General features: G+C 36.5%; 2 protein-coding genes and 1 long non-coding RNA gene across 4 annotated transcripts; 2 read left to right on the top strand and 1 right to left on the bottom strand.

The window, feature by feature from the left end:
• The first annotated feature begins 8,591 nt into the window (after nucleotides 1–8,591).
• LOC126828003 (uncharacterized) lies at nucleotides 8,592–12,674 on the top strand. Its single transcript, XM_056102278.1, has 3 exons — nucleotides 8,592–8,750; nucleotides 9,011–9,403; nucleotides 12,660–12,674. Exons 1-3 carry the CDS (start codon nucleotides 8,631–8,633, stop codon nucleotides 12,672–12,674), a joined length of 528 nt encoding a protein of 175 aa, XP_055958253.1. The 5' UTR covers nucleotides 8,592–8,630.
• A 107,656-nt stretch (nucleotides 12,675–120,330) lies between these two features.
• Nucleotides 120,331–221,357, bottom strand: LOC126827049 (orexin/Hypocretin receptor type 1). The gene is made up of 3 exons (XM_050556221.2): nucleotides 221,211–221,357; nucleotides 144,745–144,813; nucleotides 120,331–127,228 (listed from the first exon to the last, which is right to left on the bottom strand). Exon 3 carries the CDS (start codon nucleotides 127,221–127,223, stop codon nucleotides 126,006–126,008), a length of 1,218 nt encoding a protein of 405 aa, XP_050412178.1. The 5' UTR covers nucleotides 127,224–127,228; nucleotides 144,745–144,813; nucleotides 221,211–221,357; the 3' UTR covers nucleotides 120,331–126,005.
• On the top strand, nucleotides 188,204–287,335 carry LOC126827060 (uncharacterized). Of its 2 annotated transcripts, none has more exons than XR_007682554.2 (4): nucleotides 188,204–191,931; nucleotides 198,971–199,098; nucleotides 256,593–256,672; nucleotides 285,650–287,335. It is a non-coding gene; the product is annotated as an uncharacterized LOC126827060 (long non-coding RNA). The 2 variants fall into 2 exon arrangements; XR_008788672.1 differs by lacking the exon at nucleotides 285,650–287,335 and adding an exon at nucleotides 283,297–283,317.
• The last annotated feature ends 1,023 nt before the right edge of the window (nucleotides 287,336–288,358 follow it).

Below are 288,358 nucleotides of genomic sequence, written 5' to 3'. Positions count from 1 at the left end.
AAAAACGCGATTTTTTGTACAATCAGTGGCCATAATTTAGGACGTTACAATCCGATATGCCCAAATATCGAAAGGAACCAAGATCTTTCGGTTATAAACATGCATTTCAAGATTCATCAAAATCAGATAAAAATTGTGACCTCTAGAGTGTCGGCAAGCTAAAAACGTGATTTTTCGAACAATCAGGGGCCATAATCCATGAAGTTATGGTCCGGTATGCCAATATCGACGACAGAAACCCAGATTTTTGGGAGATAAACCTATATTTCGTCAAAATCGAATAAAAATTGTGACCTGTAGAGTGTCCAGAAACAAATTGTGGACGGACGGACAGGGGCGACGGCATTATACGTCCAGTGCTTTATGAAGAAAAAATAAATTTCACCGGAACAAAATATAATATATTATGATTAACTTTATCTCATTATAATGTCTCTCAGTGTCAAAACTGTAATGATGGTTATCATTATATTACAGCTGATAAATATCTATAAGGTAATTATGATCATATTTCTTCAAGTAATGTGTTTTAGTGATAACTACACCGATGTATTGGTGTAGTTATTAAATTCCACGAGTTCATCATCTACATGTACGGTCCGGAATTCCATTCCTATTGATAAACTGACAAAGACCTGTGAGATGTTGCGCTACAATCAATGCACCATTTTAGTTATTGCCGAAACCATTACACGTATTACATAATTTGTAAACCTTCACAAGTGCGCTTCATAAAATGAACCAACCTAGTCCCCACATAGGCAATGCTCTTAGTAAATGAAACAAACAAACCAAATCTCAAAATTAACACACACTTGTTAATTACCTGTTTATAAATTATCTAGCGTATAAAATTGTTTATCATACAAATTTTGGATATGATCACATTTAAAATATGCATATCTACAGCTTATGTTTGCTTGTTGGTCTTTCATTGCAATACTTTGGGCGGGTGCGCTATTGACAAACAAATTAATTTTCTTGTACGAATTTTTGAAAAGTATAAAGTTATGTCCGTTAAAATGCTGTTGAGCTTCGAGAGACAATTAAACCAAACATTTCTTCCTTACACTTGAGATAACCAGAGAAGGGACCTTAATAATAATAACTGCTCAGCTGAATCCATAATTAATGAAATTTGCAGAAAGTCAGAGGAGGTTTTCTCTCTGAAATGTCAATCAACCTAAGATTAGATAGATACCTCAGATTTACGGTGAAAATGTACGTTTAGGTGGTTACTAAAAGGGCACATAAAATGACCACATAAAAGTGATACGAACTTGAAGCCACTGTTTACAATCTATATTTTACTCCAAATTCAATCTATTGATAAATATTTTTCGATATATTACAATTTGTTTGTCAGCCACTCTAAAACATTTTCCAACCAACACTCTGAATAATTTCAATTTGAGTCCGCCGGACTTCCCACCCTGTATTAAATGTTAAACAATAACGAACTTCAAAACCGATAATATTCATGCCCTTGGAAGCAATACACATAGATACAACTTACGAAATAATGGCGATATTTCCACATCCTACTGTTGAACTTCCTGATATAAAAATTGGCCCCTACCATCAATAATTCGAGACTGGAACTGATAAGATTAATCAACAAAGAAAACAGAAAATATCAAAACGTTTAAAAAGAAATTGTCTGAGAGATTCAAGACAACAAGCCAACAGTGAGGCTGATGTCCCCCGCCGAAATCCCCAAATAAATAGATGACACATATTAATTAATCGCACATCTATTTTTTTCAAAAGTATCGAGCAATCAAACTGATTATCAACTATACACTAAGTTTCATCACTCTCTATCAGATAGAATCAAAGTTATCTTGTCCCAAAGCATCGACCAAGGAAATTGCTTATCTCTGTTTAGCTTTAGCTCGATATGTTAATCATTGAATTCGGTCAAGACGAACATCAACATCAAGTTAGAAGCAGAGTTGTTATGTTCCAAAGTCTTGACCAATCAAAATGCTTATTGCTCCTTAGCCTATAAGCAGACAATTCTCATCATCGAACTTAGGCAAGGTATTGATGTAATGAAAGTATACACCAAGTTTCGTCACTCTCACTTAATTAGAACTAAAGTTATCATGTCCCAAAGCATCAACCAATCAAATTGCTTATCTCTACTAAACCTAAGCAGAAAATGCTCATCTTCGCACTCTATCAAGACATTGACCTCATAAACACCTACACCACGTTTGAACATTCTAGCTCAATTAGAAGGAGAGTTATTGTGTTCCAAAGTCTCGGCCAATCAAATTGCTTATCGTTCTGCTTACCCTCAGCAGAAAATGCTCAATATCGACCTTAGTCAAGGTATTGATGTAATGAAACTATACACCAAGTTTCATCACTTTCACTTAATTGGAACTAAAGTTATCGTGTCCCAAAGCATCAACCAATCCAATTGCTTATCTCTACTTACCCTAAGCAGAAAATGCTCATCTTCATACTCCATCAAGGCATTGACCTAATAAACACCTGCGCCAAGTTTGAACATTTTACCTCAATTAGAAGGAGAGTTATTGTGTCCCAAAAAGTGTGACGGACAGACAGACAGACAGACGAACTAATTTTACCACAAGTGGTCTCAGTGATATATGATCTTGGAGAATTTGCACATTTCCTAATTACAAAACCATCAATCTTTTCATCCTTTATAAAGACATTACAATGCGATTTTAGTTCTTTTAAGAGAGAATTTTATGATGAGTATCGACATTTAATTTAGATTTTTCTCTATACTCTCTCTCTCCTTTACTGTTTCAAGCTAATAATGCCTTACCATCAGAAGATTTACGTGGTAAATTTGCAAATTCCTTAAAATGATAGGTATTATAAGGTACTATAGCAAAACAATAGCCATTTGGCTGTTTACTCTATAAATAACTCCACTACGTTCTAAACACAGATGTTATTCTTTGAGTTTATTGTATTGAGCCAATTTGACAACTGTTGATGTAGTAACAGAGTAAAGTTTAGCATCAGGCTTTAAACGAATGTTATATTCACCTTCAAGAGGGCCTAACTCTTTAAACAATTTATGATATTGCTGGACATAAGTTAACTTCTGATTACAATTTACACTATCAATATCCATAGTAGAAGGAGTTAAATCAGCCAACTGTTACAAATTAAAACCTAAAAGTGCAGGGTTGCCTAATAATGGATAACTAAGATTATCAACAACATAAATATTCGGCACCTTACTTACATCATTAATTGAGCATGTACCTCTAACTGTAGCTAGAACATGTAAGCGGTTATTACAAGGACCATACAATATTTTCTCAGGAGGTCGTAACTTTAGGTTAGGAGTTCTACTTTTAACAGAATCAAAATCAGTCTGCGATATCAATGTGACTTCTGCACCTGTATAAATTCTAATAGTGAAATTTGAAACATTATCATTGGAATATGAAGCAACACCAATAAAGAGCATTCCTGGTGGGGTGTCTGACACTCGCTTACTACCAATGTCCGACTTTATGGCATTTTCTACAAGTGCTTTGGTGAGCTGGACAATCACCGCCGCAACGATGACAACTGGAAATCTCTTTATCAGCTAGAAGTTTCTGCTGTTGAGCTTGAAAAAATTGGGTAGATTTCTGTAGACGTTGTTTTTCTTGGCCACTAGGCTTCGTCTTAAATTGGCTAATAGCCTTTATTCCATGTAAATCTTCTATAGGTTCCTGACGAATATCCTTGGTTTGAGAAATAACTGCTTCGTGTTGTTTAACAGTATCAGTATCAATTGCAGCCTGTAATGTTAGGACAGGATCCAGCTGTAGTTTCTTTGACAACTTAGCATCCGTTATACCAACCACACTCCGATCTGGAATACGTTCATCACGAGGAGGACCAAATTCAGTGAGAGGAGACGCTCCCTAATGTTGACATCTTTGGTTAGATTTGGCTCGTTCAAATATGATGTTCTTACGGGTTTGACAATTTCATAATCTGTAGATTAGCATATTAACTTGTTGATCATTAGGCTATATGGCAAGACCCGAAGCCACTCTGTATGTGTTAAAACGTCTGATCCATATGGGACAACTCAGAACATTGTTAAAATCGAATTGCTCTGGAGGTTGTACAAGCGAAGTATTGCAAACCTCTGCAGGCCGTGCTTGATTACCACCGGAAGCCAAGACACTTTTACTGCCAAAATGAAATCTTTTGTTCGTCGACTAATAAGCCGTTGTCTATGAAACCTTCCGTTCTTTTTAATAAATACCCAACTTCCAACGTCATTTTGTGTTGGCAGAATCAAGAGTATTTGTAATAGTTCCGCAACAAACAATTGAATATCACATGACCGGTACAATTAAGCGTCTGCTATACAACATATTACTACAGAATACTGACTCACACAACTAATGGGATTTTTAACTATTTACTATATCATCCATAACGTCCATTTTCTTTTCTTAACAATTGTACTATTATAACTATCAATAACAATTTATGTGGAGATGGGGTCGGTAAGTTTTCGCAACTTTTGTCCGGATCCGTTTTGAACTATATTAATGTTCTGGTACAATAAAGTAAGTTGTTTAATGGCAAGATGTCACATTGTAATACATTACACATAAACTTACTGACAAGAATGAGGATGTACATAGTTGTTTATCCTCGTGTTCAATTGAAATTAAGTTGATTATCAGCTTATTATTAACTCTTTAATGATTACGCAGACGATACGACGTGAGATATTGGCACTGCTTGTGTTAGACACTACGTCTGTAACAAGCAGTTCCATTAATATTCATCAAAACGTAACTATTTTTGGATATGGTAAGTTGAATAAAAGAGTCACAGTGAGGAAATTTTACAAATTAAGTTATTGGTTTTTTTTCACATTCTCCACCCCAATACCTTCAAAATGATGTATGGTTGGTTTGAATCGGACAAAAATTGACTGAGCTATAACAGTTTGAAATTTAACAAGTCAGAAAAGGAAGTTTTCAGAAAAAGCGAGTTAAAGGAGCTAAATCGCTAATATTTGGGACCTAGAAATTGACACAAATGGGTCGCAACGCATAAAATAATGTAATATGATAATCTGATTTATATTCAATCGTTTCCGTTTTTTACTCTAATTTCAAATCAGTTATGTCCGGCGAAATAAGCCAGAAGTCCCAATCGAATGACAATTTCTAGCGTCTGGTTATTCCAGTCTACATAATATTTATTGCGCATGCTCTCCAGGTAAGAATATGGCGTCATCCAATGACGTCATTGGCGTCATCGTTTGACATGACATGTGGAATATGTCTAGCCTCGTTTTTCGAGTCCCTTGTTACAAATGGGGCTGAAACGCATGTAGTAATATGGAGGTCAGGGATTTGTGCTAAGGAACATCTATGTAATTATTATGGTTTTGATTAATTATTCTCCATTGCCAGAATATTAGCTATGGTATAAGTTAATGGGGTTGTCCGCTCGCGCACTGATTCTCAGGTGGCGCCACTGGATTATGGGTTATTCTTTCACAGCAGACGGCAAAATCATGGCGGAAAATAATTACGGTCGATTTACTGTTGGAAAATTGAAAGACGAGTTAGCTAAACGAGGTGCAAGGACAACGGGCAGAAAATAGGCACTTATTGAGAGGTAAGTGTCATCGAGTAAACATTAGCCTATAATAACCTAATTAAGCCCCGTTCCCATTTCAGCGACTGCCTTATGTTCGTGCGCTTCACCATAGATAATAAGTTGTTATTATCTATCATCTATGGCTTCCAAACCTGCGACCCACTTTCAAGTTTATAAGCGGTTCGGACGTTCATTCGTCGGCATTTAGAAACAAACAAATTACACCCGTAGGTATAGGTACTGATTTGGCATTACTCACATTGTCGGTAGTGTAATTTATTGATTTTCACACAGGTCGTAGCTACTCGAGCTAGGCCTTAGCCTATCTTATCTATCTAGGCCTATAGCCTTTAATAGGCACGTCACTATTTCAACAGTCAGCCGGAATCAAAAAACGTTACGTCATAGCAGCGCGTATTACAAGAGGCATTGGGGAGTTGATGTTTTCAATTTATCATAAATCTCGCGTTTTTTTTAAAAATCTCGCGATGTTTCGTTCTACGTGATAAAATTTTTAATGGCGGTTTAGCCGGGAAATTTTTTTTCAGATCTGTGAATTATTTTGGATTTTAGCGGTTTCCGAACTTGAAGGTAAGTTTCAATATAATTATTTTTATCCTTAAAATGCACACACATCATTGAGCATGGTCTGCACACCTCATGTTATGTCTTTTCTACTTGTATCCCAATTTTCATGGTTGTAAACTGATGCGCAGATTGTTTAATAAGGGCCTCTGTCCAGGTGGTCCGCCTCGGCTGACGTGATTTTTTTCAATTTTCGCCATTGCAGAAACTGCTATGCGGAGTGTTCTATTGTTGTTATTTACTCATATTAGTATATTATAACCATCGCTATATATGTTTTTAAACATACTGATATGTTTTTGGGGTATATTGTGTTCACTTGGCTCCGATGTTAATGGATTAATTTTAGTTGTAAATTTGGATGAATGCTGCGTGATTTCGTTATCCTGGTTGTTGATTGGTTCACGTGACTTTGTAAATAATAACACAACAGGAGCACATGTAGCCCAGTGGATTTGTAAACAAAGCTGATATAGTTAACAAAAAATTATTTTATGTTCACAAGAAATGAATTAAAATAATTTCTCATTATTTATGAAAATATTTATGTATGATAAGGTTCTAAAATACTGTTCTAATTGCTAATGTCAATAATGTTAGATAAATGGAAAATTTATTTTATTTTTGTTTTATTATTTCAGACTTTATCAATGGCTTTACCAGGTCTTATTCAGAGTTTTAAGGAAGACCTCTTGATTGATGAAAATGGAGAAATTAAATTAATTCGAGATACTTTATGTAAGGGATTGTTAGTTTATCTTTATGGTGAAAATAAAAAAGACCGTGCAGCCACAGCACGTCAACTACAACAGCTGACAGATGACTTTAGATTGGCCACTTTTAATAGTGTGAAAACTATTGTTCAGCGAACTGTACAATCACTGGACAGTTTAAAAAAAAACACTCAGAGAAATTGGACATCAATTTTAAATTTATTAAATGAACCTTTAAAGTGTCCTCGTCCTGCAGTTGGAGAAGTCACACCAACTATTTCAGAAGTCGAATTTAATTCTCCTCAGCCATCAACTTCATCTGCAACTCCAACATCATTGACTGTTACACCTCAACCAGCTTCTTTAAAGAGAGTAAATTATCACTCGGAGTGTTCTCCATCTCCTAAAAAACTAAAGAGTGACTGCAAAAGCTGTGTGCATCGTAGAACATCAGTGAAAAAGCTAACAAAATCAAGGCGGAATTTATTAGCTGAGCTGAAAATAGTGAAACCCCAAAGTTCAGAAAAAATTAGATTGTGTCAGGCTTTGACTCGTAAAGAAAATATTGAGACTTCACTTCGTGCTAAAGTCCGTGGTTTGAAGGCTGAGTTAGTGAAAAAAGATCGATGTATTAAACGTTTAAACAATACATTGTCTAATACTTCTGTTTATAATGATGTTTCTAAGTTAAAAAAACAAAAAGCGAAATTTAAGTCGTGTTTGAAAAAATTACAAGAAGAAAATTCAGACATCAAAAATAGATTGTCTCAGCTGGAAAGAGCTCATGAAAATCTTTCACTTAAATTTGAAGAGGCTAAAACCTTTTGTAATGTTATAAGTTCTAAAAAAGATGACAAAACCTACAGCGATAAGTTTCGTAGAGCAGCTTATTATTGTCTACAAAACCAAGTACCTGTAGAGACAACAAGTAATGTTATAAACCATGTTTTGGAAGAATTAGCTGATGTATCTATTGCCAATTTTGCAAGTGCAGGAACAATCAGCCAGTTTTCTTATGAATTGGGTGTAATAAGTGACCTGCAGGTGGGAGATATCCTAATTAATAATGATAACCTAACAATATCGTGGGATGCTACATCACTAGCGGGTGATCATGTGAATGAAATCCATATAACAACTGGAACTGTGCCTCCCACAGGTTATGTTATGCAGGTGGCAGTTCTCCCTGGTGGTGAGGCAGTAGATTATGCTAATCATGTAAAGGAAAGTCTCCATGACATCGTTCATACATACTCATCATTTCACAATATAAGTGCTGTGGTGACTGAAAAAAAAGTAATAAGTCATTTGAAAAATACCATGTCTGATCGTGTAAATGTGAATGCTGCTACGGTGAGAGAACTCGAGAGAGACTTGGATATCAAACTTCTATCGTTAAACTGTAATGTCCACCCTCTAGAGAGTGTTGCTCGAAAATGTCGGGAGTCGCTGAAAACCTATGACACTGATAATTCTGTCGAAAGCAATACCTTCGGCAGTGACTGTCGTACCGCTAATCTTTTGTACGGAATCAGTAAAATGCGCTACAAACAGGGCAAAGGCGATCCACATGGGTTTAAGTTATTTCTTAAAAAGCATGACCTTAAGTGTGGTGTTATTGTAAGATATGTCGGAAATCGCTTTCACATTATTTTTCATCTAGCTGGAGTTGTTATTCACCTGTATGATAAGCTATGTTTATACTTCGATAAAATGTGCAATAACCAGACCACTCTTTGCAGCGCATTACTAAAAGATCTACAAAACACTACAATAGTTTTAGAATTGCGTGTTTTAGGGGTATTGGGAAAATTACTTACTGGACCATGGATGGTAACATTTTATGCAAACGAGTCTAATCTTACTAATCTTGAAACAAATCCTATGGTGAATACCTGTTTAACCAATTTGAGATATTTTAGGGAAAACCCATTATCTTTGTTGACTGTAAAAAAGGATGTGTTTGACAGGGAACTGGAAGTTGATGATGGTGTTTTACAAGCTCTCCGTCAACCCCTTTCAAGTCTTTATGCAGAAGAACAGTTTAAAAAAATCAGCTGTTCATTGGTGGATGGTATTATTGGTGTTACATCGGTGGTGATTTGTCAAACCCTTCACCAGCTCTTTTGGAACAAACCAAGTCTGCCCCTACACACAACATGTTTGCAGAGCGTATCATGGGACTCACTGACCATCATTTTAAACGAGCTCCAAATGCTACAACAGGCTTTATAGATGGAAAAGTGAAATCCGCCAAAAACAACACCATGTCATGGCTTGCCAGTAAGACATCAACTCAACAGAAATCCATCATCTATTTTAGTATTACCAGAGCAAGACAAAAGAGAAATTTGTGGAAAAAAAGGGCTGAAAATATTGCTAAAATACAAGACCATAGAGTGAGGAACAAGTTGCAGAAATTTGACAAAAGCGCCCGTATGAAAATCGAACGGAACTTAAAGGACATTTATGAAAAAGGAGCAACAGTCGCGGATAAGTTATCCTCATTTGACAGTGAAACGCAACAATTTATATCGACAGTTATAAGTGATCTTGCTGTCCTCACTGATAAGTTTATAGACCGTATATGGTATGATTCCGATGATGGTCAAAAACATTTTTATCATGGAAAAGTTATCTGGGCTCTATCTCGTGCCAAAATTCCAAATCTAAAAGTGGCTTACTGGTCTCCAGAGGAAACAGTCGAGAATGCAATTGACTACAAGTTTACAGTAGTGCAGTTCCTGGCAGATTATTTGTCTGGTGATTTAACACTAAATGACATGTAGGCCTAAAATAAAACCAATTTCGTCATCACTGTAGTTGGTCTCCGGAACCAACTGTCTATCGCCAAAGAAGATAAACTACCAAGATCTCTGCAGTGTGTTCAAGGGTTTTGTATTTCAGTCAGTGAGGGCTTCAATCTGTATACCTTTATATCTTTATTGTCCCCCGCCTTTCGAAGAAAGCAGGGGACTATTAAAATGGGTTCGTCCGTCTGTCCGTCCGTCCGTCTGTCTGTCCGTCACACTTTTTGGGACACAATAACTCTCTTCCTAATTGAGCTAGAATGTTCAAACTTGGTGTATGTGTTTATGAGGTCAATGCCTTGATGGAGTTCGAAGATGAGCATTTTCCGCTTAGGGTAAGCAGAGATAAGCAATTTGATTGGTTGATGCTTTGGGACACGATAACTCTCTTCCTAATTGGGCTAGAATGTTCAAACTTGGTGTATGTGTTGATTAGGTCAATGCCTTGATGGAGTTCGAAGATGAGCATTTTCCGCTTAGGGTAAGCAGAGATAAGCAATTTGATTGGTTGATGCTTTGGGACACGATAACTTTTAATTGAGCTAGAATGTTCAAACTTGGTGTATGTGTTTATTAGGTCAATGCCTTGATGGAGTTCGAAGATGAGCATTTTCCGCTTAGGGTAAGCAGAGATAAGCAATTTGATTGGTTGATACTTTGGGGCACGATAACTCTCTTCCTAATTGAGCTAGAATGTTCAAACTTGGTGTATGTGTTGATTAGGTCAATGCCTTGATGGAGTTCGAAGATGAGCATTTTCCGCTTAGGGTAAGCAGAGATAAGCAATTTGATTGGTTGATGCTTTGGGACACGATAACTTTAGTTCTAATTAAGTGAGATTGATGAAACTTGGTGTATAGTTTCATTACAGTAATACCTTGACTAAGTTCGATAATGAGCATTTTCTGCTCAGGGTAAGCAGAGCGATAAGCAATTTGATTGGCCGAGACTTTGGAACACAATAACCCTCCTTCTAATTGAGCTAGAATGTTCAAACTTGGTGTTGGTGTTTATTAGGTCAATGCCTTGATGGAGTGTGAAGATAAGCATTTTCTGCTTAGGATAAGCAAAGATATGCAATTTGATTGGTTGATGCTTTGTTTGGGACACAATAACTTTAGTTCCAATTAAGTGAGAGTGATGAAACTTGGTGTATAGTTTCATTACATCAATACCTTGACTTAGTTCGATGATGAGCATTTTCTGCTCAGGGTAAGCAGAGCGATAAGCAATTTGATTGGCCAAGACTTTGGAACACAATAACCCTCCTTCTAATTGAGCTAGAATGTTCAACCTTGGTGTAGGGGTTAATGAGGTCAATGCCTTGATGGAGTGCGAAGATGATCATTTTCTGCTTAGGGTAAGCAGAGATAAGCAATTTGATTGGTGAGAGTGATGAAACTTGGTGTATAGTTCATTACATCAATACCTTGACTAAGTTCGATGATGAGAATTTTTTGCTTAGGCCAACGAGCAATAAGCATGTTGATTGGTCAAACTCTTCTTCTAATTGAGGTAGAATGTTTAAACTTGATGTAGATGTTCGTCTTGACTGAGTTCAATGATTAACATATTGAGCTAAAGCTAAGCAGAGATAAGCAATTTCCTGCTTTGGGACAAGATAACTTTGATTCTATCTGATAGAGAGTGATGAAACTTAGTTTATAGTTGATAATCAGTTTGATTGCTTGATACTTTGGAAAAAAATAGATGTGCGATTAATTAATATGTGTCATCTATTTATTTGGGGATTTCGGCGGGGGACATCAGCCTCACTGTTGGCTTGTTGAAACCAAGTATGAATGATCCAAACAATGAAAGGTGAAAATATTTGATTTTTGGAAATAAAATTTCATGTATCATTTCTTTGTCATGTCATCAAGGTCAGCAGGACACCTAAAACACAGGATAGAGACAAAGTAATTAAGTATCCTATAAGGTGTGTACTTGAAGAACATTTTGGCAAAATTTCAGATGAATATTGAAAAACTGTTGAAGTTATATCATTTTTACTGTGATCGGTTAAGATTTATACATCTTTTCTGGTCTGACCTTTCAAGAGGCCAAGGTCAAAGGTCATTGATAATTAACATTTAGGACCCTATTAATTTGTGCAACGCAGGCACCTTATCTTAGGGAATAACATTTTGGCAAAATTTCAGATGAATATCTGAAAAACTGTTGAAGTTATATCATTTTTACTGTGATCGGTTAAGATTTATACATCTTTTCTGGTCTGACCTTTCGAGAGGTCAAGGTCAAAGGTCATTGATAATTAACATTTAGGACCCTATTAATTTGTGCAACGCCGGCACCTTATCTTAAGGAATACTTACTCCAAATTTCTTGTTTGTACTTTTAATAGTCTTGAAGATATGTGTTTTTAAGTGATTATCTAGCCGGAAATTATCACAATTTTTAATTGCATTGTCTTCTCATTTACATAGAACAAAAGGGACGAATTTTAACGAGGTTAAATTTGAATATCTCGGCTTCTAGTTAAGCTAGCTCGAAAAACTAAACACCATTGTTTATCATTTAAAAAGCTCTTTTTGGGAGGTGTATCTATCTATCTAAAAAAATAGTAAAGTATAGCATATCAACTAACCTAGGCAAGCCCACGAAAGTTTTAAATCTGAATAGGCCTAATTCATTAACTAGGCCTATTTTAACTTGATGAGAGATTTAATATAGTCCTAACACTCCTGAAGTACAATTATTTGTGTATGCATGTAGATAGCATGCTGATTACCGTATTATTATTAATATTATATAGATAGGCCTATTATTATAAACTTTGTTCTAAATTCCAAGTGGTGATTGACTTGCTTTGTGGTGTTTATAGAAGCCTTGTGTTCTAAATAAATTTTAAGACAATGTATATTAGGCCTATGTGTTCTAATAAAATTAATAATATTCTTATTTTTTTAAGGTTAGATGCCTATGATAATAATGATAACTTTAGAAATCCTGTTATCCATCTTCCTGAGTACACAATTCCACAGTGGCCTAGTTCAGGATTTCGACAACTTGTATCTGAACACAGATCAACGTTACCAAAAATTGATAGATGTCAAATAGATGGTTATTTTAAATACAGAATGGTATCTGATCATGTGATGGCCAATGATTTAAAAGCATTGCAGAAAGGAGAGAAGTTGATTGAAAGTGATCGAGTTTCTGCATGCAGTTTATGTAAAATAGATACTTGTATTTATTTTACAGGAATTCTTGCTGCTGCAATGAAAAAGAAGGTAATTTGTGAGCTTAAATCTTTATTTATGTTATAATTTAATAGGGAGAACTGGTGAGCTGATCAGGGAATTTTGTTTCCTGTTTTATTGGCTAGATATTAAAAGCCTATCTCTGTCAATCATGCCAATCACATTATCTGCATCGCATTTTTAGTAAACAGCAATTAGATTTCTGGTAAAAAAGAAATGATCAGATATTCTGAAATTACTCCCGATATATTTCTTATGACCATTGATAGAGATATTCTTCTTTGCAAGAGATACTTTATTACTTTTATTGTATGTATACATGTATAGATTGATTAGTAGACTTACAGGCTGCAGCTCATGTAAAGGAATCATTCAATTTCCTAAATATAATATCTGGCACATCATTATTGAATATCCATATAGTATTAAGAAAATCGGCCCAAATGAAACTTGTGTATTTTATTACAGGTAACTTACAACTATAAACTCAGCGTTTAAAAAAGTAGTGGTGAAATTGTAAATAGTCACTGTTGAATGTCCTGCTGGTAAAGGCCCACATGGAACCTGCAAACATCTGGCTGCAGTTTTACTGATGCTGGTTAAATTCATTGAAGATGGGCAGTGTAAAATCAAGAGAAGTTGTACTGAGAATTTGCAATCTTTCCACATGCCAAAAAGGCAATATGAAGGTAAGAGAATATGTTAAGATACAAAATTTTCATTTCCCTCTTAGTCAAGAAGCCTGGGACAGAGTTAGGGGTTTTATTTTTACTTACATGTATGTCCTTGGTTGACAATGTAATTCCTTAGCAATAGCATGTCCTTGTCTTAAGCTATCTATTTAAGCTAATTCGGCCTATTGAAGGTCTTTTTTCAGACCTAGGTTTTTTTTCAGACCTTAGATGTTATATAAATTATTAATTAGACATTAATTAACTACCAAGATCAACACAATAAAACATGAATGATCAATGCCATGATTGCCATCAGATATCTCTGATATTAAGTAGATTTAAATACTTTTGCGATTTATTATTGTAACAATGACAATCAGAGCTAGACTCTCAATGTGTCGCCAATCGCCAGGCTCCGAGTGAAGTAATTTGACTGAAATTTTCAACATATTCCCTTTTCATTATCTATTTGTTAACTATTATATCAAGAACTGTCGGCTCTTTATCTAATCTTACCTAATGCCAATGCCCCTTTAATAAAATTTTGATTTATTTTCAGGATCCCCGGTAAAATCAGAGAATTTCCCTGCATCAAAACAACCTTGTTTAGATGATCCACGTCCTTCAGCGCATCGCAACAAGCCTGGCTTTGAAGCTGATGTTAGGAACCGTGTGTACAACTACTGCTCTACAGAACAAACTGATTTAACGGTCAAATTTTTATATCCCAAAGCTGATATTTTAACTGCAGTTAAAGACCATGATTATTTAATGTTACCATTTACGCAATATTGGGTTGACAGTTATTTTCAGATAAAAGAGGCTGAAGCAATAAAGCTAGAGGCAGCTACAAGGAGACAAAGTTTGTGTTTAAAATGGCATGATGCCAGGGAGTGGCGTTTGACTGCATCTCGATTTGGGGATGTTATGCATATGACTGCAAGACGAAATATTGACAAACTTTGTAAAAGTATTTGTTTTCCACCTGTTCTTAGTGGCCCGCCTGTAATACATGGTCTTAAAGTTGAAACTGTTGCATGCAAATCTTTCGAAGAAAAGACGGGTTTCATTGTGTCTAAATGTGGAGTTTTTGTGCACCCAAGTTATCCGTATCTTGGTGCAACTCCTGATGGAGTAATTGATGATAATTAAATAATTGAAGACGGGTTTCATTGTGTCTAAATGTGGAGTTTTTGTGCACCCAAGTTATCCGTATCTTGGTGCAACTCCTGATGGAGTAATTGATGATAATAAAATAATTGAAATTAAATGTCCATATACAGGAACGGATTTAAATATTGCTCCGGGAAAATATTTCCCTTATCTGGAATATTTGGATGGTAGCAGCAAAGTCAGGCTTTCTAGAAACAGTCGATATTATTCTCAGGTACAAGGACAGCTTTATTTATCTAAACACATAATATTTACACATAAAGATCTTTATATAGAAAAAATAGAAATTGACAATGATTATTGTAAAGGTTCTTTATTGCCTAAGCTTGAATTATTTTATCATAAATATTTAAGACCTTATATTGCATCTCATTTATAATTATAACAATGGTGATATGTACAATTACAACAGTTCTGTAAAAAAAAATTAATCAATTTGATATCAGATTAAACAAGACCTTATATAAAGCATCCCTTTTATAACAACGGTGATATTTACAATTTCTACTGGATCACTACTGGGCTAAATCAAATGCCTTCTTATATACATCACATATTTCCATTTACTAAGTATATGTCATGTTGTTTATGGGAATGTACAATTATCCTGTTTCACTTAAAAGTGTCAAGCTTACATTGATGATAAATTAGCCTACAGAGTTAGTGGGGGAGGGGGGGATGGCTGGAGTGCAAAATATTTATATGCAATAATTAAATAGTCTTTTTTCGTGTTTTTTATTTTTAAATAAAAACGGGTCATGCAGTGCTTTTCAGGTTACACAGGATTGTCTGAGAACCAGAATATTTTTTGTAAGGCCTTATAACAATGGTGATATGTACAATATCTAAAAATTAGAACATGACTATTATATTGATAAACAAAGGTTGCATGGTACTTGTCCGCTTCCACAGAAATGTTATCTCTTGAAAGTTTTTAATAAGAGATTTTCTCTTTTAATAGCCGCTACCATCATTCATGGCAAGTTAAATATACATTACTCAAGAGTGCTACATTTACCTATAATTGCAGGTCTTTCTTTTGGCCTTAAATGTTATAATAAATTATCAGACATTTATTAACGTACACAATCAATGCACACATCTTGTCGAAACTACAGACATTGATAACTTGGCTTACAATAAAGTAAGTTGAATAAAATTTTCAATATATTCATTTTGCATTATCTATTTTTGAACTATCATAGCAGGAACAATCGGCTCTTATCTAAATTTTACATAATGTATTTTTAAGAGACTTGTACAATGCAAAGATTGTGTACTATTGTTATTATTGTTATTATTAATATAGGTATATGTTATGTTATATAAAAGGCTTTATTTATGATATTAAATACATGTAGTTACAGTAATAAACACACTATTATATTACAGGCCTACTAGATTTCTTTGTTTGATCTATTGGGGGGATGTGATTAGGCAAGTCTGTTGACAATTGATGGACGGAGATTTGATAGCATATAGCATACAAATACAATTCTTGAACCAAGAGCTCGTTTGCTGGCAGGCAGATCTTTTTTCAAAATTTTGTAGGTTTTGCCTAAACCTATCACTCTTTCGACATGAATTCTCTTTGAAGCAATTCGACGATCATGTATGACTTGTTCGGGTTCTAGTTGCGACTTGCCTTTCAACATTGTTGGGGTGTTGACAAAAACATTTTTGGATGCAAAGATATCCTGGACCATAATACCCCGGTCAGCCATTATGCTATCCTTTGATTCAAACATACCATTATTATTGACTAGTGTGGATCGTTCAATTATTTGTCTGTCACTAGCTGATCCGCCATAACTGTCACTGATATATGATACAAGTCCTCGAGGTGAACAACCGATTATGGTTTTCAGTGTGTTTTTATTATTGTATGTAGAAAATGTCATACTTTGGGCATCAACATTCTGTGGCTTTGAAATAGGAATTTCTGTGGCGTCTAGTACTACACGTGTTCTAGGAAATGCAGATTTAATCTTACTAGGCATATTCTCTTGCACAATAGATTTTTCAGGCCAAATATTGATTTCTTTTAATTGGAAATATAAAAAATTGATCCATACATTAATTAGTTGTGAAACGGTACTTTCACTGACTTTGAAAAAAAATACTGAGTTCCAAATCTTCCTTGGCTTGTCTTAATTTCATGAGAGTTAAGAAAAGTTGATCCTTAGGTTCCAACAAAGAACATTTATAATTTAAATCAAAAACTACAGGGCCAAGAAGATTAAAGAAAAACATAAAATGAGCATAATCATTAAACCCAGAGTAATATTTAATGGCTCTTGGATTTTCAATGGAGAACTTATAATTTATATCTGACAAAAGGTGACATTGAATTTCAACATTATGATTTTGGGATGGTTCACAATCAACAGGCACTGCAACATCAACGCAAGAGTGATCAATTACAATTTCATTGATGACTTCATTCTCTTCATTCTGTAAAATTACCGGGTTAACTGAAGCTTCAAAGACTCTCCTCAACTTTCTCCTTGGGCATACAGACTTTTTGAATGTAAATAATGATGGAACAGCATCCTTTTTCAATCTTTTGCGTTCACCTAGAATAGAAATCAAAAATCCCTATTAATAGTATTAACCCTTTATGCTTGAGATTAAAGTGAACGATAATACCATTTAACAGTATAAGTAGTCCTTCAATTTTGAGAAAAAATATTTGAAAAAATGTCTTATCAATGTTAGATAATTTTCTATTTAAAACAAATATGCACTTTCATTTATAACAGGGTTGGGTTGTTTTAAAACAATTTGTTTTAAACAACTTGTTTTAAACGTTTAAAACAATTGAAAAAAAACCCCAAAAAACGCTGATTTGTGTTATTTTATAAAAAAAAATTACCTGAAACTTAGAAAATCGTCAAGTAATCGTCAAATTATGAAATAATTTGGTGAATAATTTTCTTTTCGAAATTCTAGTGTTCATTTGTGAATTTCTATGTATTTAAATTGTACTGTATTAATAAATATTATGTAAACCACAGTAGTAAAGATCAAAGGGATGGAAACAGTTATTTAGTTGTGAGTTGTATATGATTAGGATATGTTGTATGGAGAATTTAGTATTGTGTGCAACATCATTGTGTCACTTTAAAATTAAAACAAAGTATAAGGATGTTTGGAGGTATAATATTTCAATTCTTAGTTCAATAATTTTCTTTGATCTACTATATTTTAGGTCTTTATTTTTTATATTTATATTATATCAATTGAAATAAACTCTCTTCTGAACTCATTGTTTCTTCATTAGTTATTTGTCTTCCAAACCAGCAACATGTCACAGTCTGGAAGAAAATTAAACGAAATTTGGTTAAAGTTTGAAAGGAAAAGAAAATCTGGTTTAAAGTATCACATCGCTGAATGTAAAACATGTAAAAAAGAGATGCCAGGTATTGTTGACCGGATGAAGAAACATACAGAACGATGTGAAAAAAATGATTCGATTGTTATTGATGTTGATGAAAGTCTCCCATTTGGTACTCCTAGCACAAGCGCAACGAGCTCATGTAGTTCAACTAAAACCAGTACTTCTGAGAGTGAGAAGTTGTCATTAATTGATAAATTTGTGTACTCTACATCAGATACAGAAAAAGCAGCATTGGACAAACAATGTAGTAAATTTATTTATGCCACTAATTCATCATTTTTAACTGTGGAGCATAGAGAATTTAAGCAATATATAGAAATGTTGAGACCAGCTTATAAACCACCATCTAGAAAAGATGTTGCTGGATCTTTATTGGATCAAGTACATGAGGATTTGCAACAAAAATGTGCAGAGATTTTAAGTGGCAAGCCAGTCAACATGTCTTTAGATGGATGGAGCAACATCCGTAATGAGCCTATAGTTTGCATATCTGTAACGGATGAATTAGGAAATACTTTTGTTGTGGAAACAGTTGATACCTCAGGAGAGTCACACACTGGTGAATATATGTATGGTTTGACAGTCAATTGTATTAAGAAGGTTGAAGAAAAGTATGGATGTGAGGTTAAAAGTTTCGTAACAGATAATGCATCAAACATGGTTAAAATGAGAGATCAACTACTTAAAACACAAGACTCTTGATTTGGATCATTCCGTATTAGCTTACGGTTGTTCGTCCCATTGGATAAATTTGCTATCAAGTTAAGGATCTGGAAGTCAAGGGCATAAAGGAACACATAGTTTCTATATGTAAATATTTTCGAAATACACACTTACCTGCTGCCTGGTATAAAGCAGAAAATACCACACGATTAGTTTTGCCGCAAGAAGTACGATGGAATAGCTTAGCTGATTGCTTACAGTCATACATCAATAACTGGCCAATCCTGATTAAGATATGTGAAGATCACAGAGGTGATATCGACAATGATATCAGTAAGAAAGTTTCAGATTTAGCCATAAAGAGGAATTGTGAAGATTATCTGGCTATTATGAAACCAATTGCAGTAGCATTAGATAAAACACAATCCGAAACATGTAATATTGGAGACAGTGTTTATATATGGAAAGAATTAGAAGCATCTCTTAAGCCTATATTATCCAAAGCAAATTTAGAAAAATTTCATAAAAGAATGCATGCAATACTCACCCCATGTCATTACCTCAGCTATATGCTGAATCCTAAATATTATCCAGGAACATTTACATCCCAAGAAGAAGATTCAGCCATGCAATTTGTTAATGACAATTACAAAAAGCTGTTATTTCTTATAGTCCAGCTTAGAGCTCAAACTGACATTTTTAAACCATATCTATTTGAAGAAGAATTGGTATTCAAAACTCCTTGCTTGGCCTGGTGGAAATCCATCCTTTTTTCCAAAAAAGACTATATTGATCTTGGTATGCTAGAATTGGTAAAAACTTTGATGACCGCTATTTCATCGTCAGCAAGCATCGAAAGAATCTTTTCAACATTTGGTCTTGTTCACTCTAAATTGAGAAATCGACTAGGTGTCGAGAAAGCTGGGAAGCTTGTCTTCATTTATAGGATGACAAACATGTAATTACTATCATATAACTATGTTTTCATTGGTTTTAATCACCTTTGTCATTTATTTGTCAAATTATGAACATTAATAAAAAACACAATAAAAAACATTGTTTTAAACAAAAAAAAAACTGTTTTTTTCCAACCCTGATTTATTACTTGGCCTAGCAGTTGCTTGATTCTAAATTTAATGCCTAATACTAATACACTGTTGTAATGTATTAATATTAATAGTCAAGCATTTAATATTAAAATGCACACTGCATAGTAGTAGGTTAGGGCCTAAGTCTAATGAAGAGTGGAGGATTGACATGAAATCATAGATAATAATAACAAATAATTTATCACCGAGTTGCCCTGAGTTGAGATCTTTTGGATGACGAGTGTTATTTTATTTATTATTTTTTCTGAGCAGACCTAAGCCTAATTTATTCAAGTATGGGGATTTGAACAATATTAAATTCAAAACCTTAATATATGCATTTTGCATCTGAGTGCAAAGATGATGAACATGTATGTAGGGGCCTATGTTTTTATTTTTTTTCTTACCGAGAAGTGTACTTGTGTAGTCGTCATTGGTAAAATGATCTTTACAAACACGATCGTGCTCCCCGGGTTGCCATAATTTACCAGTCTGTTGATCATTCCTCTTTATTGCAACAATCCATCTCTTCCGCAGTATTGGATCTTTCGGAAAAGTGTGCCCACCTTTTGAGTTTTTACAGTTTGGTACACAGCAATACTGCGGCATTGTGCGTCTTTAGAGACGACAGGAAGTAGCAGACGATGTTTACATCATAGATCGAATGTTGACATAAGGCCGTGACCTATAACCCATAATTCACGCGCGCCACCTGGTGAGCTCCTCGTCGGCGAACCCCATTCTGAAACGCAATTAAATTTTGTTTATGAAATATTGTGACAATAACAGAACATGGGGGGCTAAAGACTAGGGATGGAGAAATGTGATAGCCGAAACAATATCAATATCTTTACAAATTATTGGTTCTAAGTTCATAACCGAAAATATAGAAGTATGCTGGCCATTTAGATACGTTAACGCAGCTTCAGTTTAGTAAACATGTTGGTCATTTGCATTTTTCAAGGATAAATTCTAAAAGCACGTGATAGGAAAGTTACCATTTCATATTTGGCAAGAGTGACCAATCACATGATTAATTACATCATAATTAGCCAATAGAATAATTAATGGGTATTAATCTGAGAATAGACAGCCATGTAGTTCTCGGAGGGAGAAGATGTAGGAATTTCCATAATTAATGAGTGGCAGAATAAATATGCAATATTTAAAGTGGAGTCCTAAGAATAAAATAAGAAACAAACGCGGCCAATGGTAAAATGTTATTTTGTTTTAAATATTGGATATCAGAAACCCATCTTTTGCCGGTAAGATCACAACATCAGTGTTGATTTAAATTGACAAATAAGTATTGTTTCAATGTCATCTAATACAAAAGTCCAACGACAGCTCTTTGAACGCCTAGAAGTGGAATCCGGTGTTCTAGAAGTAGTATTCATATTTTTCATTAATTATTAAGCAATTAGATTTAGTAAGCCCAAGGAAAAGTTTCCAAATTGATTTTTTTTTCCTTAAAATCGAGATACATTTTACCAGACGGTCGCGTTTGTCAAACTACGTTTAATCTTTGCTAAAAGTAGTCATTATCTTTATTATCTTCTTGTTGCGTAGTTCACCTCCCTGGGGACAGATAGTAACCCTCTCTTTGGCTGTAATTATGATCGAATTCGGCAGCTGAATCTCTGGCAGAAACCTACCAGTCTCGGCGGAGAAATAAAGTTTACTTATGAACAGTTTGGCCCAATTTCTAGGTGATAAAACAAATGATCTGTAATATTAAAGAGAGGTCAATTTAAAGAAACTTCAGTGATGCAAACCATAGTTTCTAGGGGGACTTTATTTTCTCCATTGGCCTTTGAAAAGAATGTTTATGTCTCGGGGCCCTGGGATAAGCACCTCGGCGGGGGGTGGGGGATGTTCGAAATTTTTTGAAAGTTACATGGTCTCTTACGTCATTTTGGCATATCTGGGGTAACAGGAGGTCATTTTGTTAAAACACAAAAACTGAGATTTAACCAAAAACATAGGACATACCAAATACATGTTCTACGTTTTAGTTTTAAAAATAATCAGATGCAAACAAACAGGGAAAACAAAAATTGTGACCATCAGAAATATCAAATGGAAAATGTTTTCATCGCATAAACTATTCGTTAATTTTTTTTCAATACCCAAAATACAAGCTTCTCCCGGAGATATTAGTGAATAATCATGCTGCCATTGGTCGGAAAAAGGTCCGCAATTGGCAAAACGTCTCACGAAACGAAGGTAAAAATTTGGCTTTCAGTTTTGTTTTTAATAATCGCATACCAATCAGCCTACCTAAAGCGATCGATAACCGCTTACATGATCACTGGCAGCGCTACCATTGTAGCGTTCTATAGACAGGCCCGGACTAGGCCCGGATACTCTGACGGTGACAAGAGCCCAAAACGGGACGAGGATGGGTCGGGACCGCAAGGTGTCTTTTAGTGTTTAATTCACCCATTTTTCCCAAAAAAAATTCGATTATAATCCCACAAAAATTCAGAAAAGTCTTCTTCTACTTTACGATCAATTAAAAGTGTATTTTTTTTTATATACCAACAAATTTTTTAAAATATTACTCGGCATACCACCGGGCCCCTGGACAAGTGTCCCCGCTGCCCCATCCCCTCACCTCACAAGGGCCCTGTCTCTAGCTGAGTTCCAATGTTCTATGAGACAACCTCAAAATTGTGTAATGCGTATATTGCATTGGTGAGGACTATAATGCTGATTCACAATAATAAACGTTCAGGTCCAAGATGGAAGCCATTGTAAACTCAGTCGTTACCTTCCATCATCTAAACCTAGTAACTCCTTTGATGTCAGGGCGTGGGAATTAAAATGTCGGTCAACCAGCTTCGTGTTTGTTCTTAAGCGGAAATAATTGTAGACAGATACCGTAGGTTTGGAATTGCCTTCGATCAAAACCATCGCAAGACTTAAGCTGCGTTCACACTAGGGGTTTAATCTGAATTGAATTCAGAATAAAGTCTTATTCACACCCAATTCGATAAAAACCGAACTGAATTTGAATTAACGAATCCGTATATTTTTTTCCGAATTCAACCCGGAACAATTATTCCGAATCGGGTTATTCGCAGTCAAGATTTGAGTGTGACACGCTTGATTCAGATCAACAGTTTTACCGGAAACGATAATTTTGCGCACATGTTGGGGTGTAGCCCACATAGCTGTAGCCCTTCGTCACTGAAAGAAATACTGCGGTAACATAACCAGCTAACGATAGGTTGTCAGGCAACGAAACATACGCCCTCAGCAGCTAAGTCTGAGCAGTCAACAAGGATTGTGGCATGCCTTTCCTTTTGTCAGTAATGCAAACATTTACAACACACTAAATTCTGATTACGATTTCTGCCCTATGCTAACATTTAATATCATGGGCCATAACTCTGGCAGTAATTATCGTAAATCGTTCAAAATCAATTGGCTTCATCATCCATGACCTTAAACACTGTGCATAAATATCATGGGCCATAACTCTGGCAGTAATTATCGTAAATCGTTTAAATTCAATTTGCTTCTTCATCCATGACCTTAAACACTGTGCATAAATTTAAAGTCAATCAGATATTAACATTAGCCTCTAGCTTGTCGGACGGGGCGACGACAATATACGACCACATTTCAATGTGGGCATATAAAAATCCAAATACAAAGATAAGTGTGTTCAGATCACAGCTGATCATTCACGGTCTAGACCTTGGGGGTAGGCCAGGTAAGCTTTAGTGAAATGAAATGAAATGAAATGGAGTTTAACGTCCTACTGTTCTGCTCCTAACCTGGGCTAATGAAGACGGGCATACGCCATACAGTGTGCTATGAGGGAAATTTTGCCCGGACAGCGGCACTACGGCCTACTCTTATATCGAATTCCAACTGCCAAGGGATCTTTTACGTGCACGCCAATGTGTACACGGGACCTCGGTTTTTCGTCCCATCCGAACGACTAGACAGCTTTCCTTGTCAGCCCCTCCGTCCTGCATCACTGACAAGGGAGAACCACGGCGGAAAATCTGGATGAACTTTCTCGGCCAATGCAGGGATCGAACACCCGACCTCCAGGCTAGCGAGCTAGCGTCTTACACACTTAGCCACGTGATCCCCGGTAAGCTTTAGTCGTCTCGAGTCTAGTGGAGTCTAGTGTCTACAATGTATTGCATAAAGCTGGATAAACATGACAATAAAATGTATTGCTTTACATTATGTATGTTTAGTGCTGAAAGGATTTGAATTATGAAATGGAAGCCACGATGGTTCAGTGAGTAAGAAGCTCGCTCCCTAGCCTGGTGGTTGAGGGTTCGCTCCCGCTGTTGACCGAAATCATCGTGATTTTCCGGCGTGGTTTCCCCATGTCAGTGTTGCAGGGCGGAGGGCCTGACAAGGACAGCTGTCTAGTCATTTGGATAAGACGAAAGACAGAGTTACCGTGTACACATTTATAGTTGGAATTCGATAAAAGCGTAGGCTGTGGCGCCGCTGTCCTGGGAACAGTAGGAAGTTTAACCCCATTTCATAACATTTCAATTATGAAATGTATCTTCGCTAGTACAGAGTTAAGAGTGAAGTACATGTACATGCCTGTTGGTGTATAGCAAACGCTATCAAAAGAGTAGTATCCTCATTCGCATTTGATTTTGGTGCCAACGAAATCGTGCCCGGTGCTGCATGGCAAGGTGTCGAAGATGTAAGACCCGGCGTCGCTGATGTAGCCTTGCTTGCCTCAGGAAATCTACATAAGCAACATAAGATCACCAATACGAATGTCTGGCGCACCCATTTTGGATAGGATTGACCTTCACTGCGCATTCAGTGTGGCGCTTTTCATTCTGAATTCAATCTGAATAAACTGTAATGTGACGCACCGCTTTTAAACCGGGAAAAACCAATCCGAATTCCAGAGGCCGGTCTCCAGAATTCGCATTGAATGCGCATGCAGTGTGAACACAGCTTTAATACTGTACCTTATGATCTACACTATACAAGTTAGACCACCTAATACTTTAGATAATGATACGATTCAACCATGCCCGTTTCGAATGTAAATCCAGCACAACCCACTGGACTCCAGATGGCATAACAGTCGAGTTTGTCTTCATATTTCGTCCACTGTAAAGAGATAAGTATAAGTTAATAAAGCTAAAATTGTCATATCTCTAATTACAAGAATTTAATAATGATGTGGTAATTATATCAATGAAAAAAGACATAATTTTAGCGTTGCATCCTGACGATTACACAAACGGTCCCTATAATCTGGACTTCTTTTACAATTCTATCAGGATTTTTTTATTATTTTGACCGCGATACAAAATAGAATTCTCAAAATCTTGAGATAGTAAACAAAATATCGAATTAAAAAAATGTGCGGTCATGGGCGCAGATCCCGGTGGGGACAACTATGGAAGGGTATTGCTGCCAATATTAAATGCTCTGCGACAATGTCGTTTCCATTGATAATATGTAAAAAGTACAATGTACAAAGTCCTAATACCGATATTGATAAAGTCAAAATACCTCTTAGGCAGTAGTTAAATGTAAAACGTCAAATGTTAAATGACAAATGTTTTGTGGGAAAATGCATTTTTTGACGTGTCTACATTTTACATTTCTCTCATTACATTTTGCATGTGTGCTCTGCCACATCCCATTTGTCCTTCACGCTTTCCACATAGCAACTTTCGCACAGCATCAACTTGCATTATGCAAATGTAGAATATCACGTGACTTATTAACATATATGGAAACCCGGCACAAGCACACTATAAGGATATTCACCGCACGACAAAAGAAATCAAGCTGGCACACCATCAGAAACTATCTAGACGACCGTGCGTAATTTTGAATGTGCCAGAAAATAATTGATAGATTCAAGCAGCCAAAGAAACATACTTTCCAGTAATTTATAACACAATAACTGGAATTTCGTATTAATACCCGTATTTTTATATTTTAAACACCCTTTTCTTTCCGGTCTCTCTATAAACAGAGTTGAGTAGCCTACTTTGATCCATTAAAAAACAACAATATAAAAGCATTGTGCCCAACAAATAAATAATATATTTAAAGAGAGGAATGACTATACATCTTTTAGTATGGACATAGAGAATTTTTGATTAAGCCCTGTATCTTTATTTTAGTTTAGTTTAGTCCCCCCCCCCCCTTTCTTCACTTCAACTTTAATCTTATTTTGTAAAGTTAAGCAAATATGAATGTGCCAGAAAATTATTTGCATATTTGAAAAGAGCAATCAGTGATACTTAACATGATATCTGGAATTTCGTATTTAGACCTGTATTTTTACTTGAATAGCACTTTAATAGTGTGATATTTATTGGATTTAAATTATGAAAATACGATTGTACCAGAAAACTATTTACATATACTTACAAACAGAAATGAATGTGATTTTCACTAATATGTAACATGATACCTGAAACTTTTGTATTTGGACATTGCACAGCACCCCCCCCCCCCCCCCCCGTAATCATCATAAAGTGCCATCCAAAGTGTCAAGGTGAGTAAATTTTTTTTGTGTGCTAGGCTGATTTCCTGTTATAGTGCCGTGAATATCCTTGTTCTGGCTTATAATGTGCCAGGTTTCCGTATATGTTAATAAGTCACGTGATATCCTACATTTGCATATGCAAGTTGATGCTGTGCGAAACATGCTATGTAGAATGCGTGAAGGACAAATGGGATGTGGCAGAGAACAAATGTAAAATGTAATGAGTAAAATGTAGACACGTCAAAAAAAGCATTTTCACACAAAACATTTGTCATTTAACACTTAACATTTGACGTTTAACATTTAACTCTTGCCTATGAGGTATTTTGACTTTATCATTACCGGTATTATGACTTTGTACATTGTACTTTTACATATAATCAATAGAAAAGTCATTGTAGCAGAGCATTTAATATTGGCAGCGATACCCTTCCATAGACACCAGGTCTTGTCCCCACCAGAGCTTTTATTGACATTTCAGAAAGTGTCGAGTTGATCCCAGTCACTTGACGCCAGGTGCCTTGAAGTTGTACAGCTGCACCCGGTGACCGATTTTTATTTAACAGGGAATAAGTGATAATTCATATTATCACCCAATAATACATTCTACAGTAGATATCGCTTGTGTGATATATTTCATAATCTATTGCGATGTCTCCTTAGGAGATATCGCTTTACATGAATTTGATTGGTCAGTTGAAAAGGAACTACTTTTTTATTTTCAAAGAAGAGTTCATTTCTTATTAAAAGTAACTTTTTTTTTTTATTAAAAATGAACTATTGTTATTCAGTTGACCTTGATGGAAACACTGGGTCAATATAAAGGACTTTGCAATGGTTGAATTGCTGTCAAAAAATGATTTATCACTACGCCGTAATGTTCAGTATAAGTGAAATCTACAGCAAAGAATTATATTTATCTATTTGTGCATTTAAGAAGGGATTGGGTGATAAATAAAATCTCCTACTCGTCTTTTTTGATATCAAAAAATATCAACACTCGTTGATAAAGTAAAAAAAACTCGGAAGAGCCTCGTTTTTTGTTACCTTATCAACTTGTGTTGATATTTTTTGATATCAAAAAAGACTGGTAGGAGATTCTCTATTTATAAAAGTAAATAATTAAAATATTCCATAGGGATTATAATAATATGTATATCATGTAGGTGTGCATATCTGATACGCTGGGTATTGAAGGGTTAAGGGATAACTGAGATTTTGTTTTTATCTGGTATACTGGATGATAAATCACCTAACTAAAGGATTTAGTTGTATATCAGGGGAACCCTTCATTGCTAGATTTGCTGCCATACTAAATAAACGTATTTTTAAAGACTGATTTCTATCTCTCTCTGTGGAATATAGCCAATTCAATCTAAATAATGACAAGAATCGTGTACTTATTATTACAAGTAAATGAAATTTTTTTGCTGTTTTGAAGATGGTTTAGAAAGTTATCGGAAAAGACATTTTTTAAAACCTGTCATGGGCTGTCCAGAAAAAAGTCAAAGGGAATAGAAACGGGCAGAGTGGATATAAATGTACTATTCTTTAGTTTTAAATATATTAAACACTTTATTGAATGTTTTTTGGGAGTTTTTTCGATTAAAAAATTGCTCTCTGAACTATTTTGTTATTGGTAAAAACTCCTCAGAATCGCTGAGAATGCATATTTAGACACCATTTCAAAAAATTGTAAAATCACCCCCCCCCCCCCACACCTCTAGCAGCTCACGCCAGCGGCGTTCGGTTCTATAGTCGGTCCTTTTGTTTCACAAACGAACCCATCCACCTTACTACCAGTCTACGGGCCCGACCCTGTATGAACACTTATAAATTTCTAAAGAAAATATTGTTAAAATTATTATTAGGATCGAACACTACTGGGAATGGAGGCGGAGCTGGAATCTCTTTAGTGTAAATATTTCTATTTCTTGTAGTGTCCATGAGAGAATAAATCGTGAACGGTGGCTTGAAGGTTTGTCTTTAGATTAGATTTCGTATCATTTGCTGCATTAGGGATTAGAATTGTTTGCCAGAAAATGATGCTGTAAATACCAACAGAGTGCGTTTTAGAGCGTCTAGTTTTCAAAATATTTCGGGGGAGGACCCCCGACCCCCTCCCCCTGTTTACCAATAGTCGCGGACTGTCCCCCTCCACTAATTTTTGGCGATCTGCGCCCCTGTGTCTGGTGATGAATTACAAACACTTCATGCAGGGTCCTATTTCCATCCACATTTTAACTTTTAAAGTCTAGCTGGGGGCAGAGTAAATACTGGTTGTTTTTTAAAGATGCATTATGTGAGAGCCAAATCTGCCAATTGCAGGTTTTTAATTTGGCGTTGGCTATTATGTAGACATTTATTCAAACGACAAGACCATCGGATGGCCGAGATTTAAATAGATTTGAACTCCCACGAGATATTAAAATTTAACGATAAACTGGATTGTCAAGTACCGTTGCTACGATAATAAACACTACATCTTTTCAAGCTTCAAACACTTATAACTTCGCTCAGAATAAAGTAATTTGAATGTTCAATATATTGATTTTTAATTATCTATTTTTGAACTAGTATAACAACAACGTTCAGCCCTTTATCAAAATGCACCTTTAAGATTGCTTTCCGTGATTGCTTGACATGAATATGCTACAGGTGTGAGTATGAGGAGACCTGGGCAATCCCCCGTCTATTTTCTATTTAATGGAAACGAATGCCACATAATATCGTTACTATTTCAGGTTCTGTAATGTCATGGTATCGTAACGCCTCTTGAGTACATTATCAAAACGCGATATTTTTTCAAGTAACTTAGTTATTTGATAAACGACCTAACGAAAATTACATGTTGTCTTCCCACAAGTAGCTTTGCTTTCAGAAGGCCATAATCAGATCCTAGCGTAGCGTGTAACAAAACGTGTTGTCTTTCATTAAAGCTCTGTTTTCAAATATGTGTTTATATAATATTCAATGAAGTGAAAATTGTGTATTGCTTTGCCATGCTACATGTTTCGTATATAGGTACACTATAAGCGTACTATGGACCAGGAACAAGACGGCGAACAGAGCAGCGCTTTGGGCCCAGTTCCCGGTCCAAAATATTTGAATGTATTGATTGCGAATTGGGTACTTGAAGTTAAAGCTGAGCTGTAATTGGAATTCTTATATACTAGAGATGTTCAAAGACAAGTGCATTATACATGTATTGTTACAACCCAAAACAACCCCTATGTTAATAAACGTAATAATTATAATACGTTTCTCTTGTTCCCTATTGTAATACTAATTCATATAGTAATAAATGTAACAAAATTTCTCTTAACACTTAGACAAATTTGTTGGAATACGGGTTGATATTTCATTAGGGGTTACACGGTATAACCCTTATTGTTTAGACACATTTGTTACAATAGGGGTTGATATTTCATATGGGGTTACACAATATAACCTCTATTGTAATACATGTAATAAAATTTCTCTTAACCTTTATTGTATTCCTAACCCTGTTGTAATAATTGTAATTAATGTGTTTAGCCATACAATAAAATCGACATCTAATTTTAAAAGCCTGTGGATTTTGATGTCGTATTGGTAAATGATACCGGGGGAAAGTTTGGCAGGCTTTGTGACGCGGCCTGCAGTCTCAAAAATAACATGTTACACCCTGTTCCAATGTCGCACCTAACATGTTAATTAAATTTCTAATTAGGGGTCATTCGGTGCAAACCAGCATTATTCTCTTCTTAATTCTTAAGCTGATGAAAATTATTTCTGATACCATTCCGCACATTTTAGGCTTGGTTTCACACTCGCACTTTTCATTTTGATTAAAATTTTAATTACCGATGGAGGGGGGGGGGTAAGTGATAGTTTTTACTTTTATATCTTATATTTTCGTCCTAGCAGTATAAAACATGTCCATGTAGTTCTGTGTAACATACCTGGAATAGATAACCAGATAACGGAAAAAAGTTCTGAGTAAAACCGGAAAATTATTAATTGGTGACCTCTTCTTAAGTGGCCTTTCCACCACAAATCCTATTCTTAAGTTATATTTTCTAATTTAGGGCACACTCCTCTATCAAATGTCACTGAAGTTAAAATTACACCTTCAATGTTGAATTAACCAATTTTTTGGGGGATACTATGGGTGGCTCCTCCTACCATACCCACCACTGCCGCAACTTAAGAATTGGGTTTCTGGGGTCTCCTAACCCAGCCATATACAACTAGCATCCCAAACCTTCCGCACCTGACATGTTGCACAAAACCCACCTAGCTCCCAGACTATGGGAGGAAACCGGAGGACCCGGAGAAAACCCACGAGGTTGGACAGGCGACCCTACTCCTTGTCACGTACAATTGGGGAATCGAAACCGCGCCAGTCGACTCAAGGATAGACCTTATGATACAAACCGCACGCGCTAACCATTCGGTCATCCAACGACTTTTTTTACAATAGGGGTTAAGAGAAATGACTCTTATTATAATACGGGTTAAGATAAATCTAATGATATACTCTTTAAAAAAGTAGGGGATATTGAAATGCAAATACCTATGCAGGTTGTGATTTGATAAATAGTCATGGAAACTTGACATGCTTTGAGAGTATGTTCACAGATGAAGAACTTGTCGCCCCAACAGAACCACTGAGCTGCATGTGCGACACACAATAGCGCCATACACGTGGGAGGGGTTCATTGTCAAATTTGACACTTCAAGGAAGGGTTGATGAAAACTGCCGCTTGCAGTGTGTTACGTTTAATTTGATCGGGAGACAAATGTGGTTAAGATAAATTTTATTACATTTATTACAATAGGGTTTAGTATTACAACATTGGTTGAGAGAAATATTATTACAATTATTAATTACAATTATTACAATAGGGGTAAAGAGAAATTATATTACATTTATTACAATAGGGGTTATGCGGTGTAACCTTTTTTAATGTAACTTCAACTCCTGTTGTAATAAATGTGGCTAAGTGTAGTGAACGATTTACCCAGCGGTTGCCAGCCACGACACGCCCACATTTTGCAAGAGATGGATAGAGAACAAGCTAAAAACAAAAACGATTTTTCGTACAATCAGGGGCCATAATCCAGAAAGTTATTGACTAAAATGCACAAATATCAAAAGGGACTGAGATCTTTGGGATATAAAGATATATAAAGTTTCATCAAAATTATAGGATAAAAATTGTGACCTCTGGGGGAGCCCACAGTCTTTGTATTACAAAGAGCGGACTGCTTGTCGGGCAGTTTCATTTCGATTTTCCCAAAATTCGAATTCAACCTTCATTATGGTGGAATGGTGATAAATCTAAACGGTTTTTAAAATCGGATAAAAAAATGATGGCCTCTAGAGAATCCACAAGCTAAAAATGCGATTTTTCGAACTATCAGATGCTATAATTCAGGAAGTTACGTTCGTATATGCGCGATTATCAAAATGAACCACGATCTTTGTGATATAAACTTAAATTTAAAGTTTCATCAAAACCGGATCAAAATTGTGGCCTATAGAGGATCCACAACCTTGATATACTATATTTTTACACTATTTGCGTACGAGGGGTGGCCATTTTGTCTGGCAGTTTTGGTCCGATTTTCACGAAATTCGAACTCAACCACAAAACAAAAACGCGATTTTTCGTAAAATCAGGGGCCATAATTCAGGAAGTTGGGATCCGATATGCACAAATATCGAAAGGCATCAAGATCTTTGGGTTATAAACATGCATTTCAAGTTCCATCAAAATCGGGTGTAAATTGTTACCTCTAGGGGTCCACAATCTTGTTGTACCATATTTGTACAGTAATTTGCGTAGGAGGGGCGGGCACTTTGTCCAGCAGTTTTGGTCCGATTTTCACGAAATTTAAACTGTACCTATATTATGGTGTAACGGGGATATATTTAAACGTTTTTATTTTAAAAAATAGTGTGACATCTAGAAGGACCACAAGCTAACAGATGGGTTGCCAGGCAACGAAATATACGCCCACAGCAGCCCAAATTGTGACCAGTAAGATTATTTTATCTGATATGCACACGGAAAAGATGACCAAAATCCTCAGACGACAGATTTTTCAGAGGACATACTTCACGTTTATTTAAATATCACTGATTAGAATAGTTGTTAACATTCCATTTTAATAATTTCTCCAAACTCGTTAATGGCTTTTTAACATTTTGTCGGTGGTGTTGTTTCATAATATTATATGCAGTATAAACATATACCACTACTCTTATATTCATACGGAAATGGTGATCAAAATCCATAGACTTTTAAAATTAGATAGGGGTTAAAAGAAATTCTACTACAATTAATACAATACGGGTTATACCGTGTAACACCTATTGTAATATCAACCACTATTGTACTAAATGTGGCTAAGTGAAGATTTTAACCATGCTACACGATTATTTAAATATCATTGATTACAATAGGGTATGACATTCCATTTAAATAATTTTTGCAAACTCGTTAACGGTTTTCAAACATGTTTTCGGCGGTGTTGTTTAATAATATTCTATGCCGTATAAACGCATACCAGTCCTCTTATATTCATAAGGAAATGGTGATAAAAGTCCAGACTCTTAAAATTAGATGTCGATTTTATTGGTATGTCCAACACATTAATAACAATTATTACAATAAAGGTTAGTAGTAGTAGGGGTTAAAAGAAATTATATTACAATCTATTACAATAAGGGTTGTATAGAATACTGCTAGACAAGTTTGCTTACTCTTCCTGGAACACCTGATGCCATTTTATCTGAGAGATTTAGAATTTCAATATTGACACAGGTCTAACTGTTTTAACCGGGAACGACGGCAGATTTATCTCCTGACTTATGGATATTGTCCTGAAATTTAACACTTGAATGTTTATCGTTGAAAATGTTTTTTTTTTATTAGAAGATTTCGAGTGAGTATTTCGAATAATAATCTACAAATGCAAGACCAAATTATCTGTGATATGTAACACTGGCTTTAGATTAATTATTTTGTGGTCTATCATTAAATATACATAATGTATAATTAAAACACCCTTCAGACATGCATGTACCTATAAGACGTCTTTACATTATACATAATACGTTAACTGTCAGATAATTCTATGTTACGGTGATAATCTAGTTAAAATATTATTTCGTCTGGCTTATCTCGCCATATGTCAGTAATGTTATTATATATTTTAATATGTTTTCAGGACACATGTAGTGTTACTGATGATACTGTACTTAAGGTATAGTTATTGAAAATCAAAATTAAGCATTTAGAGACAAATTATTGTGCCTCCCCCCCCCCACACTTACGAATCTATTCATATATGGCTGTACCGAAAGGTGCGTGTGTGGGGGGTGGGGGGTATTTTTTGTTGTACAAAATTAGGAACAGAACTGCCCATACACTTGTTCATACGGATCCTGTATATCGTACTAAAACGGTTGCTATCTACGCTGGTTGGACCCATGTCTACATGTGTCATTTGGACGTTGTGATTTTCTTCCGAAAACAAATGTGTCTGAAAACTAGTTTTCTTCCCCCAGCCAATGTTCTATTTTTTCAGAATATTAATGTCACAGTCAGTTAATAATGGTCAGTATAACTCCTACAGTGAGTCGAAGTATGTTAATTCAATTTTTGAAAAGCTGGGAGATTGACCAGTCTAACAGGCCAAATAACATAATACGAATGTTTTACTTAATAGATCTAAGATAAGGGCAGACAGGAGTTGCTTTACTTCATAAGAAACCAGTCACAGTTGAAAATGAAAATATTGCAATTTTTTATAGTATTACGTTACTTGAGACGTAAATCATCCAAAATGTGAGGTTACACAATCAGAATGGATGGCCGAATGGTTAGCACGTGCGCGCTGTATCATAAGGTGTGTCATTGAGTCAACTGGGGTGGTTTCGATGGGGTTTAACGTCCATTCGACACAAACTACGTCATTTCGGGACTAACATGGTTCAATTTTATTTCAATAATTCGCTTGCGCGTAGGTGGGAGGAAACCGGTGTACCCGGAGAAAATCCGCTAGGTTGGACAGGCAACCCTACTCCTTGTCACGCACATACAACAACCGAGGAGTCAAAACCACAGCAGTTGACTCAATGACAGACCTTATGATACAGCGCGCACGTGCTAACCATTCAGACCCCCCCCCCCCAATCTGGAAAAGTACAACACTGTAATGGTTTATAGCTTAGACATGGGTTCATTAAAAATATGGATCTTAGCGTTCCACCGCCAAGAATCTTTTACACGGGGACAGAAAGCAAAGACAACGGCTTCGTCTACTGTCAGCCCCTCAACAGTTCAGCCATTTACCATGTGGCATTTCAACCACATGGTGATTCTCAATCTTGTGGAGTTTACGATTCTCGTGACCTGGATATCTCCCATATTTATTAAATCTGTTAGCTGTGGCATGCTTCTATAGTTCATGTTACTGGTTCAACACTGGTCTCAAATTTGCAGCGTTTCCCCCCTCTTTTACCCACGAGTATCTTGCAACACACGCCGTTCTTGTACACCATAACGTAACTCTTTAAATACATACGAGGGCTGGCTGAAAAGTTCTAAACCCGAAAGGGATAGATCAATTGGGTTGAAACAAACGTTTGCCACCAGCAAGTACAATCATTGAATGAATCATAGAGATAAGTACTGCAACTATATATTCCTTGAGAGGCATTTAGCAATTGATTTATGATATAATACTAGGACACTTATTATGGATACAATCACTTGGTTTATTGTACTGCAAGGTTTCAACAAGATTTTACAAGTCGTTTTCAAGCAAATTCATCAGTTGTACTGCCACATCTCCATATTGATGTGAAGGAATATGTTTTGGGATGGGTGTTCGGAACTACTAACAAATCAACTTGAGCACTACGCACAATCTGCGGAGCGGTTCAAGGTACGAGCCATGTTTTTCTTTACAAGGAGACCGGTTTCATTCCTCTAAAAGAACGTCGACGAAGACATAAACTTATTCTTGTCTATAAAATTTTCAATAACACTATACCCAATTATCTTTCTACATTTTTTCCACCTTCTAGAAAATCTTCGTAGAATTTTAGAAATATAAATGACTTCACTAAATATCGGTGTAGAACAAAATTATTTTTCAACTCATTTAGTCCGGTGGCTGAAGGCGGAGAATCAACACCCGAGCTGTGAATTTATGAGACCAAGTTTTTCTAGACCAGTTTTTTTGCGTAGATTCCGAATCTGGGTGATGATCAGGAGTTTGAGGGGGCGTTTTCGAGATATGTGTGTGTGTGTGGGGGGGGGGGACGAGCCAATGTCTACAATTGGGGGAAAATGTGATTATGTTGACATAAATGATGATCATGTTATATATAAATAAAACATAAATTTCTAGGACTGTCCATCTCTAAATAAGTGTTTATGATGCCCCCGGACAACTGTTTTGATTTGTGGCGAGGTGGGGTGGGTGGTTGCAGGTGTGCGTGTGTGGAATGGGTGTGGAATGGGTGGGGTGGGTGGGGGCGGTAAATTGACGGGAAATGAATTCACGTTGATTGATTTAAATGATGATTTTCTTAGAACTTAATGAAACATCTCTATAAATATGTTTTTAAGATTTTCATTGTGTGGGGGTTGGTGCCCATTGGGGGTGGGGGCAACATGTATTTTTGTGGACAGAAATCATTGACCTTAAAGGTGGTTTCCCGTTAGCTTTTTCGTTCAATACCTATTTGGTCATTCAAAATATTAAATTATAATGCTACTTTTCAAGAAAATATTTATCCCGCTCATATTATGAATTATGATTTTGAATCTTCTGATGAGGAATATAAGAATAAACTAACATTTAAACATGTCTCTTGTTTACTGTGGTTTTCTTTTACATTTCCAGATCTCTTGAAATGTACTGTTATAATCAATCTGATTAAAATACAGATCTATATTTCGTTTCGTTTTTTATACTTTCGATGGCATACACTACATGATCATCTAACCGGTTGTAGTGGGAGGTGGCATCAAATGTCATACGAGCAGTGTAGTAATATGGAGGGAAAGAATTTGTGCTTTGAAACATCTATGTAAAATAATATTAGGGTTTTGATTAATTATTCTCCATTGTCAAAATATTCGCTATGGTATAAGTTAATTCTGAAACGCAAATTAAAATTGTTTAGGAATAGTGTGACAATAACCAGACATGAGGTCTAAAGACAAAGAATAGAGAAATATGATGGCTGGAACAATAGCGTTATCTTTCATATTGTTGATTCTAACTTCATAACCAAAAATAGAGAAAGTATGCTGGTTGTTTAGATACGTTAATGATGGTCATTTGCATTTTTCAAGGATAAATTGTCATTGTTTGAAATACACGTGGTAGGAAAGTTACCATTTCATATTTGGGAAGAGTGACCAATCACATGATTAATTACATCATAATTAGCCAATAGAATAATTAATGGGTGTGAATCTAAGAATATATAATTAATAGAATGTGCGTTCTAGGGTGGACAGCCATGTAGTTCTCATAGGAAGAAGATGTAGGAATCTCCATCAGCAGACTCGCCGAGTCTGCATGAGAGCGGATTAGAAAGAATGACTTTATTATGCTTGTAACTTTGTAACCTATATGTAGCTGTGCTTAATATAAAATGTAGAAACGAAATGTGGTATTGTTGTTACTGTGTGTAACCATAAACTGAATGGCAGAATAAATACACAATATTTAAAGTGGAGCCCGACAAGAAGAAAATAAGAAACAAATGCGGCCAGAGAGAAAACTAGACGATCATGGGCTGTTCCAGAATATGTAGTAAGAAACCATGCATGAGTTATACGTCGGATGTGGCGACCGGGTTTAGCGCTGACCACTCTCCACGTCTGACAAACGAGAGAGAGAGAGAAAAATGGGGTTTAACGTCCACTCGACACAAACTAGGTCATTTCGGGACTAACATATGGTTTAATTTTATTTACATAATTCGCTTGCGCGTAGGGGTCTTTAGCAGTGGGAGGAAACCGGAGGACCCGGAGAAAAAAACCCACGAGGTTGGACAGGCGAAACTACTCCTTGCCACGTACAACCGGGGCTTCGAAACCACGCCAGTCGACTCAATGACAGACTTTATGATACAGCGCTCGCACGCTAACTATTCAGCCATCCAACCCCCCTGTCTGACAAACGACCCATGGTGCTACATATTCGATTTGGTAGCCGTGACAGGATTCGACCTTCAAGGGAATCTACATATTTGATTTGGATTCCGTGATTAGAATCGACCTTCAAGGGAATCTAGATGAAAACATATTTGATTTGGTTGCAGTGCCCCAGGAAGAATTTGTCTAGAAGAAAACCCGTGTATAATCCAGAAAATAAAAGAAATCTGGTGGAAATATTCTTAATTTGGTAAATACATTTTTCCAAAAAATTGAACATGCTTAAATTTGTTTAACAGACCAAATAATGTTCAATAAAATTTAAATTATTAAATAAGGGTTATAACTTTAAGCGTAGGAAATAGGAGACATAATTAAGCATGACGTGTAGGTTAATAATTTATTTAGGAATGTCAAATTGGAGTTATCTTAATTTAAAGTGGGCCTATAAGTAGGTTATTAAATTTTAGGTATCCCAGGAACAACAATAATACGGAACTAGACCTGCAAGCAGCACTGAACAGGCTTTCAGGAATCAGACAGGAAGTGTGTCATACAATAGCCCATTTATTGAGCTACCAAACGGTACTTTAGATGTTTTGATCCGGTCACACCCGACGGTGAAATCCCGATTGTTGCAAGAGCACTGATTTGTTTTACTGTCTTTTTTTTTAAATATCGAATATTTATTTGACTACTTCCTGTTTACGGATCATTATCGGGATAGATTTAACAAGTGGTATGGGAACTTATTTTAACAAAGGAAATAAAAGAAGTTTTCGAAATAAAAGCGTCTGAATAGGCTCCAAAAAGGAAAATAATAGATTTTCAGCGTTCCATTATATATTGCCTAACCCGCGAATTTTTACCATTTAGATCTCATAAGATTGTCCATTGTTCGAACTATCCAATGACACTTTAGTTGTTTTGATTCGGTGAAATCTGGCGTAGTAATCACTTTTTTCGCAAGATCTCCATTTTTTTAATTTTTACGATTTTTTTTCTCAAAATATCTGAATTTTTTTCGACTATTTCCGTTTTTTTGATCATTGTCGGGATAGCTTTAACAAGTTGTTTGGTTACCTTACCTTCTGTACAAGAAGTTTCAGAATAATCCATGCAGCTGTTTTCCAAAGAAAGAAAATTAGAAGATCATTTTCAGTAATCTAAGGATTTTTCAACTTTTTCCCAAGATTGCAGCTCTTTTTGGACCACTTATGTTATTTCAATGCTTTTTTTGTTGGACTCACGCTATAGCCCACCCATAGGACTCTGTGTTAATAAAGTTTCAGAAAAATCGGAGTTGTCGTTTTCGAGAAAAAGACGTCTAAAAACGCTCCAAAAACGGAAAATACTAGATTTTCGGCGTACCACAATTTATTTTTTAACCATCGAAATCGTACCATTGAGATGCCATATAATAGTCCATTAATGGGGCTATCCAAAGACACTTTACTATTTTTGGTCCGGTAATATCTGACCGAGAAATCCAGCTTTTCACAAGAGCGACAATTTTTTTAACCTTTTATTTTACATTTTTTGAATACTTCCGGTATGGAGATTATTGTCGGAATAGTTTTAATAACCAGTTTGGGCAATTAAATAGCGGCAGGGCTCTGTAATGATATATTACATTATCTGATCAGATAAAATGACCCTGAGAAATCCTATGTTCAAAGGTGCCAAAAATGCAAAAATGTCAAAATATCGAAAATTAAATTTCAATAACTCAATACATATTATACATCGTTAGAATCGTAATTAGGTCAGTTATCCGAATCTGTTATCTTTTTGTAAAAATTTGTTTAAATAATAAAGTAATATAGCATTTTGCAAAATTTCACGATTTTTCGACTTTTTTCGATTTTCAGTCCCTTTTTTATCGTATTCCAGACATTTCAAAGTCTTATTGGATGGCATAATTCACAAGACTATCGAATGGACTCTCGATAGAGAAAGTTAAAAAAAAAGTTGCTGTTAAGATTTCGAGATACAGGCGCCCAAAAACGCCCCAAATCAGAAAATACTTGATTTTCAGCTTGTCATATTTTGCTGCTTGGTCAAGTATCCGTATAAATTGGGCATCATTCGACAGCCCATTCCTCGGGCCACTCAACGAAAGCTTAATTCGTTTAATCCATTGATACTGGACGGAAAAATCAAGTTTTCCCCCAAAACATCCATTTTTTGCATTTTTTTTCGAAATATCTATCATTATTTCGACTACTTCCGGTTTCCAGATCGTTTTTGAAATTGCTTTATGCAGCGGTCTGACTATATAGCTTTATGTTCCAGGAATTTCAGAACTATCGATTTATCCTTTCCAAAAAATATAAGGGTTGGAAAATGGGCAGAAAATTCGAAAAAAATCGAAAAATAAAGGGCGATAACTCGGTATGAAACTTATATTTCTGGTATTGGATGGTCTTCAGGTATCCAAAAATGTAGGTTAAATTTGAAAATTTTGAAAAATAACAAAAATTGTGTTTTAAACAAAATTTTTTATTTTTCGAACGCAACGAAGTTTCGAAATTTCAAAATTTTCAACTGCTATCGTCCGAGAAGAGACTCAGGGTTTCTGAAAATGTCATTTGTATGAAAATAGGTACAGAATTGACGAAGCTACGGCCGTTTTTTTAATTTTTATGCCCCGCACGAAATTCGGCCACTTCCGGTCTGCGCAGAAGTTTCAAAATTATTTAAAGGAGTAGCCACCACATGGTTTCCCAATAGAAAATTTGGTTCCAGATCGATATCTGTTTCCGATCATGGAGAAATAGGCTCCCGCGGAAAAAATAATAATAACTAGACCTGCAAGCAGCACTGAACCGGCTTTCAGGAATCAGACAGAAAGTGTGTCATACAATAGCCGATTTATCGAGCTACCAAACGATACTTTAGATGTTTTGATCCGGTCACACCCGACGGTGTCTTTTTTTTTTTAAAAATATCGAATATTTATTTGACTACTTCCTGTTTACGGATCATTATCGGGATAGATTTAACAAGTGGTATGGGAACTTAACTTCCTGTACCAAAAGTTTCAGGAAGATCCATTGGACAGTTTTACCTTCCTTATACCACTAGAAGTAGATTTACAGATATAACGATTTTTCGACTTTTTTAAAATATTGTGGCCCTTTTGGACCATTTATACTATATTGAGGCTTTTAAATTTGGATTCACACCCCAGACCAGCGTTAGGACTCTAAGTAACAGAAGTTTAAGAAAGGAAATAAGAGTAATTTTCGAGATAAAAGCGTCTGAATTGGCTCCAAAAAGGAAAATACTAGATTTTCAGCATCTCATAATGTATTACGTAACCAGCGATTTTTTACCATTGAGATGTCATAAGATCGCCCAATTGTTCGGGCTATCCAATGACACTTTAGTTGTTTTGATTCGTTGAAATATGGCGTTGTAATCACTTTTTTCGCAAGATCACCATTTTTTACTTTTTAAGTTGTTTTTTTCAAAATATCGGATATTTTTTCGACTACTTCCGGTTTTTGGATCATTGTCGGGATAGTTTTAACATGTTGTTTGGATAGTTAACTTTCTGTACCAGAAGTTTTAGAACCACTCATTGAGCTGTTTTCAAAACAAAGAATAATAGAAGAGCATTTTCAGTAATTTGAGGATTTTTCAACTTTTTTCCAAGATTGAGGCTCTTTTTGGACAACTTATGTTATTTCAATGCTTTTATTTTTGGACTCACGCCATAGTCCACCCATAGGACTCTGAGTAAAAAAAGTTTAAGAAAAAACGTAGTTGTTGTGTTTGAGAAAAAGGCCTCTCAAAATGCTCCAAAACGGAAAATACTAGATTTTTGGCGTACCATAATATATTTTCTAGCCATCTAAATCGTATCATTCAGATGTCATATGATAGTCCATTAATGGGACTATCCAGTGACACTTTAGTTCTTTTGGTCCGCTAAGATCTGATGGAGAAATCAAGTTTTTCGCACGAGCGCTAATTTTTTTTAACCTTTTTCTTCATTTTTTGAATACGTCCGGTATGGAGATTAGTCGGGGTAGTTTTAATAACCAATTTAGGCAATTAGATAGCCACAGGGCTCTGTAATGATATATTACATTATCTGATCAGATAAAATGGCCCTGAGAAATCCTATGTTCAAAAGTGAAAAAATTCAAAAATGTCAAAATCTCAAAAATTAAATTTCAATAACTCAATACATATTATACATCGTTAGAATCGTAATTAGGTCAGCTATCTGAATGTGTAACCTTTTCGTAAAAGTCTGATTAAATAATAAAATAATATAGCATTTTCCAAAATTTCACGATTTTTCGACTATTTTTCGATTTTCAGTCCCTTTTTAATCCTATTCCAGACATTTCAAAGACTTCTTGGATGTTTTCATGCACAAGACTAACTAAAGGACTCTCGATAGACAAAGTTAAAAAAAAATTGTTTGTTAAGTTTTTGAGATAAAGGCGTCCAAAAACGCTCCTAATCAGAAAATACTTGATTTTCAGCTTGTCATATTTTGCTGCTTGGTCATAGTATCCGTATAAATTGGGCATTCCTCGGGCCACTCAACGAAAGCTTAATTCGTTTAATCCATTGATACTGGACGGAGAAATCGAGTTTTCCCCCCAAAACACCCATTTTTTGCGTTTTTTTCGAAATATCTATCATTATTTCGACTACTTCCGGTTTCCGGGTCGTTGTTGAAATTGCTTTATGCAGCAGTCTGACTATATAGCTTTATGTTCCAGGACTTTCAGAAATATCGATTTATCCTTTCCAAAAAATATAAGGGTTGGGAAATGGGCAGAAAATTCGAAAAAAATCGAAAAATAAAGGGAGATAACTCGGAATGAAACTTATATTTCTGGAATCGGATGGTCTTCAGGTATCCAAAAATGTGGTCAAATTTGAAAATTTTGAAAAATAACAAAAATTGTCTGAGGGTTGAGATATGCACTATGATAGAATAGGTAACGGCTGGCTTGATTTATACATTGTTGTATTTGTTTTAGCTCACAAAGGTGAGATTACCGGTAGTAGATGGTTGTGTAACATTGATGATGTTTATACAAAACCGGAATAATAAAATTATAAAATTGTAGATTACGAGTTAAGGTCAAGAGATCAAACGTAGTTTGTAGATTTATAATGTAATACTGTGTTAGCATTCTGATGATTAAAGAGACACATCATAATTTATTAATAATTAAATACAGGGTTACTTTTAGATAACAGTAGGAGTAAATAATAAGATTTAAGAATAATAATGTTAAAATAATATTAAAATAAAGTTTTAAATTAAGAATAATTAATTCTTGGTCTGATGGCAATGACATGTTTTGATTTGACGGATGAAATGTCCCACCCAATCATCACAGAAGAGTGAAGAATGTTCTTGGAAGTCAGAAGACTGTGACTAATCAGATAACCTCTGCTTCAAGAAAAGAATTTATTGTTGAGAATTGTGATAGCTGGAATAGACCAATAGAAATCCAAGAAGAAATGGTTTACCAATTTACCAAGTGAAATTGAACTTTATAAATAATAAGTGTAAAGTTATAGTATTTTGAAATTAGGACACTTGAAGATTTAATAAACAATTACAGTTGAGATTTTCTGTGTTTATGTCATTGAATTGCAGTGTTTAGGACATTGAAGAACTTTTGGAGAGCATTTGCATGCGATTTTTGATTATGTGTGTTTTTCTTTGATGACTTTCTTTTACGATTTTATTGAATGCTAATCGTATAGTAATCCTAAATATTTGCATGTTGCATGAATATTTATACAATTATAATGTATGTTGAATTAGAAAAATTGAAAGTTTTCAAGGAGTCTACAAACTAATAAGTAGCACAAATCCTAAAGTAATATGGAAGGAAAGAATTTGTGCTTTGAAACATCTATGTAAAATAATATTAGGGTTTTGATTAATTATTCTCCATTGCCAAAATATTAGCTATGGTATAAGTTAATTCTGAAACGCAAATTAAAATTGTTTAGGAATAGTGTGACAATAACCAGACATGAGGTCTAAAGACAAAGAATAGAGAAATATGATGGCTGGAACAATAGCGTTATCTTTCATATTTTTGATTCTAACTTCATAGCCAAAAATAGAGAAAGTATGCTGGTTGTTTAGATACGTTAACGCAGTTAGAGTTTAGTAAACATGATGGTCATTTGCATTTTTCAAGGATAAATTGTCATTGTTTGAAATACACATGGTAGGAAAGTTACCATTTCATATTTGGGAAGAGTGACCAATCACATGATTAATTACATCATAATTAGCCAATAGAAAAATTAATGGGTGTGAATCTGAGAATATATAATTAATAGAATGTGCGTTCTAGGGTGGACAGCCATGTAGTTCTCGTAGGAAGAAGATGTAGAAATCTCCATCAGCAGACTCGCAGAGTCTGCATGAAAGCGGATTAGAAAGAATGACTTTATTATGCTTGTAACTTTGTAACCTATATGTAGCTGTGCCTTATATAAAATGTAGAAACGAAATGTGGTATTGTTGTTACTGTGTGTAACCATAAACTGAATGGCAGAATAAATACACAATATTTAAAGTGGAATCCGACAAGAAGAAAATAAGAAACAAATGCGGCCAGAGACAAAACTAGACGATCATGGGCTGTTCCAGAATATGTAGTAAGAAACCATGCATGAGTTATACGTCGGATGTGGCGACCGGGTTTAGCGCTGACCACTCTCCACGTCTGACAAACGACCCATGGTGCTACAGCATCTTTTGAACCTATGACGTCTGACATTGATTAATCAACCAGTGTTGATAAGAACACGCCATAACAGACCGTTTCATTGGCTAATCCCTCACATTAACCAGACCCTAGTGTTAAAAAACCAGGAAAAACGAAATTTTGAACTATAAAAAACGGAACGAAATAGGATCTGTGTTTTAATCAGATTGCATTATATTTTAATATTTTGAATGACGAAACTGGTACTGAACGAAAACAAAAGTTAACGAAAAGCCACTTTTCAGGTCAATTTTGAACCAAGTCGTTTCTGTCCCCATACAACGGGAACCTTATACACATATTTAGAATTAAAAAGTAATGTTTTTATCAAGCTCTAAGAAAATCATCATTTAAATCAACGTAAACTCATTTCCCGCATATTTTACACACACCCCTTCCCCTTTACACACACGTACACCTGCAACCACCCATCCCACCTCGCCACAAATCAAAACAGTTGTCCAGGGGAATCAAAAACTTATTTAGAGATGGACAGTCCTAGAAATTTATGTTTTATTAATATATAACATGATCATCATTTATGTCAGCATAATCACATTTTACAACAACTGGTCTAAAAAAAATTGGTATTATAAATTCACAGCTCAGATGGCGATTCTCCCCCTTCAGCCCCCGGACTAATTTGTACCATCTGCAATAATAAAGGAATGGAACCAGTTAGACCAATCAACAAAACGCTCAACAAGCCTCTTCCCTTTTAAACAAAAGCTCCCCGAACAAAACTCCAAACCCCAAAAACATTTCTACATTGGTTCTAGGAAAATTGAAATTATCCACAGCAAACTATGGCTTGGTCACATGTTTTTTAGACACATCTCTGAAAACCCAGCTTGCAATTGTGGCCACCCTTTCGAGGATAGTGAACACTGTCCAAACTTCAATATTTTTCGACGGAAACCATTTCTACATTACCTGATGAACAGCAAAACTCTACTCAGCGGCCGTAAAAGAAATTAATAACCTTATTTTTACAACAGTTCAATCATATTTCAATTTAACTAAACGATTTTAAATTATCATTAGGGTTTCACACTGCTATTGTTTTTGTTCGGATTACTCTTATTATTATTTTTATTATTATTTTTTTTTTCCAATTTGATTGTATCTCGGAAACTACTTGTCGGATCGATACAATGTCTTCGGTTTTAATGGGAAAGTGGGTGTGACTTAGAGATTAAAGCTATTTCGGGCATTCTGCGACAATGCGAAATGTCTGAAATCACCGAAGTTGTCGTTTTTTGAAATATTGCCGTAATAATAACAATAATCATTTGATTTTAAATGATGCATTTTTACATAGCCGTAAACAGGGGATATAGCTATGCTATTTTTGATTTTTGATTTTCGACGAATCTTGGAAGATATTAGGCGCCAAATTTTGAAAATTTTAATTTTTATATAGCATTTTACCCAGGGTTAAAGAGTCATCTGATTTGAGCAAAAATGTTAACATTTTTTGTTTCCGTAATTTTCCTTGGCCGCCATTGGCGAATTCAGTTTTTTTGTCCTAGATTAATTATTGATTGTTCGATTTGTATAATACAACGTTCATATGGTCCGTGGTTTAAAATGTCATTTTTTTTGTTACCGGTAAAGTTTCCTGTCGGCAAAATCTACAATATTTTAAAATATTTCTTTGTACCTTTCATAAACTCGTAGCAGTAACCCATACAAAGAGAATGTATGTCAAAATTAGTTTCTAATATCAGCAGTTGCAGAGAAATAGGCAATTTTACATGAGTTACTTTTCACATTATTTTGCCTGTAAAAGAATCAATAATTATTATTTGATTTTCAATTTTCTTTTACCATTTGATGCTTAATGCAACTTTGGACTAGGTCAAACCATTTTAACACTTTCACTGTCACTGGAAGTGACGTCATTTAGGCAATAACTGAATTTTTAGCCTTGATAACAAATATTTTATTCAAATGAGTCGTATTTCTTATTTGTTTAAAATTATGATATTTGATTCCAATCAACAAATACAATGAACACATACGATCATACAGATACCACGAAATGGTTTCAAACTTTTACAGTTGCATAGAAATAGACGTTTCTCTACAAGTCACTTTTCAAGGTTTTTGGTCTATAAAAGTGTCAATTATTATTCGATTTTCATAAAATTTTCACCATGCGATGCCTTATGCCATTTCTGATTTGATAAAACTAATTTAACATAATGTCATTTTGGCAAAAACTATATTTTTAGCCTTCAAACCAAAAATTCCTTTTGAAGTGAGTTTTATCTAGTATTCCTTTAACATTATGATATTTGATTCCAATGGACATATAGATTGGATCAATACGATCATATAGATGTCACAAAAAATTGCTTCTAGCATCTCCCCTTGTCCAAAAAAAACAATTTTGTCAGGATCATTTTTTAAGATTTTTAGCCTTTTTAATTCCAGTTTATGGGTTCTAGGTTAGTCATTTATTGCCCGATATGTATAATACAAATGTTTCATGGTGCAAATTCGCACAGGAAGTGGCGTAATTTTGCGAAAATTTATAATTTTGACCGGTTTGAACGTCTTTTCGCAAGCAGATATTAATTTTTACAAATCTGATAGGTCAAGAAGAATGCCCCTATAGTTAAATTTTGGTTTTGTGTTTTAATTTAAAAGTGAAAAAGAGTGTAAAATTAAGCAATTTACAACCCATTCAGGCTTTTCATATTTTAAAATATTTCTATGTATTGTTCATAAACTTGTAGCTTGTATCTATATACGAAGACAATCTATGCCGAAATTAGTTTGTAATATGAGCAGTTGCCGAGAAATGAGCAATTTTGCACAAGTCCCTTTTCACATTATTTTGCCTGTAAAAAAGTCAATTATGATTTTTATCTTCATAAAAGTAACACCATTTGATGCATAAAGCAAATGTGCATTATATCAATTTAAGCAGAATTTAAAGTTGACACATGAAGGGGCACCATATTCTCCAAAACTGTATTTTTAAAACGGGTATTTTATTCAAATGAGTGCTATTTGTTAGGCGTTTAAATGTATGATACTGCATTTCATTCAACAAAAAGAATGAACCCATACGATCATATAGATATTACAAAATGGTTTCTAACTCGTTCAGTTGCGCAGAAATAGACGATTTTCTGCAAGTCACTTTTAACGGTTTTTGGTCCATGAAATTGTTAATTATTATTTGATTTTTATAAAAGTTTCACCATTTGATGCCTAATGCCATTTGTGATTTCATATAAACAATTTCAAAAATTTTTATTTACTAGAAAGGACAACATTTTGACTAAAACTGTATTTTTAGCCTTCAAAATAAATATATTCTCCAAATGAATGTTATTCAATATTCCTTTAAAATTATGATATTTAACTGCATCCAACATATAGAATGATTTAATACGATACTATAGATAACAAAATATTGCTTCTAACCTCTTCCGTTACCGGGAAATAAGGGTCACTTTTTAAGACTTTTTTTCGCATTTTAATTACCCATTAGAAAGTCTCATCAGATAACTTAGCGGTAAATTAGTAACAAATTTTGTCATATGTAACACATGGTAACAAATGTATTAATGGAATTGATATTGCTTGATTTGGTTGATTCTGCGTCTATTTTATAACACGTGTACAATGCTTATGTGGAAATATGTTGGAACGGTTTCATTGGTACAAGTTCAAGGGTAAAGTGGCACCGATGAAACCCGTCATGACTGCGTCGCAGTTCTAGTGATGATTGTTTTTACCCCAAAAAACAACAAAACAATCATCTAACACGTTGGCCGTTTTATTTTCAACTTGAGCATATCTCAGAAACTACTTGTCGGATCGATCCGATATCTTTGAAATTGCGGGAAAGTCGGCATGACTTAGAGATTAAATCTATTTCGAACATTCTGCGACAATGCGAAATGTCCGAAATCACCAAAGTTGTCGTTTTTTTTAATGTTGCCGTAATATTTACAATAATCGGCGGATTTTAACATTTGGTACATTTGGTACAGAACCGGAGGCATGGCAAATAGCAACGGTAGATTTTTTGATTTTCGACGAATCTTCGCAGATATTAGGCGCCAAATTTTGAAAATTTTAATTTTTACAAAAAACTTTTTTGTTTATGAATATTGTTTGATGGTATTGTACACAGGATTAAAGGGACATCTGACTTGAGCAATAATGTGAACAAATTTTGTCTCAGTAATTTGTGTTAGCCGCCATTGGCTAATTTAGTTTTTCGGTCCTAGATTAATTATTTATTGTTCTATTTGTATAAAACAAAGTTCATATGGTCTGTTGTCCCAAGTGTCATTTTTTTTGTTACCGATGAAGTATCCTGCCGGCACCAGAAGTTACGTATTTTTAGCAAAAAATACAATTTTGACTTTGTGTTTCAGTTTGTTTTACAATTTGATGCCTAATCCCAATTTGGACTAGGTCAAACCATTTTAACATTTACAATGTCACCGGAAATGACGTCATTTGACCAAAAACTTATTTCTAGCCTTCAAAACAGATATTTTATTCAAATGAGTCTTATTTGTAATATTTTTAAAATTATGATATTTCATTCCAATCAACAAATAGATTGAACCCATACGATCATACAGATACCACAAAATGATTTCTAACTTGTACGGTTGCAGAGAAATATACGATTTTCTACAAGTCACTTTTCAAGGTTTTTGGTCTCTAAAAGTGGCAATTATTATTCGATTTACATAAAGTTTTCAAAATTTGATGCCTTATGGCATTTCTGATTTTAAAAAACTAATTGAACATTTTCATTATCACCGGAAGTAATGTAATTTTGTCAGGATCACTTACATGTAACAAATGTATACAATGGATCGATATTGCTGGATGTGATTGATTCTGCATCCATTTTATTTGATGTGTGCAATGCTTATGTGGAAACCTGTTTAATCGTTTCATTCTTACCGGAAGTCATATAAGTTCAAGGGTAACGTGGCACCGGTGAGACCCGTCATTACTGCATCGCAGTTCTAGTTATTATTAGTATTACATACTATACCTCATAATAATTGGTTTCGGTAGCGGATCAACTTCAAGCAGTGGACCAAGAATATTAACGAAAAGGCTATTGGAAAATACCATAATGTGTGGAATATGTTTTGAAAATAATGTAACACCTATCTTTAATTGCGCAAATGTTTAAGAATTCCAAAACCACATAAAACTTACACATGAACCGATTATTTGTTTGAAATGTTATAAAAAGTGGTGTTCTTGTACGATTTAATAATAATAAAGCTTTTGAAAAGCTCTTAAGTGCCTATCGTTGTAGGCCTATTACTCGAAATTCTAATAATAAGCAATATATCACCCACCACTAAACCTATTCCTAAATCTGATAAATGTATTGGAATGACTGATAATTTGATAGAACTACAAAATGATAATACTGTTAATAGTTCAACTAAAATTGAAAATATTTCTAAGTAGGCCTACACTTTTTCAATGTTTGAATGAAAATATTCCAAAATTAAATAAATCATCTAAGGTTAAATGGAATCCTGGTTTACCCAATTTGGCAGGCATCAAATTAAGAAAAACTAATGACATCAAAATTCTAAAAATAAATTATTGAAATCCTTAATAAATAAATGATCCCGAAAAATATTGTCCAAAGTGCGTAGGCCTACTTTTTTATATCTCATAATTGTTTCTTTAGTAATAAATTTGGATTTCATAATTCCATTCTGTAGTGAATTGATCGTTATAGTGACTATAGGATTGTCATTGCACTGTCACTTTTATAATACTATTGAAAGGGCTAGACAAACCCCTTACAATATAAACAGATATAAAAGACACCTTTACTTACAAACCGATTTTGATGAGATTTGCATAATAAGCACCAAATGACATTTTACCTGATTTCAAAGTCTAGGCTTACACTTTCTTTTTTTTTTCTTTTTTTTAAACTTCAATTTTGTGACGTCACTTTAAAAAAATCTAGGTCAAATATCAAAATTCGAAAATGATCAATCGATTGCGAATTGTAAATGCTTTCCAAAAATATGACGATATTGAAAATTCGATAAGAATTTTAGGACGAGTAGGATTAAATTTTCAAAATGGTGGCCCTTCCGGTGAATTTTAACTTGATGAGACTATTCTAAAAAGTTGATAGACGACTCCTAATGACAAATATTTTTAAATAAGGCAAAATTTAAAAAGTTGAAAATCTGACTTCATCTTCAAAGGGGGGATAATCGGAAAATATTTGTGGCTTAATCCACCCATTTGTAATGTATTCTGAAAGTGTCAAGTCGAAATCTTCAAAAATAAAAAAAAAGATACGCTCATAATTTTCACTTGTTTCACATTTGAGCTTAAAATTAGGCCATACGCATACGTCGTAGAGGCCACAATGTCTGCAAATAAAAAATAAATAAATAATAATTCGAACAAAAACAATAGTTTTTATACTACGTAGTATAAAAACTAATAATAATGATCTTAACAAAAACAATAGTTCTACGTAGTAGTATAAAAACTAATAATAATTTAAAATCGTTAAATTGAAATATGATTGAACTGTTGTAAAGAGAAGATTATTAATGTCTTTGTCGGCCGTAGAGTAGAGTAATTCAATAATTGGCGCGCACGTAGGTTTTTTTTAGCGGTGGGAAGAAACCGGAGGACTCAGAGAAAACCCACGAGGTTGGACAGGCGACCACGCCAGTTGACGCAATGACAGACCTTATGATACAGCGCGCACGTGCTAACTATTCGGCCATCCAACCCCCCTTAAAAAGAAGAGAAACTTGTTGAATGTTTTGTTGACTGTTATAACGGGTTCCATCCCTTTATTGCAGATGGTACAAATGAGTTGAAGTCATTCATATTTCTAAAACTTGTACGAAGATTTTCTAGAAGGTGGAAAAAGTGTAGAAAGATACTTGGGTATAGTGTTAATTTAGCACCTAATGTCATTTGATGTCGCTCGCCTATGGCTATGGTTGGTGGTTATGTGGGACGCGAGGAGGCGATATCGTACAGGGCGTCCACATCGACGGCTTTGTGGGGAGGTGCGTTGTTCTGTTGTAGTTAGGCTTATTTATAGTCCGAGACCACACCTTTTCGATGTCATGTGCACCCAATTGTAATGTATTCATATTGTTTATCATTATTAGGCTGGGGTTTACCGTCCTATTGTTCTGCTAATGAAGACGGGGATACACCATACAGTGTGCTATGAGAGAAATTTTGCCTGGACAGCGGCACTACGACCTACTCTTATATCGAATTCCAACGCCAATGTGTACACGGGACCTCGGTTTTCGTACTAGACAGCTGTCACTGACAAGGGGGGAACCACGCCAGAAAATCTTGATGAACTTACTTGGCCAATGCAGAGATCGAACACCCATTAGGCTGTGGAAAATGATCAACTATATTAATTCCTGGATTACTGAAATATAATGTATCAGTGTTATGTTTTTTTCTTTCTTTTTCATTAAAATCGTTATCTTGGATTTGATACAGTTCCTTTTAGTTTCCATAATAAGGAATATCGACAAAGACACCGAGTTGTTATGTGTTCGTTCCCGATAGACCGTTTATTTTGAGCTTTCCTAGATCTACCTTTCATGTCATTTGTATCTACGAATGCTCCCATGTAATTCAGAAAACAAATGAACAGATCGTTTCTTTCTGTTGCATTACGGGGCGGTTGGATGTTCGAATGGTTAGCGCGTGCTTGCTGTATCATAAGGTCTGTCATTGAGTCAACTTGCGTGGTTTTGATTACCAAGTTGTACGTGACAAGGAGTAGGGTCGCCTGTCCAAACTTGTGGGTTTTTTTTTCCGGGTCCCCTGCTTTCCTTCCACTTCTAAAGTCACCTACGCGCAAGCGAATTATTGAAATAAAATTGAACCATATTAGTCCCGAAATGACCTAGTTTGTGCCCCCCCCCCTCTCTCTCTCTCACCATGTTTTTTCTTCATGAATATTAAGAAACTGCAGTATCAATTTATGGGATTAATTTATAAATTATTCAATGAACCAATGAACGGTTAAAATGAATATATATCGGGTCTACAATGGACAGGTACATTATGACGATTCAGTTGATCCCTGTATTTAAAACAGAGGGTTGTCCATCGTCAGGTATTTAAAATGTGGAATTCTGCTTCTCAACTGCTTGAATAAAATACAGTAGCCAATCAACTTGTGTATATTTGTTACTACTCTTTCAGATTAGTTCAAATATAGATACTTGGTCCTGTATAGACACGTTGTGAAAATGAAATCAGTTTGACATCCCTGAGTTTCAAAATATATATTGTAAAAATGGTGTGACGTTTTCTCTTACACGGATCTGTAATTTGTCAAGCCCGGTGCGCTTATAAGGAATCGCACAACGAGGGTGCTAATTTACCACTATATAACTTGTAGAAGAATTTCACTTTATTGATTGTTTTGAACGTACTCATTTAGACTGTGAAAGGTTAACACGTGTGCATCAAACGCTGATAGTTAATAATATAACGAAAAGGGTTAACTTAGTACTTACCCATTACTTTAATTACACTTCTAAGAGATTTTTGAGAATATTCGTACTGATTTCTACTCTGGCCTTATATACATGTGACATCTAACATGAAGGTCGTGGAAACAGGCCCGTACCTGCCGGGGGGGGGGGGGCGTGGGCTTTAGATCAAAAGGTCTGTCATCGATTCAAATGTAGTGGTTTAGATCCCAAGCTTGCTAGTGAGACGAGGTGGGGTCATCACATGTCTGGCCTTGTCTGCATTCCCCACTCGTACTTCTAAAAGATATACACTATGGTCCGGTTAGTTCAGAATGGGCGTTAAATTCCATCGCCTATCAGGTGTTACGATGTATGTATATTTTATTCATCATGTATTACGGACAGTGTTGGTGGTTGGTGTCCACGAACTTACATATAGCCTACAGACACACTTGTGACAATGATCTTTGGAGAAAAGGGAAGTGACGCAAATAATGGTGAGCAGTTATTGTCACCGACGGCAGGACAGGGCTGTAACAGTTATAGTCTGCATGGGGGCTCAGTGCGGAGGGGTGTCCATCAAATGGGCACAAAATCAGAGCCAACTTTCCTAGAGTAAAATTTTGCGTAGAATACGGTGCCGAGTGGTAACCAGTCCGCCGTTGGGGCGCTTTCGAGATATTCGGGGTCAAAGGTCAAATGAGGTCATTTGCACTGAAAGTGAATGCACAACCATTCTTGTATCACGAAAACATGCTGAAAATGATCAAAAGTAAAAATGTTAACTTGCTACATTCACCTTTGTCCTTTGTGGCCCCTGAGGGCAAAAGGTCAGATTGTCAGTAAACGAATATAATTTATATCATTCGAAAGTCACGAAAATTCCCTTTGAAATGTGACTAAGAACGGGTGACTATTCAACATAGAAGTCGTGTTATACGAGTCTAGATTCTAGCAAAGATGGATGACTTTGTGTTATTTATATTTAGCAGAAGTCCTATTATTTCGTGTACTTATAGCCGTAAAAATTTAGTTTATTGTGTCTAAAAATAGAAGTGTTGTTAAGTTGTTAAGTTTTACATTGATTAGACACGTCTGACCCTGATCTTGAATATGTGAGCGATGCCGATGAAGTTCAAAGAGGTGACCTAGATTCGGCCGACGAATTTATCAACGAGAGAATCGATCCCCATTTAGATGAGTGAGTTTTGTTTTATTACTTTACTTTTTACATCCGAAACAAACGTAAGCTCGATGATGATAATTATATAATTGTAGATTCTAGCATGAAATATCTATTTAGCATCGAATTATCAGTAAATTAGCCCAAATATGTAGGCCTAAAATGTAATGGCATTTTGGCAGCTAGTCGGCACGTCATACGTGCGTATGGCTGGACTTGATGAAGAGGAGATGTTTTCTATTTCAATTAGACTATTAACATGAAATGCAGAAACCCACGTTTAGTATTAAATTTCAAAAAGGCTTGGCCACTAACTATTGTCAGTTTGCGTTTGTTTTCTTTCGTTCCATCAAGGGGTTGGACCGTTGTTGGGACTAGGCTTATGCTAAACTACTGTATTATAATTTAGATCTCTACCTCAACCCTCTGGTAAAATAAATGATATACCATGCACATCATATGCCAAATGAAAGCTTGCCTGACTAGCCTTCTGTGTTCTTCATGTACCCTATGTTTATCAAAGTGTCTTATTTAATTTTTTTATTTTTCTAGGCCTTCAAACTCAGCTGAAGATGCTACACATGAACATGGTAATGACAGGTTTTAGGCCTAATCGTACTGATACAAGCATTGATTTGGATGAGTGAGTTTTGTTTGTTATGTATGATGTATATGCTTTTACATTCGAAACAAGTATAAACCCAAACTGTCTAAAGGTTCTACAGCTTTAGATTGTATGTCTAGATCTACTAGCATAAAATACTGATTTATGATCTTCCTCTTTCCAATTATTTTACCAAAGGTTACTCATTGTAGAAGTCTTTTGTTATTTTTTATTGTACTGAATGCCTTACATTTATTTATTTATATTTGAAGTTCCATATCTGAAGATGGAAATAGTGGTAGGCCTAATAATGTTGGGGATGCTTTGGTACAACGGAACAGCAAAAGTACATGTACCACCAGGTCAAAGCGTCAATCAACACTGAAGCGTTCCTATGCAGAAGATTCTTTTGAAGAAAATTGACCATTGAAGAGAACACAGCCATCTGCATCCCAGCCTCGTGGTCGTCAGAAGATTAGTCATAATAATAGCACAGAAGAATGGAAGCATGAACAGTGTATAGACACAGAGCCCAGTATACCAAAGTTTACACAGAGACCTGGAACTGGAGTTTCATGAGTTGGCAGTTAGCACAATGGAACTTGATCTGTTTGAAGGGCGAAGACTAGATAATATAGCAGATTTTTTGTCATTGCTATATTTATTGTTAATGATATAATTATTTATTGTTGCATGGTTTTCCTAAACCTGTGTACATGTAATCTACTTAACTGTATGTATTCCTTCTGAATTTTTCTCATCAGCCTTGTGCCTACTTTCATATTTTGGTGTAAAAAGTGTTATTGTCTTTGGGATGGCGTTTACTTTATGGCAAATGCTATAGTATTTGCACAATAGCAGCTGTGGGTAACATTTTAACAGCAATAGTATAAAAATACTAATTTTGAGGCCATAAGTCAGTGTGTCAGTTCAAAGGTCAACCCATTGAGTCAAAGGTCAACCCATTGAGTCAAAAGTCAACCCATTAAGTCAAGTCAATAGTGGAGTCAAAGGTCAATAATAGCCCAAAGGTCATTTGCATAATTACTTAATTATGTCTTTATTTTTTAATTCTAGTCATATATTTGTGATATTTAATTTTGTTATCTTTAAATCCATTCATTAATTCGCAATTGCTAATATGTGAATACTTAAACCTTCGTTGGTCTATTTTTTCTCAATGTTTATCATATTTTTTGTCTCATAACTTTTTTGATTTTAATGCCACAATTATGAAAAATACACAGATTTGTGGCAAAATAGTTGTTTTCTTTGAATCTACCTAAAAAAAACAACAAGCTTATAACCCCAGTGATCTGTTTGAGGTCAAATGGAAAAGTTAAACTTAATTTGGGGTCAAGGTCAAAGTTCATGCACGTGGGGTCAACGAAATGATCCCTTATAGAAAGCCCTGCCAATGCCCTGTGTTAAACATGTTTTATTGCATCAACAAAAAGTAATTCTTGATAAAATTGGATTGGACAAAAGTTATTAAAACATACAAACGTCCTTTCCATATTCAGAAATTGTATAAATAGGAATAGTGCAGTTTACTTGAAGAATTGTGAGATGTAACAAATATAGATCTAATATACATAATAAATAACAGACAAATAAACAAACAAACAGAAATGTACAGAGTGCTAATGAACACAGCTTACAAACAACATTTAAAACGTTTAGTTGCTTTTATATATGAACACACTTTTTCGAACAATGAGTTGTTTTTGTGGTTAGATAAATTGCTGTCTCCCCACAATAGGGTGTGCACATTAATCGTAGGTAAAAAGGTCAGGGATTCAAATAATTTTGCTCTTTCACTATGAAAATCGTTACACTGTAAAAGAAAATGGTTTGCGTTTTCATTTGGACATCCACAATTACACTGAGGGCTATTAACCAATTTAATTTTATGGAGGTCTGAATTTAACGAACTACACTGGTGACGCATTCTAGTATGTATAATGTTTTCGTTTCTGTTACCAGTTTGAAAAAAAAAATGGGCGCTACATTGTCATTGTTGGTACTGTTTAATTTAGATTTAAAGTGTTTAATATCAGGAATTGTTTTTATAGATTTGTTTAAGTTGTTCCAGTCTTTTACTGTTTGGGGGATAAATGACTGAATATAATGTGGGTTTGCAAAAAGAAACGGGGATATCAGCATTGTTACGGACCATTTACAGTCATTTGATATAGTAACGCCAAGGTGTTTGTGGTTAACTACAACATTTAATGGTTCATTACCAAAATATAAATTTGGGGCGTTCTCGGAGGTTTTGCTGAAATGCTATACTTTTGTTTTAGAAGGATTAAATTTTACCAGCCAATCCTTGGACCACGACTTTAGTTTCAATAAGTCAGCGTTTAATGAAGCTTATGTTTCATATACACGAGGTTTAGTGCAACCAACCAATCTGGCTGTATTTTCCAAAGAATCTTGAATATCGTTTATGTATACAAGAAATAACAAGAGCATCGCTAACGCAGCAATATACGTCCACATTCCTGTTTTGTTTGATATGGTCCAGTTTGCATTGAGGGTCTGTGAAATAAAACTGGGTTGTAGGACTGCTATCAGTTTAACACTTCGTTCACATTAACAGAACACAATTTTTATTTTAAAACAATCGATGTCTTTATTCTAAAAGCATGACGTTTCGAATAGGTATGCAAAGTTTCAAAAGGATCTGTTAAGAATTGCGGTCTGTAGGCAAAACACAAGACACACAAACATTAGGCGTGGCTCTGTCCCAAGGGGTCGAGCATGCACCAAAAATAATAATAGAGGTCGGCCTTAGGATTAAGGAATAAGTATAAAAAGTAGCCTTAGGCTATAAGGAATAAGTATAAAAAAGTTTTCAAGATGATCGATTAAGAAATGCGGTCTGCAAGTGACACACAGACATAAAAAAAGAAAATGGGCGTAGCTCTGTCCCTGGGGGTTTGGTATTCACCACAAATAATAGGGATGTTCCTTAGGATAGAAGGAATATGTATGCTAGGTTTCAAGGTGATACGATAACTGTAGATGACAAACAAATAAATAAATATAAGGGATGGGCGTGGCTCTGCCCCTGGCGGTCGGGCATGCACCAAAAACAATAGGGATCATCGTTAGGGTATAAGCAATTCATATGAAATTTTTTCAAGACGATTGATTAAGAATTGTGGCCTATAGGCGACACACAGACATACAAAGAAAAGAAAATGGGCGTGGCTCTGCCCCGTGGGGTCGGGCATGCACCCCAAACGATAGGGATGTTCCTTAGGGTACAAAGAATAAGTATGCATAGTTTCAAGATGATACGTTAAGAAATGTGGCCTGTAGACGACAAACAAACAAATACAAAAAATAGGCGTGGCTCTGCCCCTGGGGGTCGGGCATGCACCAAAAACAATAGGAATCATCCTTAGGGTATAAGGAATAAGTATGTAAAGTTTGAAGATGATCGCCTGTAGGCGACACACAGACACACACACACACATACACCCATACACACACACAGACAGAGGCGACGGCAATATACGTCCACATTATGAATGTGGACGTATAAAAATGGACCCAATACAGAGCCCCGGGGAACTCCAGAATTAAGCGGTAGGGTCGACGAGTAAGCGTTATTTACAAAAACAGTTTAATTCCTATCGCTTATATAACTGCTAAGCCAATAGAGAAATGTATCATCGAATCCGTAACTAGAAAGTTTTTTTTTAGTAAGCCAGTGTGATTCACTCTATCAAATGCCTTAGAGATGTCACAAAGGATGACTGCAATATGCTATCGTATAATTCAATAAGTTGGTGTACAGTCGAAAATTTAGGTCTAAAGCCAGATTGATAGGAATTTAGTAAATCATTAAAATGAAAATAATTGTAGATGTGTTTAAAAACTAATGTTTTTCAAGTAATTTACTAATAGCACTTAACAACTATATGGGTCGATAATTAATAACATCGGATTTGTCACCTTTTATGAATAGGGGCATAACATTAGCTTGTTTCCATATCTTTAAGAATATTCCCTCTTGTATTTATTAAACATCGGATTTGAATAGTGGTATAACATTAGCTTGTTTCCATATCTTTGGGAATATTCCCTCTTGTAAAGATTTATTAAATAGTGAAATAGTGCAGATAAGGGGATAGAAATACATTTTGCTAGATGCTTTAAGAGGAGATTACCTATTCTATCAGGGCCGTTTGCTTTTCTGGTATTTATATCTAAAATTAAGTCAGTTATTTCAGAATTTTGTATCTCAGGCATTATAAATCTAGTGTTTGTTTTGGAACGAAATTCTAATGAGTCGCTTAGTGATTCATTATTGGATACGGATATGCAACTTTACCATCTGTATTTGATATTAAAGTCGGTATAACATTTTGGCCTAATAAATCTGTCATTGAGTATATGTCAACCGAGGAAAATATCTACACTTGTAAACATTAAATATTTTAAAATCGGCTCTACATAAAGTTAATCTAATTTCACCGAACACTTCGTCTTCATACTTATCTAAACTATGCAGTTTTTAGAACCATAATTTAAAGTATATCACTCATGATTTATAATAACTTGCTATGACCAGGTACACGTCTAACTTCTGTCGGCCAGAAACATATAACATGTGGTTCTTCTAAGAATTATTTTTTCACCATTTGCCAAGTAAGAGATACCAGTCGTAAAACGCCAGTTTAGGGGGTGAGTTTATAGGGTTTATCTTAAGCCGCAATTAGGCGATATATATATTAATGAACAACTACATTCATACCCATTCCTCATCTTATCATGTCGGATTGCTCTGTCCCAATATACGGAATTTTTGTCACTTATTTTCAACCACAAATTTGGCAAGAACGTCGGTTTTTTTCGCCTATTTTTCATCGAATACCAATACACGTGTAGACGGGTGATTCTTTTTTGTTTTACCCAGCCCAACAAATAGGGAACACATTACTGTTTAGTCCTACCCCTGGCAAGTGGGAACCGGGAGAGAAAAATCTAGATATCTTTTAAAGTCACGCCGAAATTCGAACTAAGCCAATTCTTTACCACTCGCGACTATCACGGTCGCCCATCATGCAAAGTACACAAGTGACTAGAGGATGAACAACCGGATTGTTATATTACCGTTTATTTGACTTTAAATTAGTTTCTTTCTATACCCAATAAACATATATTTTTTTAAGAACACATTATCTTTCCGAAAAGTTTGGCACATATGTGTATTCAATTACGATCGATGTCAGTATCTTCACACCAATTACATTCAGATTAAATCAAGTGTTCGCGGGATTCCGTTGTAACTAAAAGCTCACATACTTGACAGTGCTTCAAACCTTGTGGTTCCCTTTTCAATCAATATCGACGATGCTTTAGAAATGATCTGAAGTATCATAAAGCTACGATTACCTGCGAGACTCACTTTCTAAAAAAACTGTTGAGGAGGTGTTTTTCTTTTGAAAGCGACGGTATTGAATGAGAACTATTGAGAAAGGATCTAGCATCTGAGGAAGGCCAATTAACAGCCTGTATTGGGAAATCAGATAAATAAAATAGTAGAAAGCAGATTTTTACTTCTTAAAAACATGAACTGAACATGATCTTGCTAACTTTCGGAAAGTCAATTATTGTTTTATATAGATATCCGAGATGGAGAAGTCAGAAATGATTTTGGGGTTTCTACCAAATAAACCCCCAAAAACATTTAACCCATAACAACAATACACCAAAAGTGCACGTTTAGTCTTTGCCAATCAGAAGAGTCATCTTAATAAAACAAACTGCTTGGCCTAGTAAACAGGGAACGATGGCTGTTCCATTGAATAATATACTTTTCTGATCAAAATTAATGCTTGAGCACAGATTGGTGAGCAGAGTAAGCCTTTATTAAACCTTTATTTTACCGATTAAAATGAATGTTCAATTACGATTAGATAGTTGGTTGAAACTGATGATTTGGTGTGTTAAAGGAGCTAAATCGCTAATAGTTTGGACCTAGAAATTGGCACAAATGAGTCGCAACACATATAATAATGTAATATGAATTTATATAAACTGTTTTACAGTCAATCGTGTCCGTTTTAATGTGAATTGTCATCAGTTATGTTAAGCGAAATACGCCAGAAGTCTTAACCGCAAGTCAGTTTCTAGCGTCTTGTTTTTCCAGTCATCACCGATATCACCGTTTGACATGACTTGTGGAATATGTCTAGCCTCATTCTTTGAGCACCTTGTTACAAATGGCGCTGAAACGCATTATGGTACACGATTCGTGTACCAATGGTAAAATGTTTATTTTGTCTTAAATATTGGATATCAGAAGCCCATCTTTTCCAGGTAAGATCACAACACCAATGCTGATTTAAATTGCAAAATAATTCGTGTTTTCAATGTCGAAGATTTTGGATGATATTCAGTTACGGACTTAGATATTTTAAATTGAGCCGCTAACGGTTTCTATCAATGCAGGGCCTATTTTAACGTGCCTTGAAAAGATGGTATGCATTCTTGTGAATCTGAAAAGATTGCATGAGGAAAGTTAGCAAGTGTGTTATTGGCAATCATTGTTATCATGAATCACTGCGTTTGAATCAATGGCACCCTAACCGATTTGTTGTCAAGGCGTTTGTAGTCGTCACACTGTCGGTCAAATTTTGTGTTAAGCATTGGTCAGCGTTCGTGACCTTTCGTTCTCGAGTTACCAAGTTTTCCAAATACAGCGATATAGGCTCCGGGTCCATAGTCAATATGCGACATTGGGACAGTGAGAGGGTGGAGCCCTGACCATCTCTTAAAAAACTTCGACATGTTGTGTATGGCAACCGCTTGTTTGGTCATTAAATTGTAAGCCTCGTGATAATTCTGGTAGTTGTTATTCCACTTCCGGCGAGCCTTTATTTAGTCACGATTTCAGAAGGGTTATTCTGAGATAGTAGAGCTGATAAAGGTGATGGAAAAAGCTAAATTAAGTTCTGTGTGGGAAATCGTTAGTCACGTTTTGGAAATGAAATGAAATGGGGTTTAACGTCTTACTGTTCTGCTCCTAAACCGGGCTAATAAAGACAGGCATACGCCATACAGTGTGCTATGAGGGAAATTTTGCCCGAACAGCGGCGCTACGGCACACTCTTATATCGAATTCCAACTGCCAAGGGATCTTTTACGTGTACGCCAATGTGTACACGGGATCTCGGCTTTTCGTCCCATCCGAACTACTAGACAGCTGTCCTTGTCAGGCCCTCCGTCCTGTATCACTGACAAGGGGAGACCACGCCGGAAAATCTGGATGAACTTTCTCGGCCAATGCAGGGATCGAATACCCGACCTCCAGGCTAGCGAGCCAGTGTCTTACCCACTTAGCCACGTGATCCCCATCACGTTTTGAGAATATTTTCGGAATCCAAGGGGGGAATTACCCATAAAAAACCTCCATCTGCGGAAACTGTGCTTCGTCAATAAAACCTTAAAATAGGCCCTGTATCAAAGTATCTAAAATTTAATCGTAGCCGCAATACTGATGCATAATTATTCATCATTCAAGAGACCAGTAAGCAAAAAACAGTGAAGCAAATAATGAAGCACATCCGCTTTTACTGTATCCCCTCTAGCTTTACATAAGAGATATTTTCTATTGTCCGAAGACTCTATCAGAAAAGGGCGTTCTTGCTCAAATATTTTGCAATTACTCGAATACCGCCAGCAGCAAGTTGCCATAGTTTACGAGAAGAGAAGTTATTTGTTTGTAATTGATACTTGTTCTTCTCTGTATAGAAAACTTTAAAACGGAATTGAACATAGCTTTCTCGTTTACTTTTTTGGTAACAAATAATGACAAGAAAATCATTGGCCTAGGGATCTTTTCATGCAAGGAAATGAATTAATAAATATATATTACACAATTGCAGGGCTGATTAATGTAAAGTGATTGTCAAACAGAACAATGTGTCGTCATATTTATGAAGAGTAGTCGAAGGAAAATAACTGCTGTGGCTCAGTGGTGGTGAAGCGCTGGCTCGCTCACCAAACAATAGGTTCTGGGTTCCACTCCGCTGTTGGTCGAGGAAGTGCACCGGAATATTCTAGCCTGGTTGATACGGGGAATGCTCACTAGCCCACGGGTGCAATAGTTCGCCGATATCTATTATTGTCATTTTTACGATTATGATCACATGTAAATGCACACCGTAAGGCACCCACACTGACAATGAAATGTAAAACACCAACCCCGACCGATAATGAAATGTAATACACCAACCCTGACAATGGTATGTACGCAACGCACCCACGCAACTAACAATGTTGTGTAACCATTTTCCAAGAATTGATTGAATTCAATATTACAGTGGCCGGTAGCGCCGCTATTCGGGCAAAGTTTCCCTCATAGTACACTATACAGCGCATGCCCGTCTTCATTAACTCACTCGGAGCCGAACAATAGGACGTTTAACCCCATTTCATTTACTTTCCCTACTTTTCTGCGCCAATCGAATTATTGAAGATATGCATACGCTATGCATATTGCTATGAAGGAAATTTTCTAGGGACAGTGGCATTTCTTCATCGAATTCCAACTGTGAAGGGTTCATTTATGTGCACGCCAATATGTACACAGGGGCTTGTGTTTTTGTCCCATCTACACAACTAGACACTGTTCTTTGCCAGTCCGTTCGTCCTGCACTTATACCAAAAAGGAGAAACCACGCTGCAAAATCCTGGGGAACTTACTTAAAATGTGATATCGCCTCATGAAGGGCGACACAATGAGATCACTGATGTCGGGTTGACGTGATATCGGGATGCCGCCTTATGAAGGGCGACACAATGACATGATACCAATCAGCCACACTGGGGTTTTTTATACCCATATTCATAGTATTTTTATAGCGGTGGACTAGTGCACTCGCGGACTAGTGAACTCCTCTCGTTGACACTCTAATAAATCGCCAACATTAACCAATTAATGCTTAAGTAATAACTAACACAAGACACACAGCATTTCGTCTAAAATCTTATTTGAATACCAAGGGCATTCTTCTTGGTCACTGTAATATTATTACAATAGATCGTCGTACATCAGTGATGTTTAAATATAACCAATTCGGGTAATTTATCATGTTTTAGTTATTTTCAAAAGTGACTTGGGCAATATTTGGTTTAGTCTGACGACATGTATTTATATATTTGTATTGAGGCGTTTTATCTTAACACTTGTCCTAGTGAGGCTGATGTCCCCCCCGCCGCAATACCAAAATAAATAGATGACACATATTAATCGATTGCCCATTTATCTTTTTGATAGGTACTGAGCAATCAAACACATTATCTATACTTAGTCTAAGCAGAATATGCCCATTATCGAACTTAATCAAGGTATTGATGTAATGAAACTACACACGACGTTTCACCACTCTCACTCAATGAAAATTAAAGTTATCGAGCTCCAATGATTACCCTGAGCAGAAAATTCTCATTATCGAACTTAGTCAATGTATTGATCTAAAGAAATGAAACTATACACCACTTTTCACCAAACTCATTTAATTCGAACCAATGATTAGTATCCCAAAGCGTCAACCAATCGAACTGCTTATCTCTGCTGAACATTCTCATCTTAGAACCCTATCAAGGCATTCATCTAATACCACTTACACCAAGTTTGAACATTTTAGCTCAATTAGGAGAGTTACCGTGTCTCAAAAATGTGTGACGGACAGCAAAAAAGACGGACAGACCCATTTTAATAATAAGATAAAACACACCTAGTTTATGATGAAAATCGTAATTTTAGGGCTTTATCCCTAATACATTACACTACATAATTAAAACTGTTTAAAGTATGGGTAATATAATGACTTAAATATCTTCGTGTGCGATATCACTTTCGTGTTCAAGAACTACGATACTAACGACTTATCTGCTGGCTGGATGTTTTATTGCATCACAATCTAACGCTTTCTCTTCACGAAACTCTCATTTGTATAATCTTTAGATCATTATGTGTATATGACTTGCTGGTTGGAATATAGTACAAGCCGGTTTGGTTAAAATGAACGAGGGCTGAGAAGAATGTTGGAAATTATAATTAAAATCAGCAAAAGATAGTAGTCTTAATCAGTTTAACAATTCCATGCACCGTATGTAATTCGGTTATCAAGTTTAAAAGAAGATCTGTTTTACTCCACTATATGAGATCTGGACTGTATAATATGCCTTGTAGGCGTAATACTAGAATAACAATTTATTATTTAAACAGATGAAATCCCAATTTGTGAGTTATCTTAGTTGTACATATCTGTTGTACATTCCAGACATATCTGTAGATATCATGTAATACAATTTTAGCAGGGTTTTATTTCAAGATATGTTTTAATCTTACTAGAATGCAACTGATCTTATTCGTTCGCAAAGAACACTCGACAGTAAAAAATCGAAGAAACGTGGACGGAAATGACTTTGTTTGGGGAAATTATCCAACCTCGTACAGCACACGTAACCACAGAAATAGAAACCGGCATATGATAAAACATCAAACTTGTATTTCTATTTCGGACAAAGCAATTAATATATTGCATTTGGCATGTACACATATACTTACTCTACTTATCTCAAGATATTAATAAACGTATATATATAATAATAACAAGAAGACTCAGTTGTCAACATGTTTTGAACATAGACTATCTGTATGTGTTATTGGTAATCAACAACCAATATCAATACCGTAGTGTAAATGTTATAATATGTATAGTAAATAGTATTAGACATCCCAATTATTTTACCGTAAACATGTTTAGGTGGAAACACCAAAATGACCAAATCCGAGAAATTAGCAAAAGCCACAATTACTATAATAGGTCGATTTTATATGTTTACAAAGTTCAAAAAAGATATCTTGAATGGTTTATGCTCTTGAATAAAAAATGTATACTTTGCAGCTACAGATCTGCTTGATCATCCCCTTCATAAAGACGCACCGACCGTATTCGGATTCCAGAGTGTACTTTTATGTCTGTATGTTTAAAGCATATTGTGATACATAAAAACTGTTTAGCACATAAACCATTACAGCATTAGGTTTTTTATGTGTATAATAGTGCACTATTATTATGACACATACGCTCAAAATCGATAGGGGTCATCTTTAACCTAATGGATACTAACTATAAAATAAAAACAAAGGTGTATTGCATTGGGTTGATGTTAATTAGGGGCCTCTTTGATTACTAATTTTAAAATTAAGCTTACCGTGTCGATAGTGGGCAACAAGTTCAGGAAGTTATGCGCGAATATCGAAAGGAACCAAGATCTTTTGGGTTTTAAACATGTATTTCAAGTTTGATCAAAATTGTGACCTCTAGAGGGTCCACAACCTTGATATACCAGATGTTTACACTATTTGCGTACAAGGGGCGGTCATTTAGTCCGGCAGTTTTGGCCAGATTTTCACGAAATTCCAACTCAACCAACATTACCGTGTAACGGTGATATATTCAAAGTTTTTTTTTGTTAAATCGGATAACAATTGTGAACTCTTGGAGGGACCACAAGCTAAAAACGCGATTTTTGGTACAATCAGGGGTCATGATTCAGGAAGTTACGATCCGATATGCGCGAATATCAAAAGAAACCAAGATCTTTGGGTTATAAACATGCATTTCAAGTTTCATCAAAATCGGGTGACGATTGTGACCTCTAGCGAGTTCAAAAGCTAAAAACGTGATTTTTTCGTACAATTAGGGGTCATAATCCATGAAGTTATGGTCCGAAACATGCCAATATCGAAAGGAACCGAGATCTTTGGGAAATAGACCTATATTTTAATTTTCGTCAAAAATTGTGACCTGTAGAGTGTCCACAAACAAATTATGGACGGGCGGACAGGGGCGACGGCATAATACGTCCGCATGAAAATGTGGGCGTATCAAAATACGCCCTCGAAAATTGACCTGTTGAGTGATCATAAGGCCACTACAGTTAGAATACAAATAACTTATTCTGGTTACTGCTTAGATATACTTTAATTAAATCAGTATTCGTTTATAATCTAGAGTATTTCTATTAATTGTTCCTAAAGCTAAACAACGGAAGATTCTAAGTAAAAAAAAATAAAATTGGAAAACGCTTGCAATGCAGTTGGAAATAAATATGCAATCTCGTATTATCTTGATTCAATTTCAGTCGATAACTGACGTAGAATAAACTGATAATCCTCTTGAGGATATCAAGTTAATGTACTGTAGCTGAAGATCGTGTCTTTCAAGAGTGAATAATTTAGAAGACAGAGATACTTTCATAATGGAGGTATTGCTGTTTTTTATGTGGTTGATTGCTCTTCTCGACATCGAGGGGAAAGACCTGGTTATTACTTAATAAATGTTTTACTAACCACCCCTTACTTCCTGATAAACAGAGAAAGAACTGATAAACGGTGTATCGTGATAAAATTTTTTAAAATAACTACTGCTTTGCGGTCATTGTTTAGTGAACTATGTTGGGACAGTACCGCACTATCTATAGCGAAGCATTATGCGCATGGGTTTGCCATATTAAATTACTTTTTAAATATAACAATAACGTCGACTCCCCAATTTTAGTTCGGTGATACTCTTGTTCACAATCCAACCCTTAAAGATGCATTATGTAAGAGCTAAAGCTGCCTATTGCAGGCCCCTTTTCTAGATTCTAATATTACAGAATTTTTTTAAAGAAGCATTCACATGATAAGCCCATAATCAACTATCTAGGCCATTGCGTGGCTTAGATATTGCATGGATTAGAACTCTCTCGTCATTTAATAATTTAACGGAAGACTGGTTAATCCAGACTGTGTTTAGTATTGTAGCAGTGTTACTAGACAATAAGGACTATCTTGTCAAAACTTCGAACACTCATAACTTCGCACAGAATAAAGTAACTGAAGTTTTCAATATGTTCATTTCTCATTACCTATTTTTGAACGTTTATAGCAAGAACTACCAACTCTCTAAATCTTTAAATAAAGATATCGTATAATCTTAATGTAAGCGCCTCACCTCTTGGTGTTTTTAAATACATACAACTAGACAATTTTGAAAATTCAGTTAATATGTAGCACCAAAAGAGAGGATGGATTATGTCTGGTGTTCCAGGTACGGGCGCGGACCAGCAAAAAATCGAATGTTATTTTCTCTCCATTTGTTATGTAGATTTTGTGTTGACTCTTTTGTCTAGAATCGAAGACGAGTGGTTGAATTTACCATGTCTGCCCGAGTTTGGTGAATATTCAAGATTTTGAGGAGGAAAGGTAACCTAGTCAAGAGGGTGGTTACATTGATATGTAGGGCGGGTGGTTAGTATGTCACCTGCCTGAAATTTGTTTAACGCAAAATTTCAATGGTCCAATTCATTGCCACATGTTGTGGCGTGAAAACATATCATACCCCACAAAGATCATCCATTTTTATACGCCCACATTTTCATGTGGACGTATATTGTCGTCGCCCCTGTCCGTCCGTCCACAATTGTTTGTGAACAGTCTACAGGTCACAATTTTTATCCGATTTCAATGAAACTTGAAATATAGGTTTATCACCCTAAGATCTCGGTTCCTTTCGATATTGGCATCTATCGGACCGCAACTTCATGGATTTTGGCCCCTGATTGTACGAAAAATCACGTTTTTGGCTTGTGAACACTGTAGAGGTCACAATATTTTTATCCGATTTTGTTGAAACTTGAAATGTAAGTTTATAACTCGAAGATCTCGGTTCCTTTCGATATTCGCGCATATCGGACCGTAACTTCCTGAATTATGGCCCCTGATTGTACGTAAAAACGCGTTTTTTGGATTGTGGACCCTATAGAGGTCATAATTTTTATCCGATTTAAAAAACCGTATTATTATATTACCGTTCCACCCTAAGGACAGTTGAGTTTGAATTTTGTGAAAATCGCTCCAAAATTGACAGACAAAATGGCCGCCGTTCGTTCTCAAATAGCGTAAAAATATGGTATATCAAGGTTGTGGACCCTATAGAGGTCACAATTTTTATCCGATTTTGTTGAAACTTGAAATGTAAGTTTATAACACAAAGATCTCAGTTCCTTTCGATATATGCACATATCGAATTGTAATTTCCTGAATTATGGCCTTTGATTGTAGGAAAAATCACTTTCTTGTTAGCTTGTTCTCTATCCATCTCTCGAAAATGTGGGCGTATCCTGCCTGGCAGCCGCTGGTTATCCGATTTTGTTGAAACTTGAAATGTAAGTTTATAACCCAAAGATCTTGGTTCCTTTCGATATTCGCGCATAGCGGACCGTAACTTCATGAATTATGGCCCCAAATTTTACATAAAACGCGTTTTTTGGCTTGTGGACCCTATAGAGGTCATAATTTTTAATCCGATTTAAAAAACAGTGTTAATATATCACCGTTACATCCTAAGGACGGCTGAGTTCGAATTTCGTGAAAATCGACCCAAATCTGACAGACAAAATGGCCGCCGTTCGTTCTATAATAAGGAAATATGGTATATCAAGGTTGTGGACCCTATAGAGGTCACAATTCTTATCCGATTTTGTTGAAACTTGAAATGTAAGTTTATAACACAAAGATCTTGGTTCCTTTCGATATTCGCGCATATCGGGATATTCGCGCATATCGGACCTTAACTTCATGAATTATGGCCCCTGATTGTACGCAAAAACGCGTTTTTTGGCTTGTGGACCCTATAGAGGTCATAATTTTTATCCGATTTAAAAAACCATGTTAATATATCACCGGTACACCCTAAGGACGGCTGAGTTCGAATTTCGTGAAAATCGGCCCAAAACTGACAGACAAAATGGCCGCCGTTCGCTCTCAAATAGCGTAAAAATATGGTATATCAAGGTTGTGGACCCTATAGAGGTCACAATTTTTATCCGATTTTGTTAAAACTTGAAATGTTAGTTGATAACCCAAAGATCTCGGTTCCTTTCGATATTCGCGCATATCTGACCGTAACTTCCTGAATTATGGCCCCTGATTGTACGAAAACTCGCGTTTTTAGCTTGTGGACCCTATAGAGGTCATAATTTTTATCGATTTAAAAAAACGTATTATTATATCACCGTTACACCCTAAGGACGACCCAAAATCGACCCAAAACTGACAGACAAAATGGCCGCCCTTCGTTCTCAAATAGTGTAAAAATATGGTATATCAAGGTTGTGAACCCTATACAGGTCACAATTTTAATCCGATTTTGTTGTAACTTGAAATGTAAGTTTACTTAGCATATTAGAACATATACATTATATGGAATATACGACGAACCTTATTTGCATACGGAAAAAAGTCCGGATTAGGACGGAAATTAATAATTAACGCGATCAAACTACAAGGTTATAAATTGTTATGGATCGGTTGTTTTATTTGGTAAAAATCTGTTATGTGTCGTAGGTCGTATTTTACCGCTTAAATGAAAAACTTATAATTTGGCGCTTTAACTTGAAGTCTGATGCAAAGTCAAAGTTTTTCGATTTACTGTAGCAAGATCGTTAGAATTTTTGCTCTTTAAATTAATGATAGCATTATACTTGTATTGTATTAATTAATATATTTGGCTAATTATTAGATTCACATTCACATATTGTATAGAAGTCATATTGTCTAATATGCACTTGAATCAAAATGATGAGTGAATGAGTGACATATTGTTATATAAAAAAGAGTAACAATAAATGTAAACATTCAATTCTAAATTAATAACGGATATCTTGTGGAAAGTTTCCACTGACCATATAAGGGTGGTGTTCGACGTCATTATGCTAATTGACCAATCACTATAATTAATTACGTCATATTTGACCAATTAGATAATTGAAGGTTCAACACCCAAAGCTTCAATACCATCACATCTTTGGACATTCGTCTAACAGCCGTTTTGATTCCAGAAGCAAAAGATGTAGCAATCTCTATCAGCAGACTCACCCAAGCGAGTCTGGCTGGATGGGTTTGAGAGAATGACTTTATTGTAACCTATTATGCATTGTAATATATGTAAGCAGCTTGATATATAAAATGTAAAAACGAACTGTTGCATTGTTATTTCTGGTAAGACCAACGATTTAACTACTGAGAAGACAAGCGTTTTAAATATTTAGATAGGAAGAAGGATGATCGAGGGCTGTCCAAAATATGTAGTAAGAAAATGCATGGGTCATACGTAGGATGTGGCGACCGGTTTGCCGGAGGTCCGCTCCCCACGTCTGACAGAACGACCCATGGTACTACATTACTTCACGTTATTATGTAGTTGTAGCTTAGCTGGGGTAATGTTTCTTTCTTCAAACGAATGATAATTATCAAATAGACAGTATTAAAGTAATTAAGCATTTTATTCCGAGAGACATTCTGGCATTGACTAACTAAACTTCCTTAATTTCAAGTACATATATTTGATAAGAATTTATTTAAACAACTGATACATTTGATTAATTGATATCACATCTCACTTAATGCGTGGGGTGTGCGGGGGGGGGGGGGGTAATATTGGTTATATGGACGTGGTGTTCTAAAGATAGATTTCAGAATTAGGAGCCGTGTTGGCTGTTGTGTACATATAAGAGTTTTGTTACTTCCCACGTTGTTTACTGTGTATTTGTAAAGTGCCGAAGCATGCATCTCTGCATCATCTCAGACACACATGTATAACAAAATGTAGGCATAAACGATTTACCAAATACTACACAATACTGGTGTATGTTTAATGACTACGGTACATTGACTAAGTTCGATAAGGCGAATATTTTGCTTAATTTAAACAAACATTATGGGAGATTTTTATAAGGAGTTAGCCATTCTTTATATAACAGTTCAAAAAAAGATGATGAAAGAAGAATATATTGAAAATTTCAGTCAAATTACTTTATTCTGAACATAGTTATCACCAGTGTAATTTTTGACTAGAAATGGGATTGAATTCCATCTTCACCGATTCTTAGTATGGCCGATCGTTTGATTGACAGGCGTTAACTCCACCTAAATAATCTCTGCGGTCTTTTGTCTGCTGTCATCATATCCGAATTTGTGTTATAACAATTGGACAAAATGAGTGAGAGGGTAAATTTTCATCCTTACTTGTATTTTGGGCATGCATTAAATCAATTGAATATAGGACAGAATACTATGATACAATTATGATAAATCTATAGGTGTACACCAGTGGCGTCGTGCCTATTTCGGAAATAAAAATATTTTTATTGATATTATTAAGACAGAAGACCCGTCCGTCTGTATTAGTCATCACACGGTCTCCAGGAATTGTATAATTTGTCATTATCTGTGTTTAGTTTATTGCACTTTAAATAGTTTAGATGTCATTTGTTAAAGGCCCATTCTCACGGTGCGACTTGTAGTAACTACTTGTAGTATCGACCCGAGATGCAGCGTGAGAACACCCTAGTCGTACCAACTTTTACAAGCTCCCAACCAGTTGAAAGCGAGTTGAGCGAAATAGAAACTTCCCTATTTCAGTCAACAGATCGTATGAAATTGACCAGAGACGTCGAGTATTAGTACAAACACTGTACGCGCCGGCAGTGGGTCTACGCAGTATCCTCTGTCTCACCCAGACGGATTTGGGTTTTCTCTTTGTTCTCTTTTCTTTTTGTTCTTATTTATCAAATGTAGGACAATAATAGCCAGTGTCTCTTCGTCGCTTGATGACGCCATTATGCTAAGACAAGACGAGATTATCGCGAGATTCCAAGTCGTATCAACTCATTTATATACGATTTTGTAATCTACATGTAGATACTACATGTAGATACTACAAGTAGTTACTACAAGTCGCACCGTGAGAACGGGCCTTAAGGCATCGCTCGTACACTCTATCATTTAGCCTCGATCCGGGAGTATGACGTCAACGTAACGGTTAAATCCAAGCCATTGGTGGGTCTACAGAGTTGATTTTGTACTTGTTGTGTAAATAAAGATCTAATTTATAATTTCTATGACATCTGAAGCCTAAATAAAGACTTGCAATAATCAGGTTTAGCTCTTGCATAATGTATGTTTAAGCAGGGTGAGCAAGTTGATTGGTCGTGACTTTGGAGTACGATAATTTTGCTGGAAGCCAAAGAGAACAGACTAATAGAATTATTATCTTCGAAACTTAATGCAGGAAGATGAACATTCATTTATAAATAATTAATTCTCCTTTGACATACTAGAGTTATGTCCCTGTTTTGACGTCGCGCTATTATGTAACTAAGCGAGGTAAAACTACATTTATCACAGATAACTCAACACATTAAATGATATTTAAGAAAAACTTTATTTTTGGCATAATGTGGCCACGGCTGTAACCAAATAATTCAATCAATTCAAATTCAGTTGTATTAAATAATTAAACAAACGTTTACCACCCGAACTTGGGCTTTGGGCAAACCAAATAAACCAACTGAAAGTTTACCACCCGAAATTGGGCAAACCTTAAATAAATCAACTGAAAGTTTACCACCCGAACTTGGCCTTTGGGTAAACCATCAATCAAATCAAACAGTCATATATACTATTCAAAAAAAGTAGGGGATATTTGATTTTGGGGGCATAATACTAAAATATGCAAATTACTACGAAAAAAGTCACTATAGAACCTAACAGAAGAAACATTTCCAGTTACATGTGACGCCCAAACGCACCAATAGCTACCGCATGGAATGCAGGTGATGCTTGGGATCATCATGGGGGTCCAACCCAAGATTTGCACGACTCTGACTTTGAATGTTAAGTCATTGTGGCATTGAATTCCAGGGTGGAAACATCAGTTTAATTGTTTTAGTGACCAGAAAACAAATTTTGATATGCGTCGGCTTACCCAAAATGAAAGGTTACGTGCCCTTGGCATGCTACAGATCGGCACAACACAGGCGGTTGTGGCGCGGACGATGAATGTTTCTCAGTCTGTCATAAGCAGGCTATGGTCCAGATACCGTGATACACAATCTGTACAGGACAGACCACGCTCAGGTCGACCAAGGGCGACAACTCAAGCCCAGGATCGATTTATCCGTACCTTGGCCTTGAGAAATCGTGTCATCACAGCAAATCAGATCAGCGCTCGTCTTCAAACAGACACTGGTGTGAGAGTGAGTGGCCAGACGATTCGGAATCGACTGCATAGGGGTCACCTTCGCGCCCAATGTCCACGCGTGATCCCTTGTTTGAGAGATCATCACATTCAGGCAAGACGTCGTTGGTGTAGGGATCGTCAACACTGGGATAATCGACGCTGGAGCAATGTGATGTTTTCAGATGAGTCAAGGTTCACTGTTGATTTTTTGGACAGACGTAGGAGGGTGTGGCGTCGTCGAAACGAGCGCTTCCAAGACGTTAACGTCATCAGACATGATCGATTTGGGGGTGGTTCTGTTATGGTGTGGGGAGGCATCACTGTTGCTGGTAGAATGGCTTTACATGTTGTTGCAGGGCGTGTTACAGGCCAGTACTACCGGGACAACATCTTGGCAGTCCATGTTGTGCCGTTCGCACGACGTCATGGCCGCCGTTTCATCTTCCAGGATAACAACGCAAGATGTCACAGGGCCAGGATCGTTACAGGTTACCTCCAACAACAGAACATCACCACATTACCTTGGCCAGCACTGAGTCCCGACCTCTCCCCCATCGAGCATGTCTGGGACATGCTTGGACAGAGGTTACGTCAACGTCAACAACGTCCTGCCAATGTCCAAGAACTTGCTGCTGCGTTGCAACAGGAATGGGACAATCTGGACCAAAATGACCTTAGACGTCTCATTAGGAGTATGCCACGTCGGATCAATGCTTGTTTGGCAAACAGAGGAAGATTTACCCGTTACTGACTTGGTTGTGATGCTGTGGTTACTTTGCTGTTTGACCCCGGGTATCATTTTACCCTTATAATGGTCAGTCTGTGCCTTACTTAGTCTAACGATCATTTGGAATAAATCGATGAATGTGAACTTCATTTCATTTTGTCATTTGTTTCTTCGTCAGTTTCATTAGGTGACTTTAATAACACTTAAAAATCAAATATCCCCTACTTTTTTTGAATAGTAGTTAAACTTCAAAAATTTGTCACAACTTCATATTTCATTCCGAAAAAATAATTAAAATTAAAACTTCCCAAAAATTGTCACAAATACAAATTCCATTCAGATAAAATAATTCGTATGAAAATTCGTCTAAACTTCAAATTTCAAGATAAAATAAGTTCGTTCATGCACTAATGAAATTTAATGAAGGCAAACGGTAGTGGTGTTGCCCATAATCCGCCACATGGAAAGATCGAGAAAAGGAGATTTGACACCGCTTTCCTGTTAAATTAATTAACAGCCGTAACCCTACATAACAAACTACTAATAACTGGATAAATAGCTGTCCAGATACACTTGAATAGTATGTAAAACAATATATCATAGCCCAAAGGTGTTAAATGGGTACCATCGCTGCGGAAAGGGTAGGGATTAGAATGACCTATTTCAGGGTGACTTATATAACCTCCTCCAAAGTTTTAAACAAATTTAGCCAACTCCCTATTCACCCTTAAACGCGCCCGTTCAACTGCCTTATTTTTATGCTCACCCCTCCATATTAGTCGTGGTAAAATTTGCGACCACACACAAATGTATCCGGAAGAAGCTGGTTAATTTGCCTTATGGTTTCCATCATTTTAAAACGAAGTTGGAGCGAATTACCTTGAGCTATGTCATTTCCACAACAGTGTATCACAAGACATTCAGGTGCATCTTCCAGCGTAAGTAAAAATTGAAGGCGTCAAAGGAGCAGATCATTCCTCTCTTTCCCTGCCACCATACAAAAGCATGAGTACGACTCAGACCTAGCTGACTGCCCTGGTAAGAGGACCTAGCTCTAAGAAAAGCTTCCTTTATCAACGACGAACTAACAATCCAAATTCGAAACCTGAAATCTGAAACTTTAGAAAACTTGTTTAAGACAAGGTAAAGAAACGGACAAAATTATAATTATATAACACATACGATACACATTTAAATAGCCACTCGATAATTACTCATTTTCTTTGTTGGAATTCAGATGTAGGCACTGAATGAACGGGATTGCCAACGCCCAAGTTCTTTGATTTGATCATCAGAAAAACCGAGTAGTGACGCTGTGGTAGCCGCCCCGATCCGAAAAGAATGAGATTTGTAAGGGATATCAACCATACCTAATAGATTCAGTGATTTTTTCAAAATGGCATTAAACTGATACCAAGTTACTGGCATTCCCCCGAAATGACAAAAGAATGGACCGGAGAGGGGAGGGCGGATATGCATATATCTTTTGACAAGACTTACAGGGCAGGTGGGGCCCCTGATCTGCGACAAAGAGAGAGTTAAATCTTTGCCTGTTTGGTCCGTCTTAAAACTTAGTATCATTAAACATTTTCCGAGATCGCCCAAGGTGATGCCATCCACCCCAAGAACATGAGGACTTATACCGGGCTTATAAATGACAAGTTCGCCAACCCCCCAAAAAAAGCTAGTGAAAAGGCATACACTGAAAAAACTCTGGTGTTGGATCTCAACACAAGGAATTGTGTTAAATGTAGTCAACACAAGTTTGTGTTCTTTTTAGTGTCTTAACACAAACCTTGTGTGCATTTATAAAATCTTGTGTGTTTTCTTTCTATATTATTTATTACACCGAATTTTAAGATAACATTTATTATGTTACTTTTCATATTACTATTTTTATTTATCGAGAAAATCTGAATGGGATTGGGAAACTGGCTTGGGGGTCTGGCTTAGCCTACATGTAAAACCACTCTTCCTGAATTTTTTTGAATGTCGAGGTATTCACTTGATTTCTTTTTCGTTTAATATCTCTAATTATCTAAAACCTTATATTAATTATTACAAACATTAAGAAGAAATCGATATGTATGTATAGTAAGATACATTTAATATCTCTTTTAAAACAACGTATTTTATAACAGTATACGGATATAAAGAGATTGAAGTTTTAGTCAATCATTGTCTAATTATTAACTATTTATTTGATTAAACATAATAAAAGATCATTCTGATTCTACTCTTTGTTTATTTTCACATGTTGTCTCAGACAATAGACAGACAAGTTATTACAATGTCTGCATTTGGAAGAGTCTGATTGATATTGCCCCAATAAACTTGACACATCAAAGAAAATGGTCGTGGTATGTGAAATAACAACAAACTGAACAAACTGAACAAACAGTATATATATTTCGAGGTATTTGAGGTGAGCTAATTTAATATTAAATCATAACCGCATGTGCATAATTGTGATTCTGTGTGATTAGATATTCAAAAAATCATTCATAGGATACATCTTCGACACTATAGTCAATCCTGAATTGCAATGGTTGTTTTGAGCTCTGGGCGCCATTTTGAAAACAGATTTGACCTACATTCATACTACAACTGATTGCGTACCATTTTTCAAATTGCAGTAGATTTAGCAACACAATCCAACGATAGTGCAGTCTAATTGCTTTAAAAGGGAATCTGAAAAGACCTACAATAAAATCCAGGGGAATTAGGGAAATCATTCATGTATTTTCTTTATGAAAAGTATCTACTTCAATTTATAAATGTCCAGTTGTCTTAGAGAAATAATAATTCAGGCTTCAAATCAGTTATATTCATGAGATGCTGCATTTATTCAAATCATATTTATCCAATTACATAATAATAATAAAATCTTGACTTTTATTATTTTATTTCTTCAGGCCAAGAAAATGGAAAATTGGTAATTGCCTTGTTTCACTGCAAACTATAAGGCATAGGGAGTCTTGAGCAGAAATGATAACAAAAGGTAGGACTTTTACAATGCTTATATTAAACTTAATAGGTTTAATATTGTTCCCAGATATGTTACTGTGTACAGACTGTACAAACTTTAAATGACCCTAGATATTTGGGTAATTGCTTGGTGTGGTTCTAGACTCATATAATGCCAACAAACTGGCCATTTGGTTCAATGTGCAACTTGGTGATGAATGCAATTTGAGTTTGAAAGAGGATTAAGCAAAAACAAAATTCAGACTTCAAATCAGTTATATTCATGATATGCTGCATTTATTCAAATCATATTTATCCAATTGCATAATAATAAAAACTTGACTTTTATTATTTTATTTCTTCAGGCCAAGAACATGGAAAATTGGTAATTGCCTTGTATCACTGCAAACTATAAGGCATAGGGAGCTTTGAGCAGAAATGATAACAAAAGGTAAGACTTTTTAAATACCTATATTAAACTTAATAGGTTTAATATGGTTCTCAGATATGTTTCTGTGTACACACTGTACAAAACACATTTATACACTTGCTGTTAGGTTGTTTGCTCACAGAGAGGCGGGTGTGTAATCATCAGAAACAGAGGAAAACCTCAAATGACCCTAGATATTTGGGGAATTGCTTGGTGTGGTTCTAGATATAATGCCACCAAACTGGCCATTTGGTTCAATGTGCAACTTGGTGATGCATGCAATTTGAGTTTGAAAGAGGAGTAAGCAATAATACTGCCTGACTAAAATACTTCCCCTTGCATTGACATGTAGCCATACATATGAGTCTCAAAATTCATCCCCCCCCCCCCGCCGACAACGACTCAATAAGTTATTTTACTTTTATTATTCTGCCATCTAAATATATAAATAACTCTGTACCAATGACTGGTATGTCAAGTAAAAACCAAATCGAAACCCAATTTGTTTATAAGTGTATTTATAATCATCACTTTTATATTTTTCAGAGACTTGAACATTCTTGGAGAAGTACATGTATTTAGTAAATCAATACCAAAGAAAGAAAACGAATTCTGAATATAAAGCCATCAGATTCTTTTATTGATCTTGTTGTGGAAACCCAAACGTTATTTGTCATCATTACTTTTTTATCGCATTTTTTCTGGTTTTTAATGTCAAATACCAAACTATCTCTAAATATTTTTTCATTATATAGACTGCAGTGCAATCCTTAACACTAAAAATTTGGTATTAAAAATTGAAATATTAAAGAGGAATTATCAATAATTAATAGTAACAGCCGATAATTATAAAAATGTATTATTGTATGATGAAATCAACCTTTATTTTCAAACAATTAGTGATCATTTCGATTGTTAATGCCTCATTTATATGCAATGGTTTTATTCATCAATATTTTCTTTACAAATGTTTAAAATTCTCCATTTTATTTGACTTATATGCTATATTTATTTTATCTATCTATGATTATTTCAATTTAGTGCATAATTAATGTATTTAGTGTTTGGTTTGGTTGTTATTAAATTTTGCTATAGTTAAAATGTATGTTTTGGGGGCATGGGATATAGGGATATTGTGTACATATCTATTATATTCTCAGTTCTTTTTAAGGTTAATTGTAAAAGAAAATAAATAGCTATTTTTTTTATTTTGTGATTAGGGAGTAGGATAGGAACACAATTTTATTAGTATTAGAATTAACTTTATTTAATAATATACCAAATGTGTCAATGCTTGTTTTGTTTTGGGTTTTTTCAATAGCTATTTTCTATTTTATGATTGGGGTGGGATGGGCTGGGGTGGTAATTTTTTCATTGTATAACACAATTTTATCAGTATTGGAATTAACTTTGTTTATTAACCCTCGAGATGTCTGTTTAGTGTTGCTTTGGCATTAATTTAATTTTTCATTTCATTTATTGAATGAATATTAATTTAACAAACAATTATTTTTATGTTAATCATCAAACATTACAGTTTAAACAGAACAAACGGTGGGGGTTGCATAGAAAAAGGTTGCCATACTGGATATAAATGGTAAAATACAAAACAAGTGTTTGTTGGTGGTTTTACACAAGTTTGTATGAACTAACACAAGTTTCAGAAATTTCAACACAAGTTTCAGAAATTTCAACACAAGTTTCAGAAATTTCAACACAAGTTTCAGAATTTTTAACACAAGTATTGTGTAGATCTTCACACAAGTTTCAACACAACTTTGTGTTGTTTGATAAATTTTAACACAAGTTTTGTGTTGTTTCAACATTTAACACAAGTTTGTGTTGTTAAGTAGAGACACCTAATTTGTGTTGAATTAAACACAAGTTTGTGTTGTTTCAACACAAGTTTTTTTTCAGTGTACAATAGGTAAAGTGTTTATTAACCGCAACAATATGTCTGGAGTGATTGGACGTCTAGTATCAAACCTATGCGACGATATTGTTCCCTAATAGTTTGGAATGAAAAGCTATTCCTGACAAATAACTACGGACGGTACTTGGGGCACACTTTTGAACGGCTAGGGAGGTTACAAAATCTATAATTTGCTGCACATCTGGTGGCCATATTTGCTGGCGACCATGTTTAATTCGGAAAGTTTCAAAAGCTTTCAGACCGTTACTATAGACCTTTTTAGTATTACAACTGATAGAGGCGTTTAATAACTCATCAGTTTTGGATCGGAGATCAGCTTCATGAACTGTGCAGAAATTACTGATGGATATACGTCTGCGGTTGGAGCCAGTGTTCGGAATCGGTACCACTACTGCCGAGAAAGAGAATCTGATATAGCATTTTTGCATGAACTCAGATGAACAGATTTAAATTGAACATTATGAAGCATGGTTAATAAGACTAATGGGCGTAAAATATGCATGATTCGCTTAGACTTAGAGGAATTTGTGTTTACAGACTAAAGCTTGATTATCAACGTGTAAAATTAATTTCCGATGTGTCAGAAACGAAGTCCACATTTGGAAAGCCAGTAAAATTGGAATTTGTGTTTAAAATACAGACTAAAGCTTGATTATCAACATGTAAAATTAATTTTCGATGTGTCAGAAACGAAGTCCACATTTGGAAAGCCAGTAAAATTGGAATTATCTCCAAGAACGTAATATCACGCATTAAGTCAGTAAAACCCAAATGCCTAGGCCATGGAAAATAAAACCATTTGGGGTGAAAATAAGCAGCACAACCAAAGTCTGGGCTTCCAGCACTTTCTGTATACAAATGCAAAGTACTGTCAGACGTCCAGGCTAGCTCAGGAAAAAAAAACTTGTTCCATTAAAGGCTTCTAAGAATATCAACCAGAGCCGAAGGTCTTCTTTTAACGCTGATGTTACCCTCATATGATGTCTGGGGTTCGTTAAGTCGCCCATTGCGTCGTAAAATCGTCGATTAAAAGCCCTGGCAGCAAATTAAAGTTTGGTGGATGCACTGGTAAAAGCCTGAACGCAGATTTAATATCCATTTTAGTAAGAAGGGTCCCCCTCCCAAGACTACTTATCATTTCCAGAGCGGTGTCAAAAGAAGTATACTGAACGGAACATTTTGAGACATCAAGAAGCCATTTACACCTTCCCCGAATGGATATGAGAGGTGGTGTATAAGCCTTCACCCACGGTCTTTTTTGGGGACAAGACCAATAGGAGAGATACGAAGATTTAGTAAAGATCTATCCGTAAACGGACCCGCAATTCTGCCTAAGTAAACCTCTTTCTGAACCTTTTCATACGCTTCCCGTTCAAATTCTTTTACTGAAATTGAATTCTTACAATCTGTTTCGATTCTCGGCTCATTGTAACCTTTTTTTGGGGGGGGGGGGTATTTAAGAAAAACTTTATTTCACTGTAAACCTCAGAATGCCTCGTTCGGCATTTCTGTCCAAACGAGGCAAAAATGTGTTAAAATTTTTGCCTCGATTTTGCCACGTTGTAACGAGGTAAAAAAAAATGCCTCGTTTGTCTGAAGTTCCAAAACGTGTTTTTTTTTAAATTGTCCCGTTTTTGGAACGAGGTGTTTTGTTCAGAAGGAGGCTGGGTAAAATTGCTTCGTTTATTAAACGAGGTTTTTACCAAGAGAATTATTAGCGGTATTTGCTATCAACAAATAGAGCCATACAAATAATGTTCGGACCATCACGTGACAAATTGCAGATCTACAATATAGATTATTTATTTGGGACATGATATTGTTCATAGTTATGGCTTACTATACTGGAGTTCTATCGTGTATAATGAACAAAACATAACAATGTCACGTGACAATATTAGGCTACATATGGCGGATAAAAGCGTTCTTTGATTACATGCTTTTTGGTTTGATTTTTAAATAATACGGCAATCTGTATTTATTGGAACAAGAGAATGAATTTCCTCAAATCCAAAAATAGATGACTGGAATATTTATTGAATGGAAAGTAATTTTTTTTTTATAAACAAAGATCTTCGGATTTTCAGTTTTCTAGCTTGGGCGGATTTGTGATTTGAATCACGAGGACAGTAAACAAATCGATTACGGTACACTATTGTAAACTTTTATAGGGTATAGGCCCTATTTATATTAGCTTCTGGTCACATCTGTATTATGATACTGCTAGTAACAATAAAATCATGCATTATAGCTATTTTTATACGCCCACATTTTCATGTGGACGTATATTGTCGTCGCCCCTGTCCGTCCGTCCGTCCAAAATTGTTTGTGAACAGTCTACTGGTCACAATTTTTATCCGATTTGAATGAAACTTAAAATATAGGTTTATCACCCTAAGATCTCGGTTTCTGTCAATATTGGCATGTGTCGGACTGTAACCTCATGGATTATGGCCCCTGATTGTACGAAAAAACACGTTTTTAGCTTGTGAACACTGTAGAGGTCACAATTTTTATCCGATTTAGTTTAAACTTGAAATGTATGCTTATAACCCAAATATCTCGGTTCCTTACGATATTCGCGCATATCGGAACGTAACTTCCTGAATTATGGCCCCTGATTGTACGAAAAATCGCGTTTTTAGCTTGTGGACCCTATAGAGGTCATAATTATTATCCGATTTAAAAAAAAACGTATTATTATATCACCGTTACACCCTCATCTTCAATAGAAGGCTTGATCTCGCTTTAACTACGTACATCTTATCAAGTCCTTCGCGTAATACCCTGCATATTGTGGCACTAATTTCGATTGGGTACAAGCCCAACTTGTGAGTCTATCAGATTCCTCGATCGTCGCGAATACCAAGTCTCGCGCTTTCAAGCTAAAATGTCTACCTGTGATAATCGAGTTGCAAAGTTCAAGGTTCATTCAATGTCAAGGTTTCCGTGGAGGTCGCGATGTCACAACCTCTGATTGGACGCTACTGCTCACATGTCTGTAGATAACATAGCTATAAGTTCAAGAATTGTGAAGTAAACAAGCAACGGCCAGATGTTGTGAAACTCGCAGTCGTTGCTTCAGGAACATGTTACACCCTAAGGACGGCCGAGTTCAAATTTCGTGAACATCGGCCCAAAATTGACAGACAAAATGGCCGCCGTTCGTTCTTAAATAGCGTAAAAATATAGTATATCAAGGTTGTGGACCCTATAGAGGTCACAATTTTTATCCGATTTTGTTTAAACTTGAAATGTAAGTTTATAACCCAAAGATCTCGGTTCCTTTCGATATTCACGCATATTGAAAAGTAACTTCCTGAATTATGGCCCCTGATTGTACGAAAAATCACTTTCTTTTTAGCTTGTTCTCTATCCATCTCTCGAAAATGTGGGCGTATCCTGCCTGGCAGCCGCTGGTTATTTATCCTTGGTTCTTCAAATTCAGTTTGGTTCTTAGGGTGCATCAACATATTTAAAAATATGTTTTAAAGCTTTGGGTCATTTTATTATATCTTTCTACCATAAATAATAGCCCGAATTTAAGTATACCAAAAGTTAAAGAAATATAACCAGGTTTTGAGTCATTCAGATATGACTGCCAAAATTTTCACCAGCACGCATGTTTTTTTTAGGCTAAAGTCTAACCAGAAAACTTATTGTCCATACATAATAAAATTTATATTCCATTATATTAATCAATTCCATTCCGCCATTGGTTAGTCATTTGTGTTCATGGGCATCAGGGTCGAGATGGCAACGTTTATTCGTCTAATTTACTATAAAACACCATTCTGTTCGCGTCACGGCATATTAATAGTTTTATTCACTTAGATGGTTCCTTAACTTATATTTTTTTTTTCGAATTGCTTTTTGTGAAGGGGGGGGGGTGTTAACGCCCTGTCTACACAAGCGACAAACTAGGTCATTTCTGGGCTAACATTTGGTTCAATTTTTTTTTTCAATAATTCGCTTGCGCGTACGGTTCTTTATCAGTGGGTGAAACTGTAGGAACCGGAGAAAACCACGAGGCTGGAGAGGCGACCCTACTCCTTATCACGTACAACCGGGGACTCCAAACCAAAGCTGAATATCGATAGGGTTGCTCCTCTCACGATCTCGACGTATCTCGAGTTTTCAATCGTTTGTGTCGATTTCTATCTTCAAAGAAATGTTTCCGAATAATAATACACAGCAACAATATAAAATCAAGTTATAAAATATGTATATAAGCGTGTTTTGTGTTCGCATCTCATATTAGATTATCTTACTTCGTATAGATTTAGGGATCCGCGGCGGATCGGTGAGTTAGATAGTCTCTATCGTATTAACAAGCTTTTCGAAATGCGACGAGGCCTGAGGCGGAAACTCTGGAACTGCAGGTCATGGAACACTGAAAATCGATAGGGTATGACCCAAATGGTTAATACTCAAATTGAAAAAAAAAGTTCTGTTCAAAGACATAAATAATCTCCATTGTATATTAAAATCTTGTAGAGGTCTATACTACCAGTAGATATCTATGTTCTCAAAACAAACATCTTCTAAAATGTCCAACTATTTTTTAGAGAGTAAGGGCGAGTGAGAAATGGGATTTCCGCCCAGTAGACACAACCATGCTTCAATTTTTTATTTCAATAATTCGCTTGCGCGTAGGGGCTTTAGGTACTATTCCTTTTCATGAACATGCATGGGAAGACTCAAAACCACGTCACTTGACTCAATGACAGAATATGTCGCCCCCTACCCACAAAGAACGATGAAGGTATATATATATCGGTATTTGTTACATGACGAATCAATTAGACATAGAAAATTAGTTGGCCTAACGCTAAGCATTTCTATTTTATAAAAACAAAAAGCTATTAATATGCCGTTAATCCGTGCCGCGAACCGAATGGTGTTTTATAGTAAATTAGACTTTTTGTTTCTTGTATTTAAAGTTAAAAATCGATGCTTATCTCATCATTTAACCCGGGAGGCTTAATAAATTTTAAAATAACACATAATAATATTACATAACAATGTTGGGGGTTTTACTTACCGCTGGAGACCAAATAAAATTACAGTGCCTAATTCATATATATTATGTAAAATTTTATAATCTAAGTCAATACATTTAGGGCTTTTAAAAATACAAAAAAAAACGGTTTTCCAAATGATAGGAAAATTACACAAGAAACCATTCTTTTCCCAATAATTTAAACAAATAAGTTTTACAAATTTAGAGCGGAGACATTTTTGATAACAACACTTAGATGTTAATTGATTCGGTGTCACAAATTCATTCATCATCTATCACGTGGCTCGTGTTGATGGAAGACGTTATATTCAAGTTGGTTTGATTATCGCTTACCCATGATTGGGGAATGCTTGACTTAATTAATTCGTATTATCTAATAATCGTGCTATATCTGCGTTTAGGCTAGTAGGCTTGAATTAAATTGATAATGTGTTTTAAAGATGTTAACCTAGGCTTAGTATTATCTACAATATCAGCCATTAGTCTAATCCCCGAAATAGTGAACGTATCAATGTTTAAGGGTTTGTTATACTTGCTATATTTATTATTGAATCTGGAAACGGGCCTTGTTCCTGTGTTTAAATCATCCCAAGATTCTAATAAGTTTTTATAAAATCAAGTAAATTTTTCAGTACCTTTTCTGGTAGGTCGTCAAAACATTTAGATGCATACATCGCAACACCCTGGTTTAGACAACTTGCAATTGAAATTGGATTACTAAATATACTTTGTGCTTAATACTGAAGACAGGGCCGGACTATAAATGAACAAGGCGGATCCTTTTAGCTTATATTGAGTAATAAGTGCAACGTGTTACAGTTGAAAGTTCCAAAACATTTTCACATGCCATGTCCGATAAATTTAATCATCATGCAACTACTGATTGGTGGGTCGTCGAAACACTTAGATGCATACATCAACTTGCAATTGAAATAGTTTTATTGTTGTACACATAATGAAAGAAATTGTGCTATTTCACAGCTGAATTGTATGGTAAGAACCGTAGAACCACCTTGTAGGGAATAACTTTTAATCTTTAACACCCTAATCCAAACTTCAAATCTTTCAACAGTTTAACAAGAAGGTGCTAAATAAATGATTACAACCCCAAAAAAAAAAAAAAAAAAAAAAATAGAATATTTCCATTTAAACTTGTAACCTCTGTACATAAATACAAAAAGCAATTCGAAAAATAAACTATAAGTAAAGGAACCATCTCAGTGAATAAAGCTATTAATATGCCGTTAACCCGTGACGCGAACCGACTGGTGTTTTATAGTAAATTAGACGAATAAAACATATAACGTTACCATTAATTAGACGAATAAAACATATAACATTACCATCTCGACCCTGTTGCCCATGAACACAAATGACGAGTTTAAGATAAACCAATGGCAGAATGGAATTGATTAATATAATGGAATATAAATTTTATTATGTATGGACAATAAGTTTTCTGGTTAGACTTTAGCCCTAAAAAACATGCGTGCTGGTGACAATTTTGTCAGTCATATCTGAATGACTCAAAAACTGGTTATATTTCTTTAACTCTTCTATACTTAAATTCGGGTTATTATTTATGGTAGAAAGATATAATAAAAAGACCTAAAGCTTTAAAAATATTTTTAAATGTGTTGATGCACCCTAAGAACCAAAATGAATTTGAATCACCAAGGATAAATAAAAATAGCTATAATGCATGATTTTATTGTATCTAGCAGTATCATAATACAGATGTGACCAGAAGCTAATATAAATAGGGCCTATACCCTATAAAAGTTTACAATAGTGTACCGTAATCGAATTGTTTTCTGTCCTCATGACATGGATTCAAATCACAAATCCGCCCAAGCTAGAAAACTGCAAATCCGAAGATCCTTGTTTATAAAAAAATTACTTTCCATTCAATAAATATTCCAGGCATCTATTTTTGGATTTGAGGAAATTCATTCTCTTTTTCCCATAAATACAGATTGCCGTATTATTTAATAATCAAACCAAAAAGCATGTAATCAGAGAACGCTTTAATCCGCCATATGTAATATTATCACGTGACATTGTTATGTTTTGTTTCGCTTGGGAAGCGTTTATTATACACGATAGAACTCCAGTATAGTAAGCCATAACTATGAACAATATCGTGTCCCAAATAAATAATCTATATTGTTGATCTGCAATTTGTCACGTGATGGTCCGAACATTATTTGTATGGCTCTATTTGTTGATAGCAAATACCGCTAATAATTATCTTGGAAAAAACCTCGTTTAGTAAACGAGGCAATTTTATCCAGCCTCGTTCTGAGCAAAATACCTCGTTCCAAAAATAGGGCAATTTAAAAAAACACGTTTTGGAACTCCAGACAAACGAGGCATTTTTTTTTACCTCGTTACAACGTGGCAAAATCTAAGCAAAAATTTTAACACATTTTTGCCTCGTTTGGACAGAAATGCCGAACGAGGTATTCTGAGGTTTATAGTGTAACCAGTTCCAAAAGAATCCGAAAGGATAAGAAAATGATTTTCATGTAACTGATAAAAGGAAAACTGCAGAGAGAAGAGACCAGATGTAAATGGATTTATACACGTGGCTTTACACCTTTCGGTTTACAAATGCATTATACACGATTAAATATTTTTAACCCATTTTTGCCTCGGTTGGACATAAATGCCGAACGAGGCATTCTGAGGTTTATAGTGTTTTTGAACTGCAGAATGGATACCAGAACATCTCAAACATTTGTGTGCATAATTACTGACTGGTTTAGAACAAAAACCAGAAAAATTGAAGTTGCAAACGGTTTTATGCGTATTGCTAAACATGTAAAGGAGTCATAGCTCTTGGTCTACTTCTCCCCATGAAGTGGTTGGGTTTGTAGCCCTTTTAAGCCTATACTGTTCGTCGTAAGATTTCCATGCAAGACCTGTTGTTACACGCTGCGTGCCAAGACGAATCAAATGCATATATTTTAATAAGCCCTGTGGATGGGCGGTTAGGTATAAACTGATGTAAACAATAAAGGCGTCTGGCTTATGTCTTTGATGGCAGCGCCAGAGGGTTTGGGTTGTAGTTTCAAATGACCCTCAGAATAAATAAATACCGGCGACCCCGGATCAGTTTGCTGCGGGGGCCTACTGAGGAGTTGACAAAGAGCCACATAATCGCCGTTGATAATTTTATGCTTTAGAGTATAGGATACATGTAGCCCTAACTTACTAGAAGCGCTTTCTACTGGTTGAATTGAATCAAAAATATTACCAGAAGGTAGAGAACTTATAACAGGTATTAAAGCTGGCTGAGTTGGAGAAATGTTGTCACTTCTGGGCTTTAAAAAATATCACGAGAAGATGAGAAAGCTTAACAAATTCGTGCAAGGAAGCGGCTGGGAAAGCGACCCACCTCGTTTCAGGGGTCAACTGTCATAACATTTACATTGTTGTAGCCCTGTTCAGGCCTGCGCGTGGGGGGGGCTGCTGTTGGGACTCAATAGGTAGGTCTAAGCTTGGGAAGGACATTCACATGTCCTCCACTTGTCTCGGCTAGGGGAGGTGCTAAGCTTTAACTTTAAGGTTAATTCATTTTCAGCGGGCTGTCAAATATTTAATATGTAAAACATACTGCAGGCTTGAAAAGTCCGTAATGAGCGGTTCCCGGGCTTAAGGGAAGGCCAACAACGATGCCGAGAGCATTGTCCAAAAAATACTAGCACATACCCCGACTAATCCGAACCATCCCCAATAATAACCCCACATTTTACTTTAAAATGGGGTCTATTCCGTGAGAAACCAAAACCAGAAATTGAAAAAAAGGACATATAAATTAATGTTGCAATAAATAAAAGGCCATACAAACTCTACGTTAAATGCTGCTGAGTGACAACGTGGCGTCAAATGAAAGGCCTATTCAAGAGAGACAACTCTTACATTAAATTCAGATTACCTCCCCTTACCCAATATGATTACTGTGATAAAACGATTTTAGCGATTAAATCTAAGTATTAGCCCCGAAGACGTCGTTAGGCCGACAGTTCTTAGCACTAATGTAAAAATTATTTAAATATAGATTATTTTATCCAAATATTAATATTTTTTGGTATAGAAACCTGAGAATTTGATTTTTTTTTTTAAATCGTTTAATTATATACGTTTAAAGAGCACTACAATAAACACTGAATGTATTCAAACATTGTACTACAGTGTAATAGCGGACATGTTTAAATTTGAGTGCATACAAGGAAATTTTGCCCGGACAGCGGCACCAAGGCCTACTCTTATATCGAATTCCAACTGCCAAGGGATCTTTTACGTGCACGCCAATGTGTACACGGGACCTCGGTTTTTCGTCCCATCCGAACGACTAGACAGCTTTCCTTGCCAGCCCCTCCGTCCTGCATCACTGACAAGGGAGAACCACGCCGGAAAATCTGGATGAACTTTCTCGGCCAATGCAGGGATCGAACACCCGACCTCCAGGCTAGCGAGCTAGCGTCTTACCCACTTAGCCACGTGATCCCCCTGCTGAGATATAACGCTTGAACTTTCTATTTACGAGTTTTGCGATTTTTCCAATGCACATCTTACCCTAAGCAGATGATTTGTTTGAATTTCGGTTACTTTGGTGTGTCTGGATATTTTTTTAAAATCAGATATTACTCAGATATTTAGTTTCCTGAAGAGAGTGACAATACCTCTTCAATAATGTTCATTAACTTATGTCTGGAATCACAGTTGTTCACATACTGAAACAATTCTTTTCCAATATACACACGGAATGATGACCTGATCTACATGTATCAAACAAAGAAATATACGCCATCGGATGTGATCAGTCTACTCCTTTCAATTTGTGTAGCCAAAAGTAGGACGTTTAATAGAAAGGCTTTATCCGTCTCGACATTTGGCTGAACTAAATGTCACACTATAGTGGTATATGGAATAATTATAGAGGGATGTAAGGTGATGCCTTGAGTCGGAATTGCAAAATCTCGATATGATTAAGATGTGTGTGTAACTTATAATGTTCAATTACCTTTAATATGTAGTCAACCTTTGTGTAACCCGAGTCCTTAAAATTACTTTAGTGACGTTTACAAATTTACTGTCTGACCTTCCTAATATTTTGTATATTGAAATTACTAGGGGAACTTTAAAGATTTATATTAAGATACGTCCTCCTTTGACATTCCCCAGGAACATATAATAAGATAACAGTAACTACAAAAACATATCAGTTATTAATTTAGCCCCTTATTCAGGGTTAATTACAGTGTCTTTTTTTTAAAAGACAATAACAAATTTGTTGTTAACAAATTTAGCCTCTTATTCAGGGTTAATTACAGTGTCTTTTTTTATAAGAAAATAACAAATTTGGTGTAACTTCCAGACATACCACCAATTTCGCGTATTTAAAAGGCGGTGGGTGTATCTGTTCAAATTGCAAATAAGTTTCAGCAAATAATTGCAGTTTATGCCTACAAGCACACGGGCTTATAAACGTACGATTACGAATTGTACTCAGCTGATCAAATCTAACCGATTTAAACAATTTCCCTTGTCTTGGCCACGTACTCCGGGTGTTGATATTTATTACAATTTTAACACCCCTTACAATATTAATGATATTATGTGTAGGATAAAGCACGAGACTGAGGTTATGCTGGGGAAAGAAAGACTGAAGGAAATAACCCGAGAAAAAGAAAAACCGAGGCCGATAGGCCGAGGTTTTTCTTTTGAGGGTTTTTTTTCTGAAGTCTTTCTTCCCCAGCATAACCGAAGTCGAGGACTTTATCTTGCTTATAAACCGTTTATGTTTACATGTAAAATGAAAATATAAGTAAAATACGAGTATAATGACATTAATGTGAAAAATTAAAATACGTATGTTCGGTTATACTTCAACACCATTATTACATTGGTGTAAATATATTGGCGGTATAAATATATTTTTTGATTTGTTAATAAAATGTAATAAACATTTTGTTAAGCGTAGAAGGGCAATAATAACACCAATGATAAATCTAAATAGAATATTCACTGTGTCATGTCGTCTGAAGTAATGTTAAATATACATCAAATTGTTGATTTGCACGTATCATGCCCTTTTCATTAGTTTGGCTGGCGTAAGCACTGCTCACAATATTATTTGAATTGCGAATGGTTGCTTGATGCCTTTTACTAGGTTATTTCTTGATTTAAATCAAATTATGTCAATGTTTTCTGAAGAACACGAGGAGTTGTTGTCGTTGACCCAGACTGTAATAGCTGGGTCTACCAAGAAAGAAGAGAATGAACATAAAACATACAGATTTGGTGGACCGGTATCGGAGAAAGAAATAAACACGCGAATAGAAAGCTGTATTCCGAAATCTACAAAGTACAAACAATCCTGGGCTGTGGAATTAATAAGTACATGGCAAGAAGTGCGATCCTATAGACCGGTTTTGGATAATCTACAACTGCCAGCAAATTGTTTATCAAAACGGGTACATGAAATGACACCAACAGAGTTAAACATTGTTTTGAAACATTTTTTGTTTGAGGCTAAAAAACGTGACGGCGGCGATTATCCGTCTTCGAGACTTTATGATATTGTAGCAGCAGTGCAGTCATATATGAGATATACCGGAAAATCTGTTAATATATTTGAAGATCAAGAATTTGAAGAAACCAGAAAAGCTTTGGATACGTGTATGAAAGAGAAAGCAGCAATGGGGCTTGGAATTTCGAATAGACAGAATGCAGAGATAATAACACTAGAGGAAGAAGAAAATCTATGGAAACGTGGTGTTTTGGGGAGTGATACACCGGCTGTTTTGCTTGACACAATCTTCTATCTTACTGGTAAGATTATCTTTTAAAATAGAGGGTTAATAGTCGAAAACGAATTTTAATTTGCCTTTCGTGAAATTTTACATACATGTATATTGATTGTTCTGTATTTGAGACGAATCGATTCAAAATGAATGTTTTATTGGGGGTGGGGGTGGAGCGTTAAAGAAAAAGGAAAAAAAATCAAATGAGAACTAACTTTTGATAATCTTTTCAGGTCTGCATTTTTCACTAAGAGGGGGACAGGAACACAGATCATTAAGGCTTTTTGATAATCCGCAGATAACCGGACCACATATGGATAGTAATGGAAAGAGGTACTTGTTGTACAAGGAGGGCGTATCCAAGACAAATAGCGGTGGGTTAAAGAGCCGCAAAAGTGGACCAAAAATTGTGCGAGCATATGAAAATTCCGATAAGGAAAGGTGTTATGTCCATTTATTTGAAAAGTATAAATCACTTTGGTAGGTAAACTGTATCATTAGACATGAAACACATTCAAAAACAAAGAAATAATTCGTTTGTACAGCAAGCAATTATATTAGCTAAGGTAAAATTATCTTCAGGAAAAAAATAAATTCCATTCAAAACTCGAATCGAGAGGATAACCAGGTTCAACTTCTGGCCTTTAAAGTGGTAGGACATTGTGTTAGAACATTGGCGGGTAAAGTTCATCGAGATTTTCCGACGTGGTTACCCCTTGTCAGTGGTGCAGGATGGAGGACCGGACAAGGACAAGGACAGCTGTCTAGTCGTTCGGAACGTACGAAAAAGGAGGTTCAATATATACATTGGCATGCATGTAAAGGACCCCTTGGCAGTTGTAATTCGATATAAGAGTAGGCCATAGTGCAAAATATCCCTCATAGCACACTGCATGGCGTATGTCTGTCTTCATTATCCCAGTCGGAGCAGAATAGTAGGACGTTAGACCCGATTTCATTTCCTCGATTCTACTTTAGCCGATACCTGTGCATAAGTTGACATAATACATCATTTTATTTCATACCCACTAAAGAGTAAAGTTGATAACATGTATTATTTACAGTGATACCAGCTCTAACCAATGGTACAGCAAAGTTCCAATCGGTCATAACACTTTACAAAATTTTATAAAATGAATATGTTCAGCTGCTGGTTTTAGAGGAAAGCGAACCAACCATTCCCTACTAGCCACATCTGCCACAAGACTTTACCAAGTAGGAGTAGATGAGCAGCAGATATGCGAACAAACAGGTAAATTATTTTTAATTTATTCATACATGTATATAAAATATGAATTATTAATTCACACATTAATTTATGTTAGCACAACTTGTGTCATATATGAAAAATAATCCAGTTGGGTCTACTCAGGGGCTGTGGGGACTTCATAAGTTAGATTGTTGCCTATCGTGCTGGAGGAACCGGGTTCGATTCAGGAGATGGTAGTATCTAAATCGTACTCTTCACAGCGCCCATTTCTCGTCAATGTTTTTTAGTATAGTTTATACCTTTATTCTTTTTTTTTGAAAGTATGTGTAATAGAATATTCAAATATTCGTATAATATAAATCTTTTTATTTCCATTTTTGTTATAGGTCATAAAAGTGAAGCCATTCGTATTTACAAACGAACCTCCGACAGACAGAAATCAGATATTTCTAATTATTTGTATGGGAAATAGCCAGCCAACCGCTGTCGGCCAAAATAGACGACCAACCACACGCATTCGACGACCAACCACACACGTCCGCTCTCGACGACTTGCCGCAGAACCCCGCACTCGAACATCAAGTGAAACTTGACCAACCCCTGGAAGTCCAAAATGCCAGAAATACAATAACCTTCAATATAAATATAAAATAAAGCATATAATTTGTGTTGTTTATTTCCCCTTGTTGCAACTGACTTTTTTCGATTCCCGAGATATACCTGTCAAGGATTTAGGGTCGCCTGTCCAACCCCGTGGGTTTTCTCTGGGTTCCTCTCACGGCTAAAGACTCTACGGAATTATTGAAATAAAATTAAACCATATGTTAGTCGGGGCATAACAGTAGGGCGTTAAACCCTGGTTTCATTTCTTATTGTAAGTTGGGTATCATTAATGCCATACACGATAGCGCTTTTTTTTGGCAAGCACATAAAGTCAACAGATTGTTAAAACTCAAATTTTACCCGTTATCTTGATCGAGAGTATATCCCAGAATTCCCGTAAGAAAAACCTTATTTCATGTTTTCTTATGGGAAATAAAAACCTAGAGTGGAAGAATAACCTGTTACAGGTTTAAAGAAAAACTTTCAGAAGAATAACCCCAAATTCCCCTATATATTCAAAGCCGCCCCGACTTTAAAATCGTAAGTTATTCCGGGCATAGAATTTACCCCAAAGATCAAAGAAATTTACCGTTATAGGTTTATAAGGACATATAAAGCAGGTATAAAAAGGGGCAAAAACATAAAAATGTCACTTTGAAACACGATGTTAAAATTTGCTGTCGTGAGAAGAGTGGGGGGGGGATTATATTGTTTTTCCGCGAAATAAATAAAGTTGAAACAGAGGGTCTGGAATGTCAGTGCTGAAAAACCCGTGGGGAAAAAACAATCAGCTTGCTGTATGGCGATGTGGAAAAGCGAAGTTCTAGCAGTAAAAACCACATATCTTGACCTTTAGATTATTTACAAATTAAAATCCGTTCGTACGTCTCATATTGTTAAACTTGATTGTGAGCATTCCACAACCTTTACACTTAAAATCCTATAAAGCTTTTCCATTATAAGTTTTTATACGCCTACATTTTCATGCCGTCGCCCCTGTCCACCCGTCCACAAATTGTTTGTGGGCACTCTACAGGTCACGATTTTTATCCGATTTTGACGATACTTGAAATATGTCTATCTTCCAAAGATCTCGATTCTTTTCGACATTGGCATGTAGCGGACCATACCTTCATGGATTATGGCCCCTAATTTTTCGAAATATCACAATTTTAGCTTGTGGCCACTCTAGAGGTCACAATTATCATCTGTTTTTAATGAAACTTAAAATGCATGTTTATAACGCAATATTCGTGCATATTGGATGGTAACTTCCTGAATTATGGACCCTGATTGTGCGAAAAATCGCGTACTTAACTTGTGTTTCCTCTAGAGGTCACAATTATTATCCGATTTAAAACAAACGTTCGAATATATCACCGTTACACCCTAGATTTTCTACAGATTTAAATACAATTTGCGGCTGATGATCAACGTAAAATTGGATAACCGAAACCTTGTTTATTATCGTAACAACGGAAGCAAGGACAATCGAGGTTACACTTCTTGTAACAGCGATAACTAGACTCAGAGTGAATTAATTTGACTGACATTTTCAACATATTCCCTTTTCATTATTTATTTTTTAACTATTATAGGGATAACTTCAGCTCTTCATTTAACCTTACATAATGCCCCTTTAACTGGTTGCGTAGGTCTGTCATATGCCTATAGTATATTAAATGACGGCTTTATGGTTAATTTATGCTCATATAATTAGCAGCCCATCTGGTCTTCACAACCCGTTCATTTTCCACCAAAGGTGATTCTTCTTTTTCTTCTATTAGTGTTTAACGTCCACTTAACGCACGTGCGAGGTCTTTTCTGTGGGAGTACGCAGAATAAATCCATTATGTTGAGAAGTCGCTTCTATATCCAATCCACAGGGATCGAAACCACGATCGCAAGTCAGAGGTGATCGGCTGGCTAAACCCCGAAGTGGGACACTCTAAACCACTAGGCCACCTCAACCCCCACCAAGGATGATATCCCAAACATTTCTTTATAGAGCGCATTCAGATTGCGATCGGGCTACTCCTGATCAACCTACCAATGAAAACCTGTGATTATTATTTGAAAATTCGGCTATTATTATTTGAAAGGCTTTGATTATAAAAACATTTAATTGGTTATGATTGTATTTATTAACAACCTTTTTATAAATAAGTCTTTAGTTGTTAATGGCATGACCGCACGACTATAAGTAAGGAAAATAACATCTAATTTTAGATTGGAAATTAGCTCGAATGAAATACTTCAGTTTACCCAGTTTAAATAAAATGGCGCAGAAAAGTAAGAGGTTATCCCCCTTTTCCTTTCGATCGGAAATAGTCTGTGTAGGACGTTATCCCCCATTTCATTTCGATCGGAAATAGTCTAACAAATTTTCACATTTTTCTTAGTTATGCCTGCACGGCGTAATTTTTCTAATAATTGTAGTAAAATATTATTTGGTCTACTCTTATGTTCACACTTTATTATTTCCTAAATTTATAAACATCTTTTACTGCTTCTTTGTCTCTGTCTGAGTAGGATTGATATGTATCTTTTTAATACTTTAATAAGCAAGAAAATAGAGGCGTTAAAGTTTTCTACCCGCACTTCAGTTTTCAATCTACGATAAACTGACCTCTCATTCACGATTAGTTTTTCCAGCTAAACCCCCGAAAAAGTACACATCAATGTAATTAGCGCTTTATTAGTTTTTCCTGTAGTGGGCCGTCCTTTCGTAAAGATCAAGGTTCGCTATACGATAATTAGTTACATGTCTCCTACGTTTTTCGTGTGCCGTTAAAAGAAAATGGAAGACATTGGAAAATGTTTTATATACATCGATAGAATTATTGACAGAATTGCCGCCAAAACCAAACAAGAAGGAAGGGTGTGTTTCATCAATGCTCGGAAAAATTAAGGACGCAACCCATGTCCCAAAATTGAAGAAACAGTTTTCAAGCACTATAACTCCGAAGTTTGTTATTAATTATTTCTGTTGGTTATGTTCCTAATTCCGAGCCTAATCCAAATCACGTGTTTCGATGTAAATTTTGAAAAAGAATTTATACACCCACCCTCGATATTGGAAAATCATGGCGACCATGTTACAACCCCTATCGTAACTCTTATTGTAATAAATGTAATAAATGTTTTAATATCAAACCCTATTGTGATAAATGTAATAATTGTAATGAAATTTTACTTAACCCCTATTGTAATATAAACCCCCTACTGTAATATAAACCCCTATTGTAATAGTTGTAATTAATGTATTTTACCAAACAATAAAATCGACATATATTGTAATGAATGATATTTAAATAAACGTGTATATTCTCTGAAAAATCTGTCGTCTGACGATTCTGAATATCTTTTCAGTGTGCATATCAGATAAAATAATCCTCCTGATAGCATTTGTTTCAATGCTTCACTACTCTTAGACACATTTATTACAATAGGGGTTGATATTACAATAGGGGTTACACGGTATAACCCCTATTGTAATAAAAAATTATCTAAACCCCAATTGTATTAATTGTAATAAATGTGTTTTGCCATACCAACCAGTACTCTTAAAAAAAGTAGGGGATATTCAGAAACAATACAAAACTGCCGAAATGCACTGCTGTTTTTATTAGAGGAAACCAGTGTATGTTAAAAACAGGCCAATTGCCTACACATGAACATAAACAGTTCATATGGGCGGCTTATCTGACGGCCCCATTTCACTCGCAAAGAGATACACTGTCAAAAGTGAAAATGGACGTTTTTGATTTTTGTCTTAATAATGAGTAATTGCTCCACCAATCCCCAGACATTCAGCAATTCGTCGTGGCATGTTCCTAATCAACCGTCCAATCACGATTTGGAGCAATCTGACCCACTCCTCTTGCAGTGCCACGGCCAATTCTTGCAGTGTTGTCGGTTGACTTTGACGTCGACGAACACGTCTCCCGATCATGTCTCAGACATGCTCTATAGGGGAAAGGTCAGAACTCTTGGCTGGCCAAGGCATATGGACAATATGGTGACGCTGGAGGTAGTCATTCATGACACGCGAGCGGTGGGCACGGGCATTATCATCTTGAAAGATTAAACGTCGACCTGCACGTTGAGCAAAGGGCAGAACTATCGGTGCCAGGATGTGGTCACCGTAGTACTAGTACACACCAGTGACCCTTCCTTGACAATATGGAAGTCCGTTCTGCCAGTCATGGTGATTCCTCCCATCACCATTACAAGCCCATGCTGTCTGACGTTAACGTTCGCATGATGATCATTTACACTTTTTCAAACACGAGCACGCATATCGGTGAAATTCAGAGTAAATCTGAACTCATCTGAGAACATACACTCGCCCATGGACGATTACCCCAATTTCTACGCTGTTAATGGTGGCACAACGCGCGGTCGTCGCGCATGCAAATGGGCTGCATGTAGCCGATTTCTAATCGTTTGGAGTGTAACTCGAATTCCTGTAACTTGGTACAAGTTTACAGAAAGCTGATTGGCCGTTTGTCCTCGATTTCGCAGGACCTGTGTACGAATGTGTCGATCCTGGGCTTGTGTAGTGGCTCATGGACGACCTGAACGAGGTCTATCATCAACATTGTGTGTTTGTTGGTACCGGTTCCACAGTCTGCTGATCACAGACTGTGACACATTAAGCATATTGGCTACTGCTCGCATGTGTTGAACCCAATTGAAGCAAGCCAATAGCACGTAGACGTTCATCATATTGAAGACGTCTCATTGCAAATTAAACATAACACTAAAGCAAAGATACGCTAAACAGTAAATCTTATGCAAGAACCGATAGGAAAGCAAACATGGATAGGATAAACCAGCACGCGGCAGTTTTCATCAACATTTCCTTGAAGTGTCAAATTTGACAATGAACCCCTCCCACGTGTATGGCGCTATTGCGTGTCGCACGTGCAGCTCAGTGGTTCTGTTGGGGCAATAAGTTCTTCATCTGTGAACATACTCTCAAAGCATGTCAAGTATTCATAAACATTTATCATATCGCAAGCTGCATAGGTATTTGCATTTCAATATCCTCTACCTATTTTGAAGAGTATATAAAAGTCTATAGCGCATTGAATCATAAGGTCTGTCAATGAGTCAACTGGCATGGTTTCGATTCCCCGATTGAACGTGACAAGGAGTAGGATCACCTGTCCAACCACGTGGGTTTCCTCCCACTGCTAAAGACCCCTACGCGCAAGCGATTTATTGAAATAAAATTGAACCATGTGTTTGTCCCGAAATGGCCCAGTTTGTGTCGAGTGGACGTTAAACTCCATTTCTCTCTCTATAAAAGTCTATAGATTTTGATCACCATTTCTGTATGCATAAAAATTATATGAGAGTACTGCTATGCCTTTATACTGTATAGAATATTAAGAAACACCACCAACGAAAACATGTTGAAAAGCCGTTTGGAGTATTATTAAAATGGAATGTCAAATGAAATGAAATGAAATGGGTTTTAACGTCCTACTGTTCTGTTCCTACACTGGGCTAATGAAGACGGCATACGCCATACATTGTGCTATGAGGGACTATCGCCAACTCTTATATCGAATTCCAACTGCCAAGGGATCTTTTACGTGCATTCCAATGTATACACGGGACCTCGGTTTTTCGTCTCATCAGAAAGTCTAGACAGCTGTCCTTGTCAGGCCCTCCGTTCTGCACCACTGACAAGGGGAAACCACGTCGGAAAATCCAGATGAACTTTCTCGGCCAATGCAGGGATCGAACACCCGACCTCCAGGCTAGCGAAAATGGAATGTCAACGCCTATTGTAATGGATGATGTTTAAATAAACGTGAAGTATTATTACAATGGGAGTTGACAGAAATGTTATTACCATAGGGGTTATACCGTGTAATCCCTACTGTAATATCAACCCCTATTGTAATAAATGTGTCTAAGTGTAGTGAAGCATTTAAAAAGTGCTATCAGGAGGATTATTTTATCTAATATGCACACGGAAAACATGATCAAAATCCTCAGATGACAGATTTTTCAGAGAACATACTTCACTTTTATTTAAATATCAATGATTACAATAAGAGTTGGCATTCCATTTTAATAATTTCTCTAAATTCGTTAACGCCTTTTAATCATGTTTTCGGTGTTGTTATTGCATAATATTCTATGCAGTATAAACGCATACCATTACTCCTACTTCTAAATATTGATACGGAAATGGTGATCAAAATCCATAGACTTTTAAATTTAGATGGCGATTTATTGTATGATAAAATACATTAATCACAATTATTACAATAGGGGTTGATAATATTACAATAGGGGTCAAGTGAAATTTTATTACATTTATTACAATAGGGGTTGAGTGAAATTTTATTACATTTATTACAATAGGGGTTGTTATTCGGCTCTCTTGTGTCTGGTTATAAAACTTATAAAGATACCATACAAAGATCTTCTTGGCAAATAGATATTTAATTATTTGCTTATTCTTGTCTGTCGATGTGATTAAGTATCCCGTATTGGAAATTAATAATTCAAGACGTCAAAGACCAGTGGGGATCCGTAAATTATTATAAATTTTCAGGTTTAGTATTATCGCCAACAGATACGTGGATCCGTTGAGATTTCACGGATTGTATAATAACTGGATGTCATAAATATTTGATGAAATTTCCCCTTCGGGAATATTTATAATATTTTCACACCACGTTAATTCCCAACGATTTAAAAAAAAATGAGTTAAACCTTTCGCACGTTTTCAATTATCGCTGAAAATTATGATTCGAGTTTCTTAATTTGTTACTCTGCCTCTCTCGCGAAAGCTTGATAGAAAGCAACCCTTACGCGAATGAATTATTCACTTCCAATCCAAGCGAATTATTTACTTTGAAACATTTCAAAAGACACTTCCCCTGAAGTTTATTTTTAAAAGAAAAAAAACTACGGCCAAACGAAGCGGGTCTTTAACACAGAATCAATTTAGAATTAGTCATAGGGCCATTGATGTCCAATTAGATTTCTGTTTGTTAGATGAAGCAGAAATCGATATGTTTACTAATTAATTTGATTATAAATGCACAAAAAAAACCCATCTAGTGTAATATAACGTGGGCGTCACTAGGGGAAAGTGGTAGTAGATGTGATTATTACTACTACCGGTATAATAACACATAATTGGGTAAATGCGATTGAGAGATATGGTCCTGGGCATCGGAGCTCACGAGTCACCAATCGTTTGACGCAACAGACGGTTCCCCCAACAGACATTTTACAACAACCGGCATCATCACGTACAAGTGCTCTTATAAAGGAGTCCCCCTGTTTCTCTTTTTGTATGTTGCGTTTGGTTTTCATTTTAATACTTTTGAATCGATGTTTCATGTAAATCCTGGAAGGTTTATTTAATACACGTAACACATCTTTTAACCCCTTCGCAATGGATTGCCCGAACAGACCCAGATTTTGCAAATGTTATGTCAACACCTCCGAATAATCAAAGGTAAGTAAAATAACACACATAGCGCTAACGCCTATTTGAATTAAAAGTATAAACTAGAAAGTTATGTTTGCATCCTCATTAATAGATAACATTTGTCATAACAACTATTGTTCTTGTATCGGTTCATAGGTTCCGTTAATCCTGAACTTCTCGGTCATTGATTTATATAATTGAAATAATATATTGCCCTAATATTGTGGATGTTAATAGTGACGACGGTTACAGTACAACTATTTAAAACAAATCCTTGAACAAACAGTGTCGTATTGGTTGGCATTAGTTGGCTTGTTCAGTCACAGACGAAAGAAAGAGGAGATTAAAAATGACATTGGGTCCAATTATTTATCTATAACCTGCGCAATAGAATAGAACAATTAATGCACTCTAAAATGGTATATCTGTTGTCCTGGTTTTTGTTTAAAAGGTCGCACGTGTCGTTGTGCCAGATGATTGCATTAATATACGTTTCTGTTGTCCGGTGACGGCAATACTTTACGTTTCATGTGGGTAACAGGGATGATAAGGAATATATTCAATGTGCCAGATCTATTCAGGAAAAAAATACTGGCACAGTGTGAATATAGACCTGCGTTGTCTCCTAATCCTTCTACATGGATAACAAATTTAAATATAGTGCGAACACAGCAGTGGTAGGAATACTAACAAAAAAACGTGTGGCGAAAAGTCTTCCAAAACGTCATTAGAATAGGTTATTGACTTGACAATATCGTTAATTATGTAAGTCTCCTCTGGAGAGAAGTTAGCACAGGGATAAAATTTTAACTTGTAAATGCCAGACGTTTGTATAACCTTTCGAGGGAGCATAGCCATGCTGTAACAGTTATTGTATTTCATTTCATTGGAAGCGCTATTTTTACTTGTACCATTCTGTATTCCTGTTACATTAAGAGCGAGAAATGAAATGAAATTGGGTTTAACGTCCTACTGTTCTACGCCGACTGGGCTTATATTAAGAGAGTATAGGTTCCACTGTGGTTCGAGCTAAGTTTTCATTATCTGTTACTTTTGCCTTTTTATTGCAGTGTATACATACAGAAAAGCCTAAATCTGAAATTTCAGTATAAAATATTACGTATATGTACGTATCTCAGAACCTGGAAAAATATCTTTAAGACAACAATTTGACTATTGAAATTCATATCATATCGGGAGCCGCGGTGGTTACGTTAGTAGGACGTTGACTCGCTAATCTGGCGGGCCCGTCTTCGAGAGAGTTGATCGGGACTTTTCGACGCGATTCCCCCTTGCCATCAGTGTAGGCCGGAGGGCCTGGCAAATGACAACGTTCAGATGGCCTGCATGAAATCCGATGTACCTACCTTGACAACATTAACGTGCACATATAAAAGAACACTTGACACTTGGTATTCGAAATACGAGTAGGACGTAGCGCCCAGGTTCGGGCAAAATGCCCCCCCCCCCCCATAGCACATCGCATAGCGTATCCCATTCTTCATTAGCCCAGTCGGGGCATAAAAGTAAAAAGTTAAACCCCATTTCATTCCATTTCAAATTATATCTTAAGGGTAGGCATACTAGTTATCATTCAAAATGATAAAATTATCGATTTTGGACGAACACGAAGGACTATAACTCGACTAATTTTACGTAAATATACTCCCTTTGTTTATTAGTTTTCTTTATAAGGTAATTTACAAAAAATGGCAACCTCTACGCGCTTACAATCAGGGGCCATAATCAAGTTACAAAATGACATGAAATTAAATGGGGTTTAACGTTCTACTGTTCTGCTCCGAACTGGGCTAGCGAAGAGGGGCATACGCCATACAGTGTGCTATGAGGGGAATTTTACCCAGAAAGCGGCACCTACGTATGAATATTGAATAAAGAGAAACAAAATGTAGTGTTATCAAAGTCTCCGCTGACCCACACGTTCGTTGGCTTCCATTAGTAACACTTGGGTGATGTCTATGGACAATTAATGTGGACTCTTTTATGATTGGTAAGTTTAAAGTAGGTAATACGAGCGATCATAATATAAGCCGTTAGACTTAACCAATAAGTCATTAGAAAGAGGCTAGAGACCACACATTATAGTGTCGAATACCAAGAAACATACCTTGATATTTTATTTATATATCTAATTTCTAGCTAATGTTGTCATTGATAATCCCAGGGACGATTCACATTGGACCATTATGCCTGTAACAAATTATCATGTTTCTGTAATCTAGCGGTTTTGGGGCGATAAAATATGCTAAATGGTAGTTGGGTGTTATCTGAACATTACCAGATGATATAAGAGGCAATGTTACCATCTTTTATTGTGATATTGCGGAAAAACTAACCCCACTATTCCACAATAAAGCATAACACTGAGTCTAATATATCATCTCGGTCTTTTCAAGCTTGTTCTGGTTGTTGACACCCATGGACGCACGAGTACAATTAATAATTGCTACTCCCGCGATGCTGAAGGGGGTGAATCTTTTCTTACGTGCTGATATAGTTACTTCAGATCATGAATATAGTTTTCTTGTTAGATATTCTGCAGTCAACGGAATGCAGTTTTTCATCGGGCATTGTACTCCATAAAGTAATTTACTTGAACATCATAACAAGCGGTTGCAAGATACGGTTACATTTTGCAAGAGATGGGCAGAAAACAAGCTAAAAAAAGCGATTTTTCGTACAGTCAGGGGGCATAATTCAGGAAGTTATCATCCGAAATGCGCGAATATCAAAATGGATCGAAATCTCTGGAATATAAACATAAATTTTAAGTTTCATCATAACCAGATAATAATTCTGACCTCTAGAGGGTCCACAACCTTGGTATTACATGCTTTTACACTATTTGCGTTCAAGGAACGGCCATTTTGTCCGGCAATTTCGGTCCAAGTTTTTACGGAATTGGAAGTCAATCATTATTAGAGTGTAACGGTGATAATTTGAAACGATTTTTAAAATCGGATAAAAATTGTGACCTATAGAGGGTCCACAAGCTAAAATCGCGATTTTGTCGTACAATTAGGGGCCATAATCTAGGAAATTACGGTCCAATATGCGCGAATATCGAATGAAACCGAGATCTTTCGGACATAAACACATGTTTTAAGTTTCATCAAAATTGGATCACACGTGTGACCAGAGGGTCCACAACCTTGATATTACATACATTAACAATGTTTTATCATACAAATATTTCAAATTCTGAAGCTGTTTTATTTCAAGTTTATCCGATTTTCTTCAAACAAGGACAACTTTGCACTGAAAATTCTACACGCGCTTCGACAGACGCAATTTTGATAACTTCTTTTTAAAAGCGGCAATTTTTTCTAATAAGTAAACCGGTGCCGCATCGCAATTGTATAGGCGTAGGTACATATCACGTAGTCATTCAGCCGAGGCTAGATGTAGAGTAACGGAATCTGCCTAAGTTTGCCGAGTGCCAAAGTCCATGAGGAAATGGCATTTCAGGAACCCTAGATACAAACCTTTCTCCGGGACAGCATGTGCCCCGATAGAAAGAAAGCTCGGGCCTGCGGTGAGCACTCATGGCTGCGTCACTCGTATTGAGGGGGGGGGGGGGGTCCAGTCGGTCTCATTTTTGCTAGCCCCCCCCCCCCGCTTTATCCCCTTTGCTTATACATGTAATAACATAACCCCACTTTCAATTTTTATTATAATTTAGTCACACGTTAAATTACTTGGTAGGGACGCATCTTGGTGCTTATTAATTCAGGTTAAGTTAAACAATTAAATTCTAAGAAATATGTAACTAAAATTTTTTTTATGTCTGATGCATTTCAATGGTTTGGGTTTAAATTACTACATGGTATAAACGTGTACCGCATATAATTAATATAATGTTTTCAAATAAAATAGCTATAGAGTAGTTGGAATATAATTTAATTGTCCAAAGTTAACCGGGCCTTGAAATTGTAGCTGTAAAAATCAATAAAAGCGGATATTGAATTTGAAAAGAAGTACCATAGGATATCTATAAACGAGCGAACTGTTGAATTTGTCAGGCCATCAACACACAATTCCTCAAAAGAGAAAAGTTGCCGATTTTCATGTTCGATTCCAAACAGAATATCGTTTTAATCCAAACAGTAAACAAATGAATGAAAAAAAGAGGAAATGTAGTGTTACCAAATTCCCGACTGGGTTTTATTTGAACATTGCTGAAAAACTACCCCAATATTCGTCTTAAGAAAACAATACACTGGGTCTAAAATATTCGAATCTTGCTTGTCTGTTTATGCATATTCTGGTTGTTGACTCCCAAGGACGTACCGAAGCAATAGTTACGAGCACCATCAGCCATTTAATAATTAACACTCCCTCTTTGCTGAAAGAGGCGTATCTTTTCTTACGATTAGATTAAAGAAACTAAATCTCTATTCTTGGGACACCAGAAATGGACACAAATGTGTCGCAACGCATTTAATGGTGTAATATGAATTCTATAAATTGATTTACATTCAATCGTTTCTGTTTTTACTGTAAATTTTAATCAGTTATGTTCGGCAGCACTGAATGGCAGCAGTCTTTGGCGCCTGATTATTCCAGTCTACAGCGGCAGTATTCTCCTGTTTAGCCTCGTTCATCAAGACGCTTCATGACAAATGACACTCGAAAGCATTGTGGCACGCGATTCGTGTTCCAATTTTAAAATTTTCATTTAGTCTTAAATACTGAATATCAGAAGCCCACCTTTTCACGGTAAGATAATATAGGGACAATCTCTGTCTAATAATCAGTCTAATATACTAAATTGTGCTGAAACTAAAAGTAAGGCACAACTTTTAAGGCTCTAATAATTTCATAGTTAGTAAACGTAACTCAAAATATGAATGATAAACATTCAGTAAGTATTACAAAATAATATTGAATATGTATATGTTATGATATCACGTTAAAATGAGAATAACAACTATTATTAATTATTCTTAGAAACTTCGATATATACAAAATGATTTCATATTAAAACAAATATACACATACCTAAATACGAGAACAACTGGTAAGGTTTCTAATAAGTTTATAGTTAGTAAACGTAACTAAAGAACTAACTGTTCCTTGGGTTTATATACCTTTGATTTGTTAAGCTCCAAAATCTATAGAAACACGTTACTAACTTATAAACAAACCTACCAGCTTCCTCACTAGGAGAGGGTTGGGTGGCCGAATGGTTAGCGCGTGCGCGCTGTATCATAAGGTCTTGTCATTGAGTCAACTGGCGTGGTTTCGATTCCCCGGCTGTACGTGACAAGGAGGAGGGTCGCCTGTCCAACCTTGTGGGTTTTCTCCAGGTCCTCCGGTTTCCTCCCACTGCTAAAGAACCCTACGCTCAAGCGAATTATTGAAATAAAATTAAACCATATGTTGGTCCCGAAATGACATAGTTTGTGTTGAGTGGACGTTAAACCCCATTTCTATTCTCTCCTCACTACGATTACGTAGAATGGTTAATCCCCAACAATTTAAACAATTGTAAGTACTATATTGTTTAGTTGATTGTCGCGAGAACAGTAGTTATAATACTTAAATATGTAAATTTCAATAAAGCCTTTTCGGGTGAAAATGTACAACCGTAGCAAAAAAAAACTGTTGCGCCGTCGCAACACAAATCGAACAACTTCCGTAATAAATGATTAAAATAATCGACATAATAATAACAACATCAATATTTATTTAAATTGGCCAATATATCGTGTTTGCAATGTCGAAGACTGTGGATGATATTTTGGGTTAGCGACTTGCCGCCTTTAATACAATTGCCTCGACATCTCAACTCCCAATTTCTCTTCTTAATTTTTCCGTCCATATTTAAATATACATTTCTATAAATAATGTACAGTAAATAATTTGATTTCTCCGATATGTCTGAGTTTTGATTTATTCTGTGATTAGCCAAGTCTCAAACTGATTGAAATACAGATCTATATTTCGTTTTTTATACTTTCGATGGCCTGCACTACATGAAGACCTGACCAGTTGTAGTGGAAGGTCGTGTCAGGGGTCATACGGGCGACTTTTGACCCTATGACGCCAGACTTTTGATAATCCCATCAGCGTTGATGTTTCTACTGGGATACCCACCGTTCCGTGCAACGCACGCCATTAACTCGTCGTAAGAGACTTTTTCATTGGCTAATCCCTCGCATCACTCAGAACTCGGGTTATGAATACTTTGGTATGTTTCCTTGGTATGTCCTTGTACTATTACTGTGTTACCGTGTATTTGAAGACTCTAATTTGCCATTGACAGTACTGTATATTATTTCGAATAATTGTATAATTTCAGAGAATTAAACCAGTTAAGTCTGTGAAAGTCCCTTAAATCCTCTTATTTTTCAAAGATATATATCAAGTTGTCAGGTGAACTTTGAGACGAGCTTCTTCTTTAATAATCATTTGTGCTTGGATAATTCAAGACGCATCTAAGACTGGAATACTTGGGCTTTATGTTGTTTTGTACTTGCCAAAGTTTACAAACGGTAACGAATAATCACTTTATCACATGACTCGGTGAAAAATTTGGGGCGAGGGTCAGAAACGGCTCAATAATTTTAAATTTCAAACACAGTAATTAGACTGTTTCTGCTTGAGACCCATTCAAACCGGGACTTCTCTATTAACGGAATCGCGTATCAATACACTACTAGTAGAAATGGGGGGACTTCCACTAATTTAAAATGTAGCTTTTCATTAACTATATATGCGATCCCAGGAGTATGGTGGTTCTAATGAAGGAGGTCGTCCTGACGTTAGACAATGTACTGCGTATAATGGAACGATTGCCCGAGGCAAAGTTAGATACTTCACTCCGAATTATTGTCGGATATAGATAGACATCGATGATTAAAATATGAAATGAATCGGAAGCAAGTGACAATTTACATTCAGACAACGTGTTTGTTGGTTTATATGTTTATCTGCTTTGCAGTTTTGCTAAAGGCATCGAATTTAAATGAAACTTAGTAACAATATCCGATCGTTGTAACAGATGGATTTCTACTTTTAAAGATAACTGAGAAGTATGAATGCTGTTCTAGAACAAGATTTCTATAACTATGCCTTAAGGAATTCCATTTTGTACGACTTATGAAATAAGCCGAAACTATTTAGTTTTTTTCTCACAAACAACACATTATGATATGCGTTATATATGTTAATTTGCAATTTTGTAATCTGATTTGAAATTTTGTCGATTAATTTGCAATTAATTTGAAATTTTGTAGATTAATTTCGCGACTAATTTTAGGGCGTTGTCTCTAAATAATTCGCATGAGCATTGGTTTCCTTAGCAGTGGTGGAACCTGGGGAAAACCCACTACGTTGGAAAGGCGACCATATTCGTTGCCGCGTACAAGTGGGAAATCGAAATCACGCTACTTAACTCAATGCCAGACCTTATGATTTAAAGCACACGTTGTAGGCCATTCGGCCGCCCAATACCCAACAAGGGCGGATCCAGAGACCATAGATAGGGGCGGAAAACGGGGGGGGGGGGTCGAAAACCAGAATTTGTTTCTCAAAATACAAAATTATTGCATTTTTCGACAAACTATCAATGTTTACACGCTAATGTGTACTCAGATTAATTATTTAACAGTAAATTAAGAATATATAATCAAAATGCCAACGGTAGATAACCTCGCAGTTTGGATTCCATCAATTCTATTATGTTCGCCCACGACAAAATGATAGCAAACAGCATAGCATATATCGGTGAAATTTTAGTTCGACGAAACTTTGTAAAACCTGGACGGAACTTAACCATTTTTGGACGGATATAGGGATACCGATTACTTAAAATGATACATTTTATCTCTCAATCTTTAAAATAAGAAAATCAAGATAACCCTAATGATAATCGAGTGATAATTGAAAGATAATTGAACGGATCAAAGTTTTATTATGTAAGTGCTAAATCTGTCTATAGTATGTCTTTCTTTTGGCTTAAAATATTATATAAAATATTAATTAGTAATTTTTTCACACGATAAGACCATAATCAGATCTCTACATCATCAGATGGCCGTGATTTTGAATGTTCAGCGCTATAGAAAACGATTATCATCATTATTATTATAATCGCAATTTAATAATCTAACTTAAAATGGATAATCGAGACTATTTTTATTATCGCAGCAATGGTTCTTGGCAATCGAAACTATACAGTCAGAATTTCAAACACTCATAACCCGTTCAAAATAGGTCATGCTTAGCGTACATTGAATTAGGAACTAGACCCACACTTATTGGAAGATAAGTGATTCGAAACGCCATTTAACCATAGTTATTCTAACAATAGAGGAACTGATTCTGCTCCTAACCACTAATCCAGGAATATGATTGATGGGATGTGTTGTTTGAATTAGTGATGGGACAAGATCCACATGATTAAATTTTCGTTTCATAGACTTGCAAACATGTTGGCACAAAATCCTTTATATCACAAGACATACATGATGTGCCAACCTGAAATTTTACATGAAGTCTGATTCCGCATCGCAATAGAAATCAACACAATTGATTAAATTGACACTGTTATATTTTTCTCAAATCAAAGAGGTCGCATCCGTGTAGTTTATTAATATCCCATGGGGTATATTGGACGCTTTGTAGTTTGTTTAAGCAAGATGTGTTTAATTTAGCGTTAAAGTGTTATTATCACTTTATTAACAAGAGACTGTGTGCATATCACAATTAAATAGATCACCGTTACACCATAGTTCGAATCTCATGAAAATCCTAAAAGTCTTGGATCCTTACAGTACTTGCGCGATTCGGACCCTTACGTACTGGATTATAGCCCCTGGTTGTATGACAAATCTTCTTTTAGCTTGTTTTCTGTCCATGTCTTGCAAAATGTTGGCACATCTTGCATGACAAGTGCTTGTATCTTGGTTCGTGTACAATATAGAGAGATGACTCGTGTTTTCCTTTGGCGTTCGTCACTTCCGATTCAGGAGACCTGTATTACTCAGCTATCGTAGAAATGATCTCTGTGTTAAAATTATATTTGGAATGTGTTTAACCAGCTCTATCACATGTGTGATAATGACTGGCACCAATATTGTCCTTTAACAATGATGTTCCAGTCGTGTCATCATTCTTTGATAACAAAAGTATTCTTGTTATCGCGTCAATGACATTATCTGTATTTTGTTCTTTGGCATGTATCTTCAAAATCTGTAAAATACCCACAATCACAACAGCATTGGTATTAGCCAAGAACGTCAAAGCCTCATCTGAGCTATGGTCATTCGATTACAAATTCCAGGCGTCAGATACTACTGAAGACCTAGCTAACTCGGATACACCATTGGATCATTATGGCATAGTAACGATCCTTTTGTGTTGCATCATTGTTATGATGCTTTTATAACATCTGGCTTAGTGTATGTTTCCATCCCAGTCACCCCCCCCCCCCCTCAATGCTGTATTTCCTAATTGAGGCAGAGCTAAATGATTAACTAAAACAATGGATGTCGGGTTTAGACCCCATATGACCACCGCTACTGACTTATCAGCTGTGTTCGATGAGATAATCCTTAATCTACCTTTAAATACGAATAAAGACTCGGCTTCTTTGCAGTGCGGTATTGGAACTTAAACTCTCTCTTATGTTTTAATTCAAGGTAAGCCATATTATTCTGTTTTGCTGTCCTCATAAGCTAGAATGTTATTTACATTTTTGTTTTCTTACATGATTTTATTATCCATTATATTTTATTTAGTCAAACATTATTTCTTTTATATATGTAATTCCTCATACATTGGTTTAATAATTGACTTATTTAAGCATAAGCTACTAATATATTTTGGACAGTCATAGTTCTATTTTTATTTCACGTGTAAATATTTGTTAACCCTTTTTTGTACTATATGTTATCATTGCTTATGGCAACATATGGTTCACACATTATATTCGTTAGTCCATGTTCAGTTTGAGCTCAAATGTGTTGGCTGCACTTTAATATGCGCGCTAAATCATATTTACTTTTCATGTATGGGCGTAAAATGCATATGTAAGCTTTAAGAGCTAAATCAAACGAGCAAATGATTAGCTAAATTTAGATGTAACTAATTTACGTCTAAATGATAATTCGGCAGCTTTTCGCCCGCAATTCAGGAACAGGTGTCGCCTCCTACAATTACACATACAACGTGATTTACAAATAGTGCCTCTGCACAGCCAAGTGAGTTTACTCTTCCCCCTCCCCAACACCCTTTTATAACTCATAGTTCATTTGTAAATCTATTGACTTAAAATTGTACATTGTATTGATTTTGTATTTTATTATGATTTGACACAATCGGAACTTAAACTCCCCCTTCTGTTTTAAGTCAAGGAACACAAAAACACATTTACTACGGCGTATGACACGAACACGCCCGTTCAAAGTATTGCAAAAATATCTATACAGCCTAATGACGTAAAGAACTTCCATCTCACGGGTATTGAGCGAATTGCCGATGATGACTTGAATAATATCATAAAATAACCATAGAAATGAAATGGGGTTTAAAGTCCTATTGTTCTGCTCCGACTGGGCTAATGAAGACAAGCATACGCCATACAGTGTGCTACGAGAGAAGGTTTGCTCGGACGGCGGCGCTATGGCCTACTCTTATATTAAATTCCATCTGCCAAGGGATCTTTTACGTGGACGCCAATGTGAACACGGGACCTCGATGTTTCGTCCCAAAATAACCATAGATTTATCCTATTTATTGAAATGAAAGAACTGGCATACAAAAGAACAAAAACACAAATGAAGATAGCCACAAATAGTGTGAAAATACGCGCACACAGCAGCTTATCTGAAAGGACAACTTGGATATTAGCCGAACTTGATAAATACCTGCCTTCAAGAAATTTGATCTCTGTCGTGCTCACAAAAATATCGATAGGGTTCATTATTTCATAATCACAATGATTCTCACCAGATTTGAAACAAATTCAATTCAGTTGCACCATCTACCGTGGTCACCAGGTTTCCGGAAAAGGTACAGGATAGCAGTGGAGACACCAGCCGCCGGTGGCTGGCGGGGCTTAGCCTGGGCAAAGTCAAAGGTTAAGGGGGCAAAAGGCACGAGCTTCAATCAGGATAGGAGGGGGGATCTCTCCCAGACATTTTTGAAAAACAGGCTGCCGGAAATGCAGTCTGGCAGTCAATATTTCAGGCACCGGTCGTTGAGATAAAGTGTCAAACGAAGGGACTTTCGAACTTCAACGAAGCCCGCGCATGAGCGCTAAAGTAGCGAGTCCTTACGGAGGGTATTGTTGACCTCCCCGAGAATATTTTGAAAAATAGACCGCCGGTAATTCTTTCTGACAGTATTCAGGCACCGATTGTCGAGATAAATAGAACTGATCAGAAACCGTCTGTCGCCTCATCACTGGTTTAGGTATCCGACCACAGAGAGGAAAGTGTCAAACGAACGGACTTGCGAACCTCAACGAAACCCCCGAAAATAGACGGCAGGAAATGCAGTCTGGCAGTATTTCAGGCACTGATCGTCGAGATAAAGGGGCTACATGTGCGCATGGGCGTAGGGGACAAATCTCAGTTGGGGGGGAGGGGGGGTTCTGAGCATATTTGCCCGAAAATTTTCTTTGTCACCCGAATTTTCTGAATCAATCATTAAATAAAACGAATTTTTCACAAAGCTGTGATGGTTGTTTATTTTTAATTAATTAATTACACAATTATATTTTCATGATATGGTCGCATTCTCCATTCTCTGATGTTTGTGCCCGAAAAATGAACGGTTTATCGAATCTGGGAGGGGGAGGGGCCATATAAGCTCTCCCAAAACAGTATTTCTACTAATATATCTGTAAATCTTTAGTTCAGATTAGATTTGAGACTAAATTCCTAGCAAATATTTGAATTGAAACAAAGCATCTATAAATATGTAATTTTCTCACTAAAATAGATATATGGCAAAATCTAAATAATACTGCAAGTGAGTGGCAATTGTAATGAAGAGAAAAAAATCAAATGGAGTTTAATGCCTAACTGTTCGGTATCAACCGGAATAATGAAAATGTACATACGCCATACATTATGCTATAGTGAGAATTTGGTCCAAACAGCGACGTCGAGGTCTACTCTTCATTTCGAATTCTTTTACGTGCACGCCAACGTGTGCACGGGATCTCAGTTTTATATTCCATCCAAATAACTAGACGCTGCCTATCATAGCCCCACCCCACCCCTGCACCATGCACTGACGGGAAACCACGCTGGAAAGTTTAGGGAACTGTCTAGGTCAACACGGGGATCAAACCCCGGGCCTCCTGCTGATTAGTGAGCCACTGACAAGGGGAAACCACGTCCGACCAGGATCAAACACGGGACCGCCCGGTAAGTGAGCCAGGCCCTTACTGAGTTACCGCGGCTCCCTTGTACATTAATGACACTTACATGGAAAGCAGGGATACTAGCTGTACACGTACAATGCCCCCTCCCCCCCCCCCCACACACACACCACTGAACTAAAATTACAGTATTATTTAGTTTGGGCCATATTGCATTCGTCACTTCCGATTGTTGTATTGATTTTTGTGTTGAAATTATATTCGAAACGTGTTTAACGAGTTCTATCACCAAATCAGATAACGACTGACACCAATATTGTCCTTTAAACAACCCCTGTATAGTCAAGTCACGTCGAACCGAACATTATTGTCTTACCTTTTCTGAGCCGTGAATCATTTGCAAGGTTATAGGACTTGCCCTAGGTGAATGGATATAAGACATATATGTCATAGCTCCTATTGTAAAATAACGACTGGAAAGATTGCCGGTGTGCTATAATAGAATGGTAACAGCATTTGTCCATCGACTTTAGTAAACAGATAAACGTGACGCCAATGGTGGAATAGTTCTGATATCTATAACCATGGTGGATTACAAAATAGTGCATAAATTCACTAACTAACCTGATATTTGTCAATAAGCTATTATGATACATTTTGTATCCAATATTAAATCATCAAATCGTCTTCCTTATTTGGAAACCTTAAACTGAATAGCCTGAATACAGTAGTAGTCAAATTATTTGTATTTCCAACATTACATATTAAAGATACATTGTGTAAGATTTAGATAAAGAGCTAGCCATTCGTGCTATAATAGTTCAAAAATAGATATTGTAAAATAAATATACTGAAAATTTCATTCAAATTACTCTATTGAGAGCGAAGATATTAGCCTTTGAAGGTTTGACAAGATGTGTGCATTAACTGTAACCACCATACCGGTTGTTCGAAGCTAAGCCTCGCTTCTTTATTTTTACAATTTTAAATTAAATCAAAATATGACTGAACCGTTGATTATATATATTAAGCTCTTTAAGCGAAGCATATCAATGTCTTACTTCCTCCGCTTTTTGCCTCGTGATATTTTCTTGGCGAAATTATATCCGCCTGTTATAAAGGTGATTAACTCGGGGCGAGAGATGTATTATCATGCAAAATAGCTGTCCAGTCTAAAAGAATCAATATTACAAATTGGTACATATGTTTGACCGCTGTGGTAACTAGAACTCCTGCTACTATTCATTTTGATTGTCTTAATCAGTGACTGTTTTTGGCGTTATTTGAGCCTATATTGACTTGCAAGATATACTGTGGTAGCTTTACGGATGAATAGAATCTTTGAGGTATACCATCAAACCGACTAAACTAACAGTGGGAAACGGCTGGAGAACAACGCAACACGACACAAAGCACGGTGTGCATGCACTATTATTGTTGCTGAAGATCTGATAAGATGATGATAATGACGTTACCGACCAGAATAAAGATCACGTTTCCCATTCCTCTTCGCAGTTGAAATTCTACCAGATTTACATATACATTAAATTATCTTTAATATGGCTAACATTTCTTATATTTATTGTGTCTTATATTTAAGGAATTTTCGGCTAATATAACGTCTACTTTTCTTGCAATAAGACTCTTAAACATGATAGAATTACCATCCCATGTGCGTCAACTAAATTATGACATTCGTCCGCTTTAGTTTTCTGGTAAGTGAATAATCATGTCATTTGTAATCTCGGGTAAAATTGAAATATTACCAAGCCCTGTATTATTTGATAGTCAGACAAAGAACAGAATGGCAAGTTCGCAAAAGGTAAATCGTCCTATGCGCATCAGTAATGACATTCAAGTAAATTATATGTATGTACAATTTCTAATACAACGTTGCAAATTTCCAACACACATTCAGAAAAAAGCACAGTGCGTATGTTTCAATCTTTTTTAAACTAGAGTAAAAGGAGAATACATAATGATGACATGACGCTTCAAGTGTTAAAGGCTAATTCTATCTGTGTAGGTCGTAGAACTTTCTCGAAATCTGCTAGAATTTGCTGCTTGACATCCAATTTCAAATCCGTACAGGCACTCTTTGCCAGACGATCACAATATTATAATGATAGTGATTCTCCATCTCGGCAATTTATATATATATACATGTAATGTCACTGTATTCGAAGTCAGAAACTCAAAATGAATTGAAATACCAAGCGCTCTCACAGGCACTACTTAACTAATAAACCAGATAAAAGATAAGAAAACAGAGAATTTTGCAAATTTCCAACACACATTCAGAAAAAAAGCACAGTGCGTATGTTTCAATCTTTTTTAAACTAGAGTAAAAGGAGAATACATAATGATGACATGACGCTTCAAGTGGTTCTGTTATGCAGCAAGGGGCAGCTGATCCCCACATCACCGACACGTTAAAGCTAGTATTACACTGGGCTGCGACTATTGGCGACAAATTCCGAACGACATTCGCGAGAAAGTTTTGAAAAAGTCTCGGAAGTTCCATGGGGGGTCTCAATTTCCTGTTGCGAATCTCGGGGCACAGCTTTCGCGTCGCAGGAATCATGTTTAAACATTTGAGCTACAAAGTCACTGTCATAATAGCCATAGAGTGCGAGAAATGTAAGACAGCTTTGTGAGGGGTTGACGACCCCTGAAACTAAATTACCCTTGGAGCATGACAAAAATTGCTAATCAATGGAATATAAACTTTGCGAATAAATTACGCCAAAAAATATATGTTCTTGATTTTCTAGATTGTCAAGCATAACTATCATGCGATATTCTCAAGTGGCAAATATTCATTTGGAGCGACATGTATGCGAATTGTCGCGCAAATTTCGCCGGGACTTTGTGGGATATTCGTGTGACAATCCAGTGTGATTCCCAGTAAAATTGACCCGGAGACCCCGTGTTCGATCTCGTTGTAGGCAGTTAGAATTCAAGCAAACTTTCCCCCATAGCAAATTGCATGGTATATTCCCGACTTCAACAGTTCAGTCGGTCCAGAAAAGTGGGACGTTAAACCTCGTTGTTTCACTTCATTTAGGACAACATATAGTCTTTCGGATGGAACCAAAACCCAAGGTCCCGTGTACACATTGCACGTAAAAGATCCCATAGCCCCCTCGTAGCATCATGTATGACGTATGCCTGTCTGAATTAGCCCAATCGGAGCAGAACAGTAGGGCGTTAATCCCCATTTCATTTAAAACCATAACAGCATATGTCAAGAACTGAAATGCATTAATACTCTTTAAGACATTAATGCAACTTGGGGGGTTGGATGGCTGAATGGTTAGCGTGCGCGCGCTGTATCATAAAGTCTGTCATTGAGTCGACTGGCGTGGTTTCGAATCCCCGGTTGTACGTGGCAAGGAGTAGGGTCGCCTGTTCAACCTCGTGGGTTTTCTCCGGGTCCTCCGGTTTCCTCCCACTGCTAAAGACCCCTACGCGCAAGCGATTTATGTAAATAAAATTGAAACATATGTTAGTCCCGAAATGACCTAGTTTGTGTCGAGTGGACGTTAAACCCCATTTCTCTCTCTCTCTCTATTAATGCAACTAAAGACGAGATACATGTGTGGATTTATCAACAATTATCAACACCTTTAATAAAGCTAGAAAGCACTTAATGTGTCCATAGCTTTACAGCTATCGCTGTCACGGCAACTAAATTCATTATCCATTCGATAAATTGTTATTAGTTCCGTTTGTTGTTTAAACCTTGAAAATAATAATATTATTTAAAAATATAATTTAGTCTCTAGAGCGTTTACTTTTTTTTGACTAAATGAAACTGTAGTGTAACTACAGTCTTAACTTTTGTCCTCAAACAAAATGTTAATGGAGCTAAATCGCTAATATTTGGGACCTAGAAATTGACACAAATGGGCCGCACGGCATATAATGTAATATCACAGGCACTTGAAGGGATTAAAATAAAATTTCTTACTACTGCTTGACTATATATTATAGTATATAAAAGGTATTTCAGACGCCATCTTTGTTTACACGTCTTCAAGACATTTCTTCTGCTATCACCTCACAATACTCACTAGTTCTAACACTTCCCGTCGTTTTTATTGCCAACGAGACATTATTTGATCATTATTCAGCTTCCGATGTAATTAAATTGGTCATTTCACAGCGTTATTAATTACAAATCAAACTTGAAGCGCTATCACATACCGAAAACCAACTTGGACAGCCCGGAAATAACACGAAATCAGGTCAAAAGAATTCCATAGTAAGTCTAGATCATCGAGTCACTTCCTTTATTAACATATTAGAGATTTGCTTTGGGACTGGGTGATCTAGACTGCATCAAAACAAACCCACGTGTGTTTGTCGGGTGAAAATGAAAAAATGTCCCTGGTATTAACTCCAGAGCAAAGCCAGGCTTTTGAAATCATTAAATCGGGCCACAATATTGTTGTAACGGGTATATATAATAGGCCTATATACATATGTAGATGTTGTTAGAAGATTCCATTTGAAGTAGTTAATATACGTAAAATAAATTATCCTAAGCATTTTACATACCAATGACAATATTCAGCTGACATTCAAAATTCGCGGTCAGCTGTGACAGTCAATTTTATTTTTAGTAACACGCCTTGACCAATCAAAAATAATGGCTTCCACAACGCAACGTCATTGACCTGATTTCGTGTTATTTCCGGGCTGTCCAAGTTGGTTTTCGGTAAGTGATAGCGCTTCAAGTTTGATTTGTAATTAATAACGCTGTGAAATGACCAATTTAATTACTTCGGAAGCTGAATAATGATCAAATAATGTCTCGTTGGCAATAAAAACGACGGGAATGTGGTAGAACTAGTGAGTATTGTGAGGTGATAGCAGAAGAAATGTCTTGAAGACGTGTAAACAAAGATGGCGTCTGAAATACCTTTTATATACTATAATATATAGTAAAGCAGTAGTAAGAAATTTTATTTTAATCCCTTCAAGTGCATGTGTGTAATATATGTGGTTTAATGGTCGAGAGCGAGACATTAAGTAATATATTGTAACAACATGAGGGTCGTAAGGCCCGAATGTTTTTACAATATATTACGCAATGTCTTAAGCTCGAGACCATTAAACAACTTAAAATACAGACACTTGCACGTGCTTTGCAATGAAATACGTCACTCGAGTTTAATATTTTACCAAGTTACGCTTGGCACATTGCCCGTATGATAATTTGAAATAATGGTACTCCAACATCAAAGGATGACGTCACATCTGTATTTTAAGAATGTATATAAACTGATGTACATTCAACTGTTTCCGTTTTGACACTAATTTCAATCTCTAGCGTCTGGTTATTCCAGTCTACATCGATAGTATTTATTGCGCATGCTCTTTAGATAAGAACATGGCGACATGATTTGTGGAATATGTCTAGCCTCGTTCCTCGAGTCCCTTGATACAAATGGTGCCGATATGCATTCTGGTACACGATTTGGTACTAATGGTAAAGTGTTTATTTTGTCTTATAATTGGATATCAGAAGCCCATCTTTTCCCGGTAAGAACAGAACATCAATGTTGATTGAAATTGACAAATAATTTGTGTTTTCAATGTCGAAAACTGTGGATGATATCTTGAAATCCAAGATTATGTGTCTTGTGTCAAACCAGTAATACTTTTAATGAAAAACGTTGATATTTGGTGAAATTTAAGTTTTATTGGGATGTAGGCTCTAGTGATTAAAACACTGAAACACCCCCACGAGCTAAGGTTACGGAAACAGAAGTATAATGGTGATCATGTGTTTTATTAAAATCTAAGAAAATGTTACAAATCTTGTTTTAAGATTCCTATTTACGTAAGGCGTGTCGTTTAGACATTACCGGATTCAGAAGATAGGGCCCAGGCTATTCCACTTAATTGTCCCCTTCAATATCCCGTCCTGACGAGTGGAAGATGAAAGCGTGTTTCAACATTATTGAGCAACGTGGATGATGTTTAAGACTAGAGTGCGTGTATGTAAGAAAGGCATATGACAGTGTCAAAGACTCTGGGCTTCAGTCTGTCAAGTCTACAGGTAAATCCGACACTTCGTGTAGTTCATAAGATATCTTATGCAAGTCGTGAGTTTGATCCGGGATTTGTATGTGACAAGCATTTGGGTAGACTGTCTTATATCCAGTTTCTTCCGACGTCTAAAATGACATCCGCGCACATAATATGTTGGTTTCGAAACCATCTAATTAGTCTCGATGGGACTTCATCCCGGTCTCTTTCGTCTGAGATACATACAGATTTTCGGTCAACGCTTAGCTATACTATATTTTTGTAATTTTCATATCTTAGCAAATTTAAACAACACATTCCAATTCCATGGAGATCTGTTTTGCAAATCGACAAAGGACAATCACCATAACAATTATCTTTCAAAGGCACGGAGTATCAATTTAATTGTTCGTCTCACTTATATCCACAATTATGTACAAAAGATCGGATGAAAAGGCTAAATTCGTGGACCGACGGATAGGAGCATCGACAACCAACACACTGTCCAATCATGCAGTTTAAAATAGATAAGCATTGAATTCTGTGGTTGTACATTCTTTTCAGTAGTTCAAAACAACGACCCAAGAAAAATGTGTTATTAAAGCTCACTGATAGAAGTAGGTGGGATAAGTCATTTCGCATTAGCGTCTTGTCTTTTATGGTGAAACGAGCAATGATTATTAACGTAATTGATCAGAGACGGCTTGTTTATCTATCATTCACCTTGTGGCTCTCGTTAAATCCTCGGTTCGTGTGCCATAGATGGTTGCAGTAATAATTTAATAAATGCCGAATTCATAGTCGAGTCGGCGAGGAGTTATAAATTATAGACCACATTTCCTCATTATAAATGACTACTACAGATCTGTGGATAAATTTTATATCCCCATTGCAAGCGATAATTTATGGCCAACAGCGCGAACTCATGAATAAAACAAATCACAACAACTCAATGATACAGTACATGTAATTATTAATTTTAATGATACAATCATTAAGGTCATGAATATAGATTTTCAAGTGAATATATTTATCCCAATGGAATGTTAACTCATAAATTAAATTGATGAAAATGAATAATTTACATTATTCTCAACTTAATTTTTTTTTAATATTTTTTTCAGAATTTATACAAGATAATGTTTATGATTTGTGTTTATAATATTAACGAAAGGGTAGCCAGAAATATATACATATATGATATAAATAAATAAATAAATAATAAACGATTAAATAAGGGCGTGAAAACAACCAGTTAGTAGTCGATTCTGGGATATTTATGTTCTTAGTTAAGAATTAAAAGCTATGACTGATTAAATGTAAACAAATATAAGTAATCTTTCCGTGTATATATATATAAAACAGACACACATGTGTTGGAAATTAAGTCTACCTTTCAAGAAGATTTACGTACTTAGTTTTTAGTCTGACTTTAAAATCGGTGTATAACAGTTAACCTTTCGATTAGGTCAATGGCCGTTTGATCTTGCCATTACGCCTGTTTAAACGGCCGTTATAATTCCATATACCTTAAACCGAAACAAAAAGTTAAACACATGAGCCTTCCAATTGTCAGATAAATGTTAAGTGGCAACAGGTGTTGTAAAGTGAGTAAGAATCCTGTCGCCGATACATCACAACTTACAGCTATAAGGTACACGTTTCCACTGCAACCTGAAAAGCACAGTAAGGTCTCTTAGAATGATTTAGTGACGCAATTGAAACAGCGAAAGGAGGGATAGGGTCACCAAGAGTTACCTTGGGCGCCATACCTCGGCGTTTATTTTATGCACAAACAAGCACATCGAGTATGTCCTCTGACGAAAACGGCGTAATAAAATTGACAAAGGTAGCATTTATTGTGTTGTTGACATTAAATTGACACATTTGACAAAACGAAACAAGAGGAAATAAAAGATACATTTGCAGAAGGGGTTTGTCTAATAACAGACGGAAATTACGTTGTCTGTACAAAATTCAAGTACTACACACGTTAATAAAATAAAGATATCAATCCCAAAATGATTCAAACAACAATATTGACAAAACACCCGTTCCTTTATTTCAATCAGACTAATCGCAATTATCTTTTTTTTTTATATGTCTCCAAACAACGCGTTATGTGACTTGATGATCGGGATTCCTTTATTTCTCCCGCGTATTTTTTTTATTCTATAGGCCTAAATAGCACAAAATACAAAATAAATGTATTTATAGGCTTGAACTATTATATTAGCATTCGAAAGAAAAGAACAGACGGTTGAAAGCGAACATCTAATGAATTATGTGAATAAAAGACATGTCGTTAAATGGCATTTAATATCAGTACATAACATTTCTTCGTTTCATTGTGAATTTCCCGGTAATACTAATGTTTACTGCACAAATAACAAAAATACGCGGGAAATAAAGGAATCCCTATTTTTTGGCCCTAAACACATTTAAACAGTCATAGTGACAGGAAACCCAACCTCATCCATTCAAAAACAATTATTTTATTGCATGTTTTTTTTCGGTTACACAGCTATAGAATTTATCTTTGCTGTCTTCTTCAATTTCGCAATTAAAATGTCAGCCTACTGTTTTATCTCCGGATTTAATTTAACATTACATAAAACGTATTTAATACACTCGAATCACGCTCCCGGTCTGATATAATAGTCGTGTAATACTTCTATCCACATTTAGTTTGTCCCTTAACTTCTAAAAATATAGAATTGTCGACTGTGGTTGCATTTATAATAATTGATAACACTATTCTTTATTCCAAAATATATAATTACACTCGCGTTATCTAAGAATAATTAATAGCACTAATCATTGTTCCAGAATAAATAATTTCACTCACGTTATCCACGAATAATTGATTATTCAAGAATAAATAATTGCACTACACGTTATCTCAGAATAAATGATAGTGCTAATGTAATACTATTTGATAATTAATTCGAAATTGTATTAGACGAATACAAGTGCACCATAGGACATGAGTTATAATTTGATAGATACATATGTTTTAATTGCATATTTTAAACGCAAATTAAATTGTTTATGAAATATTGTGAGAATAACAGGAAAAGGGGTTTAAGTTCAAGGATAGATTCTATATCTAAAAACACGTGATTGCAAAGTTATCATTTCATATTTGGCATGAGTGACCAATCACATGGTTAATTACACCATTATTAGCCAATAGAATAAGTAATGGGTGTGAATCTGAGAATCTATAATTAATAGAATGTGCGTTCTAGGTTAGACACAATGAAGATTTGAAAGAGGACACATCAGGGAGAAAATCGGTAGGAGAGACCGTTGAGGTTCGAGGGATAACATCTGGGTTGAGAGAAGAGAATGACTTTATTATAATTATGTTTTTAACAGTGTAACCAGATTGATATAAAACTTTAGAAACCATACTTTTAGTTCTGTCGTCTTGTCTGTTAATCATACTATTTGAGATGCAGTGTATTCAATCGCAATGTGAAGTCGTCATTAATAGGGAATGTCAGAATGACATTTAAAGATACGTCCTAACCAGTTAAAGAATTACAAATGCGACCAGGGGCAATACTAGACGATCAAGGGCTGTTCCAAAATATGTAGTAAGAAACGATGCATGGGTTATACGCTGGATGTTCTCCACGTCTGACAGACGACCGATGGTGCAACACTAATCACTATTTCAGAATATATTATGATTGCTAATCACTATTCCGGAATAAATCATTGCATTACACGTTATCTCGCAATAAATGATAGCACTAATCACTATTCCATAATAAAAGATTGCACTAAACGTTATCTCGGAATAAATGATAGCACCAACTATTATTCCAGAATAAATAATAGTTCTGCTGGTTTTTACAATATATTCATACCCGAATAAATAATAAAGTATGTACAATAGCTATAACTGTTATCCTAGAATAAATAATATAGCATTAATTGTTACCCCAAATTAAATAATATTAATGTTATCTCAGAATAAGCAAAATTTTTCCTGAATTAAATTAAACATCCTGAAATAAACAGAGAGAGAGAGAGAGGCGTGGGGCATCAACGTCTACTCGACACAAACCAGGTCATTTCGGGAATTATATATAGTTAATACTATTTCAATAATTCGCTTGTGCGTAGGGATCTTTCGCAGTAGGAGAAAACCGGAGGACCCGGAGAAAGGCGACCCTACCCCTTGTCATGTACACCCGGGGAATCGAAATCACGCCAGTTGACTCACTGACAGTTCTTGTGATACAACGTGCAAGCGCTAAGGATTTGACCCCCGCCCTATACACACCCGTTGGAATAAACACGCCAACAGCGAGACTGATGTACCCCACCGCAATTCCAAAATAAATAGATTAATCAATTGCACATTTATCCTTTTGAAAAGTATCGAGCAATCAAATTGATTATCAACTGATTACCTTATGATACAACGCGAACGCGCTAAGGATTCGGCCTTCCAATCCCCCACCCCTTGACCAATCAAACTGCTTATCGCTACTTAGACTTAGCAGAAAATTCTCATGATCGAACTTCGTCAAGGTAATGATATAATTAATCTATACTCTGAGTTTCATTATAATTAAGGCATCCGCCCAAAAAACACCTACACCAAGTTTAGCTTAATTAGAAAGGTGGGGGACAATAATATCACTAATTTTATCCCAGAATAAAAAGAAATACAGACTAAAATAAATAATATCATTAACTGTTATCCCAGAATAAACCAGGAAGTCACATTTGGATATATTAGATGTAAAGTAAATGGTAACAGGCATCCTGGGAATGCTACCTGGTTATTGTGGACCGAAACTGAGTTAAACTACAACACCACAGGTTTTTAGAATTACACTCTCAAATGCTACATTCTAGTGGTATGATTGAGGTGACTTTGAAAACAAAATAAGATAAAGGTATCTTAAGGTGTACTCTGGAAAAATGATTGGAAACCCAAAACTAAGTCAAATGTGCAAACATATACATTATTTACCGAAGATCTTCAATTTAGCAACTATTATAATACGTCAATGTGTATGCACAATTCTATAATGATAACTTGAAATTTTCTGGGTTATGCCCCAAATTTAAAAATCATAGAAAATTTCGAATTGGAAATAAAGCTAGATGTGCACATATTCTGTGTGGTTCCAGGAGATATGGTCCGGAAATAAATTCGGAAATAGCACTAATTGTTAGCCGGAATAAACGGGTGCGCTTGTATCACTATCCCATAATACACTTTCTAGGCGACCTTCGGTTATAATTTTTTTCATGACTAGTGGTCGGAACTAGAAACCGAACGCGGATGGTCCGGACCATCGTCTGTTAAAAGATGGCTGCTCCCATGGACATGGTAATGTCAATTTATTCTGCTTTAGACCTCGACCATAACCCTAAAAAAAACCTTAAGCTCGAGGAAGGTTTATAATCTCTCCACGGAGGATAATGAATCGCTATGCTATATGACGTTATATTATTATTAAACAAATAATACTTTCATGAAATTAAACTTGCGCGACTCAAATTCCTTGTGACTTCACATTTTGCATAACATAAATATTGAAAGAATGCGTATTTTTAGATTTACATAGATTCAGACATAACATACGAAGCAAATAATATCTGCTCATAGAAATCGCAACAATTTAAAATTCTTTCAAGCTTTCCTAAAATCATATACTAAACAAAAATAGATTCTTTATAAATATTTTACACTTTGGTTTCATCGACACTCCGACCATGCCATAATAGTGAGAGGGGGCAGTATTATCCCCTGTGACTTGAGGCAAGTCCGAGACAAAATAATGCTAAATAGTCGTCCTATATGTCTTGATGTTAAGATTACTTCTGTTACATATACATTTAATCTGAAATCTAGCCTACAAACTACAACAGTGTCTTGATTCTCAAAAATAGCGTCAAACCAGTTCTGGATTCACCGGCCTTATCTTCTTGATTGCCTTGATATTAGGAACTACCGGACTTTGCCAACGAAGTAAACATGTTTTATCTCAAAGAAATACATGTTAGTTTAATTTCATTATTATATGACCGTTTATTTTAAACCCATATGCCTTATTCATTCATTTTATCTTATTTATTCATTCATTTTCTCGTAAACAAACACGTGCTCTGCTGAGGGTTTCTGTTCCTTGAATATGTCAGAAATTTGTAAAAGATACAATAAATTCAATATCATGTTCAATACTACTTCGTGTTTTTCAAGGAAAAGTCCAGAAGTTCAATATGTTGACCAGCTCAAAAATACAGAAATACGGATGAGAAATGTCTCCCCCCCCCCCTCTCTCTCTCTCTCTCTCACTATCATATGTTTTTTAAAGTAGAAAATATAGCTATGTCAATGAATTCAGCAAGCTTTTCAGCAAACAAAGCATTAAACCATTTCAATGTTTTATGTCTGTCATTATGAAAAGAAAAAGGTGACCCATATGTATATATCAAGAATTCACTATTCCTTCGTTCTATAATAGCAGTTCATTAACAAAACCGGTAACTGTCTCCTTCCTTTTTCAGTTTTGAAATGTCAAAAATATCAGTACCATATGCTCTCTCTGACTACTTCAGAATATAATCAAGAAAATATTACACTATTTCAGAACAAGGTTTAAAAGGCTTGATTGGAACACTTCCTGCAGCTTAGCACGTCTCGCATTTCTCGTCGAAACGTTGGATTCATAAAGGCGTATACAATAGGATTGGCAACATTATACGCGAAATACATATAGAATACTATCATATTGAAAGGAATAAGATTATGAGCCATGAGCCAGGACGGTAAAAACGCTATAATAAATACAAGTGTTACAACAAACAACATGGCTGCTGTTCGAATATTTGCCAGCCAGTATTTTTCTTTAAGCGATACTTCTTTGTCCAACATTGCTTTTTGTGGTTCCGAAATGTCTGTCGTGGTAAACCTCGATGTAGCAGTAGGTACGGTACATGTATCTTGTGCTTCTGTTAATGATGTTTCTCTATATAGACATATTCTTGTTGCACGACGCTGTTTCAGACGACGTGCCCGGCGCTCTAGAACAGATTTATAGATAAGAGTGTATAAAATAGCGACTAGTACCAGGCACATAAGAAACATAAAGGCATACACTTTTTGAAACGTCTTTCGGAATGTCGTGGAAAATATTAACTGGTTCGAAGCACAAATTCCTGAGTATTCGATAGCGCGTTCCATAACGGGCACGGTACAATTGGCTTGTACAAGAACTGTGTGGACAACACTTGTACAGTTCGATTCCTCGAATGAACAATTGGCAACCACAGATTGAAGCCCATCCTCCGTAAAGTTGACCATATCTGCTACATCGGATGTTGCCGGTTTAAATCCATATTGGTAAACACCGTGAGCTAAAGCAGTTATCATCCCAATCACAACAACAAGAAGGGCTAATCCAAGTATTATACTTTTAGCCCTTCGAGAATCCAGGGTATGGCAATGGGGGTGGCAAATGCACACATAGCGATCTAAAGCAATGGCAACCATAACAAATACAGAAAATGGGACGTTGCAAGTGATTAAGAACATGTACAATTTACACAGTACGTCGTAATAAATTTCATAATTTATAAATTCGACGATGACGGTGTAAGGCATCACTAAAATACAGGTAATGAAATCGGCGCCAGCAAGGGAGATAATAAAAACTGTAGACGCCAATTTATTTCTTTTTCTTGTATAAACGTACAGCACCAGGCTATTTCCAATGGACCCAAAGAAGCTGAAGAATGACAGCATGCCCATCACCACCTCTACTGGTCGTTGAGGTATATAGTTCCTAAATTCGCTGGTATTCATACAAAACGTCATTTTATCTGAAAAATATAATAAAAAAATAAAGTAATTGAAGTGTCTTTTGAATCTTTCCTTATGTTTTTAAACACCCATGTTTAAACAAAACGTAATAACCGTAGAAAGTGCCAATGCGTTTAGGTCAACTAAGAATTTCAGATGTAAATCAAATACATATTTTTCCTTTTACTCTTAGTTGTAATTTCACTAACTGTGGACTGTTCTTTTCTAAATCTGTAATAGCAATATTAATAACACAAAATTGGCTACAACATGAGAATCTTAACAATAGAACAATGAGATATTAATTACTTGGTGGATAATAACTTCAGATTCAAAACCTCCAATCGATGTTGTTTTTTTTTTTAATTTCCACGACTCTACAAAGAAACTCGTCATTAAATGCTATATTTCTTATATCTAATTGTTATCACGAATGAGCATGCAGACAATACAAAAAGGTTGTGTTTTTTACACCAACAAAAACCATCTAATTGATTTTCTTGAAAGAGCTTCTTGTTAATAAGTTCAACTGTGTCATACACAGTATTCACCTGTGACCGATCAAGTAAAATAATTAAAACGAAGCCATTATTTTGAAAATAATCTGAAGATGAAATAGTACTTTATGGGGGATAATGATGTATAATTAGCAGAATATCATAATTAGCAGAATATCATAATATCACAAACAGATACGTCTTTCTATATGGTAATTATGTAATACAGAGATCCGCAATTGATCAAAAGAATGAATACTTTGATAATTATATACACAGTCAAGTCTTTAATGTTAATTTTTCAAGACTAAAGGAAACAAAGGAAACGAATGGAATAGAATGAAATGGAATGAAATGAAATGAAATGAAATAAGATGAATAAATAAATGGGGTCTAACATCCCTTTTCAGTGCCAACTGGGTAAATGAAGACGGGGACATGGATGGGGTTTAACGTCCTGTTTTTCTGTGCCAACTGGGCTAATGAAGTTGGGGAAAGGAATGGGGCTTAACGTCCTATTTTTCTGTGCCAACTGGACTAATGAAGACGGGGAAAGGAATATACAATGTGCTATGAGGAAAAATTTTGTCCGGGCAGCGGCACTACCGCCTAGTCTTATGTTGAATTCCAATTGACAAGGGATCTTTTATGTGCACGCCAATGTGTTCACGAGACCTCGGTTTTTTGTCCCATCCGAACGACTAGACAGCTGTCCTTGTCAGGCCCTCCGTTCTTGTTCACTGACAAGGGGGAACCACGCCGGAAAATCTGGATGAACTTTCTCGGCCAATGCAGGCATCGAACAGTCGACCTCTAGCCTAGCGAGCCAGCGTCTTTTTTTTTTCTTAGTAGTATTTATTCACAGAAAGACATTAATACATTACATGTTCATTGCGAATATAATCGTAATTAATCATTAATCAGACAGCTATTTACGATATAAAAACTTTTTTTTTTTTTTTTTTTTTTTTTTTAAATATATAATTTACAATTAAGAGATTTAGTATGTACATTAAAACTAGGTTAAAAAGGTAAAAAATGATTCGTCAACTAAAGGTTGTCACGCTTCTTAGATATGATTTACAGGGTTCAGGAAAGTCATCCAAATTCGAAGGATCTTAGTTTAGAAAGATTCTTCTATTGCGATTTCCTGTGGAGGTATACTAAAGATTTTATTAGTTTAATGCATTTCCCCTACTGTCGAAAACGAAATGTAGGGGTTCTCGTAGAAATAAGTCTCTACGCTACTTTGTTATTATCTAGAAAAGTGACTATATATCTATCCATAATTTAACGTGTGAACCTTCAATAGTAATATAAGGAGGTGAGAGTATAGCGTTTTTAAATCTTTCATCTTTTAATTTGAAATACATATAATTCAGATGTTTTTCAAGCATTCTTTTAAATAATTTAATAGTGTCTATCTTTCTATTATGGTTAATATACATAAATCTTCTTTTAATAATTGCTAAACGTATAAAGGAGAAACACATATTTAGAAAATTATTGGATTTGCTATCTTTTAGTATTGGGATTCCAAATACAGTCCATGTAAACAATTGTTCCTTTGTAAATCCATACGGGTAGAAATCTATCAGGAACAGGCGGATCTGTTCGTGGAGTTTTGACAGTTCTGGGCACCCTAGAAGCAAGTGATGCATGGTTTCTACAATATTCTTGTTACAAATTGTACAATATGGTTCTTGAATCATACCAATTCTACAAAGCTTTTCGTTGGTAAATATAACGTTATGACATATTTTATAGTCATTTAGAATACATTCGGCACTTTTAAAACGGTTAAAGACATTTTGCCACACATTTGGCCATTTAACGTGAAAATTAAAGTTACTCCAGAATTGTGCTGACGTGGGCTCTTTAAATATGATATTAATTAGAGATCTGTAGAAAAATCTGGATGAGCAGTTAGATATTAACAAAGGTTTGTCGTTATGAATTATATATAAATCATTTTCATTGTTGGTAAAACCAGATTGGCTGTTTAAAATAGGAAGCCATTCTTTTGGCAGGGAAGCACATATTGTCTTAAACATATTCTTGACTTTATCATCGTCGATTTCACTTGTATCTTCGAAGTCGTACTGGCAGTGAAAAAGGTCTAGAATATGCCTAGTCGGGAGTATACCAGGAATAGCACAGTATATGATATCACAGACTTTAGTAATATTATGTTCAATAAACAATTCATATGATAAAACCTTATTATTATATACTATTAGTGGGTTATAGAATAAAGGCTGGCTAATTATTTCCGAGTATAATTTGGGTAAATATCGATTTGGGTTGATTGTATTCCAGGATTTCAGTAGCAACTTATAAAATTCTGGTATTTTAAGGGACCCTTTTGGCACATAAATCATGGAGAAAGCTTGTAAAGTAAAATTCATATTAAGGTACATTTTGAGAAAGTGTGCCATTAGATACTTCCAAATTGCAGACACAGATTTGTTGCAAAACATCTTAAGGTATGACAATCTAAAAGCCATTTGCCTACTTACAATATCTGGGATATTCAGGCCACCTTGTGAGTGGTGCCCGACAGTTGTTGTAGATTTGATTAAAGGAGGTTTGTTTGACCATAGAAATGATTTAATAGATTGATCTATCTTTTCAACAATATTTTCAGGTATATTTACCACTCGTAGAGTGTACCAAAGTTTTAACAAACATAACGTATTAATGATTACAGATTTTCCAATAATAGAAAGGTTTCTGTGAGACCATATATCTAGCAAAGTCTTAATGGATTTTACCTTTTTAGCCCAGTTGTATTCTGCACATTGGATTTTATTTGGTCCTAAGAATATTCCAAGGATTTCAATGGTATCAGACGCAATGCGGGCATTAGTAGACAGCAAAGGGTGTGTATATCTGGCGGATCCTGCAGGCAAAACTTCTGATTTCCCAGTGTTGAATCGGGCCCCCGATGCCGTACAATAACCTTCTAAGTGGTTAAAAGTTTTAGAGACTGAATCAAAATCTGCTAAAGTTAGAGTACAGTCATCCGCGTGTTGGTAAAGTAAGGACGGGCGGGGAGATCCGGGTATGGGAATTCCATGCACGTCTTATCCACTTAGCCACCGTGATCCTCGCCTGTGTAGTGTCACCAATACTGTTTTAGCATGTGGGCACTGAGAACCCTACCTACGCTACTGTTTAGCACCCTTCTTCTTTGGGTCAGACCATTTGGAATATAAAATATATCTAAAAATTAGAGTGTTGACAAGAATTTAGCGCTCTAACCAATACTTAGAAGATTTGTTATTAATCTACTCTCAGTTTTGAACCCGTTGAACTCCGGTCCGTTTTGTTATCAGACAACAAATGTTACAAACGAATACAACTTTGCATTTAATCATCACTGACTATCGAATGCATCTTTCAAATATTTATCTTCACTGTTTATGGTTTGAAATACAGACCATATGTTCCTCCCAATTTATCGACAAAACAGATTAACCATATTTAGATCAATCATGATAATAACGTGGTGCTCGCCGATAGTGTCATAGACAAACATATCTTCTAAGAGCATGACACCATTGTAATTAATTATGGCGTGTTCAAATATCAAAAGCTAGGTTGCCAGGCCAATGGCATGCAAAGAAAAGTAAATAATGCATCAAATACATCGGATGGGAACGCTCAACCCCAATTCGCTTACCGTCATTTGCAAATCATACAATATCGTGCAGCGGGATCTCTAAACTTGTTCTTGTTTTGATAAAAAATTTGGACAGTTTTTTTTTAAGTTTCGTCCATAAGCCAGTGTCACTTATAAGTTGGGGAACAACGGTGGTCTACTAACCCAGATATCGGGAGTTCTATCCCGAAAAAGTTCACCGGGACTTTCCAGCGTGGTTTCCCCAGCTTGGTTCCCCTAGTTGATTGGGACGAAAAACCGAGGTCTCATGTACAGGCTTGCGCGCTCATAGCGTATCCCCGTCTTCATTATCCCCAATTGTATTTACTACAATTATTATGTTTAGCTAAAATCCTTTGATCCTTTGTTTGGCCTCTTTTTAATCCGATAGAATTCAAGCCGGGGGATTATCTACAGTAGAATCTGTATGAGCAGCCACTCCTATTCAGCGACATCTCCTTGTAAGCGGTCACGATAAATTCCCCCCGTAGAAATTCTGTTGTTTCATCTCTTTATTCAACGGTCACTCCTCTAACGCGGCCAGCGGTCACTATTTTACTAATAAATTCAACAAAACATCGCCCATTCAACGGCCATTGTTGAATGATACCATCTTGTCGTTCTTTGTAACACCCCCGCTAATCCTGTGAGTAGTAGTTAATTAACTGGACGCCCACTGATCAGGTAAAAAGAAATGTAAACATAACAATCAACCCGGGATTATCTGTTAATTAATCTTTTGTTTTATTAAACGACTAACCTGATCATTGTTTTCACGCGTAACGACACATTATTTGATACTGATTGAATAAAATAAAAGTACCGAGTTTTGTCACGATCATCTAGTATCTCTCTTAGCGCCTCCTATAATATTACATACAGAGTTACACCCCCTGTAAAAAGGAGATAAAATTAGCGATGTTTTTTGTTCATGTGCTTTTTTGATAAAATAAAATGAATTCATCGATTTTCTTCACAAAAATGGATAAATATTATCGAATGCATCACAATGGTAGACAGTAGTATCGAAGGTTGGTACAAAATGACAAGTTTACAGAAGTTATGTCCGAGATTTGAGTAAAGAATTTTCGTCCGGCGCAAGATTCAGCGACGGCCAAATTTACCGCTTCCAATGCATCCAAGCGTAATATTTAATTTATGTCGACACAAAAAGCAACGAGATTTTATTAAGAGGCCACTCCCGTTAAGTTATGTCCGAGATTTGAGTAAAGAATTTTCGTTCGGCGCAAGATTCAGCGACGGCCAAATTTACCGCTTCCAATGCATCCAAGCGTAATGTTTAATTTATGTCGGCACAAAAAGCAACGAGATTTTATTAAGAGGCCACTCCCGTTAAGCGGTCAGTTGTGAAAATTCCCTTGGGTGGCTGCTTAATGCAGATTCTACTCTAATACCTTGGTTTGGTTTCTTAACGATTACTGACTACATTTTATTGGAGTTTAAGGTTTGAAAAATAAGATATTGACCGATAAATGCAAATGAAGATCAACGGCTTTAAGCTGAATTGCTGTTCAACTCCGTTGAGTTTATATTCATTTTTAAATACGAAATACATCGCACGCAACAGCTTTCATTTAGTGCAGTTAGTCTTCATTAGCCCATTTGGCGCAAAAACGCAAGACACTAACCCCCTATTTCACTCCATTTAGTGTAAACCTGGTAAACTGTATGTTTTTAATGTAATAAAGAAAATATCACTTAACCTATTGTTGGTATCATTTGTATCCGAAAACGAAATATCGCAACAAACTATTCGAAAATGAATGTCAAACAACAACCAGCCACATTTTCAACACATTCTATACTTTATCAACTGTGGATAATACCATGTAATTATGGATCAGCGATTGGCTTATAGTTCTTTTAAAGCCATTTCTGGTAATCTATAAATGATGACAATTACAATTGGTTGTTACTTCTAAACGGGAAAGTAGTTGCTTTATATAACTGAGAGTAATGGGACCTCATAGGAAAGATTGAAGAATCGCGTGTTCTCATAAAACAAGGAGTCATTTCCCCGCTTTTTGTTGATTTCCGCCCATTAAATGACTTCTCTGTGGTCAATAAGTCACCAATATCCGTCGAGACATTGCTGTTCTTATAATCCTGGTATCTCGATCGATTGGCCAAGTTAATTGCTTCGTAAAACACATGTTATTATTTTAATTGTTCTGATTAAAACCCGTACTGGCGTATATACGATTGGGGTTGACGAAACTGTTGCTAACCTTTACGTAAAGGTTGCATCCTGCCCGTGTGCTTTCAAGTTTAGTTCTATCACGGGTGTTAGTAAGTAGTTTCTTCCTCTAAGCCATAAAGGGCAATCTGTTGAGAAAGAAGTGGAGGCGGGATAATACCCATGCTTCCCTTAATACAGAGACTGAGTTTATTCCATTCAAAGAACGACAAGGAAGACATTTAGTATACAAAGTGGCTTCCCTTAGTACATAAACTTGATTTATTACATTCAAAGACAGATTAATTACTATTCAAAATCGTTAACAAACTAGTTTCATCGTATCTTGAACCAACAAATATTTCGTTACAAAATGAAAATGAACTAAAAGAAATTCGATGCCGGGTTGGGCCTTTTTTCCAAATCATTTGTCCCATCCATTATAAGAGAGTTGAATCAACTCGCTACGTGCACTTGTCAGAAACTCTAAAACTATCGCCAAATCAGACATAAAAGTAATTCCATTTTATTACAATGAACAATGAAACTTCAAATTATTCATGCTAAACTAAGACTACAATGCTCTAACACTCCCACATGCCTCTGCGGTTCATGTAGTTCCCTGGGTTTATTTGCAATAGAGGGTTTTAAAGCCTACTCCCTAGCTACGAGAACGTAGCTAAAAACGTTGAGATATACTGATGTGCTTGTTTTAGCTGCGATTGGGTGCCTTTGGTTCCAAGTGGCAAATTCAATTCCTTTATTAATGCATGTAACATCTTAAAAATAAGACAATTAAGTTTACAGAGGCCAATATAGTGGCACAACTATCGCCTAACTCCAAATATTCGCGTTTAAATTAATAAAGCGTTGTTTTTATCCATCATACGTCCCGTTCAAAAATGGCGTTCCTAGTAACGGCTTAACGCTTCGATTTATACCCGTTTCTGGTAGGATTATATGCTTAATTGTAGTTGGATGTGGCAGAAATAATATAAATAACAATAATCAATCGTCGTTGTTTTGAAGAGAGAGAGAGAGAGAGAGAGAGAGAGAGAGAGAGAGAGAATGGGGTTTAACGTCCACTCGACACAATCTAGGTCATTTCGGGACTAATATATGGTTCAATTTTATTTCAATAATTCGCTTGCGCGTAGTGGTCTTTAGCAGTGGAAGGAAACCGGATGACCCGGAGAAAACCTACGAGGTTGGACAGGCGACCCTACTCCTTGTCACGTACAACCGGGGAATCGAAACCCCGATAGTTTTGTTTTGATGAAAAGTAATGTCAATTGTGCTTACTGAGGCCTGATGTGATTTACGTAGGGCTTTGCTACGTGGAACTATATAGCACCATCACTTATCTCGAAACACGGAGTGTTGACAGATGAGGTTTGTTATATACCTACTCCCCAATCCCATTCAGCTATCACGAATAAAATATTGTTGCAGTATTGTATTAATTATTAAGTATTTTCCCATTTTAGCCATTTCTAGATAATGCGTTTGCTGTTCCAAAAAATTTCTCTTTTCAAATTGACGTCAAGTAGGTTCCAATTACATGCCGTAAGTACATCAGAGTTCAGATGAACTATTGCTAATTGAATTGTGCTTCGACCCATTTCCTTAATGGATGTCAAGCCAAAGGTCAGGATCCCGGAGACAGTTTGACAACGATTTCTTTGCACCACCAATTCGAAGCCCATTTGGCGGAAGCTCTCTCCCTCCCTTTTCCCCCTCGCAAACACTACATGTAAAAAAAGAATTAGCGAGTGATTACAATACCATAATAAAATATATAAATGTCTACAGTATTCAAAAGAAGTTTTAGAATTGCAATAAATGATCTAATAGTTATGTTTTATACATATAATTATAGCAATTGCAGAACCGTCCCCAGCCCACATTTCATATTAAATAAAAAAAGAAACTGTACATAATAACAACGGTGCACTAGGGAATTCTCTAGGTCACTGTACTACTAGCCTTGTACTTTTTATACGTCCACATTTTCATGTGGGCGTATATTGTCGTCTCCCTGTCCACAAGTATCCGAAATATAGGTTTATTTCCCACAGATCTCGGTTCCTTTCGATTTTGGCAAATATTGGACCGTAACTTTATGGACTATAGCCCCTGGTTGTACGAAAAATCACGGTTTTAGCTTGTAAACCATCCGATTTAAAAGGACATTTAATTGTATCACCGTAATGACGATTGAGTTCGAATTTCGTGAAAATCGGACCGAAACTGCCAGACAAAATGGAAATGAAATGAAATAAAATGGAGTTTAACGTCCTACTGTTCTGCTCAGACAAAACGGACGCTTCATGTACGCAAATAGTGTAACCAAGGTTGCGAACTATCCGATTTTGATGAAACTTATATTTATATCCTAAAGATTTGGGTTCCTTTCGGTATTTGAGTATCGGTCCGTAAAATCGGTGGTTATTTTCAGGCTGTTCTCAGTTTATCTCTGTAAAATTATAGGTGTATCTTGCATGACAACCGCTTGTTCCGGGTGATATAGGTTTTCAGTGAGTTTACCTATCTAATGGATTATCACATAATGAGTTGGCTTGGTAGCACATATTTTGTTAATAGTTTTGATGAACCCTAATTAACGACAGCAACACAGCGTTCAGTTAATTAATACACCGTGAATCCTCTATTATCGGGGATTTCACTTCCAGACGTTTTCCTTTCACACGCAGAAGCATAAATCAGTATTTGAATCGATTCTTTTTCCATTTTCTCTTCCTCGTGGTGTGATTGTCTATGTGGGATTATATATGTAAAGAATTCTGTTGATCAAAAATACTAACCCTTTTGCATCCGCTATGTAACAAAGGACAACCTTCTTCGTAAAAAATATACAATCATAGCTGTAGATAAACCCATGCAATCGATTCCCAATATCCTCTGGGGTCAATTAGTCCCTCTGTATCAATACATCCGGACGTGCAAAAATACCCAATCTACTATGAATTTTCTATCCAATTTGATTAAAATACCGGTCGAAATTTCGTTTGTTTTTGCTGGGTTTTCAAACTGTTCTAAACATAGTAGGGTCCGTTATTGAGCCACGATTAAATGAATTACAATTTGGATCTAGGTAATATGTCTTGTCTTGATAGTTCTCCAATGTCGATCGACCACCTGGTTGAAAGTGTTAATTAAAGACTGTTTATTGTACACCGGAACTCTTATATTGATTATGTGAGCAAATTAGGAGAAATTTAAAACTCTCTACATGATATCTGATTTTTTGTAAAGAAAGGAAAAATCTACTTCCTTAAAAATACATTATAGAAGATTAGATAAAGGGAATATACTGAAAATTTCAGACAAATTGCTTCACTCTGAACCGAGATATTAGAGTTTGAATTTTAGTCCTATCTCGATTTTTGAATTAAATGATCAGTGAGCTTTAAGCAGCAAATCGGATTCAAATCCAGAGAAAATCCGACACATAAGATGGCATCGGGAGTTAATTAAGGTCTTTTCATGCTAATAGATGTCTAATTAATAGTTTATATAAAATTTCAGGCCCAAAGAAAGATCTGCAATAGGCAGATTTAGCTCCAGTATAATGAATGTTTAAATATCATGGATAAGGAAAGATAAATATATATATATCAGTTGACTTTATTCTGGTCGTTTAATTATCTTTTACACGAAATGTCATTAATTAAATGCATTTGTTTTTAAAAAAGACACATTCCTTTGAAACTGATACCAGTTACTGCCACTTACGTTGAGCTTAGTGACATCGTTTGTGTCATTAATAGATCGGGCAATTGTGTCTTCTTTCTTGCGTGCAGAAGGTGATTCCTTCGATGGGGTGTTATGGGGAAATAGCTTTGAGTTTTATATGTACAACTGTTCCCACTGAATGGTGAAATTAGGTAATATGGAAAGTCTCCTACATTAAACAAAGTTTGTATATGTATTATATCAATAATTAAATGTGATGGAACAGACGTTGAAAATACAATACTACTACACAATACTTAAGCCTAGGGTAGACCAGTCGTACAACTGAGCGAATCTGATCAAAAATGAACTGGCAGTGTCTAGATTTTAGAACGCGATCATTATGGTCGTTTCTTTCACATTTTCTGTGATATCAACTTGATAAAAGCGAAATTTAAATAAAGCTATTTCACGCACTTCTTCCTTTTCCAAGATTCTTCCAAAGACGTTCTCTTCATTTGCGGATTCATGGTTCCATTTATACCAAACACTATTGTGTTTTATCAGTCTGTAGTAGAAACATTTAAGGTATAGTATTCACCGTATGTACTTTTATCGATTTCATTATGATACTATAGGTCATAATGCTGTTCGATTAAAACCCTTTCTTGTCATCTTTGGGGATATATTACACTATTGGTCGAAATACGTTTTAGCTACGTCCCACATTTTATAAACTTATGTATAAATAAACTCTAAATCCCACATTTTAGCATATAATTTTCAATAATTATGTCTATAAAAAAAATTACAGTGAGATTCGCATAGAAACATGAGGATGTTGGTTCGATTCCGGTGTTGGCTGAGAAAGTTCATCGAGATGAAGACAAAAACGAAAAAAAAGAGCAATTTGTGATTGTTCTCATTTTACTGTAGACATGTTCCCACTTAGCCGGCAGACTGTTAATCCTTTGATTGATCTTAAAACTATAGTCTGTTTAAAAGGTGTGTTCCCACTTAGCCGGCAGACTGTTAATCCTTTGATTAACTCTGGATTAGCGACAAAATTTGACATCAGAGCCTGCCGACTAAGTGGGAACACCCCGTAAAGCTGTACCCATGTTGGCTTACCTATCTTTCTTTGCAAACCACCTAATTGGGACATGCAGTTAAGTTACCCAATACTGTTCCTTTTGATTTAATATAAAAACTCAAATGAATGTCTGGAAGATCTCGAGGAACATTCTAGGCCAACACCGGGAACTCCGTATACGTACATAGGAAGTTAACCTACGAGTAGCCCCGCTCTCAAAACTAAAACTTCGGGTTTTGCGAAGAGAAGAACATTCGACAAAACTACAACATGAAAGTATAGGGCAACTACCTTAATGTAGACTGCAACGCCATTATTATACGCGTGTTGCATTCCATTAAATTATTATGATATTGTCTGTGCTGCTTCTTGTAAAATGGTTGGTCTATCAATTATTATGATGAAATTACGCACTTAAAATGACATAGATGAGATTTTGTCTAAACTTCATACTTATTAGATAAATCAAACATTGTTGCAATTAATTGTGTAAATAGCAAAATTTTCTAATGAAATTACACAGTTAAAGACGTTTTCTCTCTAAATACGACATTTCGACCCCCATATCTAGACGGCTAATGGCAGATAAATGACATACTGTTAGCATTATTGGGGATTTACAACCCATAGTTGGTTATTTTAATGTATCTTTCAATTGGTACACCAGACAGAGAAATAATTAGTAATCCAACGTATAGCAAGAAAGGTAGTGTCACACATAATATACATTTTTATCAATAATACGCTTTCCTACTATGCAACTCAAATTCTGTTTTATATATACCTTGGTTGGGACTGTAGTAATACATGTCTATAAAGAGTGTTGAAATTTGAGTTTTTTCATATGAATTCAACTTCATCTTATTCAGAGTTGTCTGATCTAGAATTGGTGATAAAAGGCCACATCGATCATCTATCTATTTTAAGATATAATTTCGTTTTACGGCAAATCAAATGTTTATGACGGAAGTACGATGGAATTGATGTTTCTTATAATGAACACGTGAAGCTATGTTTGTCGAGTAATCATCACTAACATCGCTTGGTGCAATTAAGACAGTGTCGGAATCAGTGTTTGGTTAGAACGAATTTTCTTTACCCTTCGTTTAACGCTACAGGCGTACAAAGCCAATAAAATGAACACAAACGTTGGGTTATTGTGTCGAATGCCTAATAGGCAATCAAGTGTGGTCAAGAATAAAAATGATACCTTAGTTTAAGGCGTTCACGTAACTAAGTACAAGTTAGTTACATGAACGCCTTAAACAAGGGTGGTATCGGATGTTCTAGAAGAGGAGGTCCACCTGTCCTCATGCACGACACCCGTCACAACAGTTATCACGCTTAATGTCGAAATCACCGAAATAAAATGCTCAAAAAATGAACATATTCAGTCAAGTCGACTGGGTCATTGACAAAATTAAATCGAAGCTGTATAAGTAAGTATCACTAAAAGAAAATGTGATACTAGCTATTTCGAGTCTACATACCTCCACGACTCATCACTTTCGGTTAAAATTACTTACCCCAATCAGGTAACTGTGTCCAAATTGGCAAATGCGGTTATGTTAATATATTATTCTATGGCCAGCTTTTAAGTAGGCGATTAAAATAAATGGGAGTTCTACAGAATTCCAGTTCACATCACATTAATTGTGTTGGCAGTGTGTTGATACAAACGCAAACATTAAGGTTAGTCCTGATATGTAACTGAAAACTGGAATGGCATGTATCCTAAACAGCATTCATAAAAGAGCATAAATCATTGAGTGCTTTAATCACGATTACAGCTTTGTAAACAGTTTTATAAAGATTTCCAGTCTAGCTCTCGTTGAACTTGGTGAAAAGATGTTTCTGATTCTTGCATAACATCGATTTCCAATCATTGAATTGAATTATTAAAGCAGATGTCTGTGTCAGTGTTACGATATAAACTTTTATCTAACACTCTTTACGCAGACGGTGTTTGTTAGGTCTGTCATTTGAAAGGTAACAATTACGAGCGTACATATGGACCAGGAACAAACATGCCAAGTTTCATTTCAAGCATACCAGAGTTGGCGAAGAACGTCGTCCTAAGAACAACAACAAGGCGGGATGCGTTTGTGTATTCCTGATCCCAAAATTGTCATTATGTTATGCTTGCTGTGTTATAGTTCTATTCAAAGGGTCCGTTTTTCCTAAGGATTAACCAGACAAAAGATCAATAAAACGAAATGTAGGACGATATTCAAAAGACATTTTCCCCTAAGAATAAACCAGACAATAGGTTAATACAACGAAATGTGGTATTGAGTCTACGTACAAAATACATATGCCTTATAAGATCATGATACTAATGAATGATATTCAAAATGAAATGAAATGGAGTTTAACGTCCTACTGTTCTGCTCCTAAACTGGGCTAATGAAGACGGGCATACGCCATACAGTGTGCTATGAGGGAAATTCTGTCCGGGCAGCGGCGCTACGGCCTACTCTTATATCGAATTCCAACTGCCAAGGGATCTTTTACGTGCACGCCAATATGTACACGGGACCTCGGTTTTTCGTACCATCCGAACGACTAAACAGCTGTCCTTGCCAGGCCCTCCGTCCTGCATCACTGACAAGGGGAAGGAAACCACGCCGGAAAATCTGGATGAACTTTCTCGGCCAATGCAGGGATCGAACACCCGACCTCCAGGCTAGCGAGCTAGCGTCTTACCCACTTAGCCACAGATGATATTCAAACGAAATTAACTAATACAAAGTATTCAATACTTGACGGTTGGAATACGACGAACAATAGGGGAAAACACCGTTGTCCGGACAAAATATTCCATATAGTACACGTGACAGGTCCGTCGTCATCATTACCCCGTTGGAAGCCACGGTAGCTCAGTGAGTAAGACGTTGGCTCACTAACTTGATCCCGTGTTCGACCACTGCATTGGCCGTGAAAGTTAATTAGAATTTGCGGCGTGCCCCGCCCTTGTCAGTGGTACAGGACAGAGGGCCTGGTAAGGGACAACGTATAGGACGAACAAACCGATGTCCCGTGCACATATTGGCGGGGGGGGGGCACGGTGGCTAAGTGGGTAAGACGCTGGCTCGCTAGTCTGGAGGTCGGCGGCTGGATCCCTGCATTGGTCGAGAAATTTCATCCAGATTTTCCGGCGTGATGCAGGACGGAGGGCTTGACAAGGACAACTGTCTAGTCATTTAAATGGGACGAAAAAACAGGGGTACACATTGGGGTGCACGTAAAAGATCCCTTGGCAGTTGGAATTCGATATAAGAGTAGCCCGTAGTGCCGCTGCCCGGACAAAACTTCCCTCATAGTACATTGTATGGCGTATGGCCGTCTTCATTAGCCCAGTACGGAGCAGAACAGTAGGACGTTAAACCCCATTTCATTTCATTTTACAGCATGCAAGTGATAACATAATTATTTTGAAATAAATCAACACATACATAAAATAAGACGATGTCGATGCCATGCACACACGCTATTCACATTTCGTCGACATTCTTTCCCAATGAATGAACCTATTAAGAGTCAATTCTTCGTCATAGCAGTGTGCGCCTTTTTTTTCTAGAATAGTCGGTTATTGCTTATTCCTCCAACAAACTTTCACTAAGGTAAGTTAGTCTCAAAATGACCCAAATAGAGTGTCTACGAGCCATTTGACACTAATTAAGGAAATAAATCTCTTTGGTGATTTATTAATAATAAATTCTTACGCCCCTCACTTTGCGCTTCTTACAGTTTTTTAGTTTGGAGCACAAAAATTTCAATTAATTCCCGAATAGTTTAGGGCTTCTAGCATCGCTTTATTTTATTTTTTTTAGAAAAGTTCAGGAAAGTATTACGAAAATCGTATCAAAACAGATGGGCATAATTAGGCCAATTTTAGAAAAAATATTTTTTGTAAACAACGAGGCATAACATGAAGCATAAAATGGTTTCAGTCATTTTAGTACTACAAGAGAAAAAAAACCCAGTGCATAGATGTTTTTGTTAAAGAGTTCGGCCATAACACGGGAAACATTAAGCTCATTAAGTATGATTAGTATTAACCCTTCAGCTTAACCGATATACGTTTTCCTGTTATATGAAGGTGAAATTTCGATAATTGGGGTTGTTTTACTGCAAATAACATACCGTTGGATTCAATCGGACTAAAAACAGACCCATAAAAAGATTTCAGCGAAAGTCATAGGTGGTGCTGGCTTGTGTAGATCATTTCTTACATATCGTCTGCAGTGGATGGTTTTTAAATACTGAATCGAAACATTTTAGGGTTGATATTCCTTTTAGAGATTTAACTTTCACAATAGTCAGAGACTTTAATTTACAAAAAACGTCGCCCTTGTTGGTTATTGACGGTGATTAGTAGAACCGTTTTTGCCAAACTTTCAATCATCCATATTTTTTTAAAACTTCATTTAATTTTTGTATATGATGTGTAGAATATGTATATCTCTAACATATCTTTTTCTTGTCGGTCACTTTTTGCAATACTTTTGACAAAAAAATATTCTTATTGGTGATTATTATACGACCGTTTTAGTCAAAATTTTAATTGTCTATAATAATATTGTCAATTTTTTATGAGTAAAGAAACGCTATTGTTGCTGATGACTAAGGTCGCCAGCTACATGAAATGTTTTGTGAAGGAACAAATTAACATGTCTCAGATAAAGAATATGTTTTCGATCAAATGTAATATATTGAAAGGTTAACATCGTAATCACCTGAACATAAATTAATGAATATATGGAGAAAAAGGAAAACATATATAACACACTGGCATGACCTTTTCCATTAGTACATGTGTTGGTGGCGGATGCCAACGTGGCTAATGTAAACGGGTGTTATCGGTACTTTAATCAGCGATTGAATAGAATTCCATCTGATATTGCGAATATACCTTTATTAGTATTACCATACAACAACGGCGCAATGATACACTATAACAAGAGGTATATATATGGAAAATAACATTTTAACTCATATTTACTCAAAAATTAAACAAAAATCGATAAATCAAATGATACGAGAACCAATCGCGATTGTTTCCACGTTTGGCTGATAGCCATTTTGGCATGTTCAAACGAACTTGAGCGCCGTAATATCCCTTGGCTTAACCAGTGTCTGCTAGTAGTACCAGGGAATTTGATCGTACTGCTGTGTTCGATTAGTTTCCCGTGATTTAAGTTTAGGCAGTATTCTAATGATGATCCGTTATATCGCCCTTGGAGCAAGTTATTAGGAGATTACAACATGAAAAGCTGTCTGATATCCTACCATATTGTTCATCCATTAGACAACCACCTGGGGAGGTCGATGTTACATGTCACCTTCCGGATTGTTACAGATAACGTCAATATTGGCCAACATCATTGTTCATTTTGACAAGCAATGTGAGAGCTATTACCGAGCTATCGATATGAAAAACACTTTACTAAAACGTCTTCATGACAGGAAACTTGTTTTGAAAATAAATACAATCACACGAAATGATGATTGGTGGTTCATCCAATAGGCGAAACAAATTAATAATTTGAAGCAATGTAACAAAGTGATCTATAACTTTTATCAAATTGAACTTATTGACCTCCATCCATGCTTCTTGATAATGTATATAATATTGACCTTTTAACTCTGTATGCACTGTTCTTAAGTCACGATTGTCTGTGTTGTAATTAAACATGTAATTAGTTCAATGTGTCCTTTACAAGCTACATATGATCTGTGCACACGTTCCGCTTTACTCCAAAGGAATATGCACTGGTCAGTAAGCATGCCGTGACCGAGATAAAAGAGACAATTGCATGTATGACAATGTGTCTTATCTATCGTCCGAGGGCATATATTGAGGAGTTTACTCGCAGTTAGGCAATCGACTAAAGAGGACCACAGACGGGCGGAGAAGAGAGGCTTGGACGAGTGCATGGACTTACCCGAGTTCAGCCGCTACCTTGGCAGAGGGCGGAATGGTGGATTTAATATTGTTCTATGTGTTCCTGCCATAGTCTAGTCCTCGATGTAGTCTAGCTCCAGTATAGTCTAGTTTCTATAGTAATGAAGTAGTTGTGTTATATTTTGTTCCTATGTATATAAATCCTATATTTACGAAACTGATCTTTGTTTTCACTAAGATAGTGTTACAGCAACTGTTCTTTTTTTATAAAAAGCAAAAATATTCGTCCAAATTGGAAAATAGAAATCTCATAGTTGTTAATTTTTACGGCTTTTCTTTTGATACACATTTGATTTGCTACCGGCTGTGTGACATATGATTTGTTCCAAACATTTTTTTAATAAAATATTCAATGCAATTAGTATTCGCCTTTTTCATTATACGTTCGTTTCAGGAATAGAATTAGAATAGACATATTTACCTTTATCTTGAAAGTTATATCCCAAATTTTATGGTACTCATTTTGTGTGATTTTCATAGGTCATATTATCTGAAATAATAGAAATCAAGGATTAATGTGGAACTTCAATCATTTGAGAATTTACCTGCAGAGTAACGGGCCTTGAGACACTTATAAAGACACTTGTAACATGGATGGGAAATCTTCCTTTGTTCTTTTCGTTGAATAAGCAGATTGTTTTCCCTCTAGTAGATTGGGTGGAGCTTAACCGTGCAATAACTAGACATGTTCAGTGTTATCGCACACTTTATTAGAAATCATATAGAGAAGTGGGGTGGGTTTTCTGTACAATAACAATAAGCATGTTGAGCAGTTGTCAATGTTACAAGTCATTTATAGCACGCTTCATTCGTTAACAGGTTTAACCTCTCGGCCTTCGGCCTCTGGTTAAACCTGTTAACTCATGAAAGCCGTGCTATAAATATAACTTATCTGAATAATTTTAGTAGAAATCATATAGAGAAGTGGGGTGGGTTTTCTGTGCAATAACAATAAGCATGTTGGAAAGTTGTCAATGTTACAAGTCATTTATAGCACGCTTTATTCGTTAACAGGTTTAACCCCTCGGCCTTCGGCTAAACCTGTTGCCCACAGCAGCTAAATCGTCCGAGCGGTCGTCAAGGGTTGTCGCATATTTATTCCTTTGTACGTAATTGGGGGCCTTTACAAGACAGTTCCATACAGATCAGATTATAAATTTTGTCGTTTGAGGGTTTACAAGGTTCTACAAACTGAAAAAAGGGTCTCAACTCTGGAAGTAATCTACACAAATTGTTGAAATTTGACTAATTTAAATAATGCATATAAATTTAATACAGATCACATGATCAATTTTGTCATTCAAACGTTCACAATCGCCATAACTCTAGAAATTAATGACGGAAATTGCTGATATTCAATAGACCTGTTTCACAAATTTAAATGATGCATATAAATTTCATACATATCGGATGATAACTATCATCAATCGAGCATTATCAAGGTTAAACAAAGTGAAACAAGGGCAATAACTCTAGAAGTAATTAATGTAAATTGCTGAAATCCAATAGGCTTTTTCGTTTCACTAATTAAAATCATGCATATAAATTTCACAAAGATCGGGTATTTTTGCGTTAGAGCGTTCACAAGGATCAATAAAGTGAAACAAGGGCCATAACTCTAGACGTAATAAACGGAAATTGCTGAAATTCTATAGGCTTCTCCGTTTCACTAATCTAAATAATGCATATAAATTTCACAAAGATCGGATGATAACGTTTGGTGTTGTAGCGTTCACAAGGATCAATAAAGTGAAACAAGGACCATAACTCTAGACGTAATAAACAGAAATTGCTGAAATTCAAAATAGGCTTCTTCGTTTCACTAACCTAAATAATGCATATAAATTTCAGAAAGATCGGATGATAACTTTTGACGTTGCAGCGTTCACAAGGTTCAATAAAGTGAAACAAGGGCCATAACTCTAGACATAATAAATGGAAATTGCTGAAAATCAATAGGCCTCTTCGTTTTACCAGTTTAAATAATGCATGTAAATTTCACAAAGATCGAATGATAACTTTTGGCGTTGGAGCAATCACAAGGTTCAATAAAGTGAAACAAGGGCCATAAACAGAAATTGGTGAAATTCAATAGGCTTCTTCGTTTCAGTAATCTAAATAATGCATATAAATTTCAGAAAGATCTGATGATAACTTTTGGCTTTAGGGCGTTCACAAGGTTCAACAAAGTGAAACAAGGGCCATAACTCTAGACGTAATAAACGGAAATTGTTGAAATTAAATAGGTTTCTTCATCTCATTAATGTAAACAACATATATCAATTTTAAAACAATTGGATGATATCTTTTGGCGTTAGAGCGTTCACAAGAAATTGTGGACGATGGACGGACGGACGGACGGCCGGACCGACAGACGGACGGACGGGGGCGACGGCAATATACGTCCACATTTCAATGTGGGCGTATAATAAAATAAAATGGGGTTTAACGTCCTACTGTTCTGCTCCGAACTGGGCTAATGAAGACGAGCATACGCCATACAGTGTGCCATGAGGGAAATTTTGCCCGGACAGCGGCACTACGGCCTACTCTTATATCGAATTCCAACTGTCAAGGGATCTTTTACGTGCATGCCAATGTGTACACGGGACCTCGGTTTTTCGTCCCATCCTGCATCACTGACAAGGGGGAACCACGCCGGAAAATCTGGATAAACTTTCTCGGCCAATGCAGGGATCAAACACCCGACCCCCAGGCTAGCGAGTCAGCGTCTAACCCACTTAGCCACCGTGACCCCCTTATTTGAATAAGTGTGTAGACTATTATTGTAGAGTTATAGCTCAAATTAAAGCATCAGTGATCACAGTCACTCTGAATTATGTAAGGTTAGTACTCAATGAAATTTAAACAGTTTCTGAAAGTTTGCAGCTTTATTTGCGTTGCATGACAACATATATCGGCTGCTAAGACGCAATGACTACGCAGCACCTAGTATAAATGGACGATTGTAAATCTCAACTGTTTTCCTCTTATCTACTAGACAATCCAATATCTCGTGTCAACTGGGAATTTCCTAGTTTCCTTTTTTAATAATCTTGGTGGCATATGTGATTGTCATTCATACTCTACTAATATATATATATATTATTGTTACAAAAATGTATACATTATTTGATTGTTTTTTCAATAGATTTCAAAGCGATTAGTAAAATTCAGGTTGTTGATGTTACGCAGTTGACGTGGGGCTTAAATATTCTTACACTAAATTTAATAGGCAGAAGTTGATACAGTAATTTTCAGAACGAATAAAATCGGTATCGACGTGCACAGAAAGCATTACATCCTCGATTTATATTTAGGAGAGAGAGAGAGGGGGAGAACTAGGGTTTAACCTCGGCTCATCAAAAAACAGATTCTTTCGAGACTAACATCTGGTAAATATTTCTATTTCTATATTTGCTTGAGCCTAGGAGTAGTTCGAGGTAGGAGGAAACCGGAATACCAGGAAAAAACCCATGTGGTTAGGCAGGTGACCCTGTTCCATGACACATACACGCCTGACATCTAAACCACGCCATATGGCTCAACGACAGACTGAATGATCTAAAGCGTTGATGTTAGAACATCCGGACCCAAGCTCCACCCCGACTCCTTTTCTATTAACGGAAAGATTATGCAGTAAAGAATAACGACCAAGGACACCAATTTCAATATTGAATACCAATATAATTATTTCTGGTTTTCAATACAATTCAATTCGCTCAGACTTTTCTTAGAAATTTAAACTTACCGGTTCATAAAAAATCTTAAATGTTGTTTGTATGTATTCCTGCGAAGTTTGAAACACTTCATATAAACATTTATATAAGCAATTTCCTAATATATGTACACACACAACTTCATTTTAACAAGAAACACCAGTCCAAGAATTTAAATATCAGAACATCAAACAGGATCATGTGAAACGAAAGATGCCCACAGACTGTCTAATGTCACCGGACTGGAGAAAAAAGCTTCAAACTACTGCATTGTCGAGTTATACGTCTCCTGTTTCTTATCATAGGTATATCATGATTGGTCTCGAGTATTTAAGAAGGATCGAATACTGATTTGATATGCGACATTTTATGTGTTTCAATCAATAAATGAATTCTCTTCCGTGGATGAGTCCTTGTAACCTACAATCAAGTACGCCTCTCAAATGAATGCGCTTAAACGTTAGTAACTAATCAATAATTAACACTGAGTAACATAACGGATACCATGACCAACGAAACCTAGTAAACACTAAGTAATTATTGTTATTCCATATAGTTATTTTTATTTATATATGCTTGTCAATTACTAAAGGCCATTTAAACAACGAATTTTTCCAAGTGTAGACTCTCTGGTTGCTCTAAAACTGGTAGTTGCTGCTCTTCCCGTGAACATTACCAGTGAGTCCATCAAGGAATATATTACTATATCGCACTATATCACAACTAAAAGAACTTTTAAACGCTTCAAAAATATCGATTTACCACATCTAATATTTTTTTGTAAAATATAATGTCTTTAAGTTGGATTTGAATGAATTAAATACTTTGACATATATTATACTCCGATCCGTTTTATTTTATGTTTGTATTTAAGTTCTCAATTTATCATACGCACTGTAATGGCTGTGCCGTTTGTGTAGTGAAAGGATTTAGCGTCCAGATTTCTTTTTCTGGCAGAAGGTAATCATCCATTGCTACTTTATGTCGTCGATCAAGAGAGTAACCACTTTTCACCAGCTCTCCCGCCAAATGCAAAACCTAGTAACTCACTTTTTTTTTATCAAAATTGAGTTAGGACCAAATTTGTAGTTACTAGGGTATGTGCTTCCTGTTGTTGTACAAGATATTCCAATCTTTTGATTTTGTAAGCAGTTACACCCATGACACAACCTAGCAACTTCCTTCATTTGCCTAGTATACCACAGCAAAACATAGTAACTCAATAGTCAAATCAATGGATGAGCTGGGGTTTAATATTCATTCTTTACGTTTCCTTTGTTTTCTCAAAATAAGAAAAAAGTGAGTTACTAGGTTTTGCCTTTTGACGGGAGAGCTGGAATCGGCCAGGGGTTCGACAATATGGAAAATTCCAAGGGGAAGATCCTATGTCTTTTCTGTCGTTCCACAATATGCATTAAGAGACATAACTGATCAAATAAGAACATTATTATCACGAGATGAATTCAAATGAAATGGGGTTCACCATCTTACTTTTCTGTACCGACTGGTATAATAAAGATACCTCCATGAGATACCTTTCGTTTGTTTACTTTTACATTTTCCACTTGCTCCCCTGAACCACTGGACATATTTCACTAAATTTTGGAGAGAGAGAGAGAGAGAGAGAGAGAGAGAGAGAGAGATGCTTGGTCATTTCGGGACTAACATATGTTTTTTAATTTTATTTCAATAATTCGCTTGCAGTGGGAGGAAACCGAGGACCCGGAGAAAACCCACGAGGTTGGACAGGCAACCCTAATCCTGGTCACGTACAACCGGGGATTCGAAACCACGCCAGTTGACTCAACGACAGGCCTTATGATACAGCGCGCACGTGCTAACCATTCGACCATCCACTCCCCCCCTCCACACTAAATTTTGGAAGATATGTTACTTGGATATTATAATCAGATTTGTCCAAATGAACGGGAACTTTTAGATTCTAAAAGTTGAATAATGGTGGTCGAAACCGTTTAGTACAAAAGGGATAAAAAAACCTTTTAAGTTGCGAGCCAATATTTTAATTCATAATTAACAGAAAGTGAGCAGTATGTGATAGACATCAAATCAATTTACTATAGGTAGGTGCCGCACTTATTAGCTCAAACTCATTGACTTTAAGAATCCCGGTGCGTTTTGTGGAACTCCTTATAATGTATAACCTTTTAATTTTAAGTCAAATAATCAATACTGATTTCTTTCTTAATTTATCTTATCTTATTATCTTATTTTACCAAATAACACATTAAAGAACTCATACACTACTCACAAAACTTTTTTTTTTCTTTGTTGATTTTATTACGTTTGGTTTTCATTGCTAAGTGAAGGGGTGAGCATGATGTCGTTGGCTCGCTAACCTGGAAGTCGCGTGTTCGATTCCGAATTTTCTGGCGTGGTTTTCTTTTTGTCAGCGGTGTCGTTTGGAAGGGACGAAAAACCGAGACCCCGTGTACACATCGGCGTGCACGTGAAAGATTCCTTGGCAGCTGGAATTCGATATAAGAGTAGACCGTAGCGCCGCTGTCCGGGCAAAATTTCCATCTTAGCGCATGAGTTTGGCATATGCCCGTCTTCATTAGTCCAGTCATAGCAGAACAGTAGGACGTTAAATCCCATTTCATTTACGAAGTGGGTATCTGTTTTTGTTATAAAACAATAAGGAGCGCAGCCAGGGCTTTTGGTGACATATAAACGACTTTTGCTCAGCAGTCGACAGTTAAAGTTATAAACTTTTATTTAAGGTCGTTTGTTGTTACAGACAAATTTAAATGGGAAACCCACCTTTGACCCAAACCAAAGGAACATGTTGAATTGGGTTTATAAAGTGTACTTTAATTTGTTCACTTCAAGATTTTTTGTATCATGTCATTTGTTTACCCTGAACTTGATGGGATATTTGTTGAAACATTGCACTGTTAACGTTGCTAGCGATTGTTATCCGTAAAGATCTGTCTATATTATTTCGTTGATTATTCGTCGATGACAGATAATCACTCGTTTAAAATAAAAACATAAATGAAAAAAAAAAGCATATCCGAAACGTAATAAAATGCACTTGAACAGGCATTATGTAAGATCTAATCGGACTATTGCGGGTCATTCTCTCGGCCTTATAAATTAGACATTTATTAACATGACAACACCATAATCAACAATCGATACCATCGGATGCCTACGATTTTAAATAGATTAAAATAGTTCGGTCATGTAATGATTTAATTTAAAAATGAAAATGCGAGGCTAAGACTCGAATGACCAGTGCGATGGTTACGATCAATGTACACATCTTGTCAAAACTACAACCACTGATAACTTTGCTCAAAATTAGAATGAAATTTTCAATATCTTCATTTTGCATTACCTATTTTTGAAATATTATAGCGAGAACGATCAACTTCTTATCTAATTCTTAAATAATGCCCCTTTAAAGTACGCAAAATAAGGTTTGTAATGCAATAGATAACTAATTGTGGAAATTAAGTCTGCATTGTATCAAGAAATACACTTTCGTTAATCAACGGCAAGATTAGGATGCTGTAGCAGAGCTCACAACATAAAACATGAAAGAATTTGATTAACCAAACCTATTATTAAACACTCTTGTTATGAAACAAAAAACAAATAACCTCTAGGGAAAATCGAACACTTATCCGTTACGAGTCTTCCGTTGCAAACACGGTACCAGACTTTTTATGGCATTTTATTGGTGTATAAAGTAGTTAGCAAGCCCATAAATCAGTTATTTTACAAGATCACTTGTCTGAACTATTAGACAATTTAATACCTTTTCCGTCGTCGCTGATTACGGACTTCTTGAAATCCTACCCTACTTATATCACTTTCTTGACCAGTATGTCGAGACTAAGGCAACTATTTCTCCATGCTTCCTACATATAAGTTCCCCCTATTTCAGAATATATTTTGTTATATCTATAAAGAGTTAACGTGATGTACTATTTAGGTGGCATCATAGAACTGTGAATTGTGAAAAAGATTTCATGTGACTTAAGCGGATAACTTTAATGACTTATTTGCTTGTTACGTGACCCGTTGTAGATTAAAATCGACCATTAAAGTGAGGCGTATGAATATAAATTGTACTGAAAAAAAAACAGTGACGATATTACATCGATGTCATTTCACAGAGTCGGGGTAAAAAGTGAAGCGGTCAATTGTAAAGTCGTTTGATCAAAAATGAAGTGTCGCCATATTTCTTACCACTTAATCTTTGAAAATTCTCTTATACTAGGACCGCCGTGGGCCAATATAAGAAGCGTGCGTATAGAAACATTTCTGAAAATTATCGTTCATTTTGGAAATGTATGCCACCCATTCGAAACTTGCAATTTTGTAACCAAATGGGTACAGTTGGGGTGACTATTAAGTCACGTGAGTTTCCAGTGTCTTTTGCAGTTTCAAATTCAAACGCTGAAATGCGAATACATCACCAGGAGTTCGGACGGTATGAAAATCCTAGAGTGTAATAAATAATGTAAAGGGTCCCTTGGCAGCTGGTGGACACGTCCTAATCCTGAAAATCAAATTATATAGCCTATTGATCCAAAATATGATTAACATCGACCAATCCTAGCGTAAGTTATGAACATCTTTTAAGATTTCTAATGATATTTCATTTCTATCCCTTTCACGTTATCGAGGTCAATATTTTTTTCTTTATTTTATATTACTTACTACATAAGTAAAGGAAATGAATTGAGATAGGGTTGAAAGTGTTTACAGTTCTGCTCCGACTGGGCTAATGAAGACTGGCATACGACATACAGTGTGCTGTGAGAGAAATTTTGCATGGACAGCGGCGATACGGCCTACCCTTATATCGAATTCCAACGTCAATGTCTACACGGAACCTTTTTTTTCGTTCCACCCGAACTATACGTTGTCCCTTCCCAGGGCCCTTGTCCTGCACTACTGACAAGGGGGAACCACGCCGGAAAATTACCCTGAATTTTCTCGGTCAACCCAGGGATTGATTAATAACGAAGTAAAGTATTGAACTAGGTTGAGTTCAAAGGTTGTGTTTCAATAGATTAAAGGGCAGTCACTTTGTTTATTAATTCTATAAATCCAAAAGGTCTAGTCTGAAACAAGTAAATGATTATTACCTTCACTGGAACATAATGAGTTGACAATCAGGCTGCTGAACTTTTTGTGATCGTTTACATGCACATATTATATCAGTAAAATTTGTTTGAACTAAGTGAACCGCTCAAAATGACATTGAACATGATTCTTTTCTTTTTTTTTATCAAAGACGCAGCAGCTGGTATGGTTTAATAATGGATGTTAAAACTTTCTCCGCTCCGTGAAACTCCTTAATTATACAACAAGCATTCAATGGTTTCGCGATGACAGGGATGATAAATTTCTGATCAACAGGTGCTCGGTTCGGAATTTCGGAGGGTTTTTCCGTGTGACTCGCCAACAAATACTAGCTAAATAAATCTCAAGGTGGGATCTGTGCTAACAGACTAGAGAAATTTCCAGGTCACCTTGTCTGTACAGCGTTTACATGGTCTGGTGACAGAGACCTTAACTCTGTCAATAATAGATGCACAACTTTGAATTTCGATATATATGTTACAATTTTAGCTTCTTTGAATCGGGTCTGAATAAGTACATTGGTTTAAACTTCATATAATACTTTTATTTTTCTTGAAACATACAAGACTTCTTAAATAATACTTAGTTCCAAGGTTCCTTGTCTTGTAACAGCCTTGTTTCCAGCTCGGCTATCTGGCCTGAATTGACTACAATCTACTACTACCTGGTGTTTTAACGTCTGCTTCCACAGAAGTGATATCGCAGACAAGACGTAGGAGAGCCGAAGCTTCTTCCTGTTTTAGAATATGATTTTGCAATCTCTCCATTTGCGGTCTTGGGCCATGGAGCAGTGGGTTTAGTGGGAAGTTCTTCCCTTTATTAATTAAAAAAAAACGCATTGTTTGGTTGTTGATCTATAGAGACAGCATATATGTGTACATATATGCGTCTCGTCCCTGGATTGGTAGATGTCATCTTTGTGGGTTTAGTGTTTAGGTGTCAGGCCCGTCATATCGTGGCCTCCCTTTACTCCACTATCCTACTCTGCAGGTTTGGTGTCTTTTTAGCGGATTAGCGTTTAGATGCCGAGCCCGTCTGGCCGTCGCCCTCCCTTACTCCACTATCCTGCTAATATGATGTATGCCCTCTATGTAGTTGAGTGTTTAGATGCCGGGCCCGACTACAATCGTTCGTTCGTTCGTTTCTGGGGTTTTACGTCCACTTCCACCTAAGGTGATATCGTAGACAATACTACAATCGTTTCGATCTGGTCTTATATAATACTGTCCAAGATCGATGTCCAGCCTTGAATTCCAGATACCACACCCACGCACTGTGACCTGATTGGTCAGTATTCAGTCTGGGATGGGTTATGCTCCGATCGGATATATAGTTGTGACCAATCAGCTACGGACATGTGTTATATTTCAGGCCATATTGTGACCGGAGGTTGCAGCAGGTTATTACTTAATACCAGGTTAAGCTTTCAGTACATATTGCTGTAATAACTAATGACTTCCACGTGGCCGTTGGTCGTGTCAAGCCAATGCCAATGTTTGTCGGTCGTATTATGATAAAGATGTTTTAAACAACTGCATATATGGAAGGTGTTAAGTGACATTTTCCTAAATAATCTCACTTGTGTAACATATAGGATTCCTCTATGGCAAGCAACCTCAGATCAGGTCCATACCTTCAGAAGTCTTATATATTTTATTCTTAATTCTACTTCGCCATATGAATATAAAATCCGTGGATATGCCACAGACTCTTAGAATAGTTTTGAAATATCAGTGCTTTTAGCCAGGAATGCTGCCTGCCTTTGTTGCTAACGTATTAACCCAACAGAGTTCATACACTACTCTGAAAAGCTTCATACCCAAGCAACACATCCTGATATTGACCAAGTGTCTGTCACAAATCACAATCTGTCTAAAATCTAACTTCATAATTTCAGTCATAACAGGAAAGCCCTTTAGTAATATGGCATATTGAAAGGAAATGCTACAGAATACAACATAATTAGTATAAAGTTTTTAACACGATAATAACACCCACTTTAATGATATGATTATATCATTCCTGTGCAAAACTATATAGAAGGTACCTTTTATCGAAGGCGGAGTAATGATACTCTTTTAGGAACATATGATGTCACTTTCCGCTAGGAATATTAATACCAACCGCATTGTTATTTATAGGAAATTACTATATCTCACATTACGGATGGGTTGATGGTGGAAGATCTAATCAAAACGGATGCGGTATGAAAACAAATAATCCGACCCGAAAAGAGAAATATGTTTTCACTGGTAATATCACCTGGACCATTTCGTACTAAATACGAACCGTGATATTTGGGTTATAATGACACATTTCAAGTTTCATCAAAATCAAATTAAAATTGTGACTTCTAGAGGGTCCCAACCTTTTATTACATACTTTTAGACTATTTGCGTACAAGGAGTGGACATATTGTTCGGCAGTTTCGGTCGGTGTAACGGTGATATATTTAAACGGTTTATAAAACTGAATACAAATTGTGACTTCTAGAGGGTCCACAAGATAAAAACGTGATTTTTCAAACAATCAGTGGCCGTAATCCAAGATGTTTGTGATATAAACATAAAGTTAAAGTTTCATAAAATCGGATCAAAATTGTGACTTCTAGAGGGTCCACAACCTTGATATGATATACTCTTACACTATTTGCATTCGAGGAGCGGCCATTTTGTCGGACAGTTTCAGTCCGATTTTCACGAAATTCGAACTCAACCCTCATTATGGTGCAACGGTGATATAATTTAAATGATTTTTTATTTTTAAATCTGTTAAAAATTGTGACCTCTAGAAGGGACCACAAGCTAAAAACGCGATTTTTCGTACAATCAGGGGTCATAATCCAGGACGTTATAACTTATACGCGAATATCGAAAGGAAATCGGATCTTTGGGTTATAAACATACATTTCAAGTTTCATTAAAATCGGATAAAAAAATTGTGACTTCTGGAGTGTCCACAACTAAAAGCGCGATTTTTCGTACAACCAGGGGCAACAATCCATGAAGTTACGGTTCGATACATGCTAATTTCGAAAGGAACCGAGATCTTCGGTAGATACACCTATATTTCAAGTTTCGTTGAAATCGGATAAAAATGTGAACGTACACACGGATATGTCCACATGAAAATGTGGGCGTTATAAAAATGTTAGTCATATGAAAATATATATATATCAAATAAATATTATTGCTTCAGTCACTGGTTATTCTGACATTATTACCTGATGGACTTGTTCTGCTTTCTATTCATTTATATGTGTCAATCTTCTCGTGTTTTAAAAAAGCACCGGTATGGCGAACAGCCAGTTTATCTAATTGAATCCATACACGGTTGTCAAGGATAAATTATAGGTTATTAGTAACTACACGTTATAAATGCAAGACAAGTGATATATACCAAATGGGCGTATGCAAAGTAAATTTTAAAGATGTTATATTGATGTTCCATCTCATATTTACATTACGATCTTTAGAGTAAAATAAATCCAAACCAGAGAGAAAAATATATTTGAGAAAGCTATAGTTAGTTATACGATGCTCAGCATACACTGCAGCTTACTACCACTTCACAAGCTTTCAGTCATCTAACAAATAAGGAACTATTGCTTGTTTTATTTGTTGTGGACTTACTGATCGCTTTGGCAATAAGTTTATTTTTCTCTTTTCTTTAAGCTGAATGACTAAATGCGTCCAACAGAAAGGTGAGCTATATGACTTACACTACACGCCGGTTAGTTAGGCACAAAACGTATGCATTCATACTGCATAAAATGACATACTTTTAGGCCCGTTTTCCATGTACGCGTTTTCGCTGGCGAAATAGTCGATCTATTGCGATCGGCGAGAATGGAGCGTGTAGATAAAAATAAGTTTCAAGTTTTACTAGATAACTTAATTAACCTCGCGCGAACTTCTTTTAAGTACAAACACTCGATGGTTTTCATTTGAAACATAAAAGAAAAATGAAATACAATGCCTGACTTGATGTGATTGCGTTTGATTAATATTTTCCTTTTACATTGAAAACAGTATGTGTGAAAACGTTTCCGTTCATAAATATGGCTAAGATGGATTGAAATGAATCAACATTTCGCCATGTTGTTGAGAAGCTGATATTTTCTTCATTTCAAATCCTTCTTCATTGAAAAGCTGGTTCTTTTGTGTCAGGAGTAAAGAAGTTGGTAGCATTGATATAAAACAGAATATATTAACTGTAGTGACATATTTCGTCTAAAGTGGCTCTCACACTCTGCCGTGTAGGCCTACCGTGTACCACCGTGCGCGAAAATGTCTGCGGACGGTGGAGAACGGCGAGGGCACACGGTGGTTCGTTATCAAAGCGGGCAACACGTTAATAGGGCGTTGACGCTTATTTACACCCGGTGGTACCCGGCGAAAGTTTTGGGCATGTTCAAAACTTTGACCGGCTGGCACCGGCCACAAGTAAGCGGCATGAGGAGTTGAACGGTATGAGGACGGTATGAATACGTTATGAAAACGGTCACACTGTATGAACACGTTCACAACACGCTCATAAACCGTTACAGAACGGTGATGAACGGGCAAAAAAAAATCCACCGTCTGCAACGGGTTGTAAGCGGGTTGTGAACGTGTCATGATCGTATTGATACCGGGGACTCGCTCACAGGACGCTCCGAGCGGTGAGGGGACGCTAAGTTACTGGTAGGTGGCTGCTACAAACCCGGTGCACACGTTCGAGACCCGGTATGGAAACGGCCGAAATTTTCAACAAAAGTCAATCTGGGCGGTGAAGACGGTAGAAGCACGTTCAACACCCGGTATGCGCCCGGTGAGAACGGTCAGAAGATGGCAACGAAACGTTGAAAAGATTAATTTTTTTTTAGGCCGGGGACAAGTTCGCTCAAAACCCAACGTTCTGGACTCTGTTTTTTTTTAATAGCCCGGCAGGTGGACGGTAGGCCTACACGGCAGAGTGTGAGAGCGCCATAAGAGGCCAGGTATATTTGCCGTTTTCGATACACATTCTAGGACTTTGAAAGCTGCTATTTTTATTGCATTATTTTACTTAGTTCAATTATTCCACTGGGTTTGATTTCCTTTTAACATAGCCATTACATCTCGTCTGAAGAATACATAGCCATCAGTGCTGTGGACCAATTAGTTCAAAACCAGGAGGTCTTGGTTGTTCCCGATAATGGCCGAAGAAGGCCCTGGAGATTTTCCAGTCTTGTTTCCCCCGTATCATTGATGCAGGAACAGGTATATAGTAATTCGGAGAGGACAACCCGTGTACTAGTTACCGTGCACGTAAAGGAAACGCAGTGGTCCGTCATTGCATACAACATTTACCCGTTTGATATGGAACAGTAGTAGAGCGTTCAACACTACGCCATTCATAGCTATCAATCGGTTCGACGTGTTTAGTGGTTTATATAATAATAGTTTTCTTGGTCTGTCATTGAGTCAACTGGAGTGGTTTCGATTCCCCGGTTGTACGTGACAAGGAGTAGAATCGCCTGTCCAACTTCGTGGGTTTTCTCCGGGACCTCCGGTTTCCTCCACTGCTAAAGACCCGTACGTGCCAGCGAATTATTGAAAAAAAATTGAACCATGTCCCGAAATGACCTAGTTTGTGTCGAGTGGACGTTAAACTCTCTCTCTCTCTCTCACTCGCTATTCATAGCTATCAATCGGGTCGATGTGTTTAGTGGTTTATATAATAATAGTTTTCTTGATCGCGTGCCTAAGAAACGAACCAGTCACTCCGAATTTTTGTAGATATTATTTAAATTATTGTTTTAATTCATTTGCATGATCAAATTCTCATAGACTAAATGGTCTGGGGGTTAAAGATATTACTTGAAATCTCCAGTCGTACCGAACAAAGCGAATAACATTTCACATCTTCAGACAGTATTTAATCATCCGCCACTATGGTAATATTATACTCTTTAAATTCCCGAGGCAAATATTAAATGTTTCAAACAGGGTTATTGGACTTTCCTCCTTTAAATATGAAATGGGGTTTAACGTCCTACTTTCCTGCAATACTGCCCTATGAGGGACATTTTGCTCGGGCAGTGGCACTACAGTGTACTTATATCGAATTCCAACAATCAAGGTTTATTTACTTGCACGCTAATGAGTACCCGGGATCTAGGTTGATCGTCCAATGTACCCCTCAAAAGGGGACACCCAGAACCGAACCCGAGACCTGGTTGTCGAGCCGGCGTCATACTCGTTAGTCACCAAGGCTCCTATGAACTAAATAATGGTATATTTTTTAAAAAGAAACAACTTGGTTCTTTAAGAGTTATCCACCAAGGCTCCTATGAACCAAAAAACGGTATATTTAAAAAAAACCAAAAAAAAACCATGCTGCTTTAAAAGTTAGTCATCGAGCCGGCGTCATACTCCTTCGGTCACCCGGCTCCTATGAACCAATAGCTGTCGAGGCGGGTGGACGTGTAGTTTTGTAGTCCAGTGTTCAGTCATCCGTGTAACAAAACAGTGTTCAGTCATCCGTGTAACAAAACAGTTAGAGGCGTGCCATATTAAATAGCTTAAAGTGCATATCTCCACTAAAATATCAAAGAAAACTATTATCGACTTTTGACTCAAGAATAGTAACCGAAATATGGATAATTTCGTTCAGTCAATCCCCGATTCAATGGATTTGTCGAATTCGGAAACGTATGTCAAAGATGTTATGGTAAACACTGCAACCCCAACTACACACACTAATGAAACAGGTCATACTCGTTCTACAAGACAAAGACTGTGTAGTCAGAAGAGAACACACGAAGATGGTGTTTATAATGAAGAACATGGGAGATAATATCGCGTGAGACTTATGCCACTGACCTAAACACACCCAGATCTCAAAGGAGATTGATATGTCAGTCGAGAAATGGTTTTCCCAGTCACAATAGAGACAGACCGATATACAAAATCCCCTTGAGCAAAGAGACTATGCAAACTCTATGATAGTAACCTGGGCCCTCTTTCACGAAATTTTAACTAAAGATAAAATCCAAATTTTAGTAGATACTTCAATTTTGATTGGCTAAGCACTAAAATCAATCTAATATTATCCAATCAAATTACTAAAATTTGGATTTTATCTTAGCTAAACTTTCATGAAACAGACCCCTGGTTGAAGATGAATTCCATTTTATATCCCAGAACTTTTATAAATGTTAAAAATCAAGATTTCAATCTTTTAGGCACATATGACGAGTTTCTATATACACTCTTAAAAAAAGAAGCGGATATTCAGAAACAATACAACATAAACAATACAACGTGAACATAAACAGTTCATATGGGCGGCTTATCTGACGGCCCTATTTCACTCGCAAAGAGATACACTGTCGAAAGTGAAAATGGACGTTTTTGATTTTTGTCTTAATAATGAGTAATTGCTCCACCAATACTCAGACATTCAGCAATTCGTCGTGGCATGCTCCTAATCAATCGTCCAATCACGATTTGGGGCAATATGGAGGTAGTCATTCACGACAGGAGCGCGGTGGGCACGGGCATTATCATCTTAAAAGATGAAACGTCGACCTGCACGTTGAGCAAAGGGCAGAACTATTGGTGCCAGGATGTGGTCACGGTAGTACTCGAACAATATGCAAGTCCATTCTTTCAGTCATGGCGATTCCTCCGCACACCATAACAGACCCACAACCGAATCTGCCATGCTGTCTGACATTAACGTTATATGCCTCCAAACGCGAGCACGTCTATCGGTGAAATCCAGAGTAACTCTAGACTCTTTTGAGAACATTACACGCGCCCATCGACGATTATCCCAATTTCTACGCTGCCTACACCATTGACGCCTGTTTGCCATGTGCTGGCGAGTTAATGGAGGCACAACACGCGGTCGTCGCACATGCAAATAGGCTGCATGTAGCCGAGTTCTAATCGTTTGGGGTGTAACTCGAATTCCTGTAACTTGGTACGCGTTTACAGAAAGCTGATTGGCCGTTTGTCCTCGATTTCGCAGGACATGTGTACGAATGTATCGATCCTGGGCTTGTGTAGTGGCTCTAGGACGACCTGAACGAGGTCTGTCATCAACATTGTATGTTTGTTGGTACCAGTTCCACAGTCTGCCGGTCACAGACTGTGGCACATTAAGCATGTTGGCTACTGCTCGCTGTGTAGAACCCATTTGAAGCATGCCAATAGCACGTAGACGTTCATCATGTTGAAGACGTCTCATTGCAAATTAAACGTAACAAACTAAAGCAAAGATACGCTAAAACGTAAATCTTATGCAAAAACCGATAGGAAAGCAAACATGGATATGATAAACCAGCACGCGGCAGTTTTCATCAACCCTTCCTTGAAGTGTCAAATTTGACAATGAAACCCTCCCACGTGTATGGCCCTATTCTGTGTCGCACGTGCGGCTCAGTGGTTCTGTTGGGGCGATAAGTTCTTCATCTGTGAACACACTCTCAAAGCATGTCAAGTGTCCATGACTATTTATCATATCACAACCTGCATAGGTATTTGCATTTCAATATCCCCTACTTTTTTTTAAAGAGTATATTTTAATACATCCCATTGAATGTTAACTTGGAATATTCTTAGACAAATTGGTTAATAGACGATATTTCCTGAAAAACGCTGTATAGTTTGTAATTCTGTGCTTGGCTCAAAATGTTTACTTTTAGAATTTCTTATGATTGTTTTTTTTAACATATCGGAACTTTATTATTAGACTAGGTACTTTATATACACATGGTTACATAATAACTTTGTTTTATCTCTATTAATTGCCTTATAGTTTTGGATATAGTATGACATTTTATGATTTGAATATATATATTTTAGATACATGTGATTAGTAATTAATTGTTTTATGTGTATTTATTGCCTTATATCATATAATTTTAATGTTGTATCTGTAGTGTCACATAGGCCTTTGTTGGCGAGGAATCGTTTGTATTGTTATATAATCTCTGTAAATATTCAACTGATTTGTGACACTTTAATAAATTTAATAAAATAAATTATTTTTTTAAAAAAATCAGCTTGCTGCTTTAAGAATAAGTGCATGTGGGCCGCAATGCACATAATCAAATACACAAAAAATCATTATCATATAAAGGAGTTTACAGTTTTAAATGGATAATGTCTTAATGCGAACCTTTGAACTTTTATGCAAGAAAGTCATTTACCGGCCATGTATCTCTTTCGTAATGAACTGAAACGAATTTATTTTAAGGCATATATGGACAAATAAATATGGCTTCTGGTATAGATTTAAAATTTTCGAAAAATTCTCACTGGTAAACATGTTGGGGGCTGTCTGATACTGATAATGAATATATGGAAGTGGATAAAAAAAACAATTTTGACAAATATGACTTTTGGTGTAGATTTAATATTTTCGAAAAATTTTCATTGGTAAACCAGTTGGGGACAGTTTGATGCTGATAATGAAATATTAAGTCCAAGTGTATGTTGTCTTTGGCATCACTGGATTATTTAAGTAAGTATTTATTTATAGTACGATTTGTAACGAAAACCTATAAATATGCCAGCTTGGGCTGATAAGAATTCAATCCATTAAATACTGGTCTACAACAAAAGTAAAGCCAAAATAAGTAAATTCAAACGATTAATATTCCTCGATGTCACCAGGCTTAGTTTCTTATCTGGGCTTGACGAGGAATAATTAATAGATTATGATTTGGTTTGACAAATTACTTGACCATCTAACCATAGCGTTTTTTTAAAAAAATCGGATCACGTCGCTGATCTAAATCTGCGAAGGCTGTCTTGGACGTTCCAATTTAATTTACAAACGATGAGTCTCATGATTTGAGATGTAAATCGGATTTGCTCCAAATTTTGGTGAAGTAGCACGTTAGTCTAGTTTCTTTAACGTCAGTTAGGCAGAAGGTGAAAGAATGCTGTCAGATATTGTTTGGTTCTATTCAAAGGTTGGTATTTCAATGATACCTCAGTGCTGTCTGGGATTAAGAAAAAGCATTACTAATCAAATTCTATCTTTTCACGTGTGACTACCAGATAATAAAACGTTTTCACTCGGGGCGAAACGGTTAAGGTAAACTTTACAGGACATCGAGACAATTTTTATTTTCATTTGACAGACAAATGAACGCTAGGCTAGTCTTGAGAAATAGAATTTTAAGTAAAATTCGTCTTATCACGAGTCTGTTCGTCGCCATCCATCACGGAAAAGGGGGGTAATATGGGTTAAGGCGTTCGAGACTAATCGGATGAAAAATGTGTTCAAAAACAAGTGGTTTAAACATATGTTATTGCAAATAATTTACAAAGGGATTAGGACAATTTATAGAAATTATGAACCTTCTCCCAGTGAATATAATATAATATTTTGTTGATGGCAAAACAAACATTTAACATAGACTAGATACAGCTATATACACGTATTTATAACTATCTGTCATCTATTTATTGTTCTTGATGTATAAAAGAGTAAGTTAGAGCATTTTACTAAGTTATCTGTATAAAGTTAGAGCATTTTACTAAAGTAAGTATTTAATATAAACTATAATCTGTGTATCTAAGCAATATGATAAATATGAGTGTATGATTGTGAGATGTACCTTACTTAATAAATAAATAAAACCAAGTTTATAATTTACTATTAAAACTTTTGTGCTGGAAATATAAGTTGAACTGCAAGAAATAGTTTCTTGTTTAAAATGTTGGGTAAAAAAGGGCTCCCATGGTAAGACATTTAATAATTCGTCAGAAGGAAGACTATTATAAGGTAATTAACATCGGACATTAACACATCTCTATGCGCGGTATAAATAGGACATTTAAAACAGTAATGGTATATATTTTCAACTTACATTTTACACGAACATAGAGGAGTGTCAATAATATTTGATTGAAATGTGTCATTATTAAGGCTACTTGATGAATGACGGAGTCGGTTATGAAAAATTGTAAGTTTACGTATGCCAGTGTTTCTATAATAATAATATGGGGTCGGAAATTGAGATACGATTTTTTTTAAAATTGAGATATGAATTGAAATTCTTTCTACCAGTTATTAGTTTATTATATTCAGAAATAGTTTTAGGAAAAGGCGATTGTTTTTTAAGACTTAGTGTTTACAAAGGAATCGGTATATTATCTTGATTTCTTAGACTATATGGTATATGGTTGATAGAAGGAACTAAATCTGATAAGTATATGGGTCAATGGCTATTTATTATTTTCCAAGGTCTGGATTTTTCTGCCATAGAAATATAAAGCTGATCTCGGTTTGTAAATTGTGCATTCTGTGACAATTCTTGCTGCTTTAAGTTAAAATAATTATAATTTCGAAGAAAGCAGGGGACTATTAAAATGGGTTCGTCCGCCTGTCTGTCCGTCACACTTTTTGGGACACAATAATTCTCTTTCTAATTGAGCTAGAATGTTCAAACTTGGTGTAGATGTTGATTAGGTCAGTGCCGTGATGGCGTTCGAAGATGAGCATTTTCTGCTTAGGGTAAGCAGAGATAAGCAATTTGATTGGTTGATGCTTTGGGGCACGATAACTTTAGTTCTAATTAAGTGGGAGTGATGAAACTTGGTGTATAGTCTCATTACATCATTAACTTGACTAAGTTCGATAATGATTATTTTCTGCTCAAGGTAAGCAGAGCGATAAGCGATTTGATTGGCCGAGATATTGGAACACAATAACTCTCCTTCTAATTGAGCTAGAATGTTCAAACTTGGTGTAGGATTTTTTTTAGCAGGCAGGTCAAAATACAGTTTAACCCCCAAAATATTGCTACAAAAGGTTTCTCAACTGATTCTGGAAAGGGTTTAGTTTACTTTATAACATACTAAATGTTTACCAAAGTAGGACCCCAGGAAAAAGAACACATTAAGACAATTTGGATGTCACTGAGATGTTCAATCATTACGAAATTGAATTTAGGACCTTCAGCTGTCCACTATCACCTAATGCACAAACACCCCTCTCCATAGAATAAGTTTCAGAGCGTTCAGTTTTGAGTGTCATTCTCACCTCAGTATCGAACTATTAAATGTTGTTTGAATTGTCACAGTTTTCAGTTTGACAAGGGCTACATACAACAGTGTAGGGGAGTCCATAGCGTCTGCAGCTGCACCTAGAGGACTTGCACCCTCCCGTACAGTTGCAATGGATAAATTTCAAGAGTTCGCCAGGCGCAGCATTGTTTTGGGTCATAATTGAAATTAACTGATCATTTTCCTGCTTCCATCCCTATTCAGTTTGGTCCATTGCATTTGCCATCCCCGTCTATACCAATGAAATCTTGTGGCAGGTGATGTTGGGGGAAGCCGTTAAGGAATGACACATGTCCGGTAGGCGGACTTTTTTCCGATGCCTAAAATCCTTGAAGTTGAATCACAGCCGGAATAGACATGTACAAAGAGCAACTCGTTACACGCATCGTCTCCTAAAGTTTCTTTCAACAGATTAATGTTATACACTTTGTGTTCTTTTGACTGCTTGTTTGAGCGGAAGTAGATGATCTCATTGTCTGTTTTGGAGTAATGAAGGAGCAAGATCAGCAAATCTGTAACAATTCAAACAAGACTCAAGAGGTCGATACTGAGGAAGAGGATGACACTCAAAACTGAACGCTCTGAAACTTATTCTATGATAGTGGACAGCTGAAGGTCATGAATTCAATTTCATAATGATTCAACAGCTCAGTGACATCCAAAGTTCTCTTAATGTGTTAGAGGGGTTGGATGGCCGAATGGTTAGCACGTGCGCGCTGCATCATAAGGCCTGTCATTGAGTCAACTGGCGTGGTTTCGAATCCCCGGTTGTACGTGACAAGGAGTAGGGTCGCCTGTCCAACCTCGTGGGTTTTCTCCGGGTCGTCCGATTTACTCCCACTGATAAAGTTGAGAAACCTTTTGTTGCAATTTTTGGGGGGTTGAGGAGGTATTTTCCATATATTGACCTGACTGTAGGTCCAATGCCTTGATGGAGTTCGAAGATAAGCATTTTCTGCTTAGAGAAAGCAGAGATAAGCAATTTGATTGATTGATGCTTTGGTACACGATAACTTAAGTTCTAATAAAGTGAGAGTGATGAAATTTGGTATATAATTTTATTACATCAATACCTTGATTAAGTTCGATAATGAGCATGTTCTGCTTAGGATAAGCAGAGCGATAAGCAATGTGATTGGTCGAGACTTTGGAACACAATAACTATCCTTCTAGTTGAGGTAGAATGTTCAAACTTGGTGTAGGCGTCCATTAGGTGAATGCCTGGGTGGCGTTCGGTGTTAAACATTGTTTGCATACGGTAAGCAGAGATAAGCAATCTGATTGGTTGATTTTTTGTGGCCAATAACTTTGGTTTTAATTAAGTGAGAGTGATGAAACTCCGAGTATAGATTCATTATATCATTACCTTGACTATGTTTGATGATGATAATTTTCTGCATAGGATCGATAAGCAATTTGGAACATAGCAACTCTGCTTTTGATTGAGGTAAAATGTTTAAACTTGATGTTGATGTTACTTAGGTGAATGTCTTGACTGAGTTCAGTGATTAACATTTCTAGCTATAGCTAAACAATTTTATTGGTCGATGCTTTGTGACCAAATAACTTTGATTCTATCTGATAGAGAGTGGTGAAACTTGGTGTATAGTTGATAATCGGTTTGATTACTTGATACTTTTGAAAAAAATAAATGTGCGATTAATTAATATGTGTCATCTATTTATTTTGGGATTTCGGCGGGGGCATCAGCCTCAATGCTGGCTTGTCTTAAATGAAATAGTTTTAAAGAGGCTTGTTTTAGATTATCAATTTGAAAATTCCACTTTGCATCACTTTGAAAAGGTGCCCCTAAATGTTTATGATAATAATTAATATGACTTAACTAGAAAGGTTTTATGAAATTCAATATTTAATGGATTAAGTAAGTAAGGATGTTTTTCAGGATTAGAAGTAATCAACCATATCTTTGACCATGTATACAAGCTATCCAGGTCTGAACCGAAGTTATTTTCAATGTTGTTGATAGATATATTAGTTCAAATTAGTGACGTGTCGTCTGCAAATAATCTAGACGTGCTTATTGGACCTTCGTTCGTTCGTTTCTGAGGTTGTACATCCACTTCCACCAAGGTGTTATCGTAGACAAGTTATTACACCTTCATATATGTCATTTATATAGATAAGAAAAAGTAGCGGACCAAGCACATAACCTCGTGGGACCCCGGCATTGGGAAATATAATCCACGAATGACAGTTTTCTTACTATAAAAGTAAAAATCTTACCAAGTGGGAGACATACTTTGGCAAGTTGATTTTAAAAATAGATTATTAATACTATCAGGTCCATTTGGTTGTACTGATTGGCGGACATGTAATTATTACATCGAGGCGGAAATACCATATCATTTATTGTAGAAATAGAACTAAAATAAGTATTAAGTATATCCGCTTTATCTTTAGAATCTGTAATAATAACATTTGATAGGGACTGGAGAGATGATATATTACTGCAGTGAGATGGTTTGATAAAAATTTTGAGAGTATTCCAATAGTCTCGTTGAGAGTTTGTCTTTAATTTTTCTTATATTTTTATTAATTGATCTGTAATATTCTTTTTTAGCATAGTGTTTCATGTTATTAACTTTATATCTATGTTTTTGTAGGCAGATAGATGGTCTTTTCGTTTAGATTTTAATGCTTTTTTTCCTTTCCCTATCTCTTAAACGTATATGTTTTTTTAATCTCCGGTGTAAACCGAGGTTTGTCTTTACTTCTTACAGTAATTGTTTTTGAAGGGATATATTGTTCTATCAATTCGTCTAATATTGATGTAAATTTGTTGGTTATTTTATCTATAGCACCATCTACATCTCATACATAGTCCCATCCAATATTAGACATATCATGATTCAACTATAAATTTGCTCGTATAAATATATTTTACGTTGAAAACTTTTATTATGATAGATATGAATATCAAGATGAATAAAAGTAGCAAGGTGATCCGAAATATTGATAGGAACTTCCAGAGCATCCACCGTGATATAATTAATACCAGAAGATATAATTATAGGATCTAATAATGTTCTTGAATTTTCAGTTATCCTGGTAGGTTTTGTAATAGTATTATTAAGATTATGCATGGCCCAGAGTGTGTGTACATATTCACATGGGTTAAAATAATTGGCGTTAAGATCACCTAACACTATGATATTTAAAGACATTTTGAAAGCTTTTTCAACTGATTCGTCTAATAAGTTCCAGTAATTAACAGGAGATTCAATTGATCTATAAGTAAGGCAAATTCAGAAAATATCAGAATTTAAAGTATGTTTAAACCAAGTGAAACTCTAAAGAATGTAAACGTTCGCATAAAATGGCATTGTGTATATAAATAATAACCCAACCACATGGTTAGTCAGATCATTTCTAAAAAAATCTATAGGCATCATCGAATTGGAATTAGCTGTCATTAAAGCTATTATCTAGATACTTTTCTGTGAGACATATTATATGAAAATCAGGTAGAAAACTTTCTAAAAAAAATCTAATTTCAGTCGCACACTTCTAATATTAAGTTGACAAACAGACAAATTATCATGATTGTGAATGTTAAATGGACCTGGATTAGGGTGAATACCTTGAGTCAAGAGGAGGTGGTATAATGCTATTAAAGCACTAAGCGTAATAAAATATGCTAGAAACTTTGGAATATGAATCTCATAAAATTTATCGATTTTGGAGCTATCATATGACATATACGTATAAATTTGTTTAACATAATCTAGCATATTTAAATTACACACAATGTTTGAGTTTAAAATATAAAGTATGATCCTCACTTTAAATGAGCTAATATTTAATAAAACACTCATAGGAAAATAATATATGTAGATATGTGAACTAACTACAATTACTCCAAAATAGTAACATTTATACATAGGTATCAACAGCGTGAACATTGGTGTAGCGGAAAGGTTACATCAAAGTTATTAGTTTAAAAGAAAAATTCCTAGAATGAATATAAAATATAGATGATAACAAAAAAGTTATTCGATAACCTTCGCAATAAACAGCACGTGTCTTGTCTTGTTTTCGTGTTGATTGTTGTGTGTGGTGCACTTACTAGTTGGATCATAGCCGAATATAAGTTAGAAAACTCATCGGTTATGAATTATCGATAAGATGCATTGTAATTTGTTAAACATTACCAATACTAAAGCTATAGGTTAAAACGCAATTCTGTTAAAAAGGATATGAACTTATTCGATAACCTATGGATAAGAACTTCTTCTCTGTCAGTATATTTTAGGATGTATTAGATAGAGGAAGTAAAGTTACTTTTACTTTGTTTGTACATTGGCCAAAATTACGATTTGATAATGTATTTAATATGCTATAAAAAATGTACTAAACATAGTCAGTCTAAACATGCGCCTTTATGTAATTTGGTAAAGAGTTCATTAAGAAAATAATCAGTTGTTTACATTTAAATAAATCCACAATAACTATAACAAAATTCGAAAAAAATATTTACTTTTTGAATAAGGTGAACATTACTTTTTAAAAAGCGACTGTCCGGCCAGTAATTTGATTTTTCAATTCAGTAGTTTAACTAATTAATTGGTTAAATGCCAATATTGGATTTTAAAGGGACAGTCTTCGACGTTGGCGACCCAAGTTTTTAAGAAGATGACTTCAAAAGGGATCGAACAACAAACATGTACGTGTCCTGTCCGCATGGTTGCCTTCTGAATTTCTGCACTTCCTAGTTGAATCCTAGCAAGATATAAGTTTAAATTAAATAAACATGCAAATAATGACAACATTGTGTTAAAAGGAACAAAGATTGACTTTTAAAGGCACTTACGCCTCACAGTGTTAAGATCATGCGACGAAGAATCATAGTAATTTTCAACGATTATCGATAATTATTGCAAAAGTTATGGCCCTTGATTCCTTGAAATATCTTGTGGACGCGCTTGAGGGAAAAGTTAATATCCGATTGACTATAAATTTATACGCACTGTTTAAGGCCATGAGACGAAGTGGTCTATTGATTTTCAACTATTACTGCAAGAGTTATCGCCCTTGATCTCTTTGAAAAATCTTGTGAACCCTCTAGATTATAAATTGCTTAAGGTCATGAGACAAACAATTGAAACAAATTCTAATGATTTCTGATAATTACTTAATGGGTTATTACTCGTCAGATTTTCATGTGTTCTCATTACTGACAAAAGAAAAAAATATGCGACAACCCTTGTTGACTGCCCGGACGACTTAGCTGCTGTGGACGTATGTTTCGTTGCCTGGCAAACCACTTTTAAGTAAGTTGAACTCTTGTAGTAGTGGTTGTAGCTATGGAACTGAAATAACTGGTTAGATTAATTGACTGTTGACCAGCTTGACGTGATGTACTCTCAAAAACTGTGTTTGATATGTTGTTGGGCTCGATTTGCGACTGTGATGCAGTCGAGTCGTGACAGCAAGATTCTTCTATACAACATGTCTTCGTTTGGGTAAGATCCGCATTACTCTCAAACTGGATTGATTTGGATATAGTGTGTGATTTATATTCATGTGTTGATAAACTTTGATTATTTTTTCATTGACCAATTTTGCGTGAATAACACCTACTATAGACCATGTTTGAGATACGAGGGGTGAGTTAAAGGTTTTGTGCAAAAACTGAGAGGTTATACGCGTAAGGTCCTCTCGGATAGTAATGTTGGGTCCTTTTAGGTTTCGTCTATTTTTAATAACGATAAGTTTGTCCTTTCAAGACATGAATTTAACAATTATTCCTCGATATTTTCCGTCTGTGCAATGTCAGTGTGTTCGGGGGCGGGGGTCATTTGAACACCAATTCTATTAAAAATATCTAATGATTTATTTATTGATTCAGTAAAATTTTCATGTTGATTGTCGGGTAATCCATATATCCGTACAGTCGATCTTCTGGTACATTGTTCTAGATCATTTACCCTTTGTAGTGATAATGCAGCTATATCTTTGGTATCTTGTAATTCAGTTTCGAGCTGATTATTCTTATTGGTAATGATATCTAATTGGAGTTTTAAATTAGTATTTTCAGATGTAATATCATCGATTTTTATTCCATTTTCAAGGTTTCAGATTCTTTCGTTAATTGTATTAACGATGTCTAATTTAATATTTTCCATAGTTACTTCTTTTAATTTTAGAAGTGTGGGCTGTGGACGGATCAAACAATATACGTACACATTACATGTATAAAATAACAAAACTCTTCACTTATAAACGCCTTTGTATTATATCAATATCAGCATTGTGTCCAAAAAAGGATAATTATTATTACCCAGAACTATTCAAACGTAACCCATTTAACACGTTCTAAATTGTTACGGTAATGCGCGTACGTAGATTAGTTTTACAGTCAGATTGTCTTGATAACAGCAATGTTGATGTATTTTAATAGATTGTGTCAGCTTTAATACCGGAAAAGTACAAAAATAATTATATATTCTGTGACTCCAGGGTTTCCGGTTCATCACGTTAAACTATAAATGAAATCTTAGTCCCGTTTACATAAGCCCGGATTTTACATCAACATGTTAATTACAGTGTTAAAAGGAGTACTGACACTTTAATAGACGTAGCACTCTTAACTCAATATTATCCATAATAGTTGACATTAAAAACAAGAATTATAATTCATTATTGGCCCATTGCAATCAATATTGGCGTTTTTACCGTAGCGGGAAAATATGGGCTTCAGACATACTGAACAATATAATACCCGCTCCCGATGTCGGATTCTCTATGGTCTGTAATAAACAGAGGAAAACATTAAGTCATTGCGGAAGTAATCAAAATATCCGATTCCTCAATGAAAAACAGAAAAATGTTTTGGACTGGACTAACCATGCGCAAACGACTGTAATTCAATTTGGACTGCTCACGTATTTCACCTAACCTAACTAATTAGAAATTACCATAAACAATTTAAAGATTGAATGGAAATCAAATTCGACGTAATTAATTATATGAAAAAAACCCACACACAAGATATTATAAATCTACACAACTTTGTGTTAAGACATTGAAAAGAAGACAGACATGTGTTAATGCAATGTAAAACAACGCAAACTTGTGTAGAATATTGTTAACATAAGTCCTTGTGTTGAGATCCAACACAAGAGTTTTTTCAGTGTATGCACATTTATATTACATGCTTTTCGGCCAATTATTTTTATCTATTCTAAGGTTCAAAAGAATATAGAATTATACATCCTTTAAAACATCAAGGGCTGATAAAAAGCTGCTGGTATATTTATCCTTAAGAAAATCAGTAAATTATAAGTTGTGTTACCAGATGATATTAATAAATAAATATAACCATATAACTGTAATTTTATAAATGGTATTCGTTAATTTTATTGAAGTCCATTTGGAGTTATTTCTCCTCGCGAGATCGTATAATATTCTGTTTTATAACATTTAACGATTAAAAGTACACGAAGTATCATTAGCAAATAGTCAGTTGTGTCTCTAGTATTGATCAATAATTAATTAATATATCTAAATACATTTCTGTGGTCAGAGGGGTCTATCGTTAGCATAACACTTGGTGGCCGTTGGAAAATCAGCAAATTTTCAGTTCTGTTGCTAGTGTATTTAAATTAATAAATACATTTCTGTGACCACTGAGACCTTTCATGGGTATTTTTCTAAATGAATTTCCTTAAGTATAATAAAGTCTAGTATTAGAGATCGTAAATTCTCCTTAGTAATATGTATAATATTTAACGATGGTGTATGACCAACGGCTTCCGGGTCTAGGTGTGATTCTAGAAATATATCCGTATATATGCGATTGTAAGCTAGCGCTTTGAATATTTTTAAAATATAGAAGTTTCGTCAAAACTGGGTAAAATTGTGACCTAAAGAGGGGGCAGAACCTTGGGAATACATAGCTTTACACTATAGTGATGGCATTTAGCGTTTAAACAAAATATAACACAACACAGTTCTGTGGATAACAATCACTGTATTATATACAAACGATGTTTGTATTTACTTACGGGCAGTTTCAGTTCGACTTTCATGAAATTCGAACTCAACCTTCATTGTAGTATAACGGTCATATGTTTGAACGGGTTTTAAAATTGAATATTTTTAAAATAAGATTCGTACACTCAGGGGCCATAATCCAGGAGGTTAGTGTCCATTAGGCGCAAATATCGAAAGGAACAGAGATCTTTGGGATATAGAAGTTTCGTCAAAACTGGGTAAAATTGTGACCTATAGAGGGGGCAGAACCTTGGGAATACATAGCTTTACACTATAGTGATGGCATTTAGCGTTTAAACAAAATATAACACAACACAGTTCTGTGGATAACAATCACTGTATTATATACAAACGATGTTTGTATTTACTTACGGGCAGTTTCAGTTCGACTTTCATGAAATTCGAACTCAACCTTCATTGTAGTATAACGGTCATATGTTTGAACGGGTTTTAAAATTGAATATTTTTAAAATAAGATTCGTACACTCAGGGGCCATAATCCAGGAGGTTAGTGTCCATTAGGCGCAAATATCGAAAGGAACAGAGATCTTTGGGATATAGAAGTTTCGTCAAAACTGGGTAAAATTGTGACCTATAGAGGGTGCAGAACCTTGGTAATACATACTTTTACACTATAGTGATGGTATTTAGCATTTAAACAAAATATAACACAACACAGTTCTGTGGATAACAATTACTGTATTATATACACACGATGTTTGTATTTACTTACGGGCAGTTTCAGTTCGACTTTCATGAAATTCGAACTCAACCGTCATTGTAGTATAACGGTCATATGTTTGAACGGGTTTTAAAATCGGATAAAAATTGTGACCTGTACAGGGTTCACAAGCTTCTTAAAAAACGATTTTTCGTACAATCAATGCCATAATGCACCAACATCGAAATGAATCAAGATCTTTGGGATATCAACCTATATATCAAATTTCATCAAAATCGGATAAAACATTATTTAACTATTTAACTTCCGTAGTTTTGGGATGTCCGACAAAATTACTTTATGTACGCATTACCTGAATGAAAATGACGGGCACTTTTCTGATGCAGAAAACCACGAAACAAAACAATTTATTTCTAAACAGCTACCTAGCTGTACAATTTGGCTATAAAAAATATGCCTTCTTCCGCTTGTTGTCTGGGGAGGTTGGATGGCTGAATGGTTAGCGTGCGCGCGCTGTATCATAAAGTCTGTCATTGAGTCGACTGGCGTGGTTTCGAATCCCCGGTTGTACGTGGCAAGGAGTAGGGTCGCCTGTCCAACCTCGTGGGTTTTCTCCGGGTCCTCCGGTTTCCCCCCACTGCTAAAGACCCCTACGCGCAAGCGAATTATGTAAATAAAATTAAACCATATGTTAGTCCCGAAATGACCTAGTTTGTGTCGAGTGGACGTTAAACCCCATTTCTCTCTCTCTCTCTCTCGCTTGTTGTCTGGACCACGATGAAGAATAACACTAGAGTAAGAATACAACGAAAATCATGCTGTCTGATATTTTCAATTAAATGGTATGCACATCTTAGATATATGCATTTTAACTTTCAGTTTAGTAGTTTTTTACAAGTGTGACAAAGTACTCTAGAACGTTCTTCAAATTGAACGATCATTTAGGTGCATAGAACTTATTGACCTAAGCTGGTTTTTATAATACAGTATATGAATTTGTATATGTTAGTCAATTTGTGTAATCAGTCATTTCATGTAATGACTAAACGAATCAGTCATTACGTGAAGTACCTCTGAGCGCCGGGCAATTCGAGCAATGACTAAACATTCCAGTCAATACACGAAATGACTAAAGCCCGGCCCATACCGCCACGACTTGCCCAGACTCTACCCAACGCAACGTCTTGTCTCAGATAATCAGTGCAGTGTGGACAGTCCCACGACCACGATTCAATCGATTTCCGTCGAGTCGTGGCCCGTCGGCGCGATTGAACATGTTCAATCGTAGTAGGATGCAGGTGACATCTTGGCAAAATATAATGTCACTTTTATTCTTCCGGTTTACTTTTGGAATCACTCGCTAGAGGGAAGTGGCATAACTCAAGACGCATAATCTGTGAGAGTCGAGCCTGTGTGGACTGGTACCGTCGTAGGCAAGTGAAGTAAAGGCGCGACCCGATTTTTTTTACAACTACCCAAGACGCTGAGTCCTGTCGGCTTGTGTGTAGTCGTAGCGGTATGGGCCGGGCTTTCAACTCATGGTCGGGCATTACGCGCACAAATTTCATTTTCAAACATTTATTGGCTTCGACGTGTCTTTCATCACGAAAATCTTTCTGTCAAATCACTTTTTAACAGAAAATTCCGACTGGTTCATCTCTCAAGTCACTTGTTTTTGCATAACATACTGCTATGACAACGGCTGGAGCATTTGATTTTGTTTTTGAAACATTTGCATCTTTTCGTCCTACACCTCTTGAAACCTGTACATTTGCGCCGGACATATCCCTGTCCACCGCAGCTGTATTCTATATGTACAGACCGACGAAGTGTTAGCGTCCTTGTACAGTCTACATCAGTGTAAGTAAGTAAATGTTCGGAACACAAATCAAACTGATTGAGTGAAAACTTCCCTTTTAGAATCCCTGCTTTAACACAAATAGTATACACATCATTCTCATCGCGGTCGAAGATTATTTCCAGAATATTACGTGGATCACGACGAGCCCTATCCAATAGAGGGATAGGTACAGCTACATTGTCTCCCACCTGTCCACTGGCTAGTTTCACTCGATTCTTATTGAACATACACCGAGCTTGTGTCATCTTGGCAGTGCTGTCACCATTGCTTTTGTTAGCGGGCGTTGAGTAAATTCGATGCACTATTCTCCTGATCAACTGGGGTAGCTGGAGGTGCAAAATCCAGACTGGTGGTTTGTGAAGGTTCCTGACTGATGGTCGGTGCCGGGTCAAGATTGGTGGTTGAGTCTTGCAGACTGGAAAATTCGAACAATAAATCATCCTCACTATGCATCCGTTCAATAACCTCGGTCGGCAAAGAGGATGATGATAATTTATTTTTAGCTTCACATCCAAACATAGCGGCGTATGGTGATCGTTTGATTCCAGAATGCAGACTGGAATTTTTCTGAAATTGTACAAACTGTATGCCCACAGACCAATCCTTTGTGTTAGTATCTCTAAAACAAACAACAAGCATATCCTTGCCCTTTCCACAGACCCTTGTGGTTTACCATGAACCATGACAAGTCGGGGCCACATCAGCTTCCGTTCAGAGATAACCTCTGTTAAGGCACGAACTGTCTGTGTTGTAAATAAACATGTAATTAATTCAGTATGTCCTTTACAAGCTACACATGATCTGTGTACAACACTCGGCATGACTTCAAAGGAATACGCAGTGGTCAGTAATCATACCATGACGTGATAAGAAGACAATTCCATATATGACTATGAGTTTTATCTATTTTCCCTATTGTCGGACCCTTTATAACTAGAGTTTGCTGACAGTTAAGACAGGCGACCAGAGACGAGTGGGGAGAAGAGGGAATTGGACGAGTGCATGGACTCACCCGAGTTCAGCCGCTACCTTGGCAGACGGACGGACTGGTGGATTTAATATAGTTATGTACCGCCGTGGTGTGTTCCTGTCGTAGTTTAGTTTCTGTTTAATATATGTATCTTTTTTATATAACTGATGTAAATAAATCATATATTTACTAAACTGATATGTTATCACTGAGATATTGTTACACAGGGTTAAACATATGACTGTCATTTGAAGTATTTTGACATTATTATTATCCGGTATTATTTGTACAATTTGCTTATTACATATATATGACTGATTACATTTGACTTTGTCATTTGGAGTATTTTGACATTATCAATATCCTTATTAGGACTTTGTACATTTAATGACTGGAAAAGACATTTGAGCAGGGGATTTAATATTGACAGCGATACCCTTCCATTGAATAATGCCCTCTTTTCTGCTAATATTGTTGTGCGACTCCGTATTTCGGCACCGATCTTTTAGGTTTACAAGAAAAGCACGTCATTGATTAAGCCAACAAAAGAGTCAAAATTCACCAATAACACAAAGTTAGAACTAATCGCCTTCAGACAAGAATGTTATTAATTAAATGTCAAAGGAATTTGACTGTGTTCAAAATTCGTTTAAGGCGGTAATAAGATTAAAACTTATCACTCATAACTAAATACTTGTAGTTATTATAGATCAAAAGATTAATTGATAAGTGATACTTTGTCTGAAAAGTATTCAGTGGTGTATGCCTGGTGTTAAAGGAGAATACTACCGCAAAAAGGTGCTTTAATATGAAAAATAACGATAATATTAGAATATTTTTAGCACTGCGAATTTTTAAAAGTCATTCTGAATATTTTTACAAAAGAAAAATATACCCAAAAAATCCGAATTGATATTTATGCATATCTTCAGCCTCGTTTTGATTTTCTCCGTGAGTGAAGTTAGACGTTGTGAATTTCCCTATAGAAGGCTATTGCAAGTGAGCCCTGCATCCCGTCATTTGACGAACTGGAAGCATAAACCTGGTCAGTTGCGTTGCTTGGGGGTGTAATAATGGCACAAACAATAAATCAGGAAGCACGTGTTATTTGCTTTTAATTTCTAAGTAGTCATTCCCAAATGGAGTTCGACAGTATTGACAGCGCGAATGAGAGAACAGTAAGGAAAAGGCCAATTTACCCTCCTTAGGACTCCGTCGATAAAATACGTGAGACGAGATTTGAAAAAAAAAGTCGTTAGTATCACTTGATTATTTTTCAAGAATTATGCGTCCCTGAAATACTGTTCTTTTATCATATCCGTTTCCAAGATTGGCCATTCAGTTGCGTCTTCTACATAACACATACAAATTTAACTTTGATGATCAATTTGTAGAGCTTCCCTCAGGGCTAAGATGCCAACTCCACCCATTGGTTACGAGGTGTATAATTTATACCACTGCACACGTACAAGAACTGAATTTTTTTTCTCGGGAATATCTTAGATCCTATGATCATTTACCACACGAGAAAACCCTGAATGATTGGCGAATATTTATTTGATTTCATAGCCAGTCGCACTGATTTAAGATGGTTACTGTTGCTTAAACATGAACCGTTGCAAGTAATTTTTTCATATTTAAAATAAAATCAAGAGATAAAAATGAATTATTGCATAGTTGTCGGATCTTCCGTCACCAGCTATGTTGACAGATGGATTTGGTTGAGTAGACGGGAACTGTCCGATAAAAGTTGCAAAAAACGACATACGAGATTTTGACAACGCATTGACTAAAATAATGTTTCCTTTACATTTAAAGATGGGTTCCCAGAAAAGTATTTATCGGGTGGCAATTTTGGTATATATGGAAAGTAGAGATATTCAATCTTACAAGAAAAACACTGGATTCCCCGAAAAACACACGCGTGATGTCAAAGGTCACACGCGAAATCCGAGAATTTAATTAGGATTCGATATTTGTAATAAATAGTATGCGATTAAAGACAACCTCGTCATATTTATGCAATGAATTATCCTCTGACTTCCAAGAGAGGTAAGTCACGTGACGTAAACATGACCTGGTTTGATCGAATTTTTATAACAGGGCATTCCTTCGCAATTACAATGTTTGAGAAGGATTTGAAGCAAAATTATGACAAATTAATTAGTTTGATTATATACCATTAAATCACCCAGTTTGTACGCGGCAATGTATCTTTAATATTTTTTCTACTCAGTACCATCATATTATGAATTACATTGGTTCGAGTGAATTGCAAATCTAAAGTTTAATTAGATAATTAGCGGCCTAAATGACTACCGCTGACTTGTTTTCGTGTTAAATTGAACAGAACAAAACAAACTGATGTCATGAACATTGTTCTACTAAAAATCTCCTAGGATTACGCACTTAACTACCATATTGAGTTTAGAATAGAAAAATTATAATTGAGATAGTCCCACTGGTTCCCTGAGGAACAGTGTATCTGGAAGTTGACGCAATTGAAAGTAAAATCAAGACTTTTTATTTTGACAAATTGCTATTTGAAAGGTTATAGAGACATGCTCATATTGAAATAGCTTCGCGTGATATTGGGTATAGTTCGATTGATGGCTGCTCCCTTGCAGCGTTGTTAAATTCAGTGGATTTTGTAACGGAGTAACCAGTGTTTATGAACAAGACCTGTGCACAAACTTTATTTAAATGAAAGTTATAGGGCCTGTGCCTCGCGTATAAGTGTTTATATGGAAACAGCCCCCCCCCCTCCCGGAGACACACACTTAGCTGGCCTAACTTTCCCCTGGACATGTACTCCACTCGCCCATACAATATTATTGAATCGATGTCATTATTTAACAGGATCCATGCCTACTCGTGCGGTTTCGGTATTTCTGAGTATTACAATCTTGCTAAATACATCAATGCCTATTAGACTCTCTGTAATAGTGCTTACATGTCCATTTATTACAGTGCTGAATCCACAAAATATGCTCACGTTGCATAACACACCAGTCACATAATATATTTGAAACAATAACGTCAGATTTAATGATACTGGACTTTGTGGGTGCGGCGTCTTGGAAATTAATTGATTATAATTGACCAAAGAAAGCCACGCAGCTGCGTTACCTTCTGCAGTCTATAGCCAAACGGCCGCGCCAAATGGCTACAAATGTTTGTGGATATGCACGAGGCATTTTACGTACACTATTTGTGAAACATTTGATATCACGTTTCATACATCTATCCTGGACGTTTTGCTAACTCTGCTGGTGGTCATTTCATTTTCTACTAACAACTTAGGTTAAGAATGCCACTTACACGACTGCAATTTTCTGCTGTAAGCCGCAATGGTTATCTTACTTTTTCTCTATTACTCTTTGTCAAGCAAATATGGAAGCCTTAAAGTGATTGGTATTAGTGGGTGTATGTAATGCGAAACTAAAACTCTTCTTCATAATTAGTTTTCGTCCCCCATGTCAAAGAGCAATTCGTATTCTACATTAGAAAGCCATATATATATATATTAAGATTAATAGATAGTGGAAGTGTCAAGCCTGACCACAAGGTGCGATGGATTTGAGTGTTGATAATTTCCGTCTTCCTTGACCTCGACATAAGTATCAACAAATCAAGATTTCATTGAACTTCCCAGAGCATGTAGATAAGAGGGCTCATTTAACTTATCCTTTCTTGGCTTCCATTATTAACTTATCTTGAAGTGATTAGCCTATGATACGGACACAGCTCACCAAATATTCCTACGCCGTCACGAAACAAGGGCCAAGGCTATTTTTAGTTTTTCTCTATCCCGTTTCCCTTTTGCATGGTGATTTTTGCTGACTTTTTGGTGTAGAATCGAAGAAAAGGGTTTGAAAATACATTTTCTGTCAGTTTTTGATGAATATTCATGATTTTGAGGTGGTAGGATACGAGAGTTGATAGGTTGGTTAGGTTGAAATGTAGGGCCAAAAATTGCATGGCCTTTCAACCTAACCAACCTATCAACTCTCGTACTAGTATGTGTATCTCCAGTTTTCCATGTTGAACCTCATACGTGCTCTTGAGCAAGCGGTTTTCACATGTTGCTCATCTGTGGTAGAAAGCGTTCTACACAACGAAAATTTTGCAAAAAGTTAGAGTCGGTCTAAGAGAGGAAAATTAACATTAAAGGACAATATTGGTGTCAGTCATTATCACATATGTGATAGAACTAATTAAACACGTTCCAAATATAATTTTAACACAGAGATCATTGCTACGATAGCTGAGTAATACAGGTTTCCTGAATCGGAAGTGACGAACGCGAAAGGAAAATATGAGTCATCCCTCTATATAACTGACTGAAGTGACGAGTGATAACAGATACATGGGCGAATTTCTGCTCGTGTGTCCTTTTGTGTTTTACAATGCGTTGACTCAATTAGACGGAAACTTATTTGTCGTACTTTAACATAATTTTAGAAATTGTACTTTAATCGAGCCTCACTAAATATATATTTCAGTGAACAAATTCGTTAATTCTGTAAAAGGTTGCCCTAGTTCCGTGCAGCTATCTGTCAAAATGTCCTCTTGATAGCTGGTCGCAAGTTTTCAGAAATATGTCGGGACCACTTGCCTTGTGTGATATCAGTTGGACATGTAAGCGATAGACTAAATAGACCGGGCGCCTGCTTCAGTTAATCATACTAAGAGAGGGAAATTGTCTGATAGGGCATAATTGTTTGTCAATGCCTACTAGTCAAACATCTGGATTGCTGCCGGGAATTAACCTGCCCGTTTAGGTGGTGTGGGGGCCTAAAGGGAGCCCATTTTCACTTTTAATCATACTTTGGTAGGGATGGACAATTTTGATAATATTTAATATATAGGTAATACTGAGTCGAAAAACACCATTGACAGCAACTTTTTGTTGACAGTGACCTTGGACAGCAAAGGTCAAGTGCTGTCCAAAATTCATTTATTCATACTAAGTAAGGGATGGCTAAAACTTTTTGAATATGATTCATTAGACGGTTCTAAACATTCCTACATCATTGCCAGCAATTTCACACTGACCGGAAGTGGCGACAGTGACAGTTAAATACCACAACATGGCATCAGGTATGAGGCATCAGATATAAACATACATTGAGAGGGATGGCTGATTTTTTTACACAATGTTAAAATATGTATATACACTACAAAAATACAAATGACAGCAATTTTACACTGACCGGAATTTTTGTGTCGCCAGTGATGATTACGTAATAGGCCCCATCCTCAGATATAATCATACATTGAGAGGGATGGCTGATTTTTTTACACAATGTTTAAGTATGTATATACACTACAAAAATACAAATGACAGTAATTTTATGTAATAGGCCTCACCCTCATATATAATCATACATTGAGAGGGATGGCTGATTTTTTTACACAATGTTAAAATATGTATATACACTACAAAAATACAAATGACAGCAATTTTACACTGACCGGAATTTTTGTGTCGCCAGTGTCCTACTAATTATGGTTGGAAGGACAACGGTAACGGTTACTTTATTCCACACTGGTTTGATGGTGAAAGTCTACCACAGAAGGTGAATACCGATGATGAGAAGATAGCTGAAACATTAGACGAGGGTACAAAAATTAGAGAAGATGATGCTGAAAATTACGGAGATCATGATGCAGTTAATTTTATTGAAGGAGAGTATGATGCAGACACCGATATTGAAGAAGATCTCAATGTCGATGATATGCTTTTTGAGGATGGTGAACAATCCGACGATGCTTGGTCTGATGATAGTGAGAGCGAAGATGATGGTGAAGATGATGATGAAGATGATATTTAAACGAGGTTTAAATTATGTATGACTGTGATCGTAACTATTGATGTCCATGTTACCAGGAAAAGATTGGTCGTACATGGAATATATTGAAGACCATGGTATATATAGAAGAGTAACACTTTGATTTAGATAATATAGCTACCCTGCCATTTATGCCCTGCCATCGTAATTTTGCAGTAGGAGATACTTTAACATTTTGTGAATTTATAGCCTTATCAGGCACCCAATTTCATGAGGATGGAGCCTATTACGTAATCATCACTGGCGACACTTCCGGTCAGTGTAAAATTGCTGTCATTTGTATTTTTGTAGTGTATATACATATTTTAACATTGTGTAAAAAAATCAGCCATCCCTCTCAATGTATGATTATATATGAGGGTGGGGCCTATTACATAATCATCACTGGCGACACTTCCGGTCAGTGTAAAATTGCTGTCATTTGTATTTTTGTAGTGTATATACATACTTAAACATTGTGTAAAAAAATCAGCCATCCCTCTCAATGTATGATTATATCTGAGGATGGGGCCTATTACGTAATCATCACTGGCAACACTTCCGGTCAGTGTAAAATTGCTGTCATTTGTATTTTTGTAGTGTATATACATATTTTAACATTGTGTAAAAAAATCAGCCATCCCTCTCAATGTATGTTTATATCTGATGCCTCATACCTGATGCCATGTTGTGGTATTTAACTGTCACTGTCGCCACTTCCGGTCAGTGTGAAATTGCTGGCAATGATGTAGGAATGTTTGGAACCGTCTAATGAATCATATTCAAAAAGTTTTAGCCATCCCTTACTTAGTATGAATAAATGAATTTTGGACAGCACTTGACCTTTGCTGTCCAAGGTCACTGTCAACAAAAAGTTGCTGTCAATGGTGTTTTTCGACTCAGTATTACCTATATATTAAATATTATCAAAATTGTCCATCCCTACCAAAGTATGATTAAAAGTGAAAATGGGCTCCCTTTAGGCCCCCACACCACCTAAATGGGCAGGTTAATTCCCGGCAGCAATCCAGATGTTTGACTAGTAGGCATTGGCAAACAATTATGCCCTATCAGACAATTTCCCTCTCTTAGTATGATTAACTGAAGCAGGCGCCCGGTCTAAAATACTATGTATCTGAGATATGTATCCCCGTTAAGCGGCTTAATTTTTTTATGCTGATACTTTCATACAAATAAAGCTGGGCCTTTTTATTTAGCCTTCCAATTTGAATACTTTAACTGACTTTGCTAAGGATACTGTGTAATCCTGGACGGATCTTTTAAATATTTATTAACAAGCAGCGCATTACAAAATAAATATACCACGGAGTACATAATTATTGCAGTGCACATGAATAACCTTGAAGGTACAAACTCATTAACATAAGGCTGCATGTATAAGTTTGCTTTGATTTCCTTTCATTCCCTAGAAAGATAAAATCTCAATTGGTAGCTAAGACTTTCCAGTCTAGAACTGATACCATTCTCTGAACAAATCTATAGCTTAGTTCCGTAGATGATATGGTTAACTCAATCAATGTGCGTCCCTGTTTATTCGCAGGACTAGGGATGTAGCATGCAGTTTGATTGAAAGCTACGACGGGTTGTTGGTTCTATCATGTCAATATGACCAATTTGGAAGCAAATAAGATTAGACTCGGAGAACAATATTGTCAATTGATTTTGACTTTCATTGCTAATTTGAAGCATATCTGCTCGCACTATGCATGTTTCTTTTCCCGGTAAATGTACTCCAGTGTCGGAGCGGCTCCTTTTACTGACCTGGAAAATTTTGAAAAATGAACCCCAAATATGCGATTTGGTGGCATATCTGATTATAATAATATATCTCATAAATCGATTAATTTAGGCCAAAACCGACCTGCAAGTAATTTACAACCATCACCCAGTGAAATTATCATATCGTCATATTATTAATTAACGTATCATCATTGTATCGTCAAGAGTCAAGAGAATTTAACTGGTTAAAAACGGGACTAGTTGAGACAATATTGACCATTTGAGTTACCAGTTAGGAATATTGAATAAGTAGGAATCCCCATTGCAGGATTCCGAATTCCGGCCCACACCTAGCACACCTGGCCCATTATACCAGCCCATTCCAGACTCCAGTGGCGTGGCGGCCCGTTAAAGCCACCGGCCACATACAACATGATCATCATCGTTCCATGGCCGGTCCAATACCCCCCCCCCCCCCCATATAATGTTCAGCAGAAAAAGGGTTTTTTTTAGACGAATTGGAGAAAAAATAATTTTTTTCATTTTTTGTCCGAACGGCCCTTCGCCCGATCCGCCCCTGCGCACCATGAGGCACAAACGTCTGTACACGCCACATAAATCTTCATATTCTATTAATTTCTATGATTGCCTTATCATAATTTGACAGGTAAACCATTTAACCTCTAATTCTAAAAAAGAAAAATCAACTTCTTTCGCGTGAAAATTCTGACATCAGAAATTCTAAAATTGCTGTAGCTCACAAATTTGTTGCCTTATCGAAATCCCAAGTGTCAAATAATTAACAGGGTAAGTAGATTTCCTTGTTAATAATATGCGTAAAAGACACGCATGGTTTATGACGCGGACGGCACGATATGCCAATTGTAATAATTGAGCATGGTGTTTTTGTGTTCGTTTGAATTGGGAAACAAAACCTCAACTTTACACCATAACCAATTTGTATAGTGTTACGATAATGAATATTGGCTGTTCTTAGGAGAGTCGAATCCTATATTAAACCCCGACTAACTTTATCTGAAAGAATGTTGTTTTGTTTCGAACGGGAAAATCCAATTAACTTGTTATCAATGAAATATCAGCACACTGGTGGTAGTTTGAGCACACGTGGGTAGGCCTATAGAACACTAATGACATTTTAAAAACATTTTATGTCTTGACTTAAATAATCATCTATCGAATTTGTGACACTGCGTATCATTTGGGTATAGAATACTACTGGTATTTTAAAACCGTTTACCTCTTAACTAATCATTTCTCATAATGTATCGAATTTGTGACATTGAATTATTTTCGTGTATTGGAAATTAATTGATGTGGCAGCTGTCAAAATATATATTTCGTCATCTTAATATCTTTATCCAAAGGGTATGTTCTTTGTTGAAACTCTTTAAATAAAAGAGAAGTTTTATCGGATACTCTTTATTACTCAAACTTTAGCGAAATTGAGCGATAGCTTAGAATTTTAAACTTTTGAGCTATTTGGTAGAATTGCAACACGAGGATGCGTAACAGATGAGTCATACTGTTAGGGTGCCCCACCATAAATAAATATCTTGACAATATATATATATATCTGGACGGATTTTTTTTTTATTTATGCATTTATCTACCGTAAACAAAGAAAGTAAATAAAGTACAAGTACTTCTTTGTTTACGGTAGATAAATGCATAAATAGATTTAAAAAATCCGTCCAGATATATATATATATATATATATATATATATATATATATATTATATATATATATAAACCTTAAATCAGTTTCTCACATTTATAGTGAGCTATGACCATTTAACTAACCACCCATAAATAATAGGAGAGGAGTCAACATCGGCCTAGCCTGTTCTCCAATCCATTTTCAAATGAAATAAAATATTGTTTACAAAAAAAAAAAATCAAAAAAAAAATCTGAAAATGGTTACGAGTGTCGGTCATAACATTCGGGCACCTTTGAGTAAAATTGACAGGCCGGGATAATCAAGACTACTTTTTTACGAAACATAACAAAAAGATGAACAAGAAATTGAATTTAGAAACACACACGTTAGGCAACTCAACAATTGTTTTAAGAACCATGTAAAAGTAAAATGAAAGTACTGCTAGTATCACGTTCTTGCCTAACCCGAGTGTTTCAGAGATATCATTATTTTGTACTAAACCAAAAGATGCCGCTCCTAACGGTATAGTTAATGATAAAGCAATTTAAAAAATAAAACGGACGTAATTTCTAAAGCTGCTGTAATAACCAAAACATTAAATATTACTGCTATTTAGAATCGTCAATAATAAATCTTTTACGGCTGTAATAGTTGATAGATGTGTAGAGAATTTCACGTATTTATAGACTCATAGACTTTTGCGCTGAGTGTTATCGTACCGCGTGACTAGCCAGAAATCACTTCGAGACAAGCCAATGAAGCGTGCACAATGCACATCCACCGTGTCGAGTTCAACTTTCAGTAGAGGAAATTTTCGCTGCACGGGGCACCCCAATACTGTTATGATAGATTGTTTCTGTCTGTTTGTGTGCCCGTCACGCTTTTTGGGACACAATAACTATCCTTCTAATTGAGCTAGAATGTTCAAGGGTGTTTATTAGGTGAATGTCTTGATGGAGTTCGAAGATGAGCATATTCTGCTTAGGGTAAGCAGAGATAAGCAATTTAATTGGTTGATGTTTTGGGACACAATAACTTTAGTTCTGATTAAGTGAGACTGTGAGAGTGATCAAACTTTGTATATAGTTTCATTACATAAATACCTTAACTAAGTTCGATAATGAACATTTTCTGCTCAGGGTAAGCAGATGCCACGATGGAGTTCGAAGATGAGCCTTTTCTGCTTAGGTTAAGCAGAGATAAGCAATTGGATTGGGTTATGCTTTTGGACACGATCACCTTAATTTGTAATTAAGTGAGAGTGATGAAACTTGTTGTATAGTTTCATAACATCAATACCTTGACTAGTTCGATAATGAGCATTTTCTGCTCAGAGTAAGTAGAGCGATGAGCAATTTGATTGGTCTAGAATTTGGAACACAATAACTCTCTTTCTAGTTGAGTTAGAATGTTCAAACTTGGTGTATGTGTTCATTAGATGGGGTTCGAACATGGGCATTTTCTCCTTTGGGTAAGCAGAGATAAGCAATTTGATTGGTCGGTGCTTTGGGACTCAATAACTTTGGTTCTAATTAAGTGAGAGCGGCGAAACTTGGTGTACAGTTTCGTCACATCATTACCTTGACTTAGTTCGATAATAAGCTCAGGATAAGCAGAGTGATAGGCAATTTGTTTGGTCGAGACTTTGGAGCTCGACAACTTTCATTCTAATTGAATGATGGTGGTTAAACTTCGTCTATAACTTGTAATACTTTTAGTAGAATTTTTGCTCGAGAAATAACATATTCGCATAATATGTGATATGTACTTAAAATACTTAAATCAACTTAGGGTTTGAATGACATATTATGATATAAAAACACTTGTAGAGCCATAACATAACTGGTTCTATGTCAACAACATGTTAACAGATATCTCATGAGAATATTCTTCAGTAAAATTCCATTCCACCATATAAGGGTGAGTTGTCGACGTCATTGGGCTCAATTAACCAATCTCTATAATTATTTACATCATATTTGACCAATTGGATAATTGAATGTCCAAAACCAGTAGATACAAAATTAGGATACTGGTGAGAATTCGCCAGACTTGCATTAGATTCCAGAGATCGAGGGTACATCTGAGTTCCTAGACAGCCGAGAGGCTGGATAGGGTGGAGAAGTGGTTTTAGCTATATAGTATTGTAATTTGTGCTATGCTTGTATACCTGTATTCAGCTATATATATATATATATATATATATATATATATATAAAATATGTAGAAGCAAACTGTCGCATTGTTATTCCTGTAAGACAGACGTCTTAAGAAACTGTGAGAAGTAAAAACACAACGTGAAGCAGAAGTAAAGACAGCTAGAGACAAATTCTAGACGATCACAAGGCTACAGAAATATGTAGTAAGAAAAGATGCATGGGTTGTATGTAGGATGTGGCGACCGGTTTCCCATAGACGCTCTCCACGTCAGACAGAAGACTCATGGTGCTACATATTCTATTTGGTGCACGTGACTACGAGATCGAGTAACCTGGAAGAAGAATACATATTCTATTTGGTTGCCGTGACAGTTTCGACCTTTAGGGTAAGCAGAAAATTTGGAAGAAGATTAGAAGAAAAGAGAGTATGCATCACACGTTGGATGTGGTGAGTTCTCCCGTAATATTTTCCACATCTAACCAGTGACTGCATAGCACTGCATAGTCTTACATATTCGATTTGATGCCGTAACGCAGTTTCGACCTTTGGGGTAAGAAGTCACTTTAGAAGAAGAATACATATTTGAAGACGTTAAGAAGAAAACCTGTACAATCCAGCAACAGAAAATTTCTGGTGGAAAAAAAGAAATCTGGTGGAGATATTCGAAAAATTGGGTAAATACATTTTGTTTGGAAAATTAAATGTGTTAAATTTGTTTAAAGACCAAATAATATTAATTTAAAGTTAACATCTGATAAGAAACTAAGTATTTAAAATTTAACTGTATAGAGAATAAATTAGAGTCATTCATAAGTTGAGATTGATAGGTTTATTAAACAATATAATATCACTGGTTAGGTATGTATATTATCGGGTTAACATGACCTGTTGTAAATTTGAGTAAAATTAAAGTTAAAGAGAAAGTTTAGGGAGTAGGTTTTAAAAAAAATGTTTTGATATAACTAAGGAATAATAAGGAAACGGAATAGGGAATAAAATAAGGAACTAATGTTGTCTCCGGATCGCAGTGGGAAGACGGCAGATCTAAGGATGACGTTTGTGAGTGATTAACTCTAATTTCCTAGTTGGCCGTGGTTTTTACTGTGATTCGTTAATTTGTGTTTTTTTGTTGTTTCGTATACTATATAATTTTGAGGCCCTTAGTCGAGGCCTTAGAGTTGTTGTAATTTAACTTTTGATTAAAAAGTTAGGTTATGTTGAAAATCCCATATGGTTCATCTAGGGATGTTGGTTATAGTTTTCCTGGGAAAAAACTAAAATTATTGGCACGTTAAATTGTGAGATTATCGCAAAGTCATTAATACGAGTTTAATAGGAGGTTAAAGTTAAGAATGCGACACTTTTTTTTAGAAAAGTGTAGGTATACGGTAGATTTTGTCCGTATATAATTTTATGTAATTAAATTTTTGCTTTAGAAACGTAATATTATCGTTTAATATATACTGCTAATTGTTTTAAGCTGTCGACACAAGAGGATAGGAATGTGTAATTTGACATGAGGTCGAATTATAATAAACAATAGGTTCTAACACTGTGTTAAAAGTCACGTTATGCGTTAATATATAGGATATAGTAAACTGTATGTGTTTTAGACTAATGTTCCTGTGGATGAAAGTGCACTCATTCACTTGGGACATGGTTATAAATTAAATGAAAATGGGGTTTTGCATCAAACTGTAGGATGGAATGGAGTGTCATTCATATACTGATCATATTTGATTGACAGTTCTATTCTAAATAACCTGTTAGGTAATACTAATGTGGAATAAGTAACCATGGGCTTATTTCATGTATTGATTTTTGACTAACATACAAAATGGTGGATTATAATGATTAGGTCAAAAAGGTCACATTACTGACGGTGAAATATAAAATAACAATGTAGGAATTCTAAAACAGAAAACGCAATTATAAAATTACTGATCGAGTTCAGGTCATGAGGTCAAAGTAAGTTTGAAGATTTATAATTAAACGGACACATCAAAGTTTATTAATACTTAAATAAAGTTACTTTTAATTAAGAGTAAGATTTACAAATAATTTTTCGAAATAATAATGTTAGATTAATATGAAAATAAAGTTTTAAAAAAAAATAGTAATAGTTAGTTCTTGGTCTGATGGCAATGACATGTTTGATTGACGGATAAAATTGTACAAACCAATCATACTTAGAAGAAAAAAAGAAAGTTTCAACTTGATACTATGGTAGCTGGAACAGACCAATACAAATCCAAGAAGAAGAAATGGTTTACCAGTTTACCAAATTGACATTTTCTGAGACAGAATTTAATGTGAAACCTGAACTTTATAAATATTATGTGATGTGTTATAGTGTTTTGAAATTAGGACACTTGAAGATTTAAAAAAGACAATTTGTGTTTTCTGTGTTTAGGCTTAGTGGATTTTCATAGGATTTTACAGTGATGAACTTTTTGGAGAACTTTTGCATGCAACTTTTGACTTTTGATTTTTGATTATTTGTTTTTATTTCATAGTTTTGTTATATAGTATAGTATCATTGATATTTGCCTGTTGCATGAATAATTATAGGGTTTAGCACATAGAAGTTTTAAGAGTCTCTTACCTGTTCATTTAGCATAAATCTTGCAAGTGGGGGAGGTGATATATGTTGATTTTCTAGATTTCTGCTACATTTATGAATAGTTATATAATTCTACAGATGTTGGTATGGTTATTATAAAGGATTCGAGGGAACTTTTACCCAAAACCGAGCAAAAAGTCTTAAAGAAAGGGACGAATGTAATACTTTTAGTAGAATTTTTGCTCGAGAAATAACATATTCGCATAATATGTGATATGTACTTAAAATACTTAAATCAACTTAGGGTTTGAATAAAAACACTTATAGAGCCATAACATAACTGGTTCTATGTCAACAACATGTTAACAGATATCTCATGAGAATATTCTTCAGTAAAATTCCATTCCACCATATAAGGGTGGGTTGTCGACGTCACTGGGCTCAATTAACCAATCTCTATAATTATTTACATCATATTTGACCAATTGGATAATTGAATGTCCAAAACCAGTAGATACAAAATTAGGATACTGGTGAGAATTCGCCAGACTTGCATTAGATTCCAGAGATCGAGGGTACATCTGAGTTCCTAGACAGCCGAGAGGCTGGATAGGGTGGAGAAGTGGTTTTAGCTATATAGTATTGTAATTTGTGCTATGCTTGTATACCTGTATTCAGCTATATATATATATATATATAAAATATGTAGAAGCAAACTGTCGCATTGTTATTCCTGTAACACGGACGTCTTAAGAAACTGTGAGAAGTAAATACACAAGGTGAAGCAGAAGTAAAGACAGCTAGAGACAAATTCTAGACGATCACAAGGCTACAGAAATATGTAGTAAGAAAAGATGCATGGGTTCTACGTAGGATGTGGCGACCGGTTTCCCATAGACGCTCTCCACGTCAGACAGAAAGACTCGTGATGCTACAAACTTCAATCTGATTGGTCGAGACTTTGGAACACAACAACTCTCCTAATGGAGGTACACTGTTCAAACTTGGTGTAGGTGTCTATTACTGTATTAGGTGAATGCATTGACATTCGATCATGCGCATTTTCCACTTCGGCTAAGCAGAGATAAGCAATTTGATTTGTTGAGACCATGGAAGACGATAATTTGGTGAGAGCGATGAAACTCCCGAGTATAGATTCATTATATCAATACTTTGACTAAGTTCGATAAAGATGATTTTCTGCTTGGGGTAAGTAGTGATAAGCAATTGAGGTAAAATGTTTAAATTTGATGTAATGTTCATTAGGTGAATGTTTTGACTGAGTTCAATGATTAACATTTCCCACTAGAGCTAAGCACAGCTAAGCAATTTCATTGGTTGGTGCTTTGGAACACGATAGCTTTGATTCTATCTGATGGAGAGTGATGAAACTTCGTGCATAGTTTCACTACCAGGTACTTCAAAACCTTGACTGAGGTTAATCGTGAACATTTTATGCTTAAACTAAGTATAGATAATCAGTTTGATTGCTCAATACTTTCGAAAAAGATAAATTTGCAATTAATTAATATTGTGTCATCTGTTTATTTTGGGATGTCGGCGGGGGACATCAGCATCGCCGTTGGCTTGTTTAGCCTTAGAAATTACCGTTACAGGCCTTGATTTCCTGTTAAGAATAGAAACTAATCATAGAATGTCTTAAATGTGATCAAATTGTTTTTTTATCAAACGCTGACATGCACACAAAGAATGTCAGTATGGTTTAACTGCCATTGCTGTTGGCAGTTATTTACCAATTAAAGAGTTATTGGCATACACAATATATGTATTAATATTTATGATGTCATAAAAGCATCATTGTATACTAGTATCGATAGTCTAGGTTATATGGCTTTCCAAAATCATGACTATACAATTTAATAGCTTTCAGTGTTAAATAGTCTTATTATTAAAACGGCTGTTCAGGGTAATATTGTCAGATAAACAGGTGTCTTCTTCCTTCAAACAATATCCAGAGCTCCAAATCGATTTTCAGACACCTGTTTAACAACCGTTAAGAGTACAGCTTAATCTGATAAATCCGTTTATCACAAAGAGGTTATTTGATGTGCTTACATGAATAGCGACATGTTTATAATTCCAATAAAAGTACAGGTTAATCGCTGTTCCAACCTTATTAAAAAAAATATACGATGGGGAATATTCATTTTACAGAAAATCAGTCGGGCTACTTCGACCGTTTAGTAGCGATTGTCCTTGGCAATTAACTCAGACCTTTGAGAGCAAAACATATCTTTTGTATATAACCGTGTATGATATTCCGGGTTTGATATTCCATTTTAATCTGAAGCACTGAAAGGGGGTGGGGATAAATTCTGGTTACGGCTTGAAATCGCCATGCATTGAGTGGTAATTGATGATCAAACAACTTCATTCGGTCGTGGGCGGGTTTTCAGAGGGTCTGTGAAGTGGGTCTTCAACATCCGTGATACCCGTTTTGACTGGTCTTATCTACATTGCCGTTATTGGTCATTGGACTCATTAGTCGTCCAATGGTCGCACGATTCACAACTGCCAAGACAGCCCTCATATTTCGCACTACTGACATGGTCGCGGATAATCTCATCTTGAATGTGAGAGGGGCCTTGCAATAACCGACAACACCCGTCACAATTTGCAGCTACATGTATAAGGTCAAAAAACACACCAGTCACTTCCAACAGTTTATTTAATAAGCTGATTTATTGCTAATTCAGAAAGAGGCAAACTTTTAATATTAACTCCAATGTGAAAGACTAAAGTATTGGCGTCACTTTTAATGTATTCCTCCAATGTGAAAGACTAAAGTATTGGCGTAACTTTTAATGTATTCCTGTGTGTGTGGTGATGTAACTTTATAGACGATGCTAGGCTAGGGGCATTCATCTTAAATTATATCTATTCAAAAGAGGAATAGATTGTACTCGACCAAGCATAGCCTTGTACCTTAACCGGCGTCGTTTGACAACCGCATCCATCTAGCCAATGACTTACAACAACACCAAGCACTGTTCGACTTGAATACCAATGTCAGTGCAAGATGGAGGAGAGCAATAAGTCAACAGTTCTATTGACCTATCTTCATTGTCAAGTTATTTCCGATATACTTAAAGCCAATGATTGCCATGTCCATGTTTTCAAATTGATGATTTAACAATTAATTAAGAACACTAAATCAAAATATCAACGAAAATCTCCCCGTTTAGATTCAGTCGGATTATAAAGAGGCATGTCAACGTATTTTACCCATGCAAGATTTAAGGGTTGCACTTAACGGTATAAAACCATTCCTGGACTAGTGTTGCCTTTAGAGATTTTCAATTTTCATAACATTGTAGTTGCCAGGAATTGAAAGGATTTTAACTAAGGTACCAGTAAGTTGATTAACTTAAGACAGAGCTGTTAACATAATGGATTGCATATCATCAAGGATAAATAGCAACAGGGTATTGAGATTAACCGGTTTATTCTATTGATTTAGGTAATTGAATTGGACATTGATCTACAGAATCTAAAGTCTGGTGTTAATTCGGTCGGAGTAGAACACTAGGACGTTTAACCTCATTTCAAGGGGAAACCACACCGGAATTATGCCGAGGAACTTTATCGGCCGTCGCCGGTCGGTATCGAACCCAAGTTAGCGAGTTGATAACATAAAAAATGATGCCAGGAAGAATCCGTAAAATTTTATAGGAAAAAGAATAATGTATAAATAATTTTATAAACAATCAAACCAAGGCTAGGATTTAGATTCGCGTTAAAGATCGGTAATATACACAGACAAAAATAGAATAATAAAAATTTCGCCAAGACATGCTATGTTTTCCCCCTCGAAAAAAATCCACTTCAACATCGTGAATAACAATAAACAAATTCTATGAATGACGTATAAATTTAAGCTGGCGTTAACAGTTAGAATTTGTGTAATCTATTTACCACGAAGTCAATTTTATTACACTATAATCTGCGAACAAATCTCGTCTTGTAATAAAATACATAAACTCGCAAAACCAGAGAATCAAAGTGGGAATGAGTACAATGAGTGATTTAAGAGGGTCGATACCCAACAGTGGTATATCACTGTTAATCTTTTATTAACAGGAACCAATAGAAAACAAATCCTTCATTGATACTACGACCTTTGTATACAACACCCAGGCATGTTTTACAGCAATAATCACTTTCCACGTCAATAAACAACACTTTTAAAAAAAGAATAAATGTAACACCCTATCATGTAAGCCATGGCGAACGCTGATATATAGATTATCTATCAAATCCACGGCAACATTATGTTGAATAGCTTAATAAGAATAAATACAGCGCACTGTAACTTATCAAATAAATTGCATTTTAATGCATAATCTAATAATATGGATTTTCATTGGAATTGAGTTACCTAACTGGTATCTCATAAATACGGTCTATGCTGGTCAACGAATGGTCGTTCCATGATAAGAAGAATGGTTATACTTCACCTACAGAACCTGAATGTTAATTTTGGAAATACCATCAAAACTACACAGAATACCAGTTGGAATGCACCTAACGCTAATGCGGCGTATTTTTTGTCATTTAGTACAACATTCACCGACACTATTTTTATTTATACGTTTATTTGTGTACCCTTTGCCTTTCAGACCAGTGTCACTGACCTTTTGCCCTTCAGAACACTATGTCACATGACTTAATTTAAATTATCTTTATTTCTCTGGGACAGAATCTTAGCGAAAAAATTTCAAACGCTAAGCACATTTCCAATATCGCAAGTAGTTTATTTTATTAAATTATAAGCTTATATGTTTTTCGTGCTTAGTAGAATCTGTACGAGCAGTTGCATCTTCTCAAGGGACATCTTGTAAGCGGTCAGGATAAATTCCCCCTGTAGAAATTATTTCGTTTCATCTCTTTAATAAACGGTCACTCCTCTAACGCTCCCGACTGTCAATAATTTAATTTATCCAAAACAGTATTTATTCAACAACCACTGTTGATATCCGCCATTGTGATTTTACTGTTACTATGGTATCTCGTCGTATTTGCGTCTAATAATTCCTGGATTAACAGTTACTTATCTGGCCCCCACAGATAAGGGAAAAATATTGTCTGTATAATATCTTTGTGGCCCTATGGCGAAACATGTTCATTTATTTTTTAAAACTCTGCATATTTACGTAGCAAATACGATTGGGGTTTTAAGTGGCTTAAAGGGTACAGAAGTGCCTAGTTCTCCATAGCTGCCTGCAGTATCGATGATATCCGTGCATATGGCGCCGTGGCCTTGGCCTTCGTAATTTACATAATTGCAATAGAAATAAATAAGTTTAGGGCAGAAGAACCACCCTTCAACTTGTCATTATATTTTTAAGATTATGTGATTTCTAGCGTGTACCATAAATTCGAATTTAATGCAAGTGTGTGTTTCTTGTATAATCGGAAATTACAAGTGAAAAGTTACGTAAACACAGACACGCGAAATAACATTTAACTGTAGAAACGCGTTTATGTCAAAGATTTGGTTTATCATTCTTGACTTTATCTCTCTTGTTTATAAGCAGCTACCTAATGTAAATTACAAGTAACAGACATTCACGTGTGTCCGCATTAGCCTGTTCTAGGGTTTGTTAGAGGCCGATGGAATGTAAATAATCTAGTATTGACACAATTCATCCTCATCTTAGAATTCAGCGCGGTTCCCTTTGTCATCGGTGCAGGGCAGGGGGGCTGGGAAAGCAACGTTTCTATATAGTGGTTCGGGTTGGACGAAAAACGGTGTATACGTTGGCGTGAACGTGAAAGATCCATTGGCAGTTGGGATTTGACGAAGAGTAGGTGGGAACGCCACTGGTAGGGTAACATTTTCCTCATAACCTACTGCATGACGTATGCCAGTCTTCATTATTTCTTTTGGTGTTTAAAAGTAGGACGTTAAACCCAGTGCATTGCTTATCGTCCTGGAACTTAAATCAAGCTAAGGGTATTTTCTGTTTTCTTTGGTTAGGGGTGGGGGTTAAAGCCTATGATACGCTGCGAGGAATATGATCTACTCTGCGACGAATGATAACCCCTAGAGTTATACCCCTTTGTTTTGAAATCTTAGAACAGGCAATAGTTATCAACATATATCTTTTTGAGTTTGTTATCTATCCTATTGAACAGAAGAACGGTTTAAGATACTTTCCAGAGTTATTCCCCGTTGTTACGAAATCTTGTTAAAGCCTTAGAAATTATAATCCGATTTTTTTTGTCACTTTCAATAGTTGTTTAGCTCATAACAGATCGGACGACTTAGATGCTAGTGGGCACGTGTTTTGTTTTTTGACAACCTATGTTTATGTAATTTCTATTACCAAAATTTTCATTTAGGAATTCACACATTTACGTCCCTGGTACAATCATCACCTGTTTACATAAGACCGATTGATGACTTCTGAGAAATACAGCCGTGTGACCAGGTATTATAGGGTCACAAATCGGTTAGCAAACATCGTTATTACTGTCATTACAATTCAATTAAGTACATCGAGTATAAAAACAAACATTAAGAATGTATGAATAGTTCCCCAGATGGTGGCTTGAAATCAATATAATTAATGTAAGCTGTGAACTGTCTTAAACTCAGCAAAAGGTCTTTATGCAAAAGCGAATTATTGTCCCAAATAAAGCCTGGTTAATTTCGACTAGACTTTTCTCTTGTAAAAGATTTAAACTGGTTTATTTGCCCCACCTTTCCGCTCAGACGCGCAAGTGATCCTTTAACCAGTTTAACGTTAAACGTCTGAACACGAGGGTGGGACAAAAAAATAAATTTAAAAAACCCAACTCTTTTCTTGTCTTCGAAAAGGCTTTTCTTGAAAGCTTTCTTATCTATCGCCGCCGATACTAAGCTATCTCTCTGACAAAATGACGACGTGCTCATATGTATTAACTCTAAACAACCAGATTTTAAAAAAATTTGGCTTTGCAACACTATCCTGTCTTAAAATCCCTAGCGATTTTTAACTAGTTTATATATAAACGTCTGGAGAATTATATTTTAAACTCTGTATTTGATTTCCATGTCGGCTTATCGTCCCTTTATAAAATATATCAATGATAGGATACGCTATTAATTATTCACGGAGGCTATGGTATTCATTAGGATTTAACGTTTTCACAGACGAGCTGTCGAAAAAGAATTTCTGAATTACCAATATATTATATTCAGATGGCATATTATAACCATTGAATGTCGGCAAAAATCGCGATAAATCTTCTAACACTGTCAACAATATTCTCTGGGTTTATCATCTTATCGCGATGCAGTGTGTCTACGCTTCACAAAATGTGCATGCCAACGTGTATACGGGGCCTCGGATTTAAGCCCCATCCGAACGAATAGGTGCAGATAATTCGTTTTGCACTAAGTGTTATATGTATATTCTGGAAAGCCGTACAAAGTAGCACGGTTCCTGAAAGGGGTATTCTTTAGTACTTGACAAGCAGTCGTGATTATTCCCAGTTTTAAAGACAATACTTACCAAAATAGAACCGTACTTCAATATCAGATGGGAAACTATTGAGCTGTTTACCTAGCGTGCTAAAAGCCGTAAAAGTCCACATCCACCTACATACACTATAATCAGAATCTAAAATCTTGACAGTCGCGGTGGCTCAGTTAGTAAGATCATAGCTCGCTAACCAGTACCTCTGGATTTTCAGGCGTGGTTTCCTTATCTATGAATAAACTGCATGTTCTTAGTTAGTGCATGTGACAAAATTGTTAGCAAAGTTAGGATGCATATATATTGGTGTAGTAGAGATAGAGAGAAATGAGGTTTAACGTCCACTCGACACAAACCAGGTCATTTCGGGACTAACACATGGTTCAATTTTATTTCAATAATTCGCTTGCGCGTAGGGGTCTTTAGCAGTGGGGGACCCGGAGAAAACCCACGAGGTTGAACAGGGGACCCTACTCCTTGTCACGTACAACCGGGGAATCGAAACCACGCCAGTTGACTAAGTGACAGACCGTATGATACAGCGCGCACGTGCTAACCATTCGGCCACCCAACCCCCGTGTAGTAAAGCGGCTAATCATAAAAAACCATTCACTTTTTGAGTAAAGCATAAATCTTTTCACAGGGGGTAGTATGCCATGAGGATCGTGGAAAAATGGACCATCCAAAATAAAAGGGCCCTGGTGGCCGCCATATTAAATTTCAAAATGATCACCAAAAAAACTTAGTTTTGTTCAATTTTACAGCATTTCGGACAGGAAATCAATATCGAGGAACATTATGGAAGTATCAGAGATTTCGTCAAACGGCCGCCGAATTGGATTTCGAAAATGTATTAATGCCAGAAATGAAATTCTAACGCTTACTGTATCAGGTGAGTACATCCAACTGTTAAAACTATAAATACCAGAAATCGAATTCTAACACTTAGTGTGTCTGATGAGTACACCCAATTGTGAAAATTCGCTCACAACAGCCACCATATTGGATTTCAAGACGGTCATCGGGTTTTATACATTTATTTGTATCTTAAAAACTATAAATGACAGAAAATTTAACGCTTACGGCACGTAGTGAGTATTATCCGACATCATAAACTGTTAAAATCACTTACAGTAGCCACCATAATATTGGAATTTAAGATAACTCAACTCTTCATGATTTTATTTCTGAATGCATATAGACTAAATATATTTGATTTCATATACTCCCATTCCCATACAAGTCGATTTTGTATGATTTATGATACTTTGGTATCCTACTATAATGTGCACATTTTCGTGTCTTACCCAAGACTTGAGCCATAATAGGGTAAATCAGTCCTTATGCCTACCGATGTACTACCGATGGAAATTAATGAGCCTCGGGAGGCGTCAGGAACAGGTTCTCCTGCGTCCCAGGAAAGCTTCGGGAGCGTCGCGAGCCATCGGGAGGCCTGGCGATGATGTTGATTATCGGCGAAGGTACCCCGGAGCTTTCCCGATTATTGGGAGTCGTCCCCGATGATACACGGCAATTGTTGGGGGACATTCCCAGAAACTTTGTGACCATAGCCGGAGCACCGTGAACGTTCACCGGACCATCCACAATACCTAATAAGACTTCTCCGTATTTGTGAGCAGAAATATCGGGAGCCATTGGGAGAAAACTTGTTTATTTCCACATCGCCGATGATTTTTCCCCAGTGGGATGGATCTAGGCATAAGCCAATCTACTACATATATTGCAATGTGCACGTTTAATAGTACTACTGTTGTATTTCCTCCACATTCCAAGGTGTCTTTCTACACTGTAAATTAAATTAGGCTTTCATTACTCTAACAGTACGGCAATACCCAAGGAGATATTGGTGGATTTCAATACAGGTATAAAATATTTTACAAAGATTCTACACCACGAATGTATATTGTACATTCTATTACAAATTCAATTCGCTGTGTTATCTCCATCTTTATATCACTTGCATCAGATGTCCAACCATCTTTCATACTGTTCTAACAGAATTCTGAAAACCAAGGTATTTATATTGGTGGCAATATATTCTACACTTATGCTGTCAAGAATAATGAACATATTCCAATGTACGCTCGCCGAAGATGTTGCTCAGACAAGCTAAATTGTTAAAGGATGGAAAATTAACGACATGTTTCGTCAAACATTAACTGTCGATAGAAGTTAACTGAGCCAGCAATGGATTTCAAATTGTGATAAATGAAGAGTAATTTCGGGTATACTTCATTTAGAATGGCTAACGAAGCATTTAAATGTCACAAGTTATGGGACAAGGCAACTTCATTTATAAGATGTAGTTTCTGAAGTTCGCCCAGGTCGAACAATAAATCATTCTCATAAGACAGTAAGGAAACGGGGTCATTATGTCATTCCATTAGTTTATGCGCACACTTGGACAACATTCATAATATGGAAATTGCGGTTATTTACGAAACTAAGAAAGGGAAGACGGTTTAATTGCTAGAAGCTGTTTATGTCCTGTCTTTTTAGAAAATATTTATTAAAGAGCAGTGATTGATATGATATTGATTCCCGATTGAGGTTACATCAAATCTACTTTGCGTTCTAGACTATAATTGTGTTATAAGCGATAACGGACTAAAGAGTCGCAAGGACAGAAAGGGGAGTTTCCGTTCCGGAAGAGTGACATACGGACTGTGAATCACTCTTGGAAATAATTGCCAGGGGGGGGGGGGGTATTACTGATAATATTTCCGATTATGTCCACCATTTTTTTTAAGCTCTAGTCCTATCTGAACTCAAGCCTTGGTTTCTAACCAATTTCGTTTTAATGCATTCATTCATCAGTCTAGTAAAATGTTGATGATTAAACCAATATAAAGATTTCCCAAATATGAGAAACTGTGAAAATATTTTTGTCTGGAGCCAGAAGCCAATAAACCAATCAATACCATTTATATGTCGATGGAGTGATGATTATCGTTACACACATGTAATCAATCAACGTAATATTGAAAATTCGAGATGTCTAAGCAAATATACAGCATTGTGATTGTTACCCTAAGTGTTTGATTAAATATTCAACTTGTAATTAAAGTAGTAGTTATCATTATTGGGGCATCTATTTTACAAAGAACCTGTTAAGTTGAAATCGAATTGTTTGCTGTCGGTACTTTACTTTACGAGGTGTGATATATAGGGTCATATTCAGCTAATTTCTTGGGTCTTAATTTTCACCTTACGTAAAGTATGTACCTTAAATCTATGTGAGATGAAATGAAATGGAGGTTTAACGTCCTGCTGTTCTGTACTGATTGTCCAAAAAAAACGGACATACAGTGCGCCACGATCTACTCTTGTATCGAATTCCAACTGTCAAAGGTTCCTTTATGTGCACGCCAATGTGTACACGGGACGTAGGTTTTTCGTCCCATCCGAACGACTATACGCTGTTCCTTGCCAGGCCCTCCGTTCTACATCACTTGCCAGTAGGAACCACGCGTAAAGTCCAGGTGAACTTTCTCGGTCAACACTAAGATCGAATACGGGACCTCCAGGTTAGCTCGAATCCCCGGTTGTACGTGACAAGGAGTAGGGTCGTCTGTCCAACCTCGTGGAGTTTCTCCGGGTCCTCCGATTTCCTCCCACTGCTAAAGACCCCTACGCGCAAGCGAATTATTGAAATAAAATTAAACCATATGTTAGTCCCGAAATGACCTAGTTTGTGTCGAGTGGACGTTAAACCCTATTTCTCTCTCTCTCCAGGTTAGCGAGCCAACGACCTACTAACTGAGCCACCGTGGCCTCCTTTAATTTGATTTAAACCATGTCTGTCTAAGGTAGTAGCATGTGCTCAACGATACCCCTCCCCCAATTATATCGTTAATTATGACACCATTTTCATTGTATACATGACCAGCACTGCATTAGTTCCTCCCCATTCATGTACAAGGTTGAAGTGGTATTTTGTCCGTCCTAACTGATAGACACACTTTCCTTGTCGACCACACCCCTGACAAGCGAGAACCTGGCTTGAAAAATCCCGATGTTTGTCATCAGAATAAGGTTGTTGTATAAAAATGCCGCTTAAAATTATTATTATTTTTAAAAATATATATTTATTTTTTTTACTTTTTATATCTGCATCAATTTTACTTTAATTCCCTATTAAAGGCTACCTGTCATCAGATTAAGACTGATCTATAAAAATACTGCCTAAACGATAAGAAAACGTTAAAAATAATGATTTGTTTATTATGAGATATTTACAGTGGGTTTAAGATGCAAGAAAGAAATTAGTGGATCGAAAAGTCGTTAACGTTATGGTTTACATAAACCACAGCAGGCGCAGAATATTATGTCTGAAAACATGTTTGGATTTTATCCAACATACATGCTAAATTATGTTGATGATGTTAGACAAACTACTAAGCCCCAGACAGATTTATTAATAAGATAAGGTAGCAGAAATTTGTGTAGTCATCTCATTAAAATCCTTGATTTACAATATTTCAAGTTTTAGATACCTTCTGTTAAACATAACCAGATATCTGAAATTTCTCTTTAAATACATTACATGGCTTCAATAACATATCGTCCAAAAAACTAGTTGTAATACTGTGAAAGTAGTTTTCACCGTAATTGTTTCCATGGAATGTCATGAAATAATTTTTGTACAATTTTATCCCTTCTCACTATATTCCGCATGATTTCGCCAGGATATTCGCAACTTTAAATTAGATATTGTACTGAAATGTTCATTATTTCCAACTAAACAATACATTGGATCATTCCATTGTTAAGGTGCCCCACACTGAAAACAATCTCAAAAGTTATTGAACAATATGAATACAACCGCCCTACCTCAACCCCTTATTAATTATGAAAACAATTTCCCTTTATGCTTTATTTCATAAGATAAATCCAGTTGTCTGATTGGTAAAATAGACTATTTTCGTATTTGGAATTTTCCAATCTCATTGCCCTTGTTTCGAAATTGTCTGTAATGCCTCCGGTCCCATTTGTAATGAAGAGCCTTTGAAACGAGGCAAAACATATTTCATGCAGTAAAATAGTGTAATGGTACGTTCACTTCACCGGGGGAATATGCAAAAGTAACTGGATTTCCCAAAGCTGAGTGGTGACCGGTGTTCCTCGTGCATGACACATGTCACTAAATATCGCCAGACTCTTCCTGAATCAGTGAACAGTATCAACAGCCTGTACCATCGCAAAGAAAACAAACAGACGGAACACGGTAATGCATCATTTTGAGACATCTTGTAGTGAAAACCCTTCTTCAAATGATTCTTTTTACAAAGCCGTGTTAAATTTTACTTTAGATCGCATTCCTATGGTCGTAAATTAGCCCTCGCGGGACCGCATGATTTTTTTGCGATACTTTTTACTGATTAAATGAATGCGATCGTATCGTCGAACAAGCGTATCTGTAAATAACAACGTCAATTTGAAACCCATTCTATATCATTCTACGTAAAAACTAATGCATTTAGTACAGAAGCAAAACTTTTACCTTAATGAAAAGTCGTTTTAGTTGAGTTTATGCGTTGATGTGTGACAGATCTACACGGAGTTTAAAGATAAGAAAAAGGTATATGTTCAATGAGATATAGGTTAATATCACTCCGATTGTCATTCTAGAAGCCCCCATAGAACTCTCCACTCTGACTACTAGATTTTTTCTTTCTCGTTCAAATTGGCCTTTCAATTATCCTTAAGTCTTGCCAAATGCCAGCTAACATATTTATTCTTATTAGTTTAAGCCAGCAGGGAATCGCAAAGAATGGTGCGTCACGTTGGCACAATTGCCATCAGTCAAGACATATTTGTTCCACCAATACAGGAGAGCTCTACGGTAATCATATACTGATTAAATAGAAAAATGCCCAAGGTCCCAGTTCAAGTTGATTTAATTTAACTTTCCCTCACTTTCTTCGAATTTAGAATACAATTGGCTTAGTCCATTGTCTACGTCAAGATCAATTTATTTTTTCGTGCTTATTACGTCGACTGTTCTAGTCGATTGTATTTTTGTCACAACATGAGAGATAACTATCCGGACGTCGTCGGTTTTCATGCGAAAGTTTACCCCATCGCGATAAATTATTACCAGATAGCAGGCTCTTTCGAGATCCCTTGGTGCTACTAGCCTTATCTGTGATTTAACTTTGATATATTTAATTTTTATTTACAAGGCTTCTTGTATCGTCATGTGTTTGGGGGATTAATTTGAGGGACTGGGAAATCGTATGGTCTAACGCGTCGCTGTAGACCATAGGGCCTGATATTTATGCAGCTCACGAGTTCAATGCACGCATGGATGTGATAAGCAAACGATCACCTGCTTACCATCTTTCGCTTTCTCTGAAGTACTAAATTAATTTTGCTCCAGTGCAAAATAAAAATGTTCCCGTTAGTTTTTGACTTGTGGGAAATTAAAGAGTTGGCAGTTCTCGCTATAATAGTTAACGTAAATAGAATATGCTGAAAATTTCAGTCATATTGCTCCACTCTGAACCGAGATACATATTAGCTTTTGAATTTTAGACTAGCCTCGATCGTCATTACTAAAGTCGGTACGATAAAAGTGCAAAGTCTCGATTATCCATTTTTACGTTTTATTACCCTTCACAAAAAGTATTCCAATCCGCTAAATGTCGCAGGCTAGCGAGGGCATCGAGACTTGATTATGGTCTGGATAAAATAACTAGTGTCTAATTAATTTAGATAATATTTCAGGCTTAAAGAAAGACCTGCAAAAGACAGATTTAGCTCTTGCATAATATATGTTTAAGTACCAACATTGCCATTTGCATATTGTCTTTAAAAGAATGCCAGTAGGACGTTAAACCCCATTTCATTTCATTTCATTTTAAAAGAATGCAATGGGATTAACGCCTCGTCAACACTTTGGTCATTGTAAGGGAGATATTTATTCCCCGACACGGCCTTCCGGTCCAGTCATCTGCGAGTTCCAGTAGACAATGGTTTTTCGTCCCTTAGCAAACGCCTTAACATACTATACTCTTAAAAACAATAAGGGAAATTAAAATGCAAATACCTATGATATGATAAATAGTCATGGTCACTTGACATGCTTTGGGAGTATGTTCACAGATGAAGAACTTATCCCCCCAACAGAACCACGGAGCTGCTTGTTTATAACCCAAATATCTTGTTTCCTTTCGATATTCGCGCATATCGGATCGTAACTTCCTGAATTATGGCCCCTGATTGTACGAAAAATCGTGTTTTTAGTCTCTGGTCCCTCTAGAGGTCACAATTTTTATCCGATTTAAAAAAGAAAAACGTTTTAGTATATCACCGTTACACCCTAATGGTGGTGGGGTTCGAATTTCGTAAAAATCTCACCAAGACTTGATGAAACTTGAAATGCATGTTTATAACCCAGAGATCTTGGTTCCTTTCCATATTCGCGCATATCGGATCGTAACTTCCTGAATTATGGTCCTTGATTGTACGAAAATTCGCGTTTTGAGCTTGTGGTCCCTATAGAGGTCACAATCAAATGAAACTGCCCGACAAAATGGCCGCTCTTTGTACGCAAATTGTGTATTAAGTATGTAATACAAAGGTTGTGGACCCTCTAGAGGTCACAATTTTTATCCAACTTAAAACATATCTTTATATTCCAAAAATCTCAGTCCCTTTTGATATTTGCGCGTTTAAGACCATAACTTTCTGGATTACGGCCCCTAAAGCTTGTTCTCTATCCATCTCTTGCAAAATGTGGGCGTATCCTGCCTGGCAGCCGCAATTTTTTTTTTCCAATTTCAACATGTCTATAAGTGATCACGATATTTTCAGAGGGTTTATTTTGTCTTTCGTAAAAAAATTCTGTTGTAGAAAGCAAGCATTATTTATCATGAGATTTCTCTTAGACAAACATTAACAGGGAAAACTGGCTTGTATCATGTCACATCAGGAAAACAGTCATATGTCATATCGTGACTACGACATTGCCATCCTAATATGGCGACGTTCAGTGTGTGGTAAATGGATGTTCGTGTTTCATATGATCATAATAAAAACGGAAACTGTATTAGGTTGAGTGCCACAAACTTGTCAATCCTTAATGGTGGGAGAAATATCATACTACACCAACATCAAACCAGGATTTCTGTCTAGTAATGAACATGCTTGGTCTCAGACTATGGCGGGGGATTTGAGTCAAAAGTCAGTGCTTTTACGTCTCCAATGTTGCAAATGTTGAATGTTACGTGTAAATTGAGCCAAGCCAAGTGTAAAGAAATCTTGTAATACTGACAAATACAAAGTTTTTTGGGGTTTTTTGTTCTGCGCATAAAGAATTAGCTCTATTACATCGTGTAAATTGACATCTACGTTTTGTCATTTCAAAATTTCCACAACACGTCTAACTCCATCTACCCAGAACTTTAAACATTGACATCTTCTTATTTGACACTCGCACTAAATATTGTACCCTTCAACAGTTGTCTTTTGTATCGTAACATTTTACATGGAACACGAAATCAGCCAATATGCAAATTAGTTCGCACGGCACCTTTTTTAATCACGTGAGATGCCGCGTGAAGAAAAAAAAGTTTTCAAGCATGGAATCAATGACGTATACAATGAGGTATAAATATTAATACTCTTGATATCGCACCAACACCCCTATGGCTTATACAATATCTTATCTTTCCTACTGGTCTATAATATAGGCCATCAAGAGTGTATATTATGTACGCTTTATACATGATGTCTATATAATAAACAGTATGTCGGTTTCATGTATATCTGAAAACAGCCGTATACAGAATATTTGTCTGACATAGCTTAGCTATTCACTGTGACCATCATACTCTAATCAAATAGGTTATTTTAAAAGACAACATTGGTGTGTATATGTAACCGAATGCAGAAATTTTGATTTCTTAAGACTGAAGTCCCCTTAGACATTCGTGCAACATTAATGAAATTCCATTTAGAAAAATGCTTAAAATTACGGAAAAGAACAGATACATACCAAAGACTGATCAATACGTATATTTGAAAAGAAAACGATAACAAAGAAAATTCTGAGTTCTTAAGTTCCGAGTTTTCGTTTTTACACTATTTCTCGGAATTATTTGTCCTATTCAGAAAATTCGGATTTCTTTTCCGACTTTTCGGTAAAACACCGAGTCGAAACCTAAAACTGGCGAATACAGAATATTTGTCTGACATAGCTTAGCTATTCACTGTGACCATCATACTCTAATCAAATAGGTTATTTTAAAAGACAACATTGGTGTGTATATGTAACCGAATGCAGAAATTTTGATTTCTTAAGACTGAAGTCTCCTTAGACATTCGTGCAACATTAATGAAATTCCATTTAGAAAAATGCTTAAAATTACGGAAAAGAACAGATACATACCAAAGACTGATCAATACGTATATTTGAAAAGAAAACGATAACAAAGAAAATTCTGAGTTTTTAAGTTCCGAGTTTTCGTTTTTACACTATTTCTCGGAATTATTTGTCCTATTCCGAAAATTCGGATTTCTTTTCCGACTTTTCGGTAAAACACCGAGTCGAAACCTAAAACTCGGAGATGTTAAAGATATGCATATAACTCGTGGCGAGTCGCAAATTAAAACAAAATTAAGTAATAATTACATTTTAGTCTCCACGTGATCGAGTTTTTGGAATCTTTTTTAAAACCCCCATAACCCGAAAAAATTTCACTGCCGACAGCCAAGAATGTCAATTTGAAGAAGAGTAGGCGAGAACTCTGTGATATACTATAAAAATGTGTTTTATTTGAACAGACTTCCACCATATGCCCCCAATTTTTGTAAAGAGAGATATGAAGAAATGAGGTTTAACGTCCACTCGACACAAATTATCTCATTTCGGTACAAACATATGGTACAATTTCATTTCAATTATTCGCTTGCTCGTAGGATTCTTTAGAAGTGGGAGGAAACCGGAGGACACGGAGAAGAGCCACAAGGCTGGGCTGGGGACCCATGCACTCTAAGTCACATACAAGCTTGGGGTGTCACTCGACCCAATGACAGACCTTATGATCTAAAGCGTTAGACCAATCGACAACCCAATCCCCTAAAATATAAACAGATTATTATATAAAAGGATAAAATAATTCCGAGTTTTCGTTTTTACACTATGCAAAAATACGATAACGTGGAAATTACAGGGTGTTATTAATTATATAAAACTATAATTCTGTACTGTGCTGGAACGGTTAAAAAGAAAACAAAATCTCAAATCTAATCAGTTATTTATTTGCAAACGAAAATGACAAGAAAAATAAAGTGGACAACGTATATTGTTTATATTAGAAACGTCAGGCTATCGGCTCTTCTTGCCTGAACTGCAGGAGGTCAGCGCTAGATATATTTCTATGTAGTTAAAATATATACGCCATTGATTCCATGCTTGAAAACTTTGTCTTTCTTCACGCGAAATCTCGCGTGATTAAAAAAAAAGATGCCGTGTGAACTGATTTGCATACTGATTTCGTGTTCTTTGTAAAATGCTCCGATACAAAAAACATATGTTGAAGGGTACAATACTTAGTGCGAGCGTCAAATGAGAAGATGTCAAAGTTTAAAGTTCTGGGTAGATGGAGTTAGGCGCGTTGTGGAAGTTTTGAAAAATCTAATCTGAAATGTTAAATGACAAAAAGTAGATGCCAATTTACACGATGTAAAAGAGCTAATTCTTTATGTACAGAACAAAAAAAAACCCTTTGTATTTGTCAGTATTACAACATTTTTTTAAATTTGAATTGGTCCAATTTATAGGTAACATTCAACATATAAAAACACTAACAACATAGCACTCGCTGACTTTTGACTCAAATCCCCCATCATACTAGGCTAGTAATACTCTCATCATCGCAATTAATATTAAATCCATGACATTACCAATATCCCGACGATCATCTCATAAACTATTTTGTGTGTGGGGGGGGGGGGGGGTAGGCCTGATCAAAAAAGAACCAATTCATGTCTGTGTACTTTCTGGTCCTTCCGCCTCAAAATCATGAAAAGTCACCAAAAACCTGGCAGAAAATGGAAATTCAAACACTCGATTATAGACCAAAAGGGTTGGAGGGGGGTGGGGGGCTATTATATAAACACACTAATGTTACCGAGATAAGGGGAGTAATTACTATTCTGCGTTGGATATAAAACTATTAAGAAGATACTGTGTGATATCAACGTAACAGTCCTGCAACAGCAAAATTATATTTGTCATAGTGATAGTTGACAAATGCAAAAACAATAATGATAGTTCATGATACATTGTGTGCATTATTTGTGCTGATTCAATAAATTTTATAAGTAAGATACTTCCGTTTCTATTTTATATCTCGCAGATCGACGTCTGATAAAAGATGACAATTTAAAGAGCGGTAATCGACGCATTAAAAAACAAAAAGTGCTGAAAATGAAAGTACATCATGTGACCAAGTGATTGTTCAGAGAACTAAAATGAAATTAGGTGAATGGATTTGGGGTGTCATTATTGTCCACTCCTGTGCACTGTCTACCCTTATTTAAAGGATAATAATATTGTTATGTGAGGCTGTGAGAGGATATCTGATAATTCAAAGAAGTAATTGAATGCCACTAGATAAGGGAAAACGAGAAAAATAGAAATAGCCCGTACATTCCCAAAACTTTATAAAAACATGATAATGCACTGACTTGTTCTCTATTTTTCTCGTTTTCTCTTGTCTGGTGAGAGTAAATTATTTTTTTTTTAATTGTCAGATATCCTCCCACAGTCTCATTCTTCTAAGGAATTATTAGTGAGCAGAAATTCGCCCGTGAATCTGTTATCACTCGTCACTTCAGTTAGTTATATAGAAGGATAACTCGTGTTTTCCTTTTGGAGGCAGACCACCATTAATTTCCCCATTGACTTCAATGTTAATTCTGGCCTCTTTGCCCACCTCCAACTTTTCCCCAAATTTTCGTTGGGCTGAATGCTTTTCACTACAGACAAAGGAACAAATGGTCATGTCTTTGCACTAAAATTTGTATGAGGTTGACCACCAAAATTTTGAGATACACAAACTTGAAGAAGCATACTAAAAACATGTAACTAGTTGCCGTACACATCGCCGTAGCTAACCTGATAACCCCCGTATCCTTCCGCCTCAAAATCATGAATATTTACCAAAACCTGGCAGAAAATGTTAATTCAAACCCCCTTCGTTCATTCTAGACCAAAAAATCAACAAAAATGGGCATGCAAAAGGGGAGAAAAGAGAGAGAGAGAGAGTATTGCTATAAATAGACGAACTACAATTCGTGGGTACCGAGATGATGAAATTTAATGGTGGTCTGCCTCCTATGCGTTTGTCAATCCCCTTTCTTGAAAGCTTCATAACGCATCTATCGTAGCAATGATCTCTGTGTTAAATTTATATTTGGAATGTGTTTAACCAGTTCTATCACGTATGCGAAAATGACTGACACTAATATTGTCCTTTAATAAGTACAGTCCATATTTAAAAGAAAACGCCCGTTATTATACTTATTGTTACAAATTATATTTTGCGAGAAATATATTGTAACAGTATTATAACTGTACGGTCATTATCGTACGGGACACTGTAAAGGCTTAATCTGATGTGCGTCATAATCTCGAGCTAATGAAATAAATCCGTGCTTTGTCTTACAAATCTGACTTTATATATCCATTAGTCAGATATTATGACATATTTAATTGTATTAAGTAACCTAAACTGACTGATCTTATTATTTATAAAAGAATTATATTAATCTCACTGTTATCCTGAAACTAAGACTAATGAAGAGGAGCATATGTCATGCATTGTTTTGTGGGGGGGAACTTTAGCTATACAGTGGTATTTTCGCCTATTCGAATTCCTACATCAAATATCCTTCTACGTGCACACCGGACCTCGGTTTTTCGTACAGATCTCATACCAGAGCTGTGTTACGATCGTATTCTCAAATAGAATTTATGCCAGTTCCATGTTTTCAACTGGAATCTAGTATACTTTAGGTTCTGATGTTCTCAACCTGAATTCTATCGTCAGTGGTGTTATCTTGGTAGGCGATTCCCTCATCACGTGTCTGTTCACCAATTCAAATTCGTGAATATTTAACAAAATGTGACAGAAAATATAAATTCATACACTTTTCTTAAGATTCCAGACAAATTACAATTAAGTTAAGTTAGATAACAATGCAGTGTAATTATATTGTTCCGATTCTCTGATATACATACTTTGGCTTGGTATCGTGTCACGGGCATGTACAAAACATGGGCATCAAGTGAAAACGTATCCATATGGTTCCCCATTTGCGAATGGTTTAACAGTCAAAAATTAATAAATTAATACATTTGTTTTAAATAAGTCCCTACTGAAAAGATTCCCTTTAAACAACTGTCATTTTTGGACTGATATTTCATTACACAATATTATATTTTATTGCAAGGGGTATCCCCAATCTCTCAAACAATGCCCCGACACTTTAAGTGCATTAAATTTTACTATCATGAATTTTGCCTGTAGTTTCGGTATAGCCAGATTTCATGTTACAAATCTAATGGAAATAATCTGGAAATAATTTTAGGGGGGAAAGCAGTTATTTTTTTTTCTATTAAAAAAGATTTATCTACATTTTTCCCAATTATATGGTTTTTAGTATTAGGTGAGATTCATGATCACGTTAGCCATAAAAAAAACCATATCAAGATATCGAATCACTTCTCCACGATTCATAAGTAGATTTTCTAATATAACCAATATAACCATTGCTTTTAACGACCGAAAAACCATATTAACTTAGATGAATGGCTTACGAATACTTGTCCGACCCTGTAACGTGATTTATTATATTCAATCATGTTCAAGTGTCATCCAATGGATTCTTTAGCATACAGAACAATCCCGCTTCCATTGAAACTGACAAAAGACTGAACAAATTTGATGCGAGTCGTTGCTCCTATATAGACTACTTTACCGAGATATCTTTCAAGGTGCGCTACCGTCGCCGTATTCGCAAATGGGATATCCTTTGAAGAGTACATCTCGACTATGTTATATCAATGAGGACAAAACTTTCTTAAGTTCAACTTGAGAGAGAGAGTGAAATCACTTGCGCGTAATGGTATTTAGCAGTGGGACGAAACCGGAGGAACTGGACAAAACCCGCGGGGTTGGACAGACGACACTACTCCTTGTTACGTACAAGTGGGGAATCGAAACCACGCTACTTAACTCCATGATAGACCTTCTGATTTCACGCACACGTATCAAACCACTAGACCACCCTACCCTCACATATAACTGGATTAAGCCTCGTCCCGGTAATAGATTCAAGACACCGGCATCTTAAGAACTATCTCATGTGGTAGTTTTTTGTACTCAGCATACCAGACATGACTTTCGATACAGGACTAAATTCATCATTTTTATGCTGCAGTGATGATAGCAGATTTGCGATGTTGAAAAGTTTGAAACGTGCGACTATACAAAAAGGGTGTGATCAAAGACATTGATGGTCTGAATGACAGAGAATTCATTGGTTTCCGAAAGATATTGAATGATCAAACCTTTCAAAGAGATCTACCTACTGTGGTGTATCCTATACAACAATCAGTTGACATGCAAGATACGCCCACATTTTGCAAGAGAGGAACAGAGAACGGGTTAAAGAAATGTAAATGTGAGTTTGTGTACAATCAGGGGCCATGATCCACGAAGTTACGGTCATATATGTACAAATATCGAAAGGAACCTAGATCTTTTATTCATTGGTTTCCGAAAGATATTGTATGATCAAACCTTTCAAAGAAATCTGCCTACTGTGGTGTATCATATACAACAATCAGTTGCCATGCGCTCACATTTTGCAAGAGATGAACAGAGAACAAGTTAAAAAAAAACAGCGGCTGCCAGGCAGGATACGCCCACATTTTCGAGAGATGGATAGAGAACAAGCTAAAAAGAAAGTGATTTTCCCTACAATCAAGGGCCATAATTCAGGAAATTACAATTCGATATGCGCAAATATCGAAAGGGACCGAGATCTTTGTGTTATAAACTTACATTTCAAGTTTCAACAAAATCGGATAAAAATTGTGACCTCTATAGGGTCCACAACCTTGATATACCATATTTTTACGCTATTTGAGACCGAACAGCGGCCATTTTGTCTGTCAATTTTGGGCCGATTTACACGAAATTCGAACTCAGCCGTCCTTAGGGTGTAACGGTGATATAATAATACGATTTTTTAAATCGGATAAAAATTATGACCTCTATAGTGTCCACAAGCTAAAAACGTGATTTTTCGTACAAACAGGGGCCATAATCCATGAAGTTTCGATCCGATACATGCCAATATCGAAAGGAACCGAGATCTTTTGGAGATAAACCTATATTTCAAGTTTCGTCAAAATCGGATAAGAATTGCGACCTGTAGAGTGTCCACAAACAAATTGTGGACGGACGGACAGGGGCGACGCAATATACGTCCACATGAAAATGTGGGCGTATAAAAAATGTGAATGTGAGTTTGTGTACAATCAGGGGCCATGATCCACGAAGTAACGGTCATATATGTACAAATATCGCAAAGAACCTAGATCTTTTGGATAAAAACATATATTTTTAAGTTTAAAAAAAATGTGAATGTGAGTTTGTGTAGAATCAGGGGCCATGATCCAGGAAGTTACGGTCATATATGTACAAATATCGAAAAGAACCTAGATCTTTTGGATATAAACATTTATTTTAAGTTTCATCAAAATCGGATAAAAATTGTGACTTCTAGAGGATCCACAACCTTGGTATTACATACTTTTACACTATTTGCATACATGGAGCAACCATCTTGTCGGACTGTTTCGGTCCGATTTTCATAAAATTCGAACTCGACCATCCTTCGGGTGTAAAGGTGATATATTTAAACGTTTTTTTTTTAAATCGGATAAAAATTGTGACATGTAGAGTGTCCACAAATTGTGGACGGACAGGGGCGACGACCGTATACGTCCACATGAAAATGTGGGCGTATAAAAATGACAACACTGTAACTAATCGTTATTATCGGATATCCGTTCATTTGATATGAACTACAAGATTTCACTGACCCCCAATCATAATAAATCTCTTTCCATTATATTCAACAATGACAGCTGGAGCAGACATTATGAAATTCAAAAATATAATCTGCTATACACAATTTGAACCAATACAATTTTGTTTCCCGTTGTATAACACCTATCATACTAATTGTATTCAAATATATTGAATATAGAAGATAAGCCATGGGTGGAAGAATTGGAAGGAAATAGGCTTTAAAGAGGCCTTAATGCGATTGCTAAGAACGTAAATACCTTTAATTATCTAAAATATGTTTCGGACAAACATATGCTATTTAGTCTAATCTGGACAAACGCGCATAAAACCGTAAAAATCCACGAGCAACGCATTGCATAATTGTATTCCATAGAATTGTGTCCGATGTATTTACAGTTCAATGACATAATACCATTAAAACATTTAATATTATTATTCTAGGTCATCAGAAATATGCTTTTTAGGCCGGGCGACGAATGATGTTTGTCAACTCCATGCAACATGGATAATCGCCATTAAGCCAACCACCTGCACAAGCTGCAATCGATATCAGGGTGTATTATATAAAACAGTTTCAGTAATATATCTCCTATTGCATTAATCTGATAAAACACTAAATATATTGTGTTTTTATTGTATTATAAACATAATTGATATGTGGTCTTTTTCAAATAACAATGAGCAGGTAACTTGGTCGATACTTGCCAACGAATAACTGGTGAAAAATCTTGAAATTACATATAGTCATGTGCATAACCCAACTCTCTACTTTGAGAATTATAGATCTCAGCGGTGCTATTTGCAGACTGCCAGAGTAAGTTTCGCACGGTGTAAAGCCAAGTCATGTACATGCATTTATTAAATAGAGAAAGGTCTTTGTAAAATAGAAGTCCGATAAGAATAATTCGTTTATCCTAATCATTTTGCTTTACAATAACTCCTAGTTAACAGCGATAAAGCATAATTCGGTGTGATTAAACAATAGGCTTAGTGTCAAGAACAACACTATCTATAGTAGTTGGTAAGAGGGTTGGCTGAAAACATTGAGAGAACCCACAACGAAACGTCGCTTTACTTAAAACTGTAATTGTGTTAAATATGGTTTTGTGTTTATTACTTGCGGCAATTGCTAAATGCCACTCAGAGAAGAATGAGTTAGGAATTACAAAGTGTTTTTGCAAGATGGGTGTCAAAGCTCTTGACTGCGATCATAAACGTGTCAAGATTCCTGACGTCCCGTGACAATCTGCGCCGTTTTTAAGCAGATCCTGATAATTTTTTGACCCGATTTGGTCCCGTCAGAACTAGCCAGTCGTCATTTTCCTAGTAATGATGACGACATATCAGCTCTGAACGATTTCTTTACGGTGACAAAAGAACATTTCTTCCTGGTCGGCATCCAAGTGCCTCCAAATTTGCACCCAATTCAAGCTTCTTGAATAAAAGTTTCGCGGGTTACACATTAAATACCTTTAATATATCGAAAGGAAGTTTCGGATTAATCTGTATGTCCTTTACACTAAATCGGCATTATGGAGAATTAGATAAAGAGCTGACAGTTCTCGCTATACTAGTTAAAAATTAGATAATGTAAATGGAATATGCTGAAAATTTCAAATTACTTCTCTCTGAGCCGAGAAATCCTTATTTTAATAACACTGTAGCCTTGATAAACAAAGTCTCGATTATCTATTTTCATCAACGACCGTTGAACCGCAAATCGGATTCAAATTTGTTGAAGATCGAACCAGTCAGATGGCATCGAGTCTAATTAATAGTTCATATCACATTTAAGGTCCAAATAAAGACTTGCAATAGGCAGATTTAACTCTTACATAATGTATGTTTAATTAAGACAATCTGTCTCGAGATTCTGTGATTATGAAATCCCGACAATGGGTGTGTGTGTGTGGGGGGGGGGGCAACCAATTTATTTTATATTTCGTACGTAATCATACTATTATATATCGCGTAAGTGTACTAACCATAACAAAACAAGTACATAGACAATGCAAGCTATAAACAACAACCGTATATGACGGTGTATGCGAATGGATCCAGTTGAGGTGGCAGCCGTAAGCTTCCACTGTGATACATGTGTCACCAAAAATGAAAATGAACTCACAACAAGGCTGACAACCCAAGAAAACAGGGGAATATTTCCCTTACGTTGCACCATTCTCCTCTCCAAAGGTATACGACATTTATCTGACCATGTATGCATTACTAATGTAGTGTGTTTACATTTGTCTTGCTTGGTTGTTCTCGAAATTGTGGTCCAAAGCGGGAAAGGTTTTTTTTAAGATTTTAGTTATTATATGGTCAGACTTGGATCATTGGCATTGAGTATTGTCGTAAATTTTCTATAGTTCACGGTATCTTCTTTGAGCCTCATTTAGCAATTGACACACGTTTCATCGTAGTTAAATATTCTATTTTGAATTAGGGGTGAGAATTTGTACATGACTATAGCTGAAGTAATAACTAGGATTTAGTCTATATTGCCAATCGGTCTTTGCAGAATTAATTTAATCTTAAATTATTTGTAAAAGTAATTTTACATAACACGTGAGTTTCTGTGTTGATTTTTGCTACAGGAAAGCTTATCTGAAGTATGGCATTGACATACAATGCACAATTCATTCCAAATAGTTTATGGGTCTATTTTTTCAAATTTGGATTTTTTTATATAGATCGGTTTTTATTGATAAAGTAATGAATGATCAAGTTTCCTATAGCAACTTCTTGTTATCAAATCATTTTATCATTAGGTCCATATGGGGAAACTGGTTAGTTTCCTCTGCATGTGCTCTCGTTTGTGTTGCAGTAGGGATCTTAAGTTATGAATTCATGTGCAGCGTATTACGCAAATTAATTATTGCCCCGTGTTTTCAGTAATTTTAATCTACATAACATGCACCAATCTTTGCATACATTACCTACACGTGGATTCATACATAAACATCAACTACCCGTCCCTGCCCTATGAACAGCGTGAACCACCAGTCAGATACGGGTACGAACGAGTATAAACTGGTACAAAGAATACGTCTGAAACATATTTTTTCTACAGAACAATCGTCCAGGGTGCGGTTTCCATTTGGTCTTGAAATTGAAATTCAGTTAAGAACGATGAAGGCAATCAGCAGATCAATCTTTTAAAGTGAAAAATGGCAATCCCTTTTGATGAAGAAGACGATAAACAAATACCTAAAGTTGGTAGACCAATAAAAGTCGTCTTGATTTTGAATTGTGACGAGAAAAATAAGGCTTTTTAGCCAGACTTAATAAAATTATCAGAAGAGCAGATTGATCTGGAATGTCTGTAAGTCTTATTTATTTGCTTGACAAACATTCAAGAGAAAATACCAAAAAAATGCTAGGGAATTTTTGATAAACGTCCAAAAATTGCCCGAGTGCCAATTGTGCTATTGTACTGCGCCAGTCTGGTCCCAGGTATTCTTCGAGATGTGTTTCCAAACTGTTACCAACCTTCCGCCATTATCAGTTATTTAATACGGTTACACTCACACATCTAATAAAGCGGATCTGCAGACGTTCACTCTCTTACTTATCAAAATAAATATTGTGTTCATGAGACGTTAAATCCGATTACATTCTTACTGATCGCTCAGCTTATGTCCTAATATTGGACCAGAATTTTTCGCCACGGCTACTCAACTTGTTTTGTTGCCGATTTTGGATATGAAGTCACAATTCCAAGATGCTCAGTTCCTGGTAAGTACTGCCTCATTAAGATTGTCCGGTGCAATATGCCACAGGCTCCCAAGTAAAGGTGTTTCTTTACAGGAATAAATAGGTGACATAATTGAAGACAAGGGGGATTCTACTGCAAGGTTGGCGTTGTAATGTGTAATTATGCTACACCGAATAAGCTATAGCTTCAGCTCCCCGTCATTGAAGATAATCTGATAAACAGCACTGGGGTAATGTCTGAGAGTAATATGTTCCAAAAGAAATCATAGCAAGAGCAATTTCTTTCAGGTTCTTCTTTGTGAATATTTGTAGGTTATTTGCCCAGACCTTATATTTCATTGAGTAGTCTATAACAACTTGTCATTCAACAACTTTTTTAGCTATTTCAGAATCAAGGAACCGAGTTCAGAAGTTCTCAGAGAACGAAAAACTGAGGTCCCGCGTACACGTTGACGTACACATAAAATAACCCTTTGCAGTTGGAACAAGCCAACAGTGAGGCTGATGTCCCCCGCCGAAATAGGAAAATAATTAGAGGACACATATAAATTTATCACAAATTATCTTTTACAAAGTATTGAACAATCAAACAGTATATCTTTACTTATAGTCTAAGCATACAATGTTTTTGATGGAATAATTATAGCATATTAAGGGGAAAACATGCTCTATGCCTACAGATCTAGAGTTTGGTTGTATCAACGGGTCTATTTTCCATCTTGCTGCAAGTTGTGCAAAGTTCACTGTTTTCTTTCTGTCATTAAATGTCAATTCATTATTGCATACTACATATTTAATTAATTTATAATAGTTTCTTTTTCAATTTGTTTTTTCCATTTATTTGTTTATTTACCTTGCCTATATTCATTGTATTGGATTGTATTGGAATTGCTCAATTGATGCTTTTATGAACCCATTTTAATAGTTCCCTGCTTTCTTCGAAAGGCGGGGGACAATCAAAGTAGGAGAGTTATTGTTTTCCAAAGTCTCGACCAATCAAATTGCGTATCGCTCTGCTTACCCTGAGCAGAAAATGCTCATTATCAAACTTAGTCAAGGTATTACTGTAATGAAACTATACACCAAGTTTCATCAATCTCACTTAATTAGAACTAAAGTTATCGTGTCCCAAAGCATCAACCAATCAAATTGCTTATCTCTGCTTACCCTAAGCGGAAAATGCTCATCTTCGAACTCCATCAAGGCATTGACCTAATCAACACATACACCAAGTTTGAACATTCTAGCTCAATTAGGAAGAGAGTTATCGTGCCCCAAAGTATCAACCAATCAAATTGCTTATCTCTGCTTACCCTAAGCGGAAAATGCTCATCTTCTAACTCCATCAAGGCATTGACCTAATAAACACATACACCAAGTTTGAACATTCTAGCTCAATTAAAAGTTATCGTGTCCCAAAGCATCAACCAATCAAATTGCTTATCTCTGCTTACCCTAAGCGGAAAATGCTCATCTTCGAACTCCATCAAGGCATTGACCTAATCAACACATACACCAAGTTTGAACATTCTAGCCCAATTAGGAAGAGAGTTATCGTGTCCCAAAGCATCAACCAATCAAATTGCTTATCTCTGCTTACCCTAAGCGGAAAATGCTCATCTTCGAACTCCATCAAGGCATTGACCTAATAAACACATACACCAAGTTTGAACATTCTAGCTCAATTAGGAAGAGAGTTATTGTGTCCCAAAAAGTGTGACGGACAGACAGACGGACAGACAGACAGACAGACGGACGAACCCATTTTAATAGTCCCCTGCTTTCTTCGAAAGGCGGGGGACAATTAGACGAAGACTAGGAGGAAACACATCGCTACCCGGGCACATTTTGTAATGCATGCCCGTCTTTAGTAGCCTGGTTGATACAGTGGAGTAGAGCATGAAACCCAATTTCATTTCATTCAGAATCTGTCCACTAGTTGTTTCTAACAATATGGCTTACCCGTTGACTTAAAAATGTGGCCCTTTTGGTGTGTATGGGTGGGGGCGGGGTTATCCCGTTCTTGCCTCTCGAATATTAACATATACGAGCGATCGGGAACCACCCATGGCCATCTTGGAATTGTGACCTCATATTTAAAGCCTTACACATTTTTTGAAGATAGTCGCCCCCAGAAACAAAATGAGTAGCGTTTTGGGCCTAGTTCCTCATCCCAAAATTTACAACCAATTAACCCAAGAACAATGCATTTCATAAGCAAGCAGATTTCAAATAATGTGCAGAATTTAAAGAAGAAAATAAAACCTATTTCTTTTTTATTAATAATTTATATGCAATTAGCCCCTCTGAGTCTTTGAAATAAGACATTAATGTAAACATGCAAAATTCAATTAACGCACTTTACTTCAACTCAATATAGGAACTGGAGTGAACTCTTATTTTGTATATTTAAAAGAACATAACAGAAATTTAAACGTTTTTTCTAATAAGATTTAGTCAGGTTGTTACGCTTACCGACAAAATTAATTAAGCAGTATTTAAATTGTCCTAAAACTAATTAACGCCGGTAAACAACACAAAAATGAAATATATTTTGTCAGTCGAAATAATTGGTTTGAAAATAAATAAACTATAAGCCTATTATTATTAAAGGAATATCAAAAATGGCATAATAAAAAAAACATTTCGAGATAAAAAAAGGTCTTTAAAAATAATAAAGACAAACATCGTAACACTGAAACAACTCTAAAAAGGATAAATTAAGAACGGAGCAACTTAAATTTACTTAGAATCCATATCAAGGGAAAACACATGAACAACAACTTATCTTAAATACGCCCATTTTATAATAATGATGTAATATATCGAGTGGAAAGAAGCAAGGGCGTTGTAAAACTTGTTTACTGATTGATGAAAATGATAAATTGCAGTGGCATCTTTTGAACTTTCTTTCTTACACATAATTTATTCGAACTGTTAATAGATTTAGCCATTTGTTTACTCAAAACGATAAATAAAAAAAAATGCATCTGGCAATGGCCTTATGAAAACCCCCAAAATTTATTTCCATTTCAACAATTGATGTTTAAAATACCATTAATCATAAAGTCGTTTTGTAATGCCAAATACTGGGCGTTTAAAGATAAATGTAGCCCACAAATAAATTGGAAAAAAAAACATAAAGGCTTACCTTAAATGAGCTTTCACAAATCCCCCAATTTATAACTTAACTTATAACTTTTAAACACTTTAGAACTCGGTGTAACACAAATGCGCATCAGCAAAAACGGTTTAACACTAGTACGGTATGAATGTTAACTGTTTAGCTAGCTGTGTGTGAGTGTTGTTACGTGTAGCTATGGTTAACCTGGCGTTATTCACTCAATATATTTAGAAAACTAAAGCCACCGTGGCTATACACAAAGCAAGAACCGAGAAGATCAATACCATCACCTCATGATATATACATTACTTACCAACTCTAATAGCCTGGAGGCTCAGTGCAGGGGTGGGAGGCGATCAAATGGGCACAAAACCACACCCAACAGTATTTCTTTTGCGTAGAATACGATGCCGAGCGGTAATCAGTCCGCCGTTGGGCCGTTTTCGAGATAATCAGGGTCAAATAAGGTCATTTACACTGAATGTGAATATGCAGCCATTCTTGTATCATGAAAACGTGCCGAAAATGATCGAAAGTAATCAACCTTTCAATAAAAATGTAAACTTGCTAAATTTACCTTTGTTCTTTGTGTCCCCGGGGGTCAAAAGGTCAAGTTTTCTGGGGTGGGGGTGCACTAGGAAGATTTAACGCAATAAACGTCAGCATAAAATATAAAAACTAAAGAGAAACCTCTTCTAATTAATTATAGGGACATTTAAAATGTATCTTTAGGGGGTCTTAGCACCGTACATTTACTTTGGAATGTCGTAAAAGATCTTGCATAACAGGACCAAAAGACTTCGAAACCGGTTTCAAAAATACGTAAAAACTGTCAAATCGAAATCTCTCCATAAACATTTTGGTAACTCCTGGGATATTTTGAGACGATTCGATCATGATGATGTGATATGGAATTTTCGGTGCCAAAAATTATGCTCAGCATATGCGTGGTTAAATTGTTTGAATGGAATAATGACAAAAATAATTGCCATTAGTCTCTGTTCAACGTTTCAGCACTTGAAAATTTATTGTTAATCTGGGATCATTTGATATCTGTTTCTGGAAACTACTTTCCATGTGATTTTCCCTGTCCTTGAAAACTCTTTCCCTATGTAAAGCTCACTGAAATAACCGATTCAAGGTGATTAATCTAGTCATAAACAAACAATAAGTAACACATGTATACACCAATACTTTTGTACGGATATTGAGTCTCCTTAGTACTTATTCCTTAATGAAGAATTAGGGAATTGCCCTTCCTTTAAATTATCAGCACACGAATTGCAATAATGCTAGTGTCGTGAGCGCTCACAAAGTCTATGGCATGCCAAAAATTTACCGAAGAACCTTGCGAGGTTTCATTTTCGTGTTGAATTCGTGTGTTCATTTTGCCCTTCAATTTCGGGTCAGTGTGATGGTTTTATGGGCAATTCTTAATTTTAAGGAATGTATTGCCCTTAAGATGTTTTATGCATACGGGCGCTGGTCTATGCGAATAAGGCGCTGGTTCACTAACCTGGAAATCATGGGTTCAATCCCGGTGTTGGGCGATAAAGTTCTTCGGGATTTCAAGTCTCTGTGTAGTGGTGCAGAATGGTGTGTCGGGGGGGGGGGGTAAGGACGGGGTATAGTCGTTTGGATGGTACGAGAAACCAAGGTTTCGTGTACATGTTAGTATGAACGTAAAGGAACCCATGGCGGTGAAATTCTAATTAAGGCCCGCTTAGCATGTACGGGTTTCCGCCGGCGAAAAAGTCGATCTAATGCGGGTGTTTTTCTCGCGTGAAGTGTGCGCATGTTGATGTTTACATTGCTCTCATCTACTAAGTCAATCAACGGCTCTTATTGGTCAAATTCAGTTTACAAATGGCACTTATTTTGGACATGGTGTTATTATAAAACAATAATGGACTCCGAGCTGTAAAGAGTAACCCTCACTTAGAATGTGTATATGGAATACAATTACTGCTTTTTACTGAGCGACGTTTCGACCAGGCTTCTCTAGTCATTATCAAGCTATGATAAAAAATGAAAATATGACAGGACAATATATACATGTACACAACAATGCTTAGTTAATGCTGACAAACCAGGGATCTAACTTAATTACGTGTACCTAATGGTAATCTGATTTAATTAAACGCTAATAAGTAATAATACCAATTAACCTAAAAATTGACTAATTGATTAAAGATACATTATGGGAGATTTTTATAGAGAGTTGGCCATTCTTGCTATAACAGTTCAAAAGTAGATGATGAAAGAAGAATATATTGAAAAATTCAGTCAAATTACTTTATTCTGAACATAGTTATCATCGTTGTAATATTTGCCTAGAAATGGTAGCGAATTGTGTCTTCATCTTCGCTGATCGTTTGATTGACAGGCGTTAACTCCACCTACATATCTCGATTATCAAGTAAAGTTTTCAATGGCATACGGAAACGCTTTACAGCGGCCTCGCTAAGTACACTCTATCATTTAGCCTCGATCTAACAGACGTATTTTCATCAGGTTACCCCTTATCTGATTTAATCAATTAGTGAAATCCTATTTAAATCCGAGCTGTAGCCGAGCCATCCGTGGGTCTACAGAGATGATTTTGGTCTTGTTGTTTAAATAAAGATCTAATTTATAATTTCTATAACATCTGAAGCCTAAATTAAGACTTGCAATAATCAGATTTAGCTCTTGCATAATGTATGTTTAATGGATAAGTTGTTGTGGAGTATACACAATGATTAGTGGGTTTCAATAATACAAACGTTGAAAGAAAATGAAAATTGATGACATGTTATCAACGACCCCTTTGACTGTAATAAATACAAATGATAAAAGAATAGATTGTTGTGGAGTATTTACAACGATTTGATGAGGGTTTGATAATGACCACATCCCAAGAAGATGAGATTTGATTGGTGTTATGACAAAAATAACTGATATGTGGATGTTGATGCGAGTGATTCTACTGATATACGAAAAACCCTTAGAACAATGACTGCACAAATGATCAATAGTCCCCTGAAGGCTGACAATTTAAAATATTGAGTGGTACTTCACTGGATGTTATAGTGATGTAGAAAGGCAGGGTTAGAACTATTGAGTGCATTAAATTACAATAACCGCAGGCCTGAAAAGCAAAAATGCCTGAAAAGCAAAAATAGTTGGGAATTATTAGTTATCATTTTTGCAAATTATGATGGTTATTACAAACTTAAAATTATTACTGGAATATTGATAAGTATTAAATATGATATAAAAGAAAAAAGAAGAATTATGCTTAGCCTTGATTATGTGATAAGAATATCATACGCAGGGGAGGAACAATCCTTGAACTTTGTTCATCGTTGGTTTGTGTCGTCGTATTTGAGTGGCTTCATGCAATCGGCGCGCTCTCTTGTTGCTTATATTCTTGCATAGTGGTTTTACGTTGGACAATTGGACTCTGTGGCGAGGGTTGGAGTTCAAATGTTCAGCTACAGCTGAGTTGTTGGTTGCTGCTTTCGACTTGTGGTCATCTATCCTTTTATTTAATGGTCGCTTTGTCTCCCCGATGTATGCAATCCCACAACTGCATACTATTTGATAAACACATCCCTTTGGTTGTGGTGGTTGTGTAGGATTTTGTTTACCATTGGCTCTTAATATATCTTTAGTGCTGTAGCTTTTTGTGAAAGTTACATCTATTTCTGGTTGTTGCATTAGTAGCCGTTTGATTTGGTAGGAGACTTTGCCGTTGAAAAGAAGGAAGATTCTGACTGGGGCAGTCGGGGTTTAGCTGCACTCGCCGACAGGGTCTTGTTGATGGTGTTTGTCACAAACTTCCTGGATAGCCGTTGAAATTTGTGAAGACATGTTTGAGATGATCAATTTCCTTGGAGAGACTCTCGGGATCACATATCTTTTTCGCACGGTTCACCAGAGTTGAAATTGTAGCCGATTTGACGCTATTCGGGTGATTAGATTTGAAGTGAATGTATTGGTCGGTGTGGGTTGGTTTCCTATAGACACTGGTACGGATCGAGTTGTTGGTTTTAGATACACAAACATCGAGGAAGGGTAGTTGGTTATCATTTTCGGTTTCCATCGTGAATTTTATACGTGGGTGTTGCCTGTTGAGGTGTTGTAACAGTGTTTCTGGATCATCTTGTTGATTGATAATAACAAAGGTATCATCCACTTGCCTAAAGAAGCATGTTGGGGTTACGGTGGATGTTTGAAGCGCCTTCTCTTCTAAATCAGTTAAAAATATTTCTGAAATTAAAGGGGAGATGGGGCTTTCCATGGTTAATCCATTGGTCTGTTCGTAAAAATCGTCACCCCAGGAGAAATATGTTGAATTGATGCATTGTTTCAACAAGAGTATGATGTTGTCTGTTGATAGGGAAGTCTCTAGTGGGTTGTCTAAACTTTCTATGCGCTTGCATAGAATCTTCAGGGCTTCTTCCCTTGGTAAATTTGTAAATAAATCTATAACATCATATGAGACCATCCTCCCAGGGTTTTGAATATTCTGCAGTTTCTCACAGAATTCACCTGAATCTTTGATGAAGGACGATGCGCCGCTGTCCGGACAAATTTTCCCTCTTAAATTTTATCATTTTTTGCTTTTGAATAATAATATAATCAATTCACTACTCACATTATTTCATCATTAGCGAAACACTTGTATTTTATAAATGTAAACAAAGACAGCCATCTTTGTCAATGGCTGTCGTTGAACGAAAACCCGAAGTTCGTCTGTGTATTCGTTGGCGTGCACGTTAAATAAACCTTGATAGTTGGAATTCGATGAAAGAGTAGGGCGAAAACTCTGCTGTCCGCCGGCCAGACAGGTAGGCCTATTCCATTTCCATATTTAAAGTCATATGAGTATGTGACTAAGAGATGTGATTAATGAGGTTGTAGGGAACTGATGAATTAATTTTATGAAGAAAGGTAATGAGAAAAGCACAGGCGATCATCGGGAGCTCTTTACCATAGTATTTCTATTCACTGAACATGAATCCCGCCTATATGCCACTGTAGGAGAACTAACACTTACGAAAATACATCAAACGCATATTGTACATTCGTTACTTATCTATTTACAGTAATCGGGTATAATATGTCTTTTGTGTAAATGTATTTGTTTGTTTATGATCCTATTGCTGAAGAGTATTGATAATTTCAAATGACGTTGTTTTCGTCGACTGTTTACTGAAAGATGCATTAAGTAAGATTTAGATAAAGAGTTGAAAGGTTTTTTATAAAAATAGATGATAAAGGAATATATTGAAAATTTCAGTCAAATTACTTCAAAGTTATCGCAGAGATAAGCAGTTAGATTGGTTGATGCTTTGGGACACGATAACTTTAGTTCTAATTAAGTGAGAGTGATGAAACTGTGTGTATAGTTTCATTACAGTTTCATTATAGTTTCATAGCTTTATTACATCAGGGGGGTTGGATGGCCGAATGGTTAGCACGTGCGTGCTGTATCATAAGACCTGTCATTGAGTCAACTGGCGTGGTTTCGAATCCCCGGTTGTACGTGACAAGGAGTAGGGTCGCCTGTCCAACCTCGTGGGTTTTCTCCGGGTCCTCCGGTTTCCTCCCACTGCTAAAGACCCCTACGCGCAAGCGAATTATAGAAATAAAATTAAACCATATGTTAGTCCCGAAATGGCCTAGTTTGTGTCGAGTGGACGTTAAACCCCATTTCTCTTTCTCTCTTTTATTACATCAATACCTTGACTAAGTTCGATAATGAACATTTTTCGCTGAGGGTAAGCAGGGTGATAAGCAATTTGATTGGTTGAGACTTTGGAACACAATAACTCTCCTTCTAATTGAGGAATGTTCAAACTTGTCGTAGGTGTCTATTAGGGGAATGTTTAAACTTGATGTAGATGTTCATCTGTTCATTCGACGATTTTGGTGGTCTTTTAAATGCGATTCCAATATGGCTGCGACAACGTCATGTTCGGTTCCTAGTCCGGTCGCCAAACCCAATATTTCGATTGAAGCTGGAAATTATATACAAAGTTTTTTATGATTGATTTTAGTAGCCTAGGGTGTCCTCTTTCAGAATCTGCCGGGTGGACCTCGGTCACCCTTGAGCGTTTTGAGAAATTCAAGATGGCGTCTAAGACGCCCGCCACATCAAATAATCGCCTATAGCTCCCATAGTATTTATTCTAGGGTGATAATTTTGGTATCTAACCGTAGATTTCTGGGGTCAAGGAATACACTGAAATCCTTTATTATGTTGTGGGGTGATTAGATGATGGTAATATCCAAAATGCCAGACAATATGACCCTTTAACTCGTTAGCGGCCGTCGAGGGCCATTATTTCTCCAAAACAAACTATATCTAGAGACAAATTATATATTTCTGAATATAGGAGCACGGAAGTGATGCGATAACACCGTATACGTGTCTATCAGGGGCTCCAGGGCCACATGGGTCGGTCCTGAAAAGGGGGGGAAGAAGCTGATTGTTGAGATCTTGCAAATCGATGACTGAAACACACTGGGGGTATAGGCATCCAAAACTGGTAATGTATCGACATCATCCCCACCTAAACCATGCATTTGTAGCGAACGTAAAAATATGCCATCGCAGAGCTATTGAGTGGCGTTCACTGGAAGATCGGAATCCGCCGAAACTTGATCCGGAACTGTATTGCTGGGAGAAGGACGCTAAATTGAAAACATTACAATCGGTAAACTTGCCCCTGAGTCTGCCATGTAGCTCATCAGATGTGGATGCAAGAGTGACAGCTCATGTAGTACGTGTTCTTGTAGCAGCACTAGGGGTGGCTTAGAATATACAATATTTTGCGCTTGTGCTGCCACAGGTTGCAGCCAGAAACACGACTAAAGGATTAAACTGGATATTACCTAGTTTTGTGGAGGTTATGTTCCTGTTTTGCGGGTAGAATTTGTTTTTTTAAATGTTCAACAAACAGCTTGTGTCTCTCTTTACAGGACCGACCCATGTGGCCCTCGAGTCCCTGATAGGGATGTATGTGGTGTTATCCTATCACTCATACGCTCCCATGTCCAGAAATATATAGTTTGTCTCTAGATATAGGTTTTTTTTGAAGAAATAGTCGCCCCCAACCGCCTCTAACGAGTTAAAGGGTCATATTGTCTGGCATGTTTGATTTTACTATCATCTAATCACCCCACAACATAATAAATGATTTCAGTGTATCCCTTGACCCCAGAAACATACGGTTAGACACCAGAATTATAATCCTAGAATAACTACTATGGGAGCTATAGGGGATTATTTGATGTGGCAGCCGTCTTGGACGCCATCTTCAATTTCTCAAAACGCTCAAGGGTGACCGATGACACCTTAGGCTAGCCAGAGCTAGAGTCTATGATACTATAAATAGCCATCGCACGTGCAATTCTCTACACATCTATCAACTATTACAGCCGTAAAAAATCTATTGTTGATGATTCTGAATAGCAGTAATATTTAGCTTATTAGTTATTACAGCAGCTTTAGAAATTACGTTCGGTTTAATTTTTAAATTGCTTTATCATTAACTATACCATTAGGAGCTGCATCTTTTGGTTTAGTACAAATAATATCTCTGAAATACTTGCATTAGGCAAGAACATGATACTAGCAGTAGTTTCATTTTACTTTTACAGGATTCCTAAAACAATTGTTGAGTTGCCCAACGTGCGTGTTTCTAAATTCAATTTATTGTTCCAGCTTTCTGTTATGTTTCGTAAAAAGTAGTCTTGATTATCCCGGCCTGTTAATCAAACGTAGAATGGTCGGTAGACTGGTTAAGCGAGACTACTTTCAAAACAAGGGCACGTAACCTTTTTTTTACTCACACGTGCTCGGATGTTATGGCCGACATTTGGAACCATCTTTCAGTGTATTATTTAGGGATGATTAAATGGTCATAGCTTATTAAGTACAACATGGCCGTTTATTTAGTGACTATAAATGTGCCAAACAGATTTAAGAATTGGTATATATATAAATATTGTGGTGTAATTGTCGAGATATTTATTTATGGTGGGGCACCCTTCCATAGTTCTGCTGAACTACACGCGTTAGCTTGGTAATCCACCCGATGTATAGCTGACTTCAATTTCTCTCTCCGTTTCTGTTGTCTCTCTGGGGCAGTTCTGGCCAGATCTGAATATATAGCGTTACATTAAGTATAAACCCCAACAGTTAAAAGACTTGAAAGATTATTGTTCAAATATACTTTAACTTAAATTACATAATAAAATATATACAAAGATACACTATAACAAATCTATAAGCTTATAATACAGTGATCTATATAATACAATGAAATTTGAATGACATCTAAATAACTTTATGAAAGATTTACTAAACGCTTAGCTTGAATGTGGAAAAAAAATATGTAATTCCGTCAGGAAAGGGATAGGTAATTCCGTCACGATGTGGAAAATGTAATGTATTTGTGATTTTAGAATATACTTCAATACTGACATACGTTCCCACATAGGAAACGAGTTTTTATAGACATATATATATATGCCCAATATAAACATTTTTAGTAAAGATAAATATCATATTTTGCGTGACGGAATTACACCAAACAGTGAAAACCTAGACAACTTTTACCACTTTACGATGTTCAGTTATTCGATTCTCATAAAATTGTATCATACACAATGGGCTAAACATAAGGAAAAGACTACTGTATTACATACCTATCTCATTACGTCAAAAGAAAGGCCCGAAAATTCGTATTTGGCGCGTTTAGTTTCGTTAGCCGAAGCTTGACGTCATCGCACATGTAGGTCGGCGGTGACTCGCCAAAATTAAAACCCAGAAAAATTTGGTCGCATAGAATGGTAAATTTTACATTACAATCAAAATCATACAAAATTACTCAGTTCAAAAAATTAATACCCATGTCTTTATAATCGTGGAATTCATGTTTTAATCATTCTTTAATGTTCTGTAAGACCTAGTATGTGAATAAATAACTAAAAATTGCCGCTGGATATATTAAAGGACCTAAGTCCGTAACTCAAAATCCTCCAAAATCTTCGACATCGAAAACACGAATTATTGGTCAATTTAAATCAACATTGATGATGTAAACTTACCGGGAAAAGATGAGCTTCTGATATCCGATATTTAAGGTAAAATAATTTTTTTAACATTGGTACACGAATTGTGTACCATAATGCGCTTCAGCCCCAGTTGTATTGAGAGACTCGGGGGACGAGGCTAGACACATTGCACCAAATCAAATGGAGTTATGTAGACTAGAATAACTAGACGCTAGAAATTTGCACTCGATTGAGTTGCTGACTTATTTCGCCGAACATAACTGATTTGAAATTGGAGTAAAAACGGAAACCATTAAATGTAAATCAGTTTATATACATTCATATTACAGTATTATATGCGTTGCGACCCACTTTTGTGAATTTCTAGGTCCCAAATTTTATCGATTTAGCTCCTTTAAACATACACTATGCAAGAGCTAAATCTGCCAATTGCAGGTCTTTCTTTGAGCCTGAAATGTTATCTAAATTATTAATTAGACATTAATTAACTTATCCAGACCATAATCAACTCTCGATGTCATCGCTAGCCTGCGATATTTACTGGATTAGAATCCGAACTGCTGCTCATCGCTCATTAATAATTAAATGAAAAAATGGATAATCGAGACTATGTTTTTATCGTACCGACTTTAGTAATGATGATCTAGGTTAGGTCCAAAACACAATTGCCAAATTCCCTTTATATTGTTTAGTTTTTAACTATTATAGTGACAACTGCCAGCTCTTTATCTAATCTCCCATAATCGATCTTTAACCATTTTGAAAATACTACTACAAGCCTCGCCGTTTGAAAAATGATGGAGAGTCATAAACAGTCCTCCTAAATATCTCGAGGAGTTCACTCTCTTGGAATTTAACTACTTACAATTGAATATATTGTGAGTATATGTTACCTGTAATGGTGAAATGTGTTTTATTTGTCCAAATAAAACAATCTACTTCAAATTCTGTCAAGTTTCTGTTTGTTTAATTTCAATAAGAAGATGTTAAAATTATTAATAAAAAAAGAATATATATACAATAAAAACTGACTAGTGTTCCATATAGATGAAGTTGTCAAGGTATTTTCATCAAGAAGAGGATACAATTATCAAAAAAAAGTTCTCAATATATACTATGTACTGTTAACAAGAAACAACAACTTAACAAGAACAAATAATTGACTATAGTGTTGTATAGATGGATTTGTCAAGGTATTTTCATCAAGAAGATGTTAAAATTCTCAATAAAATACTGAGTATATACTATGTACTGTTAACAAGAAATACAAACTTAAACAAAAAATTGACTAGTTCAGGTTTGTTGAAGTTTTTTGTTTAAAGAGAGCATGATTCAATCTCGATTATATGGTTCTGACTGGTGTTCCATATAGTTGAAGTTGTCAAGGTCTGACAGAGGAGGCATCAATTCACCAAGATCTAGTCGAGACTCCATGACATCACCCGGGTCTGCCTGAGGCTCCATGACGTCATCAGGGTCTGCTTCATCCATAGAATAATCCTCAGAACTGGAGTAATCGTGGTCAGCGTCATCGTCATAGCTGTCACCGTCAACAAGAATTACATCTCTGGGGGCAGTTCCTCTTGGCTTGTCCTGATTGTCTAGGGAAACGATCTAGGGAAAGCTCGATGATTTTTTCTCGATCCTGTTCCGTCCACACCAGATCATTCACTTTGATAAGCAGCAGATTTTCTATAGCCCTGTAGGTCAAGGAAAGCCTGCTATCAGGCAGCATAGCGGTGGGGTGGCTGAAGCTTCCCTCTACAGAGCTGTTGCTCATACCCAGGCACAGCAAGAGTTCGGCAAGAAGACACACATTGGGGTATTTGCTCCGTCTGTACTACAGGATTTTCACCCATACTTTCTTCGCTTCACCTTTCTTGTAGAAGTTCAGAATAGTGAATTGAGATCCTTCCATTCTCGCTTCAGATTCTTATCATCAAAGGATTTGACGGAGTGGGGTGAGAAAGTGTGATGCAATATATTGAAAAGGTTTCATTTCCTCTGTTACATCAACCCGCCAGTTAGATAGATCAAGCCACAAACAGATGCTGGAACAAATCTGTTTCAAATGACTGGAAGCTCTGTTTCAAATGACTGGAAGCTCTCTGTGTGATACAGGCAGTGCTTTTTGGAATCGCTTTGCTCTGTAGGTTCCTAATACTACGCACAACCCCTTCTGTATGTGTCATGCCAGAATATGTCATCTGGATGAATTCTCTGTTTTCTAACTTACGCCTCTTGTGCCCAGCTTTGTGTAGTTGACAGGTTAGTACTGAGTTCCCATCCTCTTCATGTAGTACAAAGCCACAATTGTTTTCAGCAAATGAATCTTCAACTAAAAGCTCTATCAGTTCATTGATCGTGCGCTGAATAGCAGGCTGAATTTCAAAAACAAGAAGGTCTCCCTGCTCGAAGAGGAGAGAAAAAGTAAAGCTAGTTTTTCCACTAGCTGTTTATATAGACAACACTGGGACAAAAAACTGTAGTTCTTTAGTTTCCGCAGTTTGGAGGAGAATTGGCCAGTTGTGTAATAATATTTCTACAATGTGTTGTAACAAGCCATGGTCGGTCAGCCTTCAACTGCGTTAGAACCCCACTGTATGCACCGGTGTTCACCGAAGCCCCATCGGCTGTAGCCGACACAAGAAGTTTCTCATAGTTCTCTTCGGGAATCTTGACTTTAGCTTCATTTTGAAAGACATCATCTAACGACCTCTTTATGTTATCTGCTGTAGCATTGCCATATTCATCACAATTCTCCAAGGCAACAGAATGATAGACAGGACGGCCATCATATACTACACGAACAAGCACCAGTTCATTTTCAGTGTTGTTTTTTCTTGCCTGGGAACCATCTGACAGAATGGCAAAAATGTTTGATGCCCCTAGAATCTTCACCATCTTCTCTTTAACGATCTTTGTTATTTCTCCAACGAATTCATTTGCTCTCTGGCCACCATCTGCACCTGGAATTATACAATTTCAAAGAAATATAATATTGTATTCATTATTTATACTACAACTATTTGGAATAAAACTGTTGAAATCATTTTACATTTTATCCAATCACTAAAGTGAAGAAATAAATTGAAATGAAATAGGGTTTAACTTCCTAATGAAGATGGGCATGCAGTGTGCTACGGTCTACTTTTATTTCATGTTCCAACTCTCAGGGGTTTTTTTATGCGCACAAGACTTCAGTTTATCGTTCCATCCAAACGACAAGGCACTTTTTCTTATCGGACCCTCCGTCCTGTGTCAATGCCAAGGGGAAACTATGCTGGAAAAACCTGGTTAGCGAGCCAGCGTCTTACGCACCGATCCAACATCCACCGCCTTATTCGCTGAGCTACCATGGCACTGCTGCCTTCGAGTGAAGAGATAAAACAATTAATTTCACGTCACAAATCAATTGATCAATACCTCAAATCAGTTTAACTCCATTGGCTTTCTGTATATCTACAGTAGTTTGAAAGGAAGCTAGTGGCTGGTCCCTAGCAGCCAACATGTACACAGTCCTTTAATCAGCTTCCTGGAATAAGAAAAATAAATAGGCTTAATTAAATGGATCTGATTAATGTTTATAGTCATGACAGTTGGCTTCAGTTAGTAGGAAGACCATTTAATGGCCATTAAACTGACGCTGCTGTTGTTGTCTAATCAAAATGTTGGTACTATAAATATTAATAGTTTCAAAACCTTCTACGTATTGTGTCTTGTCCGTAGATTTGTTTTTGTGTAAATTATGTGTGGTGCAGTCTCCCTGCACTTACTATTAGAGTCTGAGGTTTCAGATAATATTACTTTTAATCCATATTGCTTTGAGTCATTCATCCTCCATATGAGACAGTTTAACAATATTATATTACTGTCAGGTCTTACCTGTAAGCATCCCTGACTGCTGTTATTATCGAGGTGTTGATTTTTGGTTGATTTGTTGTTGTGTTTTGCCCTGTCACAGTGAATGACCCCTTCAAGTTTAGTTGTTTCCCTAACTGTGTTTCTGCTAACTTTTCTAACTTCAGGACCATCATGTGTACCTTAGACTCTAAATGCCTAAGCACAGTGTGTTTGGTGACGAAATGTTGTGTCGGTTACATATTTCTGTAAATCGTTCTCTGCCTGGCCCCGTACTGAAAAGGAAATTTTATTGCTGTGTTTGGCACAGGTTTTGCACCATACTTCAATTCCGCTTCGGTTCCTTGGTTGTTTGACGATTTGTACCCGATAACGTCGCCCGTGTTTCAGTTTAAAAAGGTTTTAAGTTGGACGGATGGCATGATGAGTCATGGAAACGAATTACAGTAGAATAACAATAAAAATTCGTCTGCTAAATGCAGCAATTTTTCCGCGACCAAAGGGACCCTAGCGGCGAGGTGAGAGGAGATAACGCTAGTAATATTATTATGTGATATTGATATAAGCGGCCCAATTATTCAGCGCTATATGGCCACAGATCACTAAATATTTGCCCATTGACTTTAATGTTAATTCTCGTCTCTTAGACCGACTCTAACTTTTCCCCAAATTTTCGTTGGGTAGAACGCTTTCTACCACAGATGGAGCAACATGTGGCAACCTCTTGCCCAAAAGCACGTATGAAGTTCACCATGGAAAACTTGAGATACACAAGCTGGAAGTAGAGACAAGAAAATCCTGCAATTTTGGACCATACATTTCAATTTAACCAACCTCTCAACTCTTGTATCCTTCCGCCTTAAAATCTTGAACATTCACCAAAACCTGGTAGAAAATGTATTTTCAAACCTTTTTCTTCGATTCTACACCAAAAAGTCAACAAAAATCGCCATGCAAAAGGGGGAAAAAGGGAAAGGGAGAGAAAGACTAAAAATAACTTTCGCCCTACATTCGTAGGCGTAGAAATATTTGGTGAGCTGTATCCTATATTATTACCAATTGGCAAGCCGAAGAACTTCGAATGCATGAGTCGCTTACATCAACGTAGTGTCATAAAATGACGCCATGTGATCGACCGTTTTCAAACTAGTGTTTTCGTCGATAACAACGACAATGAATATTGAACAAACCATTAGATTCAATTCAATGAGTTGATTATTTTTTGATGGCTCTCAGATTCGAAAGGAGCGCTAATACTAACGCCAATACTAACGCTCCTGACACGAAATATAGGTGCGCGATGACGCGCGATCGCGCTCCTAAAAAAAGCAAGGCCTGCTACTTCTTACACTGAATTTGTTTTGTTATAATTTCGGAGTAGTTTGGCGCAATATATCCCGGTTGGAGCTGACGTGCCATAAAACCACATTTCATTTCATTCATTTCATTTCATTTCGGAGTAGAACTCGGAGTAATGTAAGATACCTAAATCAAATGTGCTCAAAAGTACATGTATATCCCCTTTTCTGGAACACCTTTCTTTGACAGTGTATTTCTCATCTTTCTATATTGTATCTACCGATAGAGAATCGGTTCCATACGAGTTATTTAACCCTAAGTTTGATAATATTCCTTACCAACATGAACATGACGGACTTTAGGAATAACAGGCTTTATTAGACTCAGTTTGGTGTTATTTTGAAAGAGATTTTCTAATTCCATCTTACAGGTGCCTTTGCTTCAAATATGGCTGATTGAACGGCGACAATTGCTAATGCGCGAGTATTTCATAAAAAAAGACATAGTCAATAATTCTTGTTGAGAATCCAATGCCCCGATGGCTCGAGTACCATTGACTCTCCGTGCAAAGAAAATATAATTTTATACACGTTTTGAACTCGGTAGTAATAAATATTTTTCACGCCAAATAGACAAGAAATAGCCATCTTAATAGTAATGGCAAGAGATATAGCCACGGGATCATCTGTGATTTTTGTTTTCAGTCAATCGTGTAGCAGATTTAATGGCTCCCGTGAGGCCTTCAATCAATACATTCCCCTAATGTGTTTGTCTTTATGATGACCATTGTCAGATTTCATGCTACGAAACCATTTATATATCAGTTTGCCATTCATTGTATTATGTGTTATGGGCAGTTTTTGGTTACAATAACATATTTGAAACAGGGTTTAGTGTCTTACTTTTGTCCCCCGCCTTTCGAAGAAAGCAGGGGACTATTAAAATGGCTTCGTCCGTCCGTCTGTCTGTCCAGCACACTTTTTGTGACACAATAACTCTCCTTCTAATTGGGCTAGAATGTTCAAACTTGGTGTAGGTGTTTATTATGTCGAAGATGAGCATTTTCTGCTTAGGGTAAGTAGAGATAAGCAATTTAATTAGTTGATGTTTTGGGACACAATAACTTTAGTTCTGATTAAGTGAGGGTGATCGAACTTGGTGTATAGTTTCATTACATCAATAACTTGACTAAGTTCGATAATGAACATTTTCTGCTCAAGGTAAGCAGAGCGATAAGCAATTTGATTGGTCGAGACTTTGGAACACAATAACTCTGGTTCTAATTGAGCAATAATGTTCACACTTGTATAGTTGATAATCAGTTTTATTGTTCGATACTTTTGAGAAAGATAAACGTGCATTTAATTAATATGTGTCATCTATTTATTTCGGGATTTTGGCGGGGGACACCAGCCTCGCTGTTTTACACAGACCGGAACAATGAAGACATGAATATGCCATGCCGTTTTGTACGAGGGAAATTTTGACCAAATAGCAGAGATGTGGCCTACTGTTACATCCATTTTTTACTGACAGGGGATATATAACGTGTCGCCAATGCTAAACAAGACCTCGGCTTTTCGTCCAATCCGATAGAATAGACGCTGAACCGAAAAAAGACAGACGATATAACTATACAATGGTACTGTGCGTGTATAAAATATCATATATAATTTAGCAATGTATCAAAACGTATGCGGTACTGAAGAGGTTACGGCAAATTACAGGATAATAAACAGTTTTAATCTATTTCAACGGGAGATGTATGGAAGCCTATTGCGGCCATGCCGCGAGAACACGAGAAGACGAGAAGTCGAGGGCGAGAAGACGAGAAGACGAGAACACGAGAAAATAGGGCGAGAATACGAGGATCTCGCCCCGAGAACACAAGATTACTTTCAACTCGACTTCTCGCTCCCTCGTCCCTCGACTTCTCGTCTTCTCGTCTTCTCGCCTTTGAAAACCTCGTGTTCTCGCACTCTCGCCCTCGACTTCTCGTCTTCTCGTGTTCTCGCCCTCGACTTCTCGTCTTCTCGTGTTCTCGCCCTCGACTTCTCGTCTTCTCGCCTTTGAAAAACCTCGTGTTCTCGCTCCCTCGCTCTCTCGCCTTTGAGTTAATCTTGTCTTCTCGTGTTCTCGCTCCCTCGCTTCGTCACAATCTCGACTTCTCGTCTTCTCGTGTTCTCGCTTCGGAAGTGCAGTTTATACGCATGTCCATTGACTACCGTATCGGCATTTATATTTGGACATGAATTATAATATACGGAAATGTATGAAGGTCTAGAAGATTTAATAGTCCTAAACAATTTTAATCTCTTCTTGCACAGATAGTATTGTATTCTAATCGATTTTAAAAGTCTTCAGTCGAATCTTTCTTGCCCTCTAACTTCATCAACCTTCATCGGGTTTTTTGATGCGTGGTCTTGTCGGTGTTGTAGGATGTAGAGTCTGACAAGGGACAACGCATAGTCGTTCGAATGGGATTAAAAAAAACGAGGTCCAGTGCCTGTAATCAAAATGAAGTTGGTTCTACGGTGGCCCGGTGAGTAGAACGTTTGCTCTCTAACTTCATCAAAGTTCGTCGTGATTTTTCTGGCGATGTCCATCCTCGGACGGAGGGCCTGAGAAGGGACAACGTATAGCGTTCGGGAATACAAATAACCGAGATCCCGTGTCCGGAATCTAAATGAAGTGTGGGCTACGATGGCTCAGTGAGTAGGACGTTTGCTCTCTTACTTCATCAAAGTTCTCATTTTTCGGACGTGGTTCCGGCTTGTCAGTGGTATAGTCGTTCTAATGGTATAAATAAAAAACGAGATTCCTTGTCCGAAATCGAATGAAGTGAGGGCTACGGTGGCTCAGTGAGTAGCACGTTTGCTCTCTAACTTCATCAAAGATCATCGTGATTTTTCTGGCTATGTCCACCCTTGTCAGTGTTGTAGGACTAAGCTTCTGACAAGAGACAACATATCGTTCGGGTGGAATAAAAATAACCGACCTCCCATGTCCGGAATCTAAATGAAGTAGGAGCTACGGTGGGTCAGTGAGTGGGACGTTTGCACTCTTACTTCACTTCAGTGGAGTAGGAGGAAAGCCCTGGCAAGGGACCACGTATAGTCGTTCGGATGGCATAAAAAAAACGAGCCCCCTTGTCCGGAATCGAAATGAAGTGGGAGTTAGGGTGGCTCAGTGAGTAGGACGTTTGCTCTCTAACATTAAAGTTCATAGCCACGGTGGCTAAGTGGGTAAGACGCTGGCTTACTAAACTGGAGGTCACATGTTCAATCCCTGCATTGGCCGAGAAAGTTCATCAGGGTTTTCCGATGTGGTTTCCCCTTGTCAGTGGTGCAGGGCGGAGGGCTTAGCAATTTATAACCGAGGCTATAAATTGGCGTGCACGTAATTGGTAGTTTGAATTCGATATAAGCCGAGGCCTAGGTGCCGCTGCCCGGGCACAATTTTCCTCATAGCACACTGTATGGCGTATGCCCGTCTTCATTAGCCCAGTCGGAGCAGAACAGTAGGACGTTAAACCCTATTTTATTTCATCAAAGTTTATCTCAAATTTTCTGGCGGGGTTTACCAATGTCAGTTGTGAAGGAGAGAAAGAGAGAAATGGGGTTTAACGTCCACTCGACACAAACTAGGTCATTTCGGGACTAACATATGGTTAATTTTATTTCATTAATTCGCTTGCGCGTAGGGGTCTTTAGCAGTGGAAGGAAACCGGAGGACCCGGAGAAAACACACGAGGTTGGACAGGCGACCCTACTCCTTGTCACGTACAACCGGGGATTCGAAACCACGCCAGTTGACTTAATGACGAGCCGTATGATACAGCACGCACGTGCTAACCATTCGGCCATCCAACCCCCCAATTGTGAAGGAAGGATGGGATAAAAAAGACCGAAGTTCTGTGTCCGAATTTGAAATGAAGTAGGGGCTGCTGTGGCTCAGTGCGTAGTCGGGACTTTTCTGGCAAGGGATCCCCTTGTCAGTGGTGTAGGACGGAAGGCATAGGGACAGCATGTTGTTCGGATGGCATGAAAAACCGAGGTCCCGTGTACACATTGGCTTTGGTGGCAGCATACTTAATATTTCACAGAATAAACTACTAGACTGCAAAATTCCAGAAGCCTCCTTTGCTTTTTTGTCGACAAATATTACCATAGACGTACCAAAAATATGGGAAAATCGGGTTATTTTAGGCTCACTTCTTAACTAGCTTTGGTGGCTCCAAGATGTTTATGTTTTCGAATTAACGGATGAATAAGTTATGAACATATCATTACCTTTCTATGATGCATTATCAAATTACTCGTAGGAGACCCGGCTTTACACGTGCCCAAACTCGCCCGGAGCCTAAATTCGCCCTTGGTCCAAGTTCGCCCGTAGCCTAAATTTGCCAGTGGCAAATATTCGCCCAATGCTCAAATTCGCACGGAACCAAAATTCCCCCGAGGCCCAATTCATTCTTGGCCCAAATTCGCCTGGAGCCCAGATTCGATGGCCTAAAACATTCACGTGGTCGTGCTTTTTAATTTGATACGAGATATGTGGGGTGGAGCGCGGCGACGAAGCGCAATTCGCCTGGGACCCGAATTTAATGGCCTAAAACATTCATGTTGTGATGATGGTTAATTTAATACCACATAATAATGAGTGGGTGGTAGAGCGCGGCGACGAAGCGTGGTGGGCGAAAATACATACAAAGATACATACACACTAATACACACTTAGATTTTATTTATATAGATATCACCGCAAAGTTCTCATGGCCACGAAGCGTGATGGCCGAACATCCATACATCCATACCTACTATACGTACATACACAACTTGGTTTTATTGATATAGATATCACCGCAAAGTTCTCATGACCCGGATTCGGGACAAACCAAAGGGTACGTTCAGGCTGCATCAAAACCACCTAAATGAGCCTTGATCAACTTGGTGGCAAAATGTTATTTATTTCACAGAATCAACTACCAGACTGCACACTTTCAGGACCCGGAAAAAAACCCACGTGGTTCGACAGGCGACCTATCCCTTGACACGTTCAAGCGGGGAATCGATACCCCGCCAGTTGATTCAACGACAGTCCTTATGATCAAATGCGAACGCGTTAACCATTCAGCTACCAAAACCCATACCGTTCTTCTCGAACTGAGCTAATGAAAGCGAATATACGTCATGCGGTGTGCTACGAGGGCCTACTCTTATTTCGAATTCTAACGGTAAAGGGTTCTTGTACCTGGACACCAATGAGTGTGAAAGAGAGAAAGAGAGGCACAAACCAGGTCATTCCGGGACTAACAATTTTATTTCAATAATTTGATTGCGTTTAGGGGTCTTTAGCAGTGGGAGTAAACCGGAGGACCCGGAGAAACCCCACGAGGTTGGACAGGCAACCCGGAGAACCCGGAGAAAACCCACACGATTGGACAGACGATCCTAATCATTGTCACGTTCAAGCGGCGAATCGAAACCGAACCACTTGGCTCAATGACAGACGCCAATGTGTACACGGGACCCCGTTTTTTTGTCCCATCTGAACGACTACACGTAACAATTTTATTTCAATAATTTGCTTGCGTTTAGGGGTCTTTAGCAGTGGGAGGAAACCGAAGGACCCGGAGAAACCCCACGAGGTTGGACAGGCAACCCGGAGAACCCGGAGAAAACCCACACGATTGGACAGACGATCCTAATCATTGTCACGTTCAAGCGGCGAATCGAAACCGAACCACTTGGCTCAATGACAGACGCCAATGTGTACACGGGACCCCGTTTTTTTGTCCCATCTGAACGACTACACGTTATCCGTTGCCAGGCCCTCCGTCCTCCATCCTACACAACTGACAAGGGAGGACATCTCCAGAAAAATGCCGATGCACTTTGATGAAGTTAGAGAGCAAACGTCCTACTCACTGAGACACCGTAGCACCCACTTCATTTCGATTTCGGACAAGGAACCTCGTTTTTGATTTATACCATTCAAACGACTATACCACTGACAAACAGGAACCCCGACCGAAAAATCCAGGAGAACTTTTATTTAGTAAGAGAGCAAACTTCCTACTCACTGAGTCATCGTAGCTCACACTTCATTTAAATTCCGGACACGGGATCTCGGTTATTTGTATCCCATCCGAACGACTAGGGTGGACATCGCCAGAAAAATCACGATGAACTTTGATAAAGTTTAAAGTTAGAAAGCAAACGTCTGGGCCACCGTAGAGCCAACTTCATTTCGATTCCGGGCACGGGACCTCGCTTTTTTAATCCCATTCGAACGACTATACGTTGTTCCTTGTCAGGCTCTACATCCTACAGCACTGACAAGTCCATGCATCAAAAAACCCGATGAAGGTTATTGAAGTTAGAGAGCAAAGAAAGATTCGACTGAAGACTTAAAATCGATTACAGAATGCAATACTATCTGTGCAAGAAGAGATAAAAATTGTTTAGAACTATTAGATTTTCTAGAACTTCAAACATTTCCGTTTATTATATTCCATGTCCAAATATAAATGCCGATACGGTAGTCAGTGGACATGCGTATAAACTGCACTTCCGAGGCGAGAACACGAGAAGACGAGAAGTCGAGATTATGACGAAGCGAGGGAGCGAGAACACGAGAGGACGAGATTAACTCAAAGGCGAGGGGGCGAGAACACGAGGTTTTTCAAAGGCGAGAACACGGGAAGACGAGAAGTCGAGGGCGAGAAGACGAGAAGTCGAGGCGAGAGTGCGAGAACACGAGGTTTTTCAAAGGCGAGAACACGAGGGAGCGAGAAGTCGATGGACGAGGGAGCGAGAAGTCGAGGTGAAAGTAATCTCCTGTTCTCGGGGCGAGATCCTCGTATTCTCGCCCTATTTCCTCGTGTTCTCGTCTTCTCGTCCTCGACTTCTTGTCTTCTCGTCCTCTCGTGTTCTCGCCCTCGACTTCTCGTCTTCTCGTCTTCTCGCCCTCGACTTCTCGCGGCGAGAAGACGAGATTCTGAAATGGCCGCAATAGGCTTCCATAGTTTTCTAATTTTTCACTTAAATATTTTTTGACAAATTTGCTTGATTATCGTCTAGCTGTAGAATTTGAATGTGTTGACTCATTTACCAGAAAATCGTTTTTAACTCCATGAAAACCATTTAACGTTGGTAGGACTAAACCTCTATATATCAGAGATGGTTTTTTTTTTTTTTTTTTTTTTTTTTTTTTTTTAAGATTTGTCTCAAATAAGGGGGGATTACAATATACCTTCAGCTCAAAATGGGAGTTTGATTCGCGTTGAACAAAAATTATATGGGCTCGTGGAAATGTGCTCAGGCGACAGCTATGTCTCAACAGAAGATGTTGAAATAATATAATCTATATCGTGTTCACAAGCCTTTCCGGGCGCATAAATGTATGTCAGAGAACAGAATGTCATATATTTTTGAAAATCAAAAGGATTCATCCCTTTCGATTCTAATGCTCCAAACTAAATTTAAAGTCAATACTCTTCAATTGCTTATAGGCCTAATGCTACACACCAAGTTTGAAAAACAAAAGCTGTTAACCACTGTACACTCAAAAAATAATTATGTTAACCAACAGAAAACGTTCTGGCAGCTGGTTCACCAAAAAAAAATTTCTATTCTTTTTATTAAACAGAGAATATACGGAAGAAAAATCTGGTAAACCAGCTACCAGAACTTTTAATACGCTTACATTTTCATGCGGACGTATATTGTCGTCGTCCCTGTCTGACGTCCGTTCACATTTTGTTCGTGGACACTCTACAGGTCACAATTCTTATCCGAAACTTGAAATATATGTTTATCTCCAAATGATATTGTCATGTATCGGATCGAAACTTCATGGATTATGGCTCTGATTGTACAAAAAAATCACATTTTTAGATTGTGGACACTCCAGAGATCACAATTTTCATCTGATTTTGATAAAACATGAAATGCATGTTTATAACCCAAAGATCTTGGTTCCTTTCGATATTTGCGCATATCGGTTTATCTCCAAATGATCTCGCTTCCTTTCGATATAGGCATGTATCGGATCGTAACTTTCTGAATTATCGCCCTTGATTGTACGATAAATCGCGTTTTTAGCTTGTGGTCACTCTACAGGTCACAATTTTTATCCGATTTAAAACACCGTTTAAATATATCACCGTTACATCCTAATGATGGTTGAGTTCGAATTTTGTGAAAATCGGACCTAAATAGCCCGACAAAATGGCTGCTCCATGTACGCAAATAGTGTAAAAGTATGTAATACCAAGGTTGTGGATCCTCTGGAAGTCAGAATATCGGACTGCGGTTTGAAAAAATGGCCGCTTCTTCTACGCAAATAGTGGAAAGGTATGTAATACCAAGGTTTCACAGAAACTTAAAATATATCTTTATATCCCAAATATCTCAGCCCATTTCGATATTCGCGCATTTCAGACCATAACTCAAGGATTATGGCCCCTGATTGTACGAAAAATCGCTTCTTTTTTTTAACTTGTTCTCTATCCATCTCTTGCAAAATGTGGGCGTATCTAGAATTATTCCCCGTTAAATATAAAACAAAATCATCTTCTGTAAAAAAAAATGTAATGTTTACAAAAATATTAAAAGTGAACAGAAATCAAGAGCAAGAAATCTGACATGAAACTATGGTTACTACTTTCTTCCGTATCTTCTGCAATTGTTTATCTTCTATGTAAACCTGAAACAAAATGATGAAGCACATAAAGAAAAATGGATATATGTCACGGATCGGAGTACCCTATCGATGACATCTTGTCAAGGCAGTGGAGATAACTGTTTAGGGCTTACGGTTCTTTAACATGTACTGCCAATAGTACACAGGGCCCCAGTTGTTAGTCCAAACTGAACAAATTTCAACCTGCACCATTGAAAAGGAAGGACAAGTTGCACAATAAGCATGTGTAACTTTCTTGGCTAATAAGCCAGCGTCATATTCACTGAGCCATCGCGTCTCTTACACATTATTATTTGTTTACATGGCCGATTTCAAATATTTCTACACTACAACATATATTTGCAATTTGCATGGCCGCTATATAGTGTATTGATCACAGATTCCAAACATAAAAAAGCAGCAAACTTAACAGACAGTACAGAGGCCGTGTCTTTAATCCAATAACATACATATTATTAGGAAAACTTACCTTCACATCTTATAGTTGATTTCCCTCTGTTCTTTTTTTCTGCATGGTCTGCACACATTCACCGCCATAAGTAAAGTCTGCTAAGCGCTGCGTTAACTGAATCCAGCAGTATAATTTGTGAATTAACAGAACAGTATCGTTAATATACAAGTTATTCTGCGATATTACAGGTATTTTGATTAATAATACAATTTATATTGTTAATAATACAATTTATATTGTTAATAAACAGTTTCTATCAGTTAATATACTGAAAAGTGTGTAAAGATACCAAAGTTTCTGTCCAAAGACAGAAATGCAACTAAAACAACATATGTTTTGGTAAAAATACGAGTTAATTTTCTCAAATCACAGATATTTCTGTGAAAATACGGATAATTTCCTTCAAATAACAAAAAGTAGGGATTTTTAAAAAAAAATATACTTTTTTGCCGTGTAGCGTCTATCGCGTTAACAAGGTTTTGGGAGCAGGGAAGGTAACTCACGAACATAGGTCGCGAAACGCTGAACATCTCAAGGGCTCGTCCTCTCATAAAGCAGACTATCGATAAGTTTACTTCCCATAACCTCGAACCTTCAAATCAAATTTGAAAGAAATCCGTTGAAAACTGTAGCCTCTATTGCGTTAACAATGTTTTTGGAAAAGGGGGAGTAAATCTGGAACTGAAGGTCGCGAAGCGCTAATTATCTGTAGGGCTCTTACTCTCATGGCCGTATAGCTACGGAAACGTAGCTAAAAACGTCGATATAATACTGATGTGCTTGTTTTTAGCTACGATTGGATGCCTTTAGTTTCACCTGGCAAACTTAATTTCGTTATTGATGCATGTAACATCTTACAATTCTAAGTTAATTTTATACTATTAGGATTTATTAAACATGCATAGCCCAATCTAGTGAAGCAACTTTGGTTTATTTGCAAATATTGTCAGTAAGAAGCAAGTGTTGGCTGTTGTACACGACATTTAGCCCCACTTTCATCGTTGTTTTAAAGACAAAATTGTCAGTTGTGCTTATTGAAGTACGATCTGATCTGCATCGGACTTGGTTATATAGTACCATCTCGTATCTCGAAACATGGCGGGTTGAGATATGGGGTTTCTTATCTATCATGACCCCAATGCTGGTAGAAGGGACGGTAACTACGGAACAGAGCGTCGCGAAAAGCCGAATATGGCGCGTACTTTCACTACCCCAATGATAACAACCAAAATTTGAAAACAGCCTGTTATTTATAAAAAAATTAATGTAGCCTCTATTGCGTTAACCGGGCTGGCGGCAAAGGGTAGGTACTCGGGAACATATTTATGGTCGCAACTCGCTGAAAATCAATGGGGCTCGTCCCCCCCCCCCCTTAACCCCAATGTTTCACGCCAAATCTGTTAAAAGCCTCCATCAAGAATTTCGGCAAAGCGGGCGTAACTTCAGAACCGAAGGTCACGGAGAGCTGAATAGCGACAGGGTTCCTTCTCTTCACACCAAATTTGAAAGAAATCCATTAAAAGAGAAGGGGGAGGGGGTAATTTAAACCGGAACTGAAGGCCGGGGAGCGCTGAAAATCGATAGGGTTCATCCTCTCATGACCCCGATGCTTCACACTAAATTTGAAATGAATCCGTTCAACGAGCTAACTGTTGACTGGCGGACATGGGTAACGACATAATACGTCCATACTTAAATACGGGCGTATAAAAGTACATTTATACTATATGACAGCTAGTGCCGTGTTCTATCATTAGACATGTTATATTTACCAATCAAGTCAATAAGTTTAGTTCGCAAATATCCCTGTAGTTGAAGCTTAGATGACAAATGCCTCGATCTACTTAAAAAATCAGAATAAAATGAACAAGCTCTCGCGTAACGAATTAGTTGAGACACAAACACTCCATAAGCTGGTGATATTGGAATGTTACTACTAAAAAATGGAAAGTTAACAATCGGAAAGTCAAAGTCATCACGTTTATCGCACAATTTCACACTAAGTTTATGGCAATTGTCAAACTACGCTTTTGTTCTCTCCAAACAAGATTACTGCAATTCACTTCTATACCAATTACCAGCATCAGATATTAACAGACTCAAGAAAATGCAGAACAAAGCTGCACGTACCGTCTCTCTAACTAAACAATCTGAACACATTATTCCAGTACTTCAAAACCTTCATTGGCTACCAGTTTATCAACCAATTCATTTTAAAATTGGCGTTTTAACATTTAAATGTCTAAACAATAGCTGCTTCCCACAGTATCTTAATGAACTTTTAACACCGTATAAACCATGTATGAACCTGCGCTCTGCTTAACAAAACTTATTTCATGTTCCTACAGTAAAATCTAAACCTGGTGAGGGGAATGAATTACCTAGTCATGTAAAAAAAGGTCTAGTAATGTTGCTATTTTTAAAAAGAATCTTAAAAATGAACCTTTTAAACGTGCTTTTAAACCATGAACATGTTGGCATTTTAATGTTTTAGAACTATTTGTTTTACATTGTATGTATTCTGGTTGTGAAGAGCGTCCTGGATCACCTTGTTAGCTGGATCAATCACTGCTATACAATTTGATTATTATTATCATCAGTAGTATGTCACTAGACAATTAACGAAGTATTTAGTCTTAGTTACAGCTGCTTACACGTTATTCTTCCGGTGCTTTTGTCTACTGAATATTTCTCAGACAATATCTTCACATCGATTACATTTATTTCTTGGTAAGCATTGTAGAATAGTACCAGGTTGAGACCGACAGAAAATCTGCCGTCCGTTTGTTGGGTGTATTGTAACCAGAAAGTCGCTAGATATCAAGAAATATATGATCTATAATGTCTTAAGTGATTTTGGGACTCCTGGTGTAATTGTTCCAAGGACGCTATATCTGGTAAATGGGAGATCGGCGTGGCAATTTGTTCCAAGGAAGATATGACTGGTAAATAGAAAGTCAGCGTGAAAATTTGTCTTTCTGGCGTCAAAAGCAATAATATTATCGACGATGTATTAACACTCCTGGGCATTTGATACTAGCAATCGGGAGCATATAGTACTTTTGTACTGGCTTTGTAACCGAAGCACCTAGGCATGTATTACTAGCAATCAAACGCATTTAGTACTTCTGTTTTGGTTAAACCCAGCAATAAAAAATGAAAAGGGGATCAACTTCATACTGTTTTAATGAAGAAAGAAATTCGCCACACAGTGTGCTATGAGGGAAGTTTTTCGTGACCTCGGTCTTTTGTCCAATCCGAACTATTGTAGGTTGACCCTTGCCAGGTCCGCCGTCCTGCACCACTGACAAGGGGGCACCACGCCGGTAAATCCTGATGAGACCTTCGTGTTAGCCAGCCAACGTCTTAATCACTGAACCACCGTAACTGCTAGTTACAGCATTCTCAGCAGCATACATTATAATTATCATTAATGACCGCCAAAAACTATTGTTATTAATATGCATCACTGTATTGATAAAGTGCAGAATGTTGATCGAAAGTGACTTCCGTAACCTACAAGGAATTGTTTAATGTCAATCAATGTAATCAACGTATTGATTGATCGATAAGATGTTGTCATATATTCCATTAAAATTTTTGATATCTATGACAGCTTTTAATTTAAATGTTTTTACTTAAATATAGTGCTTTATTTAAAGGCTATTGTGAGCTCCACAAAACAGAAGACACGCCAATTATATTTTTTCTCAAATAATCTTCTAGACTGTGTCTGTTCCCCGTAGTGCCCATACAGTGTCAGCATTAATACGCGATTCCGTTCGATATAAACGCTGCTGGATTTGTTTGTGTGTAAAACTAGACCCATTTAGTTACAGCTTCAGAAATATTAAAATGCTTTTATAAAAAGCGTACTATTATTAACCTAAAATAATACTAAATCTTAAATTGGTCGAATAAAATAAAACCAAGTACGAACAATCCAAACCATAAGACAGAATTCGAAGTCCTAAAAAACGTTATAGGTGTGATATATGCATTGTTTGAAAAACTATTTGCGCTTAGTATAAATGGATGATTGTGTTAGCCTATATCTGTATTTTATGTACTAAAAATTGCGATCCTCACGCGATAACGCCAGTTTATGAGCTTATCAACCCATTAAAGTAGCTATGTCTTTAACTCAATATTATCCACAGTCTTTGACATTGAGAACACGAATTATTTGTCAGTTTAAATCCACATTGATGTTGTGACCTTACCGGGAAAAGATGGGTTTCTGATATCCACTATTTAAGACAAAATAAACATTTTACCATTGGTACACGAATCGATTGGTAGGCTACACGAATCGTGTACCAGAATGCATTTCAGCGCCATTTGTAACAAGGGAATCCAAACGGTCGCGCCATATTCTTATCTGGAGAGCATGTACAATACATACTACCGGTGTAGACTGGACAAACAACAGACGCTAGAGACGGCTATTCGATTGAGACTTCTCGCGTATTGAAATTAGAGTAAAAACGGAAACGACTGATTGTAAATCAGTTTATATACATTCATGTAACATTATTATATGCGTTGCGACCCATTTGTGTCAATTTCTAGGTCCCAAATATTAGCGATTTAGCTCCTTTAAGCATTGTCACATTTAGATAATGTAATAGTAATAATAGTAGTAGTACTTTATTAATGTCTCACACCATTCATTAAGAATTATGGAGAGAGAGAGAGAGATGGGTTTAACGCCCATTCGACACAAACTAGGTCATTTCGAGACTAACATTATGGTTCAATTTTATTTTTAGGACCCGGAGAAAACCCACGAGGTTTGACAGGCGACCCCACTCCTTGTCACGTACAACCGGGGAATCGAAACCACGCCAGTTGACTCAATGTCAGACCTTATGATACAACGCACACACGCTAACCTTTTTCTGCTGAACATTATATGGTGGGGGGGGGGGTATTGGACCGGCCATGGAGCGATGATGATCATGTTGTATGTGGCCGGTGGCTTTAACGGGCCGCCACGCCATCACTGGAGTCTGGAATGGGCTAGTTAAATAGACTTTCTGGGCTGGGTGTTGGCCGGAATTCGGAATCCTGCAATGGGGATTCCTTGCAGGTCGGGGTTTTGGCCTAAATTAATCGATTTATGAGATATATTATTTGACAGAGATTATAATCAGATAAGCCACCAAATCGCATATTTGGGGTTCTCCCAATCCGCTCCTGGCCATTAGTCCCCCCCCCCCAAAGAATTAATGAAATAGGTATGTTAAAAACAAATTACATACAAAAGAAAACTTATAAAATAGATATCTACTCTAGGTTATTAATCACATTCACGAACATGGGTATAAAGTTTGCCTCCGTTGTTTTTTAAAGGGACATTATGTACGATTAGATAAAGAGCTGACAGTTCTTGCTATAATAGTTAACAAAAAAAGATAATAAAAAGGGAATATATTGAAAATTGCTACCGTTGTTACGATAATAAACTAAGTCTCGATTGTCCATTTTTACTATAAATCATCAACCGCAAATCGTATTTGAATCTATTGAAAATAAAGACTATCCGACGGCATCGAGAGTTGATTATGGTCTAGTTAAGTTAATTAATGTCTAATTAATAATTTATATAACATTTAAGGCAATAGGCCGATTTAGCCCTGTTTAAATATTGCAGCTATAAATACATTCTAGCGTATCATATATCCTCTCGTGTATTTACTTTGAATTTATATTTCATTTCGATGTTTGTACGAATTTCTAAAAAAAAAAAAGCATGCTACATACAGCACCGTGTTTACCCTGGCTTGCGAAGACACATTTGCATGAAGAGTCTAATGAACTTCGGGCTGTTTGAACATCGACGATTATTTCTTCATAAACAGGATCTATAATATCTAATCATAAAGGTATACACTTCAATTTAATGGATCGCCTTATAGTGTGAGGAGAGTCTTTGTCTGTGTATATAAAGGTCTATAAACAAAGACATCGGCTATTCTCTCAGAGATTATATATAGAACATATTTTGCCAGCAATGAAACATAATTTCAATACAAGATTAGCTGTCATTGATATTTCTATAAAGGTTTCCCATGTTTGAAGGTTTGGTTAATTTCTTCAGAATCCCATTAAATTCTAAATAAACCACGGGGACTTTGTTTGGACACAGTGTTGATGACCAGCGCAGTAACTTCAAAAATAATTGATAGATAACTGTGAATTTTAATATGGTTCATCCTCATATCTACTCAAACAATTCCGAAAATCATTAAACTGTTAAAAACCTGGACCCATAGGCAGTAGAAGCCTTTGTTGACAAGGGCAATTGCTGAAAATAGAAAGGGGTCATCTTTATCAATATAATAAATTTTCCTTAAAATATGCACACTGGTCAAGAGTTGAGTACGGGTGCGGTAATGAAAGTTTATTAGCCAGCGCAAAAGCTTTACCGCTATACTAAGTTGATGAACATTCTTGGTAAGCCCTGTACAGCTCAGAGATTGTTTGTTTTCAAACAATCAAACCCTCTTGATCTTGTACAGTTCGTCTTGCGGAAGAACCCTATGCAGCGGTTATTAAAAATAGTAACTACATTTGTCACTTAAACCTCGACAGCCAGCCTCAAAATCCGACGGGGGAACACGATTGAAATTCAGAGTCACCCATTAATTGTATTCGTAGTTAAGAAACATTATCATGTATTTGTATATTAGCCCCACCACATTCTACACATGCATTGTTTTCCTAGATAACTAACATGTTATACGAGCTATTTCCAAATAACCAGTACAGTAATAACTTTCAAGGATCAATTAACCATGGAAATATCGCCGATTATTAGACAATCACATTTGCGACAAAGCTAACTATGCCTTTTTAATATTCACCATACACGTATTGTATCATACAGCGGATTTACCACTATTTCCGATTACTGTCCCTGAATAATTTAGGACATAATGTTTTGGTTGTAAGCAGGAGAGATCAGTCAGATCAAACCATTCAGAATTCCAAATGTCTGTGGTACTATTCAATCACGTATGCATCAGTGATATAATGTTGCCTAACTATTTGACATTTAACAGGGACACATTGGATCATGTCGGGGATTATACGTATTGTACTCTCACAGTTTGTGAATATTTTAGCATTAACATGTTATAACAGTTGTTCTAAAAATGAAAGTTAAAGGGACAATACAAGCAGTAAATGTTTAATTAGTCCTGGTCAGGCGATTTTTTATTTTAAAAACCCTAAAACAAAGCCCAAGAATTCGTTAATTTCTGACCAGGTTTTCACCAGAAATATTCGATGGAATTGGGGAAGGGGGACTCCTTTGTGTTTTTAAACACAGGCTGTTAATACAATATTATTACTGACGGTATTACACAAGGCTATCTAGTCGACAATTAAATCGACGATATTTATAACTGCTTGCACCAGTGAAATACTTAATTTACAATTAAATAAAAGAACAATAACAAATATTACCATTGCGAACATTTTAATTGAGTAATTATATTAGTGAGTATTCGGATGAAGGAAGTAATACATGCTCCCGCCTGGAACAACTTGATTACCACAAACGATAGCCCCTAATAGCCTTTATGTTGATATCGAGGACGGTAATGCCACGATTAGTTTTTAGTGCACGATCAATAACCTAATTCGAGTAACATCAGCTGGCCCTTAATTATGATATATTTATTCTTAAAGCCCGGTCCCAGTGGCCGATGGACACAAAACGTATGCAAAAAGGACACAGCGGACGAGCAAACTTTCGGTGGTGGCTCCATCCGTTTTCATCCGCTCCAGAAATGGACAAAATTGACGAAAATTTGCGAAAACAGAACGGAAAAGAACGAACGTGTTAAGTATGTAGCGGGGATGTTAAATGGATGTTCAACGACGGAAGCCTAGCGGATGAAAGCGTATGGAAGTGGATGACAGCTCCGACATCCTTCAATATACCAGATACATCCCAGATACAAACGCTTTGTCCGTTTTGAAAACTTTATATACGAGATGCATACGCTTACATCCTTTCTATTTCCGTGCTACTAACGATGTATAGACGTTCCATGTACCTTATCTTTCCTCCCTCTTTCCGATTTCAGCTGGAGCGAATGTGAGTTGCGAGGATGCCCAGAGGATGCAGAGAGGATACAGTGGACGTTTAACGGATGATAACGGACATGGAACGTTTAATGCTCGTATATGTCGCGCATTTACATCGTACACGGCAGAAAGTTCATCCGTTATAAAAGTTTTGTGCAGCTCAAAACTTTTTGCGCGGATGAAATCAAAGTGAACGGATGCTCGATGGATAGAGCGTATGAAACACGTATGCAATGAGTACACAACGGATGCATGGAATTTTCAAACGGAGGGCACGTTTTTTTCCCCGTTCTACATCCGTAAGTGCAGTGGGACCGGGCCTTTAAATGCGGATAAGACGATATGACCTGTTGAATGCTTACAAAGCTCCGATGGCAGTAATAACCAGCCAGATCCAAAAGACAACCCCAGCAAGTTCTTCTCTTTTTTAAAATTTTTTAATGGCAGTGGTTATAACTCTGTGTGAGATTGATGCGTAACTCTGGTACTTTGAACGTGCAATATTGTTAACCTTTGCCCATTCGTCCACTATTTTGTGTAGGCTACCTTCACATTGCATTTCATAAGATGAAACCGGTGGAATGGCCCGCCATATTTCTTTGGAATGTTTATCATTACCATTGGAGTTGCGTGCCCCTTAAACTGACTGGCGTGTCTGGATTATCGACAATATTTTATACGAAAATTATAGAAAGATTTATCTAAAATCCTAATTCAGCAAGACAATAAATGTTTTAAAAACGACACGATTTTCATAAGATGAATTTTTGTCAGTACCATTGGAGTTGCGTGTCCCTGAACTGCTTGTAGCTGACTGACGTGTCTGGATTATCGACATTATTTTATACGAAAATTATAGAAAGATTTAACTAAAATCTTAATTCAGCAAGGCATTGAATATTTTAAGAACGACATGATTTTCAGAGATTTAAATTATATTTTTAACCAATGGATGCCGTATTGTTAATAAAATACGAAATTGAAAAATAAGTTAATTGAAATAGGCTGGTCGGATCAGTTACCACATGACTCTCTTCTTCGAAAAAACTTCAAAGCGTTTGAGTGGTTTGCCTTTCGCTGAGTCTAGTTTTGCCTATATTTTCTTATTAATTCAAGTTTAGCCACCTCCTCCCCTCCGTCCACATTCTGTTGGTACACATTGTGGTCGAATTATTGCTTAATATCTATTAAGCGGGTATTGTAAGATTTCATTTTGTGTAATTCTTCTCAAATTATTCTTATTGTAATTCATTTGTGTACGGCGGTTTCAGGCCACTTCACCTTTACTCAAAAACATAATTAGGTGGATTTTTTTAATTATATGTCTCTCTCATTATTCGTATGTTTTGAAATTATAATTAATATTTAATCTTTGATCGCATAAAATATATTACTTTAATAAACGACAACACTAAGTTGGGGTGCGTCATAACCGCCATTCAGATTTTGTTTGCACCTCAGTCTGTTGGTCAGTTCTGTTGCGAAAGATAAAAAAAGCTGACGTCCCACTGTTCTGCATCCACCGGGGTAATGAATACAAGCTGCTATAAGGTTTATTATGTCCGGATATCGGGTTTTCCGGCTACTCTTCGTTGAATTACACCTGTTAAAGGTTATTTTGCGTGCAAGTGTAGTTGGGGCCTCGATTTTCAGTAGTCCCTTTGGCCAGCACTGCTGCTTCTGACAGGGAGAAACCTGCTCGGCCAACTTCAAGATCGACACCGGGGCCTTCAGCTTACCCACTGGGGCAGTGTTTCATTATTATAGATGTATAGACAATATCACATGCTTGGCTACTTACAGGCCAATAAAAGCGACCGTTGACCTTTAGAGCTGTTAATTATCAGATTAGTGACTACAATTAAGTTTAACTTTTTATTAGAGCTTATTTTCGGCAATTATGTGTTATTCTTTCTGATTAAAGGTATGAATCACTTGGTCATTTCGGGACTAACTTATGGTTCACTTTTATTTCAATACTTCTCTTGTGCGTAGGGGTCTTTAGCAGTGGGAGGACCCGGAGAAAACCCACGAGGTTGGACAGGCGACCCTACTCCTTGTCACGTACAACCATTTGACTCACTAATGCAACCCCACTTAATTAGTTGTTTGGAGTTATTTCATAGTAAAGAAGGTTTCATTGGGGTCATTTAGTTATCGGGGTGATTACAATTACTGAATGAACAGGTAATCACCCCTGGACCATGTTGGGTTTGTCTCATCTGCAATCTGTACTATCCACAATATGGACATCTTCACAACATCAAAAGACGGAAGCGAAGATTATTGATCATTTCTAGCCACCTTTTTTTTCTTTTCTTTTTTTTTTTTTTATTTTTGACAATAACTGGGCTGTCTATACAGATAACATATTTATATCTTGGTAAAAACGGTGAATCTAATGGCAAATCAATTGGTTTGGGGTTTTTTTTAGTTAATTTGGTCTATTTCCGGCATAATTGTACTTGTTATACCCCAAAAGATATCAAAGAAATGAGAAACCAAATGTTTTCCAATGAAGAACTAAGACCGTAATTGAAGCACCGAATGACAAACCCTTATCCTAATCAGCAAACATAAATAACGACATGTTCTTAGAAAAGCCGCACATAATCTTTTGATACGCAAGCTTGGGCAGTTTAAAGAAATTGGTTCACACAGTGTCTAGGAATGAACTCGCATGGCTGAGTATGATTGCGAAAAGGGCAATATTTCTTTCCCGAACGTGACTTTTATCTGCTTTAAATTGGGACTAGCGCCAGGCAATGTTTGGGGGTTTTATTTTTATTTTTTTTTTTTGGTTAAAGATTCTATTTCCCAGTAGCCAAATATCCCTATTGCGGGTCTTCTTTTTGGCTTCAAATGTGACGTAAATTAATATTTAGACATTTACTCACATGACAAGCCCATAATCAACTCTCTAGATTAAACCATCTGAGCCACGCGGACATCATTCAATGAAAGGACTGACAGTCGAGACCTCTTTTATTATTATGACACTGGTACTTGACAATCGTTGTAGTTAGGTTCCCTGTGTTTGGAACTCGAGTAATACTGTACCATTTACATATTTATTTTGCTCCTTGTCTTCATATGGAACCTATTTTATAGCAGCCGGCAACAGATTTGTCATGCAATTGTACCTTTTTATTGACCTTATGAAACAAGTGAACTAATATAAATCTTGGACTTCGTAGTAAAAAAAAAGAGCAAGTTCTATAAAGGTGTACATACAACAAACTTAAAATGACAGTTTAGAACAATGAAGCTCTGAATAATTGAGCAAACAATTATCACAATGGTCGCTTGCCGTTTTGTTTCTCATCTGTCGTTACCTTCTTAAAGTTATGATGAACGACGAAACAAGCCCATTAGCACTTTGTATCCGTGAACATCTCGACGATGAAGTCAGTCATGTTAAGAAAATGTGATAGCATTAAGTACCCTGGTAAGTTGTCATAAGATGCGACATCAAAGAATTCAAGAAGCAGGGGGAATAGGCAAGGTCAGTCTCGTCAAATAAAGTAATGTCGAATCTTTCTAAACCATCCCAGAATTCATCACCCAGTCTGTATTTCAACACATATAATCATGGATATAACTGTCAATCATGCGATATGCTTTTTCCATTTGATCAATGAAGATGAAAGACAAAATGGAGTGCAATTCAACTCATGAACAACATGAAAGTCATAAAGATTTCTAATGTGTTTATCTGTGATATTTTCTAACCATGGTATCTTAATGCAACGTTAAAGGACAATTAAAGTGGTGTCCACCAATATTACATATGTGAAAGAACTGGTTAAACCCATTCCAAATATTTTTTTCCATTTTTTGCGTCACTTTCTGTTTCTTCAAATCTTCGCTACGCATATATCATAGTAATTATCTCTGTGTTAATATTATTTTTGCAGTGCCTTTAACCAGTTCTACCACATGTAAAACTGGTGGACACCAAAATTGTCCTTTAAAGAAAACCAAACGACAAACCAAGGTTTGTATTTTTCTATTCAGTAGAAAAGGCAATAAGGATTTTTTATTGCTAAATCTTCATGAAGTTTCGACCAGGGAAGTCTTTACTTCATTAAAGCTAAATGTTATTTATTGTTTTAGTACTCCCGGTGACATTTTAATTTGTGTGTAAACGATTATTGATGCACAAGCTGTAAGGTATGATATCCAACATACCTAGGCAAACGTATAGAGGCGCCACTTGTTTTTTCGTATGTTTGAATAAAAATGTCATTCTTGTGTATTTAATCTGAAAATTAACTATCGTTCAAAATGTAAGAATATAATTAATCAAAATTAATCAATTGTTACGTTTTCTATTCTTCTTGCTTTGTCTGATCGCTTGGCAATCGGTTAGGGATATTCGGATTCAAACATACACGCTTTCGCTGTCTTATAAAAAAAAACTCTTTCCCCTTCAGAGGAATAGTAAGAAAGATGAACGTTTTCTATGTATACGTGTCCGCTCTTTAATGGTTCAGTACTTTATTTATTCCAAACCCTTTTTTTTGAGCCACTGACACGATCTACGAATCGACTTTGTCCTTTTAACTACCATAATTTAGTGAACAGTGTGGTACTACGTAAGAAAGGCACAGATCAACAGAGACAATCTAAATGTCAAAGTTAATGATAAAGCTCTTTACAGTGATGCACCAAGTAGCAAAATCCAGATGAAAACAAAACCGAGGAAACTAGAACTGTGACGCAGTAATGACGGATTTCAACGATGCCACGTTACCCTTGAACTTGCTTTACTTCGGGTACCAATGAAAGAGATAAGATATCCACATTAGCATTGCACACCTGTTATAAAACGGAAGCAGAATCAACCAAATCCAGCTATATCAATTCCATTTATACATTTGATACATTTGTCACCATGTGTTACATATGTCAAAATAGTGATCCTGACAAAATTGGGTACTAACTTACGGCTAAGTTAGCTGATGAGATTTCCTAATGCGAAATTAAAATGCGAAATTTTTTTTAAAATGTGACCCTGAAAAAATTGGTTATTTCTCGGTAACGGAAGAAGTTAGAAGCAGTTTTGTGGTATCTATAGCATCGTATTAAATCATTCTATATAATGCATGAAATCAAGTATCATAATTTTAAAGGAATATTGAATAACACTCATTTGGAGAAGATATTTTTTTGAAAGCTAAACATACAGTTTTGAAATTGGTTTTATGACATCACAAATGGCATAAGGCTTCAAATGGTGAAACTTTTATAACTAATTAACAATTTTTTATGAACCAAAAACCGTAAAAAGTGACTTCTCCGCAACTGAACAAGTTAGAAACCATTTTGAGATATCTATATGATCGTATGGGTTCATTCTATTTGTTGAATGGAATTAAATATCATACTCTTAAACACATAATAAATGGAACTCATTTGAATCTGTTTTGAAGGCTAAAAATACAGTTTTGGACAAAATGGCGTCACTTTCGATGTCAATTTTAAATTCTGCTCAATTTGATATATTGCACATTAGCTTTATGCATCAAAATATGATGTTACTTTTATGAAAATCCAATAATAATTGACTCTTTTACAGGCAAAATAACGTGAAAAGTGACTCATGCTAAGTTTCCAATTTCTAGGCTACTGCTCATATTACAAACTAATTTCGACATAGGTTGTCTTCGTATAGATATATGCTACAGGTTTATGAACATTACATAGAAATATTTTAAAATATGAAAAGCCTGAATGAGATGTAAATTGCTTAATTTTACACCCATTTTCACCTTTAATTGGAAATGGCGCAAACACAAAACCAAACTTTAAAAAAAAAATAGTAGGGGCATTCATCTTGATCTTGATTTGTAAAAATTAATATCTGCTTGCGAAAGAATGTTCCAACCGGTCAAAATGTTAAATTTTGGCAAAATTACGCCACTTCCGATGCCGACAGAAAACTTTATCGGTAAAAAAGTTGAGAATTTGCACCATAAAACATACGAATTCTGTATTATACATATCGGGCAATAAATAATTAACCTAGAATCCATAAACTGAAATTAAAAAGGCAAAAATTCTTAAAGCGAGAATTTCATATTTTGTAGGAAAGTCAAAACATAATTATTTCTATGTCTTGCTCAATAGGTTATCAACTCACTATTATACGACCATGGGGATTATTTCCCACCCTTAAAAATCATTGACACAGGAAATAATAACATAATTACCTCCCTTGTTTCCTACCTCCATGCATAAGCTACCTTCAAACGTTGGAATTTGAAGTTGAAAATGGATATTTTTGCCAATTTCTCAGCTGGCCATAGTGAATTATAGGATTAATAGGATTATTCTTTAACAAGGCCGGGCGGTTTATGGATACCATCTATTTTAAGGCTTTATTTTAATAAATTTTAAAAATATAACTTAAAAATATGAAATTGTAGCTTTAAAAAATGATCCTGACAAGATTGTTTTTTCTCGACAATGAAATTAAGATGCTAGAACCAATTTGTCGACATCAATATGATCGCATTGACCCAATCTATATGCCCATTATTGGAATCAAATATCTTAATTTCAAACAAATAATAAATATAACCCGCTTCAAAAAATGCAGTTTTTGCCAAAATGACATTACTTCCGGTGAAAATGAAAATCATAAATGGCATAAGGCATCATATGGTGAATATTTTATGAAAATCGAATAATAATTGACACTTTTATAGACCAAAAACCTTGAAAAGTGACTTGTAGAAAATTGTCTATTTCTCTGTAACCGCACAAGTTAGAAACCATTTTGTGGTATTTGTGTGGTCGTATTGGTTTATTCTATTTGTTGATTGGAGGAATCAAATATCATAATTTTAAACAAATAACAAATACGACTCATTTGAATAAAATATGTGTTTTGGAGGCTAAAATTCCAGTTTTTGCGCAAATGACGTCATTTCACGTGACCGCGAAAGTGTTAAATTGTTTTGACCTAGACAGAATTGGCATTATGCATCAAATGGTAAAAAAAATGAAATTCCATTAATAATTAAACTTTTACAGGCAAAATAACGTGAAAAGATCATTATACAAATCCGACTATAAATAACTAATCTGGAACCTATAAACTCAAATTAAAATGCAAACAATCTTAAAAAATGATACTGACAAAATTTGTTATTTCTTCGCAAGGGAAGATGTTAGAAACATGTTATAGATATCTATATGATTGTATTGAATAATTCTATTTGTCCACTGGAATCAAATATCATAATTTTATACGAATAATGAATATTGCTCACTTTAAAACAATATTTGTTTTGGAATCTAAAATTACAAATAGTAAAACAATTTTAAAATCGATCAATAATTGAAACTTTTATAGACAAAAGAAACATAAAAAGTAACTCCTGCAAAATTGCCTATTTCTCGGCAACCCCTCAAGTTGCAAACTAACTTTCGTATAGATTGTCTTCGTATGGATTATGGCTACAAGTTTATGAAAGTTACAAGGAAATATATGAAGATGCTGAATGGCATGTAAATAGCTTAATTTTACACCCTTTTTCACCTTTTATTCGAATGGCCCGAAAATGAAATCGAAATTAAAAAAAATGAGCGCGAGATTCTAAGCGCCTTTACAGGGCACAAACTTTTAGTCATATCAGATTTTTAAAAAATAATATTTCCTTTCAAAAAGTGGTAAAATATCATCAAAAAATATTGTGGGCGTTTATACGTTTTGTATGTAGATTTTTCCTGTGCTTTCAATTTATTAAATCCGGACAAAGTTGTTGAATCTGCCCTCAAAACCATGTATACATTTGTAAGGTCTTGTGTGAAGTTAGATTCTTACATAACTCCCTATTTTGATTGTACATCCGGTGTTCGCCAAGGATGTATTCTATATAAATCAAATAATAGATTATATGAATCAAGGAGATGTCAAGGGTATATTCACAAATGAAGACGCTAAAGATATATTAATGTAATTATGAGCTGACAATCACAGTATTTTATCTGATACAGTTGGCGATTTACTGCGTAAAATAGATATTCTGAGAAAATTTTGTTCTGATTTTGATTTAAAAGTTAATATTGCAAAAACAAAAATCGTTGTCTTGTTTTCGTCATGGTTAATCTGGAGTAAAGCTAAAGCTAGGAAATCACTTCTTCCAATACCAGCCTTTCTCCGAAAAAAAAAATTGAATTCAGTTTCTATCAGTAATATAACCCGTTTTGTTGTATAGAGCCGAAATATGGGGCGGAAATTGATACTGCACATTTACAATTTTGCAAATTTGTCCTTCAAATACATAAAACTAGTTCTTCGGAAGGTGAAAAGGGTAAATGTGGTCGGTACGACTTAGCTGTTTTCTATATGTTATCATTCATAAAATATTGGACTAAATAGATCGTTCTACCATACAATAGATATCCAAAAACATGTTTATTATATGCTAGGGAGACTAGACTCCATGGGTAGAACAACATGGGCTACAAAAGTGAGACTTCTCCTCTACTCTATTGGTTTTGGTTGTGGTTGGTATTCACATGAAATAGGTGATTCTAAGGCTTTTCTCAACGATGTTAAGTTACGTCTAATTGATATTGACATACAACAATATGGTCGACTAAACTAAAAACTAGCGAAAGCCTTAAAGAATATAGTATATTTAATCTTTGTCAGGAATTGTATTTGTCAATGAATATTAATCAAAATGTCAAAAACATTACCACGAAGCTGCGATTAAATTTGTTTCCATTAGCTAGCAACTTGTTCAGAAGAAATCAAAACATTTCGCCAGAATGTCCATTATTTAAGTATGATTATGAAGATTTGTTCCATGTTATATTAGAATGTAAATATTGCAAAGATTTAAGAGTAACCTTTTTACCGAAATAATATATTTTTCAATATCCTAATCATTTTATATTTGGCCAGTTATGTGTTGATTATGACTTTAACACCCTTTCATCTTTATCGATATATCTCCAAAAAGCACTTTCTCTCAGACGTTTGAATTTATGAAGTGTTATTAGTTAATAATGTTACAGGCACTATATATGATTTATCATTGCTTAATAAAATATCATAATTATATAAGTTCAACTTTTAATGTTTACAATTCTGTAAATAGTTTCGGCTAATATGTAATATGTATATGTATATTTTGTATGTATGGATCATATAATCTTATTACTGAATAAAACATTATTATTATTACGCAGTGTGAAATCCTAAGTAGGGTTATAAGGGGACGAGTGTGTGTGCGAGTTGGTTTGGGTCCATGGCCCAACTCGTCCACCATCATTGTCGAGTTTTTGATTCAATTGCACGCCTGGACGAGGTAGGGAGTGGTGCTAAAGGCTTCTACACGCAATAAAAATATACTATATGAATAGGCTAGTCCAGAAATAACATAATTTGTGTTCGTTAGCCTCTTTCTCTCTTCTTTCATGTTTTCTTTGGGTCAAATGTTTGTGTCGAGTTTTGCTTGTAAATGAGATTTTGAACACATTTGTGTACACGTGCATGCAAAACAGTGAATAATAACAATATCTTCTCTTTAAATCATGCTTAATTACATTCAAATACGTGTCTGTTTGGGAAACAATTGCCCAGAGATCAATGCAGTCATAAGATGGTCTTTTTATTTTCCTGTTAAAGTTAATATGATCTATGCTGATGGAAATTCTACAAATAGCAACATCGTTTAGGATTGCAAGATGAGATAATCTCATAAGAGACCACATAATTTGATCTTTAATTTGGGGCGGGCGGTGGGGGGGTGGGCAGTATTTATTTTTATCGATAGGCCCTTGTATACCATTGTACTAACTGTATTTATGACATATTATTTAGGTGTCCATAAAATTTTGATGTTCATATTTTATTTAAAGGAGCTAAACCTAGTTAAGGTCAAAATAAAATTTTGTGTTCATGCTCCATGTGTATCTGATAGAGGAACTAGCATAGCACTTGTATCTTCAGAGGTTCCAGCAATCCAAAACGTTCTTCTTATAGCAATTAGATTTGCATCAAATGCGCGAAAGTTGTCTGAGTCTGCGAGTCAGACTTCCAAAATTTCGCAAAAGCTCTAGACTGTTTTGCTCATCAATTACTGTTTTCAACATTAAACAATATATTGGGAAAAGAAAAGGATATCATCGAGATGAAAATAGCATTTTTTTTTTCAAAATTACAGCGATTCCTTCACTGATACAATTTTAATCCGGTTTCATTTGAGAAGATAATCACTCAATTCAAATAAATATCATGATCTCCGAATGTTATACCGAAACATTTCTTGCTAAAAACTCAACACATTTTGCCCATTATTACTAACTAACTATTATTAACTATGCCAAAAACTCATCTGCTATAGGAAAGATAGGAAATAGCTTTGATACTACTGGATCGACTGGTATCAAACTACGGATTAAATGGGCCCATTCTAAAATTGTTTTCGTATCTATTTCGGTCCCATAATCTTCGCCATGGGTTGTTGATCCGGTGTGTTTTTTCGATTACTTCTAGGACAAGATATATTATACGATTAATGTAATTTGTACTTGTGAGTTTGGATTTCACTTAAACTCCTTCATTAGCCCGTTTGGATAAGAAAAGTAGAAGACTAAACCACATTTCATTAGACGTAAACTGTTGACATATATAAGGTATGTAAATGTCTCATTTGAATTGACCAATTTGGTCTATCTAAAGAAAAGACAAATTAATTGAATTAATTCTGATGTGTTTATTCACTAAGTATACTTTCTTCTGAATTACCGTGGGGTTTTGTTTTTGACAAAGAAAAGTTCCAAAACATTGTACATTTTCTTACTGACAATGCCATATTTGAGGTTGGAGATCAGATAATAACAGTATACTTTCTTCTGAATTACCGTCACACCTATAGATGTTAGTATTGCAGGCACATTGCCCCACTCCGGAATCAATTTACGAAAATTAAAACTAAGACAATGAAAAAAAAAATATGACCATTATTAACATATTTACTTAATCTGAAAGACTCAATACTAACTCAAACCACAACACAGCTCGCCCCATAACACAATTCATCCAACCTGTACATTAAAATTTTGAACTCTTATACATTCAGATCCTATTTTGGGGAATCTTCGTGGATGCAGTCCCGATAAATTGTTAACCCCATTGATTTTAGAGAAATAGCCCAATTTTAATGTTCCCGATTAAAAGGTCATATAGCCTATTTAAGATGAGTACACTAAACACAAATTGGTAAGCCCCCTTTCTATGATTTCACACCGGCAATCTCCTTTATTCACTTCCACACAGGTAAACTCCCTTAATTTGCTTTCACACAGGTAAGCCCCTTAAGTTTGCCTCCATTCAGGTAAGCCCTCTTATACACCCAAAATAGGTCAATTATTTTACTATTTGAGGTGCCGACAAAGTAGAAATAAACTATGACAAACTTAGTGTATGTTCCACATTAGATCAACAAGGCTAAACACGGCTTACCCAAAAATTATTAAAGAAAACATTCGATTCACTACTTGCCGACACAGTAGAGATAAATTAAGACAACCCTAGTGTATGTTCAATGTTAGTGAACAAACTCACCCAATATAATTAATAAAGACAGACTTTTATTACCGTAATGGATTTGGCTACGAACTCTTAATCAACCACAGCTAAACATAAGTCCCATATCAACGTCTTCCTTCAAATTCCGACATACTGATATACACATAATATGCTAGCCCGATGGTTTCTAGATTCAGATTCAAATATTTTCATGCCTAACACTATAATAACCGGAACAACTAATTGCAGATAAGTCTAGCTTCTATACTTTCTCCCCTTTTGCATGGCGACCTTTGTTGACTTTTTGGTGTAGAAGAAAAGGGTTTGAGAGGTTGGTTAGGTTGAAATGTAGGGCCGACAATTGCCTGTTTGCTTGGCTCTACTTCCAGTTTGTGTATCTCAAGTTTTTCTTGAAGAACCTCACTTGTGCTTTTGGGCAATAGGTTGCCACATGTTGCTCCATCTGTGGTAGAATGCGTTCTACCCAAAGAAAATTTGGGAAAAAGTTAGAGCCAGTCTAAGGGATGAGAATTAACAATAAATTCAATGGGGAATCAATAGTGATCTGTGGCCATATTGGTCTTTAATTGAAGAAAAGGGATCAAATTTGCAATTTCATAGCAGTTTTGGGTAATACTGATGATATTACAGCGGAGGGATAGGGGGTGTAAAGTGTCTTTCTGCAGAGCAATCATTGTGTCGGAAGTGAGATTTTCACCCCAGTCAACATCAAATCCCCGTATCAAAAAATCTAAAAGGTCAACCCCCTACAAAATTATGATGAGGAGATTGCCAAATGTGGTCCCCATTGTGCCTATAAAGATTGAAACCAACGGAATGTTGAGCAAAAAGCTACAGCCTGTGATGTTACAGCCATTTAACATTGATGTCAATAGGCAAATGATTGCTAGTCTGAGTCCATCTATCTATAATATTTAAAATATTAAATTCACAGATAGGGACAATGTTGTGATATATTAAATGATTTTTGTGTTCTAAAGTCAAAACCAAAGCAAAATTTGGTAAGCAAAAATTATACTAATAGTTTATAGACATTGTCCCAGCAGTAATCGCAGAGAGCTGGTTCCGGCAATAATCAAATGGACTTTAGATCGCATAGATCAACAACTCGATTCAACACGTGACCAATTTGAACGCAACTAAAAGGCTTTAGATGACGGTGACTGGTGATTGCATTTCTATGGCCTTTTATCGAGTAAAAGTCAAATATCAATATACAAGAATCTATTTTAAAAAATGCCTTGTTCTAAAATTCTCTCATCTTACAATTCTAAGCGATATGGCTATTTGTAACATTTCTATTAGATTAGATTAGATCAGATTGAATTTACCGGGAATATGAAAATAACAATTCTATCTATGTCTGTATGATCTGAAGGTTATCCAAGATTTATAATGATGATAATAAAGAGTACAGTTATTTCGTGTTGGCACCTATATTTAAGCCAAACAATCTCACTTTTAAAAGTTGAAATAATGTGGTCACTTTCTGAACAAATACAAGCGTACAATATGGACAAGGAACCGATCATGATGCGCATTTTTTGAAGGACCAGCGCTGGGTGCACAATTTTTTAAAAGAGCCGAGCATGATGCACAATTGTCTAATTGACAACCATGAAAAGTTTCATTTCGTTCATTAAAGACTCCACTGAATTTTGCGCCCAACTCAAAGAGATAAGAAACCCAGGGAAAATGCTCTCGTACGATGTTATTGATCTATTTACCAATGTGCCAAGAGAAGATGCCCTCAAAGTCCTAGAAACCCGCATCCGCCAACTCTCTACGCCACTGGAAACATCTTTACAAGTCGATACCATCATCTGTCTAATCAAGCAATGCCTGGAATCTACATACTTCACATGAGGAGACAACTATTACCAACAGATCCATGGATTACCAATGGGCAGTCTCTTATCCCCCCTGATAGCAGAAATTTTCATGACGTCACTGGAAGAAAAAGTCATTGAAACCGCACCATTCCAACCCTTATTCTGGTCTCGTAAGGTTGACGACGTATTTGTCATGATAAAAGAACAAGATGATGCGGGTATCCTTCTACACCATTTGAACAACCAACACCCAAGGATCAAGTTCACCATGGAGAATGAAACCAGCAACAGTCTTCCTTTCCTAGATATACTAGTTAAAAGGAAGGACTCTAAAATAATTACCTCAGTATACAGAAAGCCAACCCACACGGACCAGTATATTCATTATAAATCAAACCACCCTAACAGCACTAAGGCAGCCGTCATCGCCACCCTAACAAAAAGAGCCAAAAACATTTGTGACCCTGAAACACTCCCCCACGAAGTACAACACCTTACAGACGTTTTCACCAAACACAATGGGTATCCGCTACAGATGGTCAAAAAGATTATTAATTCCACACTATCCGACCTACCAAAACCAGATAAACTAAAACCTGATAAAGCCCCTATACGAGTGTTTATACCCTTACACGGAAACATCTCCCACCAAATTAGAAGATTATTAAAACAAGAAGCGCAGATAGAAACCACATATCTCAAAGGCAAGACAACCAAGGATTTAATAAAAGCAAATGGTAAGATAACCCCCACCCAACCCATCTCCCCAAAAGGGTGTGTTTACCAAGTCATCTGCAGCTGTGGGGAATCATACATTTGAGAATCGAAGAGGCCCTTAGACATCAGAATTAAAGAACACATGTCGAAAACACCCACCAACCAATCTGCCATTGCCGAACACCTTATTGAAAACCCGCGCCACCGAGTGAACTGGACAAACGTCAAAAAGTTAGCTGTTAATTGCCACAACAAACGAAACCGATGAACCCATGAAGCTATTAATATACGCAGGCATGAACCAAAACTAAACAGGGACCCAGGAATTTACATTCCAAGAGCGTATGATCGCATCATTAAAATGTAGTTTACATCGTCTCTGAACTATCCTTTAATTTTAATATTTGTATTGCTTTTAACTTTGTGCATTTCCTCAAATCAATTACAATTTGCTTTACTGCATATTGCCTTCACTGTTAGGATTAACTGCTTATGGCTTCAGTTCACCCCCTATAATACTTGTCCTTTCATCTTTTATTATTACTTTCATCTATAACTAATTACTGTATATATATATATATATATATATATATATATATATATATATATATATTTATTTAATATGTTTTTACAGTCAGGACCTGTTGCTCGTGACTCATTATATCTGCTAATAATTGTTTGATCCTTTGGCTTCATTCCTGCACTTATCTATACCAATTACAGTTTATAACCATCTATGTACATTGTTTATTTAACGACTTGGGACAGTTGCTCATGCTTGCTGATTTTGCATCCCATTGGAGGGTTCGCACTGCTCGTGTATATATATATAGCTATTTTGTTTTCATTTTATTTATTTGTGTTATATGCTTGATAACGATTTGTGAAATCTTGTTGAAACGTCGCAGTGAAATAAACCACAGTAATTGTTATCCATAAATAGTGTGTTATTTGATTATGTTCCAATTACTAAATGCCATTTAAAGAATAGCTTAAATTACAGTCTTAGTTCTTCATTAGAATACATTTGGTTTCTCATTTCTTGATGTCCTTAGGGGGTATATAAAGCAGAATTCGGGAATAGAATAGATTAACTGTAAAAATATAAAAAAAAAACAATTGAAGAGTTATTCACCAAGATAAAAATATAGGTATTACTTTATGTATGCTATTTAATTTTAATAAGTCTTTTATCAAATTGATACCAATATACAGAAAGAAATCTCCATCGGAAATCGCGTTGCTAGATTCGTGTCCTTCCGTTAAACTGGAGAAAACCGAGGTGACTTAGTGGGTATGGCGCTGACTACATGACCGAACTCGATCCTTGTATTGACCGAGAAAGTTCTTCGGGACTTTTCAGTGGTTTTTCCCCTTGTCAGTGGTACAGGGCGGGGTCTAGTCGTTCGGTTGGGACGACAAGCCGATGTCCCGGGTACATTTTGGTGTAAACGTAAAATAACCTCTTGACAGTTATAATTTGAAAAAGAGTAAGCGGAAACGCAGCTGTCCTGAAAAGTGTCTCTAATAACACACTATATGGCATATACCCGTCTTCATAAGCCCGATTGGTGAAGCAAAGTAGGAGGTTACACCTCATCTAAGCTCATTTAAAATAGTGAAGATATGAATTATTATTGTTGGTTAACTAAAAACGCCATTTTCTTATTTTTGTCCTACTAAAGATTCGCCCTTGCGTTTTTGCAGGCGAGGGTAGGTTTTCACGTATCTTTCGGTCGTATTTATCGCCGGCAACTCTTTCGGTGAAAGTATCCACTCTAGCGAAGAGTATCGCACATCCTAGAATTAAGTATATTTCTCCAATTATATTAGAACCTATTGCCAGCTGTGCGCGCACCCTAGCAATGGCTTAAATTGTCAGATAGACGAACGGACAAAATATAGATCTGCCTTGCGTGTCATTCTAAAATGTACTCGTTTCTCCAACAATGTCTACATTCTCATTTAAACATACATTATGCCAGAGCTAAATCTGCCTATTGCAGGTCTTTCTTTAGGCCTGAAATGTTACCTAAATTATTAATATTAGACATTAATTAACTCATCCAGACCATAATCACTCTCAATGTCATCGCTAGTCTGCGATGTTTATTTGATTAGGTTCCGATAATCGAGACTAGGCCAAAAATTCAATCGCTAAAATCTCGGTTCCGAGTGGAAATTTTGATGAAATTTTCAGCAAATTCCCTTTACATTATCTAGTTTTTAACTATTATAGTGAGAACTGTCAGCTCGTTATCTAATCTCCCATTATGTATCTTTAAAATATGCTTTATCTTGCACTTGTCCGGTTAGTGAATTTTTTTTTTTTTTTTTTTTTTTTTGATGTGATTTAACTTAAGTGTTATCTTGTGCAGGTTCAAATTATTTTTTATGCAAATTTGAAACAGATCTACCAAGCTATCACTAGGACTTAAATCTTATACTGTCAGTTGTCGATTCGTACACGCTAAATCAGGATGTCAATGCTTCCATAGTCGACGATTATTTGAATATACTTTTATTCCAAATAACGTTATTTGGTGAGAGGAATGTCTCTTTAAAACTTACTGTTACAGAACTTGACATTGTGTTTACATTAATAATATTGAACAGAGCGCATCCTTAGCAATTTGCGTAATGCAGAACGCATCATTTGCGTTTTGTATAATGTGTATCGCACCATTGTGTGTGTAATGTGTCTCGCATCATTGTCAATATCGGATTGCGTATCGGACCGCTTATTTGAGACTTTTAGCAAACGTAAATTCCTGTTCCGTATCGCATATCCGTATCGATTTTGCGTGTGACGTCATCTATACGTGTGTACTTATCATACGTGATACGGCACACGGATACGGCAGCACGTATCGAACAGCTTTCATACGGAAAGTTTCAAATTATGTTATATCACAAAGGTCTTGGTTCCTTTTGATCATCGTGCATATCCGAACGTATCTTCCTGGATTATGGCCCCAGATTGTTCGAAAAATCGCATTTTTAGCACGTGGATCAGCTAGAAGTCACAATTGGTATTCAATTTTAAAAAAAAAACGTTTAAATATATCACCGTTTCATATCAATGAAGGTTGAGTTCAAATGTCGTAAAAATCTGACCCAAACTGCCGGACAAATTGACCGCTTCTTGTACGCAAATAGTGTAAAAGTATGTAATATCAAGGTTGTGGACACTCTAGAAATCACAATTTTTATCAGATTTTGATAAAACTTGAAATGTATAATTATTATTCAAAGGTCTTAGCTCCTTTAGATATTTGCGCATATTGGACCGTAACTTCCTGGATTATGGCCCCTGGTTGTACAAAAAATCACGTTTTTACCTTGTGGACCCTCTAGAGTTCAGAATTTTTATCCGATTACACCCCATTGACGGTCTAGGTCGAATTTCGTGAAAATCGGACCGAAACTGCCTGACAAAATGGCCGTTCCTTGAACGCAAATAGTATAAAAGTATGTAATACCAAGGTTATGGATTCTCTAGAAGTCACAATTTTTTTTCTGATTTTGTTGAAACTTAAAATATATCTATATATCCCAAATATCTCAGTCCATTTCGATATTAGCGCATTTCAGACCATAACTTCCCTTTTTAGCTTGTTGTCTATCCATCCCTAGTAAAATGTGGGCGTATCTTGCCAGTTAACCGCTGGTATTCTATGGTAAAGGGGTATAAACTTTCTTAAATGATAAATTAGTGAAACCAAAAATTGCTGTCGAGTCGAAGTCACTTGACTAGTACTGATGGTGAACTTGGTAGATATCTGCCATCATGTTGTAATAGAAGCGACGCATACGTACGCGACGCGAAAATCTGCCAAAACTCTATAACTACATTGACGCAATGGGATGGGAAAAATTCCGCTTGCCAAAAGTCTCTATTGACTTTTTGCGGAAAGCGTATCGGAGCATTATGATATTATGGCATTAGAACTCTTGACATGACAGAAATAGACATAATATAATGATTAGTGTTTTGTGCGGGAAAACAGGCGATAGAAAACGGAAATCCAGAAAAGGAAAACACATATTTTTAGCTTTTCAACCTAATGATTTTATGATGAATCCAAATATAAAGTTAATTAACACTATATAAAAATAATCCCATACACGGAACATACACTTGACACAAACTAGGTCATTTCGGGACTAACATATGGTTCAATTGTATTCCAATAATACGCCTGTGCGTAGAAGTCTTTAGCAGTGGAAGGAAACCGGAGGACCCAGAGAAAACCCACGAGGTTGGACAGGCGACCCTATACTCTTTGTCACGTACAACTGGGGAATCGAAACCACGCCAGCTGATTCAATGACAGACTATATAATACAGCGCGCACGCGCTAACCATTCGCCACCCCAACCCCACACTATATGATACATCGCGCACGCGCTAACCATACCCCCCCCCCCTCTCCCCAATAGGCACAATAACAGTCGGGCGTTTCTCTGGCTCTCATTTGTGGCGAGGTTCTCCTTCACTGACTATTATTGAGTAGCACATTAGCTAATATTTTGGGGGGTTTTGTCAGTCATGTATATATAATTTTCCTAATTTCCCACGCTGCATTATACACAAATCGGAACAAAGTAGACTGTAAAACATTAAATAGTCTTGATCAATACGTTGCTATTCTACATGTGTAAAACCATTAGGGACTTCCTGGTTTCTAGAAATATTCATTGCCTTCGTGTTGAGCATATGAAAAGCATCTAAATCATGTTTATCATAAAGAAATTCATCTTTGTAAATAATGACAAAATTGCATGTTTCCAATGATATTTGCAAAGCATGTTATTATTATCACGAGGGAACTGTGGTTGTTATTATGTAATATGAAAATGGGATCCTTATTAACTAATTTTCTAGAGCGAATATTAATATTTACTGCACAAGCAAGACTCAGCGACGTGTATTCAGTAATGCCCTATCTATAAAAGCAGATATTCCAATACTTAAATAACATGCAATCAGGCTGGTGAGAGAGAGAGAGAGAGAGAGAGAGAGGGGGGGGGTAACGTCCACTCAATACAGGCTAGGTCATTTCGGGACTAACATGCGACCCTACTGCTTGTCACGTACATGTGTGGGATCGAAAGAACGTCACTTGTCTCAATGACAGAATTAATGACCTAAGCGCGCTAGATGATGCGGCCACCCCCTCGAACATAAAGCTATCAAACTTGGAAGTTTTGACAGTGTGTATATCTTATATCTCGCTTCATTCGTTTTACTAGTTTTAATTAATCTCATTAGCAGTAATTACCAGCTGTGAGATTAGACACCTGATACCACTGAATCATAATGAGAATGTTTATTGATTCCTGGTTAAGAACCTTTGTGCCAACTTTTAAAAAAAAAAAACAATTTCAAAACTGTAGAGAAATATTCCAGTATGTATTTTCAGCTTAAATGTGTTTTATCAGCTGTATTATATATGTGTATGATAGCAGGCGGTTACTATTATATACTATTCAAAAAAAGTAGGGGATATTTGATTTTGGGGGCATAATACTAAAATATGCAAATGACTACGAAAAAAGTCACTATAGAACCTAACAGAAGAAACATTTCCAGTTACATGTGACGCCCAAACGCACCAATAGCTACCGCATGGAATGCAGGTGATGCTTGGGATCATCATGGGGGTCCAACCCAAGATTTGCACGACTCTGACTTTGAATGTTACAGTCATTGTGGCATTGAATTCCAGGGTGGAAACATCAGTTTAATTGTTTTAGTGACCAGAAAACAAATTTTGATATGCGTCGGCTTACCCAAAATGAAAGGTTACGTGCCCTTGGCATGCTACAGATCGGCGCAACACAGGCGGTTGTGGCGCGGACGATGAATGTTTCTCAGTCTGTCATAAGCGGGCTATGGTCCAGATACCGTGATACACAATCTGTACAGGACAGACCACGCTCAGGTCGACCAAGGGCGACAACTCAAGCCCAGGATCGATTTATCCGTACCTTGGCCTTGAGAAATCGTGTCATCACAGCAAATCAGATCAGCGCTCGTCTTCAAACAGACACTGGTGTGAGAGTGAGTGGCCAGACGATTCGGAATCGACTGCATAGGGGTCACCTTCGCGCCCGACGTCCTCGCGTGATCCCTTGTTTGAGAGATCATCACATTCAGGCAAGACGTCGTTGGTGTAGGGATCGTCAACACTGAGATAATCGACGCTGGAGCAATGTGATGTTTTCAGATGAGTCAAGGTTCACTGTTGATTTTTTGGACAGACGTAGGAGGGTGTGGTGTCGTCGAAACGAGCGCTTCCAAGACGTTAACGTCATCAGACATGATCGATTTGGGGGTGGTTCTGTTATGGTGTGGGGAGGCATCACTGTTGCTGGAAGAACGGCTTTACATGTTGTTGCAGGGCGTGTTACAGGCCAGTACTACCGGGACAACATCTTGGCAGTCCATGTTGTGCCGTTCGCACGACGTCATGGCCGCCGTTTCATCTTCCAGGATGACAACGCAAGATGTCACAGGGCCAGGATCGTTACAGGTTACCTCCAACAACAGAACATCACCACATTACCTTGGCCAGCACTGAGTCCCGACCTCTCCCCCATCGAGCATGTCTGGGACATGCTTGGACAGAGGTTACGTCAACGTCAACAACGTCCTGCCAATGTCCAAGAACTTGCTGCTGCGTTGCAACAGGAATGGGACAATCTGGACCAAAATGACCTTAGACGTCTCATTAGGAGTATGCCACGTCGGATCAATGCTTGTTTGGCAAACAGAGGAGGATTTACCCGTTACTGACTTGGTTGTGATGCTGTGGTAACTTTGCTGTTTGACCCCGGGTATCATTTTACCCTTATAATGGTCAGTCTGTGCCTTACTTAGTCTAACGATCATTTGGAATAAATCGATGAATGTGAACTTCATTTCATTTTGTCATTTGTTTCTTCGTCAGTTTCATTAGGTGACTTTAATAACACTTAAAAATCAAATATCCCCTACTTTTTTTGAATAGTATAATACGTTGTCAGTATCGATGTTGTTATGTACACGTCAAATATATACATTGTAAGAGTCATATTTTATCCACGTATCCAATTAGTCAGCATATACTATTATTCTGACATATTGCAATATTATTGATATGCATTGTCAATATCCTTTATCATTTATCTCTATTTCTTTTATCATCCCACTTTTAATTTCAATTTTGTATTATATATGTTTATTTTAGCCCAAAGTGGAAATTTCTTGGATTCTGATTGGTGGAAAAGCGGCGTCGAATGAGTATAACAGTCCTCTAAATTTCCCGGGCGACTCACTGCGAATATTTCCTGGGTACTAGATTCTCTTTGTAGTAGTGGCCAAAGATTCTACACCTCAAAACGTTTTTCTAGGAAATCTTCGTGTAATTTTGCTTGTATGTCATCAACAATGAAATTCAACCTTATAATATAACAAATAGTAGCGTACTATGGGCCAGAAACTTAGCATGACGTTACGTTATCTTGGAATTGTGACGTCATATCTAAACGCGAAATCCGTCAATTGAGGCGCAATTGTCCAAGGAACCATCATGCCTAATTTTATGTCAATCGTACATGGATTGACGGAGCCTTGGTCTTTTTTCGAAAAGCGCCACTTACAAAAACAACAAGAACATGATCAGTAGCGCGAAGGGACCAACTACTGACCTTAAAATGATATTGTGTGTGCTATATGCGATTTTTTAATTTAAATCACAGAGTGTGCTGGAGAAAAACACAAAATAGGGGGTATCGGAAAAAAATATGGACTTAAACCGCTAGCCTATATTAATACACATACTCTGAAACACAAAAATACAAAATTAGTAAGTGTATTTAAAAGAAAATAAGTAAATTATAATTCATTCTGGTCTGACAATATTGGCTGCTGTGGACATTCTCACATTCTGTCATAATCAGACTTGTCAAATTCGAAGATTTTCAAAAAAATATGCAAGACGGACTGATACTGATATGACTGAGGACAGAGGCTAATTTTCATTCACAGGTTTTTGTGCGGAAAAAAAATCACATTGTCGAAATGACAAGTGTTACAGCTTTCAAATCAGCGTAGCAAACGCAGGAGTAGGCTACGCTACACAACATATATATCTATACGGTTACACGAGCGTATGGCCATTTTATCAAAGATAATATGCAATTTATTTGGAACCTAGTCACTGCTGGAGTTTAAAATCAATTAAAAAGTACATAAAACGCTTACGTAGTGGCCTCATGGTTCAAAAATCCCGCACTGTCCAGTCGCTTGGTAAACCAAATCGAACTTGAGTGGCGATTATCATATTACGTCAAGGATGTTTTAATTACGTCAAAAGTGTTTTCTTTGGTTTTACGTCATTGAAACCAAAAAACGACCGTCAAGAATCGCGCGAGAGAGAGAGGTAGGGGGGGGGGGGTAACTTCCACTCGACACAAACAAGGTCATTTCTGGACTAACATATTATACAATTTTATTTCAATAATTCGCTTGCGCATAGGGGTCTTTAGTAGTGGGGTCAAACCGGGGGACCCAGAGAAAACCCACGAGGTTGGACAGACGACCCTACTGCTTGTCACGCACAACCGGGGAGTCGAAACCACGCCAGTTGACTCAATGACAGACCTTCCGATGCAGCGCACACGCGCTAACCATTCGGCCATACCCCTCACCCCGTAAGGCTGGTGTAGCTATTGTGTCCCAAAGCATCGGCCAATCAATCTCCTCTTAGCCTTCGTCAAGGCATGCACCTAATATTAGTAATATACACCATCGCCAAGTTTGAATACTCTAGCTCAAATATTAGGCGAGGTATAATGTCTCAATGAGTGTGACGGACAACTAGCATCTCATGTTCTGGTTAATCCGGGTTAGAGAAGGCGGGCATCGGCCATGCAGTGTGCAATGAGGGAACCTTTGCGCTACTACCACTTCTATAGAATTCCAACTGTCAAGGGTTTTTTTACGTGCACGCCAATGTGTACAAAGGGTCTCTGTTTATACCCTCCGTCCTACATCGCTGACAAGGCGAATGCACGCCCGAAAATGCCGAGGAACTTACTCTACTAACACCGGGATTGACCCTCGTAGCAAAGGACCACGTATAGTCGTTCGGGTGGGACGAAAAACTGAGGTCCCGTGTACGAATTGGCGGGCACGTAAAAGAACTCTTGTCAGTTGGATTTCGAAATAAGAGTAGGTCGTATAGCGCAGCTTTCCGGGCGAGATTGTCCCCAAAGCACACTGTATGGCGTATGACAGTCATCATTAGCCCAATCGGCGCAGAAAAGTTGGGCGTTAAACCCCATTTCATTGCTAGAGAATATATAAATCGATACATTGATTGAGATTGTCTGCATTCAATGAAATCCCCCTTTAATATCTACATATGTAAATGACATTGTAAACCCTTTCCGGTGGATTTCCTGTTTACAATATGACCAAGGACTACATTTCATGATGTCTACTATCAATACCTTCATGCATAACAGTAATAAGTAGATTTTGCTCAATTCCCCACAAAACAGTGTTCTTGGGGAATTTAATTAATTGACTGACCAACCCCCAGGGCTGTTATGAATGTTCAGTACGGACACGAAGAGGTAGCGATCTTATGTTAGGCCGTGTTTGTTTGGCCCAAGCTCAAGTCAAACAAGAGTGACCCCACCTGCCCTGGATCGTCACATCCGGTTACGTCATTTGCGGGAACGGTTCTCAACAACGACCTCTACTGCAGCAGCAATTCTGGACGGCGTAGAATCTCAGACCAGACAGTCTGTAAACACCTACGTGAAACTGGATTACGAGCCAGACGTCCGTTAGAGCTGTTGTTTTGAAATACGCCGACACAGTGAAATTCGACTTCAATGGGTTCAGACACAGACGGTATGGCCACAGCAACACAGGAGAACAGTTTGGTTCAGCGACGTGTCGCGGTTCCTGTTGCAACGAGGCGATGGTAAAGCGAGGATATAGGATGCATCGAACAACTATATCATTAAAATTGTTTAATCACTGTCTAATATTAGGACATAACATAACAATTGTCATGTAACATAACTTATATCCTGATGATGTCCCTGTGGCGGAAAATATTAGACAGTGATTAAACAATTAATAATGATATAGTTGTTCAATTCATACTATTGTTTTTTGGATATTTAATACGTAAAGCTGAAATCTTTACTTTTATTATAATATGATAAATAAATATATATATATGGATACACACACACACCCACACCCACACACACACACAATTATTAATGAGTTTACTTGTGTGTAAAAGTTCCCACTCTTTCTTGCACTAAAATTGCTTGAATAGCCATACAAGCTTCAAGTTAAAAAGATTAATAAAAATTTAGCCAAAATTGTAGATCGTTTAGTACAAATTATAGCTATAATTCAAGATTATCTCCACCATTACTTTTTTATGTGTAAGTGAAACCTTCTGTTTGGTCAAGCAATTAATTAGACCCCTTCAAGACTAGCTTATTACATGGCTGAACCACCATCAATCACTATAAGACTAATAATTGTATACCAGCAGAAAATATTCATCAACAATAACCCAGCTCGACTTTCCATTAAATCATATCTTGTTCTTATTTTCTTTAATTGAAACCCTGAAATGACATTGGTTTTTGGTCAGAATATAGAAGATTGTGATATATTGGTGTTTGATCCTGATTTCTATTTCGCAAACTTTCATATTAACATTAACGCGTGTAATACATTATAAATGTCAGTATAAATGTGATAGATTGGTATCCCAATCTGATTTTTTTTACATACTCCCACATTTTCATCTCGACGTATTGTATGTCCTTTCCCATATCAATCCGTACACATTTTGTTTTTTGACACTCTACACGTCACAATTTGTATCCCATTTTGACGAAACTTGAAATATAGGTTTATATGCTAGAGAGCTCGATACTTTCGATAGTGGCACATATCGGACTGTAACTTCGTGGATTATATAAAATCTGTATTTTATTTCTTAAATGAATAAGTGAAGCTATATAATGGTCCGGGAAGCGGTCCTTTAGGTTGATCCGCGCGGCAAATATAAATATTGGTCCGAGTGGTCTTCCAATATATATAGATTGGTCCGAGTGGTCTGTAGGGTTGGTCCGAGTAGTCTTTAAGGTTGGTCCGAGTCGTCTTTTAGGTTGGCCCAAGTGTCTCTATTTCGGTCCGACTGGTCTGTTTTTGGTCCGACTGGTATTGGTCCGAGTGGTCTTTGGTCCGAGTGGTCTGGATACCGAGTCGATATCCGGACGGCGAAGCTAAGACGCCGCGAAAACATTCCACTTCGCCTTCCGGTTTCAGACAACTTGGACCAAAAACGAGTCGGACTAAGACCAGTCGGACCACTTGTTAGACAACTCGGGCCAAGACAGAAAACCACTCGGACAAATGTTTTTGAAATAATAAAGAGTTGTTTTAATAACTTGATAATTGTGTTGGTTTTACTACACATATAATTGTTTCTTGCCTTTTTGATTTCGCTGTGATACTCGTAGCGGTGTGAAGGACCGAAATTAGCTTAACTGTCATAGAAGTTACTTTTCTGTACCAACCGGGCTAATAAAAACAGCCATTACCACGCAGTGTGTTATCCGCCTACTCTTCAAACTGTCAAACGTTCCTTTCGAACGACTAGAAACTGTTCTTTACCAGATCCTCAGTTCTGCAACACTTACAGTGGGGAACCACGATGATGGAATGCGTTACGTCCTGGTTAGGCTCCGTTTACAACATAAACGAAAGCCATAACAAGGGAAGCAACCAACAAACGCGAAACTGAAATGATGTTCCCAAACATTGTATTATTTTAAAAATTCGACATTGAAAAAAAGTTTTAAATTTATTAAATTTGTAGAATTATAGAAATAAATGGCCTACAAATGTAAAGCCTGAAACAAAATATACTACAAAAGTAAATATAGCCAACAGTAACACATGTGTTTCACTTTTGGAATGACTCAAATGGAGATGAATTGAAATGGGGTTAACGGTCCACTGTTCTGTACCGACTGGGCTAATGAAGACAGGTACTACGGTCTACTCTTATATAGAATTCCAACTGTCAACGGTTCTTTTACGTGCACGTCAATGTGTACACGGGACCTCGGTTTATCGTCCCATCTGAATAACTATGCGTTGTCCCCTGCACCGGAAAATGCCGATGGACTCTCTCGGTCAGCACAGGGATTGAACACGGTGTCTCAAATGACGATGTCTTGCGTGTACCACCACCCGATTAGATTTTATTACATACTTCGAGAATGTATTTGTTGAGTAATAAAACCTTCTAGTAGTTTATCGAGGGCTGGCCGTTCTTACCGCACGGTACAAATAAAACCTTCTAGTAGTTTATCGAGGTTCGGGTGCTTCTGGAGTCCAAAATGGCCGCTTTATATAAATGAGAATTTTAGGGATAACTAACCCGAACCCTAACCCTAACCTTTTTTAAAAGACTGAACTTGGGTCTAATTTAGTTTTTACTTCTCTTAAAAGGGTTAGGGTTAGGGTTAGTATTCCCCTAAATACTCATTTGTATAAAGCGGCCATTTTGGTATGAGTTCTGGCTTGTTCTGGAATTTGTTGCTTCTAGTGGTGATAATATTTGTACCGTGCGGTAAGGACGGCCAGCCCTCGATAAACTACTAGAAGGTTTTATTACTCAACAAATACCTTCTCGAAGTATGTAATAAAATCTAATCGGGTGCTACCACTGCGTATGACAACACATTTTTACTGTGCTTTTTTGTCAATGTATTCGATATATAACATATTAGGAAATACTGCTTTACATGTAAACTTCAATTGGCTATCTCGCGTTAGGTATATGACTGAACACGGTAGTCCTGAACAATTTTTTAAAGACAATAACCTGTAACTTGTAAAGGAAATAATAAATCTGTGTTTCGATAGAAAACGGTTTTGCAAAAAGTTGACAAATGATTATTCCTTGCGGTGGGGGTTGGGGGATATTGACTTTTAGGTGGATATTTTTTACAGGATGTGAAGCCACTTGTCTAATTTTGGAAGAATTACTGTTAATCTGATCATTCATTTGACAGAACTGGAATTTTTAATTTCACGTTTAAGGTTCAACTTCACGATGAAAACAATTTTTAATCAGCCAATGGCTTGTTTAAAGGAAAAATAGCAGATGTATTTCCGTTTAAAAAAAACCTGTTTAATCCCGCAGCGTGGAAGGTTTTAGAACCCTTTAATCCAATGTCAAGCAAGAGTCTGAAGCACTGAAATGCCAGCAATTAGTTGTATGGTGAAGTTGCGCGTCTTGTTTCTGTATAACGTTCCGCTATAATTTAGAGTTTTTGTAGGTTTTCAGCAAGTAGTAGAAATAGCAGAGTATTGGTCATGACACGTGAGAATTATCATTGCTGTTTTAATCACTACGTATTAGTCTATCTTCGGTGGCTCTATTTTTAATCACAAATTACTGATTTGTTGCTGTGTCTATCTTCGGCGGCTCTATCCACAGTATGTAAGCAGACTGTAAGCAAAATAATCCCCGGATAAATTCAACATTGAACCATTATGTACGAATAATCACAAATGGCATTGCTATATGGCATTACCAATGAAGCCTTACATATATACATGTGAGGAGGTATATTTTGGCCTTTTATTCCTTATCATTGTTTTCCTTCCGAAAACCAAACCAAAGTCCCCAGACTTACATGGGTAGTCGAAATATTACCCAGGTCGAGAAACTGTAGTCTATAGAAGTATTCTTGTAAATGTTTTTTTAGTGGGGAGAGGGGAGGCGGCTGTTTTACCTTTATTTTATTCTTACGAAGGAAATAGGTGATCCGTCTGCCCTTCTCTCGACAGCGATTTGTAACTCCGTTTTTTAAAGTTACATTTTTTCACAAGAACTTATTATTTGTTGTTTTAGAAAGAATTTTAAAGTAGCAATATTGTTATTAATTTATGAAAAACAACCACGTCCTGTTTTTGCATACTATATTGAATCTTACAAACTTCCACATTTCTCAAATACTTTGAAATACTTTGAAATCTCAAAATCTTAAATTTGTAGACTACCAAAATAACTCTTGTATACAGAAGTGTCTTTAATGGGAGATGAACAAGAGATATTCAAGAATATTGTCAATATTGTCAGCTTAAACTTTTAATATGAATATTTATAAGAATTCGTACGACCGAAATCTGGCTTGCGTGGACCTATTGTCGCTTTAAGATATCTTACATGAGAATTATTTAAATTGTATGACAAGGATCTGTGATAACACCGCTAATTCGAAGAGAAAATTCCAATATGTCTTATAACGATTTTGTTTTCCGAGAACCCAGAAAATTCCAGGTCAGTTAGATAGTAGATGATCGAATCCATATCCCTAGCTCTGGAGTTTAAATGGGTGCGCTTTAGATCATAAGATTTGTCATTCAGTGAACTGAATTGTTGTTTTTGTCCCAGGCATGTACGTGACAAGGAGATTAAGGTCTCCTCCTTAACCCCCTGGGTTTCTTAGGGTTCGTTCACCAATCCCACTCCCCCTCTCTCGCGCGATTACCGCAAACAGGATATTTCTAAGCGCGGTTTTCATCTATCAGTCACATCTAGTCGCCCGGATATTGTCGGTGCACATAAAAAATCCATTGACAGTGGCATATTTTTTTTTTAATTAATTACATTATTACAATTAGATTATCTTCTAACCAGTGTGTAGTACTGTCGGACTTCTTTTATTGTTGTGTTTGTTTCTTCGTGATCGTAATAAGACTACAGCAACAATGGTTTTACAACTTTATTGCTAAGCTGTAATGGCTTTGAAGGTTCCTCGTTCTCAATAATAATGGCTGCTAGGGATTTCTGAATGAGCCCTGCTCCAACTCGCTCTACACCCTAATTTATACCCCCTAATTTCTGCAGGTCTTCGATAACCTTGACGTTAATTTCCATCCCATATATGGAATAAACCTCTTTATTTCACACGACTAAATGAGGAGGCATTTCCTTGTTTGATCTACCAACCATAGGTCAATTAACAGCCATAATTTGATGGATATCTTGACAATGGTTATGATTTTACCAAAATATCACTGTTTTTTTTATGTATAACTATATATTCACTAAGCCCGTGTGATTTGACTCTATAGACAGAGTGAAGCAACAATTTTGCAAAGAACCAAAATTGTCTCCAGTGACACACACACACGTAAGAAAATGTACCGACGAGGAATAATTTGCCGTTTTTCTTGAGACTACATATTTCAAAGATTAATTTAATTAGCCAGTAGACGAGCTAAGATGTCAGTACGTAGGACATGCTATCTAGTTCATTTCATTGTGATTTCTGTCCTCGTTAAATTTGTCTGATGAGTATCAAATGAGCTTCTATTGAACGACAGAGCACGTAACAGAATTAAGCCAGTATTAATGTCTATCTTCATATAGTCATTTTATGATGATAAACATTTTGTTGGTGTGATTTAACCATAAACCATTCGTGTGCCCTACAAAGGGATACATCGGTGATGAAAGCAGAACTGGATAACTATTATGTAGGTGGAGCTTTATGTGGCAGAAAGTGGCTTGTAGATTGCAATGAAATGGCGCTCAACGCCTTACTGTATGACGTCGGTCAATGAATAGAACGGAAGATGAGTGCAGGACAACACAGATGTTTATTTTATAGATATTTCTACGCCTGCATTTAATGTGGGTGTATATTGTCGTCAAAAATACCGATTGATCTTTTTTGTATAATTATTTATTTCAAAAACATCTTGGGCGCAGCTATGTATCAACTTAAAGCGACAATACCTTAAATCTAAGGGTGGGGGGGGGGGGTACCTTAGAACTATTGTTGAGAAGAAGGAAATATAGGAATATAGGATTTTGTTTTAAATCAACCTTCGGGGATTATAACATAAAGTTATTGCTGGCAAAGTTTACAAATGGTATGGGAGAGTCACGTTTATTAGGTTACTCAATAAAAAAAAACCTATGAGGTGAACGCTCTGAAAGAGTTACATAACTCCTAAAGGCCCGGTCCCAGTGGCCGATGGACACAAAACGTATGCAAAAAGGACACAGCGGACGAGCAAACTTTCGGGGGTGGCCCCATCCGTTTTCATCCGCTCCAGAAATGGACAAAATTGACGAAAATTTGCGAAAAGAAAACGGAATAGAACAAACGTGGGAAGTATGTAGCGGGGATGTTAAATGGATGTTCATCGGAAGCCTAGCGGATGAAAGCGGATGGAAGTGGATGACAGCTCCGAAGGGGTTATCGGGGATAATTTCGAAGCGGACGCATAGCGGAAAGAGCGGAAGCATAGCGGGTGAAGCGGATGCATCACGTACTATATGAGATGCATACGCTTACATCCTTTCTATTTCCGTGCTACTAACGATGTATAGACATTCCATGTACCTTATCTTTCCCTCCTCTTTCCGTTTTCAGCTGGAGCGGATGTGATTTGCGAGGATGCCCAGAGGATGCAGAGAGGATACAGTGGACGTTTAATGGATGATAACGGACATGGAACGTTTGGTGCTCGTATATGTCGCGCATTTACATCGTACACGGCAGAAAGTTCATCCGTTATAAAAGATTTTGTGCAGCTCAAAACTTTTTGCGCGGATGAAATCAAAGTGAACGGATGCTCGATGGATAGAGCGTATGAAACACGTATGCAATGAGTAAACAACGTATGCATGGCGTTTTCAAACGGAGGGCACGTTTTTTCCCCGTTTTACATCATCTTTGCATCCGTAAGTGCAGTGGGGCCGGGCCTTAATAACTATTTTGACACTTGATTTCGTGTTTAGTTGCTGCTTAGCAAAATTTATAAATCGAATAGTCGCTTTATAACAAATATGAAATGAGCGCTCTAAAAGAGTTACGCAAATGCTTAACTATTATGGCCCTTGATTAAACATAAATGACTTGTATTTTAGACGACAAGTGAACGTGAAAAGCGGGACTTAATTTCATTAAGAGAAGTAATCTCTGATTAAATACCAGCTGATTACTTTTGTGGATTTCAGTTGAGATCAGTAGTCTAGAACTAATGGAAATTAAAAGATATAAAAGATTACTACTCGGTATCAGACAACATTCAGTGACTTCATATTCAACCCTCCAGGATCGATACAAGGATGAGATATGGTGACAAGAAAGAATTTGCATGTTCAGCAGTTAGTTCTTTGTATTCCCGCTCAAGTGCCAGATTACTTACACATACTGTCCATGTAAAAAGATTGACAGGCGATGAATAATAAAAATAGGAAACGGTTGACTTAGATTGTTAACCAATAGATGGAGATAGTTTTGAAATGATTTTTTCATTAGTCATTTCCAATGATGTAAATTATGTGCTTTCTGCCGAATCCTGGCAAAATTTTAAAACTACTTCTCGGTGTTCCCAGTTTACATGTTGCCCCTCTTTATTCATCCATTCTATTCTTTATGTTAAACCTTACCCCCTTACCCCCCCCCCCCTCCTGTTGTTATTGTAGATGAAAGAATCGCTATGGAGGAGGCGATGCGGGCGAGACGGAAAGAAAGCACCCGGGTAGCCATCCAAACTATGTAATATTTTTGTACATCATAATGAAAATTTGTTTGGTAAACTTTTAAATAATTTATTGCCGACATCAAACAGATTCAAGTTAATCGTAACGCTAGCACACCGAATTATTCGGGAAATCGAAAGTTGAACAGGAATTATGTAAGAGATAAATCTGCCCATTGCAGGTCTTTCATTGGGCCTTAAATGTTATATAAATTATTAATTAGACATTTATTATTAACATGACTAGACCACAAACAACCCTCAGGGCCACGGGATGGTTCTGATTTTAAATAGATTAGAACGGTCCGGCCATGTACTGATTTATTGAGAAGCGAGGCTAACACACGAATGACTACGGTGGTTACGATCAATGCACGCATCTTGTCAAAACTACAACCATTGATAACGTCTCTCAAAATATTATTTGAAATATTATGGCGAGAACAACCACCTCTTTATCTAAATCTTACATAATGCCCTTTTAATAGATCAGTTATATCGACCCACTATATAATTCAAAATAATAACCAGTTACTGTTTGGACCGCACAAAACCCTAGGGTTCGGCCAATTCATGTACATCGGACAGGAAACTTGACATGCTTGTTCCTTGGACAATTGCGCACCGATTTATGATATGAAACCACAATTCCAAGATGGCTGCGATGACGTCCTAGTCAGTTCATGGTCCATTGTTCGAAAGATTAGCTAGAAAACTAACATTTGATACCAATTTTCGACATAATATTTATTTAGATTTTGCTGATGTCGGCCAAGATAACCATAGGCTTCAAATATGTCTTCAAGAAAGTCTGATTTTCTAAACCAGTCGCGTGACCGCCTCTTCATACTAAACTGATCTTGGTTGATTGTATCGATTCTTGATGACCGAAATGTAGATTTTCCCCATGGCATTAAAACCAAATGTTCTTTTTATAGGATAAATAGATCTAAATGACCCTACTGTTATCATGCGATAATAAAAGTACATACTATAGAGGGGTAGATTACAGGCAGTCCCTTAAAATTGGCTAAATGCATGTGTCAGCCTTTTCAGATTAATATCCCTGGGTATAATCTTTGGTTCATTGTTTCAAATAAATTAATTACCCCATGTGACCGCTACTGACTAATCAGATATGTTCGATGAGTTAATATGCCTTTAAATACGAATGTAAGACTCAACGTCTTCACAATACAGTATTGGAACTTAAACTCTTTCTCTTTTGTTTTGATTCAGGAACACAAAATAAGAATTACCCACGGCTTATAACACGAACACGCCCTTTTAAAATTGGTGGAGCATTGCCTTTAACGAGACCGTATAATCAAGAAACAGGAGCGACACCAGACAACTATAAAAACCAAATTTTAACACGTAGTGCTACCGCCTCTACGGCATCAACAACCAGTACGGGGGTACACAGTGCATCACAATCGTCTATATCAACACGAAGTAACAGTCAAAACAGGACAATGAATCCAGTTCACTTTACCATTCCCACTTTTCATGGATTAAAGTCAGAAAACGCTACACTATGGCTCAAAAATGTGGAATTGTATTGCTCTATGCCATCATTAGATGATGGTCGCCAATAACCATCAATTATTAATCAAGGACCAAAGAGATTCGTGTTGGCTTTCTGCTGATAACATTTATTCAGATATGACCAAGAATTCCCACATCAAAAAGTCAATGGATGGTAAAGCCAAAAAACGAAAATTCAGAACTTGTTACTTTACAAAATCAAAATAAATCTCGTAAAATTTCATCTTTCTTGCTAATGAAAGTGATACCGATTTGTTATATAAAAAAAGGATATCCGTAATGCAGGACGGAGAACCTGACAAGGACAGCTGTCTAGTCGTTCGGATGGGACGAAAAACCGAGGTCCCGTGTACACAGTTGCGTGCACGTAAACGATCCCTTGACAGTTGGAATTCGATATAAGAGTAGGCCGTAGTGCCGCTGTACGGGCAAAATTTCATTTCACTACTACAATTTAACATTTATGAGCACCAATTCCCATCACTGATAGCTGGTGATAACGCAAATCATCTGAGTCTTAAACCCATGGTAAAACGCGCAAAACATGATTCTATTATATTTAAATCACTTTCGGAATCTATGATTAAGAATGATGTTCCAATCGTGTCATCATTCTTGATAATAAAAGTATTCTTGTTATCGTGTCAATGACATTATCTGTACTTTGTTCTTTGGTATGTATCTTCATAATTTGTAAAATGCGCACAATTACAACAGCGCTTGTATTAGCCAAGAAAGTCCAAGCCTCATCTGAGCTGCCGTCATTCGATTACAAATTCCATGCGTCAGATACTGAAGACCTGGCTAACTCTTCGGATACACCATTGGATCATTTGGCATAGTAACGATCCTTTTGTTTTGCATCATTGTGATGGTGCTTTTATAACATCGGGCTCATTGTGGTACCACCCCAATTATTCACCTCCCATTCTTCCCAGCCTACTACACATTTAATCAATCTTCATACATTTCAAATCTAAGGGTCTCCTACTCCCTTTGGCCATATCTAACCCTGGACTATCCTAACCTCCAGTATATTAACAAAATCACCAATACATCACACCCTGTAACTTATCGTCTACGGATCTCCTTATCCCAGTAAGCTTTCAGAGCTAATTCAAACGAGCAAATGATTAGCTAAATTTAGATTTACGTCGAAATGACAATTCGGCAGCTACGCCGCCTATCAGGAACACTTGTCGCCTCTTACAATTACACACGTAACGTCATTTACAAATAGTGCCTCTGCACAGCCAAGTGAGTTAGCTCTTCCCACCCCCATTCTTTTATAACTCATAGTTCATTTGTAAATCTATTGACTTAAAATTGTACATTGTATTGATTTTGTATTTTATTATGATTTGACATAATACAGTATTGGAACTTAAACTCTCTCTTCTGTTTTAATTCAGGAACACAAAATAAATGAAATGAAATGAAATGAAATGGGGTTTAACGTCCTACTGTTTTGCTTCGAACTGGGATAATGAAGACGGGCATACGCCATACAGTGTGCTATGAGGGAAATTTTGCCCGGGCAGCGGCACTATCGCCTACTCTTATATCGAATTCCAACTGCCAAGGGATCTTTTACGTGCATTCTAATGTATACACGGGACCTCGGTTTTTCGTCTCATCCGAAGGACTAGACAGCTGTCCTTTTCAGGCCCTCCGTCCTGCATCACTGACAAGGGGGACCTACGCCGGAAAGAACACAAAATAAGAAATGACTACAATGTATGACACGAATACGCCCCTTTAAAATATTATTACAACACAACTGGGTGGGAATTTTCCTTTTTGTAGATAGGATATCATTACAAAGCCCAACCATCGTATAAAGATCACAATAACTAAATACTATAAATAAGACGCGTTGACAACAACAACTAAAGAATATAAAACTAATTAAAAAGCTTCGCACTGTTATGTCCATGTACTCAGTGACCAATTAAATTCAAACTTCATGCATGGTTGTGTTGTGAACTTTACTGCAGTATTGGAATCTTTTCTCTCGGCAACTATTCATTCGAAATTGAGCATAATTGGATTATATGGAGTTAAACATAGACGATTTACTTATCCCTTTAAACGATGGACTGAATAAGTTGTGATATTATTATCACACTTCATCTTTTGGGAAAACCGATCCAATAGTTTGTTTAAGAAGTATACTACATGATTATTAAACCAATCACAACATGAGATGGTGTTGGGGAAGCATTCTGGAAATATTATCACATCTTTAACTTTTTGAAGGTCCCATAGAGCTTTTTGTCTCCATGTCACATATAAACCGACTAATTTAACAACTGTCAGAAATACATCAAGGGAATTTCGCAAGAATATCGTCTTTCTGTAGCCCGAGTTTATCAGCAAATTATTTTACCCGTTGGAAAA

The sequence above is a fragment of the Patella vulgata genome, chromosome 7, assembly GCF_932274485.2.
Source record: "Patella vulgata chromosome 7, xgPatVulg1.2, whole genome shotgun sequence".
NCBI classification, from domain to species: Eukaryota; Metazoa; Mollusca; class Gastropoda; family Patellidae; genus Patella; species Patella vulgata.
This window is presented reverse-complemented; position numbering and strand designations above follow the sequence as displayed.

Bases quoted from the DNA above. Each gene is read 5' to 3' on its own strand.
- LOC126828003 (XM_056102278.1), top strand. From the start codon at position 8,631: ATGTGCAATAACCAGACCACTCTTTGCAGCGCATTACTAAAAGATCTA. The intron at 8,751-9,010 runs GTAACATTTTAT...TGGTGTTACATC, and splicing joins TACTTACTGGACCATGGATG to GGTGGTGATTTGTCAAACCC.
- LOC126827049 (XM_050556221.2), bottom strand. From the start codon at position 127,223: ATGACGTTTTGTATGAATACCAGCGAATTTAGGAACTATATACCTCAA.